Source organism: Pinus tabuliformis, chromosome Q, assembly GCF_031772625.1.
Source record: "Pinus tabuliformis cultivar Carrire ecotype Pingquan chromosome Q, CPIR1, whole genome shotgun sequence".
Lineage (NCBI taxonomy): Eukaryota > Viridiplantae > Streptophyta > Pinopsida > Pinales > Pinaceae > Pinus > Pinus tabuliformis.
Genome location: NC_142296.1, coordinates 426,821,452 through 427,109,809, shown reverse-complemented (window position 1 = coordinate 427,109,809; position 288,358 = coordinate 426,821,452). Strand labels below are relative to the sequence as shown.

At 36.6% G+C, this 288,358-nt stretch overlaps 2 protein-coding genes across 4 annotated transcripts; one reads left to right on the top strand and one right to left on the bottom strand.

Annotated features, from left to right (window-relative positions):
• Positions 1-157,627: 157,627 nt before the first annotated feature.
• LOC149220038 (uncharacterized) lies at positions 157,628-281,147 on the bottom strand. 3 transcript variants are annotated; one of them, XM_089382716.1, is made up of 4 exons: positions 281,077-281,147; positions 264,250-264,402; positions 263,616-263,687; positions 157,628-157,999 (listed from the first exon to the last, which is right to left on the bottom strand). In XM_089382716.1, the coding sequence occupies exons 1-3, from the start codon at positions 281,107-281,109 to the stop codon at positions 263,643-263,645; spliced, it is 231 nt and encodes a 76-aa protein (XP_089238842.1). In that variant the 5' UTR covers positions 281,110-281,147; the 3' UTR covers positions 157,628-157,999; positions 263,616-263,642. The 3 variants fall into 3 exon arrangements, with proteins under 3 accessions (XP_089238842.1, XP_089238843.1, XP_089238841.1); XM_089382717.1 differs by lacking the exon at positions 157,628-157,999 and adding an exon at positions 209,302-209,400; XM_089382715.1 differs by lacking the exons at positions 157,628-157,999; positions 263,616-263,687 and having other exon boundaries at positions 264,022-264,402.
• On the top strand, positions 211,236-212,228 carry LOC149220039 (uncharacterized). Its single transcript, XM_089386983.1, has one exon. It carries the CDS (start codon positions 211,236-211,238, stop codon positions 212,226-212,228), a length of 993 nt encoding a protein of 330 aa, XP_089243109.1.
• Positions 281,148-288,358: the final 7,211 nt, after the last annotated feature.

Genomic DNA, 288,358 nt, shown 5'->3' with positions numbered 1-288,358 from the left:
GTAAGCACACTTGATATTTAGAATACATGGTGAAAAATTCATGTGCTACTTTTCTTCATTGAACTCGTGTGCATACGCGACTTGGATTAACAGAACCCACTTATAGTTCTTGAACTTCCAACTTTATCATTCTTTGGACTGAATCTTCTGAACTGTCATACATTCTGTCACATCTGTAAACACAACTGCCATGCATTCTGTCACATCTGTAAACATATCCTATTTGTACCTTTAACAAGTAGATCAAGAGACAACTTATCAAGTAGGATTCCATTTCATCAAACAGGTTGTTATGAAGTTCAACTCATCAGGTAGGTTTCCATCAAGGACAACACCTAATTCATAATGCCGACAATTTTCTTCTGATTATAATCTGTAAACCTTTGACCCATCATTATGGTATTCTGTTCCATCATTATATCACCTCTAAACTGACTTGTGGATTCATTTAGTTACCATATACTTGTTCTGTTACAAGTGAGTTTCCATCAAGGACAACACATGCATCATAATGCCAACAACATTTCGTGGAGAGAAAATATTCTTATTGCTCAATTAAGAACTAACTCACATAAACTTCGGTGTGAAAGGAGATGGTGGAAAAGACCTAAAGAAGCTTGGGAAGAACATGTGTGTACCTTTTGCATTTATGGGGGCAATGGAATAAGAAAAACATTTCATTTTGGAATGTGATGCTTTTAGACACATCATGGACAATTATGGAAATATGTTAGCATCGGTTCCTTTAGTGGGTGGCGGGGGGGGGGGGGGGGGGGGGGTGGTTAGAAGGATGGGCCAACTTATCATCAATTTAAATAAGAAAATGATTGAATTGCAAAAGTTGAAAAGCAGGGAGGTTGGTGGTCCTATAGGCTATTTTTAGTCTCGTGGATGTTAAAATATCATTCATTCATTCATTGCATAAAACATTCACTGCATGAACATCTGCAATTTTTATAAATTTATGGTTCTCCCAATTTGTGTGAGTGGAGCATGGGTGGAAGGATCCGCGCAAGATAATGATGTGCATAATATATTCATCTAATGGTGGATTCCATCCAAGCCCTTCACGTGAACAAATAATAAAGTATACAAGATTAAGGACTTACAAGAGGAAGTGAGGAATCGAACAATGGTTATGAACTAGATGTATTGATTAATGGATATAAACATATATGGGTGAGTTGGGTACCGATCATATATGAGGTATTAGAACATGGAATTGTGTTCAAATAGTGAAGAGATAATTTTAATCAAATTCATTTATGCTCTATAAAAGGCAAAAACACATTATAAGGGTGAAATGACAAGTTTTTACATGGCATCATACCACATAGGTTTCATTTTGTATCACATGTTTTTTAAGCTTCAAAGCACCCTAGGAAGCTACGTTTGATTTGATACATGTGTATTGCTAGAGCTTGTCAAAATATTTGTGCAAGTACACAAATATTTATATTTATATGTTAGCTCTAAAGCAACCCGAGGGGTTAGCTCAAGCGATTATTTCCAATGTTGTTGGGCATTTGGTTAAATTTTTGCTAACATGTGCTCAATTCAAATTGCCTAGGATGATGCTCACTAGTGTACATCGACGAATTTACTAGGGATGACATCCATGAATGTGGGGAAACACCCCTTGATTTTTATTGGAAAAAAATAGCTTTGCTACATGAAAGGATCTATTATGAAGAAAGTTAGTGATTTTCTATTGAATTGGTCAAAGTAATGAAGTTGATAGATGATTGGTATGTACAAGAGTAAGCTTACTACATTAATATTTAGGGAGTATTAATAGCTCCTCTTTCATTACCAAAATGCATGCATGTCGGATTATTGACTTGGGAGATAACTTTAAAAATAACCATGCATGGGGTGACTAGGCGTCTTAAAAAGAGTGAGAAGGAGATTTGGCCTAAATTCCATCTCACAATAAAATAATATTAGATTGTTGATGTATCTCATGGTGACAAACTTGCTTGGGATCATATTGCTTTTTATTGAAGCCAATCAAAGTACCTAAACCCCTTCATGTGGTCCAAAATTTCTTTGTATCTCAAGGTTTGGTTTGGAGATTTTGAACAACACTTGTTGATCAATGTTTTTTTTTCATAATATTTTCTTAACCCCTCATACTAAGAGTAAACACCCTTCCTTTCCAAAAACTTAATGTTTTTGTTTTTTGTTTGTTTTTTTTTTTCATGTGGGTTGTGAGTTCCCTTTTCACCCATTTGTTCCTTGCATGCCTCATAACCCAAAATATTCAAATGCTTTGTCAATTTTCCTCCATGCAGGTTATTCTTTTCATTAAGATCACCCCACATCTTGCATCCCACATTTCTCATTTTGCATTCTACAACACTCAAAATGCACCTATATATCATGCGAGTGTGGGAAACTTTTCTTGTTCACTTCCCAACATTTCCTCAACTCACATAACTTCCCCCATGTCGCTTAAAGGGACCCACAATGCTTCATAGTTAATTTCAATTCACCACCTCTTTCACATGCGAGGGTGTGGGACCTACTTTATACTATGCCATGTCTTGCATCTCACATCTTGCATTCCACAATTGTTTAAACTCTTAATGCTTCTTCTAATACACATTAAATTACCACAACCAACACATACTTTGTACGATCTATGTTTATTCCTATATTGAATAAGGGATATTTTTCATTGAGATTTGGTTATCCTTTTAAATTAAAGCAATAGTTGTTATTTATGAACCACTTTTTATGACACTTATAGACACAACAAAGATTAATGATACACTTAGTACCAACATGTCCTTGATTAAGTGAAGTTTAGTTTTTTTACCAATTGATTATTGTTAATAACTATCAAAGAAGAGATGGTGAGAAAAACGAGAAAATCCTTTTGTGGAGATGTTGTAAACATATGTAGATGATAGGACAATGACTTCCAATGGTTTATTCTTTACAAGTGGTAGTTTGAGCTCAATTTAGAGGAGAAGAATATAAATAAAGCTTGAACTTCAAGTATTTTACACACTAGTTCCATGCCAAAAAATTTCAACCTTTTAGAATTGGTTTCCTGGTGTGTTAGCAAGTTTCAAACTATAAATAAATAGAGACATAGGGAAAGGTTTAGAATCAAAGACATATACAACTCAAAGAAGGTGGAAAACTTCTAATCCTCTCACTCCTAGTTTACTCAAGACGATTCTTCAGCTTCCAGAAGCCAATAGAGTCTGTAAGATTGTAGATGTGGAAGCCTTTCTTAATATTCACAATAAAAGAAATAGCCTTCTCAATTGTTTTTTGAAGAAGCCAACCAAAGAATTGGTTACTACTAGTAAGAATGATGTATGTATGTTAAACAACCTATATTGAGAATTTGCTCGGCTATTCGCAAGAATTCTTGGCCAAGAGTATTCTGACCTTGCTCCTAGATATTTTCTATATGTACTACATTATTTTGTTCATGAGGGGACCATACTTGATTGGGTTCATACAATTTCAATTGAAATCTCATATCAACTTAGGAATTTCAATCAGGGAAAGAAGTTCTTCATGACTTCAGGCCTAGTTTTTACTATTTGTTTACTATGATGTTCTCAAATACCCACCCAAGTCATGGCATTCCAACTTTGACATCCATCTAGTACAATTCTGGTATCCATCATTATGGAAGAACAAAAACCAGTTTTATTTTATCAAGTTTGGAACATTTTCCTTGTAGAATGCAAAGAAATATTGGTTGGTTCTTTAGATACTAGGTGTTCCTCTAAAATCCTAACCTTTCCAGAAGGAAATAGAGTTTTTCATATTAAAGAAGATTGCTCATTCATTCGATTGTTTTGGTTTGAAGGGAAGTCCTTTGTGCTTTCAATTTGTGTATGTGATAAGGTTTTTTAGCTGAAATCTACCTATAATACATACATTGGCCTCATTTATTTAATGAAAAAAGGAAGTAATAGTTCATACTACTCCCTATCAAATTTTGCCACTTGAGCATCAAAAGTACTACTCATCTTCATGAATATGTTACTTATTTGGATATATTTAAATTAAAGGAATTAGAATAAATTGAGGGTTTTTAACCCAAGGCAATTTTCTTAGTTCATCTACTTCTGTTAAATATAGTGTACTTTTTCAAACAAAACTTCTAGAAGGTGGAGGTGACAACCAAGTTTACCTGATATTCCTAGGGAAATTCATGAAGATGTCAGTGCCTTACAAAATTTGAAGAAACAATACAAACAACATGGGAATTTTGTTACAAGCAGCTAGTTCAACTCCACCATAATTTTAGAGAACTAACTTGAACATCACATGGTAGAAGTCAATTTGGAAAGAAGGAACCTAGGGAAAATGTTGGTGGTAGTGCTAGAGAGGTTGATGATGGCAATCACCCTAAAACATTATTTGGAAAAGACATGCAACTACAGTAATTTGAAAAAGGAAGAGAAACATTACCAAAGGAAATACTAAAGATTCATCGTACTTCTATTGGATATGGTACAATTTTTTGGACAAAGCATGTAGAAGGTGGAGGTGATAATAAGGTTTACTTGACACTCCTCGAACAATAGTGTCTTGCATAATTTGAATAAACAACATGGGAATTATATTACAAGTATTAGTTTGACTCCACAATAGTCTCAGAGAAGTAGTTCTACATCACATGGCATAACTCAAATTGGAAATAAGGAACCAAGGAGAAATGTTGATGGTAATGCTGGAGAGGGGAGTGGTGGTAATCACCCTAAACATAAATTGGAAAAGACTTCACGCCACTAAAATAAATTCAAAATGGAAGAGAAACATTACTAAAGGAAACATTGAAGATTCATCAAAAGAAATCGATGTTCAAATAATGAAAATTAATGATCTTGATGAAATTGTTGAAATATCAGACTAGGCTAAAAAACAATTGCTTGAAATCCAATATATTGTAAAGGAGTTGGCTCAAGAAGACCACGCTGATTTTGAGGAGGAATCAATAAAATTGCATCATAAAATGTATGACAAAATATAAGAAAATACAAATTGAAAAAGTGAATTTGAGAAATAAACAAGTTATTGACAAAACAAATTCAGAAATTGATATTAAAGGAATTAGACCCTCGAAGTTATTTTGGATTTCATTAAGCAACTGGAGATGCATTTTCCTATTCAATTTTTGAACAAGAAATGAAAACATAATGCTAAAAAAGAAAATAAGGTAGTGAGAAATGGCTTTATTATTGAAGTGATCGTCCGTTGAACCATTATATGCTTCTAAGCCAAGTAGATCTTTGAAGACATACTAGTATATCGTACTCTATTTTCCTTGAGCTAATATACATACAAATATTTATGCTTTATGTATTTTTTAATTCTAACGATTTTGTGTGTCGAGTCAAATTAGTGCTATATCGTTATGGGTTCTATGTGAACAAAAGAGCTGAACAAATCAGAGGCATCCCAAGGTTAGTCATCAATTACAAGCCCCTAAATTCAATCTTAGCTGATGACACCTATCCAATACCACACAAAGGAGATTTAATCAGAAGGATAACAGGAGCTAAGATCTTCTCAAAGTTCGACCTGAAAGCAGGATTTTGGCAAGTAGCCATTGCTGAAAAAGATAAATTCAAAACTGCCTTCAGTATACCAGTAGGACATTATGAATGGAATGTCATGCCTTTTGGACTCAAGAACGCACCATCAAAATTTCAAAAGGTAATGGACAGTATTTTCAAGCCATACTTTGACTGGCTGATTGTATATATTGATGATGTATTAATATTTTCCAAGAATATTCAGGAACATTTTAAACATGTAAATATATTTAAGAATTTAGTTAAGCACAATGGCTTGGTGCTTCGCAAGAAGAAGATAGAGGTCTTTTAGACCACCATCGAATTTTTGGGTCATACCATTTGCAATGGGCAGATATCTCTGTAGAAACATGCTTTAGAGTTTGCAGGCAAGTTTCCAGATGTCATAACAGATAATAACCAACTGCAAAGGTTCTTAGGCAGCCTCAACTATGTCAACAATTTTTACCAGGACTGTGCCAGTGACAGAAGGATACTGAACAAGAGGCTAAAGAAGAATCCTCCAAAATGGACAAAAATCCATACAAGAGCAGTCCAGAACATCAAAGTAAAGGTAAAATCCTTGCCTATCTTGTATGTTGCTGATGATCTTGCTTACAAAATTGTTGAATCAGATGCAAGTAATATTGGATGGGGTGGAGTCTTGAAGCAAAAAGTTGGAAAAGATGAACAAGTTGTTCAGTTTGCCTCTGGAGTATGGAACCCAGCCGAATTAAATTACTCCACAATAGAGAAAGAGGTCAAGGCAGCATGGAACTGCATCAGTAAGTTTGAAGTTTATCTTATTAATAAACCTTTTTTATTAAGGACTGATGCATCTGCTTTGCAGAAGGTGTTAACAAAAGACATCAAGAAGGCTGGAGAAGCCAAGTTTGCTAGATGGCAAGCTTTATTTGCAAACTTTGATTTTCAGGTAGAGCATATCAAAGGTAAAGACAATAATCTCCCTGAATTTTTAAGCAGAGAATACATTGAACCAAGAGATCATGTCATGATGATCGTCACCGAATGGGACTAGAACCAGAAACAAGAAGTCTTAAGGACTATCCTAGACGACCAAGACTGGGAGACCTATAAGAAAAACTAGAGATCCACTTGGCAGCTGAGAAACACAAAAGTCCTGGACGCCAACTTGCAGCCTCACACTGACATTCAACACTTTGTCCTAGAAAGAAAAGTGTACCCTAAAGGAGGCAAGTGGATTCATGATATGATATATGACAAAGCAAGGAGAGATGCTGACATTGCACAACGTGCTTTGGAGAAAAATTTTCATGACATTGCCACTATTTGGTACCATGGTGGAGCCAGCACAGGAATATATGAAAGGTATGTCTACATCTACAGGACAAGAGACCTCTGGAATGAGCCAGGACATGTCAGGACCCAACCTGCAGCTAGGTGGCCGAGAAATGATCCCAAGATCATTTTTCCAGATACAGTGTACAACTTTGCAGACTACAAACAGCTCTGGTGGGACTTCCTCAATGTTGACGATAAGGTAGGAACCCACTACACTAAATTAAAATTCAGTACCATTGGTCACTATCAGGGATATCAGCAATGTAAATGGTTCAGAGATTGGTGGACTGATTATGGAGTGAGCAGAACCGCAATGGACCCAGTATGGCATGAAAGATATTGTAAAACCCATTGTAATATATGTAATCATCAAAATACAGAGTGTATGCATCCTGCTTACAATACTGTCAAAGAAATGACAGAAAGAGAATGGACGACCTACAGGTCATCTCCCTATAATAAATCCCTAGAAGAATATATGAGAGAACATATGGAGTGGCTTGTATTAACTAAATTCCAATACCAGATTGTACTAGGGAAACCAATTATTGTCCGCAGGATTTACACAAAAGCCTGGGATGAAATGTTGTATAAAAGAGGTAGATTCCCTTATTTAACAGTATTTTGACGGTTCTCATGGGCTTTCCGATAAAAGTATCCATATTGTAAACACAAGTACCAGTCACAAGGTCTTAATTGTGACCAGATTTCTCATGGGTTTTGCTGTACTAAAAGCCTCCACTATGTAAATAGTTCATGCACTATTTTCCCGTGGGCTTTTATGAAAAGCATCCACTTTATCTTTTCGGGTCTATCTTTTCTCGTGGGCTTTGATAAAAGTATCCACTGTGTTCTGTCAAACCCACTTTTCGTAAGATTTACTTTTTGGATGAGAATCTACTATCAGATTTGCTTTGGCATTACCCGAAAGCAATCATTCCATCCATCTTATTGGAATCCTTGTGCGGACGTTGCCCTAGCACTATCCGAAAAGTTATGATTCCGTCCACCTTTCACGGATGGCCTACAGTAATGTTTGTCCCCCCACTCTTCCTATAAAATGAGGGTAAGGCTCATTGTTGAGGCATTCGCATTTTGAGTCAGTTAGAGTCTTTGTGTGTTTTGAGTCGAGTGCCTCTCCTGCTCTGCATCTGTGGACATTCTGTATGATCTGCTTGCAACACGAGAAGAACTCAAGTCCTTAGGTGATTTGGGAGCCTGCGCATCAGTGTGCTTGGCACTAGTGAGAACCTAAAGTGGCCGAATCATTTAGAAAGTCGTTCAGTCTGTAAATGAGTTGTGTCATATTCTAAGGCAGAGCCTATCTATCGCCAGGTAGCCTTCGGTAATGCTTGCTCCTTGAGAACAACATAAAGTCTGATAAATGCGAAGATAGTCTATCTCTGTAAAGAATCTCTTTGTAATCAGTTTATCCATTCTGAAATAAAATGAGTACACCATTTTACATCTGAATACCTTGTTTGCGCTTTAACATTGTCTGTTGCGGTAGTAGTTGTCTCTGTGCTTTCATCTGAAGTTCGCAGGAAGTTCGCCAAAGGAACGAAGGGATGCCAAGGTCATTGATAGGCGAGGAAGCCGTTGTTGAGGCTGTAAGAGCGTGAAAGTTCTGAGTAGGTTCACCACTGGTTCACAAGGAGTTGGCTATCAGATCCGCACGAAGAGACGCAGCAAGTAGCAAGCTCGTGACAGGAGCCCCTTCTCAAAATTGGTATCAGAGCCAGTAACGTCTGGTTCTTGAGGTTGGTATTCAAATCTTAATACTCATAAAGAATGGAATCTTTCAGAAAGTCTGTTTCTTTCCGAGAGCTTGAAGAAAGAGATTCAAAGGCTGAAGAAAACCCTTTACGGGAAATGTTTTCTACTAGTTCCAGTAGAGTTTTAAATTCTACTGAGTTAGCATATGAAGAATCCCAGCCTTCGGCCCGATGGGAACTACCCTCGATAGCTCCCTCAGAAGTATATAGTGATATTTCAGCTTTTCATCTAATAGCTGCTACTAGAATAAGCATTAAGGAGTCTGTAAGCCAGATCCAGGAGAATTCGGATAATATACAGACCATATCTCTGTTGAAACCTAAAGAATTACAGGCAGAGGCAAAGAAACTAAAGACAAACTATTTGCACTTAGGATGCATTCGAGTAGGGATCAATGCCTTAACCCATAAAGGCCTAAATACTTTTGTGCTTGCTACTGTCAGGGATATCACGCACAATAAGTATACATATTCCCTAATAGGCGAGATTGTTGTTCCTCTTTTTGATGGCCCAGTCTATTTCGACTATTACCCAAATTTCTCTGTTTATACTTTTGACGAAACCATAGATTAGATACTGCAACTCCAGATCCAAACAACTGGTTTCGATATGAAGAAAAAGAGAAATAATATTGCCATCCAGACCAAAGGCTGTTTCCGTCACACCAATACCCTTTGGCCAGCCATCCGCCATACACCCAGCAGAGACTCAAAGTCAAGCATAGTTGTCCTCACAGATGCCAAAAACCAGAAGATTGAGCATCAGACCATCCGTTGGGAAGACTTGACATTTCCAGAACACTGGGTTGTAAATAATCCTAAGCCTCTCATTCCGAAAAATATTACCTCCACTGATATCACAGAAAACCTATCTTCTGCAGTTATTTCTTTTCCCAGAAGATCTACCATTGACCGGAGACGTATAGAGTTGGCCTGTAAACAGTCCAAGTATTACAGAGATCCTTCCACTGTAGATACTGCTTGTTCTACTTCATCTTCTTGTAGACATAATTCTTTGTATGAATTAGCCCAGCTTGTAAATTATTGTTCTTTAGAGGTCAAATGTCCAGATTGTCAAGAACATGTAAATCTGCTCACTCTAGTCGAGTCTGAAATCCATAACAATCATAATCCCAGGACTGGTATTGCTCCTCCTTCCACATCTGTAAATTCATGCCCAAATCCCAAGTGCTCAGATATACCTTTCCCACATGAGCAAGATCCAGATCATGTACTCATGATGCATGAAATTGTAACATTAGAAGGAGAAGACCCAAGGTTGACTGAGATGATATGTCAAATGAGACCAGCCAAGCCCAGATATGGTTTGGGATATCTTGAGCAGGCCAATGGCCTGATACCAGAGTGCAGATTTCGCCCTGTTCCTTCTGACTGCAAAAAGCCTGCAGTAATGGAAATGCATAAATTTTTCTCTCTTATGGATGGATGCTTGAAATCTGAGATTAGTGCCCAATGGATGAAAGCTATGTTAAATTGGGATCTATACACTAATCCTCAGGCTGATGAATTTGATCAAAATTACACTCCTGTAGAGAAGAAACAATTTGCTGAAGATTGGAAACACTATATGGAGATGAATAACACTTGGATATCTTTCTATTCATGGAAAGATAATATTGCTCCATTGAATGTCTTTACTGGTTCTACTAGTGCTTCAGCAAGCAAACATGCCTGGACTGCATTAGATGGATCCAAGGTTGAAACTCCTACAACCTTTCCTCCTTACAAAGGAATTGTTATAGGGGAAAATCAAAATGCAGCCAAAGCCATCCCACTGGTGCAGAAAGATGACAATGCTTTAGGCATTGATGGCCGCATACAGAAAGCCAGTGAACAAATAAATTGGACAAATACTGCAGTAAAAGGCTTAGAAATGAATGTTGCAAAATCAATAGAAGTCAAGGAACAAATTGATACTGTCCAAGTGTCAATTAATGATGTAAATAGATGTTTGAACAATGTACAGTTTGAATCTAGTATGATTCGTTCTTATGCTAGAGATTCTTTGAATAAAATAGAAGGAGTCGAAGAAAAGTTAGTTGATCATTTGGATACAACTAAACAGCTTATAACTGGTTTAACAGACAAAGTTGAAAAGTTGAATCTGTCTAAAACTGAGAAACCAGTTCCAAATTCCTTTCTTGTAAAAAGAAGCATAAGAATTCAGGATCCTGTGAAATCTGTAGATAAGTTTCCTGCTTTATTTCCTAAAGAGGTAGCCATGTCATCTTCAGATACTGAGGCTACAAATAAAATCACAATAGCATCCTTATTCAAGGATGAGGAACTAGAAAAAGGGAAAGAACAGGATACACAAATCTTTCCTATATATGAACCACTTCAACATAGGTTCACCAGATATCCAACACCTGACATAGAAGGAAAAGGAAAACTTCCTGAAGCACACACATTCTTTGCAGATTCCCACAAAGAGTGGAATATAGATAACATGAGTGTTGGCAAAATACGCCAAATGATTGACATGATGTATATAGAATATAAACTCATGTGTCTCAGGGGAAAATCTGAAATAGATGCTTGTAGGACCATTATTCAGTGTTTTATAGGGACACTCCTCAGGTGGTGGGAGACAGAGTCATCTCCAAAGCTCATAGAAACAATGGAAGCATAAGTTCTTAAAGATGAGAAAGGAGATGTAATACATAATTCTGATGGCTCAGTTATCACCAACATGATAGGGGCATTAAGATCAATGATTCTGGAACATTGGTGTGGAAGTGAAACAAAAATTGCTGATAAAAATGAAGTTATTTTGATGAATTTAAAATGCCATAAAATGTCTCAATATGATGACTTCCATAGGGATTGGATGCAGAGGATATATAAAGTAAAAGACTCAAAGAACCTGTTATGGAAACAGGTATATCTTGCAGCTCTGCCATCTAAATTTGTTGATTATATAAGAATGCAAGAAGTCTTTCAATTACCTTTTGAGTCATATACATGGGGAGAGATTTATGCTCTCATTACAAAGACACTGGTCAGTCTTTGTACTAGCTCAAAGGTAAATAAGTCTCTGGAAAAACTTTCCAGATTGCCTGACAGAAAATCCATATGCAGCAAGTATGGATTAACATTGGATGATCCTTTGGTAAAACGAAGGAAGGCTAAGAAAAGAGCCAAAAGAGAGTTTAAAGAAACTTTCTATAAAAACCGAAGAAATTATCCAAAAACCAAAAGAAGATATTCAAAGCCGAGGCAAAGTCAAGCCTCCAGACCAAAAAGAGGGTATTATAAATACGTTCCCAGAACACATTATTATAATCCCTCAGATATTCACCTGCACACCAGTAAGCAGGAAAAATGGAACAAAATTACTTGTTGGCTATGTGGGAAAACTAGACACACTTCCTCCCGATGTCCAGAGGGTGAAGAGTCAAAGCTAAACAAGGGAAAGAAATCCCAAATCTTTGCCCAAATAAACAAACAAGTAAAACAGGAAGGAAGAAGACCAATCGTGTGCATGAAATGTGGTTCTCATGCTCACAGCACAGAACGTTGCCCGAATGTCACAATCAGAGATATAGCTCAGCAACATCAAATAGAAGAATCTTCTTATGATTCTTTCAGTTCTTCATCTGCAGAAGAACTCCATGCTTATATGGAAAAATATTTAGACTCTGGTTCTTTAGATTGTTTATGTTCTGACTCTGAAGAATGTGCTTGTCAAATTCAATATAATTCTGATTCTGAATATTTCAGTGAATCCAGTTATGAAGAAGGGGAAAAGCCTAAGCCCCAAAAAGAAAAAGTCCTTATGGCCGCAACAGAAGAAGAAGAGTTGAAGATCCTGTCCCAGATCCGTGCCATGGAGGATGGAGAGATGAAAAACCGCCTGACTGAAGCTTTTATGGATCAGCTCAAAGCAAAAGCTTCAAATAATTCAGGTAAGAAATCTTTATTTGTTGATGCTTCTTTTGAACGTAACACAAAATCATTTCAAAGGCATCAACAAAAACCTGATAGAGTAAGATCACTTACTCTAGGAGAAGTCAGTCGAGAAATTCATAATCTCAAGATAGAAATTTCTGCAATAAAAACTCAAATTCCAGAAATGAAAAAAGAAAAACATGTTGCAAAAGAAGAAGATGATGATCAACCATGGAACACTGCATTATATGGTAGTAACCAAGAAGTCCAAATTGCTGAGGGTATAAAAGATCCAAATTTTGGATTCAGAGATATGAGACTATTAACTATCTCATACCAACAACACCATGTTCTGATAAATATCTGCATAAAAGGGCAAATGTTTGAAATGATTGCTCTCATTGACTTAGGAGCAGATATTAACATTCTAAATATGAAAAATATTCCAGCAAAATATTGGGTGAATGCAGAAAGAGAAGTGGTAGGTTTGGGTAATAAAAAACTCAAATATGAAGTACCCAAAGCATCTGTTTGTTTTGATAGCCACTGTATTTATTTGAAATTTGCAGTAGCTGACATTCCAATAGACTGCATACTTGGTAATGTCTTTCTTGCAGCAGTAGAACCTCATGGGTCTCTCAGACTCAAAGGAGGCAAAGCTGGATATTTTATTTCTGTCCCCACTTCCAAAGGGACAAGAAAGAAAATTGAACTTCCATATATCTCCAATCCCAAAATTTCTACAATGGCACACACTGTGCAAGATCTGGATAGAGCCGAAGCCAGACTAACGGATCTGAACGAGGAGGGATCATTTCTAATTTCATTTTGCTTTAGTTCTTTATTTATGCTCTAACTACTATTTTATAATTCTAGTTCGTTGTTTATTCAATTCATTATTTACACTTTTATTTTATGCATATTTATATAGTGTTGACTTTGTTATGGTTTCATGCTTTTAATAGAGTTAAAAGAAATCTAACATTTGATTTATTATTTAAGGGATCACTTCATTGTTATTATAGGGATTATCATTTATAATGAAAGGTTATAAAGTGTAATGGGGTGTTAAAATAAGTAAGTTATAGATCTGATTTGTTCTTATAGAATTTATTTAGTTAATTTTAATGGTTGTCATTTATTAGTTAGTATTTATATTTAATTAAATATTATATATATATATATATATATATATATATATATATATATATATATATATATATATATATATATATATATATATATATATATAATTAAAAATAATTTATAAAGTTATGAGTTTATATTAATAATTAAATGAAGGGAATTTAAGAATAATTAAATTATTTGATATTTTTGTGTTGTTTCTAGGGACGTGTTAAAAGGAGTTAGTTGAATTAGATAAATGTTAAACATACATAGATGCATTTAGAACAATAATGTATACTAAATCATGGTAATTAGAATGCTTAATAGACAAAGGGATTCCATAGGTAGATTTGTTAGGGCCAAAATTGTTGCAACCACTTGAACACCCGTCACTCCAACTAGCTCTACTCATGGTGCAGTAAGAGCCACACCATCTGCAGGTAGAGTTGCCAAAGGAGGATGTCCAAGTCAAACTGTGTAAGACAAAGGGAAAGCTAAAAAAGAAAGAGCATAAAGCATAGATACCTCAAGTCCACAATAAACAATCATATTTTACTCTCATCAAACTGGAGAATAATTAAGTAATGAAGAGCTAAATATACCATTCGTTTATAATCCTATATTTGTTTCATTGCAGAGTCTATACAAAGTAATATGTTTGATCACGAAGAGCAAGAGAGAATCGAAGGAAAGAGGGGAGGACGAACATTAGTCACAGAAAATGTTGAAGAATAGTATGGCTTTTCTATTCAGGATCCAACAACAAATGTTAAGATGAAAAACATTTCACCATTAATGTGATCCAATTTTCTTGGTATGAGAATAAACGATCCTGAAACATTTCTTTTTAAATTTGAAGTATTATGCCATAGTTACGATTACTCTCTTGATGCCCAAAAACTTAACTTGTTTCCAACTACTCTTAAGAATGGAGCTTTGCGATGGTTTATGGGATTATGAACAAATAATATTAGAATGTGGGATCAAATGCATAAAATATTTCTTTGAAAATATAAAGAATGCTATGTAAATTGAGATTTGCGGGAAGTAGTATTTAAAATGTCACAAAGAGAGGATAAGACCCTTAAATATTATTTAAAAAATTCAATATAATATTAAGACGACTAAACAACAAAAAAGGAATTTTGGACACTCTTAATTTTTTTTTTGTTCGAGGAATCATAAATAAACAGATAGATGTAGTTAAGCGAGATGTCTCTAACCTAACTTATCCAAAAATATGTGAATTATGTAAATACTTTTTTAAAGGAAAGGTGAAGTATGGTAAGGGACCTAGATACAATATCTATAGAGTTAGTAGATTTGTATCTAGTGGGGTGAGTAGTGCTAAATTTTGTAATTTGTTGGAAAAATTCAAGATAAATATTCTTGGTGATCTTAGTGAATAACTAGATACCTTAAAAAATTCTACAAAAACAAAAATAAGAGAATGCAGCTTTGTCAAAATTTTGTCCAAAATGTAGAAGAAAACATCCTTTACATGGATGTCATTACAACAATATTGAAATTTGTGCTATCTATGCAGAAAACCTTACAACAACAAATTTCCCATCACGACTAACACAAAGCAATTTTTGGAGACAATGAAGCTAGAAAAAAACTCGGTTATATAGCACCAAGAAGACCTTGGCAACTATGATCAACATGCATTACTCAAGACCCCACACTATTTTATCCTTATCAACAATATCCACAACACAATTGGAATACTTGATGCAAAAGCATCATAATTTTTTTTATTCCATGTAATCTCTAGAAGTCCAAGTTAATTTGAGTGAATGGTGAGGTGTTTTTTTTGTTTTAATAAATGGCTTATTAGCCATATGTAGATTCCAATCATCCAGAGATTGAGAGCTAACTTGATAGCCATATCCAATTTTTATGGATCTAAGCAAAAATTTGTTGTAATCTAATTGTGGCCACATTAATATAATAAAGGGGTTGCGTGCGAGAGCAACAAAAAGGGTGGAGCGTTTCTTTCTTTTCTTGGCCTCTACGGTTTTGGTTTTCCTCATTTACTATTAATTGATGCAGGAATATGTATATGAGCATTGTTATATTTTTCCCTATCTTTGAGGTTTTTGTGCAGGGGTCGAAATCATTAGCCATGATGGAAAGAGTAGAGCGAGAGTTATTTTTCTTAGTTTTCTATTTCTTTTATAATTCGTTCTCGACAAATCCTCTGTTAAGTTTTGTGCATACATTCTATAATTGCAGGGTCGAGATCGTTAGACAAGCGCGAACTATAAAAAACTGGCATAGAATCTATTTCTTTTAATGTTTGGTAAATGGAACTATAGAGCAATGGGAGAACAGAGGAGCGATATCCTTGTTGTTCTTTCAATCCTGAAAACATTATTTGAAAGAGTTATCAACTGACAAACCATCCGCAAGATAATTCCAAAGGATTAAGTCAAATGGGGTTGGGATTGTGGATCATAAACTGACAGAGCGCAAGGAGATACAATCGGGGCTCTTAAAATTTAAGTTTTAATTAAATTTGGAGATTTTGATCAAATATTGGCTACGATGATTCTAACCCATAATTTGGGGTTTGGACTGAATGATATTTCTCCAGTCATATGTATAATTTAAAACAAGTTCTAGTGCAATGGTTTTATTCATGGGAAAAGTCCTTTGAATTTGCATCAAGTGGTATCAGAGCATGACAAGCATTTAGAAAAGCAAAATTTAAGCAATGGTAAGTTTCCCTGTATTTGATCGTTTTATTTAAGAGGACATTTAGAATTAGAAGAGGTAGGGGTTAAAGAAGATGTCTACCAATCACAGATGTAGAGTTGAGAGAAGAGGTGAGAACTCTTCGGTGAAGGAAGGTTGGAAGCCGTGGAGGCTACAAAGCATCATGATCATACAAGTGATACAAGTGATGAAGAAATTCCATAGGAGGAAGAGGAGACAATTGTAGAATCCCCAGAGGTCATATTTCTAAAGTCAGTTTTAGGTGAAGGTTTCGAGTCAAAGGCAAAAGTACCTACATATAGTGGAAGTTTGGATTCAGAAGAATTGGTGGACTGGATAAATGCCATGAACATGCAGAGACATTAAAAGACAAAAAAGTTAGGTTTTATGTCACAAATTTGAGAGGACATGTGGCTTTATGGTGGGGCAAAGTGCAAGAAGAAAGGACCTTGAAGAAGAAAGCCAATACCGAGGGCTGGAGAAAGATGACCACTAAATTAAAAGGTAAATTCCTTCCTAAAGATTATAATTTCATTTTGTTTAGAAAGATGCATAATCTTAAGCAAAAGACGATGATTGTTAGGGAGTATACGAAGGAATTTTATAAAGTGAACATCAGATCAGGACAAATAGAAGACACACCTGAGAGAGTTACCAGGTATATCAATGAGTTGAGGTTTGACATTCAAGATGAATTAAGTCTAATGTACTTGAGATATGTTGAGGAAGCATATCGGGTTTCATTAAAAGATAAAGAGAAGTTGACGAGGAAGCAGAGTTAGAGGACGAGAACAAGAAGTGTTGGAACAAAAGAGAAGCAACAAAAGGGAAAAGCTAGCATTTCAAACCAACAACCACAAATAGAGATGAATAGTGATGCTAGAGGGAGAAGGACTTCTTCAAGAGGCAGAGGACGCGTTAGAGATCAGGTGAGATGCTTCACTTGTGGACAAATGGGGAATTATTCATATGAATGTCCAGAGAAAATTAGAAAACAAAAACGGGTGCAATTACAACAAACCGAACCAAAACTAACCTCCAAAAGTAGTGGATGAATGTGTTAACTCACTAGAAGAAGGACAAGCTTTATTGTTGAAGCAAGTGCTAGATGCAGATGAACTAATGCAGAGGAGAAGCTTATTCAAGACAACCTGAAAGGAAAAAGGTAAATGTTGCAAATTAATTATTGATAATGGAAGTATTGACAATTTAGTTTCTATAGAAATGGTGGAGAAATTGTAGTTGGACAAAATGCCACATTCTGCACCATACAAAATTTCATGGTTTCATAAAGGGCAACAAATGTTGGTGAACGAGCAATGCGAAGTAGAGTTCCAGATTGAAAAATTTAAAGAGCAAGTTCTCTGTGATATTGTGCAGATGGATACTTGCCATGTATTGCTTGGAAGACCCTGACAATATGACAAAAGGGTGAGTTATGATGGTAGGATGAACACCTACAAATTTGAAAAAAATAGACAGAAGCATGTGTTATTGCCAATAAAAACCGAAGGGACCAAAGAGATAGCAGATCCAAGCATACTATTAATGAGTGGGAAACAATTAGTTAACAATAATGAAAAAATTAGGAAGTAGGCAATTAGTTAAGGTAAATATTGCAACAAAATATTTGAAGGTGACAAATCTTCCTTCAACAAAGCATAATTTATTTAATTTTGAAGATGAAATGTTTCATTAATAGGTGCAAATAGAAAACACAAAACCAACAATGCTTTCAACAACAAAAATTATCATGGCAGAGGAGATTTGAATTATTGAACAACAATCTTTAATTTTGAAGAACAGTGGCCATGGAAAGTTTGGAAATGGTGCCGCAAATGGTAAAGTAGCAGGGTACCATGAGCAGGAAGCCAACACAAAACAACAAAGTAAACATGTATGGTTTCAATTGATCCTTTCAATTCTGTGGGTTTTAATTGCTTGGATAGTGAAAGTAAGGATCCACCTAGTCAAGGAGAAACAATTTCAGGAAGATCATTTACCATGCCAAATACAAAGGTGGAAAATTCAATTGTAGCTAATGAACCTACGCTAGAATAAATGGATGAGAGGATTTTTCAAATGGGGGAACTACACAAAGAAGAAACCTTGGGTATCTATTGCATTGTTACAAAAAAGAATTGGAAGGGGACCTCATGGATAGGAGTCCATGAAAAATTTGACATTCGGGTGCTGATGTAGGAGCATCATAATTTTTTTATTCAATGTAATCTCTAGAAGTCCAAGTTAGTTTGACTAAATTGTGAGGTGTTTTTTATTTTATTTTAATAAATTTATTATTAGCCAAATGTAGCTTCCAATCATCCAGAGATTGAGAGCTAACGGTTAGTTAGGATTTTCTTTCTATTTTTGATACCTAGACCCTATTTTTATGGATCTAAGCAAAAAATTGTTGTAATTGAATTGTGGCCACATTAATATAATAAAGGGGTTGCCCACGAGAGAAACAACGAGGGTGGAGTGTTGATTTCTTTTCTTTGCCTTTGCAATTTTAGTTTTCCTCAGTTATTATTAATTGATGTAGGAATTTGTATACAAGCATTGTTATATTTTTCCTTGTCTTTGAGGTTTTTGTACAGGGGTCAAAATAATTATCTAAAAGTGGGACTAGCAAGAGAAAAGCGAGAGTTTTCTTTCTTAGTTTTCTATTCTTTCTACAATTCTCTCTCAGACAGTATTCTATTAATTTTTGTGCATATATTCTATAATTGCAGGGTCTAGATCATTAGCTAGGCACAAACTATCAAAAGCTAGCGTAGAATCTATTTCTTTTGATGTTTGGTAAATGGAACTACAAAGCAGTGAGAGCGCAAAGGAGCGGTATCCTTATTTTTCTTTCAAGCCCGACAACATTATTTGACGGAGTTATCAACTGATAGGACATCCCCAGGATAATTCCGAAGAATTAATTCAAATGGGGTTGAGATCGTGGATCATCAACTAATAGAGTGTAGGGAGATACAACTAGGATTCTTAAAAATTAAGTTTTAATTAAATTTGGAGATTTTGATAAAATCTTGGCTACGATGATTATAAACTACAATTTGGGGTTTGGATAGTGAGATATTGGTCCAGTAATATGTAGAATTTAAAACATGTTCTAGTGCGGTGGTTTTAATCATGGTAAAATTCCATTGACTTTGCATCAATACTCCTATGCCTTGGCAAACATGCCCCCAAAAAAACCCAAAAACTATCTTGTCAAGATGGATGGAGATGGTTTGTTTATGGAATATGCCAAATTACCCACAATATCCACAACTATTTCCATAGTATCCTCCATAAATCCAACAACCTCCACAACCCTAAGTTCCTCAATAAAAAATAATGCAATTACCCTCAAACCAACCTCCTTAATGACCAACTCAATTACATGCATATCCCATTCCATGCCTTAACAATAAAGTAGCTCAACCTACTTAAAATGTTGAGTTACATTTTTTTCTAGCTTATATGATTAATTCTCTTGATTTATATGATATTCACCTTATATAAGGGATTCAAGTACTTCATAAAGATCTCTTTTTATTATTGGAGAACAAATTAAGGAGGAAACTCCTAACCAATCAAACAATAATACAATAATAGTAATAAAATATTTTTCTCCTCCAATAGATCAACCATCAACATCTCAAATCCTCCCTAATCTAGAAAGGTTGAATTTAAATAAGAAAGTAACACGACCTCAATATGATCTATTAGATGAATTAAATAATGTATGTATTAGAATTCCTTTACTACAAACAAATAAAGATATTCCAATTTATGCAAAAATAGGGGGAATTGTGTTTAAAAAAATCAAGAAGGAAGGAAAATGATCCATATATAGTACAAGTCATTGGAAATTTGGCAGAATCAATGATGGGAAAAATTATATTGAGAAATATATTGATCCTGGTAGTTCCATTGTTAAAATTCACATCAATAACATTGCAATTCCAAATAATCTAATAGATTTAGGAGCAACAATTAATGTTATGACAAAAGACACAATGAATGGTCTGTAATTAAGTAATCTTCATTACACACCTAATTTTTATAATTAGAATATAGATCTACAATAAAACCATAAGGAGTGTTATAATACATTATGGTTTTTTAAGATTCTTTTGGAATATCTCATAGCTTTTATGCTTTTGACACCCAAAAATAATTTGGAGGACACCTACTCTTAGGTAGACCATTGTTAGTTAAAGTTAATGCATTCACTAGTTGTAGATATGGAGATATGACAATATCAAATGGAAATTCAGTTAATAAATTCACTTTATATCCACCTGCAAAATCAATAATTGAATTCAAAAATTCGTAATGGATTGAAGATATGTATAGTAATGAATATATATATATATATATATATATATATATATATATATATATATATATATATATATATATATATATATATATATATATATATATATATATATATATATATATATATATAGATTAAACATAACAGAAAATATTTGTATTAATAAGAAAATATCTATTTGGAGGCACAACCCTATAATAAAATTTACAGGAAAGAATGTTTTTTGCTTTGTAAGCTACATGAAGAGACTAGATATTCAACCATCCATGTCCAAAAATTTCGAGTTACTATCCATAGAAAACTAAAAAAATTTGAAGTGTAATGCCTCCAAAAAACACCTAGGAGCTCAATACACTTAAACAATTACGCTAATTACTAGAAGAAGGGCCAATGTCTATGTCTTGTTCAAATTATTCAAAAGGAACTACATTTAAATTAGGAACACACCCCACAGTTGGAGAAGAGGAATGTGCTAGAGAGGAGCCACCCTATTTGAAATGACGAGAAGAAAGTTGGAGATCTCACATATAGTGAGGACATTATTTGGCTATGCTGGAATTGAAGGTGCAAAAGTTCTTGTTGCAGATGATGGCAAATGATTCCTCCCATTTTTCTTTTGCCATATTGATGAACATCAAACAAAGTTATACCAACAATTGCACTATAATCCACCACACTACCACCTGAGATCATAATTTCTCTCATGATACCACAACTAGGACTACCCCACAAAGGCAGCTTGAAAAGGCCCTTACTACATCTCCAAGACTAGTCAGGGTGGGGGTGAATTTAGAAATTAGAAGGAAAATTAGTCCCCAATTCTAGGATAGTAAATGGTAAGCAAACCCAATCCACACTTTAAGCACCAATTCTGCTAGAAGCCTCCCTTTGTTCTTAGCCTTTCTCGAATTTCTATATGAAGTCCTCACTAGAGTGAAACTGGCAGAAAATATTCTCAAGTACCAGCATCAAGGAGGGAAAATTTCCAAAATCTTATAGCACATTGAACATAATAGAAAAGTGATAACTTTGAAAAGTCAAGGCCGATGGGGGTTCCCCGAAGACACCCAAAAGGGAAACCCATCAACCTCCACCTTCACTCCAAACTCCCATGGTGCACATAATTCTCAAGAAAGAATGAGGTATACTTCCCCAAAAAACTCAACTTCCATGGTAAACCCTCGGATTTCTGGTAGAGATACACTAAAAAATGTACTAATTTCCATTTTAAAATCTAAATTAAACTAGAGCCAGAGCTACTAGAACCTAAATGAGACACTAAACACATAACTTATACCTTGAATTAGAGAGGTGCGTACAATTTGACTAGATAAATCCCACACAAAGTTCTATACCTAGGAAATGCCTTGGATTTCAGAGCAATGGCCCCCCTGCTATGAGACATTATTAAGGATTGACATTTCTTGTAAATTTTCCATTAAGGAGCTCATCGGCTACATAACCAATTCTTTCCAAAGGATGGTGGTGGGCTACAAATCCACATCCTACCATTGGACACCATCTCCCTTGAACCCGCTATGAATTCCACATTAACCTTCCCACACAAAGAAATGAACATACCACCTTGCATACACTTCTATGCCCTTTGCTCACTATAGCTTGGATGTGGATGAAGAGAAACCTCTCAACCTCCACCTTCACTCCAAACTCCCACAGGGCACACAATGCTCTGGAAGGAACAAGATATAATTCCCAAAAAAGCCAAAATTTTATAGTAAACCCCTAACTTTATCATAGAGCCACAAAACAAAAAATGCATCAATTCCCAATTTAAGATATAACCACAATTGCTAGGACCTACAAGAGAAATTAAAAACATAATTCATACCTAGTATTGGAAAATTTATTACAAATTGACTATATATATCCCACATAGAGCTTTGTAGCCATGAAATTCCCCGAATTTAAGAGCATTACCCCCCATACTACGCAACACGATTATGTATTGACGCTTCCTACAAATTTCCCATTAAGGGGCTTATATAATGTAGATCCAATTCACGCCAAAGGAAGTTGGTGAGTTGTAGCTCCACACCCACACAAAGAAATGAACATACCACCTTGCATACACTTCTATGCCCTTTGCTCACTATAGCTTGGATGTGGATGAAGAGAAACCTCTCAACCTCCACCTTCACTCCAAACTCCCATAGGGCACACAATGCTCTGGAAGGAACAAGATATAATTCCCAAAAAAGCCAAAATTTTATAGTAAACCCCTAACTTTATCATAGAGCCACAAAACAAAAAATGCATCAATTCCCAATTTAAGATATAACCACAATTGCTAGGACCTACAAGAGAAATTAAAAACATAATTCATACCTAGTATTGGAAAATTTATTACAAATTGACTATATATATCCCACATAGAGCTTTGTAGCCATGAAATTCCCCGAATTTAAGAGCATTACCCCCCATACTACGCAACACGATTATGTATTGACGCTTCCTACAAATTTCCCATTAAGGGGCTTATATAATGTAGATCCAATTCACGCCAAAGGAAGTTGGTGAGTTGTAGCTCCACATCTTACCATTGGAACACCATCTCTCTTGAACTCACCATGAATGTCTCATTAACCTTCCCATGGAGAGAAATGAACCATACCACCTTGCAGACACTTCTATGCTTTATGATCATTACAATTTGGACATTCGTGAAGAACACGTGGAGAAGGGGTGGGCTTTTGTATCCTCGCCCATGCTTGACAATCAAAATTGGCCTTTTCTAGTCGATCGATGAGTGCTCATTTGGAGGACAATGATCGCTATACCGCCCCCAACTCAAAATCTTCATACACCATTGCATTTTCTTGGGATAGTGAAAAATAATATTTGATCATTAACTAGTAAATATCTTGATCCTCCTGATTGTTGGATGAATTTGTTTGCAATTGTGCTTGCTTGGTTTTGTTGATCTTTACAACATGAAAACATTGAAATTCAATGAAATGGTAAAAAAACTTCTTATTCTTCCAAGGATTGCTTTGAGAAGGGGGTCCTTGAGCTGAGATTTGTTTATGAAGGTGGCTGATTATAAGTTTAAAGTCCTTGATGATTAAGATATTGCCTATGTTGTTGGCTTGGGCCTATAAGAGACCTTGAAATAATCCATAGGCTTCTGCTTGGCTGTTAGAGGCCATGCCCAAACTCTATGTGAAACTTATTTAGATTTTTCCTTTAGGGATTAAGATAACCACCACCCCCCCAATAATAAAACATATTTTAATAATAGACCAAGCTATGTGTTTCAAGGAAGATGTTGAAGAAAATAAAATTACTAATTTCATTAACAATTATAATTTTTTCTCAATATCTTAGGAGACAATTTTTTTTATGCTCATATTTTGGACAATAATGTTTAAGAAATTTGTACTATAACTATTCTATCATCAATATTTGACTTGATGTATTCCATTAATTCAATATAAAAATCTTATAGCTCTCCTGTAGAGACTAAGAAAGGAAAAAATTTAAATATAAAATCTAAGCTTGATTAATATAAAAATTCACAACTAATTCAAAAACTACAAGAACATTCTAGTGCATTTGCATGGGAGTATATTGATATGCGAGGAATTAATCCTAATACTTGTATGCATCATATCTATATTCATGAAAGTTCTAAGCCAGTCACCCAACCCCAAAGATGTACAAATCTTGTCTTAAAGATTTTTTTAAAGGAAGAATTACATAAATTATTAAAAGTGAATTTCATATACCCTAATTTTAATAGTCTATGGTTATCACCATTAATAATTGTTCCTAAAAGAATGGCAAATTAAGTTTTTGCATAGATTATAGAGAATTGAATAAAGCTAGTTTAAAAGACCATTTTCCTCTTCTATTCATAGATTAAGTTTTAGATACTTTAGTAGGGAAAATATTTTCCTTTTCTTGATGGTTTTAGTGGTTAAAATCAAATCCATATCGCACTAAAATATCAAGATATAACAAAATTTACATGCCCATTGGGAACCTATGCTTACAAAGTATTATGCTTCGGGTAATGCAACGCTCTTGCTACTTTTCAATGAGTCATCTTAGGTATTTTATCTGACTTGATTCATGATTATGTGGAAGTTTATATGGAAGATTTTATGGTTTATGGTAATATTTTTGAGGAAGAATTAGCAAATATTGAAAAGGTTCTTATTAGATGCCAAGAAACTAACATTTTGTTAAGTCATGAAAAATGTCACATGTTACTGACTCAAGGAATTGTCTTGGGTCATTGTATTTCATGTGCAGGAATCAAGGTTGATTTGGCAAAGGCAAAGGTTATTTCCAAACTTCAAGTACCAAACACTCAAAAGGATGTAAGAAGTTTCTTAGGTCATGCAGGTTATTATAAGCGATTTGTAGAAAATTTCACAAAAATAACCTCACCTTCGTTTAAATTGCTTGTTAAAGATGTTGAGTTTTTTGGAATATTCATTGCCAAATTTCTTTTGATACATTAAACAAGTTTTTTATGAAGCACATGTTTTTAGAGGACCAAATTGATCTCTTCCTTTTCATATATCCATCTATTCTTCAAATATAACGTTAGGAGTAGTTTTAGAACATAAAGAAAATCCAATTTCATATGCCATTTATTTTGTAAGTAAGAACTTAACACATGTTGAATTGAATTACACTATAACAGAACAATAATTTCTTGTTGTAGAACACGCTATAAGTAAATTTAGGCACCACATTACCGATTAGGAGATATTGATTCATATTCACCATTCTGCCATTCGACATTTAATGAACAAAGAAATTACCATTGGTGGGATAAACAGGTGGCTTCTTTTACTACAAGGATTCAATATCACCATCTTAAATAGGCCCGGAAAGGAAAATATAGTTGCACTTTTTTTCTAGAGTCCACAATGAAAGGTAAAATAGTTCCTATAGATGATAAGTTCTCGATGAACATTTATTTGCAATTTCTATTAGATCTCCTTGGTTTGCAAATATTGATAACTATTTGGCTACAAGAAAATTACTCGAACATATTCCATTTATAAAAAAGCATAAGATCATCAGGACACATGCCACATTTTTTGGAATTGGAGGAGACATCTTTTGTATAGGATCTAATTTTATTATTTGAGGATGTATGCAATAAGATTAAGTGTATGAAATATTCAAAACATGTCATGATAAACCTTGCAGACAACACTTTATATCTAAAAGAACAACCTCTAAAGTCTTAGACTTGGGGTATTATTGGCCTTCTCTCTTTTAGGATGCCAAGAAATATATATAAGTTGTAACAATTGTTAGTGCATGGGACGACCATACAAGTTCATGAAATTACTCTACCACCTTAGGTACTTATAGAGCCTTTTGAAAATTAGGTTGTAGAATTCGTAGGACCTATCACTCCAACTTCAAGAAGAGGTATATTTTGGTATGTACAAATTATGTTACAAAGTCGATAGAAGCTAAACCTATTCTTGGAGCTACCAAACAATTAGTTGTTGAATTTTTCTTTGAAGAAATATTTGGTAGTTTTGGTGTACCTAGGGAAAATATAACAAATCAAGGTGTTCAATTTACACTAAAGCTCATTCAGACTATTAGGCTGTAATACTAGATCATAAAAAAATTCCCCATATCATCCACAATCCAATACGAAAGTGGAGTCAACCAACAAAGTTATAGAAGCAATCCTTACTAAAATAGTTCAACATCATCATAAATATTGGGTATATTGGCTTCCAGAAGCATTGTGGGCATATGACATCACCTAACAAAATACAACTGGATTTTCATCATGAATTGGTATATGGTAAGAATTTTTTTCTTCAAATTGAGTTCCAAATAAAACTTACAAAACAACATCAAAATGAGACTTAAGTATTTTAGAAACACAACAACAAAGAATAACACAACTCAATGAGTTAGATGAGATGAAACATACTACACTTACTCCATAACAATGAATGAAATGAAATGACATGACAATTTTCATAAGAAAAAGGAAAACAATTTTCATAAGAAAAAGAAATTTCAAGCAATTGACTGGGCTCTTCTCTTGAGTTCCAAATTGAAAGGTTTCAAAGGATAGTTCACTATATATTGGTTAGGATCTTATGAAATTGTATAAGTTTTTGATAATGGATCAATGAAGATTAAAACTATTGATGAAGGTGGAGGCACTTTTCCGGTAAGTGGTCATAGGTTAAGGCCATATTAGAAGCCTTTAACCAGAGAAGAATTTGTTAACAATGTGCTACAAAAAAATTAATTAGAGATTTTAAGTAAGCAAAATTTTTCATGCTACTTTTATCTTAAATTGATTTCGAATTTGTTAACAGTGTGCTACAAAAAAATTAATTAGAGATTTTAAGTAAGAAAATTTATTCATGCTACTTTTATCTCAAATTGATTTCTTTTCTAATCTAAAATAAAAAATAAATAAAAAGTTCCATTGTGAAAACCAATTTTTTGGCACACTTGAATATGAACTTTGCTTGAAAACTAGATTTCTAGCTAGCAAAGTTCCAAAGAGCTACATAACTTTTCCATTTTTGAAGATTGATCAATATTTTATTTACAATAGTTTAAATATTTGTAATAAATATTGCAGAGGTCAACGCAACTAAATTAGCTTCGTATTCTATAACATATCAGTATTTAGAAGCAATTTCAATTTACCAATTTCAAATCGCAGAGCATTTGGTATTATTATGAAGACTTCCATATTTACATTGTTCATATCAACACAATTTTTGCACCTATGATAATTTTTTATAGAAACGTTTTTTTTTTTTCAAAAATTTCCTGCATCCTGTCATGAATTTTTTCATTAATAAAAGCAAGCTTCAAGTTATGTCATCATTAACAATAGAATATTTTACCAAGGACAACATCAACATCAACGACATAATATTTTTTCAAGTCAACATCAATAGCAAATTTTCTCTAAGGATCTAGCATCTTAAAAGTCCATAAAGAACTCAAGGTAGAATCAAGAATTTGAAGGTATATTTTAATAAAATTGCTATTTTAAAAGTTTGAATTCTGTATAAAAATTAACAAACCTAAAGAATTATTTGATAAATTATCTATTTGACCCTTCATATCATATCACTTCCACCATATTAGTCAATCTTTCAAATTTAACAACCCATGTTATCATTACTACATGATCTAACTACACATAATATGTGTTTATTGCATATCGTTGTAATGAATTTGATAACCAAAATCATTTCCAATCATGATATTGATTTATCATAGTGTTTAATGCTACCAAAGTGGAGAACCATTCTATTACGGAAGTCTGTAGACCTGTCATAACTTACAATGCTTTTAGTTCCTTCCATATTAAAAAACTCCATAACTCATTTCAATAAGCTCTAACAAAAGGGGAATTCATGAAAGCGAGCATCTCCTCTCACATTTTAGGTTGCATTGGGTTTGATAGTGACGTATGAACTAGATGGCTTTAAAGTTTTGAAGGCTTATAAAAAATGTGGGGAAGATTGGATGGTATCCTTACTATAGAAATTCATAGGTGGGAATGGCAAGGTTATGATGAATATTTTGAAACTTTAAATGGCATTAGGGCACAAGTTAATTATTTAAGGCTACAAGTATCAGAAAGCTCCATAACTTGAGCTACCATATTATCACCAATAAGTGAAAAGTGGTTCAAGAATAAAAATTTGAAGGAGGATAGTTGGAAATAACTATTAAATAATCTAGAGAGAGCAATAAACTTCGTGAAAGGGATTCCAAGGAAGTTTCTAAAGAAAAATGGCAAGATGTACTATTTATAATTAAAAAACATATAACTTGTGAGGGAGGTACGGTCTTGTCTTTTTCTACCATCTGAGATTACTCATGCATTTTCAAGTTGATAAGAAGATAATTTTTCCTTTTTATTTATTGATTAATCTAAAGAATGGTAAAAGGGGCTCAGATAAACCCTTAGAATTAGGAAAGAAGTTTGGATCATTTTGGTTAGTGAAGATTATACTTGAAGTTGAGTTGCAAAGGAAGAATGATACATGGGATGAGTTTTTAGTTAGGAACTAGTTCATAGAGGCCCTAGTTGAAATAGGGGGAATGAAATGAGAACCCTAGTTATGATAGAACCAAGGAAGAAAATGACCAGGGGTCGAAAGAGTAAAATTGAAACTGAACTTCAAAAGGCTTATTCAAAACCTACATAGTATAAAAGGGTTTCAAAAACTTGGAAATCACAGGGAACAAATGTCAATTCATAGAAAGAAGAAAGAAACAAGGGTTTTAAACCCTTGGTTATAAATAAAAAGGCAGTTAAGACAAGGAAGTGTGAAGACCCTTGAATGTAAGACCTCCTTTATAGAGAATATCCACAAAGAGTATGACATGAAGTAGAGGAAATTAGAAAACTGATAAATATGTCTTTGGAAATGAAGTGATATTGATGACTCACCATATGAGCTAAGTACAAAGGATAATGATATATTTATAAAAGGTTTAGTAAAGATGTTTAGAATGAAATCTACTTCAAAGACTTCATCAGGTTCTGATACACGTATGGTAGCATATATTGAGAAAAATAGAGGTACATAACATGTAGCTTTTATAGCTATGGACCATTAATATAATTTTATGGTTGAAGATACTATTGGAGATTTTACAGTTGAAGAAGCTATTAAGGAAGCAAATTCAAATGACTAAAACCAAGGTCTAGGAGCTTCAGCAGGTAGATAGGAACATCAAAAATGAAAAAGAAAAAGTGAAGACTATTGTTGAATAATTGCAAAAGGAAAAAGAACAATTGAAAGTGGAAAATAAATTACTAGCTAAACAAGTCATAAAGTGGTATAGAAGAGGCCAACAAACAAAGATGAGGAACAAGAGGATAAATATTAAGGTAAATATTTAAAAACAAAAGAAAATGGATATTTTATTAGATGTTTCACAACAAGTTTAAAGCTTCATGCAACACAAATTTGAAAATTTCTAGGAGGAGACAAAGTATTTTGGGGGTAGTATGAGAATTTTTGTTGCATGAGGACATGTGACACCTTTCATATGGGGGAGATGTTGGGCTCTCACTTTCAACACATGTATCACTCATTTTTTCACAATTTGTTCTTCTAAACTCAACCTAAAATGTTTAATACCCCATCTTCATTCCATTTTTACATAAATACCAACCATTTATAGGAGAAGATATCAAGGAAGAATTGGGAGGTAATTTGTTTGTTTTTATACATTGTTTATCTTTTAATAAGTGATTTTGATTATAAATAATTTTCAATTAAGTTGCTACAAGAATATTCAATTTTGTAGTGACTATATATTTTGTAGTTTAGATAGTGGTAGGTTCAATGTTTTCTATGGTTACAAGTATCCATAGGAAGAACCACAAGTTGGAAGAGATTGCAAATGATCTGGAGATGTATATGTGTTCAACAACTAGGTCATAGAAGCAAATGAACAAGTGGTAGAGATTGGTCAAAGTCCAAGTCAACGAGGATTTCATGACAACACATCATCGTATATTTGATCACATGAAACAAAGGATCACATGGAAGATCAATCCATGGATTTCATGGAACCAATTGTCAAGTTTGTAATAGAGGAAACGATTATCAGCAATCATATTTCTCTAACAATGCTCTATTATGAATATGCAAATTAATTTGTAATCCATAGGCTCAATGATATGATAAATCATTCTAAACAATGAAGGGATCTAGTTTTTATTACCCAAAAAATGTTTTGATACTCTATACTTTGTTTTCATGGAATTAATATAAATACGACAATTTACATTTTATGTATGCTTTAATTATGAGTATTTTGTGTATTGATTTAAGTTTGTACTGTAAAGCTTTTATAGATAAAATTGATCCTGGAGGGCCCATTATGTAAGGGTATTCATTACTAATTTCATTTTGCTTTAGTTCTTTATTTATGCTATAACTATTTCTTTTAAATTCTAGTTCATTGTATATTGGATTAATTATTTATATTAATGTCTTATGCATAATTATAGAGTGTTGATTTTGTTATGGTTATATGCTTTTAATAGAGCTACAAGAAAATTAATATATGATTTTTAATTTAAGAGATTACTTCACTGTTTTTTCCCAAGGAAAAATCGTAAATTTCATTATAAAAAGTATTGAAAATTACAAGTTGTAGATACTGCTAAAGGAGCATATGTCAAAACTGATGGCATTGCCACTCACTGTATAGAGTCTATGAAACGACTGTTACATGACTGTAACTGATAAGGTGATCCATAATATATATATATATATATATATATATATATACACACAATATCATAGTTCTATGAAACGACACAAAATAAAAAAATGATAAAATATGGAGTTCCATCTATGACCTGAGTAGAGTCGGGAAGTTGCTGCCCCCTGAGCATGATGATCTATGAAAGGCCTATGGAAATATTGATGGAAGTCATGTCCAATATGTTATTGTATCATCCAATAACCAATAGGTTATTGCGCTGCATCCTTGGAAAGACTATCGGAAATATGGTTTCTCTCCTTGTAGATATGGTGACAAGATATATATTCAAACTGATATTTTAGAGTAATAATTTCATCTAGCAAATTCCTGGGTGTGTGCACGTGACATTCAGATTAATGATTGAACCAATTAATGACAAGTTTAGAATCACCAAAGATCTGTAGTTCCTGACATCCTTTCTCAAGAGCAAAAATAAAGAGAAGTATGAGGCTATTAAGTTATGAAAAGTTATTAGTGCCTCTCCATAAACCCATATTCATCTTGAAGTAATAGCATCATTAATGAAACTACTGAAATATTTTCATGAGAGAGACATTATAGTAAATGTAGAGGCCAAGGTGGAATTTAGTTTTGTTTTGGTATGAAATTCATGTATGATATGCTATGTAATAGAGGAAACAATTATCAGAAATCATATTTCTCTAAGAATGCTCTTGTTGGGTGTGGAGCTTGATTATCTTCTTTATTAAGGGGTATCAATGCATTAGACCCCAGATCGTAACATGGTGATAACACTGCCCGTAATATTTGCGCTGCAAGGGGGGTCCAGGGGGGGAAACAATGCCCCAAAAGCTAAAAATAGATGTAAAATTGCCTTGTAAAATGTTGTAATTTCATAGTGAATTTGGGCTGTTCATTAGGCGGAAATTTGACGGTAGAAGTTATGTTTAATTTAAGTTTTTTTTCCCTAGAAGGTAACCCCTTGCTATGTATGAGGGAATTGTATTACGTCTATGTAGATATGTATTCTGAGTGAGAAAGAGAGAGGAGATTGAGTGAGAGAGAAGAGGGAATTAGAGCGGATCTGCTATGGGTTGTATCTCTTCAGTTTGCTGGATAATATAAAAGGAAGGACTGACTGTTTCCCATGGACGTAGCCCAAATTGGGTGAACCACGTATATCTGTGTCTCTCTTTTTGTATGTGTTTTCTATGTTTGTATTTTTGCAATACATTTTATGTCTTCCATTGCTCTGTAACATATAATTTTTCTAACAATTGGTATTAGAGCCGAAAGTATATTTGGCTGATAAACTCGCAGGAGAGAAGGCTTCTTGGTTCGAGTGGGAGCAATGGCGGATGATGGTAGGTTTAGGGTCAAAAAATTTAAAGGCCAAAACTACCAGCTATGGAAGATGCAGATGGAAGATTATCTGTATCAAAAAGATCTGTACCTACCATTGAGCGGAAAGACAAAGAAGCCGACAAGTATGACAAACACAGAATGGGATATTCTCGACAGAAAGGCACTTGGAACAATACGGCTGTGCCTAGTGGCGTCGGTAGCCTTTAATATTTCAAAGGAAATGACAATAGAGGGTTTAATGAAGGCATTGGCCAAAATATATGAAAAACCCTTGGCCTCAAATAAGGTATTTCTTATGAAGCATTTATTTAATATGAAGATGTTAGAAGGTGGATATGTTGTTGATCATTTAAATGAATTTAATACAGTTACCAGTCAGTTAAGTTCTGTAGGGGTAGCTTTTGATGATGAAGTTAGGGCTATGTTATTTCTGTGCTCATTTCCAGAAAGTTGGAATGGTTTAGTTATGGCCATTAGTAACTCTGTCTCTGGATCTAGTACTTTAAAGTTTGATGATGTTGTCGGTGCAATCCTTAGCGAGAAAATGCGATGGAAAAGCTCCGGTGAGACATCAGGTAATGCTTTGAGTACAAAGACTAGGGGAAGAAAAATGGAAAGAGGAAAGAGCCCAGGATATCACAGTAAGTCAAGGAAAGGCAGATCCAAGTCCAGATCGGGGATAGTATGCTAGAAATGTGGGAAGAAAGGACACCTGAAGAAAGACTGCAAGTCTCGAAAGGGAAAAGAAGGAGATGCGCAACAAGACAAAAATCATGAAAAGAATGTGACAAGTGATGTGTTGCAAGATGCTTTGATTCTTTCATTAGAAAATATTATTAATGCATGGGTGGTATATTCAGGGGCCTCATTCCATGCCACACCTGATAGGAAACATTTTCATGATTATGTTCAAGGAGATTTTGGACAGGTTCGATTGGGTGATGATAAATCCTGTAAAATCATTGGAATGGGTACAGTTTTCATAAAACAACAGAGTGGAAATCAATGACTATTGAAGAAGGTAAGGCATGTTCCAGATTTGAAGAAAAATATAATTTCAACAGGGAAGTTGGGAGGTGAAGGTTGTGTAACTACTTTTACAGATAAAACTTGGAAGGTCACTAAAGGAGCCCTGGTAATAGAAAAATGAGAAAAGGTTGGTACATTGTATTTATGCAATGGTATTTCTAATTATGTTAATTCTTTAACCTCTATGGGAGAAGATACGATATTGTGGCATCATAGGCTTGGGCACATGAGTGAGAATGTTAGGCCCCTATACTACTAGTGTAACCCCTTATTGTTATTAGTATAACCCACTTATTATATTGATGTACCCATGTAGTGCCCATATTGTTACTATTGTGCCCCATAGAAGCCCACTATTGTTATTATTATGCCCTTACATTATTATTGTTATGTCGGCTCTGATTATGTTATAACCCCTTAGACTCCTATATATAGAAAGGAGGTCTTTTCATTTGTATCATCCAAGAATTGTTCATTTATGTAATGTAAAGGAGGTTACCCCCTCGAAGAGGCTGAATTCTAAGGCGTTGATCTATCTTTTCTATCTTTTCTTGAGCTGGTTTCATAACATTTGGTATCAGAGCTTTGGATTCTAGGGTTTCGCTGCTCCAAACAAGTCATCGTGGAATTTTCGCTATAACTTTTTTTCTGTGACGTTTCAGAAGCCGCAAAAAAAACCCATTTGAGAAGAATTGACACTGAACCTTGGGTCCGAATTTTAGAGATTTTTACGCGACAATTTAGGAGATATGATCTGAGGAAGTTGGTCTTTTTGCAGACTCTTGAATTACACTCAAAACAGGTGACCTGGGGAAAATCGTCATAACTTTCTTTTTGAGCATCGGATTGAAATTTCGTAAGAAGTTACAGAAAGAGGACGGATTTTAGTTTCTGTTTATATAGTTTTTAGAGTCAAAGGTTGAAACAGTGACACGTGGCACTTCATACAAGTTCGCTCTACTGAACTAGTCTATAATCAGGTCACTGCGGGAGATTGTGCATAACTCTTTCTTGGAGAATCCAATTTGGATCAGACTTGTGGCATTGGAAAGAGGACACAGAGGGCTACTACAGGTCAAAATTTCAGAACTTAAAGATATGAAAGTACAGAGTTACAGTTGTTTCAACGTAGTGCTCCTAAAATCAAGAAAAAGCAAGATGAGGAAGTTTGATGGCAAGGATCCGGTAAATTGGATACTTCAGATGGAGCAATATTTTGATATACATGGTGTACAACTGTTACAAAAGATATGTATTGCATCTTCATATTTAGAACTAGATCAATTTTTATGGTACAAAGGGCTTGGTTCTCGTAAAAAACTTGTTACGTGGTCAATTTTCACGGAGGAAATGATAGCACATTATGAGGATACAAAGAGCAACACCTTCTTTAGAGCAACACCACAAAAATTGGAAAGAGTAAAAGGGCTTTGTGACATAATGGAAAGCAAAATTATGGAAACCAGGAAGCATACCCCTCACAACTATAAAGATGGAAGTGTTGTTTCTCCCAGCCTTCCACAACCTACAAGGGTTACACCACAACAATTGGAAGAAAAAAGAGAAAAAATGGCTTTGTTACAATTGTGATAGCAAATGCACTAAAGGTCATAGATGTGCTGAGAAGAAATTATTTTACATAGAATATGAAGAGGAGGAAGAAAAGGATCAAGAAACATCAAAAGAAGAGGATATACGTCAGGACACCACCCCAGAGAAAGAAGAAATGAATCAGACCATATCTTGTAAAGCATTGGCAAGAATTACCACTCCTCAAACTCTCAAGATAGAAGGACATATCAAGAAGAAAAAGGTGCAAGAAGTGAAAGATCACATCGAGAAAGAAGAAATGAATCCAACCATATCTTATAATTCAATGGATGAAATTACGACTCCTCAAACTATCAAGATAGAAGGACACATCAAGAAGAAAAATGTTCAAGAAGTGAAAGATCACATCGAGCATCAAGAAATGAATCCAACCATATCTTGTAAAGGACTGGAAGAAATTACCACTCCTCAAAAGATAGAAGGACATATCAAGAAGAAAAAGGTTCAAGCAGAGAAAGGTCATATCGAGCATCAACAACAAGTTCTCCAAATTTTAAAGGATAACGCCACTTCGGTGCAAAATCAAATGAAACAACAGGTAGATCAACATCGTAGTGAAAAATGTTTTGATGTAAGTGATTGGGTATTTTTACTGCTACATCTCAAGCAAGCTATTTATGAGAAGGAAATGCTGGCAATACTACATGCACTTAAAAAATGGCGACCTTACCGAATGGAAAGACGCTTCAAGGATGAGGATGTGGAAGCATTGTTTTGTGCTATTTATATTATCCAACCAAATTGGATAAACGAAGCAACGGATGAATGGAAGAAGAACGAAGAAGTATGGCCACTTATTCAAAAGTTGCAAAAGATCCCAATTCAAGCAATATTGCCAGAAATTGAAGAGGAAGGAAAAATCATATTGGAACCTGGAGCAGTCACAGAAACAAGAACCCGACAGCTACGAAATCGATCAATTTCTGAGTACCTCATCAAGTGGAAGAACTTACCCGCTGAATATTCCACATGGGAGGACAATAATTTTATATAGAAGCATCAAGAACTACTCAAGCGTTGAGGACAACGCTTTTTGAAGGAGAGGGGCATGTTAGGCCCCTATACTACTACTGTAACTCCTTATTGTTATTAGTATAACCCACTTATTATATTGATGTACCCATGTAGTGCCCATATTGTTACTATTGTGCCCCATAGAAGCCCACTATTGTTATTATTATGCCCTTACATTATTATTGTTATGTCGGCTCTGATTATGTTATAACCCCTTAGACTCCTATATATAGAAAGGAGGTCTTTTCATTTGTATCATCCAAGAATTGTTCATTTATGTAATGTAAAGGAGGTTGCCCCCTCGAAGAGGCTGAATTCTAAGGCGTTGATCTATCTTTTCTATCTTTTCTTGAGCTGGTTTCATAACAGAGAAGGGGATGCAGATTCTTCACTCAAGAAATTTGTTGGCAAGTTTGAAGCATGTTGATTTAAAATTATGTGAGAATTGTGTTTATGGAAAACATAAGAGAGTTAGATTCCTTAGAGTTGGGAAAGAAAAGAAGAGCGAAAAATTAGAGCTTGTGCATACAGATGTATGGGGACCTACTTAGGTATCATCTCTTGGTGGCTCTCGCTATTATGTTACTTTTATTGATGATGCAACCAGAAAAACCAGGATTTATTGTATTCGAAATAAATATGACGTATTTGATACCTTCAAGAAATGAAAAGCTTTGGTTGAAAATGAGACAGGAAAAAGGTTGAAGTGTCTCAAATCAGGCAATGGAGGTGAATATTGCAACAAAGAGTTTGATAGGTATTGTTCAGAGAATGGAATTCACAGAGAGAAGACATTTCCAAGAACACCACAAGAAAATGGTGTCTTAGAAAGGATGATCAGGATAATCATGGATAGTACAAGGTGCATGAGATTGCATGTAGGATTGCCTTTACAATTTTGGGCAGATGTTGTAGATACTACTATTTATCTAATAAACAGAGGGCCTTCAAGTTCCTTGGATGGTGGTATTCCAGAGGAGGCATGGACAGGTAAAAAGGTAAACTGCTCGTTTTTAAAGACTTTTGGTTGTGAAGCCTTTGTCCACATTAATAAAGAAAATAGAACAAAGCTTGAGGCAAAATCAAAGAAATGTACCTTTATTAGATATGGTGTTAATGATTTTGGTTATCGCTTTTATGATTATGAAAAACACAAAATCATTAGGAGCAGAGATATCATATTCATTGAAAAGGTTTTGTATAAGTATCAATTGTTGGAAAAGAAACAAGAAAAAGAAAACAGAGCATACAGAGTGCTTGGTGAGATCACAGAAAAAGTGAAGGTGTTTGAAAACCATAATGATCAACAACCAGAACAACAACAACAACAAGCACCTCAAACACTTGAAAGTGGTGTTAGAAGATATACCAGGATAAGTAGACCCCCTGAACGATACTCTCATTCATTATATTATGTATTGTTGACTGGTTCTGGTGAACTAGAATGTTATGAAGAAGCAGTGCAGGTAGAAACTAGGAAAAAGTGGGAGCAAGCCATAAAGGATGAGATGGACTCCTTAGAACATAACCAGACTTGGGACTCAGTCAGGTTGCCTGCAGATAAAACAACATTTCAGAATAAATGGGTTTACAGGATGAAGGAAGAAGATGGAGGAAGAAAAAGGTATAAAGATAGACTTATGGTGAAGGGGTTTGTACAAAAAAAGGGTATAAAATTTGATGAGATATTTTCTCCTGTTGTTAAAACGACTTCAATTAGAACTATTTTAAGTCTAGTAGCAGCTGAAGATTTGCATCTTGAGTAGCTAGATGTAAAGACAACCTCTCTCCATGGGGATTTGGAGGAAGAGATATATAACAACCACAAGGATATGAGGTAAAATGGAAGGATAAACTAGTGTGCAGGTTGAAGAAGAGCTTGTATGGCTTAAAACAGGCTCCAAGGAAGTGGTATCTAAAATTTGACAAGTTTATGTCTGAACAAGATTATAGTAGATGTCACTCTGATTATTGCGTTTATCTCAAAAGGAAAAATGATGGCAGCTATATTTCATCGTTATTGTATGTATATGACATGCTTGTTGCAGGTTCTAACATGTAGGAAATAAATGTGCTCAAAAGAAAATTGGCGAACTCATTTGCAATGAAGGATCTGGGTGTTGCAAAACAAATCCTTGGTACGAGAATAACTAGAGATAGGAAGAATTGAAAATTAACATTGTCTCAGAGTGAGTACATAGAAAAGGTGTTGAAAAGATTTAATATGAAAAATGCAAAACCAGTTAGTATACCTTTGGCTAACCATTTCAAACTAAGTAAGGAGGTGTGTCCCAAGACTCAGGAAGAAATGGCTTATATGTCTAAAATTCCGTATGCATCACAGTTGGAAGCTTAATGTATGCAATGGTATGCACAAGGCCTGATATTGCACATGCAATGGGAGTTGTAGGCAGGTAGATGAACAATCCAGGAAAAGAACATTGGATGGCAGTGAAGTGGATTCTCAGGTATTTGAGAGGTACCACAAATCAAGCATTATGCTTTGGTGGTTCAAACATTGCTCTATAGGGACATGTTGATGCAAATATGGCAGGTGATAGAGATAACAGGAGGAGAACAAAAGGGTATGTGTTTACTGTAGGTGGAACAACTGTTAGTTGGGTTTCAAAACTGCAAAGTGTTGATGCACTCTCAACAATGGAAGCAGAGTATGTTGCTGCTACAGAGGCTAGTAAAGAAATGATTTGGTTACAAACATTTCTAAATGAATTGGGTAAGAAGCAGGAGTTGGGCAGGTTATACAGTGACAGCCAGAGTGCCATACATCTTGCAAAGAACTATGCATTTCATTCCAGTACTAAACAGATACAACTCAATTACCATTTCATACGGTCAGTGTTGGAAGATGGACAGTTGAAGCTGGAAAAGATACACACTAGCCATAATCCTGCAGATATGTTAACAAAAGTTGTAACCAGGGAGAAACTGAAATTCTGCTCAGTTTCAATTGGTCTTTAAGTATGATGAAGAAGATGAGAAACAGGCAGGTCCAAAGTGGAGCCGTTGTCCAGCAAATGAAGCAGCGGTGGAGTTGCTATAATTAGTCTCCAAGTGGGAGGTTGTTGGGTGTGGAGCCTGATTATGTTCTTTATTCAGAGGTATCACTACATTGGACCCCAGTTTGTAATGTGGCGACAATGCCGCCCATAATATTTGCGCTACAAGGGGGGTTGGGGGGGGGACAAAGATCTTTAGGAGCATCCCCCTGGCGGGGGATTGGGGGCAGTGCCCCTGAAGCTAAAAATAGATGTAAAATTGCCTTATGAAATGTCGTAATTTCATAGTCAATCCGGGCCATTCATTAGGTGGAGATCTGATGGTAGAAGTTATGTTTAATTTAGGATTTTTTGCCCTAGAAGACAATCCCTTGGTATATATGAGGGAATTGTATTGCCTCTATGTAGATCTGTATTCTGAGTGAGAAAGAGAGAGGACATTGAGCGAGAGAGAAGAGGGAATTAAAGCGGATTTGCTGTAGGTTACATCTCTTTAGTTTGTTGGATATTATAAAAGGAAGGATTGGCTGTTTCCCGTGGACGTAGCCCAAATTGGGTGAACCACGTATATCTGTGTCTCTCTTGTTTTATGTGTTTTCTGTGTTTATATTTCTGCAATATATTTTATGTGTTCCATTGCTCTGTAATATATAGTTTTTCTAACAACTCTATTATGGAGATGCAAATTAATTTGCAATCCATAGGCTCAACGATATGATAAATCATTTTAAAATGCTATGTAAAGGAGAATTGCTAAACAATGAAGGGATCTAGTTTTTATTACCAAAAAATTGTTTTGATACTCTATACTTTGTTTTCATGGAGTTAATATAAACATGACAATTTACGTTTTATATATGCTTTAATTATGAGTATTTTGTGCATTGATTTAAGTTTGTACTGTAATGATTTTATAGATAAAATTGATCCTGGAGGGCCCATTATGTAAGGGTATTCATTACTAATTTCATTTTGTTTTAGTTCTTTATTTATGCTATAACTATATTTTTTTTTTTAAATTCTAGTTCATTGTATATTTGATTAATTATTTATAGTTATGTCTTATGCATAATTATAGAGTGTTGATTTTGTTATGGTTATATGCTTTTAATAGAGCTACAAGTAAGCAAATATCTGAATTTTAATTTAAGATATTACTTCACTTTTTTTTCCCAAGGAAAAATCGTAACTTTCATTATATAAAATATTGGAAATTACAAGTTGTAGATGTTGCTTAAGGAGCATATGTCAAAATTGGTGGCATTTCCACTCACTGTATAGAGTCTACAAAACGGCTATTACATGACTGTAACTGATAAGGTGATCCATAATATATATACAATATCATAGTTCTATGAAATGACACAAAATAACAAAATGACAAAATATGGAGTTCCATTTATGAACTGAGTAGAGTCGGGTAGTTGCTGTCCCCTGGGCATGATGATCTATGAAAGGTCTGTGGAAATACTGATAGACGTCATGTTCAATTTGTTCTTGTATCATCCAATAACCAATAGGTTACTGCGCTGCATCCTTGGAAAGACTATTGGAAATCTTGTTCCTCTCCCTGTAGATATGACGACAAGATGTATAGTCAAACTGAGATTTTAGAGTAATAATTTCATCCAGAAAATTCCTGAGTGTGTGCACGTGACATTTAGATTGATGATTTAACCAATTAATGACAAGTTTAGAATCACCAAAGATTTGTAGTTTCTAACATCCTTTCTCAAGGGAAAAAATAAAGAGAAGTCCGAGGCTATTAAGTTATGAAAAGTTATTAGTGCCTCTCCTTAAACCCATATTCATCTTGAAGTAATGGTATCATTAATGAAACAACTAAAATGTTTTCATGAGAGAGACATTGTAATAGAGTGTAGAGGCAAAGGTGGAATTTAGTTTTGTTTTGGTGCAAAATTCTTCAATGATATGCTATGTAATATTTCTTGTTGCAAACACTATGGTTTTCTCCTTTCTTACTTAGGATCTATGATTTTTGGTGTTTGCATAAGATGCACTTTCTAGTGCATAAGATTACTTAGAATATTTTCAGTGTGTATTTAAGATTCTCATAAAATATTTTGATATCTATTTCATATTTCTGATAATATTTCATTTGTATTTAATATTTATAGAATATTTTGTAGTCTTTGTTCAATAGTTATTTATTTTTTCCTGTGCAGGGTCCCCTTGGTAGGTGATGGATGCATTTTCCAATTGCAGCGCAAAGCTCATCTCTTATTTGAGTTTTTGTGTTTTTCTTTTGTTATTTTTGTTGTATTTTTTTGTTTCTATTGTTGTTTTATTTTGTTTTTTAAATTTAGTGGCTCCTATGTCTTTGTATTTTCGTTATCTATATATATCTATATCTATATATATATATATATATATATATATATATATATATATATATATATATATATATATATATATATATATATATATATATATATATTTTATTGCTGGTCATTTCTATTTCTATTGTTGTTTTGTTTATTTATTTTTTAATGTTGTGACTCTTATATCTTTGTATTTGTGAGCATGGCCATGCTAACTTATGGTTTGTTATTTTGTTTTTTTATATGTCTTTTGAGCTTATTTTCTTTTGTTTATATATTTTTATGGATTCAATGGGTGGGGAAATTAATAAAGACCTTAACAACCCATTGTGTGGGTTTAGCGCCGATAGAAAGTCTACAAAATTAGTGGACAAAGGCGAATTATGTCATTAAGTCATTTATGTTTGTTGAAATTTAGTTCAATACAGATCAAGAAAGGTCACGGAGCATTAATGAAACTATTGAATATATTTGTGATGTGAGACACCATAGAAAATGTATAATTGAATGCATATTATATTATTTGGGATTTATTTATATAATGAGTGTTATGAAAATGTAGGTAAAGGAAGGTGGAGGAGCATTGATAAAACTATAGAAATATTTTTGTGTGAGAGACTTGCAGATGTGTAGGAGTCCACAAGTGTAGTAGGCAAAGATGAATGAGATATGTATGGGGAAATTTACTTGTTTATTGGCAAAAGTGAAATAGGTATGTATTTATTTGCTTATTGGAAAAGGCGAAAGATGTATGTACAAGGGATATTCCTTGGTTGTTACTAAATTATATGGTTTTAATTCTCATTTTAATTCAATTTGTGAGGACCAGATTCATACTATTTACATTTTTTTTTAGTTAACAACAAATACAACTAGAAAAGAAACGCATGGAAATTTCAAATTTATTTAGCACACACATTCCTGACATTCATTTCAGGAAAACATATCATAACATTTACATACATTTAACTAAGATCAATAGTAATGAAATACATGTGTACCGTTCACTAGAAGGCGAGACTCCACTTGCTCTGCTGTTATTGGTATTCCCTTGTAGCCACCGCGAGTGAATGATGACGCACTTGATCCAAATGCAAAGACCCACCGGTTCACCTCCCAACCTACTCCTTGGGTACTCTTCTTCCCCACGGACCCCCGAGCTGCAATGGGGTTGTACAATGGAGGAAAGCACTAGCTGGTAGAGGAGAGCACACCTTGGCTCAAGAGTCCCCTCTCTAAAATCCTCTACCTCACCAAACTCACTATGGCTTCGTAATCACTGTTCTGACATCATCTCATCCATCCAACAATAGGGTTCCCAAAAAGTCCCCTCTCTCATGGCTTGCCCCATCTTTTATAGGAGTCCTCATAGGTGACACTTGTCATGTCATGCATAATTAATTATTTTCTTATAATTCAATAGCTTGATTATTCACCCACCCATGTGTCATTCTCACATCAAGGGTCTCCCAAAATTATTTACTTAAATTTTTATTTAAAACTAATATTTTCCTCACCTCAACAAGATTCCTATTTCTTCTCCTAGTTGTCTCTTTATTCCCCCCTTTTGTTCCTTAATTTGTGTTCATTACTTGAAGTCAATTAATGAGTCAAGATTTTATCCCCAATCTACTCTCTAAGTTAACTCAGGTTATCTCCTAGATGGATATTCTTATGTTGGTTGTTGACACATGGAGCTTCTCTACATTTCTTTAAATTTAATTTATTATTCTCATTTTAATTCACCTTCCTCTTTTCTTAATTAGGTTTAAATTAGTTTAGGATTAATATTTATCCTTACAATTATGTTTGTCTTTCCCCTTTTTCCTAATTAAACCACATAATCTTCCTAGTATTTTCCAAAATGGGAAGGGTAGAGTTTTTAAGGTACTCTATTTTAATTCTTCCTATGATCCTCCTTATTCCAAGTTTTATTTTTGATTTAATTACATTGGTTTCTAATCATCATTCACCCTTGATGTAAATTTACCTAGTTTTCATTCCTTGCTTATATTTATTTATTATTATTTATTTTTAATGATTCCAAGGATGCCAAGTTTGGTTGTGCCTTTCAAGAACTTCCCTAGAAGTTCCAAGGGTGCCACAACTAATAATTTATTTGTGATGCCAAGGGTGCCAGTTTGGTTGTGCCCTTCAAGAACTTCCCTAGAAGTTCCAAGGGTGCCACACCTAGTAGTTTATTTGTGATGCCAAGGGTGCCAAGTTGGTCGTGCCCTTCAAGAAATTCCCCTGAAGTTCCAAGGGTGCCACACCACTTGCCCTTCAAGCATCCAGTGACTACGAGGGGAAAGAATAGTGCAACGTCATAGATCACTATCATCTCCTATGTTGCCTGCTATAGTGAGACTAATGGTGTCGGGGATCAAGGAATCCGCCTTGATGCGCGCCCCCCGGTAAAGTCCTCATGAGCGACCCAACTTGGGACCTGCCCTCATGGCATCGTGATCTTCAAGGCGAAGGTGTTTCAGCCCTTCCAGCCCAAGTCATGGCGGGAGTGCTAGTGGGTGAGATCAGTGACTCTGTCCCACCCCTCCCATGTAGTTCCATCCACCTGTACAACCCCATCACCCATATGTGGGTCATTCGGTCAAGCAACTAATCTGTGTCTGCAACCATTAACATATCATCAGAATATAGTTAAACATATATGGCAGATTTCAAGATCGACTTAGACTTTAAAAGATAAAATAATATGAATTTTCATCAAACCAGGTGTCATCGACATGTCATATGCGAGTGCCTCTGATGGTTTCCTGCCATACTCAATAATCATCAGTAACAAGGTTTCTCAATGTTAGTCAATTATCATAATAGCCTCATTAACAATTCCTGGTCATTCACATCATTGTCCATTGTAAGTCTGAAAAGGAAGTAGGTAACATAGGGGACACATCCCTCATGGCTATCATCAATAATCATCAATGGAAACATACATATTCATTAAGCTAGCAACATCGTAACATCGTAGAAATATAACTATCCATCAAATTTATCCTCATTATGCTTTTAGTAGAGCGCATACATATTCTTTACGACCCTCATCATAAATTCAAATAGAGACCAACTTAACTATTTAATATTGCAATCATCAGAATAATGATAGATAAGCTACATAGCCATTCATGCTATCATAATATCAATGGAAAGCATTCATAAACATCACAACCATGAATATCTCAATCGCTAATAATAGTGTCATGGGTCCAGATCCTCAATATGAGGTCCTCGAAGAATAAAGTGTCTAGGATAATGTCGTATTAAGGTCAGGAAACTAGAGTGGGCACTACATACACCCCCTCTTAACAATGGACTTCGTCCTGAAGTCCTCGAAACATAAAGGAAAACGACGACACATATCCTAGGAATCCTTCCTGAAACTCTTGCTAACCTTCTGGTAATAGGTATCTCTGATTTTTAAATTAAGCACTTTTTTTTTTTTTTTTAAGGAATTAAAATCAATTAACAAAATCGTTTTCATCTTCTGGATTAAGTAATTTTCTCAACTAATTTATTTATTATTATTTTTATCATTTTTACCTAATTAGTTCTATTAGGCCCTCATGAAACATTGTCATAAAATTTAATGCTTCTCATTTTCATTCCTTTAACCTCTTGAATATTCAAGAGTGTCTTTCAATTATAGTTCCTTCGAACATGAGCATGAGATGTAATGCCCAACAATTGTCCTTGTTATGATCATCCTTCATACTATGTTCATAATGCAAGTCTCTTTTTTTTTTTTTTTTAATTTAACTTTAAGTAAAATGTCAATATGTGGATTTACTAGCACAAAAATACAAATAACAAAGCACCAATGAAGAGAATAACATGCCTTAGTTTTCACTAGATCACAACATATTAGACTGTCATATATCCAGGAAACATGATATCAAGGTCCACACAAACTAATTGCTTTGGATTTCCAAACTAACTGAATTATCATCGCATTACACCTCTTACTTACTATACAAGTCCATGCTGACACTGATCATTTCAAAAGAAGCACGTGTTACTCAAACATCTCAAGGAAAATAACTTAGAGCAATGTTTTTCAGACTATAAACGCTTAAGGCACATTGCTCTTGCCATTGGTAGCAATAACATATTCTTGATCAAAGAGACTGGTTGAGGATTTTGAAATTAATGAACCAAAATTCCCATTCCAGTTTCCAATTCATCATCTTAAAAGGAGATATCACTTACAAAAGCTTTGATATAAATTTTCATTCTGCAATACAAAATTTATTTCCTCAGGCACTCAAAAATAAGCAGAATGTTTGTATCATATTTTAATAACCACTCCCAATGACTACTTTGTTGTCTGAAATAATATGATTATTTTATTTTTCAACTGTCATCTAGCAACCCAAAAATTTGTACAAGGAACAAACCAAAAATAGATTGCTTCAGTTGATAACTCTAAAGCACTGGGGTAGAGAATTGAAGCAAGAAAAAATAGATTCAGACTGTAATAGTTAAAAGCATAGAAAGGATTTTTAACGATTAAGGGTGTTATTTAATACTAACATCGCTTTATTCCCTACTACTGACTGTTTGGTTCTCTGCTTGAAATCCGGAAGCAATCTTTGGACTTCTGATATAACTACTGGAAATCTGTTGTATTTATTAGGTTAGATGCTCTACCACTTGTCTTTCCACTATCAACTGTATCCATATATTTAGTTGCCTTCAAATCGGACCTAGATTTGCTTTATCATTCACTGCCATCTATAATCTAATTGCTTGAAGATATTGAATCTGTACACTTTTCTACCCTTAAATCTGGTTCTTCTTGCTTAAATCAATCAAGTGCTAGTGACTAGAGGAAATAATACTTGTTACCTGCCACCTCACATCCCAACATTCCTCAATTGTATAACTGATCCTTGAATCTTTGAATTGACCCTCTGAAAATGATCTTTTGCCATTATGACAGGTTTGATTTTAAATCTGCTACTGGTGCATAATGATGCTTTGTGTCCATACTTTCAACCAATATTTTTTTTAAAATTTTCACATTTGATTTGGCTTTGCCTCGAATCTTCCTTGTCTCTATCCTTAGGCTTCTTTACAAATTCAAAGAGCACCAAGTGCCAATATCATTTGAGAATTCTTTGGTGTCTGCAAGTCCTAATCTAATGAACTTGCAGGTTGCTCTGTTGAGTTATAAAAACACTGATCCAATATGATGATTAACTGTGGAAACCTACATGCAAAAATGGTTAGAGTTTGTAAAATCTAAGGAAGACAACAGTGCTAGTGTGGAGAGCTTTAAGATTATACCAGCTTGTGATAAGCTGTGAAAATGTACATGTATTCATTTCATATATATATATGTATATATATGAAATTTCCAACTGTCCAAAATTGTGTAACTGCAGATTTGATTTTCAGCTCGCATTGTCCTCTTAATTGGATAATTTCCAGTGCTTGTTGTTTATGTTGATTTGACATAACATGGTGCTGAAATTGTTGAGGAATTTAACATATATCTATAAGATTAAGACAAAACAGATTCTCTGCTGTAAATAAAGTGATCTCACATATGCTTGGAAAAGTGTGCCCTAAGCTTTGAAACTTGTTGGCATATGTTTGGTTATCTTTTCTCTTGGGCTTCCTAGTATGCTGGGTTGAAATGAAATAAAATTGTCTGTTGCATGCCACCGTAAATAAATATTTCAGATCTACTCTAAGGCTGAAGTTCATAGGGATTAGAGCAAGGAAACCTCTTGTGTGAGGTGAAATTTCTAAAATTGCAATAGAGGTCCCAACACAAATTTTAGGGTTATAAAATTAGTCTAGCTCCAAATGTGAAAAAAACAATTCTCTATTTGATTTCTGTATGCTCTATGAGACATCTTATTTGTTTCCGCAGATTAGAGAAGCTTATGTTTTTAGTTTGCTTATTAATTGTTCATGAAACAAATTCAGTTCATCAAACCAACCCTTTTTATTTATAAAAATTAGTAGAATTTCATTAATTGCCTAAGGCCACAGGCTTCTTGCTGTTTCAGGTCTGTATTTGTCACCCAAGTATGCCAAACTTGGTAGATAGCCCTAAAGTTCATTTTATGAAGTATCACATTCTTCTGAGCATAAGGTCCAACTATATACTCAGAAAACACAAACAACAGCATCAGAAGCTTTGCAAAGTTTCATTTCGCTGTCAGATAGAAATATAATTTTATGGACGAAGCATTGCAATAGCTAAAAATGCTCCATCTAAATGATGGCTTAAATGGATTGCTATATATTTACTTTCAGACTTAATGCATCTACTTCAAGTGAGTTCATTCTTTGAATTCATTGTTCACATTTTTATTGCCTAATAGTTCTCTGAGTTTATCTCTTTACCACTTTCAAGTGTAGCCTTTAAGGAAATGGGCTCTTTGTTTTTTTGAATGGTTGGAAAGGCCAGGAAGGATGGAAACATGGATATGGTAAAGCAGATAGAGTGTGCGCTAAAAGTGGCAATGGATGAAAAAGGAAAGACATTGCGCCCAGAAATACAACTTTTAAATCAGTTATTACGGAAAAACAAGGCATCAGAACGGTCAGCAACATTCACAGGCAATTTAGAATACGTGAGCAATGGCAGCTACTTCTTTGAATTGTTAAGAATGATGACCAAGGATGTAGAAATGCAGCTGGATAGTCCGCAAAAGTCAAAGCTTCTAAAGCGGCTTCAAATTATCAGGACTGAAGCAGATGAAATCTCAAGGACACTCCAAAAGACTGGATAGTGCAAATTAATGCTCGAATAGGTGGCTTAAAGATTTTTGTTTTCAAGCATGTAATCCTTCACTTCAGAAAAATAACATTATTAGCTAGTAGGAAGATGTTCAGAAATACATCAACGTGAAGAAAGCAGTTGGAAGCATCCATAATGTTATAGTCATCTCTGGGAAAATTGACTTGCTAGTCCATTTTTCAGAAATTTTTGGTTTATGCACTATTCTTAAATGTATTTACTATTTTGAAACGGAATGCAGAATGTTTTTGATGCCAAAAAAAACAATATATCCTTCCCACCTATAGACCTCTTAACTGGAGCTTCTTTGGTTTTAGACATTGAATTGATTTGACCATATTACTATTCTTCAATCAGAAAGACTCATCTGTATGTGCCATCGGATTTAATTTCTCCACACTTCAACTATTTCCTTGATTATCTTTGGGTTCTTCAAGAGTTTTGGATTCTCTGCAATCCAGTTAAGAATAATCTTAACTTTTTCATGGGTTTAAAAACTGAATAGATATAGGCAATTATATGCTTCAGTTCCAGGGTACTGCAAGAATCTTTTTCCAACAGTGGCAGTTTTACCAATAACTATACTTGTGCCATAATCAAGCAAAATTCCCTATGCAACATGAACAACTGGATGAATATCTATCATAAAGACCTTCCTTTTGCAATTATAACTGTCAGGACCAACATTTGTTGCTATTGACCTCATAATGCATGTACAACATATAACATATAAGAACAATTCATCAAAGTTCTTCAGGTTGCCTAAACAGAGTTTAATGATCTCAAAGGTATTGGAGCACTTGCCAAGCTATTTAGTAACAATAGAGATGCAGAAATCCTCTTTCAACGGTAGTGGTCATCACTCAGCCGTAGCTTTTCAAAAACGACTTGAGAAGTCAGCTTATTCCTGTTTCTGAAAAAAAAAACTCAATCTGAACTGCAAAACTGGATGCCAGGAGAAAACAATTCTTAAAACCTTATACCTTTATGTGTGTACCAACCCTTGATGCCGATAGTCTGCAAAAAAATCAGTCTCTCTGTCTTCTTCAGTTGCTAAAGCAACTACAGCTTTCTTCACTCCTTGAACCTTTTCCAAGGCAGATTCCACAGTGCAATGCATTATCAGGATAGTCTGGAAATGAACCAAAACATCTGGATTGGAACATACGTGGCACCCCTGTTCTTCGTTTTATGTTCTCATCCTTGGGAGCTGCTGATGCTACTGCATTTCTACTATTGCCAGATCCCATCCTCAAGTTTCCAAAAACACCAGAGAATAATAAATTAAGACGCCTCAATGCCTTGAATCTAGTAATCAAGCCTACTCAAATTTTGCATTGATCCTTTTATTCATGACAGTAAAATCAACACGTTGAATGCCATTCAAACCGCCTAGTAGTCTGTTCCTAGATTCTACGTTAGATGAAATGAAATTTTTGCAATAGCCCAAATGTGTAATCCAAATTCTGGTTAGCCCACTTGAATAACATGTGTATAGTGAAATTTCCACATTAGACTATATTGAAAGTCCTCCCTCGGCCCGAATGAATGACATAGATTTCAATGAAAATCTTGTACATATTGACAGAATGTCAGAACAAATTCAGACCCAGGTGCAATTTGAAGAAAAAAAAACAGGCAAATCTTTTGTAAGTTTGACTGGGATTTGCATCGAATTTTATCATATTCCAACAATCCAATCCAGAGATTAGGATGGTATGATGTTAAAGAGATGTGAAGATAATGCATCGAATTTTATAAATGGTTTGGGTGCAAGAGAGACACATGAGAGCAGAGATGCATCTGGGACAGGGCAGATGGGACAAGAGTACAGTAGATTGCGTAATGATGTAAGAGGATCTGTGAGTTCAGTATGATGTGGAAAGGACGAGGGACTGATAAGACATGCAAGGGCATCTGTGGGTCATAAAGAAAAATAGGCTGATTGATGAATGCCATGGCACATGGTGGGTGAAGTTGGGTTTTGAATACTTGGGAGTTGGCAAATCACATGCGGTTAGCAATTCTCCGGCCGCGCATGGTGGCTCATAAGGGAGAATGGGCTCAATAACTCCCCTTATGAACATGTCCGCCGATAGAATGACTGAAGGCAACCCCACTTGGTACAGTTGAAAATTGACAGTGGTATGGACCAAAATTCAAAACTGAGAATTCCGTTTAATTGACATGACATTTAGAGGATAGATTTCAAAATCCTCACTCGGCCATTCAAAGTAAGAGAAGTTTTCTGCAACAGCTGATAGTGTTACTTCTTAAAGAATTTTACAGTCTTCGCATTAATTCCAATCGCCACAAGAATACAGATAGTTACTTCAGTTATTTTACAAAGCAACACCCTGTACAGACATTCTTAGAAACGAAAAAAATGTACATGCATTCTTAAAAACGGTGATAAATAAGCACCCAGTAATAAAATTTCAACATTGGGATATCAATGTTTACATTTGAATCCAATGGTGAACATTCCAGCATTTTTTTGCATTACTGTTGAGTAGATAATGCTTGCCCTAAAAGATTAGGGTCAGCCCATGTGTCCCCGATTAGCAAATACTATTGACAACTGCTAGGTAGAGGCAGGCATGTCCCCTACACCATAAGCGGCCTTCACATTCACCGGCTAGGAGAATCGGGTAACCTTGGGCTCCTCGTGCTTGGCACTATCGTAATTTTCCTATTGGAGATTGATCACTAAAGAACTCTGCAATCTTTATGGCAGTGACTTCCTTGCTATCATTTTGCCAATCCCTTTCATTGTCTCCGGATTGGCACCCTGCATCCATGCCACCGGGAATTCCAGCTTTTCACAGGGATGGACAGTCGGAGCAACTTCCGCTGTTACTGCAACTCGACGCAGGTTCAAAATGATGTTTCTCAATTTTTCTCTTGCACTGAGTTGGGCTTTTTGCATTTTTCATTCTATCGTTGCGATTTATGACGCCATATGAATCTAAAAGATCATGTATGGCACCATTCTTGAAGCTTTCGTGATTGTATTTTACTTTTTTAGAACGTTTGTTGTTTTCAGCTGTAACCACGTTTGGAAGGAGGTCATGACTGTTTCCCTGGTCCATATATGCGAAACTTGCCATCAACCGTAAAACCTAACTGCAATGTCAAGAGCTAACTAGTATCCACAAAACCCTCGGCCCAACAACCCCTAAACTGGAAATTCCGAGCTGTCAGAAAATATGAACAGAAAAACCCAATGTCAATTCCCATGCCTCGTCAGTATGCATATTCCTGGAAACCCCAACCCATATCTAACTCAAAACATCAGGTCACTGAAAGGTGGTCATGCCCGTTACAATAGCCTCGATGAAACTTCCCATCGACAGGAAATCCCAGTCGCAACTTCACAGGCTTATCAACATGGCCGCCACCCAACCCTAAGCTCCGTTAAGAACATAACTGTCATAAAAACCTAAGATCAAAATCCCAAGCATTACAAGGACCTGACCGATTATGAGCCTCGACTTTGTTTACTGCCACCGCTGCCGAGATTTATTTGTCTAAAATCCCCCACCAGACGGAATTGCAAGGGATAAACGAAGGAGGAGGTCGGAGTTCGTCACATTAGTTAGAGATTATCATCATATTATTTAACAAAACTAGCCGTACATGCATGGGCCCATAGGCCTCAAGGGTTCAACATGGCTCTGATACCAAGTGTGAGGACTAGATTCAGACTATTTACATTATTTTTTTTTAGTTAACAGCAAATACAACTAGAAAAGAAACGCATGGAAATTTCAAATTTATTTAGCACACACATTCCTGACACTCATTTCAGGAAAACATATCATAACATTTACATACGTTTAACTAAGATCAATAGTAATGAAATACATGTGTACCGTTCACCAGAAGGCGAGACTCCACTTGCTCTGCTGTTACTGGTATTCCCTTGTAGCCACCGCGAGTGAATGATGACGCACTTGATCCGAATGCGAAGACCCACCGGTTCACCTCCCAGCCTACTCCTTGGGTACTCTTCTTCCCCGCGGACCCCCGAGCTGCAATGGGGTTGTACAATGGAGGAAAGCACTAGTTGGTAGAGGAGAGCACACCTTGGCTCAAGAGTCCCCTCTCTAAAATCCTCTACCTCACCAAACTCACTATAGCTTCGTAATCACTGTTCTGACATCATCTCATCCATCCAACAATAGGGTTCCCAAAAAGTCCCCTCTCTCATGGCTTGCCCCTTCTTTTATAGGAGTCCTCATAGGTGACACTTGTCATGTCATGCATAATTAATTATTTTTTTATAATTCAATAGCTTGATTATTCACCCACCCATGTGTCATTCTCACATCAAGGGTCTCCCAAAATTATTTACTTAAATTTTTATTTAAAACTAATATTTTCCTCACCTCAACAAGATTCCTATTTCTTCTCCTAGTTGTCTCTTTATTCCCCCCTTTTGTTCCTTAATTTGTGTTAATTACTTGAAGTCAATTAATGAGTCAAGATTTTATCCCCAATCTACTCTCGAAGTTAACTCGGGTTATCTCCTAGATGGATATTCTTATGTTGGTTGTTGACACATGGAGCTTCTCTACATTTCTTTAAATTTAATTTATTATTCTCATTTTAATTCACCTTCCTCTTTTATTAATTAGGTTTAAATTAGTTTAGGATTAATCTTTATCCTTACAATTATGTTTGTCTTTCCCCTTTTTCCTAATTAAACCACATAATCTTCCTAGTATTTTCCAAAATGGGAAGGGTAGAGTTTTTAAGGTACTCTATTTTAATTCTTCCTATGATCCTCCTTATTCCAAGTTTTATTTTTGATTTAATTACATTGGTTTCTAATCATCATTCACCCTTGATGTAAATTTACCTATTTTTCATTCCTTGCTTATATTTATTTATTATTATTTATTTTTAATGATTCCAAGGATGCCAAGTTTGGTTGTGCCCTTCAAGAACTTCCCTAGAAGTTCCAAGGGTGCCACACCTAATAATTTATTTGTGATGCCAAGGGTGCCAGTTTGGTTGTGCCCTTCAAGAACTTCCCTAGAAGTTCCAAGGGTGCCACACCTAGTAGTTTATTTGTGATGCCAAGGGTGCCAAGTTGGTCGTGCCCTTCAAGAAATTCCCCTGAAGTTCCAAGGGTGCCACACCACTTGCCCTTCAAGCATCCAGTGACTACGAGGGGAAAGTATAGTGCAACGTCATAGATCACTATCATCTCCTATGTTGCCTGCTATAGTGAGAATAATGGTGTCGGGGATCAAGGAATCCGCCTTGATGCGCGCCCCCCGGTAAAGTCCTCATGAGCGACCCAACTTGGGACCTGCCCTCATGGCATCGTGATCTTCAAGGCGAAGGTGTTTCAGCCCTTCCAGCCCAAGTCACGGCGGGAGTGCTAGTGGGTGAGATCAGGGACTCTGTCCCACCCCTCCCATGTAGTTTCATCCACCTGTACAACCCCATCACCCATATGTGGGTCATTCGGTCAAGCAACTAATCTGTGTCTGCAACCATTAACATATCATCAGAATATAGTTAAACATATATGGAAGATTTCAAGATCGACTTAGACTTTAAAAGATAAAATAATATGAATTTTCATCAAACCAGGTGTCATCGACATGTCATATGCGAGTGCCTCTGATGGTTTCCTGCCATACTCAATAATCATCAGTAACAAGGTTTCTCAATGTTAGTCAATTATCATAATAGCATCATTAACAATTCCTGGTCATTCACATCATTGTCCATTGTAAGTCTGAAAAGGAAGTAGGTAACATAGGGGACACATCCCTCATGGCTATCATCAATAATCATCAATGGAAACATACATATTCATTAAGCTATCAACATCGTAACATCGTAGAAATATAACTATCCATCAAATTTATCCTCATTATGCTTTTAGTAGAGCGCATACATATTCTTTACTACCCTCATCATAAATTCAAATAGAGACCAACTTAACTATTTAATATTGCAATCATCAGAATACTGATAGATAAGCTACATAGCCATTCATGCTATCATAATATCAATGGAAATCATTCATAAACATCACAACCATGAATATCTTAATCGCTAATAATAGTGTCATGGGTCCAGATCCTCAATCTGAGGTCCTCGAAGAATAAAGTGTCTAGGATAATGTCGTATTAAGGTCAGGAAACTAGAGTGGGCACTACACAATTCATTATTATATGATGTGCTTTTGTTGAAATTTAGATGTAATTCAGATCAAGAAAGGTGAAGGAGCATTGGTGCAATTACTAAATATATTTTTGTGATGTGAGACACCATAGCAAAGATATATTTGAATGCATTATATTATTTTGGATTTATTTATATAATGAATACTATGCAAATGTAGTTAAAGGAAGGTGGAAGATAATTGATGAAACTATATAAATATTTTTGGGTGAGAAAGTTAAAGATGTGTAGGAGAGTGTAGAGTCAAATGCAAGTTTAAGGATATCTTTTCATTTCAATACAATGGTTCTCCTTTCCCCTTTCTTGTTGAGGAATTATGATTTTTTGTGATTGCATAAGATGTATTTTTGCTTAATATTGCTTGGAAGACATTTTGTTTTCATTTATGATATTATCATAATATATTTAAGTATTTATTTTGATTTCTATTTAGTACATTGAGTGGGAAATTATGGTAGGTCCTATTAATCAATGGTGCCATACTTTAACACCTGAATCCATCCATTCTTTCCATCATTTCCTCAAGGATCTTTATCAATCCTTTGATAGGTATGATTACCGAGATGTGTATAAAAGAATCAATCAGTTAATAATGAAGTCTGATGAATCAATTGAGGATTTCTCTAGTCGATTCCTTCACCTTTGCTATGAATTTCCTGAAGAAGATGTGGATTGGGATTTCTTTAAACACAAATTTTAGCATTTGGTTCATGTTTCTTTGCATGGTGAACCTGAACCCCCTGATGTTTCTACTTCCCCATCTCTTGCAAATCATGAGACACCTCTAATTTCAGAGGAGGAATTTATCGCTCTTTTTGTTATTTGTCCTCCTCCTTTTCCAATTCTAATGAAGGCGTCTCCGTGTGATGATAATAAAGTTGGGAAATCTGCAAGTCAAATTCCTAATCCATGTTCTCATTTTTCTTCCGCTTGTCATGACTCAGATTCAATGGAGGAAATCCCAGAATGGCTCATGAAGCCGAAGATGAAGACTAACTCCTCCATTGCACAATATGATATTGTCGTTCAAAACTTAGTCTTGAATCTGATTCCGATTTCTGTCATCCCCTATCATCTACATGTTGTGACTCTTTGTACTGTGATCCACTTGATCAATATGCTCCATCAACTAGATGGTTCTATTTTGTTTTAATTGAGCTCTTTTGGTGCTTCTTATATCATGTGTGTTCATGTAAATTTATAGGGTAAAGGAAGGTAATTGGAATCTCCGGGCATAAGCAAAACTTTCCTCTAATTGAATAGCATTTCTAGATATGGATGAAACAAAATAAAATTTTCAAGCCCAATTAGAAACATACTAGTTTCATTTACAATTGGGAGGGGGACTAGGATTGTGCATTTTGTGCCATTGGAGGGTGTGGGTTTCTCACTTTTGTATTTCAATCTCAAAAATTTCATTAAAACATGACACGTTTGTTTCAGCTCCGTAACATCTGAAACTTTCTCCATGGTACTTAGATGGTTGCTTCATGTTACTTAGATCCTTCTCCAACTCCCAAATACACTTCTCTTCTTCAAACTTCACCTCTCAATCTTGGATAAGGAGCCAAAAACATCATGGACTCCCTCCATCACCCTATCTTAGAGGAATGCATGTTCGATGGGAACTTACCATAGTAAGGAAATAAAATGAGTAGAAGGTATGGCCTCTCTAGAATTTTGGGAAAGGGTGTGTCCAACCTTGGTATGTGCAAGGTTTAGAGACAAGCATGGACTTCAACCTCACTCCAACAACTCTCTTTAGACCTCATCCTACATACATATTTTTGTTATTCTTCAATCAAAATACATATTTTTGCTATTCTTCAATCAACTTCACTTGGGCCTTAATTCACACACAAAGGTCTTGTCTTGGGACAAGGCCTCATACCATATTATTCAATCAACTTAAATTTGGCCTTAGTCCACACATTAAGATTTCTTAAGACCAAGCCTCAAATAACCTCATAACATATACTAGATAAAACCAAGATAAGGTCTCTAACTAGTCAAAAAGGGGATGAAATCGAGTCTCAAAGAAACAAATGTATTAGAAGATCGAGTCCATTTATTTCTCTTCATTCTCAACACCTTATTTACTTGGAAGTTGTTATGGTTCTTCCATCTTGCCACTCCACACAATAATGGGACTTCTAGTAGCGAATTCTTGCTTCTTAGGGTGCAACAATTTTTTATCCTTCTCTTTTGGTTAAGATTAATCATTGTCAAGTGCATGTTTCTTCACCCCAATTGATCATCCTGGTTTGAGGTGGAAGTCCCAAACATATTGGTCATTGTGGTCCTCTTGGTTAAGGAAAACCTATGACAATACTGCTTGCACATGATCATTCCAATGTCCTTCTTAACTCCCTCTGTTCCTCAGAGAGGAACAATCAGAGATGTATCCTTTGACTAAATTAAAATTGCCTTGGTTAATGCAAATGTTGTTTTCATGTTTTCAGTTGCTGCTTTCACTTGCCTTCACTCTAATTAGTGTCGTTTTCATGTTATCTTTTATTTGGCATGTGTTACTTTCACGGTCATCCACATATCGCAAGAGTCGTTCGTAGTTTAGAAATTGTCATCTTTTCACATGTTAGCTATTGTACCATGTATGTATCCTTGTTCTAGTGGTTTTAAAGGGTTATCTTTGTGTGAATGAGTTGGTATAACCATGTAAACATCAATTGCACTCATTCCCAAAGTTTTAAGTACTGCTGCACAAGTTTCGTCATGGTCGTTGCAAAGTGTCTTTAGTGTCGCACTAATTGTAAAGTCTTCACAAAGTTGTTGCATTGAGGGAAATATGTTGTTAACATGTTCCAAATGATGTATGTTGTTGTGTCATCAAAGTGTTCAAGTGTGTGATCACAATCAAGTCATATCATTGTTCACAACAGTCTCTTCGGTCCCACATGTAGCAACCTAGCCTCATCCAACCCTCTTGAACTAAGCATTGTGTAGTCTCAGCCCTCAAGTAGTGACCTTCAATGCGCAGTCTCTGCCTCTCAAAATTACACATTCCATAACTTCAGTGCTCAAACCCCCATCTTGGCTCCGAGAATTATCCAATTCCTCCTCCCAGCTTGGCTGTAATTGCACTTTTCATAGTATCTAGCCTCAAGCTCATCCTTGAGCTCTTGAACTGCACAATGGCCCAACCTCCTCTACCTCCCAGAACTGCGCAGTTCTCCCAAGCAATGTAAAACCCCACAACTAAGCTCACTGAGTCCAGAAACTGTGAAGTCTTAGGGGTCAATCTCACCACTAACTCCCTAAGATGTGCAATTGTGAAATCACTTGGGTTCATCTTTCCTCTAGAATTACACAAGAGGCTAATCCAGTGCCCATCCCCTCAGTCTGTCACCTTGAGCTCCCAAAATACAAAGTTTTATTCCTTAGCCCAGCCTGAACTGCGCATTGCGTAGTCTCAAGGCTCAAGCTCACCCTTGATTACCTGAGTAGCACAATTTCTCACCCTGGTTCCGGCTCAGTTATTGGATCAATATGCACCATCTCAGATTAGGGGTTTGGAACATTGATTTTTCAATAAATAGGGTCTGAAGTGCTTCACCGCTTTGTACAACGATGGTGTTTCTACTATTGCTTACTTCATACGGGCGAACACATCCTTTTCCATTTTGACTCAACTGTAGATTATGTCCTTCTTGATCATCTTCTGTACATGATTGATGACCTGAGCATATTCAGAGATGGACTTTCTGAGGAAGTTCTTCCCCAAGAAAGACTTCATAGCTTTCTTGTTTACGGGGTGGGGAATTAGCATGATCGTCTAGACTCTGTCCGAATCTACCTTGATCCCACTTTTAGCAATAATGTGTCCAAGCATGTTACCCTAAGAGACTACAAAGATGCTCTTCTTGGGACTCAAGGATATCCTGTATTTTCGGCATCGCTCAAAATTTTTATTGAGATGGCGTAGGTGGTCTGACCACTATCTTGAGAACACTATTACATCATTGAGGTAGAACACTACGCTCTGTCCGATAAGCCCATGGAAGGCAATGTCCATTGCATGCTGAAATGTTGCAGCTGCATTAACTAGCTAAAATAACATTCTGCGAAATGCGAATGTACCCCACTTGGTACATAATGTAGTTTTGAGTCTGTCAGGCTCTGCTACCAGAACCTGGTTATAACCAAAAAAATCATAAAGAAAAGAAAACATCTCTGCTCCAGATACTGTCTGCAATATATGCTCCATGACCGACATTGGGTAGTTGTCCTTGTCTAAGGCATGATTGAGGTTACAAAAATCTACACACAGGCGGATCTCCCTGGACTTCTTCCTGATAGGGACTAAGTTGGACACCCATGTCGAATGTCACACTTTATAGATGATCTGAGCATCCATCAACTTGTTCAGTTCTTTTTGTATGAGGGGATCAAGTGTTGGATGAACTTTTCTCAATTTTTGTTGAAAAGGCTTGACCCCTTCTTTGATCGGTATTATGTGCTAGATTATTCACGTCATATGTATTAAGATCATTGTACGTCCACGCGAATACATCATGGTACTGCTTGAAAAGGCAGATAAAAGCTTGTCGTTCTTGCGGGGTACAACAAGTACCAAGATTCACATACTTCGGATCTTCTTCTGTTCCCAGATTGATTTGTTCATGCGACAATGTAGAGCTATGGGTCTTAGCATTCACAGGTCCCTGAAAATAGTTCTGCAAGTCATACAACTTCTCTAGTGATTCCACACCCTTAGGGATGAGGTTGTCTTTGCTTGTATTAGCTGCATCCTGCAGAGTCTTCTTGTGCTCATACTCGTACTCATCTATCCTTGCATCTTTGAAGATGTCAACGTTGGCCATGAAATGCAGTCTCTGTTGATCATCATAAAAAATGTGTAAGTTAGTGATTTTGTCTGGGATAGATGGTTTATACAAAATCTGAATAGAAAAATTGTCCCTTAACGGTAACATCCTAGTCATTGCGTTTTCCAAGGAATACACAATTGCATTACACATTCTTGGCACTGGAATAATATTGAAAGCTTAGAAATGAGAAATGAGTCTCCATACCTTTTGTTGCTAACTCTTAAGACAAGTTGAGACACAATGTATAGTGTTACATACCCGACTCAGAGTCACCTACCACTTTCAGAAAAACAACCTTGAGGTCAATGGCTTTCTGTAAGCCCAAGACGAGTGCTTCATACTCTGCGGTGTTGTTCGTGCACTCAAACTCCAAGCGACTAGAGAGCAGATGTTTCCTCTATAACGGGTCTATTAAAACACAACCAGCTCTAGAGCCCTCCTGCATTTTGGATCTATCAAAGTACATGGTCCACACATCATCTGTACAGGGACTGCTTACTACACTAGTACCACTGCTACTACTACCCACTGTACAAGTCTCATTTTCACCAATTGGGCATGGAAGGAGGCCCAACTGTGTGTCTAGTGGGATAGGGGATGGCTCTATAAGATAGCACCCCAACTGTGTCTCTAAAAAGAAATTGCCGAACATAAGTTCTGCGAAAGCCAATGACTCGTTTTCTCCATTCAATGGAGTCACGTTGTGCTTCATGTATCTTTCTAAAAACACTCAGATCTAGTTGTTCGTGCCCTTATACGAAAGCCATAATTGTGACCAGTCAGTGGCAAAGTATCCTTGCAGCTTGATTGGCCAATCTTTGCTGAGAAATACCCTGTACACTTTCGGGATGTCCACAATTACAATATTGATGCATTCATGAACTCGCTCATCAGATGTTAGATGGATGATCACATCCTCGAGTTCACCAATTTATCGCACACAAGTTCTGTCCAGTTGGATGATCTATGCACTTGTCTTACTCCATTGAGCATTGATCTTCTTGGCGATGGAGAGTGGCATGACATTGACCAATGCACCATAATCAACCAAGAAATTGTGAACATTGAAGTTAAAGATTTCAAATGATAACAAGAATGGTGGGCATAGTGATTTCGCCTCCTCCATGCGGAGCGCGTTAAGCACATATGCGAGAGCATTAGGAGACTTACTAGATCCCTTGTTTGAAGAGGTGGCTTGACTAGTAGAGGTTTCCCCAAGTGCTCGTAGAAGAATGTCCTGTTGACTCCTGATTTTTGTAAGTTCAAACAGAGAGATATTTGCAAGAGTCTTCTTCATGTATTCTACAATGTTATAGTCTATTGCGGGAAGACTCATCGAGGTGTCCGGGGGTGGAATTAATGGTTTCCAGTGGGATGGTTCTATCTTTGCTGCTTGCGGAAACACTTTTCGTTGAAGCTATCTTCTCAGACTTGCTCTGAGTGTTCTGTGTTGAGCTGACCAGAGGATCCACTTTCCTTAACATATCTTATATTATTTTCTTCTTCGGTATCTATATCATAGTGGTGCCCCCTTGACTTCTCAAGTTATATTGGTTATTTTTCTTCAGGGTTGGACCGTCACTTAGATGCTCCTTATCGGTGGTGGTATTCTGGGATTCGACAGCGTACTGATACATCTTTACTACATGCCCAGTGCTTGGAGCTTTATAAGGTGTAGCATCTTATGCTTCTTCATTGTCAGGCTTAGACTACTCATCAACCATGAGTGTGTTGGACAACTGTGTAGCTAGACTGTTCATTCCATGGTTCCATTCTGGGCACGTTCTTTCCGAATGGGGTTTGTGGTGAAACATGCAATATGAATCTGTAACTGTTTTTTCAAGGTTCAGAACCAGGTTGGAGCTCTGCGCAGATTTGGTCGGCTGGTTGCTCTTGGAAGCCACATCCTTCTTTTGCAGGTACCTAGGGGGCCTGCTACTCACGATAGTCTTGCTTCTCCTTTGTTTAAGTTTGGCCACTTCAATATTCAGGGACTTAACAAGACGAGTAAGGTTCTCTATATCACTTGCTTCCTTTTCCTTAGCCTTGCTTACAAAGGTCTGAGACCTCTTCCCCGTGTCATTGGAGTCATTAATGGGTTCATCGTTTGTCATGACTCCAATAGCGCACAAGTATTTCTACACGGAAATAACCTCTTCATAATTTTTTGTTAATGATGGTTTCAGAGCTCACTTGATGAACTATGCAATATTGATTGGCAAGGCAGAAGTGTAGTAGTCGACAGTGATGGAGTCGTGAGGTTTAGTGTCGTTGGAGAACTTGTTCAGAATACAGTTGAACCTCTGATTGAAATCTTTGACCTTTTCTTTATGCTCCATCTTGAGACTACCCAACTCCTTCAGTAACATGGCACGAGTCTTGTCTTCAACAAACTTCTCAAGAAAGATCCTTTTGAATACCCCGTAATTCTGGATGGAATTTGGAGGAAGGTTGTGGTAACATACAAATGCTCTGCCATCCAAGGTACATGGAAAAATTATACATGCAACGTCATTGTAACGTACCTCGAGTGTCTACAGATGTAGGTAGAAAGTGTCTAAGTGATATTCTGCCTTCACTATCTTGTTAGAACCATATTTCGTCAAGAGCTTCTCCGTGTGTCTTGGAATCTTGTGCAGGACACCTGGAAGTGCCAATGGGCCCTAAGTCATCCAATCCAAATTTTACTCTGCCATGTTATCCTCTTCGTTGTCCTCCTCTTGAGTCTTCTGAATCTATTGGTTCCTCCTCTTCTTCTCCTCCTCCTTCATTTCATTCCCCTCCACCTCCTCCGCTGGAACTTGAACCCGAGAGTAAGAGGTCATCTTCTACTTCCTTTCAAAAGTGCGGGGATTCCTCTTCTTTTTCCATGACTTCTACTAGCTCCTCAAGAGTGGCAAAGATCACTTCTTCAATAGGATGTAACTACTACTCATGTGGGGGTAGTCTTGTGCTTCTTTTTAGAGTATTGAAGAGTGTGTACTCTCGGAATCAGTCCAATAGCTTTTGCAAATTGACGGGTGATGGGATGGACAAACCAGATTTGATGGTATGGTATTTCACGTTTAGGTCTGGGAGGTGAGAAATTACCAACTTCAGAATTGTGAGTAGGGGAGAGGGAGTGAATGTTATTGCCTTGAACAGAAAATGAATGAGTGGGGTCGGTGGGAAAATCAACCATTACTAGCAGCCCTTCTTCTAGCACCATAAATGTTGAAGGTGATGGATTTGACAACATTCAAGGGATCTCCACGATATTAGGTCCCGATTAGAACTCACATTGTTTGGTGTAGGAGTCCCATCCGATATGATGGCTCGACTGCCATATACTTAGAGATTTACCTCGACTCTTGTTGTTCAGCACATGAGAGTGTTGCAATGGTACCTTCGAAAAGCAAGGTGAGTGTGTAACATAACTGTGTCTAGGTTCTCTTATTGCAAAAGGGGGAGGAAAAGTGAGCCTCTAAGTGAGAGGTAATACTACCACCCAAGAAGAGACACACGCGAACCAGGAACGTCTATCCAACATCCAGTGGAATAATCCATAGTGGATGCGGCAATCGTTAAAACCAAAGTAAAGGGGAAGATCCGTCCATCATCTAACGGAATAGTCCATGATGGATGTGACGATAATTATAAGCAATAAGTGAGGAAGGCATGTCTAGTATCATGCAGACTAGTCCACAAGGATTAGACATTAGTGATAACCAATACAACACATTCCAAACAAGGTAAGAACTAAAACAGCCGAAATAGTTCAACTATCTTAGTCCATGTGAAACAAATGTGAATTACAAATTATCAAAGAATAGTCTTACAAACATCCACAAGTCATGCATGGAAACGTGCTAGCCTGAATAGGATTTTGTATTAAGAAAAATTTCCAAGACACATTCACATCATACATCACGAACCCCAGTAGTGGGACATTGGAGCAACTCCTTGCTCCTTAAAGAACTTACTAAAACTCTCTATGTTTTGTAGGAGGAACTAAGGTGAAAAGTCCTTGCTCATACAATGAGGGGGTATATATAACCAAGGGTGATGCTTGACCCTTGTGACTCTTGGAATACTCTCATGATTGTTCAACTTCCTATGAATTTTCAACTGACATGACTCTTCATATTCATGTGTGTCCATTGGACTTCCACTCTTCATTACATTCGATTTACAACAGATATGGCCCATAATAGTGATGTGGCCTTTGACAACTCATGACATGAATTGACATGACACTGTTGACATGGACTAGCTCACTGAGGTGGCAATGTCAAGCCGCTATTGTTGAGTGGTAGATGTGTTCTTGGATGTGCTTTCTCTTATCCTCCGGATAGCTTGATGATGTGGGGTCTCCAATGATATTCGGTCTTGAGAGGTGGTTGGATGCATGTGTTTCATTCACTTGTTCTTGATAGGCCTCTTTGTCTGTCTAGTTGTATGTGAGTCTTCAAGCATGTTCGCTCCTTCTTCTCCTTCTTCATCATCTCGCCATGATCCAACAATGTACCTGTCCCTGATATTCACTCATGACGGGACGACATGAAATCCAAAATATCATAGTCTAAGTTGACGCATTGTTATCCATGGATTAGGCCTAATAAATGTGCATTGCGCAGTTCCAGGTGATAGGCTGGGAGGTTGGTCACTGAGACTGCACAGAGTGCAGCTCATGCTTGGCTAATGAACTCTGGAGCGCAATCATTACTACTGGGGAAAATTGTGCAGAGGCCACTGGGAGGTAGGACTGCATAGCTGAGACAGCCAGTGACTGATGCAGGATGGGACACTGGGAGGCATGTCAGCACAATTTTTAGAGGCAAGGTAGGATTGGGCAGTAAAGGGGCCTGGGAGGACAGGTCTACGCAGTTCTTGAGATCAGTGGGTCTCGACTAAGGGAGGACACTAAGGATACAATTTTACGTAGTTCTAGGATGCAAGGCAGGCCTGGTCTTCCATGCATTGCGGGGTTCTAATAGGTAGGGAGGAAGCTTTATGACTGATCTTTTGAAATGCGCATTTTAGTTCAGGCTTGAGGAAGCTACTGCAAAATTCTGGGGAGGAAGGTAATTTTCTCAACTCTGGAATTGCGTAATGCGACTGCCCCGGGGAACATTGACTTTGCAGTTCTAGGCAGCAGGGCTGCATCATTGAGTGTTGAGACTGCGCACTGCACAATTTATTCAAGGTGTGGTGAAAGAGAGTTTGCCCAATCGGGAGGATTTTTAGAAAAATGGCTAAGTATGGGAGGCAAGCAAACTTGTGAAGAACTTGAAATTGTGATCACACACTTAGCATACTTCGACGACATGACAACATAGACCACCAAAAAAACAAGACAAAACATTGCCCTCTATGAGATTGTTTAGAACAAAAAGCGACAAGTGTGACACTTGAGATAGGCCCTAGGATGAACGTGATGACACTTGTGCGACAATGCTTAAAACTTTGTGTATGAGTGCGACTGATGTTTATATAGCTAGGACAACTCGAACACAAAAAGACAAACCTTCAAACTCACTAGAAAAGAATCTTAAGCATGATAGAACATTCCAACCAGGGAAAATTTTAAGAACCACCCTAAATTTATATGTATAATAAATGGGCGAATCCCCATGATACATAGGAAAAATGGGAGGCAATTTTATCAATAATATAATATGTATATATAATTTTTTTGGTGAATCTCTCACCAGATTATATTATCTTGTAAAGTCATGGTGAATCTTTCATTGAATTATAAAATCTTATAAGATGTTGGCAAATCTTTCACTGAATAATAAAACATTGTGAAGTCTTGGCGAATGTTTTGTTAAAGTATGAAACCATAAATGATAATACGAAAACATATTCATTAAACTGTAATATACTAACATACATGTTTGGAAAAAACAAACATAATTTTCTCTTCCTACAAACAATGTTGCAAGTTTCAGTGGCAGTGTTTGTCAAGGTTCTTACTGTACACTCTTTCATATCCTTCTATTAGTTTTGATAATATTCCACAACAAAGTTCTTGTAGGTGTTGATCTTGACCTAATATTTTCTCTACCACTTTTGTCAAGCTATCAAATTTCTTTCTTATTCCATAGACTCCAACTGCGAGATAAAAAAAAAACACATCAAGTTTGTTTACCCAACATGTCAACAAGTAGCAAGCCCCAACTATATAATATAAGAAAGTAGTAGGCATCCTAAAGGCCTGAAGGGGATCTAATGGAAAGAAGTGACTGTTGTCAGAAGCCTTCCAATCAATATATAAATATATAAATGTAGATTTTTTATTATTTTAATTGGAAATCTTTAATTAAATAATAAAATTTAATTACGTCTCTCGCAATCGAAATTTCTTATTAGAATAATTCACTACCTTCATACATCTTGCATTTTTTAACAACCTTGTAACATGTGGATTAATTTCTTTTTTTGTGCACAATCTCCTCCTTTTAGGACAATATGGTGCAGTGGCCCAACCCGTACAAATCATTACGACAAACTAAGAATAACAAAGAAGATGAAAGGTTGTACAAACCAACATATTTTTCAAACAACTAATCCAACATCAGTACCTTAACTTTATCATATTGAGAACGTTCGAAAAATGGTGGGAAATCTGGGCAGAGACTATCTCTCTTCTGTGAGGGTGATGTGGAAAGAGTGATAAGATTTCAATGTTTTGAATTTTTTTTTTGTTAAATTAGAAAAACCAATAGTAATGGAGATATTGATATTTTTTACTAATTTTTGTGAAGTGACTAAATGTAGCTTTAACCATTCACCTTAAGATGTTTTTTACAATATAATTTCCCAAGTCCATTTAATATCTTCATTATCATAAAAACCAACCTATATCCATCTTAACTCCACATTTACCACTCTTGAGGGATGAAATCTATTGATCCCTCTTAGCACTTGGTAGACTCGGAATTAAAATGAATCTAAGCTGATAGAATTTCCCCTTTAGATATTCTATGCTCACATGAATACCATGGTATTACCATGGGTTATCATAAACTTGGAGCTTAAAAACTACTATTAGTAATTTATAAAAATTAATAATTAATTTTTATTTTATTTTATTTATTTTAACCAAGTTAAAATGTTTAAGTGACATTAAATTACAAGATCCATTTTTACTCTTGATCTACCAAACCCCGAGAGGGATCAAATATTTTTTCACTCTATGCTAGTTTGCATATCACAATATTTGATCCCTCTCGGGGCTTAGTAGATCCAAAGTAAAGATGGATCTATGCTGGTTTAATTCTCCCCTTTAAATAGGCTACATTCCATGTGAATACCATGGGTCAATACCATGTGCCATATTTATTTTTATTAATACTAATATCAGGGTTAATAATATTTTTTTGTATGGTATTAATAATAATTTGGTCCATGGTGTTTGGCCCAATAGGATTCACCTAAATATAATGCATTTTTTGAGTGTTCGTAAATATAAGGTGACTTATGGAGTAAATATAAAAAATGTTTTATTTATTTACCATACCTCTCATTTATTTATATTTTTATTAATTCACCATACCTCTTTTATAAATATGTTATTTGCCCCATAGGATTCACTTAAATAAAACCTCTTTTTTGAGCCTTCTTAAATAGAAAGAGGGTTATGGACTAAATATAAAAAGAGGTTTTTATTTATTTACCATATCTCTAGTTTATTTATATATATTTTTATTTACCATACCTTTGGAGTAAGTATAAAAAGAGGTTTTATTTATTTACCATACCTCCACTTTATTTATATTTTTATTTATTTACACCCTTGTCTGTCCTTAAATATAAGGTGATTTATGGAGTAAATATAAAAAATTGTTTTATTTATTTATCATACCTCTCGTTTATTTATATTTTATTAATTTACTATACCTCTTTTATAAATATGGTATTTGGCTCATAGGATTCACTTAAATAAAACCTCTTTTTTGAGCCTTCTTAAATAGAAAGAGGGTTATGGTCTAAATATAAAAAGAGGTTTTGTTTATTTACCATACCTCTAGTTTATTTATATTTTTATTTATTTACCATACCTTTGGGGTAAGTATAAAAAGAGGTTTTATTTATTTACCATACCTCCACTTTATTTATATTTTTATTTATTGGGACCAAATACAACTTCCCAAACTAGAAAATTGGTGATTGCAAACGAATTTAACATTGCAAAGAAGAAAATGGGGTGATTGTAATGGAATATAACCTCCCAAACTAGGCAAATTAGGTCAAATGAGTCTTTTCATAGTTTATCCACCCCTTTTTTGGGTAAAAAGATTTTTTTTGTGTTTTTGTTTTTAAATAAAAGTTGGGCTAAATATATGAAATGGGTATTTTTATAAAAATTTCGCCTCTCTAAAATGAAAATCCCCTTAAATTTAGCCCATGAGGCTTTGGATTGACGGTGAATGGGTGCACTTTTAAGGCACTCCTCGCAATAGGTCACTGGTTCAAATCCCATGTGGGTGCTTACCTACAAAAAAAAAACCCTTAAATTTCGCCCTTGGGATAAAATTCGCCCTTAAAATTTACCATGACCCCAACATGCAAAAATATGACAGTTGACCAAACAAACAAAAGGGGTAAAGACTCTAAGAGAGCTCAAGTGTTTGCAACCATAAAGGGAAAGACCAAGGAAGGCTCCGAAATTTGAGTGCAAGCCAAATTATGAATTTTCACCTTTGTTATGAATTTTCTAAAGAAAATGCAAATTGGGATTTCCTTAAACAAAAATTTCAGCGTTTGGTTCATGTCTCTCTGCATGGTGAACCTGAACCTCCTAATGTTTCTACTCCCCCAAGTCTTGCGAATCATGAGACCCTATAATTTGAGAGGAGGAATTTACAGATTTGTTTGTTATTTGTCCTCCTCATTTTCTAGTTCTGATGAAGGTGTCTCCATGCGGTGATAATAAAGTTGGGAAATCTGCAAGTCAAATTCCTAATCCATGTTCTATTTTTTCTTCCGCTTGTCATGACTCAAATTCAATGGAGGAAATACCATAATGGTTTATGAAACCCATGACGAAGACTAACTCCTCCATTCTGAAAGATGATATTACTAGTAAAAAATCTAGTCTTGAATCTGATTCAGATTTTTGTCATCCTCTATCATCTACATGTCGTGACTCTTTGTACTGTGATCTGCTTGATCAATCTGCTCCATCAACTAGTTTTTTGCACTCTACTAATTTTCAAGTTGTTGGTCCAAATTGCAGTCGAGCTCAAGATAGTCACATTACACAGGTAGGGGAGCAGGAAGGTGAAGCTTCTTTCAATCCTTCTTCTATTTTTAAAAATCCTCCGTGTGAAGATGGTGTTTCCTCATTCTTCGTTGATACCAAATCTATTAATCTCGATAGTGAATCTAACGAAATCAAGTTGTTTGGATCCATAGTCTTGGGCAACAATCATTCTGACGATGATGATTCTGTTAATGTATGCAATAATGAATGCCCAAGAGCACCAACTGATCTTTCGTTTTCTCATGAATATTTTAATTTAGATATGGAATCTGATTCGGTCAAAGACTAATTTCTTATCAAAACTTCCTCTTCAGTCCACTATCCCTTGTGCTCTACCATTTGTGATGCATCTACCCGCGATGAAGGTATTCCATGCTCTTCAAGTTCTTCATCTTATGAGTTAACATCTCAATTGACACAAGGTGGTGAGATTATCCATGATGAGAATGAAAACAATCAAATCATTGAGTATTCTTTCCATCCCTTGTCATCTATTATCTTGCACGAAAAAAACTCTTCGGATCATCTTGCTCATGAAATTTCTTCGATTCATACATCTTCAAATTTGCGATCAGAAGAATCTTTTAGTTTGAGTAATTTGATTGTCGAAATGTAAAATTTGATCAACTCAGTGATAAAGATGGTTTCCATCTAGTTAATAGTGATCTCATCGAAATCAATGAAAGCAATTATCCTCACACCAGGCATGATTTGGTTCAATCTTCAGAATGCAATTTTACAATCCTTGAAAGTTATGGGACTTTCTAGGGAGCCGAGGCACTTCAACTTCTATTGATGGTTATGTCAGGATCTCACACTCTAGCAAGACCCCCGAACTGAGTCAGGTATGGTTTTCTTCATAAAACTCTTCCTTCTGCATGGTTTCACTCGATGTAAATTCTTTCTTGAAACATATTTGGCATTGTGGATATGATATTTTTAACTTTCAAGATTCAAATTCTGATCAAATTCAAGTTTCTATTTCAAACGATTCATATTCATTCAAAACTCCAATATTGAACTCAGGTTTGGAATGTATATCTCTCATAGAATCATGGAACTACGAAGTTGATTATTCTAAAGATTATCTTTGGCCAAAGGAGTCATACCTGTCACATTCTTTTGAAAACAATCAACTCCTGATCCTTCTTGTGAATATTATGATGCTAATATTTTTCTTCATCGCACCTGAAATTCTCTTGAGCATCAATGAATGCATGGATTATTTGACGAATCAAATTCTTCTTCACTTCTTTTTCGATGATTGGTTTCATGTGTTTGATATACTAGCATTCCTTTTAACTCCTTTCGACGATTACAATGCTAGTGCAATATGTAACCAGTTACAAGAAAATGGTTTGTTACACTCATCACGTGAAGAAGATGATTCTATTATGTAAAGCATTTACGATAATGTTCAAATTGATTTATCTTTGGTAATTACAAACTAGGAATTTGAAGCTCTAATCAACCTATCTGATCGTGATTCTGTTTCTAATGACTATCATTCAATTTACTATTTTCCCATCAATGCATCCAATGATAGTGATTTTACATCCTATGATTTTTATGGTTTAACATCTCACTATCCAGGTATTTGTCAAGTAGTTGAGGCACTTTCACACTCACGGATGGTTATGTCAAGTCCTCATTGCCTTGAAAATTCTTCTAAATATGATCATATCTAATTTCCCTCACGAGATTCTCATCGTAATCTCATGCCTGTAATTGAAAATTCATCTTTTCAAATATTTTGGGGTTTTCAAAAGGATTGTCATGGATTGTACGATCCAATCACTGAATGGTTGGAACAATCTTACCTAGCAAGCTTTGTCGCACATAAGAAGTTTCGATCTTTCCTCACACTTGCTAAGGAGTTCGGTACAGATGGAGATGTATTCATAGGAAGCGTCCAAGGTTTGTTCAATGATGGTTCTCATCAAAAGCATAAGAAATTAAATTGGCTAGAAGTAGTGGCTATGGCCTATGTTTCTGCTCACAGACAAGACATTTAGATTTTTGTGCAAGCTATTCAAGTTATTATTTTTTCTGTTGCCCATAACTTTATACATGTTTTAATCGATCACATATTTGTCATTGTAGGTCAGGAGCAACTACGACGGATTCATTGGAAATTTCATTATACGTGACCCCGACCTTCTAGCTGTTAGGTTAGGAGTAGGATTAACCAATCCTAGTTTTTCCTCGCTTGCACTCATCTCATGCTTATTCTATTTAGTTTCTCTTGTCTTCTTACTTATGTCTTGCATTATGTTTTGGATAACCTCTCTTTCTTGTGCTTCAATTTTTCTTTCTTGTTGTATTGTGTCTTTTCTTTTTTTTTTCCATCAATAATACCTTGCATGGAGACGATTTGTTGGCCCAAAAGGGAATGTGGCAAAATAGAAAAGGACTGTGTAACACTACAACATTTGGCTAACTCTCTGTTATTCTTACTTGTCTTGGTTACATATTTTGGTTGATGATGTTCTAACAGAAAATATGATCCCTGCCTTAAGAAATCCTTGTGTCGAACCATGACCTCCATGTCTATTATGGAAACCTCATGCTCGCACCTAGGTTTTTATGTTTCCTTGTTTTCAAGCTGATCCAATTGAGTAGATAAGGACACGGGGAAAATCTAAACGAGCAAACCAATATCAGAAGTCATATATATGCTTCTCTGAAGGGACAACCTCTCTTGTTCTCAATAAGTCGGGATCTCTCTTCCTCCCATGAAATAAATAATTGTCGATGCACAATCCTATATATATAAATAAATAAATAAAGGTGAATGAAGAGAAAGGCTTCATGCACAAAGAGATGAAGCAAGCAACTTCACCAAGGTACTATCTAGGCTCACTGGAAGCGAAATAATGTTTGTTTTCCTGAAGTGACTCCGTTGGGCTACTGTCCAATCCTGATAGCAGCGAAGTAACACCAGAGATGAAAAAATTATACTAAGACAATCTAAAGCTTGCAAAATTCATTACCCTATCCCAATTCAAAAAATTATGCGATCATTGGTCTTGTGTTTATCCGAGTAAAGGAATGAAGGAGACTATGTTTATGCATGGGGTATGTGGGGAAGAGATGGTAATCTAAATGGTGAATCAATATTTCCTGAAGAACTAGACCCAACACGAAAGAATTGGCCAAGGCAGAGAAGCTGGAGTTCTACCAGTGTGTCACCAAGTGTTGTCGCTGCAACAAATACCCTCCAAAATTTTGTGTACACTCAAATTTTGGTGCCTATTGTGGATCTTGAGATCAGTTGTTCCATAGTAACTTCTTGGTCAGTTGATACTTTTGAGCTCCTTCTTGGATTGGAAGTGTCAAAGTCACTTGCTCACACATTCTTAGTCTATAACACGTGCATGAGTGCATTCTTTTACACAAGTTTGCACAAGCACAACACGTTCCATGAAGATTGTGCCTATGTGATGTTCAATCCATCTTGACAATCAATGCACACTGAAATCGACAGTTTCTCACATTCTAGATGCGTTCGTACTTTCATTTTGGTGAGTTTTTAAATTGTCACTTTCACTCACCTTTGTTTTCGCGAGTGTCATTTTCATGTTTTTGGCTGCCGCTCTCGCTTTCCTTCACTCTAATTAGTGTTGTTTTCATGTTATCTTTGCTTTGGCATGTGTTACTTTAATTGTCGTCCACATATCACAAGAGTTGTTCACACTTTAGCAATTGTCATCTCTTCACATGTTAGCTCTCGCACCATGTATGTATGCTTGTTTTGGTGGTTTCAAGGGGTTATCTTTGTGTGAATGATTTGGTATAACCATGTAAACATCAGTCACACTCATTCCCAAAGTTTTAAGTATTGTCACACAAGTGTCATCACAATCATTGCAAAGTGTACCTTTAGTATCACACTTGTTATAAAGTCATCGCAAAGTTTTTGCATTGAGGGAAATATGTTGTTAACGTGTTCTGGATGATCTATGTTGTTGTGTCGTCCAAGTGTTCAATCCCGCACACAACCAAATTTAAGAAAATCCTAGCAACCTAGCCTCATCCAGCCCTCCTAAACTGTGAATTGCATAGTCTTAGTTCTCAAGCAGTGACCTTGTCTCTTGGCACTGCGCAATGTGCAGTATTTGCCTCCCAGAACTGTGCATTTCATAACTTTAGTGCTCAAACCATCACCTTGGCTCCTAGAATTGCCCAATTCCTCCTCACAGCCTGGCCTTAACTGCGCATTGCACAATATCTGGCCTCAAGCTCATCCTTGAGCTCCTGAACTGCTCAAGGCCCAGCCTCCTCTGCCTCCCAGAACTGCACAGTTCTCCCAAGTAGTGAAAAACCCAACAACTAAGCTCACTGAGTTTAGAAACTGCGCAATTTGTCTCTCCAGTCCTACCTGAACTGCGCAGTCTTAGGTCTCAAGCTCACACTGACTCCCTCAGATGCGCAATTACGTAATCACTTGGGCTCATCTAACCTCTAGAATGACGCAATAGGATGATCCAGTGCCCATCCCCTCAGCCTGCCATCCTGAGCTCCCAAACTGCGGAGTTTTATTCCTTGACCCAACCTGAACTACGCATTGCACAGTCTCACGGCTCAATATCACCCCTGACTGTATGAGCTGCGCAATTGCGTAGTTACTAAGCCTCTTTCTCAACCTGTCATTTGGTTTCGGCTTAGTTAGTGGATCAATATGCACCATCTGAGATTAGGGGTTTATCGAACTGATATCGTCTTGACTGAATTGCAGAAATAGGTACCTTATCATGCCATGGAAAGATGATGAAGAAGGAGATGGAGAAGGAGGACATCCTAGAAGACACATATGGAGTTGAAGAGATAATATGATAATCAGGTGAGAAGCCGAAGGAACATCAGACTATAACAAAAGATGAAGATGAAGATCACATGGAAGAGTCCTCATGTTCAAGTCATAAGGAGGAGGAAGAATAAGAACATGTACCATCTTTTCAAGAAGACACAAAGAAAGAAGTAACAAGAAGGACAACTTGGAATTGTCACATCATCATGCAATCCATGCCATTAATGTCATGTCATGTCCTGTCACAAGTCATCATATGCCACATCATTATTATGGATTATGTAATTACCTATTCAAAATGTATTGTAAAGTGGAAGTCCAAAGGACACATTCAAAATATGAAGAGTCATGTAAAGTTGAAAAGTCATAAGAAATCAAACAACCATGAGGGTAGTCAAAGAGTCACAAGGAAGGTGAAGCATCACCTCTCGATTATATATACACCATCATTGCATGAGCAAATGACTTTTCACCTTGGATCCTCCCGCAAAGCATTAGAGAGACAAATTAGTTCTTTTGAGGAGCAAGGAGTGGATCCAACGCTCCACTATTAGAGCTAGTGATGTTCATTATATACATGTGTCTTGGAACTTTTACTTAATATAATAAGCCTTATGGGCCAACACGTTACTCATGCATGGATTATGGATATATGTAAGACTATTCTGTGAATGTTTGTAATTTGTGTTTGCTTGCATCTGTGCTAAAGTAGTCGAACTATTTCGGTTATTTTGGTATTTATCATATTGAGAATGTGTTTTAATTGCTATGATTGCTGTCACATCCTCGTAGACTATTCCATTGGATATTGGAAAAATCTTCCTTGTTACATTGGTTGCAATAACCGTCGCATCTCTGTGGACTATTCCACTTAATGTTGTACATATCCTTCTTGTGCACGTGTGTCTCTACTAGGGAGGAACTACTACCTCTCTCTTAGAGGCTCACTTCTCCTCCCCTCCATAATGAAAGAAATTTGACACACATATGATCGAACACTCACCAAGCACACCCCCTTACTTTTCGAAGGCGCATTCACACTCCTTTCTCTTACTGTCAGCCAGGGCCAAGGCATATCTTTAAGAATACATGGCAACCAGGATGATATTCTGAATGGGGATCCTACTCCAAATAGTGTGAGGTCTAATTGGGACTTCACATCGGGGAGACCCCTTGGATGACGAATTTCCAACACTGTCAACATGGCACTAGAAAAATCATAATCACAACAACTAGAATCAAGCAATGACTTTAAAACATATTTCATTTATCATAGTTACAATAAGATAATGCAAGTCATCCTTTTCATCTTTGACAATGACCCTTAGTTATTTAGGTTATTTACAAGGTATATAGCTTAAGAGTCTGCAACTTCAAGACAATACTTTTGTTGCTGAATGCATGTCTTACAGGTTGATGCAACTTAGAACTGTACAAAAAAATTCTATCCAAATGATCTAATTTAGGTATTCTGTGGTTTTACAAAACCCTAAGTTTACCATATTTCCACAAGACTAATGGCAACATTTTTCAAATCAACCTTCTTTTTAGAAAGAGTCTTGAACTTGACATTATTAGTAACACTATTTTTTATCCTGCCTGTAGATGGCTTCTTAAAAAAGATTCAACACAATCCTTGCAGACTTTCTAAACAAGCTTTAGATATCACTTTCCTGAATCCTGAGGTGATTGAGACATGTTTTAATCAAATTAGGGATACTGCTTCTTAATCCTGACCTCAAACTTTCCTGGAAGATACCTCAATAATACACCGAAATCTGACCTGAGGGAGTACAACAATTCAATCTTGTGTTCCATCTATCCTTAAATTTTCTTGACTTACGGTCTTGAAAGACCTAGATCCTTTAGATGTTAGAAAAGGCCTAAAGAGGGACAAGATTAGACGTCTTGAATAATGCTAGATTGGCCTTAAAACAAACCTTGAATGATCCCTAGATCAATCTCATAATTTTTCCTCTAATGCTTCCTTAGTAAACCCTCCATGAGTAGATAAAATAGTAAAGTCCAACACCTCTAATTACAGGAAAAATCTCAGAAGTAGTGTAAGTCCAAGCCTCAAAACATAGCCTTCAAGCTATCATAGATCCACTAAAAACTTGTCTTAATACAACTCAAATGAGACTTTGCAACTTACACAAGACTAACCTCAAGAGAGGTGCCAAATTTTCTTCAAGACATGCCCTAGAAGATGCCAAAGATACCTTAGAAATAATTCCACAGAAGTTTGAATTTAAGCTTCAGTATTTTCAAGATAATCCTCCTTAAGTGCCAAACAATTACATAGAACGACCTCTAAATTTCTCCACAGAATAATCAAATATGCTTCAGATTTTTCTTGGCATAGAGGGCTAAAAATATTAAATCATTCACTTCAAATCGACGTAGAAAAAACTCATGTACTAGGGCCAAAATCAGGCTACAAGTCATGCCACAAAGAATGCAAATAGAAGCTTAAAAATGTCTTTCAAAGGGGTTTGTACCTAAATTTTCCTCAGAGATAGCTCATAATAGGCCACAAAAGTAAGAATGGAGATAAAGTAAAAGTAATGCCCAGGAATGCTTGGCCTAATGTTTTGATTAGCATGACAATACAAGGTCTCAAAAAGTAACCCGAATTACTTAGAAAGATGAGTGAAGATGTGATCGATCTTCTTGAAATGAGAAGGGCTAATGCAAGCCCTAGGAGGATAACTAACTTGAAACTTTGTTGATTTCTCCAAGAATGCTCTTTCACCATTGCTCTGATACCATGTTGTTTTCTCATGATTTCCTTAACTGATAACTACTTCCAATGATTTTTTCTTTAGCTTAACTTGTGTCACATTCATCATTAAGAAAATATACAAGAAACCTTCAACAATAAAAGATGAACAACCATTTCTTAGAGAATTTTATCCAATTCAACAAGAGATACAATATGATTTCCCAGTCAAAAAACAAAGTTAAACTGACCAAAAGACAAACCCAAAAACCTAAGTCAAATTGAGATAAAATCATCCTCAAGGCAACTTCATATTTGGCCTCTTACTTTGCCTTAGATTTTTCCTTCTATCTTGCCTCAGATTCGTCTTTTTCATTCCTTAGATTGTGATTTGAATTATCCCTAAATGAAGAGGACAAATGCCATATATATATATATATATATATATGTATATATATATAGATATGATGAATGATACAAAAAGGCTACAATAAAATCAACATATATATCCAAGCAATACGTTTAGAACAACCTAACAACACAACTACTAAAATGAAATATGTTCTCTAACTAGACAACAAGGAGATAAAAGCAACAAATGTATAAGAAGATTGAATGCATTAATTTTACTTTATCTCCATTCTTACTTTTCATGATTATTCCATTCTGCCACCTATATATTAATGTGACTTCTATCCATGAATACCAACGAAGAGGGATAAAACTTGTTTTTGATCCTTCTTTTGTGGTTAAGTCCCCTAAGTTTCATATCACGATGGTGCATGTTTCTTCCCTTTGCTTGATTGTGTTGTTTTGAGGTAGAGTGACAACATTTACATTTATTTTTCCTCTTCCACCCTTGATAGTTGTTAACCCTAGCATTACCACTTTTAGATTCGGGAAATTACTTACATAATAATTAAGAATCAATTTTAGCAAACTTCTGAAAATATAATCTGTAAGATGATTCAAGTAGAATTCTTGGATTTTTAAATTATGTTATAATTTAGAAACATTCTTTATGTTTTGTTTTGAATGGACACTCTACCCATCGTTAGGGAATCCAATTGAGTATTTGGTCCCCTTCATAGTGAATTGGATCCCATGATGATGGGTAAACTTCCTTTAAAAAGCCAAAATATTTAATTGTAATTTAACAAAATATTAACCTCTACGTACTGAAAGATGTAAGTTGATGTTTTTTCTTAGGTTTTTTAAATGTGTTATAATTTAGAAACATTCCCAATGTCTAGAGTAGACACCCTGCCTATCATTAGGAAATCCAATTGAAGATTTGGTCCCCTTCAAATTTTCAAAGTTTCAATTGGATCCCCTATTGATGGGGAGAATGTCTCCTCATTCTTTGATGATGTGTGTACTATGATGAACTGTGAACCTCTACATATAGAAATATTTGGAGTTCATATAATAGATTTTGGTTTCTTTTGTAAAACAATTATCACTATATCTCTTCATCTCTCATATAAAACACATGATATGATGGCTATATTTACATTACGATTTCAAAAAGAACAAATACCCTTCCCTAGATCTAAGGGATATTTATTTGTCAAATTTGTCTTGGAGTAACACCTGCCCTCCTAAAAATCATGGCATTCCTACAGAGTATAACACAATAGGAATGGAGCCTAGTACTTTGTATCAACCTCATGAGTGAACTAATTCTTAATTGGCTTGTCTTTATGTCTTTATATTAAGAAATGAGTTCTCGCCATTGTAACTTGTTACTTATCTATCCTACATAAAAGAAATACATTTTCAAGAAATTTCTAGTATTGTTGTGGGAGTAGAAGTAAAACAATATAAATGAAGTTTACATTATCATATTTTAATTCACTATGGGGATAACCATCCTTCTAAATATGGTTTTATCAATTATATATCCACTAGAATGGATGTTATGTTGCACATTTGAAACTGTTGCAACTGTGTTAATTTAATCAATGGAATTTCCAGGTGTTGGTCAATGCTTGTTGTTTTACTTATTAAAAAACTAGCATGGTTAGTGTGATGTGCACTAGTAGGTGGATTAGTTGTTTGGCTTTGCTTCATATTAATACTTTGGGGTCTCAATTTTTCTCTATTTGATCATGAATAAGCATTATTTTGGTATTAACTTTGTCCATGTACTATTTCATCAACAATGTGCAACTTCATGTCAATCAAAGGTGCTAGACAATGAGGTTTTGGTTGTCTCCATTATTTTCTTGAGACTTGTACTCATGTTGGGATATATGCTGGCAAAGATCTATCACAATCCTCAAAACAAGATGCAGAGTTGCAAACCAATCTTAGCGACAAAAGATATCAGTTGTGGGCTTCTAAGGAAGTTTTTTAGATTGAAATTATTTATAGTTTAGAAGGTGATATATTAAGTATGTCACCAATTGGAGTTGGAGTTTGACAAGTAAAAATAATCCTTTGAGCAAGAGCCATCTATTGGTCCAATAGGTAATTATTTTCATTCTAATCAATGTTTTGCTTTTTTGTTTTTCCATTGATATATAATTGTTAGATCAAGGTTGTCTCTCGTTCAAGAATTCCACAAACTTCAGCTCAAAGCCCTCTTCAATGATTGTTGGATTCAAAAAGAAACTCCCAACTATCAACAAAGTAGGAACAACAAGACAAATTTACACTCGCTCTTACAACATGACAATTCCTTGGGGTTGAGTACACCTATTATCTCTGCAGTTGATTGTTTGATAATAGTGAAAATTCAAGGTCAGTGGATGGACATTACATTAGATATATCATATTAACGATCATTCCAACTTTATATCTCTATTTTCAGTGGTGCAATAAGTGCAAAATTATCAAATAGTTTTGTATTCATTACATTAGATATATCATATCAATGATCATTCTAACTTTAAAGTTATATTTTTAGTAGTGCAATAACGATGTTGCAATGGTTGCTTTCTTTTCCTAAGTTTATGTCTAAAATATAATGCCCTTTTGTTGCAGACAGTCGATCCTCTTGTTCACACAAATATTGTTGGGCATTAGATAATCCAGCACTCCCCGTGTGTTTCGTGACATGGACTAACCGCCTCTCGAGGATTTATTAACTCTGGCGATGCGTCCGTTTACTAACACCTGTGGGTTTTTGTGTAACGGAAATCGTGATCCCAACAAGTGGTGTAACCTAATGTTGACACCTAATCCTTGTCATTGGGTAAATATATGTAATTAAATAAATAAGAAATATGAACAGTCATTGGGAGATGAACTGAACAGTCTCTCCCTCATGTATATAATGAAGACCTACCTGATGGAATAAAACACACGAATCATTTTTGCCTTATGGAGTTACTGCCTGGCCTAACATGGTATCAGAGCCAGCTCCTTTTTTAGCTCCTATGTCCCTTGTAACTCCCTAGTCTGCTCTCCATATAGCTGCGCTGCTCCTCCATATAATTAGCTGCGCCCTCTGTCTGCCATATTCCATATATTCAGACCTGCCCCCTCCACAGTCGCTGCCAGGTCTAAACGCTGCATTACCTGCACTCTCTAGACTGTGCACATAACGTTTTCTGCCATAACGTGGGACGTCAACTGTCCGACTATTCTAGTGCTCAAAGGTTAATGAGTCCTAATCGATTTCTGTGAGTTTTCTTCATATTTTGTCTTCTCTGTGCCAGAGATATTTTTAGTCGTTTTCACCGGTGCTCAAACATTTGTGAGTCCTAATCGATCTGTGGGATTTTTAATGTGGATCATAAACATCTCTGTCTGACTATTCCAGTGCGGCCATTGATGGGATCCCTAGAATTATCTTTTGCACCCATGCCCATCTCTATCCCAAAATAAAATCCTTAGTCATTTTCAGCAGTGCTCAAAGGTTAATGAGTCAGGGACCTTTGAGTGTCTCTTAAAGACTTACGGATTTTTGACACCTGATCTGTGGAGGGAGACCCGGTTCTCAAAATCTCCTTTCCAGGAATACACTGATTTACTGGCTAAGCCTGCTAAGGCCCTCGTCCTTGAAGATGTTGAGAAGGAGGTTTTACTATAAATTCCTTGTATTTTGACGAGGTGAGACTTTGTTTTCAAGTAAGATGTGACATCTTAAATTGAGAGTGTCAACTTAGGCCGGTACAGAATTACAACACTCTTTATATATGTTTTTCTTCACTGTTGGTCTCCCAATTCTGAGAACTGGTGTCATGCGGGTGAACCCACGACCTATTACATACAAGCACTCTGACTTGCCAATACACTACATCGGCGAATCTTGGGACTGCACCTTTGACAGCGCAGTGTTTTACTGTTAGCACCGGGGTTCTGAGCTCCTGCATGGAGGCACCAGAGTTTTGTATGTGCGTTGCTATCCTAAGTGTGAAGTCTACTGAACGCTGCCTAAATATTCAATGCTGTCCTGGTGAAAGCTGCATATATATTGAACGCTGCCCCACTTTGTGTATGTACTGAAGTTCTTAGCATTATATTCAAGCTGGTCTCATTACAATATATTTACGCTGCCTGATTTGATACGCTGCTGGTATATACGCTGCCTGATTTTTTTGTGATACTCTGCTGGTATATAAGCTGCCTGATTTTGTGATACGCTGCTGGTATATACATCATTTTAATACATGCGTTGAACTGTATGCCGCTCCATGCATTGACTATTTTGGACGCTGGCTATATATATATATATATATATTAAAAAGTCTGTTGTATTTAAGCTGCATTACAGTGTTGGTGTATTACAATCTTGAACACTGCCCAGTCTGAGTTCTGTAGTGTTTTGGAGAGACGTGGCATGGAATTGGTAAAGAACGGCAAGGAGTCGCTGCAGTTCCTCTTCTAATTGCCGTGTTTTATTTTAATGGTTGGTGGGTAACTATGACTACAACAAGTATCTAGACCCTTTGAGCTGTAGTAAATAGACCGATGCTTTCCAACTGAATGATAGTGAAAGATATGTGGTGATGGCATTAGGGCTTATGTTGTTTGTTTTATGATGACATGCCATGGTATAATATGTGAAATATATATTGCATGATTGCAGTTGATTTCATTTTTTGGAAAGTCATAGAAAATTATTATTAGTTTTTTGCTACGAACATTGTAATTATTTTTGGGCTTAGTTCAAATTTTTATGATGGAGAAGTTTGTTGAGAAAGTGAAGGGTTTGGAAAAGAAGACAACTCTTCTTGCACACAGAGAGAATAATCTTGCTCAAAGAGGTGGAAGAGATTTTAGAGGCAGGGGAGGCAGAGACTCTCAAGGAGAAATGGCAGATTTGCACTGCATTCGCTGCAAAAGAAATGGATCACATGATGCCTCTACATGCAAGCTACCATGGGACAAAATTGAGCAGAAAAGAAACCAACAAAAAGGTAAAACTGATGATACAGACAAAGGTAAAGCACCTGAATCTGCTCACTATGTTGTGGCACAATGTAACATTGGAGTAAATGAAGATTTATTTAATGCTTCACTTGCTTCTTGGAAAAATGATTGGTTGCTTGATTCAGGAGCAACTTGCCACATGCCTCATAGAAAAGATTTTTTTTAAGATTTCACTGACAATGTTGATGGAGCAGTATACTTTGCAGACCAATAAAAAATCAAGCCATCAGGGCTTGGCACAATCAGGCTTAAACTGCATGGTCTTCCAGAATTTCTTCTGCATCATGTTCTATATCTCCCATAGCTGAAGAGAAAATTGCTGTCCTTGGTCCACATCCGCTAGCAAGGTCACTCCATTCATATGTTTGATGGCAAGCTTGAGGTAAGAAAAGCATCTGACCACTCACTTGTCATGAGGGGAATAGAAGAAGAAAGGCTTGTCAAGCTGCAAGGAACCTTTGCTCATGCACAACATTTCTCATACAATTCTTATCATGAAGAAGGTACACTTCCATCAAGTTTATTATGGCATGCTAGATTTGGACATTTTAACTATGACAGCCTCTGCTTGTTGAAGAAAAATGGTGTTTCTAGTTTGCCTACAATTCCTAGGAAACTTAAGCAATGTGATGCTTGCATTCTAGGAAAGCATAACAAATAGTCTTTTCATGATTCACATTCAAGAGCACATAGAAAACTTGAACTCATTCATTCAAATTTATGTGGTCCAATGCCTTTTCCTTCTGCAAATGGAAACAAATATATAATGACATTTATTGATGACTACAGTAGAATGTGTTGGGTTTATTTATTGAAGAAAAAATCTGATGCGTTTCAAACATTCAAGAATTTTCATAAATGGATTGAAAATGATGCACAATCTCATATTGGGTCTATTCGCACTGATAATGGAAAAGAATACACATCAAATGAATTTGAAAACTATCTTCGCCAACATGGGATCAAACATCAAACAACTGTGCCTTATAATCCCCAACAGAATGGTGTAGCTGAAAGAATGAATAGGACAATCTTAAATATGGTACGATCCATGCTCTTCTTCAAAAATGTAAAGATAATGTTTTGGGCTGATGTTATTCTATGTGCTGAATATATAAAGAATAGATGTCCATCTAATGCTATAAGAAACAAGACTCTATATGAAATGTGGTATGGACATGTTCCTTCGGTAAAGAATCTCAGGGTCTTTGGTTCCACTTGCTATGCCTTGATACCAAAGGTACATAGAAACAAACTTGGTGCTAGAAGTCGTAAGTGTATCTTTCTGGGATATTCAAACACCTCCAAAGCATACCGCCTCTATGATGAAGTAAATAAGAAGTTTGTTGTATCTAGAGATGTAATTTTTCTTGAATCATCCAAAATTGACAATGTTGTTGAGCGGAAACATGATCACTTGGATAGATTCGCAAAAGCAAAATCATTTCAAGAATTTGATAATTAGATTCCACATCTTGAAGGGGGGATTCCTATACTAGATCAACATGTGGAATCTTCTTCTGAAGAACACTCTCCCCCGCATGAAACTCCAACAATGGATGATGCTTTAAGTGATGTAATTGATAGAATTGGGAGACTCAATCTTGATTCAGTCCTAACTCAATCAACAGAGCATCGTGGACCATCTGAGAAAGGTCCCCCAAAGTGGCTGACAAAAACACTTGAAAATGTTCATCCTGATGAGGTTGGAAAGACAAGAACTAGAAATTAAAACCGGCAAAATGGAGGTGATGTAGATGACTCTAATTCACCTGTTGATATGGATGTTTCTTATGATTGTGAATTGAACTTGTCTACAGATTTTGAACCAACTTCCTTCAAATAAGCTGCTTCTCATGATGAATGGAAAGAAGAAATGCAAAAGGAGTATGATGCCCTCATAAAGAACGAAACTTGGAAGCTGGTTGATCCTCCATTAGGAACCAAACCAATTGGATGCAAGTGGGTCTACAAGAACAAGTATAAAGCTAATGGATCACTTGACAAGCACAAAGCTAGGCTTGTGGCAAAAGGTTTTGCACAGAAGGAAGGGGTCAATTATGAGGAGACTTTTGCCCCCACAACAAAATGGGCTACCATCCGGACACTCTTTGCATTAGCAGCTCAGAACGGTTGGAAAGTCCACCAAATGGATGTAAAAACTGCTTTCTTAAATGGATATCTAAAAGAGAATGTTTTTATGTCCCAGCCTGAAGGATTTGCTATGAAAGGACATGAACATAAAGTATGCAAACTGGTGAAGTCCTTGTATGGCCTCAAACAAGCACCATGAGCCTGGTATGAAAAATTCACTGAGCATCTTTTGAAACTCAATTTCAAACATTATGATCTTGATGATGCAACTTTATTTGTCAAGAAAGTTGGCAAAACAGTTGTATATCTTGTGGTATATGTAGATGATATTTTGATGACACGAAACAATGAAAGCTACATTGCATCCATAAAGAAGGAATTGGGGAAAAGTTTTGAAATGACTGATTTGGGCTATGTTCATTACTATCTTGGCATTGAAGTAACCCAACATCCAAAGTCCATATTTCTTTCTCAAAAGAAATATATTGGAGATTTGTTGAACAGGTTTGGCATGACAGAGTGCAATCCCCTTACTACTCCAATGGAACAAAACTTAAAGCTCACATCTATTGAAGGAAAAGAATTTGAGGATGCAACAAAGTATAGACAGCCTATAGGAAGTCTCAACTACCTAACTACTACCAGACCAGACATTTCGTTTGCTGTTGGAATCCTCTCCAGGTTTATTAAAAGCCTTGTGAGGGACATTGGTCTGCTGCAAAAAGATTTCTAAGGTACTTGAAGGGAACTGAAGACTTTGGAATCAAGTATACACAGGTGGACGACCTCAGCTTGATTGGATACTCTGATTCAGTCTTCGATGGAGACAAAGAAACCGGGGTATCTACTTCAGGATATGCTATGAGTCTTGGATCAGGAGCTGTCTCCTGGCGATCACGCAAACAATCAGTTCCAGAAGATTCCACAACAGAAGCAGAATACGTGGCAACAACTGAAGCAACAAAAGAAATTGTGTGGCTCAGGAAAATTCTTGAAGATTTGCAGGTAAAACAAGTACAATCAACTCCACTCATGATTAACAATACCTCTGCAATAAAGTTGGCCAAGAACCCAAAGTTACATGATCGAATGAAGCACATCAATACTAAATATCATCTGATTCGACATCATGTTGAGGCCAAAACAATCCATCTCCGTCATTATTCCACAAATGAGCAGATTGCAGACATCTTCACCAAAGCGCTTGGAAGAGAAAATCTTGAACGATTCAGAATGATGCTTCGACTCACTAACATCCCTTCAGATTAAGGGGGGGAATGTTGACACCTAATCCTTGTGATTGGGTAAATATATGTAAATAAATAAATAAGAAATATGAACAGTCATCGGGAGATGAACTGAACAGTCTCTCCCTCATGTATATAATGAAGACCTACCTGATGGAATAAAACACACGAATCATTTTTTCCTTATGGAGTTACTGCCTGGCTTGACAAATATTACAACTTCTCTAATTGAGTCTTCTTTATTGGAATCATGCCTCTTGTTCACACAAATATTACATCCGCAACCACAAATAAATGCACAATAACAAAATGAAATTCAAATTGATACTTAACTTCCCACTACATCAACCTATCTTCTATATTTTACATCTGCAGACACAAATAAATTTACAATAACAAAGTGAAATTCAAATTGATACTTACTTCCCATAGCATCAACCTGTCTTCTATATTCTCAACATAAATTACAATGATATAACTGATCATTAACTATGTAACTAGTGAAAATTGTGATTGAAGTGCAAATTAACAGTGTAATTATATTATTCTAATGAGAGATTGTACAATAACCTTTATCATATGTTTATAGTTCTATTTTTCATTTTCAGATTGTATAATAACCTTTCCCATATGTATATATTTGTCGTTGTTTGTTCAGGATGGGAAATTCATCCAACTCATGTCCGATTTCTTCAGAGGTTTTGTTGTCGCCTTCGTCAAAGGATGGGAAATTCATCCAACTCATGTCCGATTTCTTCAGAGGTTTTGTTGTCACCTTCGTCAAAGGATGGAAACTTACCCTAGTATGCTATGTTCAATTCCCCTTCTTGCATTGGCGGGCAATGTTATGGCTATGATAATATCAAAGATGTCAAGCTGAGGCTAGCAAGCATATGCAAACGCAGACAATGTTGTGGAGTAGAAAATTGGTTCATTTGGGACAGTAGGTATGTGATCAAGTTGGTTTGTTCAACTCAATTCAATATTTAATATTATATAATGTAAATGTTAATTTTAAGTAAATGAACATGTTACCTCATGCGCAATGTCTTGTGATAAGGGGTTTACATATTTATTCGCTAATGTAAAAACTATCATGAATGTTGAATGATTTTTATATATATTACATATCAAGTATGTTATAGTGTAGTTGCAACTAAATGAACATGTTATCTCATGCACAATGTAGTATGACGAGGGATTTACATAATTCACCACTGCTACAACTGTCATGAATGTTGAATGAAATTATTTTATATTACGTATAAGTATGTTATAGTGTATTGTTGTATACTATATTTGTTGTAAAATTCATTATTCCTTATTTAAGGAGTTAGTGAATAAAATATCTTCTATTTGTTAGTGAATAAAATATTTTCTACTTGTTAGTAACAAAGTGAGTTTACATGCTTTCTTCCTTAAAACATATGACAAGCATACCCCATTTATGGAAATATGGAAGACAATTTTAGAAAACAATATGCATGTAGTTATTAATTTAGTTGTTTACCTTATTTGTTGCATTTTAATAAACTTTTTTAATATATTATTGAAGTCTTTATTACTTTCAATAAAAAAAATTAAATCATAGAAATGTCTATTAATTTTAATAAAAAAGAAATTAAATTTATAGATTGAATGGAAGTCTCTATTAATTAACTAACTTATGGAATATGAAAAGGAAATATATGTGAACTTTCATTTACACAAGAAGAAATAACATTGATGCATTATATATTCACTCAACTATATTTATTACAAATACCAAGACCATAGTCAAAGTATGAACATCTCATTGTGTTACAAGATTTCTCCTTTTATTAAGTAAAAAAAGTTCAACTCTATTCATTGCAAAGATCAAGACCTTAGCCACAGTATGAAGAGATCTCATTGTGTTACAAAAATATCTCATTTTATCAAGTAATAATTTTTTTTACATATTAATGTTTTTTCGAAAGGGAGACATTCATTATGATTAGGCAATGAAAGTGAAAGTATAGCAATGTTGAGGGATATTACAAGTTGGGTTTTGATTTTAGTGATTAATAATAAGTAAATGATAAAATATATTTATTATTTTCTACATTTTTGCTCTTAAATATCACACTTCCACAAATTTTGTTCTTTAGATTGATAGAGAGTTTCATCTTTTGGATATCGATATCATAGATGTTAAAAAAGTTTAAATTGAGTATTTTTGCAATGTGATCTTGCAACTTTGCAATCTGATTTAACAATTTTCATTTTTTATATAAAAATGAGACTAATGTAAGTTATAACATTAAAAATTATATTCACTTGGTAAAAGTTCTAGATCAATTTGGGCAACAATTTATAAAGCTTGACATTCCATATAAACTAATTACCTCAACAAGCATAACTTTCTTAAGTTGCATTCACAAACCCCTAAGAATATATTCAATATTCAATGCTCCAAACTCTTCACTGTCTTAATTTATGTTGATTATATATATATATATATATATATATTCCATTCAAAACTCCATAAAAACTATTAAATTTATCCTTACACCAATTTATAAAAAGTTATTAGTTAAAATCCAAATCACTATAATCAAAGGATCTTAGCTCGACTGGTTTCATGAAAAAATATTTAGAGACACGTTGTAACTAGCTCATCTATGTCATTTATGAAACAGTTGTATCTGGTGTAATAATGGCAATTGATATGTCGAACTTATGAATTCTCTCGCAACTCTCATTCAAATTAAGAAAAAATGAATCCAAATTACTATAATAAAATAACATGGGTATAAAATTGAGATACTTAGAGATGAATTATCAAATGTTTGGCACTTTAATTTTAATTTATATCTTGCAAATTTAGAACACAATTTGTTAGATCTCTAGGCGTTGGTTACAAATCATTGATTGCCAACCAACTTTTCAATGATAAAAGAGGGGTTTTCAGAGAGGTTTTTTTCCATGTATCTTTATGCAAGGATGGAGACAATATCATAAGTTCAGACCCAATAGCAGATATAAGTGGTGCCATCTCCACCATAATGTGAGTGTTGTCTTTCTTGTGTTGAAACAAAATGATTAGAAAGAAATATGAAATTTTCAACTAGGACATTGTCATTGTTGATTAAAAAAAAATGACAATTAAAATAATTTTAGTTTCACTCAAATATGTAAAAACTACTATTTTAATTATTTTAAAGATATTTATGTTTATTGTAAAATTTGTTTTGTTTTTGTTTTTTTGTTTTTTTTATTATTAAAATAGCTTATTTATAATATTTCTATTTGTGTTTATATGCAAACTTGGAGTCTCTCTCAAAATAAATATACTACACACCATGTTTTTAGCATGTATGAAGATATTTTTATTTTTAATTGTGTTTATGGTTTTGTGTTCAAATCCAAAGGGGGTAGAGTATGTATACATCCATAAACTATGTCAAAACATTAGGAGAAGAGAAGTCCATTGTATCATAAATATATAGGTCACATAAATCAATTTGATGTCTATTTTTTCCTTGAAATTAGATAATTCTTAATATTTGTTTGTCTATTTTTTCCTTGAAATTAGATAATTATTAATATTTGTTATAAATATTATTTTTATTTATATTGACACTCACATACAATGATGTTAATATTGTTTATATCACATTTTTTGAGGTGAACACATATCTTTGTTATATATAACAATTAATTATATCACTAGTATTTGTCTCCTCAATTGCAAAGATACATAAATAACATTTATCACATAGATGCAAATTTGCCTCATAGGCACAAATATGGACTATTTTTAACCAATAAAAATAAATAAATATAGAAATTCATCTCTAATTAAATAAAAAAAATTCAAGAGGTCACGAGGTCATGTGAATCTAGCACTTGGAACTATGACGTAGGAAAATGTGACTTGTGCATTGTGACCAATGTAAAGATTTTCGAGGTCACAGTTCCCTAGGTCATAGTTAAAGCAATAACCTCAAGAACTGTGACCTGGGGAGTATGACCTATGGAATTGTGATTGAGGTCATGTGACTCTAGCATGTGGACTTGTGACATAGTGAACTATGACTTGGAGATTGTGACCATAATTCCTTAGGTCACAGTTCCATAATAGTGACCTACAAATTGTGACTAAGGTCAGATTTCACGAGGTCAAAGTTCTAGAGATCATCTAACTCTAACACTTGAAATTGTGACCGATGTAATGGTTCTTGAGATTATAGTTCTAGAGTTGTGACCTTAGGAGCTGTGACATAGGAACAATGACCTAGGAACTGTGACTGAGGTCAAAATGTGACTTGTGCATTGTGACCAATGTAAATATTTTCGAGGTCACAGTTCCCTAGGTCATAGTTCCAAACAATGACCTCAAGAACTGTGACCTGGGGACTATGACCTATGGAATTGTGATTGAGGTCATGTGACTCTAGCATGCGGACTTGTGACATAGTGAACTGTGACTTAGGAATTGTGACCATAATTCCTTAGGTCATAGTTCCATAACTGTGACCTAGAAATTGTGACTTCTAGAATTGTGACTAAGGTCACATTTCATAAGGTCACAGTTCCAGAGATCATCTAACTCTAGCACTTGAAACTGTGACCGATGTAACGGTTCTCGAGATTACAGTTCTAGAGCTGTGACATGGGCACTGTGACCTGGGAACTGTAACTAAGGTCACAATTCACTAATACCATAGTTCACGAGGTCACATGACTCTAGCACTTGGAACTTTGACCTAGGTAACTATGACCACAAAGATCATGTGACTCCAACACTTAGAACTATGACCTAGGGAACTATGACTTAGAAACTATGACCAATGTAACTAAGAAACTACAACCTCTGGAACTGTAGTATGGGAATTGTGACTTAGGGAACTATGATCACTAGAATCGTGACTTGGGAATTATGATTGATGTGATATTTCGCAAGGTCATAGTTCTAAAGATCAATTGCAAAACACCGAGGAACAATGACTTTTAACACTTGGAATTGTGACCTAAGGAACTGTGATTGATGTAATGGTTTCCAAGTTTACAATTCCAAAATTATGACCTCAAGAACTATGAACTTTGCAAATTTGACCTAAGGAATTGTGCCCAATGTAATAGTTTATGAGATCACAATTCACTAGGTCATAAATCCAAAGGTTAGTGCAAAATTTAATTGCATAACATTGAGGCCCTGACTCTAACACTTGGAACTGTGACATATTGAACTGTGGCCTATGAATTGTCACTGATGTACTAGTTTTCGAGATCGTAGTGCCATAACTGTGACCTAGGATATGTGATCGATGTGACATAAGGAAATTTGGAACTGTGACCTTGTAGATTGTGAGCTTAGGAAGTTATCAAGGCCAAGTTCAAAGTTCCAAAAGTTAATTGTAGAATACTGAGAACTAACTCTAACACTTGGAATTGTGACAGATTTCATAGTTCTAGAACTATGACCTTAAGAATTGTGACCTGGGAAATGTGACCGATGTGACCCAAGGAACTTTGACCTAACCCTAGAAACTCTAACCTTTGGAACTGTGACCTTGTGAATTGTGAACATAGAGTTTTGAAGGCTAAGGAAGTTATCTTGATTAGCCAATCATGTGTGAAGCACATCAACACTTAGTTGCACCATTAAGAACATTAAACCATGACAGGCAACATTTACACATGAAAAATTACAAATCTAATTTATCCTTCTCACCATGAAAAAATCAAATGCAAACACTGATATGCTATAAAATTAGACAATTGTCAGTTCAATGATCAATGAAGTTAAACATCATGTTAACGATTATTACAATTAGGCAATAGTGAACATTCAAACACTCAAAAATCTCATTTGACAGTGATCATATCATGCATTACAGGTCAACAAAAGATAGCCATTAGAATCAACTTAAACCATTAGTAAACCCAAAGCATGATAGTGATTTTTGAAGACACTTAGAGCATTTCAAGGATTTATTTAATGCATTAGAAAAAATAGAGTGATATTTGAGGTCCCTTATTTATGTCTTTAAATGTCAGATTTAGACATAATTCTAGATCCTTCAGCAATGTTACCATAACGTTATTCATACATGAGAAATCCTTAAACCAAAGAAAGATATATTAGTGCTAATAACAACAAAAATCAAGAAATTCGTAGATCTCTCTAGGAAGCTAATTAGCCAAGTTTGTGCCAGTTAGGTACCCAACAGGTTGTTTTCTTACCTAACTGGTACAAACCTATCCTCTAGTTTAGTTTCTCTACGGGTTCGTTATGCATGTCCAACTGGTTGGTTTGACCAATTACTAGTTCAGAGTGATCATCTTTTAAAACATTGGTCCGCAATAGGCACCTAAAAATGACAAAGGAAAATGTTTCCAGATCTGGTCTGTATACACACATTTTGAGAGTTGGATAATTTTCCAAACTTATAAAGGAGGGGCCTCAATCCTTAATTCATCAGTTTATTTATTCTTTCAAATCTGATGTTTGTCTCATACTTCATGTGCATATTGGATTCAGAGCAACAATCGTGGACAACAAAGTTATCACAGATTTAATTGGAGTTTCTCCCTAGTTCTAAGTCATTTTGAGAGTTGGATAATTTTCCAACCTTATAAAGGAGGGGCTTCAATCCTTAACTCATCAGTTGATTTATTCTTTCAAATCTAATGTTTGTCTCATACTTCATGTGCATAGTGGGTTCAGGGAAACAATCATGGACAACAAAGTTATCACAAATTTAATTGGAGTTGCTCCCTAGTTCTAAGTCAATTGAGACTCTTGATAATTATGTTTGTGGAAGTGATATGCAAAAATCAAATCATGGGGGCTCTCTAATCAATGTTTAGAGAGGCATTTCATGAGATTTAGCTTTGATAGTTTTTTATATGGAGGGATATCTTATTTCCCTAAAGATCACATCTATAATAGTCCTATTCAACAAAGACTTTATTTGGCATGCAACTCATGATATGATCTTCATATTTTTTCATGTTTTTAGTAGCTCACTTTCATCTCCAGCCATACAATGATGGAGCTTCCAACATATTTTCAAATGATATTTTTTGTCTATTTGTTTTTGTCCATAACGAAATACAAGGGATGATTTCATGCATTGCATGAGATATTTGCGTGGTGGCATTGACTCATTGAATACACAATATATTTTCTTCTTGTTTTATTGTAGCATGGGAAGTATAATATTGATCCACGAGCATTAGTTTTTATTTTATATGTTTTCTCAGGTATTTTGGCTTATGCCTTTCTGTAAAGCCATTTTTCGAAAATTTGGGGCTTGAACAAGAATATTCTAATTGTTCCAATGGGTTATGTGATGTGGAGCTTTGATTTATCCACCAATTGTCCACTTGTAGCATAGGAAGTATAAGCTTGATCCACGAGAATTATATGTTTTCTCAGGTATTTTGGCTTATGCCTTTCTGTAAAAACCATTTTTGGAAATTTTAGAGCTTCAACAAGAATATTTTAATTGTTCTAGTGGGTTATATCCCATATGGATCATGTTCTTACCCCTTAAAAATGCATATCTACCCCTGAGCAACTCTTCCCAGCATAACAGTGATCAAGATATCATTCTCAGCAATACCACGAGTTATTTATTGAAGTATAACAAGAAGTGAACAAGAAACAATGTGAAGAGCTTCTTGCACCAATACTTAACTCAGTTCTCTAATATTGATATCTCAATCATACTTACTTAACCTAGTAGTATAATATTGATAGGTCTAATAGACTTTCGCATGAGGATCGATTCCTTCAACACAATGTTTAGAGAGACGTACACCAAGGTCCCATATTTCCACCTATATTGAGCGTGATCCTTCATGATCCTTCAGAAGAAATGCTAGCTTTACTTAGATCATATGGGTGGTCCTAGCGTACGCCATAATCACACTGTGAAGGTCTAATTTAAAATCACTGGCAACTGAAGGCAATGTTTTGTCCGTGGAGAGAGAAAAAGTTGGAAATATGATGACTGTTATAAATAGTTATAGTTATTTGGGCATGCCATTTGAGTTGCAAACTCTATTAACTATTAAAATACATATCGATAAGAGAAATAGTTACTTAGGTAGAAATAGACACAAGGATAAGCCTTTTTTTGCTTGTCCCTCTGCCTGCAACAATGAAAGAGACAAAGGAGACTAATTACATGTCAATTTCTAATACATTTACTTTAGTGGACATCTCAACTTCTCTTTCTATTTCAATTCTATTCAAATTCTAATGTATTGATTTTAGTGTACATGTCAATTTCCAGGACATTGTCTCCACGTACATGTCAATTTATATTTATATTCTATTCAATGTCAATTTCTAATGAATTGACTTTAGTGGACATCCTAATTTCTCATTTTATTTTAGTTTTATTCAAATTCTAACAAATATATTTTAGTGTACATGTCAATTTCTAAGACATTGCCTCCATGTACATGTCAATTTATATCTATATTCTATTCAATGTCAATTTCAAATTTATTTTTTTATTTCTAACTCTATTTACACATTAAAAATTGAAATAGAGACATCTAGACATACTAATTATAAACTATATAGGTGATCATAATTTATTTAATTGATTGAGTTAATAAGTGGAAAAACTCTACAAGTCAACTTTGCAATTTTTTCAACAATTATGAGGTACGAGATCACCATAACGACCTAGTTTCATTGAACACTTTTGACATGTGTGCTCTTTGACTACATGTTAAATTTCTCTTCAACTAACTCATTTCAGTAAAAAAATCAACTTCAGTTTATCTTCAATGTCAACCTCAATTCTTATTCCAGTTTATTTCTATTTTGATTTTAACTTCAAATTCCACTTTCTATTTCATTTTCAATTTAATGTTGTACATATCAATTTATATTCAATGTCAATTTTAATTTTTAATTAAATGTCAACGTCTATTTCAATTTTAATTTGTATGGCTATGTCAATTTCTATTTTTATTTCAAGTCTTGGTGAACCAAATTATTTGTGATTATCAATTTCTATATGCCATGATTTTAGTGTTCATTTCAAATGCAACTTCACCTCAATATTTGTGGACTCTTTACATATTAGAAATTGATACAGAAACACCTCGCCTAATATTCTATTCAATATACATATACATAGATGTTTGTCACATCTGTAGGGATGAACCCTAATTTTATTATTATTATTATTATTTTTTTTTTAAATACTAAAAATACAACCATAAGAAAATAACATTGGGAACTCAAAAATTATTAAGCATTATATAAAAATTTCCTGAATTTCACTTCATTGAACATATCATCTAATTACATGTTATTAACTAAAACCATAATGAAATCATACAAAAGAATATTATAACAACATAGGTACCGTTCACCAGGAGACGAGATTCAAACTTGACTTGCCGTTGTTTTCCCTCCTTTGTTGTCGGTCACCTCCAAGTGTGAATGTCGATGTGCTTAATCCGAATGTAATGACCCACCGGTTGACCTCCCAGCCTACTCCTTGGGTACTCTCCTTCCCCGTGGACCCCCAAGCTGCAATGGGGTTGTACAATGGAGGAATGTATTAACTGGTAGAGGAGAGCACTCCTTGGCTCAAGAGTCCCCTCTCTAAAGTTCTCTTCCTCACCAAACTCACTATAGCTCGTAGTCACTACTCTGACATAGTCTCATCCATCCAACAATAGGGTAAAGAAAAGTCCCTTCTCCCATGGCCTACCCCTTATTTTATAAGAGTCCTCATAGGTGACACTTGGCATTTCATGCATAATTAATTATTTTTGATAATTCAATAGTTTGATTATTCACCCACACATCTGTCACTCTCTCATCAAGGGTCTCCAAAATTATTTACTTAAATTTTAATTTAAAACTAATATTTTTCCTCACCTCAACAAGATTCCTATTTCTTCTCCTAGTTGTCTCTTGACCCCCCTTTTCACTTCTTAATTTGTGTTCATTACTAAAGTCAATTGGTAAGTCAAGATTTGATCCCCTATCTACTCCCTAATTTAACTCAAGTTATCTTTTAGATGGATATTCTTATGTTGGTTGTTGCAACATGGAGGTTCTCTAAATTTCTCTAAGATTTAATTTATTAATCTTATTTTAATTCACCATCCTCTTATCTTAATTAGGTTTAACTATTTTAGGATTAATATTTATCCTTACATCTATCCCTCTTTCCCCATTTTACCTAATTAAACTACATTATCTACCTAATATTTTCCAGCAAGGGAAAAGTAGAGATTTTAAGGTAAAATATTTTATTTCTTCCTATGATTCTCTTAACCCAAGTTTTATTATTGATTTAATTACTCGGTTTCTAACATCATTTATCCTTGATGTGAATTTACCTGGTTTTCATATCTTGATTATATTTATTAATTTATTTATTTTTAATGATTCTAAGAGTGCTAAGTTTGGTCGTGCCCTTCAATAACTTCCCTTGAAGCTCCAAGGGTGTCACGCCTAAGAGTTTATATGTGATGCCGAGGGTGCCAAGTTGGTCGTGCCCTTCAAGAAATTCCCTTGAAGTTCCAATGGTTCCACGGCACTTGCCCTTAAAGAATTCAGTGGCTACGAGGGAAAAGTATAGGTGCAACGACAAAGACCACTATCATCTCTTATGTTGCCTACTATAGTGAGACTAATGGTGTCAGGGATCAAGGAATCCGCCTTGATGCACGCCCCCTGGTAAAATACTCATGAGAGAACCAACTTTGGGACTTGCCCTCATGATATTGTGATCTTCAAGGTGAAGGTGTTTCAACCTTTCCAGCCCAAGTCACGACGGGAGTGCTAGTGGGTGAGATCAGGGACACTGTCACACCCCTCCCATGCAGTTCCATCCAGTTGTACAACCCCATCACCCATATGTGAGTCATTTAGCCAAGCAACTAATATGTGCCTGCAACCACTAACTTATCATCAGAATATAGATAAACATATATAGTAGGTTTCAAAATTGACCTAGAATTTCAAAGATAAAATAAGATAAATTTTCATCAAACCAGGTGTCATCAATTTGTCATATGCGAGTGCCTCTGGTGGTTTCCTGCCATACTCAATAATCATCAGTAACAAGGTTTCTCAGTGTTAGTCATTGTCATAATATCATCATCACCATCACCTAGTCATTCACATCATTGTTTATTGTGAATCTGAACTAATGCAAGTAGGTAACATAGGGGACAAATCTATCATGGCTATCATCATCATAACATCAATGAAAACATACATATCCATCAAATCTATCAACATCGTGATATCAATAGAGAGCATACATATCCTTTACTGGTATCATCATCATAAATTCAATAGAGACCAAATATAACCATTTATGCCACAATCATCATAATATCAATAGAGAACATGCATAACCATTAATGCTACAATCATTATAATACCAATAGAGAACATACATAACCATTAATGTTGTCTTCATCATAATATCAATGGAGAACATACATAAACATCACAAATATCGCAACCACTAATAATAGATTCATGTGCCCGGATCCTCAACCTGAGGTCCTCAAAGAATAATGTTTGGGCCTTAGGGCTAAATAAATGTTAATTTCATATCACTGTCAGTGAACTAGAGCAGGGCACTACATACAACCCCTCTTAATACTAGACTTCGTCTTGAAGTCCTTGGAATAGGTAAGGAAAACGGTGACGCATCTCTTCAGCGTCCTCCCAAGTAGCTGAACTGGGACTATAATTGTCCCACTAGACCTTAACCTGGTCCACTAACCGTCGTCTAAGCTGCAAAGTTTGTTTGTCTAGTATGCAAACTGGTTCGGCCATCACTGTTCCCTCGTTCGAAACCTGCAAATGACCAAAGTTAATAACATGCGAAGGATTTGAAATATAATGACGCAAAACAGAAATGAGAAACACATCATGCATACGTGCTAAAGATGGACGTAAGGCAAGCCTATATGCCACCGACCCTTTTTTTCTAAGATTTCAAAAGGTCCCACAAACCGTGGAGACAATTTTTCTCCCTTTCCAAATCTTATAGAAATTTTTTTTTGGGGCCTTACTCTCAGGAACACCCTGTTTCCCACTTCTTAACTTCGGTCTACCCGATGAGCATCAACATAGCTCTTTTGTTGATCTTGTGCTTCTTTTAGCCTCTCCCTAATCATAGTCATTTGTTCTTCCATCTCTTGCACCACTTCTGGTCTTATTAATTCTTAGTCCTCTAGTCAGTGCCAACTGAGAGGTGCTCTGTAAGGTCTTCCATATAAGAACTCAAATGGTTCCATCTTGATGGAGCTCTGATAGCTATTATTGTAAGAAAATTCATGAGGGGTAAAAGCTCCTCCCATCTCTTTTGTTGGTCCATCACATACATCCGAAGCATGTCTTCGAGGATTTGATTAATCCTCTTTGTCTACCCATCTATCTCAGGGTGATAAGCAATGTTGAAGTTCAACTAGGTTCCCAAGGCTTCTTGGAAGCTAGCCCAAAACCTTCCTGTAAACAATGCTCCCCTATTAGATATGATCTTCCTAGGCACTCCATGCAATCTCATAATCTCATCAATAAAAACTATGGCTATTTCTGGTGCCTTATATGTAGTCTTAATTGGTATGAAATGGGCGCTCTTGGTTAACGTGTCCACACTAAAAATATGGAATCATGTCTTCTTGAGGTCATTGGTAGTCCCACAATGAAGTCCATTGATATAACTTCCCATTTAGATTTCAGTATCTCATGGGGTTGCAATAATCCTGTTGGATGTCTGTGTTCAACTTTTACTTGTTGACACTCTAAGCATCTTTTTATCGAGTTCACGATATCCTTCTTCATCCCTTTCCAAAAGAAGTTTGGTTTTAGGTCTGCACTCATCTTCTTAACACCAAGGTGTGCCATGTATACTGCACAATGTGCTTCATTCAAGATTAACTGGCGTCAAGATTTGATCCCCTATCTACTCCTTAATTTAACTCAATTGGTAAGTCAATATTTGATCCCCTATCTACTCCCTAATTTAACTCAAGTTATCTCTTAGATGGATATTCTTATGTTGATTGTTGCAACATGGAGGTTCTCTAAATTTCTCTAAGATTTAATTTATTAATCTTATTTTAATTCACCATCCTCTTATCTTAATTAGGTTTAACTATTTTAGGATTAATATTTATCCTTACATCTGTCCCTCTGTCCCCCTTTTACCTAATTAAACTACATTATCTACCTAATATTTTCCAGCAAGGGAAAAGTAGAGTTTTTAAGGTATAATATTTTATTTCTTCCTATGATTCTCTTAACCCAAGTTTTATTATTGATTTAATTACTCGGTTTCTAACATCATTTACCATTGATGTGAATTTACCTGGTTTTCATATCTTGATTATATTTATTAATTTATTTATTTTTAATGATTCTAAGAGTGCTAAGTTTGGTCGTGTCCTTCAAGAACTTCCCTTGAAGTTCCAAGGGTGTCACGCCTAAGAGTTTATATGTGATGCCGAGGGTGCCAAGTTGGTCGTGCCCTTCAAGAAATTCCCTTGAAGTTACAATGGTTCCACGACACTTGCCCTTAAAGAATTCAGTGGTTACGAGGGAAAAGTATAGGTGCAACGACAAAGACCACTATCATCTCTTATGTTGCCTACTATAGTGAGACTAATGGTGTTAGGGATCAAGGAGTCCGCCTTGATGCACGCCCCCTGGTAAAATACTCATGAGAGACCCAACTTTGGGACTTGCCCTCATGATATTGTGATCTTCAAGGTGAAGGTGTTTCAACCTTTCCAGCCCAAGTCACGACGGGAGTGCTAGTGGGTGAGATCAGGGACACTGTCACACCCCTCCCATGCAGTTCCATCCAGTTGTACAACCCCATCACCCATATGTGAGTCATTCAGCCAAGCAACTAATATGTGCCTGCAACCGCTAACTTATCATTAAAATATAGATAAACATATATAGTAGGTTTCAAAATTGACCTAGAATTTCAAAGATAAAATAAGATAAATTTTCATCAAACCAGGTGTCATCAACTTGTCATATGCGAGTGCCTCTGGTGGTTTCCTGCCATACTCAATAATCATCAGTAACAAGGTTTCTCAGTGTTAGTCATTGTGATAATATCATCATCACCATCACCTAGTCATTCACATCATTGTTTTTTGTGAATCTGAACTAATGCAAGTAGGTAACATAGGGGACAAATCTATCATGGCTATCATCATCATAACATCAATGAAAACATACATATCCATCAAATCTATCAACGTCATGATATCAATAGAGAGCATACATATCCTTTACTGGTATCATCATAATAAATTCAATAGAGATAAAATATAACCATTTATGCCACAATCATCATAATATCAATAGAGAACATGCATAACCATTAATGCTACAATCATCATAATACCAATAGAGAACATACATAACCATTAATGTTGTCTTCATCATAATATCAATGGAGAACATACATAAACATCACAAATATCGCAACCACTAATAATAGAGTCATGTGCCCGGATCCTCAACCTGAGGTCCTCAAAGAATAATGTTTGGGCCTTAGGGCTAAATAAATGTTAATGTCATATCACTGTCAGTGAACTAGAGCGGGGCACTACATACACCCCCTCTTAATACTAGACTTCGTCTTGAAGTCCTTGGAATAGGTAAGGAAAACGGTGACGCATCTCCTCAGCGTCCTCCCAAGTAGCTGAACTGGGACTATAATTGTCCCACTAGACCTTAACCTGGTCCACTAACCGTCGTCTAAGCTGCAAAGTTCGTTGGTCTAGTATGCAAACTGGTTCGGCCATCACTGTTCCCTCGTTCGAAACCTGCAAATGACCAAAGTTAATAACATGCGAAGGATCTGAAATATAATGACGCAAAACAGAAATGAGAAACACATCATGCATACGTGCTAAAGATGGACGTAAGGCAAGCCTATATGCCACCGACCCTTTTTTTCTAAGATTTCAAAAGGTCCCACAAACCGTGGAGACAATTTTTCTCCCTTTCCAAATCTTATAGAATTTTTTTTTTGGGGCCTTACTCTCAGGAACACCCTGTTTCCCACTTCTTAACTTCGGTCTACCCGATGAGCATCAACATAGCTCTTTTGTTGATCTTGTGCTTCTTTTAGCCTCTCCCTAATCATAGTCATTTGTTCTTCCATCTCTTGCACCACTTCTGGTCTTATTAATTCTTAGTCCTCTAGTCAGTGCCAATTGAGAGGTGCTCTGTAAGGTCTTCCATATAAGAACTCAAATGGTGCCATCTTGATGGAGCTCTGATAGCTATTATTGTAAGAAAATTCCACGAGGGGTAAAAGCTCCTCGCATCTCTTTTGTTGGTCCATCACATACATTCGAAGCATGTCTTCGAGGATTTGATTAATCCTCTTTGTCTACCCATCTATCTCAGGGTGATAAGCAATGTTGAAGTTCAACTAGGTTCCCAAGGCTTCTTGGAAGCTAGCCCAAAACCTTCCTGTAAACACTGCTCCCCTATTAGATATGATCTTCCTAGGCACTCCATGCAATCTCATAATCTCATCAATAAAAACTATGGCTATTTCTGGTGCCTTATATGTAGTCTTAATTGGTATGAAATGGGCGCTCTTGGTTAACGTGTCCACCACTAAAAATATGGAATCATGTCTTCTTGAGGTCATTGGTAGTCCCACAATGAAGTCCATTGATATAACTTCCCATTTAGATTTCAGTATCTCATGGGGTTGCAATAATCCTGTTGGATGTTCGTGTTCAACTTTTACTCGTTGACACTCTAAGCATCTTTTTACCGAGTTCACGATATCCTTCTTCATCCCTTTCCAAAAGAAGTTTGGTTTTAGGTCTGCACTCATCTTCTTAACACCAAGGTGTGCCATGTATACTGCACAATGTGCTTCATTCAAGATTAACTGGCGTATATATTCATTTGGTGGTACATATATCCTTCCCCGAAATCGTAGTAGCCCATCATTATCAAGGGAGTATTCTTCATATTTTGGGACCCTCATTTTATCCTCCCTCAAACTTTTGCTAACCTCCTAGTACCAGGTGTCTTTAAATTATAAATCAAGTAGTTTCTCCCTCAAATTTGTCTTTAAGGGAATCACTGAAAATATTCGAGGCCTCCTACTTAAAGCATCAGTCACCCTATTTACCGTTCCCTTTATGTAAGTGATATCAAAATCATATTCACTAATTAGCTCATACCATAATCTTTGTCTTTTATTTAAGTGGTCTTGAGTGAATATGTGTTGTAGCCCACAATGGTCAGTCCTAAGATCAAACTTCTTTCCTAGAAGGTAGTGTGTTAGGTCCCTATACTACTAGTGTAACCCCTTATTGTTATTTTTTTTTTTCTAGGTTAAGACTAAACTAAGTACCCACGGGGAATTGAACCAGTGACCTATCGCAAGGAGTGTCTTAACAGTGCACCCATTCACCGTCAATCCAAAACCCCGTGGGCAACCCCTTATTGTTATTAGTACAACCCCCTTATTATATTGTTGTGCCCATGTAGTCCCCATATTGTTAATATTGTGCCCCATAGAAGCCCGCTATTGTTATTATTGTGCCCTTACATTATTATTGTTATGTTGGCGCTGATTATATTATGACCCCTTAGAATCCTATATGTAGAAAGGAGGTCTTGTCATTTGTGTCATCCAAGAATTGTCCATTTGTGTAATGTAAAGGAGATTGCCCCCTCGAAGAGGCTGAATTCTAAGGCTTTTATCTATATTTTCTATCTTTTTGTGTGTTGGTTTCATAACATTTGGTATTAGAGCTTTGGATTCTAAGGTTCGCTGCTCCAAATAGTTCATTGGGGCATTTTTGCTATGAATATTTTTCTGTGACGTTTCAGAAGCTAAAAACAAAACCCATTTGAGAAGAAATCTAGCTGAACCTTAGGTTTGAATTTTAGATCTTGTATCGCTATATTTTAGGATATCTGATCTGAGGAAGTTAGAGTCTTTGCAACTATAGCGAGACAAGATCAACAATTATAGAAAATGTTGGCAATATGACATGAACTTAAGAAATGGTGACCTTACCCAATGGGAAGACACTTCAAGGTAAAATGGATCATGATAGTCTTAAATGATTTTTAGAACAAATATTATCTTTAGAAGAATAGAAAAAATGGGTCACAAATATGTTGGGTTATGACTTTGACATCATCTACAAAAAAGGGAAGCAAAATTTTGTTGCAAATGCACTCTCAAGAAATGATGAGGATGTGGAAGCATTGTTTTGTGCTATTTCTATTATCTAACCAGATTGGATAAATGAAGCAAGGGATGAATAGAAGAAGGACAAAGAAGTGTGGCCGCTCATCCAAAAGTTGCAGAACATCCCAATTCAAACAATATTGCCAAAACTTGAAGAGGAAGGAAAAATCATATTAGAACCTAGAGCAGTCACAAAAAAAAGAACTCGACAGCTACGAAATCGATCAATTTCAGAGTATCTCGTCAAGTGGAAGAACTTACGCACTGAAGATTCCACATGGGAGGACAAGAATTTATACAGAAGCATCAAGAACTACTCAAGCATTGAGGACAACACTTTTTGAAGGAGAGGGCCATGTTAGGTCCCTATACTACTAGTGTAACCCCTTATTGTTATTAGTACAACCCCCTTATTATATTTTTGTGCCCATGTAGTCCCCATATTGTTATTATTGTGCCCCATAAAAGCCCGCTATTGTTATTATTGTTCCCTTACATTATTATTGTTATGTCGGCTTTGATTATATTATGACCCCTTAGAATCTATGTATAGAAAGGAGGTCCTGTCATTTGTATCATCCAAGAATTGTTCATTTGTGTAATGTAAAGGAGGTTGCCCCCTTGAAGAAGCTTATTTCTAAGGCATTTATCTATCTTTCCTATCTTTTTGTGAGCTGGTTTCATAACATTTGGTATTAGAGCTTTGGATTTTAGGGTTTCGCTGCTCCAAACAGGTCATCGTGGAATTCTCGCTATAACTATTTTTTCGCGATGTTTCAGAAGCTAAAAACAAAACCCATTTGAGAGGAAATCTCTCTGAAGCTTGGGTCCAAATTTCAGATCTTGTCTTTCTATATTTTAGGATATATGATCTGAGGAAGTTAGAGTTTGTGCAAGCTCCAAAATTTCATCTAAAACAGGTCATCGTGGAATTTTCACTATAACGGTTTTGCTACAAAGTTTCAAAACCTAAGAAAATAACCCATTCAAGAAGAAATTAGTCTGAACCTCAGGTCTGAATTTCAGATCTTGTCTTGCTATAGTTTCGGATATATGATCTAAGGAATTTAGGGTCTCTGCAGGCTCATGAATTACATCCCAAATAGGTGACCTGGGGAAAATCGTCATAACGATCTCTCTGAGCATCAAATTGAAATTTTGTAAGAATTTATAGAATGAGGATGGACTGTAGTTTCTTGTGTATATTTTTCAGATCCAAAGATCAAAACAGTGACACATGGCACTTCATACAAGTGCGCTCTTATGAAATAGTATATAATCAGGTCATCTTGGGAGATTGTACATGACTCTTTCTTAGAGAATCCAATTTCAATCAAAATGGTGGCAATAGAAAGAGGACGCAGAGGGTTGCTGCAGGTCACAATTTCAGAAATGGAAGATCCTAAATTACAGAGTTACAGTCGTTTCAAGATCGAGATCCTAAAATCAAGAAAAGGCGATATGAGGAAGTTTGATGGCAAGGATTCGGTAAGTTGGATACTACAGATGGAGCAATATTTTGATCTACATGAGGTGAAACTGTTACAAAAGGTACGTATTGCATCTTCATAATTATAACCGGATCATTTTTTATGGTATAAAGGGCTTTGTTCTCGTAAACGACTTGTTATGTGGTCAATTTTCACGGAGGAAATGATAGCACATTATGAAGATACAAAGAGAAACACATTCTTTAACCAATTGATAAATCTCAAACAAAAGTGTTCAATGGCAGAGCACATTGAGGAATTTCAAAAATTGAATATAAGGGTAAAAGATATTCCAGAGAAGCAAATGATTGATGTCTTCATAGGTACTTTAAAGGATAACATTCAACATGAGGTTCATCTTTGGGAACCTGATTCATTGGAGAAGGCATTCAAGTGGGCAAGAAAAATTGAAAGCGAAATTATGGAAACAAGGAATCCCACCACTCACGACTATAATTATGGAAGTGTTTTTTCTCCTAGCCTTCCACAACCTACAAGGTTTACACCACAACAATTGGAAGAAAAAAGAGAAAAAGGGCTTTGTTACAATTGTGATAGCAAATGCACTAAAGGTCATAAGTGTGCTGAGAAGAAATTATTTTACATAGATTATGAAGAGGAGGAAGAAAATGATCAAGAAACATCAAAAGAAGAGGATATACACCAGGAACCAACCCCAAAGAAAGAATAAATGAAACTGACCATATCTTGTAAAGCATTGGCAAGAATTACCACTCCTCAAACTCTCAAGATAGAAGGACATATCAAGAAGAAAAAGGTTCAAGAAGTGAAATATCACATCGAGAAAGAAGAAATGAATCCAACCATATCTTGTAATGCATTGGCTAGAATTACCACTCAAACTATCAAGATGGAAGGACATATCAAGAAGAAAAATGTTCAAGAAGTGAAAGATCACATCGAGCATCAAGAAATGAATCTGACCATATTTTGTAAAGCATTAGAAGAAATTACCACTCCTCAAACTCTCAAGATCGAAGGACATACCAAGAAGAAAAAGGTTCAAGCAGTGAAAGATCACATCGAGCATCAACAACAAGTTCTCCAACTTTTAAAGGATAACACCACTTTGGTGCAGAGTCGAATGAAACAACATGTAGATCAACATCGTAGTGAAAAATGTTTTGATGTAGGTGATTGGGTATTTTTACGACTACATCTCAAGCAAGCTATTTATGAGAAGGAAATGTTGGCGATACTGCATGCACTTAAGAAATGGCGACCTTACCCAATGGGAAGACATTTCAAGGTAAAAATGGATCATGATAGTCTTAAATTCTTTATAGAACAAATAGTTTCTTTAGAAGAATAGAAAAAATGGGTCACAAATATGTTGGTTTATGACTTTGACATCATCTACAGAAAAGGGAAGCAAAATTTTGTTGTAGATGCACTCTCAAGTAAGGATGAGGATGTGGAAGCATTGTTTTGTGCTATTTCTATTATCCAACTAGATTGGATAAATGAAGAAAGGGATGAATGGAAGAAGGATGAAGAAGTGTGGCCACTCATTCAAAAGTTGCAGAACATTCCAATTCAAACAATATTGCCATAACTTAAAGAGGAAGGAAAAATCATATTAGAACCTAGAGCAGTCACAAAAACAAGAACCCAACAGTTACGAAATCGATCAATTTCAGAGTATCTCGTCAAGTGGAAGAACTTACGCACTAAAGATTCCACATGGGAGGACAAGAATTTATACATAAGCATCAAGAACTACTCAAGCGTTGAGGACAACACTTTTTGAAGGAGAGGGGCATGTTAGGTCCCTATACTACTAGTGTAACCCCTTATTGTTATTAGTACACACCCCTTATTATATTGTTGTGCCCATGTAGTCCCCATATTGTTATTATTGTGCCCCATAGAAACCCGCTATTGTTATTATTGTGCCCTTACATTACTATTGTTATGTCGGCTGTGATTATATTATGACCCCTTAGACTCCTATATATAGAAATGAGGTCTTGTCATTTGTATCATCCAAGAATTGTTCATTTGTGTAATGTAAAGGAGGTTGCCCCCTCGAAGAGGCTTATTTCTAAGGCTTTTATCTATCTTTTCTATCTTTTTGTGAGCTGGTTTCATAACATAGTGTCTCCAAATATTTAGTGCATAAACAATTGTTGCCATTTCTAGATCATGGGTTGCATAGTTTTCTTCGTGGGTTATAATTTTCCTTGATGCATAAGCTATTACTCTTCCTTCTTGCATCAACAAACAACCCAACCCTTCCTTGGAGGCATCAGTGCAAACCAAAAATTCTTGTTCCATATTCGACACCTTCAAAATTGGTGCTATCGTTAATAACACCTTTAACCTTTGGAATGCCTCTTCACATTTTTCAGTCCAAATGAATTTCTTGTTCTTTCTTTAGATATCGGTAATGGGGCTTGCTATCTTCAAAAACCCTTCGACAAATCTACGATAGTACCCTGCCATGCCCATGAAACTTCGTATTTCATGAATGTTGGTTGGTGTTGGCCATTCCATGATTGCCTCGATCTTTACCGGGTCTACTGCGATACCATCCCTAGAGATAATGTGCCCAAGATAATGAATCTTGGTTTGGTAAAAGGAACACTTTGAAAACTTCCTGTATAATTTATTTTCTCTAAGACATTATAGAACTATCCTCAAGTGTTCGTCATGCTCTTCTGGGGTCTTTGAGTAGATCAGAATGTCATCAATAAAGACTTGTACAAAATTGTCTACGTAATCTCGAAATATTCCATTCATCAAACTCATGAAAACATCCGGGGCATTTGTCAGTCCAAAGGGTAAAACTACAAATTCATAATGCCCAAATCTTGTCTTAAAGGCTATCTTCGGGATACCTTCTTCCATGATTCTCAACTGATGATATCCCGACCTTAGATCTATCTTTGAAAACACAGTTTCCCCCCTCATTTGATCAAACAAGACGTCTATCCTTTATAAAGGGTATTGGTTTTTTATCGTCACTTTGTTCAACTGGCAGTAGTCAATGCACAATCGCCTAGATCCATCCTTCTTCTTGACGAAAATCACAGGGGATCCCCATGGAGATATGTTAGGTCGTATGAACCCCAAGTCCAATAGTTCCTTCTACAATTCCTTTAGCTCTCAAGCCGGCATACGATAGGGTGCCTTTGCAATAGACTCAGTGCCTGGTTTAAGGTCGATGGTGAAATCAAATTCCCTTTTTGGGGGTAGCCCGGGTAGTTCTTCGGGAAATACATCCTTAAATTCAACAAGAAATGGATGTTTATCAAGGTTTTTAGAATCACCCTTATCGTTTAGAGCTACCACCGAGAACATTTGACATCCCTGTCACCTATATTTCAATAGTTGCATGGAGGAGATGAACCTCAGGGACACCCCTTGGTTATTTCCCCTTAATGATTTTCTTTGGCTGTCGTCATCGGTGAAATGTAGAATCTTGTCTTTGCAGTCTAGGAGTGCCTCATGTCGTTCCAACCAATCCATTCCTATAACTACATCATAGACTCCTAAAATTGTAGAGTACAAGGATACCTTGGTCTTACATACACCCAGGTCGACCTCACAATCCTTTACCATCTTTCCTACATTTCTTTTCATACCACATGCCGTTTCTACATGTCTAAATTCATATTGTGCAATTGCTTTATGTTTAATACTTGATAATGCATTTAGAGAAATAAAGTAATCAGTAGCTCCTAGATCTATTAAAATGACAAAACTCATACCATCAATATTACCTGAGGTTTCCAACACAGTGGATTGGTGTTTGACCTGGCAATTGTTCACCGCTGCATGGATGTGATGAGCCTTCCCCATATCCCCCACCGTAGTTGCTTTCTTAGTTGAGTTGGTATTACCTGTCTTTTGAGGGAAATCACTCTCGTAGTGAGGACCTCCCCAAGTCCAACACCCTCTTAGGAGCTTGGCTCCTACTACCAACTGAACTGGGAGTGCTAGTGGGTGAGAATAGGGACACAGTCCCACCCCTCCCATACAGTTCCATCCAATTGTACAACCCCATCAATCATATGTGAGTCATTCGTCTAGGCAACTAATCTGTGCCTGCAACTATTAACTTATCATAAGAATATAGATAAACATATATAGAAGGTTTCAATATTGACTTAGAATTTCAAAGATAAAATAATATAAATTTTCATCAAACCAGGTGTCGTCAACTTATCATATGCGAGTGCCTCTGGTGGTTTCCTGCCATACTCAATAATCATTGGTAACAAGGTTTCTCAGTGTTAGTCATTGTCATAATAGCATCATCACCATCACCTAGTCATTCGCATCATTGTTCATTGTGAATCAGAACTAATGCAAGTAGGTAACATAGGGGACACATCCATCATGGCTATCATCATCACAACATCAATGGAAACATACATATCCATCAAATCTATCAACATTATGATATCAATAGAGAGCATACATATCCTTTACTGGTATCATCATCATAAATTCAATAGAGACCAAATATAACCATTTATGCCACAATCATCATAATATCAGTGGAAAACATGCATAACCATTAATGCTACAATCATCATAATACCAATAGAGAACATACATAACCATTAATGCTATCTTCATCATAATATCAATGGAGAACATACATAAACATCACAAAAATCTCAACTACTAATAATAGAGTCATGTGCCCGGATCCTCAACCTGGGGTCCTCAAAGAATAATGTGTGGGCCTTAGGGCTAAATAAATAATAATTTTTGAGTTCCCAATGTTATTTTTCTTATGGTTGTATTTTAGTATTTAAAAAAAAAATAAAAAAATTTATAGGGTTGGTCCCTACAACATCAAGCTCAATTTCTATCTCTATTTCAATGTGAACTTCTATTTTCGTTTCAATTTCTAATATGTTGATGTTAATTTTAGATGCATTGGTTTTAATGTATATGTAAACTTTTAACACATTGATTTTAGTTTAAATCTCAGATCTATTTCAATTATATTCAATTTCTAATATGAACTTCTATTTCAATTTCAATGTCTAACATGTTGATTTCGATGTACATGTCAGTTTTAAATGCATTGTTTTTAATATACAATGTCAATTTCTAATACATTGACTTTAGTGGACATCTCAATTTCTCATTCTATTTCAGTTTTTTTCAAATTCAAACACATTGATTTTAGTGTATATATCAATTTATAGGACATTGCCTCCATGTACACGTCAATTTATATTTATATTCTATTCAATGTCAATTTTTATTTTTATTTCTTATTTTATTTCTATATCCATTTACACATTGGGAATTGAAATACATAGATCTAGACACACTGTTGGCTTAGGGGGTCTTGAATCAGTTTCAGAGTTAGTTGTGCCAACCAACAAATCCCTACACTTTTGGGCCTTTCGGGAACAACCCGCGTATCGCAAACTGTAGTCTCACCCAAAGCAGTATGGGGGGATGCAAGAACCAAGTTTCTGCATCTAGAGACGAGTGTGATGTCTTTTAGTGCCTCAGATTTGCCTTCGTGCAGATCAATAAGCCCGGTACTGCAACTCTATTCAAACAGTTTTCAGACCTTCGCGAAGGTCTACGATTGGCTTTTGCGGACCTTTATCAGTTGATTTATCCACTTACGCGCATTAGAGAACAATTCTAGATTAGGGCTCGCGTAGATAAGCTTGTGTTATTAATAAACATTAGATAATTCATCAGAGTCTTCACAAAAATACATAAACATGCTTGCGTACATTATCTAACAGTTATCCAATAGAATCACACACCATTGGATCAATATTTTGTAAACACATTATTCATCCTCAGCATGTATCGTAACACAATTAAATAGAAATAAACAGATATACACAGTATTTATTCGGCAATCTTCTTTATTGATCTTCATTTCAACTTTACAGACTCAAAACTACCTTGCGCACTCAGCTGTAGGGGTCCACGCACTTAGCTACAAACTCTATCTAGGTCTCTGCGCACTCAACTGTAGAGCCTTTCTCTCTTATCAGACCCACTTCTCTGCACTATCACTTTCTTCTTACTGACCCATTACATCCACATAGACATAGACATGCCTTAAACTCTCTAAGACACATATTTATAGCCTTTTACATACAATCCCATGGTCCCTCAAAACTGACTCAACTTTTACATAAACAAGGGGCTAAAACCCTTCTGACTCCTAGCCATCTACATGCTCCACATCCACAAATCACGGTGACTTTACATTACTTACAAAAAATACATCAAAACTTGGGTTATATTAACCCCAAAACTAACCCAGGGGACCCCATCCCAACAAGCCCCCAACACAAAGATCATAACTCTCCCTCGAGTCACTCTGCTAGTGCTGCGATCTTGCTGCGAAGATCCCCTGACTCCACTTAAACTACTGCAACCTCGGTAGCACTCTGCGTGGTTCACTACTTGACCTCTTCAACTAATTTTTCTATAACTAATCCTTTTGTGGCCAGCGTCATTATCTGTTGCATCTGCTGCAAGCCCTTTAGCTTATCTTGAATGGTTGTGATGATTTGATAAGCTTCTTCCAACCATGGTTGCATCCTGGCCTTTAGCAAGGCCTCCTTCTTTTGTGCTGCCTCTACCTGCGCTAGGCATTGCTTCCCCTCCTGTAATTTTGCAAGGCGCTGCGCTAGTGCAATGGAGCACGTCGTTGCCCTAACTTCGTCATATTGCTGTTGCAGCTCCCTGATCTCGGTATTCAGTGTCTGCAGGTTTGGATCCTCCTGTAGATTTGTTACCAACTCCATGGCCTGTTCGAATACTGCTGTGTAGTCTACAACTGTGGCATCCAAAGTGGCCAGTCCTTCCTTGATTGCGGCTCCGTGCTGCTCCTGGACCTCCGGCGAAGTCGTAGGCTACAAATTCAATTGCAGCTTGGTGATCTTCATGTTGAATTCAAATTGAACTTGGTTAACCTCAACTTTGGCTTCGAGCACACAAGCAACGAATTTTCTAATATTCGCTTCTGGTTGTGCATCCTCGGGAATATGAAGCTCAAGCACTACTCTGCATGCCTCCGCGACTGTTGACTCCAGTCGTGAACTGTGCACCTGGAGCATTTCCTTCTCCTACAAAACCTATGTCTTTTTAGTGAACAACTGCTGATTATTAACTTTGATTTTGCTGAAAACACTGAGATCTCGTTGTTCCTTGATGTGAAGCTCTTCCACGACTCCCTATAATAATGCATGCAATGACTCTAGTTGCATCACGACAAGGTTTAGGCCCGTATTTGGGACATTGTCAAGGAGGGCACATTGTTCCTCGATGTTAGTGTGGACTGAACATGCAGGAAAGGGGAAGACTTGCACATCCGGTGGCCACGAAATCATCTTTGTGCCTATACTTTGACCTCATGCTGAACTGCCTGTTGCACCGCTCACTTTCCCGACATATTCTTAGTTCTTGGTTGATTGGAGCTGCAACTATCAGAGATCCTTCTGAACTCCACCCAATGTTTACATGTACTATTATTCTAGCTGTTGTAGCACTTCTATTGCGGCCTCCCTGAATTTATCACTGATCTCATCCAGATCGCTTTTGGTGAGCACCATGGGATCAACCTGTGTTTTCTGAGCTTTCTGCTTCTTCTGTGACCCACCTTTTTTCCTCCATTCATGCCTTTTCAGAATGAAGGGGGTGCGCTGCCCTTCCTCGCCTCCATCGCCTTGTCCTGTTTCTGTTTCTGGCAAAGGTGACTTGTCACCTTTCTGGGTCTCACGCTGCTCCTGTTCTGCCTTCTCCTTGGCAGCGCGTTCCTTCTCAACCTGAGCCTTCTCTACAACATCCTTCTTTTTATGTGCAACCAAGTTCTATGCAACCTGCTTAGCTGCCTCCTTCCTTTTCTTCACTGCAGCACTCTCCGCACCCATGCTTGGCCCAACAGCTAGATTCAAAGGGCGCGCCACTCGGCTGGCCATCACTCTACTACCTCCTGCACATCGGTCTCTGTCACCAAATATGGAAAATCATGCCACTTCTGTGTTGGATCCTTCCGCGCCTGGATATACACCCTGTGAAAGTCAGCCTTGAAGGTTGTGTAGGCTGACAACTACGTGTACAAGGTTGGGGACAACCTTAGACGCCGGTTAATGGCCATGCGGAGGCTTGATTCCATCAGGACCCAAAAGATCTTTGTCTCTGTGATCCACGCGGGGTCCTGTGTAGCCCAAAAGGAGGCAAACTGCGCTGCCTCCGGTAATCCTTCTTCTAGCAAAGGAAACTAGTTATCCTTCGACAATTCCCATGTAACCAACACAATAGAGTAACCAGGCGTAATGAAATGGCTTGGTTTCATCCTAGGCCTCGTGGCAGTTTGCCAGAAACTCTTGATAGAGATACCTGGAACAGTTGAATTGCACGCCCTTCGTGCACTGTGCAACTAGGGATACTATGGGTGTCAAAACTTCATCCGTGCGACACTTCCTCATCACCTTTCCTGCCAATATCTGTGCGGCCAATTGAACTGCGGGGTCTGAGATAGATAAGATTGAGTACCTGTGTGACTTCTTTACAAGTTCATAATCCTTCTTCATTCACTCTGCAAGCTCTTTCTCCCCCGTCTTTTTGCCAAACTCCTTGGCCGGGTTTAGACCTTCATATGGTAGGTGCGTAATCCTATGAACGAGCATATCTGTGATGGGTATAAGCCCTCCTAGCTATAGGCACCCATCATGCACCAAAGTAAGCAGGTGGCAGATGCAAATTGTGTTAATAGGGGTGCGGTGGTAATGTGGCACCCATTCCTCCGTTTCTAGCGTTGTCATACCCGTTTCTTCATAGTAAACTCTCTTCATGTACTTGTCCGTCGCTAAGTGTGGGAACTTAGCGTGATCCACGAGGTCCTAATCCTCCATCTTCAATAGTGGGACTCGCACGAGCCGCAGACCTTCAAAAGGCACCTGCTCAAGTAGCAAGGGCATGGAGATGGTGAATTTCTCCAAGTCTGGGTCTTTAGTAATCTTTGCCTTTCCATTTCTCGGAGTGATATACCCAGGTAGCTTCGTGATAGGTTCTGTGCCCTCAACGTCAATATCCTCCATTCCCTGGCCTTCTTCCGCCTCCAAGTCTACAACCTTCTACTTATCCTTTGCTGGATACTTATCTTTCTTCTGAGATGGTGTCATTGTATGCTTCCTTAGGGAACCGCATATCTATACCAACTTTTTTTGCTTCTCCTTTGTTGTAGGTTGCTTTTATTTCGTCATGGATTGTTTTGGCCTTGGTGACCTCGACGCCATGGGAATTGCAGGCATAGCTTCAACACTAGACACTTCAGGTCCTCGGGCGTCAAATACGCCTACTTCCAAACTCAAGGCTTTGGCGGGGTTGGTGGCAGTCATCATTTCCATAAACAACTCACAGGCTTCCAGAGAAACGTTTGTGTGGGCGAAGAATTCCTCCCAAAACGCTCGGCTCATAAGTCACAGACAAAAAATTTCAGCAAAAACTTTAAGGGTGCAAAGTGTTCTCTGCTGGACCGACACACATAATTTATAGGGGTGTTTGAATTCAAATATGAATGTTCCCCCCAAATTTTGACAATTAATGTTGTTTTGGCAACAGATCTTCAAATATTTTGGCCTTAAATGCCGCCAGCCCGCTCCTCTTAACTGTCTTTTGGTTTTCAAATCTTAAACAATGACTCCATCAGTCACTTTTCTGCTGTGTTGTGCGGCACTTCCCTCCATAACGTAGCTTTGTGCGCACAACTTCATCAGTTGTATCTTCATCATTTTCTGCGTAGCCTACCTACTGCGTAGTCCTCCGACCTTGGTAGTGTAGTTTATAGTCCTATGCTCCCTTGGAACTGCGTGGAGAACTAAGACTGTCCTGCCACCATATAGTCATTGCGCAGGATCCCCTGTATACAGCTTCAATTGTCTCCCATTCACTCTGCTCGGAAAAGGTTCTCCATTTAGCTTCGCAAGCTGAACTGCACCTCCATTTGTAATTTCCTTTGATAACATATGGCCCTAGCCAATGCATTTGGAATTTTCCCGAAAACTTAGTGATGGTCTGCCTGTTCTTTGACACACATCGCATGCTTTATAATACGCTTTGGAATCCTTATGCAGCATTGGCCACAATAGACCTGTGCACAAAATCTTCTATGCAGCTGCATTTCCTGCATAATTTCCTCCTACAGCTCCTCCATGAGCTTCAACGAGAATTCTATTTCTCTCAAAATCTGGCACATATCTTCGCAATATATCATTTGCACCCATGTTATACAGATGTCCCGCAATCACTGAAAAGTCTGCCGCACGCACTACTAGCTCCTTCTTTTGTTGACTTTTATACCCTTGCAGTGCCATCCTTGTAGTAAAAAAGTGAATGATATATGCAAAATGGTTATCCGCTATGCGCATGGCGAAGAGCTGCGCATCCGACAACCCTTCCTCGAAATTATTAGGCTCCTCTCATGTTTCGATCCACGACAGATGGTTAGGCCTTGCATTTAACCTCCCTGGTTTCACAATTACTTCAAAGTCATACTCCTGTAATAGCATCAACCATCATCAGATCTCCGCCCCCAACACAGGCTTATTGACCAGGTATTTCAAGGTGGAATGATCTGTGTACATCTTGAAATTCCCTCCTAACCGATAGTGCCTAAATTTCTGCAATGCGTACACCATGGCCAATCCTTCGTGCTCAGTCATTGATTAATTATTCTCAGCCTTCAATAATTTCCTACTCGGAAAGGCTATAGGGTCGCCCATCTCTCCTTCACCAACTTGGGTTAACACTGCACCCAATGCAATACAAGAGGCATCCACATGTACATGAAATTCCTTCTTCCAATCAGGGGATACCAAGATCGGTGCAGTGACCATCTTTTCTTTTAAAACATCTAAGCTGCGCTGACATTATTCGTCCCAACAGAATGTTGTGTCCTCCTTCAATAGTTTCTCCATAGGCGCAGTAATCTAAGAATATGCTTTGATGAATTTCCTATAATATTCTGTATGTCCCAATGTTGCTCTCAGCTATTTTACATTCCTTGGGGCTTCCAGATTCACTATCACCATGATCTTTGTAGGATCCACCATCAGCCTTTGCTTTCACACCACGTGACCCAACAAAATCCCAAAGGGAACACATAATATTCATTTCTTCAAATTCAATGGGATCTGGTATTTGCGACACATATCCAACATCAGGCGCAGACTTGCTACATGGCACTTTACTAGCCCGAACACTGTCCAATCATCAACTATACTTCCAGGAAATTATGAATGAACTCATTGAATGATGTGATGACTACGCGAGAAAATATCGCAAGCGCATTCTTGAGTCTAAATGGCATTACAATGTATTGAAAGCATGCCCATTCCGTCACAAAGGTTGTTTTGCTTCTATCCTCAGGCACGATATTAATCTGATGATACCTCAAAAACCCATCAATGAACGAGTAGGCCTCTTGCGCTCCAACATTGCCTAATACTTCATCGGTAAATGACGTTGGGAAAGGATCGTGGACGCAGACATCATTAAGCTTCCTCAGATCTACCAAATCCTTATCTCGCCCTTCTGCTTCTTCTCCTGAACCACCATCAGGCTTACCCAATTAGATTCTTCAACGGTTCTATGATGTCTGCTTCTAGCATCTTATCCAACTATAAGCGTACCTTTTCCTTGTATTTAGGATTAAGGTGATACAACCTCTATTTAACAGGGTTCTCGTCTGGCTTCAGAGTGATTTTCATAACGCCCAAATCACCAACTATGCCCTTCAAATCTGAAACCTTGGTAGGAGAAAGATCCTGATATTCACAGAGTAACTCAACAACTTTATCTGCAATAGCATCATCTCAGTAATCTCCAATTTCTGCAAACTTCGGTTTTGCTTCAGTTCCAACGTTTACTTGCTTTGTTCTCAACAGTGTGGTGATGTCTGGGTTTTCTATTTGCAGGCCCTCGACTTCGCGATGCCCTTCCGCCTCGGGAATATTGATATTTCTTGGATTTTCATCCTCCTCCTTAGTGGTCACATTATAACATTCTTGTAGTTCCCACTCTAGTCTCCTGACCTTAATATGACATTATCTTAAACACTTTATTCTTTGAGGACCTCAGGTTGAGGATCCGGACACATGACACTATTATTAGCGATTGAGATAGTCATGGTTGTGATGTTTATGAATGCTTTCCATTGATATTATGATAGCATGAATGGTTATGTATCTTATCTATCAGTATTCTGATGATTGCAACATTAAATAGTTAAGTTGGTCTCTATTTGAATTTATGATGAGGGATGTGTCCCCTATGTTACCTACTTTCGTTAGTTCAGACTTACAATGGACAATGATGTGAATGACCAGGAATTGTTAATGATGCTATTATGATAATGACTAACATTGAGAAACCTTGTTACTGATGATTATTGAGTATGGCAGGAAACCATCAGAGGCACCTGCATATGACATGTCGATGACACCTGGTTTGATGAAAATTCATATTATTTTATCTTTTAAAGTCTAAGTCGATCTTGAAATCTGCCATATATGTTTAGCTATATTTTGATGATATGTTAATGGTTGTAGGCACAGATTAGTTGCTTGACCGAATGACCCACATATGGGTGATGGGGTTGTACAGGTGGATGGAACTACATGGGAGGGGTGGGACAGAGTCCCTGATCTCACCCACTAGCACTCCCGTCGTGACTTGGGCTGGAAGGGATGAAACACCTTCGCCTTGAAGATCACGATGCCATGAGGGCAGGTCCCAAAGTTGGGTCGCTCATGAGGACTTTACCGGGGGGCGCGCATCAAGGTGGATTCCTTGATCCTCGACACCATTAGTCTCACTATAGCAGGCAACATAGGAGATGATAGTAGCCTATGACGTTGCACTATACTTTCCCCTCGTAGTCACTGGATGCTTGAAGGGCAAGTGGTGTGGCACCCTTGGAACTTCAGGGGAATTTCTTGAAGGGCACGACCAGCTTGGCACCCTTGGCATCACAAATAAACTAGTAGGTGTGGCACCCTTGGAACTTCTAGGGAAGTTCTTGAAGGGCACAACCAAACTGGCACCCTTGGCATCACAAATAAACTAGTAGGTGTGGCACCCTTGGAACTTCTAGGGAAGTTCTTGAAGGGCACAACCAAACTGGCACCCTTGGCATCACAAATAAACTAGTAGGTGTGGCACCCTTGGAACTTCTAGGGAAGTTCTTGAAGGGCACAACCAAACTGGCACCCTTTGCATCACAAATAAACTATTAGGTGTGGCACCCTTGGAACTTCTAGGGAAGTTCTTGAAGGGCACAACCAAACTTGGCATCCTTGGAATCATTAAAAATAATTAATAATAAATAAGTATAAGCAAGGAACGAAAACTAGGTAAATTTACATCAAGGGTAAATGATGATTAGAAACCAATGTAATTAAATCAAAAATAAAACTTGGAATAAGGAGGATCATAGGAAGAATTAAAATAGAGTACCTTAAAAACTCTAACCTTCCCATGTTGAAAAATACTAGGAAGATTTTGTGGTTTAATTAGGAAAAAGGGGAAAGACAAACATAATGGTAAGGATAAAGATTAATCCTAAACTAAATTAAACCTAATTAATAAAAGAGGAAGGTGAATTAAAATGAGAATAATAAATTAAATTTAGAGAAGCTCCATGTGTCAACAACCAACATAAGAATATCAATTTAGGAGATAACCTGAGTTAAATTAGGGAGTAGATTGGGGATAAAATCTTGACTCATTAATTGACTTCAAGTAATGAACACAAATTAAGGAATAAAAGGGGGGGGAAATAAAGAGACAACTAGGAGAAGAAATAGGAATCTTGTTGAGGTGAGGAAAATATTAGTTTTCAATAAAAATTTAAGTAAATAATTTTGGGAGACCCTTGATGTGAGAATGACACATGGGTGGGTGAGTAATCAAGCTATTGAATTATAAAAAAATAATAATTAATTATGCATGACATGACAAGTGTCACCTTGAGGACTCCTATAAAATAAGGGGCAAGCCATGGGAGAAAGGACTTTTGGGAACCCTATTGTTGGATGGATGAGATGATGTCAGAGCAGTGATTACGAAGCTATAGTGAGTTTGGTGAGGTAGAGGATTTTAGAGAGGGGACTCTGGAGCCAAGGTGTGCTCTCCTCTACTAGCTAGTGCTTTCCTCCATTGTACAACCCCATTGTAGCTCGGGGGTCCGCGGGGAAGAAGAGTACCCAAGGAGTAGGCTGGGAGGTTAACCGATGGGTCTTCGCATTTGGATCAAGTGCGTCATCATTCACTCGAGGAGGTGACCAGCTACAAGGGAATACCAGCAACAGCAGAGCAAGTGGAGTCTCGCCTTCTGGTGAACGGTACATATGTATTTCATTACTATTGATCTTAGTTAAAAGTATGAAAACGTTATGATATGTTTCCTGAATGAGTGGCAGGAATGTGTGTGTTAAATGAATTTGAATTTCACTGCGTTTCTTTTCTGGTTGTATTTGCTGTAAAAAAAAAAAAAAAAAAAAAAAAAAATGTATACAGTCTGGATATGGTCCTCACACTTGGTATCAGAGCCATGTTGAACCCTTGAGGCCTATGGGCCCATGCATGTATGGCTAGTTTTGTTAAATAATATGATAAAAATCTCTAACTAATGTGATGAACTCCGACCTCCTCCTTCGTTTATCCCTTGTAATTTCATCTGGCGGGGGATTTTAAATAATCTCTGCTCACAAATTCGTCAATTTTAGCTGTTGCCATGTATCGCACGTGCTCTTCAAGAATTTATTTTGCAATCGATCGCATGTGCCTAGAGACGATTCTGGTTTCTTCGTCAATTGAGGCTAGCGAATCGTGGTTGAGGGATGCGATCGAAAACGACTTCATTGGCATTTGACGTGCATGCAGAGATTCCAAATTCTCCATAGCAATGGAACACCGTCGTCACCACCATTATCACGAGAACGAGGAAATTGTGTCTGGAAATGCGATGGAGCCCGCAACATCTAAGGTAGATCTAGATTTGAAAAACGAAAAGCTAGTTTCTCCTCGTTATTCGGCAATAGGAAGCAAATCATTTGGCTATCGAAACCCCGAGCAAGAAGAAAATTGGACCGCAGATTTGCATTCAACCGTCAAAGCTCTTTCAACCAAAACCCAAGCCAGCCTTCAATTTCTATCATCCCTAATGAAACCCTAAAACCTTCGCTATCCCGAAGCTTATCCAGCATATCTCGTGATCACTATCATAACCAACACCATCACCATCATAACCACCATCGATTTAGCAATTCTCAATTGTCGGACAAGACAACGCCTTTGTTAGAAGATGGACAGTTGGGGAAAGGTGTTCTGGTCAGTGCTGAGACTAGTGGTAAGAAGCCCAATTTTAACAGCTATGGCTCTTTCCGGCATTCGGACTCCTTGTTCGGACTTGTGTGGACGGCGATTCCGATCATCAGCTCTGGAAGCCGTCCGATGAGGAGACTTTTTACTTTAATTTATGCTTAACGTTGCTTATTCGACCTTGGAACTGCTTATTGGACTCTCCACCGGGCGTGTAGGTTTGGTATCAGGTGCATTTCATTTAACATTTGGTTGTGGTGTGCTATCCTTTTCCTTATTTGCAATGGCAGTTGATGAAGAAACATTTTAAAGACCCCAGGCCTCGGTGTTTAGACAGGCAAGGGTAGGTCTCACTTCGAAGTACTAATACGCTAAGTTATATCAGTTGGCGGTGAAGCTGAACCCGCTTTGTAGCTCAGCTCATCAAAGTCCCTGGCTGGCTGAAGTCGTAAAACCGGGGACATCTCAGGCGATTTGTTTGCGAGATCGGTAGTGGAAGAGATTCAAAGAATTTGCCTGGCAGGCGATGCACAACAATGGCGAATTTCCTCACTCAGTTTCAGAACATCAAGAGCACATCTGAGCGGCTCATCGTTGCCATTGAAGATGTAAACGATCTATGGCCTACAGTCAAAGATGGATTTGAGGCTCGTGTGCCCTTTCGGAAAGCTTGTCTTAACAACAAAGCCCATAATCCTGTTTATGTGGAGAAACTGCCAGTAGAATTCATATTAACAACAGATGCTCGTCTTCGCAACCGTTTTCCACAAGAACAGGCTGTGTTCTGGTTTCGGCATCTTTATGCAACTGTTGTTCTTGTTACTTGTGAGGATTTTGATGAGTACAAGACGATACTAAAGCCACGCTTAAAGCTGATAGTCCAAAATGATGATCGTGAGTGGTTTATTGTGTTTGTATCAAAAGCTTATGTGAACAATGATCAAGCAGGGAAATTGACAAGAAGGATATATAGTAAACTCGAAGTTGACTTTAGCTCCAAAAAGCGAGAGCGCTTTTATTTAAATTGATTCGTCCAGTAGAGATTGCTTCTCGGGGTTATGTGTTCATTATCTCATTCTCAAAGACATTGTCCCAGCATGAGCGCAACTTACCTTTCTGTTTGAGGGAAATATGGGCAATTACTGCTTGTTTATCTTTGATCAAGGCCACCATGGACCACTTCGACCCTCGGTGACATCTGATACAGAGAAGGAATTCTGTCATCTGCTGGGTGATCTGTATTCCCTTAGCCGAATTAAGTTGATGAGGCTGGCTGACTTGATAGGATATGGGGTGAAACTTTGAAAGAGATCCATGTAGTAGATATGAACTCTTCTTTATTTGATGCTTTTTGAGATTTTGTTCTGATTTTTATCATCTGATTTTATAGCAATTACTCCAGTGCTGACACACCAGTTTGTCCAAACCTGAAATATGTGCACAAAGGAGCAATAAATTGGTTGTAATCATTAGTATGCTATGCTCTAACGGGTCTGTTATGTTTCAATTCTTGATATGGTCTATGAAATGGATGCCTCGACTCCATAGGGGAAAGCTATATGGCCAACTTGCAAACCTCCCTATAGAGAGTCTTCTGCAAGGGTCAATGCCATGAGATCCTAGAGCACTACTATAGAACAGACCTAGACTTATAGAATACTTTACGTTATAGGGCATGCCTAATAAGGTAGCACCCAAATGAATGACACCCCATATTATAGCCATGAGCATGTGATGAGAAGTATTAGGAATTTTGAACCCGTTACAATCACTTAAGAGTTAGGACTCATAAAATATAGATAAATCAAAGGGCATAACTCTGTTGACTGCATTGAAATTTTCAGTTACTTGTGTGGCCTGTCTTGGCAATGAATACAATGTAGTTGGAACAGATATGAGTGTATTTGTAGCTCTACCAATTGTTCCACTTAGTAGGTGGTCATGTGACTAACATGGAGCCTGTTACCCACAGTTTTGTTAAGGTAACCATGTGGGTATCTGGGAGAGAATTTGAGACAACTTTGGAGACTTTGGGGGCCCTCGACTTTAGAAACAATGTCTGTTGAGACATATTGCTGTTACCAAGGATGCAGTAGACTACCGTAGGTCCAAAGTTAGCATTGTTGGTTGTGCTGTTTCCAGCGAGAAATCAGCACTGTGAGGGCCATATCATTATTATAGGAGACTCCTGTAGCATGCATCCAGAACAAAATCGATAGCCAACATAAGGAATCACAGTGGGAGGCTTACACAGAAGAGGGTGCATTCTTGAGGCATTATTCCAGGCATCATTTCAGCCCTGTTTCTAATAACGTATGGCAGCATCGAGTTGTTATTTGTCCCATTTGCGTTTGATTCATGGACTGTTCAATCCACCAATAATAAGATAAATTTTGAAATATTTCACTTTCTTTGAAAGAAAAATTGGAGCAGAACCCCGATGCGAGGACAGACTATATGGGAGGCAAGAATGTTCAGTTCAGAAGAATGGCAAGACTACTCTCAAATCTGACAATTCATAATCCATCTCAGGGCAGTTCACAGACTAGTTACCTGTTTACACAGGATTTCATTTCCTATAGTAATAACATTAATATAGCTGTTTTGTGGAAGGAAAGGGAAAGAATGAATGAACTTATGAAATTGTGCCCAGAATTGCAGGTGACTGTGCAGAATGCCCAGTGAACTAAATGAAAGGGATATAAAGCCTTATCTCACTCACACACACACATATATAAGCTGGTATGAATTCCTTTTGGCTCGCCGGCCCGTACTACAGTCTAGGGCCGACTTTTTGTGGTTAAAAATGGATATGGTTTTTGGTTGCCACAGCAAAGGAGCTCCAAAGAATTTCTGGTGGGGACTATGATGTTCACTACTATAACATTCACTCTCACTCACACACACTACCTGGAAAGAGATGGGGAATATTCAAGCAATTGATTTAGTTCAAAGAACATTAACCATTTACATGTAACGTGCCTCTTACAAAACTAGTAATTATTTATTGGCATGGCAGATCATTCAACATGGTAAAATAAATTATCTGATGAAAATTACAGCACTTAGTTTGGCAAAACAAGTCCTATTTTTGCAAGAGCAACACTTTTATCAGCCAGTCTTGGCTACAGATTGATTGGTTCTCACATCTACCACTAAATTTCACCCATGGAAATTTTCATCTACTGCTGCATTCTTTGTCTACTGAGACATTCAGTCTGACATGAATGCAACTCTACTAGCTTTCTTGTTAGCGACAGGCCCTCAAGTGACCAGTATACTTTATCTCAGCATTCATTATTTATTGTTGGGAAATTAGTTGTTCTTGATTCAAGGTATCATGTGATTTTATTTACTTCTGATTTGGCTCTTAGATGAATTCTTTACAAGAAACCTCGATCTCAAGTATTTTTGGTAGGAAATTGTATATTCAGTTATGACAGTACATGAGGGACAATGGAGTGACTATATACAGTGCATTACTTTTCAGAAGATATGCACGAGCAAATTATTTTCTGACTTCACATGGATGAGTTGAAAACATCCGCAGACAAACAAGATGCAGGTCATAAAATTTGATGTGGCTCGAGATTTCCCATCCGAAGTTGCCAACTTTGCATAGAGGACATTCATACTCTGATAGATCATTGTATATGCAGATGGTCTTCTTCTGAGATCTACAGTTGGAAGTATTTCCACAAAAAGAAAAGCACCTTCTGTTTCTCACTCGCTCTTTCCTACAAATTCTGGTTAATTATTAATTCTCAAATGTCCATATGTTATACACATTCTCTCTGCAGCCAAAGCTGTAAATTCCTACGGCTCCTCTTGGACTTTCTGGGTTCCAAATGTGGAATATATACACCATGAACAAAAGGAAATACTACAGATTTGGTTGTTCAAGGAATCTTCGTTTAACAATAGAAGCTCCTGATGACACAGCCCTGCATTTATGCCAGGTAAACTTACTGATCTGACTGAATTCTCTGACCACCCATTCTATCTGAAGTTCTGTTAAGTAGGTTACATTCCTAATATATTCAATTTCTGATTAGAAATATCTTATATATATTGGGTAACGAATGCAGCTTTATTCTAGTTGGCTCTCTTCTTCTGGCATGCTGTTTCAAAATTTAAACTTCTATTGAGATGCACATTGGTCTAGATATCTCTTTTATCTTTGAGGATTCAATTATGGATGAATTCTGATTTTTTTTAAAATGATTGGTGCAAGCCTTGTATTACATTTTTTTTTTGTTTCCATTTGCATAGTTCATTGTAGTTGATCATAAAGAATACATCTATGGTTGTAGTAGCAAGACTTGGCTCGGTGAATGACTTGGGGAAACTGGAGAGGAAAGTACAGCTTGGACTAGACAAAACCTCAAAAAAAAAAAAAAAAAAAAAAAAAAAAAAAAAAATCTTGCCCCAATTCAGATGACCCTTTTAAGTTTTTTTTTTTACTTGATAGTGGTGCTTATTGAGTTTTCGGCTCACGCTTGCTTAATTGGGCATTGAAAACTTGTGAGTACTTACTGTTGACTCCCTGTAGCCAAGTTTGACTTCCTTACTTAGAGTATTCTTCTTTATGCCCAATTCAATGCTCAATATATTATTGACTGCATGTTTAGATTCTTCCATTGCTAGGTCACGTGCCGCATCATCTCTAACTAGTTGAGACACTAACATCATTACTTGGATATTATCTATAAGTAAGTAATGTGGTGATGTTCCAAAGAGTTTCTTGGTTGGATGAACTCCTAGGAACTATTCATAGAGCACTACATCTTGACGCACAATCACTTGCTTTGTAATGTATCTAATTATATATTTATTTACAATTGCTAATAAGAATATTTTAAAATTTTAGCACTTTTGACATCAAAGTCCTTCATCTTTTACTAGCTTGTGAGCTTAAGTTCACCATTTGAATTTCTTATTCTTACTTGTCCACCTCTTTCGACATTTTCCGCCTATGGCCTAAATACAATGCTACAATTATCATTTTAGGGAATATACTGACAAGGGTCCAAAATGACACTTATTGAGATATTGGGGAAAAATATTGCAGAATTATCAGAAGGGATAACTTAGAATTTAAAACTTTTTGAAAAATATCAAGCGTATGGATAATTTATACGATCTTTTCTTCTATGACAATATTATTGCAACATCTATGACAGTGAACTCTACCATATGCAATGATGATCATACAAATCACTTTGTGTATTGTCCCCAATATTGTCACTTATAGGGTCTTGTAGACGTAGTTTGAAATGAACAACTAATTAGAGGCTACAGGAGTACTGTGTGTGAATGACTTCACTTGGTTGAATGCATCATATATTAATTTGTACCATGAGATGAATATTGATTGTGATTGTCCTGCTTCTTGTTTTGTTGTTTCTTAATACATAAATAATTATGGGTTGCAATGATCACTGATATAGTCCTTAGTTATAACGGAATTCGTGGTATAGATACCTCGGGAAAATTATAACCTGCCCACCAGAAGGTTGGCAAGAGTTTCAGGAAGGGTTCCTAAGATTATGTGTTGTCGTTTCTCCTTTACGTTCTAAGGACTTCGGGACGAAGTCCATTGTTAAGAGGGGGTGTATGTAGTGCCCACTCTAGTCTCCTGACCTTAATATGACATTATCTTAGACACTTTATTCTTTGAGGACCTCAGGTTGAGGATCCAGACACATGACACTATTATTAGCGATTGAGATAGTCATGGTTGTGATGTTTATGAATGCTTTCCATTGATATTATGATAGCATGAATGGTTATGTATCTTATCTATCAGTATTCTGATGATTGCAACATTAAATAGTTAAGTTGGTCTCTATTTGAATTTATGATGAGGGATGTGTCCCCTGTCTAACCTACTTTCGTTAGTTCAGACTTACAATGGACAATGATGTGAATGACCAAGAATTGTTAATGATGCTATTATGATGATGACTAACATTGAGAAACCTTGTTACTGATGATTATTGAGTATGGCAGGAAACCATCAGAGGCACCCGCATATGACATGTCGATGACACCTGGTTTGATGAAAATTCATATTATTTTATCTTTTAAAGTCTAAGTCGATCTTGAAATCTGCCATATATGTTTAACTATATTCTGATGATTTGTTAATGGTTGCAGGCACAGATTAGTTGCTTGACCGAATGACCCACATATGGGTGATGGGGTTGTATAGGTGGATGGAACTACATGGGAGGGGTGGGACAGAGTCCCTGATCTCACCCACTAGCACTCTCACCGTGACTTGGGCTGGAAGGGATGAAACACCTTCGCCTTGAAGATCACGATGCCATGAGGGTAGGTCCCAAAGTTGGGTCGCTCATGAGGACTTTACCAGGGGACGCGCATCAAGGCGGATTCCTTGATCCCAACACCATTAGTCTCACTATAGCAGGCAACATAGGAGATGATAGTAGCCTATGACTTTGCACTATACTTTCCCCTCGTAGTCACTGGATGCTTGAAGGGCAAGTGGTGTGGCACCCTTGGAACTTCAGGGGAATTTCTTGAAGGGCACGACCAGCTTGGCACCCTTGGCATCACAAATAAACTAGTAGGTGTGGCACCCTTGGAACTTCTAGGGAAGTTCTTGAAGGGCACAACCAAACTGGCACCCTTGGCATCACAAATAAACTAGTAGGTGTGGCACCCTTGGAACTTCTAGGGAAGTTCTTGAAGGGCACAACCAAACTGGAACCCTTGGCATCACAAATAAACTATTAGGTGTGGCACCCTTGGAACTTCTAGGGAAGTTCTTGAAGGGCACAACCAAACTTGGCATCCTTGGAATCATTAAAAATAAATAATAATAAATAAATATAAGCAAGGAACGAAAACTAGGTAAATTTACATCAAGGGTAAATGATGATTAGAAACCAATGTAATTAAATCAAAAATAAAACTTGGAATAAGGAGGATCATAGGAAGAATTAAAATAGAGTACCTTAAAAACTCTACCCTTCCCATGTTGGAAAATACTAGGAAGATTATGTGGTTTAATTAGGAAAAAGGGGAAAGACAAACATAATGGTAAGGATAAAGATTAATCCTAAACTAAATTAAACCTAATTAAGAAAAGAGGAAGGTGAATTAAAATGAGAATAATAAATTAAATTTAGAGAAATGTAGAGAAGCTCCATGTGTCAACAACCAACATAAGAATATCCATTTAGGAGATAACCTGAGTTAAATTAGGGAGTAGATTGGGGATCAAATCTTGACTCATTAATTGACTTCAAATAATGAACACAAATTAAGGAATAAAAGGGGGGGAAATAAAGAGACAACTAGGAGAAGAAATAGGAATCTTGTTGAGGTGAGGAAAATATTAGTTTTCAATACAAATTTAAGTAAATAATTCTGGGAGACCCTTGATGTGAGAATGACACATGGGTGGGTGAGTAATCAAGCTATTGAATTATAAAAATAATAATAATTAATTATGCATGACATGACAAGTGTCACCTTGAGGACTCCTATAAAAGAAGGGGCAAGCCATGGGAGAAAGGACTTTTGGGAACCCTATTGTTGGATGGATGAGATGATGTCAGAGCAGTGATTACGAAGCTATAGTGAGTTTGGTGAGGTAGAGGATTTTAGAGAGGGGACTCTGGAGCCAAGGTGTGCTCTCCTCTACCAGCTAGTGCTTTCCTCCATTGTACAACCCCATTGCAGCTCAAGGGTCCGCGGGGAAGAAGAGTACCCAAGGAGTAGGCTGGGAGGTTAACCGGTGGGTCTTCGCATTCGGATCAAGTGCGTCATCATTCACTCGCGGAGGTGACCAGCTACAAGGGAATACCAGCAACAGCAGAGCAAGTGGAGTCTCGCCTTTTAGTGAACGGTACATATGTATTTCATTACTATCGATCTTAGTTAAAAGTATGAAAACGTTATGATATGTTTCCTGAATGAGTGGCAGGAATGTGTGTGTTAAATGAATTTGAATTTCACTGCGTTTCTTTTCTAGTTGTATTTGCTGTAAAAAAAAAAAAATTAAAAAAAAAAAAAAAGGTATACAGTCTGGATATGGTCCTCTCAATTCTAGTGCATGGCGCAACTGGGTGCTCCAATCTGGATGGACCCAGTCCAGAGGTTCTTACAGCATTCTAAAGATAACTTCCTTAATCTCCTGTAGGGTTTCATCAATTCTCGCGAAGCTGTCTTCAGAATTGAAGGCTAATAAGAATCCTTCCCTCAAGATATCCCACTCCGCGGTGTCATGGCAGAGCTATATCTCCAAATACCAGTGCATGGGAATTGTATCCAAAATATGGCAAAATAAGTATACCCACTCTGATTGCGGCTCCGTTCCATAGGCTTTAGTCCATTTCGCTAGGTGATTGCGCGGATCATCCCTCTCACCATATTTCTCAGTCAATCTAGTGTTAGTTCGACCAAACCGCAACCTCATCATCCTTCTGTAATCCCGCCATCCATCAAAGCTATCCTTGTGCATACCCCACCATCGTGCAGGCGTAGCATGCAATGCCAAATATAACGCTTGGAAGTGGTGATGCTTGGGGATTTCATGCTCAAACACATCCAAAAACTTATCCACGTCAGTTAAACCATCATAATAGGGTAAGTTCCTTACCTCCGATGAAACACAACGCAACGATTTAGTCATCATGTTGCAACACAGTGTAGATACTTCATACAAACGATTCTGCTAGTGCTCCAACTCTTCATCTGAATTAGAGGTACAAGAACTCTCCCGATCCCATGCAATTCATCCATATGCCGTTGGATTGATCCAGTCCTGGTCTCGCACTGTTATTTTGTAGATCTAATCTAGCTCATCCTCACTTTCTTCATAATCGCGAACTAGTTTAGTGTAGCACGTCCTTTCTGTAGGGTCCAACAACACTACAACTCAAAGCAATTTCCCTTCAAATGACATCATCCTCTTCTTTAAATTGATGACCCCGTTCATGTTAATGGCCCAGTCAATTCCGAGGAGCGTAGGGTATGGATCACTGCCATCAATGATCTCTATCACTTCAAAGTTAGACATTGCGCTTGCACCTTCTATATCAAATATTACTCCATATATTCAGCCCATAGGAATGATCTTCTGCTGTTTTTCCATTCTGAGCTGGATCAGAGACCACTGCAGCGCAGGTCTCCCCATTCTTTCCCATGTTTGTTTTGGAAAAACGTTCGCATCGGAACCCATATGCAATATGACCTGGTCCATCTCATAATCTCCTATCTACGCGGTGAGCCTCATCTCGTGCCCCGTTCCAGCCTTATGTTTTCCAATTTTTCTAGCTACGTGGTGTCCATCAATGGCATTCTCTTTGCCAGTACATTTGTTTATTAATTCCTGCTGGCCTTTCCCAGCTCTATTGTCGCACAACAATTTCATGCAAGTGTCCAAGAACATGACAAGGACAGAGGGATCAACCTCTACATGCGCATAGGTGTCTTGCATCTTGTCCTGAATTCTTGAGGTGGATGCCCCAGCCAAGCTTTTCTTAGCCTCCATAAATGTTTCCTTCGCGCGCTCCAGATCAAACCCAACTTCCTTTTCTGGGGCCTTGGGAACCCATCCGTCCTCTTCAGGTTGTTTACCCTTATCAACACCGGTTGTTATTCCACTTCTTAGCACTATGTTCACGCTTTAATCTTCCTTGTGGGGCTCAACTATCATCATCTGTAAGTTCTGCGTAGGTTGTTGAGGTTGCGCCTTCTTCTCCTGCATCTTAGCTATCAACACCGGACATTCTTCTATAGTGTGGTCAAACTGGATGCAGTATTGACATGACGGGAGTGTCTGATTCTGAAACTCCCAGGCATAGTGCCCTGGTGTTCCATAGTTGTAATAGATAACCTATCCCTGACCTCTACCAGGCCCTCCTCCCCCTCGACCTTGTCATAGTCCCTGATAACCTCCGCGCGCTCCTCCAGCGCCGTGCTCTGGAGGCCTAGTTTCTTCTTGCATTCGATATGTAGGCATTCTTTCCATCATCAGCTCATAGCTGCGACAGTGGCATTCATTGCGGCCCACTGATTTACACAAGTTACAGAACAACTGCTGCGGTGTCTGGACGAACTTTTGAAGCAAATGGAAATTATCTGTTGCATGCTATCCAACAACTTGACAAATAGCGCACCATATCACAACCCCTACGCTTGGCCTTGTTGGAGCTTATGGCCTTAGGGGAATTGGTCCCCCTTCCGTAATATAATTCACAAATATGGGGTAGTGGTCTTTATCATGCGCCTGGCTCTTATACTTCAGACAATAGACTTTCGTGCGCACCTCTGGTTTAGTTTCCATGTCTTTCTTTAAGCTCTGCAATTCTAAGCAAAGGCTCTGCAACTGGGAGTGAATCTGTTGTACCCCCAAGGTCGCATCCTGAATAGGGGTTGCATGCAACCTCATTGTGATTTCAAAGGCTTCTGCCTGAGTCCTTATCTTTTGTTGTGACAGAGTAATCATCAGGTGGGGTAGAAGCAAAGCTATAAACCACTCGCGATGCTGACCATTTGTGAGTTGCATGTTAGCTTCTCAAATCACACATTTCAAACTTTGATCTAATTCCCAAGGCGTTTCATCAACCCTCATCATGATTTCCTTGAATCCAACTACTGACTGCGAGTCAGACTTAGGTTTACTAAACTCTTTGTTTAAAGCAACCTTAGTCTCTGCTAGCATTGCTAGAGGATTATCAAAACAATACTTAATATACCAAGTCAGCGCGCGATCCTTCAGAGTGGTAACTGTTGAGTCTTGAAAATGTCATTCATTTCCATTACACTTTTACTATTATGTCCACTATATCACCTCCATTTCACTACTATGTCACCACATTCATCCCAATTTCATTATCATTGGGCCACATTTATGTTTTTCCAATCTTTATTAATTCTAAGCCTTCTAAGTGAATTTGTGGTTAAAAATTAGAAAATAATGTGCATATGGTTATACCTAACAAATGGGTTGAGATTGTTGACATGTGTAGGATGAAAGGAGGCTTCTAGAAGACCCTTATGTGGCACTCTAAGGCCAAATTCGAATTTGAGTGGAAAGAATCATGGGATCATGAGGATATGTGTCACATCTCCTAATTGTATTGTAACCCTAAGAAGACATGTGTCTTATCAGTTCCTATTTTGATTAGGACTATAGAGGTAGAGGGAGAGATTCATGGACTCTCATTAATGAGATGGCTTCTCATCTTTTTTTATAAATAGGAGATCTCTCTCCTTCATTTGTTATCTTATTAGCTTGGCTTGGCTTTTAGTTCTTTAGCTTGGAGTTTGTAGTTCTTCTTTAGTGGCTTTTAAAAGCTTTGGAGAGCTTTGTTGTACTTTGTCATTTTGAAGAATTTGAATAAAGCTTTGATGTTCTCAACATGGAAGGAGATGTGAAATAGATGTCATGGAGCATATTAGAATGTAAGGTAGAGTAGATTTCATTTTGTAATTTTGCTTTGATTGCATTATGTTATTTGATTGCTTTCAAGTTTGATAAATTAGATTTTCCATTCATGCAATTTTATTTCATGTAAGTGTGTTCAACCGGTTGATTGTATATTATTTTTTCTTTGCATGTTTTTGCATCAAATAGTGACATGAGATTTACCTCTCTGCTGACTTTGTTTTTTTTTAGCTTTTCAATTTCAGTTATGCTTTGATTTCTTATTCATTTCCTTTGTTAGTTAGTTTAAATATCAGATTGTTCAAGTTGTTGATGATTACCTCCGAAAGCCATAGCGGGACTAATGGCGAGGGATCAGACTATGAATTGATGTGATTTGATTTTAAGTTTACTTTTCTGCAAGGTAGATATTAGATTACTCATGTCATTTTCAGTTACCTCCGAAAGCCAGAGCGAGTCAAATAGTGAGGGATTGAAGTATGAATGCGTAGTTTGATATTAGTTTATTTTTCTGCAAGTAAGTTATTGAATTGCTCATGTCATTTTCAGTTACCTCCGAAAGCCAGAGCGAGTCAAATGGTGAGGGATTGAAGTATGAATGCGTCGTTTGATATTAGTTTATTTTTATGCAAGTTAGTTATTGAATTGCTCATGTCATTTTCAGTTACCTCCTAAAGCCAGAGCGAGACAAATGGTGAGGGATTGGAGTATGAGTGTGTAGTTTAATAGTAGTTTCATTTTCTGCAAATTAGATATCAGATTGCTCAATTTGTTTATGATTACCTCCTAAAACCAGAGCGAGACAAATGGTGAGGGGTCAGAATATGAGTTGATGTAGTTTGATCTTAGCTTTGCTTTGCTAGCAACTTTTGGATTTCTTTGAGTTCAATTTCTTTTATATTTCCGTATTTAGACAAGCAGCAGAGACAGTGATTTCATGATCAATATTTCATCTTTTGCTTGGTTGAAGTAGCTCCATACTTACACTTTTGTTTAAGTATTAATTCCATCAATAACATCTTTTAAGATCTTTTGAAGTGCTAAGTTTTAGAAGTTACCATTAGGGACATAGACTTTGTCTTGAAATCTACATCCATAACTTGACCTTTAAAAGTATTCATAAGACTTTAGAATATGATTTCCATTTGCATTAGATAATTTAGGAGATCAACAAGAACAAAACCCCAAAACAAAATAAAATCTATAAAACAACGAAGTAAGAAAAAGGTTAACTAAGCACATATGGTGCACCACACTTCATCACTTTACGATACCCGGATTGATAATTTATGTAGAGCAATTTAAGACGTTAAATTGAATAGACATTTTTGACAAATTCCTCTTTTGAGAGTGGCTTATGATAAATCTTTAATCTGTGGCCATTCACAATAAAAGGAGTTTGAAATTCATCAATGGTCTTGATTCTTGCCGCTCCATTGCTAAAGACTTTGTCAATCTCATATGGCCCAAGCCAATGGGTCTGAAATTTACCTTTGAAGTCTTTAAACTTGGAATCAAACAGTAATGCCCAATCTCCCTCTTGAAACTTTTTCTCTTTGATGTATCTGTCATGCCACTTAGCTCTTTGATGTTGAACGAGATCAGTTCTTAGGATTGCTTCTTGTCTGATCTCATCCAGCTCATTCAACTGCTCCATTCTGTGCTTTTGGGCTTCTGATAGATCCATCCCCAATTGAACCGCCATCTTGAAAGTTTTGACTTGAAACTCAATGGGGAGCAGGAGTTCTTTCCCATAAACAAGTCCATAGGGAGAATGTCCTGCTGTATTCCTCCATGTAGTTCTGTAGGCCCATAAGGATTCAGGAAGCCTTTCTGCCCAATCTCTTCTGTGTAGATGAATAGTTTTGGTGATGATGCTTTCAATAACTTTGTTTGTAGACTCCACTTGGCCATTTGCTTGAGGATGGTAAGGAGTAGACTTTCTGTACTTGATTTTGTATTCTTCCATCAGCTTCTCCATCATGTTGGATGTAAATTGACTTCCTTGATCTGTCACAATTTCTCTTGGGACACCAAAACGAGTAAAAATATCTTCATAAAGAAAACTAACAACTGAATTTTCAGTAGCAGAAAGTAATGCTTTGGATTCTACCCATTTAGTGACATAATCAGTGCATACCAATATATACTTCTTTTGTTTAGATGGTGGATTAATGGGTCCAATGAAATCTAAAGCCCATTTTTCAAAGAGTTCGATTTTTACAACTCCATCTACTTCAAGGTATAGAGAAGATACACCTCCATCATCTCCAACCCACACTCCTAACCTTAGGATTCCTGGAATTCAAGGGGTGGCAGCTGAATTAGGAGACTCTCCCACACTATCCACTGAATCTGAGTTAGGAAAAGACCCTTTCTTTACTTCTACATGAAAACACATTGTAATCGAGGAAGTAGAATCACCTGAAGAAGAAGAGGGAGAAATTCCTCCTCGTCCGCCATTAGTGGAAGAACCAGAGGACTCTGAAATCTCTGAGGAAACTATCATGACAGAGGAAGTAGTAAATGGATTTGGAGGAGGTAGAGGTAGAGGTAGAGGATGAGGAAACAATGGAGGAGGTAGAGGTAACAATGAGGGAAATAAGGATGGAGATAACTCATTTGGATTTCCTATAGTTGATGAGGAATCTCGAACAACAATGAAAAACATCTCACAATGTGTCCTTCCAAGCTTTTATGGGTTGCGAAGTGAGGATCCTGAAACATTTCTATTTGAGTTTGAAGTCGTGTGCCGAACTTATGATTATATGGAAGACTCTCAAAAACTCAAATTGTTTCCTTCAACATTGAAGGGAGCTGCTCTAAAATGGTTCATGGGATTAGTCACTCAATCTATTAGGACTTGGAATGATATGAAACCAACATTTTTGGATAGATACCTGGACTATTGTATGCCCACCAATCATAAGGATGAAGTATTCAAAATGGTGCAAAAAGAAGATGAAAACTTGGATGATTTATTTGAAAGATTCCAATACAACCTGAAAAGAGCAAAAATGAATAACCTAGATGAGGAAACCTTGAAAGCCCTTCTATTAAAAGCCATTAGAGATGAATGGATAGATATTTTGAACATGATGGGAAAAGGAGATGTATCTCAACTTCCACTTCATGATATAATAGAGCTATGTGTCCATCTCTCAAGGGGAAAATCTAAAACTGGAAAAGGGCCTAGAGATCCTTCTCTCATTAGAGCAAACAAATCTGCAACTGGATCAGTAAGTAGGGCTGAGATTGGCAACATGCTTGATGAGTTCAAAACTGATATTTTAGGGAGCCTTAGTGAGCAACTAGACACCCTTAAAATACAAAACAAGCAGAAAGCAAAAGCTGAAGCTTTGGCCATCTTTTGTCCAAAATGTAGGAAGAAACATGCTCTAAGGGAATGCCCCTTGGATGCAAAAGTTGTAGAAACATGTATGATTTGTTTAGAAAGCCATGAGACCAAGGATTGTCCTTCAATTCCTGGGCTCAAAGCTGTCTTTCAAGAAGACCCAAATTCAATTGAGTCTCTCTGTTTTGTTTCAAGGAGACCTTGGCAGGGGCAACAAAATCAAGGGTTTAACAACCCCACGAACTTTCAACCCCCACCAAATTGGAATCCTTGGTAACAACCTTGGTCCCAACCTCAAAATCCATTTCAATCATGGGTACAAGGTATGCAAAATCCTTATGGGAGATTTGCTCAATTTTATCAATATCCTCCATCTTTTCAAAATCAACAAGCTCCACAACTGCCAATCAAAATCCACAACTTTCATTGCCATTTCCACAACAACAACAACCTTCTCAACAAAATCCAAATCCCCAACTCTTGATTCCATTCCAACAAAAGAAAAATCAATTACCTTCTCAGCCATTGCCAAATCCCAATAATAAAAACCCTCAAAATGCTTACATGGTAGAAGGACAACAATTTCCTACCTATATGATTGTTCCTCTCAATGATGTACAACTCAGATCTGGTAGAGTTTTAGAAAAGCCTTCTATAGATGCTCAAAAGCAAAGCATTTCTGAGGAAGATTCTTTTGAAGCCAATAAAGGTTCTAAAGCATCTCTTCAAAACCCAAGCACTCAAAAAGAAAAAGAAAAAGAGTCAACCCCCACAACTCCTATAGTTGAGCAACCTGCATCTTCATCCACACCTCCTTTTCCTGAAAGATTACAAATTGACAAAGGAGTGGAAAAACAAATCTCGTTGCCTGATTATGATTTTCTAGATGAATTAAAGAATGTCTGTATCAATATTCCCTTGCTACAAGCCATTAGAGAGATTCATATTCTAGCAAAAACAATAAAGGAGTTGAGTATCAAAAGACCAGGAAGGAAACCAAGAGATACAAGAAGAATCTACCTGGTAGGAAAAATTGCAGATATCATGATGGGAAAAATTACCATGCAGAAGTATGTAGATCCTGGTAGTCCAATTTTCAAAACACATATCAATGGGGTAGAAATTCCAAATACCTTGATTGACTTAGGGGCTACTATCAACATTATGAGTAGACAGACTATGGAACAACTAAAATTTCCTAATCTTCTTTTTACACCTACTCTACTGCAACTTGCAGATCGATCAATTATCAAGCCAAATGGTGTATTAGAAGACATTTCGGTATCCTTAGATTCTTGGGAATATCCAGTAGATTTCATGATTTTAACTCCCAAGAGTAATCTAGGGGGGCACCCACTCATCTTGGGAAGACCTTGGCTAGCCACAGCTGATGCTTTTATCAGTTGTAGATCTGGGGATATGTATATTTCTGATGCTAATTCGACCAAGAAATTCAATATGTATCCTCCAGTAAAAGCAATTACAGAAGTAGGGGATAATGAATAGGTCGATGATGAGGACACTATACAACCCGTCTTTACCATTTCTGAAATCAGTGAAGATAGTCAAATTCTGAACACATTAGAAAACTTTGAAACATCTTCAGAATATGACCACACACAATTTCAGTTAGATTCTGACATTGAGCATCTATCATCTAGACAAATGCCTCTTTACTCTATGGAAGAGTTTGGTAGTTCCATGATTGAGGTTTTTCCAGGTAAAACATTGAATATCAACAAAAACTTGGGAAAATCACAACAGGGAGAGTTAACCAAAATCTTGCAAAAAAATTCTACTACATTTGCATGGGAGTATACTGATATGAAAGGTATTGACCCTAAGACTTGCATTCATTACATATACATCGAGCAAAACAATAGACCAATCAGACAACCTCAGAGAAGGATGAATCCAAACCTTAGGGAGATAGTGAAAGAAGAGCTCCAAAAACTACTCAATGTAAACCTCATTTATCCAATTTCAGATAGCTGATGGGTTTCTCCTTTGGTTATAGTACCTAAAAATAATGGTAAACGGAGGGTATGCATTGATTATAGGGAATTGAATAAAGCAACTTTGAAGGATCACTTTCCTTTACCCTTTATCGATCAGGTATTAGATACTCTAGCAGACAAAAAGTACTTTTCATTTTTGGATGGTTTTAGTGGCTATAATCAAATTTAGGTAGCACCTGAAGATCAAGATAAGACCACATTTACCTGTCCATGCGGAACTTTTGCTTACTGAGTGCTTCCTTTTGGGTTATGTAATGCACCCGCAACATTTCAAAGGGCAGTGCTAGGAATTTTTTCTGATCTAATCCATGATTGTGTAGAGGTCTATATGGATGATTTTACAGTTTATGGTGATTCATTTGAAGAGGCATTAGAGAATTTGGAAAAAGCCCTTCTAAGATGTAAAGAAACAAACCTTTCATTGAGTCATGAAAAATGCTTTATGATGTTTACTGAAGGTATTGTTTTGGGACATCACATTTCAGGGGATGGGATTAAAGTTGACAGATCAAAAGTTGAAGTCATCTCCAAGTTGCCTATTCCAAATTGTCAGAAAGATGTTAGAAGTTTTCTGGGATTTACTGGGTACTATAGAAGATTTATAGAAAACTTCACCAAAATAGCATTTACACTCTTCAAATTGCTTACAAAAGACTGTGAATTCAAATGGGATCCTGATTGTCAATCAGCATTTGAAACTTTGAAAACAAGAATATTTGAAGCACCCATCTTGAGAGGGCCAAATTGGAAACTTCCTTTCCATATTTCTATAGATGCTTCACATACAGCTCTAGGAGCTGTGTTGGGTCAAAAGGATTTAGTTCCTTATGCCATTTACTATACCAGTAAAAATTTGACTCCCACTGAGTTAAACTATACTGTGACTAAAAAAGAGTTCTTAGCTGTTGTTCATGCAATCAATAAGTTTAGACATTATATAACAGGCTATGAAACTTTTGTCCATATTGATCATTCTGCGATTAGATATCTAATGAACAAACCTGTTACTAATGGCAGAGTTACAAGATGGCTCTTACTTTTACAGGAATTCAATATTACTGTATTGGATAGACCAAGGAAACAAAATACAGTAGCTGATTTCTTGTCTAGGATCCAAAATACTAAAGAAGATTCTCCTATAGAGGATAAGTTTTCCGATGAATATTTATTTGCAGTAACTACTAAAACTACTTGGTATGCAAATATTGCTAACTATTTGGTTACAGGGAAACTACCTCCACAACTATTTCCTAGTGAAAAAAGAAGAATTATTCAGGAGAGTTCAAAATATTTATGGATTTCTAACAAATTGTTTAAAACAGGGCCAGATTGTGTGATCAGAAGATGTGTTAGGGAAGATGAAATGTCTGACATCCTCAAGGCATGTCATGATGAACCATGCGGTGGACACTTTGCTGACAAAAGGACGGCCTATAAAATCCTTTCTTTAGGATATTATTGGCCTTCCCTCTTCAAAGATACAAAAGAATATGTCAAAAGGTGTGACAGCTGCCAAAGAGTAGGGAAACCAACTCTTTCAAATGAAATGCCATTACAATCACAGGTACTCATCGAACCCTTTGAAAAATGGGCTTTAGATTTCATTGGACCCATTAATTCACCATTTAAACAAAAGAAGTATATATTGGTATGCACTGATTATGTCACTAAATGGGTAGAAGCCAAAGCATTACTTTCTGCTACTGAAAATTCAGTTGTTAGTTTTCTTTATGAGGATATTTTTACTCGCTTTGGTGTCCCAAGAGAAATTGTGACAGATCAGGGAAGTCAATTTACATTCAACATGATGGAGAAGTTGATGGAAGAATACAAAATCAAGCACAGAAAGTCTACTCCTTACCATCCGCAAGCAAATGGCCAAGTGGAGTCTATAAACAAAGTTATTGAAAGCATCATCACCAAAACTGTTCATCTACACAGAAGAGATTGGGCAAAAAGGCTTCCTGAAGCCTTATGGGCCTACAGAACTACATGGAGGAATACAACAGGACATTCTCCCTATGAACTTGTTTATGGGAAAGAAGTCCTGCTCCCCATTGAGTTTCAAGTCAAAACTTTCAAGATGGCAGTTCAGTTGGGGATGGATCTATCAGAAGCCCAAAAGCACAGAATGGAGCAGTTGAATGAGCTGGATGAGATCAGATAAGAAGCAATCCTAAGAACTGATCTAGCCCAACATCAAAGAGATAAGTGGCATGATAGATACATCAAAGAGAAAAAGTTTCAAGAGGGAGATTGGGCATTACTATTTGATTCCAAGTTTGAAGACTTCAAAGGTAAATTTCAGACCCATTGGCTTGGGCCATATGAGATTGACAAAGTCTTTAGCAATGGAGCGTAAGAATCAAGACCATTGATGAATTTCAAACCCCTCTTATTGTGAATGGCCACAGATTAAAGATTTATCATAAGCCACTCTCAAAAGAGGAATTTGTCAAAATGTTTCAAGATAATTCTGCAATAAGGCTGGTGAAGAAGAATCCTTCTTCTCCACCAGCCTAGCTTTTATTCCTTTCTGTTAAAAAAAAAAAATTGTATAAGCATGAAAACCAATCACTGATTGGCAGTCTTATACAGAAAATGTAGAGTGAAAATAAAAAACACCTAACACTATATTTTCCAAAAAAAAAATTTCTCTTTCTTTCCCATTTTCACTTTACTTCATTTCCATCCCACTCCATTTCATTTTCATTTCACTCCACTCCATTTCATCTCACTCCATTTCATTCCATTTCATCAATAAAAGTCTCTTTCATGACCATTTCCATTCAGTTAGTTATTATCTAACTATCTTTATTCAACCAAGTGGTTGTTGTGTCAGTTTCCGTAGCCAGAAGCAGTTTCCGCAGCCACCACTTTGTTTTTCAAATTAACAGTCAAGATGATAGTTCAATAATCATGAAAATGCAAGTATGACTGAGCATATGTTATGAAGACATGGAGCATCTAAAGACATCAATAAGGAGTAGTTGATCAAGGGCTAATGGACAACAAATGGCAAAGATTCCAAGGTATGAGTAAAAATTTCTTTCAAATAGCAATCAAAGGCACAATTTTGCATAGTTATTAAACCTTAAAGCTCCACTATATGCAATGATTACCACGATAGCTCCATTACCATTCCACGATATTCCTCCATGAACCATGCATTTATTCCCTAAACGGTCTCATAATTAATTTTCAGGTTTAACTCGTAGTTGACGCACTTTCACACTCCACTTGTAATCATGAGATGTGACCCATTTAATTACGGCTCCTCTCCACCGCACTTTTCGAGCCATTTCATAAACGTGTACCATCTCCTACGCAGTCGTTCAGTTCAAAAATTCCGACTTCACTTCACTACCCTGCCATTTTGTTAAAGCCGCACCTCGTTCATATACGTCTCCACTCCATTTCGTGAACTCACCTCGACTGTTCATCCTTTGTTTTTGCTTATAGTTCTTGAACACTCCCGCTATCTGTTATCCATCTTCCATTTTCAGCCACTGTTTTCTTCTTCATAAACCCTGCAACCTAGCCATCTTACCTCTCCTAAAACCTCACACATAGTTGAATTTCAGTTGAATTTCAAACATAGGAAAGGATGGAACGGTTATTGAGGGCAGAACTGGAAGGGCCTAAGTTCTTAGAAGGATACCCTCAAGTAAAAGACTTGTTGAAGGCGGCAAAATGGCTACATTTCATTCAAAAATTTAAGGGCTACAATAAGGAGATAACAAAAGCTTTTGCAAGGTTTTTCAACGGCCAGGTGGTGGAAATCGGAGACCTTAAGTTCACGGTCAATGAAGCATTTATAGCAGCTGCTACAAACCTGCCCCAGGAAGGTGAACGTTGGTTTAAAAACAAAAGTTTGGACGAGCAAGCATGGAGAGTCATATTACGTAACCCAGGCATGGACGTTACTATATTCACAAAAGGAATTTCTGTTCATGCATTAAAAGAAGAATGGGCCAGCTTATTGTTAATCATTCAAAAGTTCATCACTTGTGAAGGCCGTTTTGGAGCAATGTACATGTATCATACTAGGTTATTGATGAACTTCTTAGAGAACCAAACCCTTAATTTTCCCTACTTCTTATTGCTGAGCTTGAAAAAGATGAGCACAACAGTCCAAAAGAACATAGAAGACATAAAACCTCATCTATATCATCATGGGCTTGTGAGGATTCTAATTGAAGAACAATTGAAGAAAAATAAAGATTCCTGGGAATTATTTTTAGTAAGAAACTACTTTCAAGAGCTATCTGAGGCACCTGAAAGCAGTACACCAAAAACACCAAGGAGGAGTAGGAGAAAAGAAAAAAGTGCAATAATCCAAGACTCTCTTATTAGCAAAACTAAAGAAGTTGGTCAAAAAGAGAAGGAGGAAAGAACTAAGGACAGAAAACAGAGGAAATTGAAAGGAAAAAGGAACATAGAAGATGTCTACCAATCACCAGAACCATCTGTAGAGGATGACTATCAAGGGTTGTCTGAGAGACTAGTGCATCTTCGAAAACAAGCTGCTACAGCCAAGAGGAAAGAAAAAGGAAAACAGAGCATGGAAGAAGAGAGTAGTAGCCCACAATATTTAAGAAGAAGCAGCGGGCTTAGAGGAAAGTGGAGGAAAACACAAGTAGAAGGACCCCACTTCATTGACTTGGGTGGGGAAACACCCGAGAAACCTCCAGCTGGCCGTAGCCCACCTCAATCTCGGCCAGAATTAGAAATCAGTCCTCCTCCTCAACAAGACTTTGAGGTCAGCCCAAGGAAAACACCCTAAATAGATCCAAATCAGCAATAGGTGTATGATTATCTTGAATCCTTAGAGAAGACAGCTACAGGCCCAAGCACGTCATCCACTCTGCTTCACATAGCACAAGAAGCACAAATCCAATCATTGAAACAAGAAGTGTTTGAATTGGAGGTTTTAAACAGGCACATTAAACAAGAAAATGAAGCATTAAAGGAGCAAAGAAAAGTGGACAAAATCATTCATGATAATACTCTGTTACATTTGGGACTGTAGCAGAAAAAGAACAAGAAATTAAAGAAAAAGTGCAGGAAGTTGAGTAGGGAATTAATCAATCTCAAATTCAGATGTTTGATAAGGAAGCCTTGGATGGTAGTAGCACCAAGAAAGAAGAGAAGAGGACTGGATGTACTAGCAGAGGCTTCAGAACACATGGACTAAAGGGGGATGACCAAAATTTTGGTTGCATGAGGACATGCAACACCTTCATAGTGGGGGTATGTTGAGTCCCAAACTTGCATTTTCCCTATACACCTTTTTAGCCTTTTTCCATTTACTTGGACCTCCTAAGCTGTCAAATCATTGCATATTATTTTAAAAAGAGCATATAAAATGATTTCTTAACTATGTCTTGTGATTGCTGTTTGACCTATACTTTTGCTCAGTTAGCTGCGGAATCTTGTCACTTTCCACAGCTAGCTCAACTTTCCGCAGCCTTTTTGTTGAAGTCTATGTTACAGGTGTCTACAGGAGAATCCGACCACATGGGCAAGTTGCAAATGATGTGGACATGAAACGCGTCCTTATGGTTCAGCCGAATCCCTCACAAAAGGCCGTGGTCAAAGACAGTCAAGCGGTGGTCAACCTAAGAGTTTTACGGTGGCAGAACTATGTTTCTCACCACGTGAAGACTTGCGTGGAAAATTCCTAAATCTCAGGAGGCGTGTTAACACCTGTGCACTACTCCATGAACCAAATCTAACAGCCACCCTCCTTGGATTTAATTGTCACGGCTACCATCATGCTAGATTTCTGGACGTGGTTATTCACGTGTCTGTTTATCAGCGCAGATTTTAGGAAAGTAGTTGTGTCATCCTCTGTTATAAATAAAGCGTTCTCATACGCATATTAGCTAGCTTTTTGAATGTAATATTGACTGTTTACGAACCCACTGTGCCGTGACTTGTTCCTTATGTTATGACTGCATTTTAATACATGAGAAGACACTGTTTTTAAGCTCAATTCGTGGTTGATTGCTGATTGGCCGAGGTTGTGCAAAGGGCCCCTGTACACACCAAGGTTTTGTAATTGCTGTATAGTTCCATGCTTTATTCCTTCACGTTCCTGATGCCATAATTGTTTGCTTGTATATATTACACTGTTTATGGTATTCATGTTGGTTGCTGTCCATAGTTTTTTATGCTTTCTAATGATTGTTAACTGATCAGTGTCTTTATTTCAGGTTCTAATAGGCAGCCCGGGCAATTGCACATCACTTTTTAATGACTAATGACATGGAGTTATCTTGTCCTTTTGCTGATTTATTTTCTTAGTTCTAATTCCAGCACTGTTTATTTCTTTCAGTTTTGTTTTGTTCATTTACTTTTCTGCAAGATAGATATTAGATTACTCATGTCATTTTTAGTTACCTCCTATAGCCAGAGCGAGTCAAATGGTGAGGGATTGAAGTATGAATGCGTAGTTTGATATTAGTTTATTTTTCTGCAAGTTAGTTATTGAATTGCTCATGTCATTTTTAGTTACCTCCTATAGCCAGAGCGAGTCAAATGGTGAGGGATTGAAGTATGAATGCATAGTTTGATCTTAGTTTCATTTTATGCAAATTAGATATCAGATTGCTCAATTTGTTTATGATTACCTCCTATAGCCAGAGCGAGTCGAATGGTGAGGGGTCAGAATATGAGTTGATGTAATATGATTTAGTTTACTTTGTTTGCAGTTTTGAATTTCTTTGAGTTCAGTTTCTTTTTATACAGCAGCAAGGATACTGGGTTTCATAGTCACTAGCTCACTGTTTGGTTTAATTAGAATATAGGTACATTTTTATTTTCTCTTAGGAATTGATTTCATCATTGCAAGTTTTAAAACCTTTTTGAAAACTTTGAAGTTTGGAAATCATTTTAAAGGTCACCATTGCCTTGAACACTTATATCCATACTTGACTTTTAAAATTGCCATCTCACATTAGGGAATCAACAAAAGATAAACCCAAAAACAAACCAAAAATAAAAAACGACAAAGAAATAAGAAATCGATTATCTTGCATATATAGTGCACCTCACTTCAGCAGTTTACGACTCCCGGATTGACAATTTATATAGCAATTTAGGACACACTAAATTGCCAAACATTTTGGCACCGTTGCCGGGGAAGTGAAACTAGGTAGCCAATTTCTTAAAAAAAAAAAGCAAGAAAATTTCAAGGAAGGTAAAAATTGAGAACTTCTCAAAGTATGCTCTCCTCTTGCACCTAGTGTGACCTGGAGGATCAGAAAAGAGAGTTATTGGTTCAATAATTTCTTGAGTATGCTCTCTTCTTGCACCTAGAGTGATCTGGAAGATCATAAAGAGAATTATTAGCCCGACTTGAAGAAAAATTAAAAAAATGACATGCATAGAGCAAGAGATTCTAGGGGAAGGTTTATAGCTAGGGCCAAGAGTTCGATTTTTACAACTCCATCTACTTCAAGGTATAGACAAGATACACCTCCATCATCTCCAACTCACACTCCTAGCCTTAGGATTCCTTGAATTCAAGGGTTAGCAGCTGAATTAGGAGACTCTCCCACACTATCCATTGAATTTGAGTTAGGAAAAGACCCTTTCTTTACTTCTACAGGAAAACACATTGTGATCGAGGAAGTAGAATCACCTGAAGAAGAAGAGGGGGAAATTCCTCCTCGTTCGCCATTAGTGGAAGAACCTGAGGACTTTGAAATATCTGAGGAAACTATCATGACAGAGGAAGTAGTAAACGGATTTGGAGGAGGTAGAGGTAACAACGGAGGAAATAGGGATGGATATAAATCATTTGGATTTTCTATTGTTGATGAGGAATCTCGAACAACAATGAAAAACATCTCACAATCTGTCCTCCCAAACTTTTATGGGTTGCGAACTGAGGATCCTGAAAAATTTCTATTTGAGTTTAAAGTCGTGTGCCAAACTTATGATTATATGGAAGAATCTCAAAAACTCAAATTGTTTCCTTCAACATTGAAGGGAGCTGCTCTAAAATGGTTCATGGGATTAGTCACTCAATCTATTAGGACTTGGAATGATATGAAACAAACATTTTTGGATAGATACCTGGACTATTGTATGCCCACCAATCATAAGGATGAGGTATTCAAAATGGTGCAAAAAGAAGATGAAAACTTGGAGGATTTACTTGAAAGATTCCAATACAACCTGAAAAGAGCAAAAATGAATAACCTAGATGAGGAAACCTTGAAAGCCCTTCTATTAAAAGCCATTAGAGATGAATGGATAGATATTTTGAACATGATAGAAAAAGGAGATATATCTCAACTTCCACTTCATGATATAACAGAGCTATGTGTCCATGTCTCAAGGGGAAAGTCTAAAACTGGAAAAGGGCCTAGAGATCCTTCTCTCATTAGAGCAAACAAATCTGCAACTGGATCAGTAAGTAGGGCTAAGATTGGCAACATGCTTGATGAGTTCAAAACTAATATTTTAGGGAGCCTTAGTGAGCAAATCAAAATCCACAACAACAACAAAATTCTCAACAAAATCCAAATCCCCAACTCTTGCTTCCATTCCAACAAAAGAAAAATCAACTACCTTCCCAGCGATTGCCAAATCCCAATAATAAAAACCTCAAAATGCTTACATGGTAGAAGGAAAACAATTTTCTACCTATATGATTGTTCCTCTTAATGATGTACAACTAAGATTTGGTAGAGTTTTAGAAAAGCCTTCTATAGATGCTCAAAAGCAAAGCATTTCTGAGGAAGATTCTCTTGAAGCCAATAAAGGTTTTGAAGCATATCTTCAAAACACAAGCACTCAAAAAGAAAAAGAAAAAGAGTCAACCCCCACAACTCCTATAGTTGAGCAACCTGCATCTTCATACACACCTCCTTTTCCTGAAATATTACAAATTGACAAAGGAGTGGAAAAACAAATCGTGTTGCCTGACTATGATTTTCTAGATGAATTAAACAATGTCTGTATCAAGATTCCCTTGATATAAGCCATTAGAGAGATTCCTATTCTAGCAAAAACAATAAAGGAGTTGAGTATCAAAAGACCAGGAAGGAAACCAAGAGATACAAGAAGAATCTACCTGGTAGGAAAAATTGCAGATATCATGATGGGAAAAATTACCATGCAGAAGTATGTAGATCCTGGTAGTCCAATTGTCAAACACATATCAATGGGGTAGAAATTTCAAATACCTTGATTGATTTAGAGGCTGCTATCAACATTATGAGTAGACAGACTATGGAACAGCTAAAAATTCCTAATCTTATTTTTACACCTACTCTACTGCAACTTGCAGATCGATCAATTATCAAGCCAGATGGTGTATTAGAAGACATTTCCGTCTCCTTATTCTTGGGAATATCCAATAGATTTCATGATTTTAACTCCCAAGAGTAATCTAGGAGGGCACCCACTCATCTTGGGAAGATCTTGGCTAGCCACAGCTGATGCTTTTATCAGTTGTAGATCTGGGGATATGTATATTTCCGATGGTAATTCGACAAAGAAATTCAATCTGTATCCTCCAGCAAAAGCAATTACAGAAGTAGGGGATAATGAATGGGTCGATGATGAGGACACTATACAACATGTCTTTACCATTTCTGAAATCAGTGAAGATAGTCAAATTATGAACACATTGGAAAACATTGAAACATCTTCAGAATATGACCCCACACAATTTCAGTTAGATTCTGACATTGAGTATCTATCATCTAGACAAATGTCTCTTTACTCTATGGAAGAGTTTGGTAGTTCCGCCATTGATATTTTTCTAGGTAAAACATTGAATATCAACAAAAACTTGGGAAAATCACAACAGGGAGAGCTAACCAAAATCTTGCAAAAACATTCTACTGCATTTGCATGGGAGTATACTGATATGAAAGGTATTGACCCTAAGACTTGCATTCATCACATCTACATCGAGGAAAATAGTAGACCAATCAGACAACTTCAGAGAAGGATGAATCCAAACCTTAAGAAGATAGTGAAAGAAGAGCTCCAAAAACTACTCAATGTAAACTTCATTTATCCAATTTCAGATAGCCGATGGGTTTCTTCTTTGGTTATAGTCCTAAAAAGAATGGTAAATGGAGGGTGTGCAATGATTACAGGGAATTGAATAAAGCAACTTTGAAGGATCACTTTCCTTTACCCTTTATCGATCAGGTATTAGATACTCTAGCAGGCAAAAAAGTACTTTTCATTTTTGGATGGTTTTAGTGGCTATAATCAAATTTAGGTAGCACCTGAAGATCAAGATAAGACCACATTTACCTGTCCATGGGAAACTTTTGCTTACCGAGTGCTTCCTTTTGGGTTATGTAATGCACCCGCAACATTTCAAAGGGCAGTACTATGAATTTTTTCTGATCTAGTCCATGGTTGTGTAGAGGTCTATATGGATGATTTTACAGTTTATGGTGATTCATTTGAAGAGGCATTAGAGAATTTGGAAAAAGTCCTTATAAGATGTAAAGAAACAAACCTTTCATTAAGTCATGAAAAATGCTTTAAGATGTTTACTGAAGGTATTGTTTTGGGACATCACATTTCAGGGGATGGGATTAAAGTTGACAGATCAAAAGTTGAAGTCATCTCAAAGTTGCCTATTCCAAATTGTCAAAAAGATGTTAGAAGTTTTCTGGGATTTACTGGGTACTATAGAAGATTTATAGAAAACTTCACCAAAATAGCATCTCCACTCTTTAAATTGCTTACAAAACACTGTGAATTCAAGTGGGATCCTGATTGTCAATCAGCATTTGAAACTTTGAAAACAAGAATATCTGAAGCACCCATCTTGAGAGGGCCAAATTGGAAAATTCCTTTCCATATTTCTACAGATGCTTCAGATACAGCTCTAGGAGCTGTGTTGGGTCAAAAGGATTTAGTTCCTTATGCCATTTACTATACCAGTAAAACTTTGACTCCCACTGAGTTGAACTATACTGTGACTGAAAAAGAGTTCTTAGCTGTTGTTCATGCAATTAATAAGTTTAGACTTTATATAATAGGCTATGAAACTTTTGTCCATACTCATCATTCTGCAATTAGATATCTAATGAACAAACCTATTACTGATGGCAGAGTTACAAGATGACTTTTACTTTTACAGGAATTCAATATTACTGTATTGGATAGACCAGGGAAACAAAATACAATAGCTGATTTCTTGTCTAGGATCCAAAATACTATAGAAGATTCTCCTGTAGAGGATAAGTTTCCAGATGAATATTTATTTGCAGTAACTACTAAGACTCTTTGGTATGCAGATATTGTTAACTATTTGGTTACAGGGAAACTACCTCCACATCTATTTCCTAGTGAAAAAGAAGAATTATTCAGGAGAGTTCAAAATATTCATGGATTTCTAACGAATTGTTTAAAACAGGGCCAGATTGTGTGATCAGAAGATGTGTTAGGGAAGATGAAATGTCTGACATCCTCAAGGCATGTTATGATGAACCATACAGTGGACACTTTGCTGAAAAAACAACGGCCTATAAAATCCTTTCTTTAGGATATTATTGGCCTTCCCTCTTCAAAGATACAAAAGAATATGTCAAAAGGTGTAAGAGCTGCCAAAGTGTAGGGAAACTGACTCTTTCAAATGAAATGCCATTACAACCACAGCTACTCATTGAACCCTTTGAAAAATGGGTTTTAGATTTCATTGAACCCATTAATTCACCATCTAAACAAAAGAAGTATATATTGGTATGCACTGATTATGTCACTAAATGGGTAGAAGCCAAAGCATTACTTTCTGTCACTGAAAATTCAGTTGTTAGTTTTCTTTATGAGGATATTTTTACTCGCTTTGGTGTCCCAAGAGAAATTGTGACAAATCAGGGAAGTCAATTTATATCCAACATGATGGAGAAGCTGATGGAAGAATACAAAATCAAGCACAGAAAGCCTGCTCCTTACCATCCACAAGAAAATGGCCAAGTAGAGTCTAAAAACAAATTTATTGAAAGCATCATCACCAAAACTATTCATCTACACAGAAGAGATTGGGCAGAAAGGCTTCCTGAAGCCTTATGGGCCTGCAGAACTACATGGAGGAATACAACAGGACATTCTCCCTATGAACTTGTTTATCGGAAAGAAGTCCTGCTCCCCATTGAGTTTCAAGTCAAAACTTTCAAGATGGAAGTTCAGTTGGGGATGGATCTATCAGAAGCCCAAAAGCACAGAATGGAGCAGTTGAATGAGCTGGATGAGATCAGACAAGAAGCAATCCTAAGAACTGATCTAGTCCAACATCAAAGAGCTAAGTGGCATGACATATGCATCAAAGAGAAAAAGTTTCAAGAGGAGGATTGGACATTACTATTTGATTCCAAGTTTAAAGACTTCAAAGGTAAATTTCAGACCCATTGGCTTGGGCCATATGAGATTGACAAAGTCTTTAGCTATGGAGCGGTAAGAATCAAAACCATTGATGAATTTCAAACCCCTCTTATTGTGAATGGCCACAGATTAAAGATTTATCATAAGCCATTCTCAAAAGAGGAATTTGTCAAAATGTTTCAAGGTAATTCTGCAATAAGGCTGGTGAAGAAGAATCCTTCTTTTCCACCAGCCTAGTCTTTGTTCTTTTCTTTTAAAAAAAAAAGAAAAAATTGTATAAGCATGAATACCAATCACTGATTGGCAGTCTTATACAGAAAATGTAGAGTGAAAATCAGGAACACCTGACACTATATTTTCCAAAAAGAAAACCTCTTTCTTTCCCATTTTCACTTCACTTCATTTCCATTCCACTCCATTTCATTTTCATTTCACTCCACTCCATTTCATCTCACTCCATTTCATTCCATTTCATCAATAAAAGTCTCTTTCATAATCATTTCCATTCAGCTAGTTATTATCTAACTATCTTTATTCAGCCAAGTGGTTGCTGTGTCAGTTTCCGCAGCTGGAATCAGTTTCCGCAGCCAGAAGCAGTTTCCGCAGCCACCACTCTGTTTTTCAAATTAACAGTCAAGATGTTAGTTCAATAATCATGAAAATGCAGGTATTACTGAGCATATGTTATGAAGACATTGAGCATCTAAAGACATCAATAAGGAGCAGTTGATCAAGGGCTAATGGACAACAAATGGAAAAGATTCCAAGGTATGAGTAAATTGTCAATCCGGGTATCGTAAACTGATGAAGTGTGGTGCACCATATGTGCTTAGTTAACCTTTTTCTTACTTCGTTGTTTTATAGATTTTATTTTGTTTTGGGGTTTTGTTTTTGTTGGTTTCCTAAAGTATCTAATGCAAATGGAAATCCTATTCTAAGGTCTTAAGAATACTTTTAAAGGTCAAGTATGGATGTAGATTTCAAGACAAGGTCTATGTCCCTAATGGTAACTTCCAAGACTTAGCACTTCAAAAGATCTTAAAACATGTTATTGATGGAATTAGTACTTAAACAAAAGTGTAAGTATGCAGCTACTTCAATCAAGCAAAAGATGAAATATTGATCATGAAATCACTATCCCTGCTGCTGTCTAAATACAAGAGAAATGAATTAAACTATTGCACTCAAAGAAATCCAAAAATTGCAAGTAAAGTAAAGCTAAAATCAAATTACATCAACTCATATTCTGACCCCTCACCATTTGTCTCGCTCTGGTTTTAGGAGGTAATCATAAACAAATTGAGCAATCTGATATCTAATTTGCAGAAAATGAAACTAATATCAAACTACGCATTCATACTTCAATCCCTCACCATTTGACTCGCTCTGGCTATAGGAGGTAACTGAAAATGACATGAGCAATTCAATAACTAACTTGCAGAAAAATAAACTAATATCAAACTACGCATTCATACTTCAATCCCTCACCATTTGACTTGCTCTGGATGTTGGAAATAATACTGAGAGGGGGGGTGAATCAGTATTATCTAGCAATTTACCAAATCTTCCTTATTTGATCTTTTGAATTATTCTTGCATATCAGTACCATAAAATAATGAGCATGAATAAAGAAAATAGACAGTCACACCAAAGAACACAAGATGTAAGGTGGAAACCCAATGCGGGAGAAAACCACCTGCTGCAATATGTCTCTATCTTCTTTCAAGAAATTCTTTTTACAATGATTTTGTACTGGTGCAGTCCTTTACCAGCACGCAGGCTGCAACCTGCAGAGAGCTACAACTCTCTCTCATTTTCCAGTCTCTCCTGGAAGGGAGCTACAACCCCCTACTTCTTTTCATGAAGAATCAAATGATCAACAAGTATACAACAGATACAGTCCACTACAGATATCAGATCAGTAATTACAGAAATAACCCAGAACACCTTATGAACAGAAATATACAGTCAACAGATCATCTTAAGACAGGGACGCATATTTTCTTTCTGTGACCTGCGACTGGACGCAGTCTACCTTCCACTGTTCTGCGTGCCGACGCACTGTTCCTCTATGCTTTGCTGCGACCGGCGCACTCAGAAACACTATCGCGCCGCGTCTTTTGCTTCAGAGACGCACCCAATAACACAGTCGCGCCGCGTCCTTTGCCTCAGAGACGCACCTGAGCCTTTACTGTACTGCGTCCCGGCGCACTTTCCCTTCACTGAACCTGCGTCCCTTCAGATATAAAAGATATGAGGACTTCAGAACCAACCCAAACACTCAGATCCACAGATCTGATCATGCGCCATAGAGATCACAGTCCATTAGAAGATTCGCCTTCATAGATCTGGACTAGATCTCACCAAAAGATGTTCAACCAAGATGATGCATAATCCAAATGAACTCCTTTGCTTTATATAGGCAAGCTTCTCCCCAAAACATGGAACAAAACCACGAGCCGACACCATAGAAACACAAAACCGTCGGCTAGATACCACACAAGAAACCCCCACGTGCTTTTCTCTGCCTTGAAATGTGTGCACTGGGCGGACGCACCTCCTGAACGGCTGGCCTGCGTCCCTAGACGCGGGTTCTGTATGGTATACCTGCGGGGACGCACTTTCTGAACATATTTCCTACGTCCTTCTTGATTTATCACCTGAATGGGTTTGCCATCAAGGACAACACCTGAATCATAATGCCAACAATCTCCCCCTTTGGACTTGATGGCAACCACATAATCTTCAGCTTCATTCTCCCCCTTTGACATCAAGGGCAAAGGGTATGCTCCCCCTATGCTCATGCATCTCCAGATCTGTAACCAGAAATCCATCATGAAGGAGATAGAGACATATTGCAGCTATTTCCAAGATCTCCTTCTCCATAATGCCAACAATGCATTATGTGCTCCCCCTGAGCCTATTCCACCAATAGGAAGATGATCAACAGTAAGATGATGCATCAACAACCCCCAGCTTTTGCCTGAGGTATTCAAAAGTGTCCCTGGGCAACGGTTTGGTGAAAATATCAGCAACTTGTTCCTTAGAAGGAACATACTCCAACTTGACCTTCTGTTCAAGTACTTGTTCCCGGAGAAAGTGGTACTTGATTGGTATGTGCTTGGTTTTTGAATGCATAACCGGATTCTTTGAGATGCTGATTGCACTTGTGTTGTCACATAAGATAGGGATTGGAGGAGTACAAGTGATTTGATAATCCTGCAAATTCTGCATCATCCAAAGGAGTTGGGTGCAACAAGATGCAGCAGCAACATATTCTGCTTCCGCTGTAGACAAGGCAATTGAACTCTGTTTCTTGCTGAACCAAGAGACCAGTCTGGGACCCATAAAGAACGCACCACCACTTGTGCTTTTCCTGTCATCCACGCTTCCGGCCCAATCTGCATCTGTATAGGCATGAAGAGTAAGATCTGTATCTCTAGGATACCATAAGCCATAATTTTGAGTCCCTTGAAGATATTTGAAAATTCTCTTCACTGCTTGAAGATGAGTCTCCTTCGGATTTGCCTGAAATCTTCCAACTATTCCAACTGCATGCATGATGTCTGGTCGGGTACCTGTCAAATATAGTAAACTTCCAATCATAGATCTGTAGGTTGGTTGATGTACTGCTGCAGATTCATCATTTGCACTGAGACTACATCCTGTGACCATGGGTGTACATACTGGTTTTGCATCTTCCATGCCATATTTCTTCAAAATCTGCTTGAGATACTTGGTTTGAGATAAAAAGATTCCTCCTTCCTTCTGTTGGATTTGCAAACCAAGGAAATATGTCAGTTCTCCTAGCAAGGACATTTCAAATTCTTTCTGCATGACTGAGGCAAAGCTTTGACTCATAGCTTCTTCATTGCTGCCAAAAATAATGTCATCTACATACACAACAAGTATTAGTAATTTGTCATTTTCAACTTTTATATACAGATTACTATCTGCTGAACCTTTTAAGAAACCTTGTTGATGAAGATATTTGTCCAACCGGTAGTACCAAGCCCTTGGAGCTTGTTTGAGACCATAGAGAGCCTTTTTCAATCGGCATACAAGATTTGGATCATTTCCAAGAATGAAACCATCTGGCTGTTCAATGTACACTTCTTCTTCCAAGTCTCCATTCAAAAAGGCTGATTTCACATCCATTTGAAATACTTTGAAGTTCTGAAAACTTGAGAGAGCAAGGAACATTCGGATGGCCTCAAGTCTTGCAACAGGAGCAAAAGTTTCTTCAAAGTCTATTCCTTCTTGCTGCGCATACCCTTTACAGACGAGTCTGGCTTTGTTTCTAATTACTTCTCCATTTTCATTCAATTTATTTTTGAAGACCCATTTTGTTCCAATAACATTCTTATCTTTTGGTCTAGGAACCAGCTCCCAAGTGTTGTTCTTTTCGATTTGCTCAAGTTCTTCATCCATTGCTTTCACCCAACATTCATCTTTGCATGCCTCTTTCACATTTTGTGGTTCGGTGGAGGAAAGTAATGCCAAATAGCTTGAAGCTTCTGCAACTGTTCTTCTAGTTTGTATACCTGCTTCTTTTTGTCCCATGATCTGAGATTCTGGATGGTTCTTCTGAACATATCTGGATGGAGTCTTTTCTTCTATTCTTGTCCGTTCTTCTGCTTCTTCGTGAGGTTCTTCTTGAGATTCTTCTTGAGGTTCTTCTTCTTCATCATTCTGTCTTTGAGGGTAGCTCTCATCTTCTTCGATGTCTTCACGATGTATTTGCCTAGGAATATATCCCTTTTCATCAACCACTACATCAATGCTGTCAACAATTCTGCCAAGTCTTTTATTGTAGCATTTGTATGCTTTGCTATGTGGAGAATAGCCAAGAAGAATGCCTTCATCTGCTCTAGGATCAAGTTTGCCAAGCTGCTCCTCAGTATTCTTGATATAGCATTTGCTCCCAAATATTTTGAAGTGCTTTACCGAAGGAGTTTTACCACTCCAGAGCTCATGAGGGGTTTGAGTGCTGTTCACCCGGACATTTGTCTTGTTGAGAATAATAACCGCAGTATGTGCAGCCTCACCCCAGAAGGTTGCGGGGGTTCCTGATTCATCAAGCATAGCACGAGCCATTTGTTGGATTGTTCTGTTCATTCTTTCAACAACTCCATTTTGCTGAGGCGTTCTAGCTGTAGAGAATTCTCTCCTTATCCCATGTTCATCACAGAAATCGAAAAATTCATTTGAAGTAAATTCCCCACCTCTGTCAGATCTGAGGCACTTAATTTTGTGACCTGATTCATTTTCAGCCAAGGCTTTGAAGGTTTTGAATTTTTCGAATGCTTCATCTTTGTGCTTCATAAGACCTAACCAAACAAACCTGGAGAAATCGTCAATAAATAATATCAAGTATTCCTCTCCTCTAGGTGTTCTTTTTCTGAATGGTCCACATACATCTGTATGTACTAGCTCAAGAGGCATGCTGGCTGATCCTTCTTTCTCTGGAAAGTTAGTTCTGGTCTGTTTTCCAAACTGACATGATCTGCATATGGTGTTGTCAGGAATTTTGATATCTGGAAGATCGCGAACTGCCTGATATTTGCAAGCTTTCCTTATTTGTGAGAAGCTTAGATGTCCCAACCTTCGATGCCATAACCAGTGCTCTTCATCCTTGCTTAGATAGCATTGTTGTTGTCCTTCATCAAATATGTATAGATTATTTGGAGTTCTTTTACCTTTGAGAACTGTTTTACCTGTATCAAGATCACGAACAAGACACCCATTTGATCTGAATATAACCTCGGTTCTTTGATCACACATCTGGCTTACACTTAGAAGATTATGCTTTAGTCCATCAACAAACAAAACATTTCCAGCCTTAACATCTTCTTTTAAAGGAGCAATACCTTTTCCTTTTATAGTTGCAGGAGTATCATTTCCAAAAGAGACTTTCTTTCCCTTTTCTAAATTAGAATAAGATTCAAGTTTTTCTTTATCACCTGTCATATGCTTTGAACATCCACTGTCAATGTACCATAGATTTTCTTGTCCTTCTGCATAGAATGCTATCCCACATCTTTCTGTTTGAGGTTCCTTTATTTTCCATGTTTTGGTGCCTGAGGTTTGTTCCCTTTTTTGTTCTTGTACCTTTCTTTCCGGAAACCTGCTTCTGCATTCAAAATCTTCATGTCCAAAATTATTGCAAATAGAGCATTCAACTTCATTTTCAAGAGCTGAAAAATTGTTATAGGTCCTTTTTGTAATCCCTGTCATACTTCTTTGCTTTTGAGCTTCCCTAGTCATGATTGTTTTATACGCAACACATTGAGCTGCTTTGTGACCAAAGTTATGGCAAGAAAAGCATTGTCCATTGAAGAAGTTTCTGCGATTATTGAATCTACCAGCCAACTGATTGTAATTTCTATTTTCATCTATTCTTGAACCAAATTGGGAAGATTTTACCTGTGGCTGGTTGTGGCTTTTGTTCACCCTTAAGCTGGATTGCCCCTGATAGTTTCTGTTTGACGTTTGTCCCTGCTTTACCTGATGATCTTCCTTGTGCTCTTGCTCATTTCTTCTTGCTGCATCAAGATAACTTTTTGAAGTGGATGCTTGAGAAGTTTCTCCATTATAGCCCAGACCTGTCTTATTTAGTGGAGACCGCTGCACACTGATAATCTCATTCAATGTTTCAGATCCTTTGACAAACTTGAGATTAATAGTTTTTGTTTTCTCAATTTCTTTTCTAAGACCAACAATTTCACCTTCTAATTTTTCAAGATGTTTTTCCTTTTCATCAATCTGAAATTGTAGAGTATCAATAATCATGTTCTTTTCTTCTATACATCTCTTGAGTCTAGTAATTTCATCATAAAGGTTATCCACATCTACAGCATCCTCATAATCATCATCTTCAAATGCCATTAACAATCTATATTTGTTACCTTGTTCATCTTCATCACTGTTTGATAAGCCATCACTATCTTCATGGGTGTAGTAGCTTTTCTTATTTGCACTTTGTTTCTTGTTCCATCTAACTGGTTCCTTTCCTTTATCCTTATAAGAGCATTTTGCAGCATAATGACCTACTCTTCCACAAGCAAAACATTTGAAAGGTAGCTTACCTCTGAACCTTCCAGAACCTCTTTGAAGATTTCTGACAAAATTTGATTCTTCTTCCTCTTCTTCTGGAACATGACTTGCTTCATAGTGATCTTCTTTGCCTGATGCTTTAAAGGCAGCTTCCCTTCTGTCTGATGGACCTCCCTTTCTCATTTCATAAGCAGTTAGAATTCCATGCAGCTGAGACATAGTGAGAACACGAAGATTTTCCTTTTCTTCTACTGCAGATACTTTAGATTCAAACTTGGGGGATAAAGATCTTAGAATCTTTTGAACTACTATAGTCTCTTTTATTTCTTCACCCAAATTTTTCATACAATTAACAATCTCATCTACCCGAAGAAAATAATTAGCCACACTTTCATCATTATACATCTTGAGAGTCTCATATTGAATCCTGAGAGTTTGAAGTTTAGCTTCTTTTACCTGTTCATCTCCTTCATAGCTAGTGATCATTTTGTCCCATATCTCTTTTGCTGATTTGAAGTGCATGACCTTCATGAACTCTGTTTGAGATATACTTCCTAATAGAGTACTGACTGCTTTTGCATTTGTTTCATACTGCTTTTTCTCAGCTGGATCTGTAGGAGTAGCTGAAGGAAAGGCATAGCCTGATTCTACAATGTTCCAAACTTCTGTACCAAGAGATTGAAGATATGCAGTAACTCTTACCTTCCAATAATTGAAGTTTGTCCCATCGAAGACGGGTGGCCTGATTGATGCTTCTCTCTCGTAGTTGCTCATGATGAACGATCTACCTTCAAGCGATCAAGCTTTTCTGAAGGACCTGCTCTGATACCAATTGTTGGAAATAATACTGAGAGGGGGGGTGAATCAGTATTATCTAGCAATTTACCAAATCTTCCTTATTTGATCTTTTGAATTATTCTTGCATATCAGTACCATAAAATAATGAGCATGAATAAAGAAAATAGACAGTCACACCAAATAACACAAGATGTAAGGTGGAAACCCAATGCGGGAGAAAACCACCTGCTGCAATATGTCTCTATCTTCTTTCAAGAAATTCTTTTTACAATGATTTTGTACTGGTGCAGTCCTTTACCAGCACGCAGGCTGCAACCTGCAGAGAGCTACAACTCTCTCTCATTTTCCAGTCTCTCCTGGAAGGGAGCTACAACCCCCTACTTCTTTTCATGAAGAATCAAATGATCAACAAGTATACAACAGATACAGTCCACTACAGATATCAGATCAGTAATTACAGAAATAACCCAGAACACCTTATGAACAGAAATATACAGTCAACAGATCATCTTAAGACAGGGACGCATATTTTCTTTCTGTGACCTGCGACTGGACGCAGTCTACCTTCCACTGTTCTGCGTGCCGACGCACTGTTCCTCTATGCTTTGCTGCGACCGGCGCACTCAGAAACACTATCGCGCCGCGTCTTTTGCTTCAGAGACGCACCCAATAACACAGTCGCGCCGCGTCCTTTGCCTCAGAGACGCACCTGAGCCTTTACTGTACTGCGTCCCGGCGCACTTTCCCTTCACTGAACCTGCGTCCCTTCAGATATAAAAGATATGAGGACTTCAGAACCAACCCAAACACTCAGATCCACAGATCTGATCATGCGCCATAGAGATCACAGTCCATTAGAAGATTCGCCTTCATAGATCTGGACTAGATCTCACCAAAAGATGTTCAACCAAGATGATGCATAATCCAAATGAACTCCTTTGCTTTATATAGGCAAGCTTCTCCCCAAAACATGGAACAAAACCACGAGCCGACACCATAGAAACACAAAACCGTCGGCTAGATACCACACAAGAAACCCCCACGTGCTTTTCTCTGCCTTGAAATGTGTGCACTGGGCGGACGCACCTCCTGAACGGCTGGCCTGCGTCCCTGGACGCGGGTTCTGTATGGTATACCTGCGGGGACGCACTTTCTGAACATATTTCCTGCGTCCTTCTTGATTTATCACCTGAATGGGTTTGCCATCAAGGACAACACCTGAATCATAATGCCAACACTGGCTATAGGAGGTAACTAAAAATGACATGAGCAATTCAATAACTAACTTGCAGAAAAATAAACTAATATCAAACTACACATTCATACTTCAATACCTCACCATTTGACTCACTCTGGCTATAGGAGGTAACTGAAAATGACATGAGTAATCTAATATCTACTTTGCAGAAAAGTAAACTTAAAATCAAATCACATCAATTCATAGTCTGATCCCTCGCCATTAGTCCCGCTATGGCTTTCGGAGGTAATCATCAACAACTTGAGCAATCTGATATTTAAACTAACAAAGTAAATGAATAAGATTGAAATCAAAACATAACTGAAATTGAAAATCTAAAAAAAAACAAAGTCAATAGAGAGGTAAATCTCATGTCACTATTTGATGCAAAAAAATGTAAAGAAAAAAACTAATCTACAATCAACCGGTTGAACACACTTAAATGAATTAAAATTGCATGAATGGAAAATCTAATCTATCAAACTTAAAAGCAATCAAATGACATAATGAAATCAAAGAAAAATTACAAAATGAAATCTACTCTACTTTACATTCTAATGTGCTCCATGACATCTACTTCACATTTCCTTCCATGTTGAGAACATCAATGCTTTATTCAAATTCTTCAAAATTACAAAGTACAACAAAGCTCTCCAAAGCTTTCAAGAGCCATCAAGGAAGAACTACAAACTCCAAGCTAAAGAACTCTAAACTGAGACTTAAGAACTAACAAATGAAGGAGAGAGATCTCCTATTTATACAGAAAGATGAGAAGCCATCTCATTAATGAGAGTCCATGAATCTCTCCCTCTACCTCTAGAGTCCTAATCAAATTAGGAACTGATAAGACACATATCTTCTTAGAATTGCAATACAATTAGGAGATGTGACACATATCCTCATGATCCCATGATTCTTTCCACTCAAATTCGAATTTGGCCTTAGAGTGCCACATAAGAGTCTTCTAGAAGCCTTATTTCAACCTACACATGTAAACAATCTCAATCCATTTGTTAAGTATAAGCATATGCACATTATTTTCTAATTTTTAACCACAAATTCACTTAAAAGGCTTAGAATTAATAAATATTGGAAAAACATAAATGTGGCCCAATGATAATGAAAGTGGGATGAAAGTGGTGACATAGTAGTGAAATGGAGGTGAGGTGATATAATGGACATAATAGTGAAAGTGTAATGGAAATGAATGACATTTTCAAGACTCAACATACCCCCTAACTGAAGCTATTGCATGTCCTCATGCAATATATATTACATTAACTCTTTTGATCCTTGAGCTTTGGATTAACTTTGCATGATATCATTTGATAACTTCATATTTTTGCAAAGTATTTTACTTGAATTGCAACATGGTTGGCTCTTGTGTTACAACCATTTTTTTTTTGGTTGCAGCATTCTATTTTGATCTTTGAACTTTGCATAATGATATTTTGATTATTGTTGCAAAGTATATCTTTATGATTATTGTTGCAACAACACCAAAATGTTTGGTCAATTTAGTGTGTCCTAAATTGCTATATAAATTGTCAATCCGGGAGTCGTAAATTGCTGAAGTGAGGTGCACTATATATGCAAGATAACCGATTTCTTACTTCTTTGTTGTTTTTTATTTTTGGTTTGTTTTTTTTTTTGTTTATCTTTTGTTGATTCCCTAATGTGAGATGGCAATTCTAAAAGTCAAGTATAGATATAAGTGTTCAAGGCAATGGTGACCTTTAAAATAATTTCCGAACTTCAAAGTTTTCAAAAAGGTTTTCAAACTTGCAATGATGAAATCAATTCCTAAGAGAAAATAAAAATGTACCTAAATTCTAATTAAACCAAACAGTGAGCTAGTGACTATGAAACCCAGTATCCTTGCTGATGTATAAAAAGAAATTGAACTCAAAGAAATTCAAAAATTGCAAGCAAAGTAAACTAAATCATATTACATCAACTCATATTCTGACCCCTCACCATTCGACTCACTCTGGCTATAGGAGGTAATCATAAACAAATTGAGTAATCTGATATCCAATTTGCATAAAATGAAACTAAGATCAAACTACCCTTTCATACTTCAATCCCTCACCATTTGACTCGCTCTGGCTATAGGAGGTAACTGAAAATGACATGAGTAATCTAATATCTATCTTGCAGAAAAGTAAATGAACAAACAAAATTGAAAGAAATAAACAGTGATGGAATTAGAACTAAGAAAATAAATCAGCAGAAGGACAAGATAATTCCATGTCATTAGTCATTAAAAAGCTATGTGAAAATGCCTGGGCTGTCTATTAGAACCTGAAATAAAGACACTGATCAGTTAACAGCATTAGAAAGCATAAAGAAAACTATAGACAACAATCAACATGAATACCATAAGCAGTGTAATATATACAAGCAAACAATTATGGCATTAGGAACGCAAAGGAATAAAGCATGAAACTATACAACAATTACAAAACCTTGGTGTGTATAGGGGCCATCTGCACAACCTCGGCCAATCAGCAATCAACCACGAATTGAGCTTAAAAATAGTGTCTTCTCATGTATTAAAATGCGGTCATAACATAAGGATTAAGTCACGGCACAGTGGGTTCGTAAACAGTCAAAAATTACATTAAAAAAGCTAGCTAATATGCGTATGAGAATGCTTTATTTATAACAGAAGATGACACAACTACTTTCCTAAAATCTGCGTTGATAAACAGACACGTGAATAACCACGTCTAGAAATCTAGCATGATGGTAGCCGTGACAATTAAATCCAAGGAGAGTGGCTGTTAGATTCGGTTCATGGAGTAGTCCACAGGTGTTAGCATGCCTCCTGAGATTTATAAATTTTCCACGCAAGTCTTCACGTGGTAAAAAACAGAGTTCTGCCACCGTAAAACTCTTAGGTTGACCACCGCTTGACTGTCTTTGACCACGGCCTTCTGTGAGGGATTCAGCTGAACCAAGAGGACACGTTCCATGTCCACATCATTTGCAACTTGCCCATGTGGCCAGATTCTCCTGTAGACACCTGTAACATAGACTTAAAAAAAAAGGTTGCGGAAAGTTGAGCTGGCTGCGGAAAGTGACAAGAGTCCGCAGTTGACTGAGCAAAAATCTAGATCAAACAACAGTCACAAGACATAGTTAGGAAACCATTTTATATGCTCTTTTTAAACTAATATGCAATGATTTGACAGCTTAGGAGGTCCAGGTAAATGGGAAAAAGGCTAAAAACGTGTATAGGGAAGATGCAAGTTTGGGACTCAACATACCCCAACTGTGAAGGTGTTGCATGTCCTCATGCAACCAAAATTTTGGTCATCCCCCTTTAGTCCATGTGTTCTGAAGCCTATGCTAGTACATCCAGTCCTCTTCTCTTATTTCTTGGTGCTACTACCATCCTGGGTTTCCTTATCAAACATCTGAATTTGAGATCGATTAATTCCCTGCTCAACTTCCTGCACTTTTTCTTTAATTTCTTGTTCTTTTTCTGCCACAGTCCCAAATGTAACATAGTATTATCATGAATGATTTTGTCCACTTTGCTTTGCTCCTTTAATGCTTCATTATCTTGTTTAATGTGTCTGTTTAAAACCTCCAATTCAAACACTTCTTGTTTCAATGATTGGATTTGTGCTTCTTGTGCTCTATGACGTAGAGTGGATGATGTGCTTGGGCCTACAACTGTCTACTCTAAGGATTCGAGATAATCATACACCTCTCGCTGATTTGGATCTATTTCGGGTGTTTTCCTTAGGCTGACCTCAAAGTCTTGTTGAGGAGAAGGATTGATTTCTAATTCTGGCCGAGAAGGACTTACATCAACATCTCGAGGACTGATTTCAATATTTGGCTGAGAATGAGGTGGGCTACGACCAACTGGAGGTTTCTCGGGTGTTTCCCCACCCAAGTCAATGAAGTGGGGTCCTTTTACTTGTGTACCCTCCACTTTCCTCTAAGCCTGCTTCTTCTTCTTAAATACTGTGGGCTAGTACTCTTTTCTTCCATGCTCTATTTTCCTTTTTCTTTCTTCTTGGTTGTAGCAGCTTGTTTTCGAAGATGCACTAGTCTCTCAGACAACACTTGATAGTCTTCCTCTACAGATGGTTCTGGTGATTGGTAGACATCTTCTATGTTCCTTTTTCCTTTCAATTTCCTCTTTTTTCTGTCCTTAGTTCTTTCCTCCTTCTCTTTTTGACCAACTTCTTTAGTTTTGCTAATAGGAGAGTCTTGGATTGTTGCACTTTTTTCTTTTCTCCTACTCCTTCTTGGTGTTTTTGGTGTACTGCTTTCAGGTGCCTCAGATGGCTCTTGAAAGTAGTTTCTTACTAAAAACCATTCCCAGGTATCTTTGTTTTTCTTCAATTGGTCTTCAATTAGAATCCTCACAAGCCCATGATGATATAGATGAGGTTCTATGTCTTCTATGTTCTTTTGGACTGTTGTGTTTATCTTTTCCAAGCTCAGCAATAAGAAATAGGGCAGATTACGGGTTTGGTTCTCTAAGAAGTTCATCAATAACCTAGTATGATACATGTACATTGCTCCAAAGCAGCCTTCACAAGTGATGAACTTTTGAATGATTAATAGTAAGCTGGCCCACTCTTCTTTTAATGCATAAACATGAATTCCTTTTGTGAATACAGTAACGTCCATACCTTGGTTACGTAATATGACTCTCCATGCTTGCTCGTCCAAAATTTTGTTTTTAAACCAACGTTCACCTTCCTGGGGCAGGTCTGTAGCAGTTGCTATAGATGCTTCAGTGACCGTGAACTTAAGGTCTCCAATTTCCATTACCTGACACTATATTTTCCAAAAAAAAAAATAAAAAAATCTCTATTTCATTTTCATTTCACTCCACTCCATTTAATCTCACTCCATTTCATCTATTTCATCAATAAAAGTCTTTTTCATGACCATTTCCAAACCTTAGGGAGATAGTAAAAGAAGAGCTCCAAAAACTACTCAATGTAAACTTCATTTATCCAATTTCAGATAGCCGATGGGTTTCTCCTTTGGTTATAATAACTAAAAAGAATGGTGAATGGAGGGTATGCATTGATTACAGGGAATTGAATAAAGCAACTTTGAAGGATCACTTTCCTTTACCCTTTATCGATCAGGTATTAGATACTCTAGCAGACAAAAAGTACTTTTCATTTTTGGATGGTTTTAGTGGCTATAATCAAATTCAGGTAGCACCTGAAGATCAAGATAAGACCATATTTACCTGTCCATGGGGAAATTTTTCTTACCTAGTGCTTCCTTTTGGATTATGTAATGCACCCGCAACATTTCAAAGGGCAGTACTAGGAATCTTTTATGATCTAATCCATGATTGTGTAGAGGTCTATATGTATGATCTTATAGTTTATGGTGATTCATTTGAAGAGGCATTAGAGAATTTGGAAAAAGTCCTTATAAGATGTAAAGAAACAAACCTTTCATTGAGTCATGAAAAATGCTTTATGATGTTTACTGAAGGTATTGTTTTGGGACATCATATTTCAGGGGATGGGATTAAAGTTGATAGATCAAAAGTTGAGGTCATCTCCAAGTTGCCTATTCCAAATTGTCAAAAAGAAGTTAGAAGTTTTCTGGGATTTACTGGGTACTATAGAAGATTTATAGAAAACTTCACCAAAATAGCATCTCCACTCTTCAAATTGCTTACAAAAGACTGTGAATTCAAATGGGATCCTGATTGTCAATCAACATTTGAAACTTTGAAAACAAGAATATCTGAAGCACCCATCTTGAGAGGGCCAAATTGGAAACTTCCTTTCCATATTTCTACAGATGCTTTAGATACAACTCTAGGAGCTGTGTTGGGTCAAAAGGATTTAGTTCCTTATGCCATTTACTATACCAGTAAAACTTTGACTCCCACTGAGTTGAACTATACTGTGACTGAAAAATAGTTCTTAGCTGTTGTTCATGCAATTAATAAGTTTAGACATTATATAACAAGCTATGAAACTTTTGTCCATATTGATCATTCTGCGATTAAATATCTAATGAACAAACCTGTTACTAATGGCAGAGTTACAAGATGGCTCTTACTTTTACAGGAATTCAATATTACTGTGTTGGATAGACCAGGGAAACAAAATACAGTAGCTGATTTCTTGTCTAGGATCCAAAATACTAAAGAAGATTCTCCTGTAGAGGATAATTTTCCAGATGAATATTTATTTGCAGTAATTACTAAGACTCATTGGTATGCAGATATTGCTAACTATTTGGTTACAAGGAAACTACCTCCACATCTATTTCCTAGTGAAAAAAGAAGAATTATTCAGGAGAGTTCAAAATATTCATGGATTTCTAATGAATTGTTTAAAACAGGGCCAGATTGTGTGATCAGAAGATGTGTTAGGAAAGATGAAATGCCTGACATCCTCAAGGCATGTCATGATGAACCATGCGGTGGACACTTTGCTGACAAAAGGACGGCCTATAAAATCCTTTCTTTAGGATATTATTGGCCTTCCCTCTTCAAAGATACAAAAGAATATGTCAAAAGGTGTGACAGCTGCCAAAGAGTAGGGAAACTGACTCTTTCAAATGAAATTCCATTGCAACCAAGGGTACTCATCGAACCCTTTGAAAAATGGGCTTTAGATTTCATTGGACCCATTAATCCACCATCTAAACAAAAGAAGTATATATTGGTATGCACTGATTATGTCACTAAATGGGTAGAAGCCAAAGTATTACTTTCTGCTACTGAAAATTCAATTGTTAGTTTTCTTTATGAGGATATTTTTACTCGCTTTGGTGTCCCAAGAGAAATTGTGACAGATCAGGGAAGTCAATTTACATCCAACATGATGGAGAAGCTGATGGAAGAATACAAAATCAAGCACAAAAAGTCTACTCCTTACCATTCGCAAGCAAATGGCCAAGTGGAGTCTACAAACAAAGTTATTGAAAGAATCATCACCAAAACTGTTCATCTACACAGAAGAGATTGGGCAAAAAGGCTTCCTGAAGCCTTATAGGCCTACAGAACCACATGGAGGAATACAACAGGACATTCTCCCTATGAACTTGTTTATGGGAAAGAAGTCCTGCTCCCCATTGAGTTTCAGGTCAAAACTTTCGAGATGGCAGTTCAATTGGGGATGGATCTATCAGAAGCCCAAAAGCACAGAATGGAGCAGTTGAATGAGCTGGATGAGTTCAGACAAGAAGCAATCCTAAGAACTGATCTCATTCAACATCCAAGAGTTAAGTGGCATGACAGATACATCAAAGAGAAAAAGTTTCAAGAGGGAGATTGAGCATTACTATTTGATTCCAAGTTTAAAGACTTCAAAGGTAAATTTCAGTTCCATTGGCTTGGGCCATATGAGATTGACAAAGTCTTTAGCAATGGAGCGGTAAGAATCAAGACCATTGATGAATTTCAAACTCCTCTTATTGTGAATGGCCACATATTAAAGATTTATCATAAGCCACTCTCAAAAAAGGAATTTGTCAAAATGTTTCAAGAGAATTCTTCAATAAGGTTGGTGAAGAAGAATCCTTCTTCTCCACCAGCCTAGCCTTTGTTCCTTTCTGTTTAAAAAAAAAAAATTGTATAAGCCTGAAAACCAATCACTAATTGGCAGTCTTATACAGAAAATGTAGAGTGAAAATCAGGAACACCTGACACTATATTTTCCAAAAAAAAAAAAAAAATATCTCTTTCTTTCCCATTTTCACTTCACTTCATTTCCATCCCACTCCATTTCATTTTCATTTCACTCCACTCCATTTCATTCCATTTCATCAATAAAAGTCTCTTTCATGACCATTTCCATTTAGTTAGTTATTATCTAACTATCTTTATTCAGCCAAGTGGTTGCTGTGTCAGTTTCCGCAGCTGGAATCAGTTTTCGCAGCCAGAAGCAGTTTCCGCAGCCACCACTCTGTTTTTCAAATTAACAGTCAAGATGTTAGTTCAATAATCATGAAAATGCAGGTATGACTGAGCATATGTTATGAAGACATGGAGCATCTAAAGACATCAATAAGGAGCAGTTGATTAAGGGCTAATGGACAACAAATGGCAAAGATTCCAAGGTATGAGTAAAAATTTCTTTCAAATAGCAATCAAAGGCACAATTTTGCATAGTTATTAAACCTTAAAGCTCCACTATATGCAATGATTACCACGATAGCTCCATTACCATTCCATGACATTCCTCCATGAACCATGCATTTATTCCCTAAACAGTCTCATGATTAATTTTCGGGTTTAACTCGTAGTTGACTGCACTTTCACACTCCACTTGTAATCATGAGATGTGACCCATTTAATTACGGCTCCTCTCCACCGCACTTTTCGCAGCCATTTCATAAACGTGTAACATCTCCTACGCAGCCGTTCAGTTCAAAAATTCCGACTTCACTTCACTACCCTGCCATTTTGTTAAAGCCACACCTCATTCACATACGTCTTCACTCCATTTTGTGAACTCACCTCGGCTGCCTATCCTCTGTTTCCATTTACAGTTCCTAAACACTCCCGCTACCTATTATCCACCTTCCATTTTCAGCCACTGTTTTTTCTCCATAAACCATGCAACCTAGCCGTCTTACCTATGCTAAACCCTCACACGCAGTTGAATTTCAGTTGAATTTCAAACAGTGGAAAGGATGAGACGGTTATTGAGGGTAGAACCGGAAGGGCCTAAGTTCTTAGAAGGATACCCTCAAGTAAAAGACTTGCTGAAGAAGGCAAAATGGCTACATTTCATTCAAAAATTTAAGGGCCACAATAAGGAGATAACAAAAGCTTTTGCAAGGTCTTTCAACGGCCAGGTGGTGGAAATTGGAGACTTAAGTTCACAGTCATTGAAGCATCCATAGCAGCTGCCACAGACCTGCCCCAGGAAGGTGAACGTTGGTTTAAAAACAAAAGTTTGGACGAGTAGGCATGGAGAGTTATATTACGTAACCCAGGTATGGATGTTATTGTATTCACAAAAGTAATTATTTTTCATGCATTAAAAGAAGAGTGGGCCAACTTACTGTTAATCATTCAAAAGTTCATTACTTGTGAAGGCCGTTTTGGAGCAATGTACATGTATCATACTAGGTTATTGATGAACTTCTTAGAGAACCAAACCCTTAATCTGTCCTATTTCTTATTGCTGAGCTTGAAAAAGATATGCACAACAGTCCAAAAGAACATAAAACACATAGAACCTCATTTATATCATCAAGGGCTTGTGAGGATTCTAATTGAAGACCAATTGAAGAAAAACATAGATACCTGGGAACGGTTTTTAGTAAGAAACTACTTTCAAGAGCTATCTGAGGCACCTGAAAGCAGTACACCAAAAACACCAAGAAGGAGTAGGAGAAAAGAAAAAAGTGCAATAATCCAAGACTCTCCTATTAGCAAAAGTAAAGAAGTTGGTCAAAAAGAGAAGGAGGAAAGAATTGAGGACAGAAAACAGAGGAAATTGAAAGGAAAAAGGAACATAGAAGATGTCTACCAATCACTAGAACCCTCTGTAGAGGAAGACTATCAAGTGTTGTCTGAGAGACTAGTGCATCTTCGAAAACAAGCTGCTACAGCCAAGAAGAAAGAAAAAGGAAAACAGAGCATGGAAGAAGAGAGTACTAGCCCACAGTATTTAAGAAGAAGCAGCAAGCTTAGAGGAAAGTGGAGGAAAACACAAGTAAAAGGACCCCACTTCATTGACTTGGGTGGGGAAAAAACCGAGGAACCTCCAGCTGGCCGTAGCCCATCTCATTCTCAACCAAATATTGAAATCAGTCTTGAAGATGTTGATGTAAGTCCTTCCCGGCCAGAATTAGAAATCAGTGCTCCTCCTCAACAAGACTTTGAGGTCAGCCCAAGGAAAACACCCGAAATAGATCCAAATCAGCAAGAGGTGTATGATTATCTCGAATCCTTAGAGAAGACAGCTGCAGGCCCGAGCACGTCATCCACTCTGCCTCACATAGCACAAGAAGCACAAATCCAATCATTGAAACAAGAAGTGTTTGAATTGGAGGTTTTAAATAGGCACATTAAACAAGAAAATGAAGCATTAAAGGAGCAAAGCAAAGTGGACAAAATCATTCATGATAATACTATGTTACATTTGGGACTGTGGCAGAAAAAGAACAAGAAATTAAAGAAAAAGTGCAAGAAGTTGAGTAGGGAATTAATCAATCTCAAATTCAGATGTTTGATAAGGAAGCCCAGGATGGTAGTAGCACTAAGAAAGAAGAGAAGAGGACTAGATGTACTAGCAAAGGCTTCAGAACAGATGGACTAAAGGAGGATGACCAAAATTTTGGTTGCATGAGGATATGCAACACCTTCACAATGGGGGTATGTTGAGCCCCAAACTTGCATCTTCCCTATACACCTTTTTAACCTTTTTCCCATTTACCTGGACCTCCTAAGCTGTCAAATCATTGCATATTAGTTTAAAAAGAGCATATAAAATGGTTTCGTAACTATGTCTTGTGACTGCTGTTTGATCTAGATTTTTGCTCAGTCAGCTGTGGAATCTTGTCACTTTCCGCAGCCAGCTCAACTTTCCACAACCTTTTTGTTGAAGTCTATGTTACAGGTGTCTACAAGAGAATCCGACCACATGGGCAAGTTGCAAATGATGTGGACATGGAACGTGTCCTCTTGGTTCAGCCGAATCCCTCACAGAAGGTCGTGGTCAAAGACAGTCAAGCAGTGGTTAACCTAAGAGTTTTACGGTGGCAGAACTCTGTTTTTGACCACGTGAAGACTTGCATGGAAAATTCCTAAATCTCAGGAGATGTGCTAACGCCTGTAGACTACTCCATGAACCGAAACTAATAGCCACCCTCATTGGATTTAATTTTCACGGCTACCATCATGCTAGATGTCTGGACGTGGTTATTCACGTGTCTGTTTATCAGCGCAGATTTTAGGAAAGTAGTTGTGTCATCCTCTGTTATAAATAAAGCATTCTCATACGCATATTCACTAGCTTTTTGAATGTAATATTGACTGTTTACGAACCCACTGTGCCATGACTTGTTCCTTATGTTATGACTGCATTTTAATACATGAGAAGACACTGTTTCTAAACTCAATTCGTGGTTGATTGTTGATTGGCCGAGGTTGTGCAGAGGGCCCCTGTACACACGAAGGTTTTGTAATTGCTGTATAGTTCCATGTTTTATTCCTTCACGTTCCTGATGCCATAATTGTTTACTTGTATATATTACACTCTTTATGGTATTCATGTTGGTTGCTGTCCATAGTTTTTTATGCTTTCTAATGACTGTTAACTGATCAGTGTCTTTATTTCAGGTTCTAATAGGCAGCCCGGGCAATTGCACATAGTTTTTTAATGACTAATGACATGGAATTATCTTGTCCTTCTGTTGATTTATTTTCTTAGTTCTAATTCCAGCATTGTTTATTTCTTTCAGTTTTGTTTTGTTCATTTACTTTTTTGCAAGATAGATATTAGATTATTCATGTCATTTTCAGTTACCTCCTATAGCCAGAGCGAGTCAAATGGTGAGGGATTGAAGTATGAATGCGTAGTTTGATCTTAGTTTCATTTTATGCAAATTAGATATCAGATTGCTCAATTTGTTTATGATTACCTCCTATAGCCAGAGCGAGTCGAATGGTGAAGGGTCAGAATATGAGTTGATGTAATATGATTTAGTTTACTTTGTTTGCAGTTTTGAATTTCTTTGAGTTCAGCTTCTTTTTATACAGCAGTGAGGACACTGGGTTTCATAGTCACTAGCTCCTGTTTAGTTTAATTAGAATATAGGTACATTTTTTTTTTCTCTTAGGAATTGATTTCATCATTGCAAGTTTGAAAACCTTTTTGAAAACTTTGAAGTTTGAACATCATTTTAAAGGTCACCATTGCCTTGAACACTTATATCCATACTTGACTTTTAGAATTTCCATCTCACATTAGGGAATCAACAAAAGATAAACCCAAAAACAAACAAAAAATAAAAAACGACAAAGAAATAAGAAATCGATTATCTTGCATATATAGTGCACCTCACTTCAGCAGTTTACGACTCCCGGATTGACAATTTATATAGCAATTTAGGACACACTAAATTGACCAAACATTTTGGCGCCGTTGCCGGGAGTCGTAAACTGCTGAAGTGAGGTGCACTATATATGCAAGATAAACGATTTCTTATTTCTTTGTCGTTTTTTATTTTTGGTTTGTTTTTGGGTTTATCTTTTTTTGATTCCCTAATGTGAGATGACAATTCTAAAAGTCAAGTATGGATATAAGTGTTCAAGGCAATGGTGACCTTTAAAATGATTTCCAAACTTCAAAGTTTTCAAAAAGGTTTTAAAACTTGCAATGATGAAATCAATTCCTAAGAGAAAATAAAAATGTACCTATATTCTAATTAAACCAAACAGTGAGCTAGTGACTATGAAACCCAGTATCCTTGCTGCTGTATAAAAAGAAACTGAACTCAAAGAAATTCAAAACTGCAAACAAAGTAAACTAAATCATATTACATCAACTCATATTCTGACCCCTCACCATTCGACTTGCTCTGGCTATAGGAGGTAATCATAAACAAATTGAGCAATCTGATATCTAATTTGCATAAAGTAAAACTAAGATCAGACTACGCATTCATACTTCAATCCCTCACCATTTGACTTGCTCTGGCTATAGGAGGTAACTGAAAATGACATGAGCAATACAATAACTGACTTGCAGAAAATTAAATTAATATCAAACTACGCATTCATACTTCAATCCCTCACCATTTGACTCGCTCTGGCTATAGGAGGTAACTGAAAATGACATGAGTAATCTAATATCTATCTTGCAGAAAAGTAAATGAAAAAAAAAAAAACTGAAAGAAATAAACAGTGCTGGAATTAGAACTAAGAAAATAAATCAGCAGAAGGACAAGATAATTCCATGTCATTAGTCATTAAAAAGCTATGTGCAATTGCCCGGGTTGCCTATTAGAACCTGAAATAAAGACACTGATAAGTTAACAGTCATTAGAAAGCATTAAAAACTATGGACAAAAACCAACATGAATACCATAAACAGTGTAATATATACAAGCAAACAATTATGGCATCAGGAACGTGAAGGAATAAAGCATGGAACTATACAGCAATTACAAAACCTTGGTGTGTACAGGCGCCCTCTGCACAACCTTGGCCAATCAGCAATCAACCACGAATTGAGCTTAAAAACAGTGTCTTCTCATGTATTAAAATGCAGTGATAACATAAGGAACAAGTCACGGAATAGTGGGTTCATAAACAATCAATATTACATTCAAAAAGCTAGCTAATATGCGCATGAGAATGCTTTATTTATAACAGAAGAAAACACAACTACTTTCCTAAAATCTGCGCTGATAAACAGACACGTGAATAACCACATCTAGAAATCTAGCATGATGGTAGTCGTGACAATTAAATCCAAGGAGGGTGGCTGTTAGATTCGGTTCATGGAGTAGTCCACAGGTGTTAGCACGCCTCCTGAGATTTAGAAATTTGCCACGCAAGTCTTCACGTGGTGAAAATCAGAGTTCTGCCACCGAAAAACTCTTAAGTTGACCACCGCTTAACTGTCTTTGACCACGGCCTTCTGTGAGGGATTCGGCTGAACCAAGAGGACACGTTCCATGTCCACATCATTTGCAACTTGCCCATGTGGCTAGATTCTCCTGTAGACACCTGTAACATAGACTTCAACAAAAAGGCTGCGGAAAGTTGAGCTGGCTGCGGAAAGTGACAAGATTCCGCAGCTGACTGAGCAAAAATCTAGATCAAACAGCAGTCACAAGACATAGTTAGAAAACCATTTTATATGCTCTTTTTAAATTAATATGCAATGATTTGACGGTTTAAGAGGTCCATGTATATGGGAAAAAGGCTAAAAAGGTGTATAGGGAAGATGTAAGTTTGGGACTCAACATACCCCCACTGTGAAGGTGTTGCATGTCCTCATGCAACCAAAATTTTGGTCATCCCCCTTTAGTCCATGTGTTCTGAAGCCTCTGCTAGTACATCCAGTCCTCTTCTCTTCTTTCTTGGTGCTACTACCATCTTGGGCTTCCTTATCAAACATCTGAATTTGAGATTGATTAATTCCCTGCTCAACTTCCTGCACTTTTTCTTTAATTTCTTGTTCTTTTTCTGCCACAGTCCCAAAGGTAACATAGTATTATCATGAATGATTTTGTCCACTTTGTTTTGCTCCTTTAATGCTTCATTTTCTTGTTTAATGTGCCTGTTTAAAACCTCCAATTCAAACACTTCTTGTTTCAATAATTAGATTTGTGCTTCTTGTGCTATGTGAGGCAGAGTGGATGACGTGCTCGGGCCTGCAACTGTGTTCTCTAAGGATTCAAGATAATCATACACCTCTTGCTGATTTGGATCTATTTCGGGTGTTTTCCTTGGGCTGACCTCAAAGTCTTATTGAAGAGGAGGACTGATTTCTAATTCTGGCCGAGAATGAGGTGGGCTACAACTAGCTGGAGGTTTCTCGGGTGTTTCCCCACCCAAGTCAATGAAGTGGGGTCCTTTTACTTGTGTTTTCCTCCACTTTCCTTTAAATCTATTGCTTCTTCTTAAATATTGTGGGCTAATACTCTCTTCTTCCATGCTCTGTTTTTCTTTTTCTTTCTTCTTGGCTGTAGCAACTTGTTTTCGAAGATGCACTAGTTTCTCAGACAACACTTGATAGTCTTCCTCTACAGATGGTTCTGGTGATTGGTAGACATCTTCTATGTTCCTTTTTCCTTTCAATTTCCTCTGTTTTCTGTCATTAGTTCTTCCTCCTCTTTTTGACCAACTTCTTTAGTTTTGCTAATAGGAGAGTCTTGGATTATTGCACTTTTTTCTTTTCTCCTACTCCTTGGTGTTTTTGGTGTACTACTTTCAGGTGCCTCAGATGGCTCTTGAAAGTAGTTTCTTACTAAAAACTGTTCCCAGGTATCTTTGTTTTTCTTCAATTGGTCTTCAATTAGAATCCTCACAAGCCCATGATGATATAAATGAGGTTCTATGTTCTTTTGGACTGTTGTGCACATCTTTTTCAAGCTCAGCGATAAGAAATAGGGCAGATTAAGGGTTTGGTTCTCTAAGAAGTTCATCAATAGCTTAGTATGATACATGTACATTGCTCCAAAACGACCTTCACAAGTAATGAACTTTTGAATGATTAACAATAAAATGTCCCACTCTTCTTTTAATGCATGAACAGGAATTCCTTTTGTGAATACAGTAACGTTCATACCTGGTTTACGTAATATAACTCTCCATGCCTGTCATCCAAACTTTTGTTTTTAAACCAACGTTCACCTTCCTGGGGCAGGTCTGTGGCAGCTGCTATGGATGCTTCAGTGACCGTGAACTTAAGGTCTCCAATTTCCACCACCTGGCCATTGAAAGACCTTGCAAAAGCTTTTGTTATCTCCTTATTGTGGCCCTTAAATTTTTTAATGAAACGTAGCCATTTTGCCTTCTTTAGCAAGTCTTTTACTTGAGGGTATCCTTCTAAGAACTTAGGCCCTTCCGGTTCTACCCTCAATAACCGTCCCATCCTTTCCTCTGTTTGAAATTCAACTGAAATTCAACTGCGTGTGAGGGTTTAGCAGAGGTAAGACGGCTAGGTTGCAGGGTTTATGGAGAAAAAAAACAGTGGCTGAAAATGGAAGGTGGATAACAGGTAGCGGGAGTGTTCAGGAACTGTAAGCGGAAACAAAGGATAGGCAGCCGAGGTGAGTTGACAAAATGGAGTGGAGACGTATGTGAATGAGGTGTGGCTTTAACAAAATGGCAAGGTAGTGAAGTGAAGGCAGAATTTTTGAACTGAACGACTGCGTAGAAGATGTTACACGTTTATGAAATGGCTGCGAAAAGTGCGGTGGAGAGAAGCCGTAATTAAATGGGTCACATCTCATGATTACAAGTGGAGTGTGAAAGTGCAGTCAACTACGAGTTAAACCCGAAAATTAATCATGAGACCATTTAGGGAATAAATGCATGGTTCATGGAGGAATGTCATGGAATGGTAATGGAGCTATCGTGGTAATCATTGCATATAGTGGAGCTTTAAGGTTTAATAACTATGCAAAATTGTGCCTTTGATTTCTATTTGAAAGAAATTTTTACTCATACCTTGGAATCTTTGCCATTTGTTGTCCATTATCCCTTGATCAACTGCTCCTTATTGATGTCTTTAGATGCTCTATGTCTTCATAACATATGCTCAGTCATACCTGCATTTTCATGATTATTGAACTAACATCTTGACTGTTAATTTGAAAAATAGAGTGGTGGCTGCGGAAACTGCTTCTGGCTGCGGAAACTGATTCCAGCTGCGGAAACTGACACATCAACTACTTGGCTGAATAAAGATAGTTAGATAATAACTAACTGAATGGAAATCGTCATGAAAGAGACTTTTATTGATGAAATGGAGTGGAGTGAAATGAAAATGAAATGGAGTGGGATGGAAATGAAGTGAAGTGAAAATGGGAAAGAAAGAGAGTTTTTTTTTTGGAAAATATAGTGTCCGGTGTTCCTGATTTTCACTCTACATTTTCTGTATAAGACTGCCAACCAGTGATTGGTTTTCAGGCTTATACAATTTTATTTTTATTTTTTATTTTTTATTTTTAACAGAAAGGAACAAAGGCTAGGCTGGTGGAGAAGAAGGATTCTTCTTCACCATCCTTATTGCAGAATTCTCTTGAAACATTTTGACAAATTCCTCTTTTGAGAGTGGCTTATGATAAATCTTTAATATGTGGCCATTCACAATAAGAGCAGTTTGAAATTCATCAATGGTCTTGATTCTTACTGCTCCATTGCTAAATACTTTGTCAATCTCATATGGCCCAAGCCAATGGGTCTGAAATTTACCTTTGAAGTCTTTAAACTTGGAATCAAATAGTAATGCCCAATCTCCCTCTTGAAACTTTTTCTCTTTGATGTATCTGTCATGCCACTTAGGTCTTTGATGTTGAACGAGATCAATTCTTAGGATTGCTTCTTGTCTGATCTCATCCAGCTCATTCAACTGCTCCATTCTGTGTTTTTGGGCTTCTGATAGATCCATCCCCAATTGAACTGCCATCTTGAAAGTTTTGACTTGAAACTCAATGGGGAGCAGGACTTCTTTCCCATAAACAAGTTCATAGGGAGAATGTCCTGTTGTATTCCTTCATGTAGTTCTGTAGGCCCATAAGGCTTTGGGAATCCTTTCTGCCCAATCTCTTCTGTGTAGATGAATAGTTTTGGTGATGATACTTTCAATAACTTTGTTTGTAGATTCCACTTGGCCATTTGCTTGCGGATGGTAAGGAGTAAACTTTATTTGCTTGCGGATGGTAAGGAGTAGACTTTCTGTGCTTGATTTTGTATTCTTCCATCAGCTTCTCCATCATGTTGGATGTAAATTGACTTCCCTAATCTGTCACAATTTCTCTTGGGACACCAAAGCGAGTAAAAATATCCTCATAAAGAAAACTAACAACTGAATTTTCAGTAGTAGAAAGTAATTCTTTGGCTTCTACCCATTTAGTGACATAATCAATGCATACCAATATATACTTCTTTTGTTTAGATGGTGTATTAATGGGTCCAATGAAATCTAAAGCTCATTTTTCAAAGAGTTCGATGAGTACCTGTGGTTGTAATGGCATTTCATTTGAAAGAGTCGGTTTCCCTACTCTTTGGCAGTTGTCACATCTTTTGACATATTCTTTTGTATCTTTGAAGAGGGAAGGCCAATAATATCCTAAAGAAAAGATTTTATAGGCCGTCCTTTTGTCAGCAAAGTGTCCACCGCATGGTTCATCATGACATGCCTTGAGGATGTCAGACATTTCATCTTCCCTAACACATCTTCTGATCACACAATCTGTCCCTGTTTTAAGCAATTCGTTAGAAATCCATGAATATTTTGAACTCTCTTGAATAATTCTTCTTTTTTCACTAGGAAATAAATGTGGAGGTAGTTTCCCTGTAACAAAATAGTTAGCAATATCTGCATTCCAAGGAGTCTTAGTAGTTACTGCAAATAAATATTCATCTGGAAACTTATCCTCTACAGGAGAATCTTCTTTGCTATTTTGGATCCTAGACAAGAAATCAGCTACTGTATTTTGTTTCCCTAGTTTATCCAACACAGTAATATTGAATTCTTGTAAAAGTAAGAGCCATCTTGTAACTCTGCCATTAGTAACAGGTTTTTTCATTAGATATCTAATTGCAGAATGATCAGTATGGAAAAAAGTTTCATAGCTTGTTATATAATGTCTAAACTTATTGATTGCATGAAGAACAACTAAGAACTCTTTCTCAGTCACAGTATAGTTCAACTCAGTGGGAGTCAAATTTTTACTGGTATAGTAAATGGGATAAGGAACTAAATCCTTTTGACCCAACACAACTCCTAGAGCTGTATCTGAAGCATCTATAGAAATATGGAAATAAAGTTTCCAATTTGGCCCTCTCAAGATGGGTGCTTCAGATATTCTTGTTTTCAAAATTTCAAACGCTGATTGACAATCAGGATCCCATTTGAATTCACAGTCTTTTGTAAGCAATTTGAAGAGTGAAGATGCTATTTTGGTGAAGGTTTCTATAAATCTTCTATAGCACCCAGTAAATCCCAGAAAACTTCTAACATCTTTTTGACAATTTGGAATAGGAAACTTGGAGATGAATTCAACTTTTGACCTGTCAAATTTAATCCCATCCCCTGAAATATGATGTCCCAAAACAATACCTTCAGTAAACATCATAAAGCATTTTTCATGACTCAATGAAAGGTTTGTTTCTTTACATCTTATAAGGACTTTTTCCAAATTCTCTAATGCCTCTTCAAATAAATCACCATAAACTGTAAAATCATCCATATAGACCTCTACACAATCATGGATTAGATAAGAAAAAATTCCTAGTACTGCCCTTTAAAATGTTGCGGGTGCATTACATAATCCAAAAGGAAGAACTTGGTAAGCAAAAGTTCCCCATGGACAGGTAAATGTGGTCTTATCTTGATCTTCAGGCGCTACCTAAATCTGATTATAGCCCCTAAAACCATCCAAAAATGAAAAGTACTTTTTGCCTGCTAGAGTATCTAATACCTGATCGATAAAGGGTGAAGGAAAGTGATCCTTCAAAGTTGCTTTATTCAATTCTCTCTAATCAATGCATACCCTCCATTTACCATTCTTTTTAGGTACTATAACCAAAGGAGAAACCCATCGGCTATCTGAAATTGGATAAATGAAGTTTACATTGAGTAGTTTTTGGAGCTCTTCTTTCACTATCTCCCTAAGGTTTGGATTCATCCTTCTCTGAGGTTGTCTGATTGGTCTACTATTTTCCTCGATGTAGATGTGATGAATGCAAGTCTTAGGGTCAATACCTTTCATATTAGTATACTCCCATGCAAATGCAGTAGAATGTTTTTGCAAGATTTTGGTTAGCTCTTGTTGTGATTTTTCCAAGTTTTTGTTGATATTCAGTGTTTTACCTGGAAAAGTCTCAATGGCGGAACTACTAAATTCTTCCATAGAGTAAAGAGACATTTGTTTAGATGATAGATACTCAATGTCGGAATCTAACTGAAATTGTGTGTGGTCATATTCTGAAGATGTTTCAAAGTTTTCTAATGTGTTCAGAATTTGACTATCTTCACTGATTTCAGAAATGGTAAAGACAGGTTGTATAGTGTCCTCATCATCGAACCATTCATTATCCCCTACTTCTGTAATTGCTTTTGCTGGAGGATACAGATTGAATTTCTTTGTCGAATTACCATCAGAAATATACATATCCCCAGGGATCTACAACTGATAAAAGCATCAGTTGTGCCTAGCCAAGGTCTTCCCAAGATGAGTGGGTGCCCTCCTAGATTACTCTTGGGAGTTAAAATCATGAAATATACTGGATATTCCCAAGAATCTAAGGAGAATGAAATGTATTCTAATACACCATCTGGCTTGATAATTGATCGATCTGCAAGTTGCAGTAGAGTAGGTGTAAAAAGAAGATTAGGAAGTTTACACAGACTATGGAACAGCTAAAACTTCCTAATCTTCTTTTTACACCTCTACTGCAACTTTCAGATCGATCAATTATCAAGCCAGATGGTGTATTAGAAGACATTTTGGTCTCCTTAGATTCTTGGGAATATCCAGTAGATTTCATGATTTTGACTCCCAAGAGTAATCTAGGAGGGCACCCACTCATCTTGGGAAGACCTTGGGTAGCCACAGCTGATGCTTTTTCAGTTGTAGATCTGAGGATATGTATATTTCTGATGGTAATTCGACAAAGAAATTCAATTTGTATCCTCCAGCAAAAGCAATTACAGAAGTAGGAGATAATGAATGGGTCGATGATGAGGACACTATACAACCTGTCTTTACTATTTCTGGAATCAGCGAAGGTAGTCAAATTCTGAATACATTAGAAAACTTTGAAACATCTTCAGAATATGACCACACACAATTTCAGTTAGATTCTGACATTGAGTACCTATCATCTAGACAAATGTCTCTTTACTCTATGGAAGAGTTTGGTAGTTCCGCCATTGAGATTTTTCTAGGTAAAACACTAAATATCAACAAAAACTTGGAAAAATCACAAGAAGAAGAGCTAACCAAAATCTTGCAAAAACATTCTACTGCATTTGCATGGGAGTATACTGATATGAAAGGTATTGACCCTAAGACTTGCATTCATCACATCTACATCGAGGAAAATAGTAGACCAATCAGACAACCTCAGAGAAGGATGAATCCAAACCTTAGGGAGATAGTGAAAGAAGAGCTCCAAAAACTACTCAATGTAAACTTCATTTATCCAATTTCAGATAGCCGATGGGTTTCTCCTTTGGTTATAGTACCTAAAAAGAATGGTAAATGGAGGGTATGCATTGATTATAGAGAATTGAATAAAGCAACTTTGAAGGATCACTTTCCTTCACCCTTTATCGATCAGGTATTAGATACTCTAGCAGGCAAAAAGTACTTTTCATTTTTGGATGGTTTTAGTGGCTATAATCAGATTCAGGTAGCACCTGAAGATCAAGATAAGACCACATTTACCTGTCCATGGGGAACTTTTGCTTATCGAGTGCTTCCTTTTGGATTATGTAATGCACCCGCAACATTTCAAAGGGCAGTACTAGGAATTTTTTCTGATCTAATCCATGATTGTGTAGAGGTCTATATAGATAATTTTACAGTTTATGGTGATTCATTTGAAGAGGCATTAGAGAATTTGGAAAAAGTCCTTATAAGATGTAAAGAAACAAACCTTTCATTGAGTCATGAAAAATGCTTTATGATGTTTACTGAACGTATTGTTTTGGGACATCACATTTCAGGGGATGGGATTAAAGTTGACAGATCAAAAGTTGAAGTCATCTCCAAGTTGCCTATTCCAAATTGTCAAAAAGATGTTAGAAGTTTTCTGGGATTTACTGGGTACTATAGAAGATTTATAGAAAACTTCACCAAAATAGCATCTCCACTCTTCAAATTGCTTACAAAACACTGTGAATTCAAGTGGGATCCTGATTGTCAATCAGCATTTGAAACTTTGAAAACAAGAATATCTGAAGCACCCATCTTGAGAGGGACAAATTGGAAAATTATTTTCCATATTTCTACAGATGCTTCAGATACAACTCTAGGAGCTGTGTTGGGTCAAAAGGATTTAGTTCCTTAGGCCATTTACTATACCAGTAAAAATTTAACTCCCACTGAGTTGAACTATACTGTGACTGAAAAAGAGTTCTTAGCTGTTGTTCATGCAATCAGTAAGTTTAGACATTATATAACAGGTTATGAAACTTTTGTCCATACTGATCATTCTGAGATTAGACATCTAATGAACAAACCTGTTACTAATGGCAGAGTTACAAGATGGCTCTTACTTTTACAGGAATTCAATATTACTGTGTTGGATAGACCACGGAAACAAAATACAGTAGCTGATTCCTTGTCTAGGATCCAAAATACTAAAGAAGATTTTCCTGTAGAGGATAAGTTTCCAGGTGAATATTTATTTGAAGTAACTACTAAGACTCCTTGGTATGCAGATATTGCTAACTATTTGGCTACAGGGAAACTACCTTCACATCTATTTGCTAGTGAAAGAAGAAGAATTATTCAGGAGAGTTCAAAATATTCATGGATTTCTAACGAATTGTTTAAAACAGGGCCAGATTGTGTGATCAGAAGATGTGTTAGGGAAGATGAAATGCCTGACATCCTCAAGGCATGTCATGATGAACCATGCGGTGGACACTTTGCTGACAAAAGGATGGCCTATAAAATCCTTTCTTTAGGATATTATTGGTCTTCCCTCTTCAAAGATACAAGAGAATATGTTAAAAGGTGTGACAACTGCCAAAGAGTAGGGAAACCGACTCTTTCAAATGAAATGCCATTACAACCACAGGTAATCATCGAACCCTTTGAAAAATGGGCTTATATTTCATTGGACCCATTAATACACCATCTAAAAAAACGAAATATGTATTGGTATGCACTGATTATGTCACTAAATGGGTAGAAGCCAAAGCATTACTTTCTGCTACTGAAAATTCAGTTATTAGTTTTCTTTATGAGGATATTTTTACTCGCTTTGGTGTCCCAAGAGAAATTGTGACAAATCAGGGAAGTCAATTTACATCCAACATGATGGAGAAGCTGATGGAAGAATACAAAATCAAGCACAGAAAGTCTACTCCTCACCATCCACAAGTAAATGGTCAAGTGGAGTCCACAAACAAAGTTATTGAAAGCATCATCACCAAAACTATTCATCTACACAGAAGAGATTGGGCAGAAAGGCTTCCTGAAGTCTTATGGGCCTACAAAACTACATGGAGGAATAAAACAGGACATTCTCCCTATGAACTTGTTTATGGGAAAGAAGTCTTACTCCCCATTGAGTTTCAAGTCAAAACTTTCAAGATGGCAGTTCCAATTTCCACCATCTTTCCTCCCAAACTTTTATGGGTTGCGAAGTGAGGATCCTGAAACATTTCTATTTGAGTTTGAAGTCGTGTGCCAAACTTATGATTATATGGAAGATTCTCAAAAACTCAAATTGTTTCCTTCAACATTGAAGGGAGCCGCTCTAAAATGGTTCATGGGATTAGTCACTCAATCTATTAGGACTTGGAATGATATGAAACAAACATTCTTGGATAGATACCTGGACTATTGTATGCCCACCAATCATAAGGATGAGGTATTCAAAATGATGCAAAAAGAAGATGAAAACTTGGAGGATTTACTTGAAAGATTCCAACATAACCTGAAAAGAGAAAAAATGAATAACCTAGATGAGGAAACCTTGAAATCCGTTCTATTAAAAGCCATTAGAGATGAATGGATAGATATTTTGAACATGATGGGAAAAGGAGATATATCTCAACTTCCACTTCATGATATAGCAGAGCTATGTGTCCATTTCTCAAGGGGAAAATCTAAAACTGGAAAAGGGCTTAGAGATCCTTCTCTCATTAGAGCAAACAAATCTGCAACTGGATCAGTAAGTAGGGCTGAGATTGGCAACATGCTTGATGAGTTCAAAATTGAAATTTTAGGGAGCCTTAGTGAGCAACTAGACACCTTTAAGATACAAAACAAGCAGAACGCAGAAGCTGAAGCTTTGGCCATCTTTTGTCCAAAATGTAGGAAGAAACATGCTCTAAGGGAATGCCCCTTGGATGCAAAAGTTATAGAAACATGTATGATTTGTTTAGAAAGCCATGACACCAAGGATTGTCCTTCAATTCCTGGGCTCAAAGTTGTCTTTCAAGAAGACCCAAATTCAATTGAGTCTCTCTGTTTTGTTTCAAGGAGACCTTGGTAGGGGCAACAAAATCAAGGGTTTAACAACCCCACGAACTTTCAACCCCCACAAAATTAGAATCCTTGGCAACATCCTTGGTCCCAACCTCAAAATCCATTTCAATCATGGGTACAAGGTATGCAAAATCCTTATGGGAGATTTGCTCAATTTTATCAATATCCTCCATCTTTTCAAAATCAACAAGCTCCACAACTTCCAAATCAAAATCCACAACTTTCATTACCATTTCCACAACAACAACCTTCTCAACAAAATCCAAATCCCCAACTTTTGCTTCCATTCCAACAAAAGACAAATCAACTACCTTCCCAGCCATTGCCAAATCCCAATAATAAAAACCCTCAAAATGCTTACATGGTAGAAGGACAACAATTTCCTACCTATATGATTGTTCCTCTCAATGATGTACAACTCAGATCTGGTAGAGTTTTAGAAAAGCCTTCTATAGATGCTCAAAAGCAAAGAACTTCAGAGGAAGATTCTCTTGAAGCCAATAAAGGTTCTGAAGCATCTCTTCAAAACCCAAGCACTTAAAAAGAAAAAGAAAGAGTCAATCCCCACAACTCCTATAGTTGAGCACCCTGCATCTACATCCACACCTCCTTGTCCTCAAAGATTACAAAAATACAAAGGAGTGGAAAATCAAATCTTGTTACCTGACTATGATTTTCTAGATGAATTAAAGAATGTATGTATCAAGATTCCCTTCCTACAAGCATTAGAGAGATTCCTATTCTAGCAAAAACAATAAAGGAGTTGAGTATCAAAAGACTAGGAAGGAAACCAAGAGATACAAGAAGAATCCACCTGGTAGGAAAAATTGCAGATATCATGATGGGAAAAATTACCATGCAGAAGTATGTAGATCCCGGTAGTCCAATTGTCAAAACACATATCAATGGGGTAGAAATTCCAAATACCTTGATTGATTTAGGGGTTGCTATCAACATTATGAGTAGACAGACTATGGAACTGCTAAAACTTCATAATCTTCTTTTTACATCTACTCTACTGCAACTTGCAGATCTATCAATTATCAAACTAGATGGTGTATTAGAAGACATTTCAGTCTCCTTAGATTCTTGGGAATATCCAGTAGATTTCATGATTTTAACTCCCAAGAGTAATCTAGGAGGACACCCACTCATCTTAGGAAGACCTTGGCTAGCCACAGCTGATGCTTTTATCAGTTGTAGATCTGAGGATATGTATATTTCTGATGGTAATTCGACAAAGAAATTCAATCTGTATCCTCCAGCGAAAGCAATTACAGAAGTAGGAGATAATGAATGGGTCGATGATGAGGACACTATACAACCTGTCTTTACCATTTCTGAAATCAGTGAAGATAGTCAAATTCTGAACACATTAGAAAACTTTGAAACATCTTCAGAATATGACCACACACAATTTCAATTAGATTCTGACATTGAGTATCTATCATCTAGACAAATGTCTCTTTACTCTATGGAAGAGTTTGGTAGTTCCGCCATTGAGATTTTTCCAGGTAAAACATTGAATATCAACAAAAACTTGGGAAAATCACAACAGGGAGAGCTAACCAAAATCTTGCAGAAACATTCTACTGCATTTGCATGGGAGTATACTGATATGAAAGGTATTGACCCTAAGACTTTCATTCATCACATCAACATCGAGGAAAACAGTAGACTAATCAGACAACCTCAGAGAAGGATGAATCCAAACCTTAGGGAGATAGTGAAAGAAGAGCTCTAAAAACTACTCAATGTAAACTTCATTTATCCAATTTCAGATAGCCGATGGGTTTCTCCTTTGGTTATAGTACCTAAAAAGAATGGTAAATGGAGGGTATGCATTGATTACAGGGAATTGAATAAAGCAACTTTGAAGGATCACTTTCCTTTACCCTTTATCGATCAAGCATTAGATACTCTAGCAGGCAAAAAGTAATTTTCATTTTTGGATGGTTTTAGTGGCTATAATCAAATTCAGGTAGCACATGAAGATCAAGATAAGACCGCATTTACCTCTCCATGGGGAACTTTTGCTTACCGAGTGCTTCCTTTTGGATTATGTAATGCACCCGTAACATTTCAAAGGGCAGTACTTGGAATCTTTTTTGATCTAATCCATGATTGTATAGAGGTCTATATGGATGATTTTACAGTTTATGGTGATTCATTTGAAAAGGCATTAGAGAATTTGGAAAAAGTCCTTATAAGATGTAAAGAAACAAACCTTTCATTGAGTCATGGAAAAACCTTTATGATGTTTATTGAAGATATTGTTTTGGGACATCATATTTCAGGGGATGGGATTAAAGTTGATAGATCGAAAGTTGAGGTCATTTCCAAATTGCCTATTCCAAATTGTCAAAAAGATGTTAGAAGTTTTCTGGGATTTACTGGGTACTATAGAATATTATAGAAAACTTCATCAAAATAGCATCTCCACTCTTCAAATTGCTTACAAAAGACTGTGAATTCAAATAGGATCCTGATTGTCAATCATCATTTGAAACTTTGAAAAAAAGAATATTTGAAGCAGCCATCTTGAGAGGGCCAAATTGGAAACTTCCTTTCCATATTTCTACAGATGCTTCAGATACAGCTTTAAGAGCTGTGTTGGGTCAAAAGGATTTAGTTCCTTATGCCATTTACTATACCAATAAAAATTTGACTCCCACTGAGTTGAACTATACTGTGACTGAAAAAGAGTTCTTAGTTGTTCATGAAATCAATAAGTTTAGACATTATATAATAGGCTATGAAATTTTCGTCCATACTGACCATTCTGCGATTAGATATCTAATGAACAAACCTGTTACTAATGGCAGAGTTACAAGATGGCTCTTAATTTTACAAGAATTCAATATTACTGTGTTGGATAGACCAGGAAAACAAAATACAGTAGCTGATTTCTTGTCTAGGATCCAAAATACTAAAGAAGATTCTCCTGTAGAGGATAAGTTTCTAGATGAATATTTATTTGCAGTAACTACTAAGACTCATTGGTATGCAGATATTTCTAACTATTTTGTTACAGGGAAACTACTTCCACATCTATTTCTTAGTGAAAAAAGAAGAATTATTCAGGAGATTTCAAAATATTCATGGATTTCTAACGAATTGTTTAAAACAGGGCCAGATTGTGTGATCAGAAGATGTGTTAGGGAAGATGAAATGCCTGACATCCTCAAGGCATGTCATGGTGAACCATGCAGTGGACACTTTGCCAACAAAAAGACGACCTATAAAATCCTTTCTTTAGGATATTATTGGCCTTCCCTCTTCAAAGATACAAAAGAATATGTCAAAAGGTGTGACAGCTGCCAAAGAGTAGGGAAACTGACTCTTTCAAATGAAATGCCATTACAACCACAGGTACTTATCGAACCCTTTGAAAAATGGGCTTTAGATTTCATTGGACCCATTAATCCACCATCTAAACAAAAAAAAAATATATTGGTATGCACTGATTATGTCACTAAATGGGTAGAAGCCAAAGCATTACTTTCTGCTACTGAAAATTCAGTTGTTAGTTTTCTTTATGAGGATATTTTTACTCGCTTTGGTGTCCCAAGAGAAATTGTGACAGATCAGGGAAGTCAATTTACATCCAACATGATGGAGAAGCTGATGGAAGAATACAAAATCAAGCACAGAAAATCTACTCCTTACCATCCGCAAGCAAATGGCCAAGTGGAGTCTACAAACAAAGTTATTGAAAGCATCATCACCAAAACTGTTCATCTACACAGAAGAGATTGGGCAGAAAGGCTTCTTGAAGCCTTATGGGCCTACAGAACTACATGGAGGAATACAACAGGAAATTCTCCCTATGAACTTGTTTATGGGAAAGAAGTCTTGCTCCCCATTGAGTTTCAAGTCAAAACTTTCAAGATGGCAGTTCAGTTGGGGATGGATCTATCAGAAGCCCAAAAGCACAAAATGGAGCAGTTGAATGAGCTGGATGAGATCAGACAAGAAGCAATCCTAAGAACTGATCTAGTCCAACATCAAAGAGCTAAGTGGCATGACAGATACATCAAAGATAAAAAGTTTCAAGAGGGAGATTGGGCATTACTATTTGATTCCAAGTTTAAAGACTTCAAAGGTAAATTTCAGATCCATTGGCTTGGGCCACATAAGATTGACAAATTCTTTAGCAATGGAGTGGTAAGAATCAAGACCATTGATGAATTTCAAACCCCTCTTATTGTGAATGGCCACAGATTAAAGATTTATCATAAGCCACTCTCAAAAGAGGAATCTGTCAAAATGTTTCAAGATAATTCTGCAATAAGGTTGGTGAAGAAGAATCCTTCTTCTCAACCAGCCTAGCCTTTGTTCCTTTCTGTTAAAAAAAAATTGTATAAGCCTGAAAACCAATCATTGATTGGCAGTCTTATACAGAAAATGTAGAGTGAAAATCAGGAACACCTGACACTCTATATTTCCCAAAAAAAAAACTCTCTTTCTTTCCCATTTTCGCTTCATTTCCATCCCACTCCATTTCATTTTCATTTCACTCCACTCCATTTCATCTCACTCCATTTCATCAATAAAAGTCTCTTTCATGACCATTTCCATTCAGTTAGTTATTATCTAACTATCTTTATTCAGCCAAGTGGTTGCTGTGTCAGTTTCCACAGCTGGAATCAGTGTCCGTAGCCAGAGGCAGTTTTCACAGCGACCACTCTGTTTTTAAAATTAACAGTCAAGATGTTAGTTCAATAATCATGAAAATGCAGGTATGACTGAGCATATGCTATGAAGACATGGAGTATCTATAGACATCAATAAGGAGCAGTTGATTAAGGGCTAATGGACAACAAATGACAAGGATTCCAAGGTATGAGTAAAAATTTCTTTCAAATAGCAATCAAAGGCACAATTTTGCATAGTTATTAAACCTTAAAGCTCCACTATATGCAATGATTACCACGATAGCTCCATTACCATTCCATGACATTCCTCCATGAACCATGCATTTATTCCCTAAACGGTCTCATGATTAATTTTCGGGTTTAACTCGTAGTTGACTGCACTTTCACACTCCACTTGTAATCATGAGATGTGACCCATTTAATTACGACTCCTCTCCACCACACTTTTTGCAGCCATTTCATAAACGTGTAACATATTCTACGCAGTCGTTCAGTTCAAAAATTCCGACTTCACTTCACTACCCTCCCATTTTGTTAAAGCCACACCTCGTTCACATACGTCTCCACTCCATTTTGTGAGCTCACCTCGGTTGCCTATCCTCTGTTTTCGCTTACAGTTCCTGAACACTCCTGCTACTTGTTATCCACCTTCCATTTTCAACCATTGTTTTTTTTTCTCCATAAACCCTGTAACCTAGCCATCTTACCTCTGCTAAACCCTCACACGCAATTGAATTTCAGTTGAATTTCAAACAGAGGAAAGGATGGGACAGTTATTGAGGGCAGAACCGGAAGGGCCTAAGTTCTTAGAAGGATACCCTCAAGTAAAAGACTTGTTGAAGAGGGCAAAATGGCTACGTTTCATTTAAAAATTTAAGGGCCACAATAAGGAGATAACAAAGGCTTTTGCAAGGTCTTTCAACAGCCAGGTGGTGGAAATTCGAGACCTTAAGTTCACAGTCACTGAAGCATCCATAGCAGCTGCCACAAACCTGCCCCAGCAAGGTGAACATTGGTTTAAAAACAAAAGTTTGGACGAGCAGGCATGGAGAGTTATATTACGTAACCCAGGTATGGACGTTACTGTATTCACAAAAGGAATTCATGTTCATGCATTAAAAGAAGAGTGGGCCAGCTTACTGTTAATGATTCAAAATTTCATTACTTGTGAAGGCCGTTTTGGAGCAATGTACATGTATTATACTAGGTTATTGATGAACTTCTTAGAGAACCAAACCCTTAATCTGCCCTATTTCTTATTGCTGAGCTTGAAAAAGATGTGCACAACAGTCCAAAAGAACATAGAACACATAGAACCTCATTTATATCATCATGGGCTTGTGAGAATTCTAATTGAAGACCAATTGAAGAAAAACAAAGATACCTGAGAACGATTTTTAGTAAGAAACTACTTTCAAGAGCCATCTGAGGCACCTGAAAGCAGTACACCAAAAACACCAAGAAGGAGTAGGAGAAAATAAAAAAGTGCAATAATCCAAGACTCTCCTATTAGCAAAACTAAAGAAGTTGGTCAAAAAGAGGAGGAGGAAAGAACTAAGGATAGAAAACAGAGGAAATTGAAAGGAAAAATGAACATAGAAGATGTCTACCAATCACCAGAACCATCTGTATAGGAAGACTATCAAGTGTTGTCTTAGAGAATAGTGCATCTTCAAAAACAAGCTGCTATAGCCAAGAAGAAAGAAAAAGGAAAACAGAGCATGGAAGAAGAGAGAACTAGCCCACAATATTTAAGAAGAAGCAGCAGGCTTAGAGGAAAGTGGAGGAAAACACAAGTAAAAGGACCCCACTTCATTGACTTGGTTTGGGAAACACCCGAAAAACCTCCAGCTGGCCGTAGCCCACCTCATCCTCAGCCAAGTATTGAAACCAATCCTCTAGATGTTGATGTAAGTCCTTCTCGGCCAGAACTAGAAATCAGTCCTCCTCCTCAATAAGACTTTGAGGTCAGCCCAAGGAAAACACCCGAAATAGATCCAAATCAGCAAGAGGTGTATGATTATCTCGAATCCTTAGAGGAGACAACTGCAGGCCCGAGCACGTCATCCACTCTGCCTCACATAGCACAAGAAGCACAAATCCAATCATTGAAACAAGAAGTGTTTGAATTGGAGGTTTTAAACAGGCACATTAAACAAGAAAATGAAGCATTAAAGGAGCAAAGCAAAGTGGACAAAATCATTCATGATAATACTATGTTACATTTGGGACTGTGGCAGAAAAAGAACAAGAAATTAAAGAAAAAGTGCAGGAAGTTGAGTAGGGAATTAATCAATCTCAAATTCAGATGTTTGATAAGGAAGCCCAGGATGGTAGTAGCACCAAGAAAGAAGAGAAGAGGACTGGATGTACTAGCAGAGGCTTCAGAACACATGGACTAAAGGGGGATGACCAAAATTTTGGTTGCATGAGGACATGCAACACCTTCACAGTGGGGGTATGTTGAGTCCCAAACTTGCATCTTCCCTATACACCTTTTTAGCCTTTTTCCATTTACCTGGACCTCCTAAGCTGTCAAATCATTGCATATTAGTTTAAAAAGAGCATATAAAATGGTTTCCTAACTATGTCTTGTGATTGTTGTTTGATCTAGATTTTTGCTCAGTCAGCTGCGGAATCTTGTCACTTTCCACAGCCAGCTCAACTTCCGCAGCCTTTTTGTTGAAGTCTATGTTACAGGGGTCTACAAGAGAATCCGGCCACATGGGCAAGTTGCAAATGATGTAGACATGGATCATGTTCTCTTGGTTCGCCGAATCCCTCACAGGAGGTCGTGGTCAAAGACAGTCAAGCGGTGGTCAACCTAAGAGTTTTACGGTGGCAGAACTCTGTTTTTCACCACGTGAAGACTTGCGTGGCAAATTCCTAAATCTCAAGATGCGTGCTAACACATGTGGACTGCTCCATGAACCGAATCTAATAGCCACCCTCCTTGGATTTAATTTTCACGGTTACCATCATGCTAGATTTCTGGACATGGTTATTCACGTGTCTGTTTGTCAGCGCAGAATTTAGGAAAGTAGTTGTGTCATCCTCTGTTATAAATAAAGCGTTCTCATACGCATATTAGTTAGCTTTTTGAATGTAATATTGACTGTTTACGAACCCACTGTGCCGTGACTTGTTCCTTATGTTATGATTGCATTTTAGTACATGAGAAGACACTATTTTTAAGCTCAATTCGTGGTTGATTGTTGATTGGCCGAGGTTGTGTAGAGGGCCCCTGTACACACCAAGGTTTTGTAATTGCTGTATAGTTCCATGCTTTATTCCTTCACGTTCCTGATGCCATAATTGTTTGCTTGTATATATTACACTGTTTATGGTATTCATGTTGGTTGCTGTCCATAGTTTTTTATGCTTTCTAATGACTGTTAACTGATCAGTGTCTTTATTTCAGGTTCTAATAGGCAGCCCGGGCAATTGCACATAGCTTTTTAATGACTAATGACATGGAATTATCTTGTCCTTCTGCTGATTTATTTTCTTAGTTCTAATTCCAGCACTGTTTATTTCTTTCAGTTTTGTTTTGTTCATTTACTTTTCTGTAAGATAGATATTAGATTACTCATGTCATTTTTAGTTGCCTCTTATCGCCAGAGCGAGTCAAATGGTGAGGGATTGAAGTATGAATGCGTAGTTTGATATTAGTTTATTTTTCTGCAAGTTAGTTATTGAATTGCTCATGTCATTTTCAGTTACCTCCTATAGCCAGAGCGAGTCAAATGGTGAGGGATTGAAGTATGAATACGTAGTTTGATCTTAGTTTCATTTTATGCAAATTAGATATCAGATTGCTCAATTTGTTTATGATTACCTCCTATAGCCAGAGCGAGTCGAATGGTGAGGGGTCAGAATATGAGTTGATGTAATATGATTTAGTTTACTTTGTTTGCAGTTTTGAATTTCTTTGAGTTCAATTTCTTTTTATACAGCAGCAAGGATACTGGGTTTCATAGTCACTAGCTCACTGTTTGGTTTAATTAGAATATAGGTACATTTTTATTTTCTCTTAGGAATTGATTTCATCATTGCAAGTTTTAAAACATTTTTAAAAACTTTGAAGTTTGGAAATCATTTTAAAGGACACCATTGCCTTGAACACTTATATCCATACTTGACTTTTAGAGTTGCCATCTCACATTAGGGAATCAACAAAAGATAAACCTAAAAACAAACAAAAAATAAAAAACGACAAAGAAATAAAAAATCGTTTATCTTGCATCTATAGTGCACCTCACTTCAGCAGTTTACAACTCTCGGATTGACAATTTATATAGCAATTTAGGACACACTAAATTGACCAAACATTTTGGCGCCATTGTCAGGGAAGTGGAATTAGGAAGCCAATTTCTTTAAAAAAAAATAAAATTCAAGGAAGGTAAAAATTGATAACTTCTCAAAGTATGCTCTCCTCTTGCACCTAGTGTGACCTGGAGGATCAGAAAAGAGGGTTATTAGTTCAATAAGTTCTTGAGTATCCTCTCTTCTTGCACCTAGAGTGATCTGGAAGATCAGAAAGTAAATTATTAGCCCGACTTGAAAAAAAATAAAAAAAAAATAACATGCATAGAGCAAGAGATTCTAGGGGAAGATTTATAGCTAGGGCCAAGAGTTCGATTTTTACAACTCCATCTACTTCAAGGTATAGACAAGATACACCTCCATCATCTCCAACTCACACTCCTAGCCTTAGGATTCCTGGAATTCAAGGGGTAGTAGCTGAATTAGGAGACTCTCCCACACTATCCACCGAATCTGAGATAGGAAGAGACCCTTTCTTTACTTCTACAGGAAAATACATTGTAATCGAGGAAGTAGAATCACCTGAAGAAGAAGAGGGAGAAATTCCTCTTCATTCGCCATTAGTAGAAGAACCAGAGGACTCTGAAAACTCTGAGGAAACTATCATGACAGAGGAAGTAGTAAACGGATTTGAAGGAGGTAGAGGTAGAGGTAGAGGAGGAGGAAACAATGGAGGAGGTAGAGGTAACAACAGGGGAAATAGGGATGGAGATAACTCATTTGGATTTCCTATAGTTGATGATGAATCTCGAACAACAATGAAAAACATCTCACTATGTATCCTTCCAAACTTTTATGGGTTGCGAAGTGAGGATCCTGAAACATTTCTATTTGAATTTGAAGTCGTGTGCCAAACTTATGATTATATGGAAGACTCTCAAAAACTCAAATTGTTTCCTTCAACATTGAAGGGAGCTACTCTAAAATGGTTCATGGGATTAGTCACTTAATCTATTAGGACTTGGAATGATATGAAACAAACATTTTTGGATAGATACCTGGACTATTGTATGCCCACCAATCATAAGGATGAGGTATTCAAAATGGTGCAAAAAGAAGATGAAAACTTGGAGGATTTATTTGAAAGATTCCAATACAACCTGAAAAGATAAAAAATGACTAACCTAGATGAGGAAACCTTGAAAGCCCTTCTATTAAAAGCCATTAGAGATGAATGGATAGATATTTTGAACATGATGGGAAAAGGAGATATATCTCAACTTCCACTTCATGATATAGCAAAGCTATGTGTCCATCTCTCAAGGGGAAAATCTAAAACTAGAAAAGGGCCTAGAGATCCTTCTCTCATTAGAGCAAACAAATCTGCAACTGGATCAGTAAGTAGGGCTGAGATTGGCAACATGCTTGATGAGTTCAAAACTGATATTTTAGGGAGCCTTAGTGAGCAACTAGACACCCTTAAAATACAAAACAAGTAGAAAGCAGAAGCTGAAGCTTTGGCCATCTTTTGTTCAAAATGTAGGAAGAAACATGCTCTAAGGGAATGCCCCTTGGATGCAAAAGTCGTAGAAACATGTATGATTTGTTTAGAAAGCCATGAGACCAAGGATTGTCCTTCAATTCCTGGGCTCAAAGCTGTCTTTTAATAAGACCCAAATTCAATTGAGTCTCTATTTTGTTTCAAGGAGACCTTGGCAGGGGTAACAAAATCAAGGGTTTAACAACCCCACGAAATTTCAACCCCCACCAAATTGGAATCTTTGGCAACAACCTTGGTCCCAACCTCAAAATCCATTTCAATCATGGGTACAAGGTATGCAAAATCCTTATGGGAGATTTGCTCAATTTTATCAATATCCTCCATCTTTTCAAAATCAACAAGCTCAACAACTTCCAAATCAAAATCCACAACTTTCATTGCCATTTCCACAACAACAACAACCTTCTCAACAAAATCCAAATCCCCAACTCTTGCTTCCATTCCAACAAAAGACAAATCAACTACCTTCCCAGCCTTTGCCAAATCCCAATAATAAAAACCCTCAAAATGCTTACATGGTAGAAGGACAACAATTTCCTACCTATATGATTGTTCCTCTCAATGATATACAACTCAGATCTGGTAGAGTTTTAGAAAAGCCTTCTATAGATGCTCAAAAGCAAAGCATTTCTGAGGAAGATTCTCTTAAAGCCAATAAAGGTTCTGAAGTATCTATTCAAAACCCAAGCACTCAAAAAGAAAAAGAAAAAGAGTCAACCCCCACAACTCCTATAGTTGAGAAACTTGCATATTCATCCACACCTCCTTTTCCTGAAAGATTACAAATTGACAAAGGAGTGGAAAAACAAATCTTGTTGCCTGACTATGATTTTCTAGATGAATTAAAGTATGTCTGTATCAAGATTCCCATGCTACAAGCTATTAGAGAGATTTCTATTCTAGCAAAAACAATAAAGGAGTTGAGTATCAAAAGACCAGGAAGGAAACCAAGAGATACAAGAAGAATCCACCTGGTAGGAAAAATTGCAGATATCATGATGGGAAAAATTACCATGCAGAAGTATGTAGATCCCGGTAGTCCAATTGTAAAAACACATATCAATGGGGTAGAAATTCCAAATACCTTGATTGATTTAGGGGCTGCTATCAACATTATGAGTAGACAGACTATGGAACAACTAAAACTTCCTAATCTTCTTTTTACACCTACTCTACTGCAACTTACAGATCCATCAATTATCAAACCAGATGGTGTATTAGAAGACATTTCGGTCTCCTTAGATTTTTGGGAATATCCAGTAGATTTCATGATTTTAACTCCCAAGAGTAATCTAGGAGGGCACCCATTCATCTTGGGAAGACCTTGGCTAGCCATAGCTGATGCTTTTATCAGTTGTAGATCTGGGGATATTTATATTTCTGATGGTAATTCGACAAAGAAATTCAATCTGTATCCTCCAGCAAAAGCAATTACAGAAGTAGGGGATAACGAATGGGTCGATGATGAAGACACTATACAACCTGTCTTTACCATTTCTGAAATCAGTGAAGATAGTCAAATTCTGAACACATTAGAAAACTTTGAAACATTTTCAGAATATGACCACACACAATTTCAGTTAGATTCTGACATTGAGTATCTATTATCTAGACAAATGTCTCTTTACTCTATGGAAGAGTTTGGTAGTTCCGCCATTGAAATTTTTCCAGGTAAAACATTGAATATCAACAAAAACTTGGGAAAATCACAACAGGGAGAGCTAACCAAAATCTTGCAGAAACATTCTACTGCTTTTGCATGGGAGTATACTAATATAAAAGGTATTGACCCTAAGACTTGTATTCATCACATCTACATCGAGGAAAACAGTAGACCAATCAGACAACCTCAGAGAAGGATGAATCCAAACCTTAGGGAGATAGTGAAAGAAGAGCTCCAAAAACTACTCAATGTAAACTTCATTTATCCAATTTCAGATAGCTGATGGGTTTCTCCTTTGGTTATAGTACCTAAAAAGAATGGTAAATGGAGGGTATGCATTGATTAAAGGGAATTGAATAAAGAAACTTTGAAGGATCACTTTCACCCTTTATCGATCAGGTATTAAATACTTTAGTAGGCAAAAAGTACTTTTCATTTTTGGATGGTTTTAGTAGCTATAATCAAATTCAGGTAGCACCTGAAGATCAAGATAAGGCCACATTTACCTGTCCATGGGGAACTTTTGCTTACCGAGTGCTTCCTTTTGGGTTATGTAATGCACCCGCAACATTTCAAAGGGCAGTACTAGGAATTTTTTCTGATCTAATCCATGATTGTGTAGAGGTCTATACAGATGATTTTACAGTTTATGGTGATTCATTTGAAGAGGCATGAGAGAATTTGGAAAAAGTCCTTATAAGATGTAAAGAAACAAACCTTTCGTTGAGTCATGAAAAATGCTTTATGATGTTTACTGAAGGTATTGTTTTGGGACATCACATTTCAGGGGATGGGATTAAAGTTGACAGATCAAAATTTGAAGTCATCTCCAAGTTTCCTATTCCAAATTGTCAAAAAGATGTTAGAAGTTTTCTGGGATTTACTGGGTACTATAGAAGATTTATAAAAAACTTCACCAAAATAGCATCTCCACTCTTCAAATTGCTTACAAAAGACTGTGAATTCAAATGGGATCCTGATTGTGAATCAGCATTTGAAACTTTGAAAACAAGAATATCTGAAGCACCCATCTTGAGAGGGCCAAATTGGAAACTTCCTTTCCATATTTCTACAGATGCTTCAGATACAGCTCTAGGAGCTGTGTTGGGTCAAAAGGATTTAGTTCCTTATGCCATTTACTATACCAGTAAAAATTTGACTCCCACTGAGTTGAACTATACTGTGACTAAAAAAGAGTTCTTAGCTGTTGTTCATGCAATCAATAAGTTTAGACATTATATAACAGGCTATGAAACTTTTGTCCATACTGATCATTCTGCGATTAGATATCTAATGAACAAACCTGTTACTAATGGCAGAGTTACAAGATGGCTCTTAATTTTACAGGAATTCAATATTACTGTGTTGGATAGACCAGGGAAACAAAATACAGTAGTTGATTTCTTGTCTAGGATCCAAAACACTAAAGAAGATTCTACTGTAGAGGATAAGTTTCTAGATGAATATTTATTTGCAGTAACTACTAAGACTCCTTGGTATGTAGATATTGCTAACTATTTGGTTACATGGAAACTACCTCCACATCTATTTCTTAGTGAAAAAAGAAGAATTATTCAGGAGAGTTCAAAATATTCATGGATTTCTAACGAATTGTTTAAAACAGGGCCAGATTGTGTGATCAGAAGATGTGTTAGGGAAGATGAAATGCCTGACATCCTCAAGGCATGTCATGATGAACCATGCGGTGGACACTTTGCTGACAAAAGGGCGGCCTATAAAATCCTTTCTTTAGGATATTATTGGCCTTCCCTCTTCAAAGATACAAAAGAATATGTCAAAAGGTATAACAGCTGCTAAAGAGTAGGGAAACCGACTCTTTCAAATGAAATGCCATTACAACCATAGGTGCTCATCGAACCCTTTGAAAAATAGGCTTTAGATTTCATTGGACCCATTAATCCACCATCTAAACAAAAGAAGTATATATCGGTATGCACTGATTATGTCACTAAATGGGTAGAAGCCAAAGTATTACTTTCTGCAACTGAAAATTCAGTTGTTAGTTTTCTTTATGAGGATATTTTTACTCGCTTTGGTGTCCCAAGAGAAATTGTGATAGATTAGGGAAGTCAATTTACATCCAACATGATGGAGAAGCTGATGGAAGAATACAAAATCAAGCACAAAAAGTCTACTCCTTACCATCCGCAAGCAAATGGCCAAGTGGAGTCTACAAACAAAGTTATTGAAAGCATCATCACCAAAACTATTCATCTACACAGAAGAGATTGGGCAGAAAGGCTTCCTGAAGCCTTATGGGCCTACAGAACTACATGAAGGAATACAACAGGACATTCTCCCTATGAACTTGTTTATGGGAAAGAAGTCCTGCTCCCCATTGAGTTTCAAGTCAAAACTTTCAAGATGACAGTTCAGTTGGGCATTGATCTATTAGAAGCCCAAAAGCACAAAATGGAGCAGTTGAATGAGCTGGATGAGATCAGACAAGAAGCAATCCTAAGAACTGATCTAGTCCAACATTAAAGAGCTAAGTGGCATGACAGGTACATCAAAGAGAAAAAGTTTCAAGAGGAAGATTGAGCATTACTATTTGATTCCAAATTTAAAGACTTCAAAGGTAAATTTTAGACCCATTGGCTTGGGCCATATGAGATTGACAAAGTCTTTAGCAATTGAGCGGTAAGAATCAAGACCATTGATGAATTTCAAACCCCTCTTATTGTGAATGGCCACAGATTAAAGATTTATCATAAGCCACTCTCAAAAGAGGAATTTGTCAAAATGTTTCAAGATAATTCTGCAATAAGGCTGGTGAAGGAGAATCCTTCTTCTCCACTAGCCTAGCCTTTGTTCCTTTCTGTTAAAAAAAAAAAAAAAAAAAAATAAATTGTATAAGCCTGAAAACCAATCACTGATTGGCAGTCTTATAGAGAAAATGTAGAGTGAAAATCAGGAACACCTGATACTCTATATTTTCCAAAAAAAAAATTCTTTGTTTCTTTCCCATTTTCACTTCACTTCATTTCCATCTCACTCCATTTCATTTTCATTTCACTCCACTCCATTTCATCTCACTCAATTTCATCCATTTCATTCCATTTCATTAATAAAAGTCTCTTTCATGACCATTTCCATTCAGCTAGTTATTATCTAACTATCTTTATTCAGCCAAGTGGTTGTTGTGTCTGTTTCCGCAGCTGGAATCAGTTTCCGCAGCGAGAAGCAGTTTCTGCAGCCACCACTCTGTTTTTCAAATTAACAGTCAAGATGTTAGTTAAATAATCATGAAAATGCAGGTATGACTGAGCATATGTTATGAAGACATAGAGCATCTAAAGACATCAATAAGGAGCAGTTGATCAAGAGCTAATGGACAACAAATGGCAAAGATTCCAAGGTATGAGTAAAAATTTCTTTCAAATAGCAATCAAAGGCACAATTTTGCATAGTTATTAAACCTTAAAGCTCCACTATATGCAATGATTACCACGATAGCTCCATTACTATTCCAAGACATTCCTCCATGAACCATGCATTTATTACCTAAACGGTCTCATAATTAATTTTCGGGTTTAACTCGTAGTTGACTGCACTTTCACACTCCACTTGTAATCATGAGATGTGACCCATTTAATTACGGCTCCTCTCCACCGCACTTTTCGCAGCTATTTCATAAACGTGTAACATCTTCTACGCAGCCATTCAGTGCAAAAATTCCGACTTCACTTCACTACCCTGCCATTTTGTTAAAGACACACCTCGTTCACATACGTCTCCACTCCATTTTGTGAACTCACCTTGGTTGCCTATCCTCTGTTTTCGCTTACAATTCCTGAACACTCCCGCTACCTGTTATCCACCTTCCATTTTCAACCACTAATTTTTTTGTCCATAAACCCTGCAACCTAGCCGTCTTACCTCTGCTAAACCCTCACACGCAGTTGAATTTCAGTTGAATTTCAAATAGAGGAAAGGATGGGACGGTTATTTACGGCAGAACCGGAAGGGCCTAAGTTCTTAGAAGGATACCCTCAAGTAAAAAACTTGCTGAAGAAGGCAAAATGGCTACGTTTCATTCAAAAATTTAAGGGCCACAATAAGGAGATAACAAAAGCTTTTGCAAGGTCTTTCAACGGCCAGGTGGTGGAAATTGGAGACCTTAAGTTCACGGTCACTGAAGCATCTATAGCAGCTGCTATAGACCTGCCCCAGGAAGGTGAACGTTGGTTTAAAAACAAAAGTTTGGACGAGCAAGCATAGAGAGTCATATTACGTAACCCAGGTATGGACGTTACTGTATTCACAAAAGGAATTCCTGTTCATGCATTAAAAGAAGAGTGGGCAAGCTTATTGTTAATCATTCAAAAGTTCATCAATTGTGAAGGCCGTTTTGGAGCAATGTACATGTATGATACTAGGTTATTGATGAACTTCTTAGAGAACCAAACCCTTAATCTGCCCTATTTCTTATTGCTGAGCTTGAAAAAGATGTGCACAACAGTCCAAAAGAACATAGAACACATCGAACCTCATTTATATCATCATCGACTTGTGAGGATTCTAATTGAAGACCAATTGAAGAAAAACAAAGATACCTGGGAACGGTTTTTAGTAAGAAAATACTTTCAAGAGCCATCTGAGGTACCTGAAAGCAGTACACCAAAAACACCAAGAAGGAGTAGGAGAAAAGAAAAAAGTGCAATAATCCAAGACTCTCTTATTAGCAAAACTAAAGAAGTTGGTCAAAAAGAGAAGGAGGAAAGGACTAAGGATAGAAAACAGAGGAAATTGAAAGGAAAAAGTAACATAGAAGATGTCTACCAATCACCAGAACCATCTGTAGAGGAAGACTATCAAGTGTTGTCTGAGAGAATAGTGCATCTTCAAAAACAAGCTGCTACAGCCAAGAAGAAAGAAAAAGGAAAACAGAGCATGGAAGAAGAGAGCACTAGCCCACAGTATTTAAGAAGAAGTAGCAGGCTTAAAGGAAAGTGGAGGAAAACACAAGTAAAAGGACCCCACTTCATTGACTTGGGTGGGGAAACACCCGAAAAACCTCCATCTGGTCGTAGCCCACCTCATCCTCAACCAAGTATTGAAACCAGTCCTCCAGATGTTGATGTAAGTCCTTCTCGGCCAGAATTAGAAATCAGTCCTCCTGCTCAACAAGAATTTGAGGTCAGCCCAAGGAAAACACCTGAAATAGATCCAAATCAGCAAGAGGTGTATGATTATCTCGAATCCTTAGAGGAGACAGCTGCAGGCTCGAGCACGTCATCCACTCTGCCTCACATAGCACAAGAAGCACAAATCCAATCATTGAAACAAGAAGTGTTTGAATTGGAGGTTTTAAACAGACACATTAAACAAGAAAATGAAGCATTAAAGGAGAAAAGCAAAGTGGACAAAATCATTCATGATAATACTATATTACATTTGGGACTGTGGCAGAAAAAGAACAAGAAATTAAAGAAAAAGTGCAGGAAGTTGAGTAGGGAATTAATCAATCTCAAATTCAGATGTTTGATAAGGAAGCCCAAGATGGTAGTAGCACCAAGAAAGAAGAGAAGAGGACTGGATGTACTAGCAGAGGGTTTAGAACAGATGGACTAAAGGAGGATGACCAAAATTTTGGTTGCATGAGGACATGCAACACCTTCACAGTGGGGGTATGTTGAGTCCCAAACTTGCATCTTCCCTATACACCTTTTTAGCCTTTTTCCATTTACCTGGACCTCCTAAGCTGTCAAATCATTACATATTAGTTTAAAAAGAGCATATAAAATGGTTTCCTAACTATGTCTTGTGACTACTGTTTGATCTAGATTTTTGCTCAGTCAGCTGCGAAATCTTGTCACTTTCCGCAGCCAGCCCAATGCAAATTATTGAGTCCATAGTCCTTTGAGTCTAAGTTCTTTGTAAAAACACCTTGAGGCTTGCATGCCTTAATGGCAAGTCCTCATGCTGACAAACAATGGGAATACATTAATGTCCTTTGTTCGTTAGATCTTCTAGGTGACTCGACATCGACAAATTCATTCGTACCTAGCATGATGTGTTTGGGCATCTTGACTCTCATTGTCATCAATGGTGAGAGTTCTTGTGTTGACTAGTGGCATCCATTAATGGCCACTAAGACAACAATTTCCTACTATGTTCGACATCAGAACATCTTTTTCACATAGTAGGAATTGTGCCAATGAGTTTTGAAGACATGAAGACTATTATTTTCAGCATTTTGGAGCCGATTCAACAAGTTTTAGTAGAAGCAATAAAAAGTCATCTTATCTCTCTATCCATGACTCCTCTTGTTCAACCACTTGAAGAAGAATATGATCAGAATTTTGCAACCACCACATATACAACTCATCCATTCCAAAGGGTAAGTGAAGGTACGTCATTTTCTAACTTTTGACCATAAAATTCCATAAAAAGCTAGAATGATAATTGTTGGAAAAACATTTCTCTTTCTCATTTCATAAAATTGTCAATACCATCAGTTGGGGAGGGAATACATTCATCTTCATATCTTGCCATGTCCATATCATACTCAGGAGCCCACATACTTCCAACATATATTAATTATTACAATGCTATTATGAGCATACAATGGCTTTTGAAAAAGTGCTTAAAGGATAAATTGGATACAAACAAAATCATGGTTGTCACACAAGAACCAACCATCATGCAATCCAATAAAAGATATACTTTGCAACAATAATCAAAATATCATTATGCAAAGTTCAAAGATCAAAATAGAAGGTAACAACAAAAAAATAATTGTAACACAAGAACCAACCATGTTGCAATTCAAGTAAAACACTTTGCAAAAATATGAAGTTATCAAATGATATCATGCAAAGTTAAGCCAAAGCTCAAGGATCAAAAGAATTAATGTAATATATATTGCATGAGGACATGCAATAACTTCAGTTGGGGGGTATGTTGAGTCTTGAAAATGTCATTCGTTTCCATTACACTTTCACTATTATGTCCACTATATCACCTCCATTTCACCTCCATTTTACTGCTATGTCACCACATTCATCCCACTTTTATTATCATTGGGCCACATTTATGTTTTTCCAATCTTTATTAATTCTAAGCCTTTTAAGTGAAGTTGTGGTTAAAAATTAGAAAATAATGTGCATATGCTTATACCTAACAAATGGGTCGAGATTGTTGACATGTGTAGGATGAAAGGAGGCTTCTAGAAGACCCTTATGTGGCACTCTAAGGAAAAATTCAAATTTGAGTGGAAAGAATCATGGGATCATGAGGATATGTGTCACATCTCCTAATTGTATTGTAACTATAAGAAGACGTGTTTTATCAGTTTCTATTTTGATTAGGACTCTAGAGGTAGAGGGAGAGATTCACGGACTCTCATTAATGAGATGGCTTCTCATCTTTTTGTATAAATAGGAGATCTCTCTCCTTCATTTGTTAGCTTATTAGCTTGGCTTGGCTTTTAGTTCTTTAGCTTAGAGTTTGTAGTTCTTCCTTGATGGCTTTTGAAAGCTTTGGAGAGCTTTGTTGTACTTTGTAATTTTGAAGAATTTGAATAAAGCTTTGATGCTCTCAACATGGAAGGAGATGTGAAATAAATGTCATGGAGCATATTAGAATGTAAGGTAGAGTAGATTTCATTTTGTAATTTTGCTTTGATTTCATTATGTCATTTGATTGCTTTCAAGTTTGATAGATTAGATTTTCCATTCATGCAATTTTAATTCATGTAAGTGTGTTCAACCGGTTGATTGTATATTAGTTTTTCTTTACATGTTTTTGCATCAAATAGTGACATGAGATTTACCTCTCTGCTGACTTTGTTTTTTTTAGCTTTTCAATTTCAGTTATGTTTTGATTTCAGTCTTATTCATTTGCTTTGTTAGTTAGTTTAAATATCAGATTGCTCAAGTTGTTGATGATTACCTCCGAAAGCCATAGCGAGACTAATGGCGAGGGATCAGACTATGAATTGATGTGATTTGATTTTAAGTTTACTTTTCTGCAAGGTAGATATTAGATTACTCATGTCATTTTCAGTTACCTCTGAAAGCCAGAGCGAGTCAAATGGTGAGGGATTGAAGTATGAATGTGTAGTTTGATATTAGTTTATTTTTCTGCAAGTTAGTTATTGAATTGCTCATGTCATTTTCAGTTACCTCCGAAAGCCAGAGCGAGTCAAATGGTGAGGGATTGAAGTATGAATGCGTAGTTTGATATTAGTTTATTTTTCTGCAAGTTAGTTATTGAATTGCTCATGTCATTTTCAGTTACCTCCTAAAGCCAGAGCGAGACAAATGGTGAGGGATTGGAGTATGAGTGTGTAGTTTAATATTAGTTTCATTTTCTGCAAATTAGATATCAGATTGCTCAATTTGTTTATGATTACCTCCTAAAACCAGAGCGAGACAAATGGTGAGGGGTCAGAATATGAGTTGATGTAGTTTGATCTTAGCTTTGCTTTTCTTGCAACTTTTGGATTTCTTTGAGTTTAGTTTCTTTTATATTTCCATATTTAGACAAGCAGCAGAGACAATGATTTCATGATCAGTATTTCATCTTTTGCTTGATTGAAGTGGCTGCATACTTATACTTTTGTTTAAGTACTAATTCCATCAATAACATGTTTTAAGATCTTTTGAAGTGGTAAGTTTTGGAAGTTAACATTAGGGACATATACTTTGTCTTGAAATCTACATCCATGACTTGACCTTTAAAAGTATTCATAAGACCTTAGAATAGGATTTCCATTTGCATTAGATACTTTAGGAGATCAACAAGAACAAAACCCCAAAACAAGATAAAATCTATAAAACAACGAAGTAAGAAAAAGGTTAACTAAGCACATATGGTGCACCACACTTCATCAGTTTACGATACCCGGATTGATAATTTATGTAGAGCAATTTAAGACGTTAAATTGACTAGACAATAACCAACTATGCCTTCTTTATATTGTTATTAGTAATCTGCTGTGTTGTCCACACAGCATTTGAAACAAACCAAAACTGATCTATATCTTTACTCCATGTGCCCTTGAAAATCGACAGCTTCATTGTGTTCAACATGTTGAATGATCGTGGTGGTGGTGGAGGTGTGGGCAAAGGTGTATGCGGTGGAGGTGGAGGTGGAGGTGGAGTGGATGGATGATGTGTCCGCGGAAAAACCTATGTTATCAACTGAAAAACATTTCGTGGCAGAGTCCTTTCCGCCCCTTCGTCGTCACTTACAGGAGGTCTAATCAAGGGACTATACTCCGGTCTTGATCCTTCTCGATTTCTAAAGAATTTTCCACTTCGCGTAGCTCCAAACATCAAGGCAATGGCATAACTCGTTTTTCACATAACAAAATTTTAATCCAGGTATTCAAAGATCTTAAATACTTACCTCACGGTCCCTTGAAAAATTGTCGCTCCGCTTCGTTGTAGCTGACTGAGGTATCAACTACGAATTCTGTAACAAATCCTCCTATAATTCGATCGAGCTAATGATCAACAACCCACACAATCTTGTCTTCAGGGGATTCTAATCGTCGTACCAGTTCTTGAGTCCACATTATTGGTCTGTCAAGCTTCCACCTTCTTTGACTGTCTGCAAAAGAAAATTTCATGTATCTCCGTATACAAATACCTATGAATGAGATGCTGAAGAAGTACATCGGAAAATTTGTGATAGTGTACTTGGACGACATACTAATTTTCAGCAGGACAAGGGAGGAGCACCTTCAACATATTTGGAAAGTGCTGGAAAAATTACAGTAGAATAAACTGCTAATAAATTTGAAGAAATGTACTTTTCTGCAGAAGGAATTGATTAATTTGGGCTTTGTAATAGCAGAAAACGAACTGAAGATGGATCCGGAGAAGGTTGCGGCGATAGTTAATTGGCCATCTCCAAAAAAATTATTTGAGGTACGTAGCTTTCATGGACTAGCGAGTTTTTACCAGAAATTCATAAGGAATTTTAGCGAAATTTGTGCACCTATGTTGGACACCATTAAAAAGGCCAGTCAGCCTTTTCGATGGATGGATGCAGCAGAGAGAAGTTTCCAGCTATTGAAGAGGAAGATCACAGAGAGGCTGATCCTAAGATTTCCAGACTTCAAGAAGCTTTTTCAGGTTCGTTGTGATGCTAGCGGTACGGCTATTGGAGTTGTACTCAGCCAGGAGGATAAGCCTGTGGCATTCTTCAGCGAGAAGCTAAATGAAAGCAGACAAAAATCTTCGTCTTATGACAAGGAGTTCTATGTCGTTATACATGCATTAAAACACTAGAGGCATTATCTGTTGAGAAATGAATTTGTGTTGTTTTCAGATAATTCTGCACTACAATATGTAATGCAATAGCACAAGCTGAACCACAAACATGCCAAATGGGTGGAGTATTTGCAGAGTTTCAACTTCGTGTTGAAACATATCAGCGGGCAGGCCAACAAGGTGGCAGATGCACTGAGTAGGAGAGCTTTACTTCTGCAGGAGAGTACTGTGCAAGTGCTGGATTTTGAGCACTTAAAAGATTTATACCAGACTAATACAGATTTTGAGGAGGCCTATGAGGCATGTCAGAATCCCTTGGTGAGAGATAACAGTCCACGATTGGACTACAACTTACAAGAGAAACTGTAGTTTAAGGGAGGACAACGATGCATACTTGACTACTCGATGAGAGAGAATATTATTCGGGAGAAGCATAGTGGAGGTCTGGCCAGACATTTCGGCATGGACAAGACACTCGAGTAGCTCAGTCATTTCTAATTTTGGCCAAAGATGTGGAGGGATGTACAACGATTTGTGACCAGATGTAAAGTGTGCCAGTTGGCGAAGGGTCACAGTCAGAACACGGGACTGTACACACCATTGCCTGTTCCAGGCAGACCGTGGGACTCAGTCAGCTTGGATTTTGTCTTGGGTCTACCTAAGACACAGTGAGGTTATGACTCGGTGATGGTAGTAGTGGACAGATTCTCGAAGATGGCGCATTTTATCCCTTGCAGAAAAACCAGTGATGCCACTCATGTGGCCCACTTGTTTTTCACAGAGATTGTCAGGTTACATGGGTTGCCTAAGTCTATCCTTTCAGACAGGGATGTGAAGTTTACAGGGCACTTTTGGCATACCCTGTGGAAGAAAATGGATACACAGTTGAGTTACAACTCTGCTTATCACCCGCAAACTGACGGACAAACAGAGGTGGTAAACAGGAGTTTGGGAAACCTGCTGCGAAGCTTGGTTGGAGAGAATTCGCGGATGTGGGATCGAGTTCTTGCACAGGCAGAGTTCGCTTATAACGACTTGCCTAATCGCAACATAGGCTACAATCCATTTCAAATTCTATACGGCATGCATCCTCGCAGAGTGCATGAGTTGCGGGATCTTGGACTGCAAGAAAGGCGAAGCGCAGATGGAGAAGATTTCGCTAACGCGATGAGGGATTTGCATGAGCAAGTAAAAATTAAATTGCAGGACAATGGCCAAAAGTATAAACAACAAGCAGATTTGAAGAGAAGGGAAGTACAGTTTAACGTAGGAGATGAAGTCCTCGCGCATTTGCGCAAGGAACACTTTCCCAGAGGTGCATATAATAAGTTAAAGTATAAGAAGATAGGACCCTACAAAATCCTCCGGAAATTTTCAGCGAATGCCTAAGAGTTACAGTTGCCACTAGGGATAGGCATTTCACCCATCTTCAATGTAGCAGACCTGTTCCCTTACACCGCTGACCCAGAAGAAGAAGACGAAGATAGAACTACACGACCCACACGGAATACCCAAGATGGAGGAGAAGCTTGGATGAGACAGATGCCTTACGTTCAGCCTCCCGAGATTGAGAGCATTCTAGACACTCAGGTGGCCAAACGAACTCGGCGGAAGGAGTATCTGCAATACCTGGTCAAGTGGAAGAACCGTCCTATTGAGGACAGTTCGTGGCTTGATGCCAGGCAGATTGAGCAGACAAGTTCTTCAATCGAGAAGCTCATGGACCAGAGCCATGATTTCTTTTTGCCCCGGGAGCCTGATGCAGGAGCATCCAGCTAAGGCACCATGACCGGGTGTTGGTCTCTGCCAGGTTGGAAAGTTGAGTTAGCATTTGGTTTGTCTTTCATGTTTAGTTTGTCAGAGTAGGAGGTAGGATTTCGTTTTTCTTAATTTCTGTATTAGTCAAAAGGTAGTTGGTCGGTTAGGGTTATTACATATCTGACTTTAATAAACAACAGATTAATAATTGTTCTGTCATCTTAAAAAGAAAAGACAAATATGTCTAAATGTAAATCTTGTCATGTAAACAGAACCGAGTATTTAGTAGTTATGTAACTATACTGCCTACAACCGAAAGTAACTACAGTTTCATTAACTGTAAACAAAAACGTATAAATGTAACAATGGAAAACATGTAAAAGGTTCAGCATTTCCAGATACGAGTAATAAAAGAGACAGAACGCAAATTTTTTCCTATCGTCCATCTGTATCATTGCCTACGTGCTGTGCCATTGTGTTTTATCCATTGACTAGTTGAATTCAGTGATAACAGACAGAGTACAGGCCTACTACTGTAGGTTGTGTTTCTTTTCCTCTCTTAACAGAAAGCAACACTGTAACACGCATGTAATTCCCACAACCAAAGCGAACGGGCAAGCGAATTAAATTCACAACCAGGAGAGAGACATACAATGAATCGATTGAAAGGAGAATACAGAATCAAGGCACCGGAGAAACGAACTACAACAGAGGTAATTCTGGACAAACCATCACACTTTTTTTTCTTAAACAAACAGAGACAGATAATATATATATATATATATATATATATATATATATATATATATATATATATATATATATATATATATATATATATATATATATATATATATATATATATATATATATATATATATACATTGCTGCTATTCAATGCAAATTAAGTATTACATTGTCCAAAGACAAATCGAGTATACAATGTCTGATAGAACAAACAAACCCTAGTCCAAGGTTTGATGTCAAGGAAACCCTCGAACCTCAACCAGACAGCCGAGAGAGTCATTGTGCCGTCACCTGTGCACATCGAAACCAGAACTTAAAATGACTTTAGTACCATAACAGTAGCAAGGAGTACTGTCAACAACAGGAAAGAACAATCGGTGGCCTGAGAGACCAGGCATCGAGTCCAAGCAACAACAGAATAAACAAATAATTCACTGTGTAAAAGAATTCGAGCGGACTAACCTCCAGAGCCGAGACAAATTCATGCAACAGGGAAAATTCGTTGCCAATAGCACAAGCAAGTTCGGAAGACCAACATTCATTCACAGCCACACCCAAAAACAGAGTTTGCCATAAGAGCCGGGACGAGACCAAACACTTTGACAGGAACCCTCGCAGAGTTTCCATAGCAGAGCAGAGCCCATACAATGACTGGGAAGCACTATAGTTTTGTGTAAAAGACCAAACGGGAGGACAAAGCCCCAGGCTGGGTACCGGTAGGTTAGCATTTACAAGCCCCCATTAATGACTTCCAACTCCAATAAAAATATCTGATACTCATATCTACAATCAACCGCCAAACCAACAAACCGAATCCACCAACATCATTAATCCTGGGCAGGTTGACAACCAAGGTTATGTTGGAGCGTGGGCTGGGTCCCATCAAGATGTTTCTATTTAAATTTCTAATATATAAGTGGATATAAAAATAAAATAAAAAATTGAAATAAAAATTGAAATTTGAATTTGAATTTGACATTGAATAGAATATAAATATAAATTGACAAGTACATGGAGGCAATGTCTTATAAATTGACATGTACACTAAAATCAATGTGTTACAATTTAAATATCACTGAAATAGAATGACAAAGTGAGATCTCCACTAAAGTCAATGTATTAAAAATTGACATTGTATGTTAAAATCGGCGCATCTAAAATTAACATATACATTGAAATCAACATGTTAGACATTGAAATAGAAATAAAAATTCACATTAGAAATTGAATAAAGTTGAAATGAAAACTAAAATCAATGTGTTAGAAATTTGCATGTACATTAAAACCAATGCATCTAAAATTGACATCAACATGTTAGAAATTGAAATGAAAGTAGAAGCTCACATTGAAATACAGATAGAAATTGAACTTGATGTGTACACTGAAACAAGCAATTATGTATATGTATAAGCAATTATGTATATGTATATTGAATAGAATATGAGATAATATATTTTTGTATTAATTTCTAATATGTAAAAGAGTCTAAAAATATTAACTTGAAGTTGCATTTGAAATAAATATTAAAATAATGTAATATAGAAATTTGTAGTCATAAATAATTCGATGCACGAGAGCATGAAATAAAAATAGAAATTGATATTGAAAAATCAATAGTCATATAAATTAAAATTGATATATACGTTGACATTAATTGAAAAAAAAAAAAAAAAATTGACATTGAATATAAATTGATATATAATTTGTATGTCTATCTCCATTTATGGCAATGACCATACAAATTTGTATGACAATGTCTTAAACATTGACATGTACACTAAAATCGATGATTTCAAGAGAAAAGAAATTGAATGAGATGTTGAGATGTTGACTAAAGTCAATGTATTAGAAATTAACATTGTACATTAAAATCAGTGCATCTAAAAATAACATGCATCAAAATCAACATGTTAGATATCGAAATAAAAATAGAAGTTCACATTAGAAATTGAAATATAATTGAGATGTATACTAAAATCAATATGTTAAAAATTTACATGGATATTAAAACCAATGCATTTAAAGTTGACATCAGCATGTTAGAAATTGAAATGAAAATAAAAGCTCACATTGAAATAGATATTGAAATTGAGCTTGATGTGTACATTGAAACAAGCAATTATATAAATGTATATTAGACGACATGTTTATGTATCAATTTCTAATATGTAAAAGAGTTCATAAATATTAAGGTGAAGTTGCATTTGAAATAAACAATAAAATTATTGCATATATAAATGGTTACTCAAGTGATTTGATGCACTAGGACTTGAAATAAAACTAGATTGAAAAATCATTAGTCATAAAAATTAAAATTGAAATAGACGTAGACGTAGACATTTAATTAAAAGAAAATTAAAATTGACATTGAATATAAATTGATATGTACAAAATTAAATTGAAGATGAAATAAAAAATGGAATTTGAATTAAAATCGAAATAGAAAGAAACTGGATTATAAATTGATATTGACATTGAAGAAAAATTGAAATTGACTTTTTTTTACTAAAATGAATTATGTGAAGAAAGAGTTAATAAGTAGTAAAAAAACACATCAAAAGTGTTCATTAAAAATAGGTTGATATGGTGATCTCATACCTCAAAACCGTTGAAAAAATCCCATAGTTGACATGTAAAAATTTTCCACTTATTAGCTCAATCAATTAAATAACTTATGATATCTATGTACTGAGTATTTTTTATGTCTAGATGTTTTTATTTCAATTTCTAACGTGTAAAAATAGATAGAAACAAAATAAAAAATAAATATAAAAATTGAATAGAATATAAATATAAATTTACATGTTCATGTAGGAAATGTCTTAGAAATGGACATGTACACTAAAATCAATGTGTGAGAATTTCAATAGAATAGAGATAAAATGAGAAATTTGGATATCGCCTAAAATCAATGCATCTAAAAAATGACGTGCATCGAAATCAACATGTTACATATCAAAATAGAAATAGAAATTAACATTAGAAATTGAAATAGAATTGAGATATACATTAAAATCAATATGTTAAAAATTTACATGGATATTAAAACCAATGCATCTAAAGTTGACATCAACATGTTAGAAATTGAAATGAAAATAGAATCTCACATTGAAATAGAGATAGAAATTGATCTTGATGTGTACATTGAATCAAACAATTATGTATATGTATATTGAATAGAATATCTTGCAACATGTTTTTGTATCAATTTCTAATATGTAAAAGAGTCCGAAAATGTTAAGATGAAGTTGCATTTGAAATAAACAATAAAATCATAGCATATAAAATTGCTAATAAAAAATAATTCGTTAAAAATTTACATGGATATTAAAACCAATGCATCTAAAGTTGACATCAATATGTTAGAAATTGAAATAAAAATAAAATCTCACATTGAAATAGAGATAGAAATTGATCTTGAATGTACATTGAATCAAACAATTATGTATATGTATATTGAATAGAATATAAACGACATGTTTTTGTATCAATTTCTAATATGTAAAAGAGTCCGGAAATATTAAGATGAAGTTGCATTTGAAATAAACGATAAAATCATGGCATATATAAATTGCTAGTCACAAATAATTCGATGCACGAGGACCTGAAATAAAAAGAGAAATTGACATTGAAATATCAATAGTAATAGAAATAAACGTTGACATTTAATTAAAAATTAAAATTAAAATTAAAATTGGCATTGAATATAAACTAATATGTACAAAATAAAAAATAAAAAATAAAAAATGAAATAGACAGTGGAATTTTAATTAAAATCGAAATAGAACGAAACTGAATACGAATTGAGGTTGACATTGCAAAGAAATTGAAATTGATTTTTTTTTACAGAAATGAGTTATGTGACGAGAGAGTTAACAAGTAATCAAACAACACACATGTCAAAAATGTTTATTGAAACTAGGTCATTATGGTGATCTCATACCTCAAAACTGTTTAACAATCCCACAGTTAACATGTAGAGTTTTTTCACTTATTAACTCAATCAATTCAAAAAACTTATTTGCATCTATGTAGTGAGCCATCTTTATGTCTAGATGTCTCTATTTAAATTTCTAATGTGTAAATGGAGATAGAAATAAAATAAAAAATAAAAATAAAAATTGAAATTGAAATTGAATAGAATATAAATATTAATTGACATGTACATGGAGGCAATGTCTTACAAATTCACATGTAAACTAAAATCAAAGCGTCAAAATTTGAATAGCACTAAATATAATGAGAAATTTGGATGTCCACTAAAGTCAGTGTATTAAAAATTAGCATTGTACATTAAAATCAACCCACCTAAAATTGACATGTACATCGAAATCAAATGGTAGACATTGAAATAGAAATAAAAGCTCACATTACAAAATTGAATAGAAATGAAATAAAATTGAGATGTACACTAAAATCAACGTGTTGAAAATATACATGTCTATTAAAACCAATGCATTTAAAATTGACATCAAAATGTTAGAAATTGAAATGAAAATTGAAGCTCACATTGAAATAGAAATAGAAATTTAGCTTGACATCTACGCTGAAACAAACAATTATGTGGATGTATATTGAATAGAATATTATGTGACATGTTTCTACATCAATTTCTAATATGTAAAAGAGTCCGGAAATATTAAGGTGAAGTTACATCTAAAATGAACATTAAAATCAAAGCATATAGAAATTGATAGTCACACACAATTTGATACACCAAAATTTGAAATAAAAACAGAAATTGACATTGAAAAATCAATAGTCGTAGAAATTAGAATGGAAATTAATGTTGACATTTAAACAAAAAATAAAATTGGAATTGAATATAAATTTATATGTGCAAAATTAAATTGAAAATGAAATAGAAAGTGGATTTTGAATTGAAATGGAAATAGAAAGGAAGAGGTTGACGGGAAATTGAAATTGAATTTTTAATTGAAACGAGTTTGTTAAGAGAGAGTTAACAAGTGCTCAATGAGTTTTCACTGAAGCTAGGTCGTTATGGTGATCTTGTACCTCGGAACCGTTGAACAAATTCCATCGTTACAAAAATTCACATATACACTAAAATTAATATGTTAAAAATTGAAGTAGAAATATAAATTGACATAAAATTTATTAAAAATTGGAACAAAATACTTAATTTCAAATAGAAATTGAAATTGACATTAAATACAAATATAAATTTACATTTACATTGAAATAAAAATTGGCATGTCCACAAAATGAATAAGTAAGAAATTGACATGTATGCTGAAATCAATGCACTGAAAATTGAATAGAATTTTAAAATAATTATAAATTTAGGTGTACACTAAAATCAATGCACTAGAAGCTTTGTTTGCTGGTCCCTTCTCGTTGAAGTTCACAACCTACATAGGAGCGATCCCGCGAGCCGCGCTGCAACCCTTCTGAGCGTCCCTGCAAGCGCCCTCCCTGATGGAGCTCGGAGGCGGCCCTGCAGCCCCTCCCCCCTTCCCTCCAGAGATCGAAGCCTTCAAGGCTCTGGTAAAAGCATCAGGAAAACGTCAGGCCTCAGGCCCGCAGCAGAAATTTGTCAAAAAACTGGACAGTATTCCCAAGGTGGCCCTTCCAGAGGCGGAAATCTGCAGATCTGCTCTGAATCTAGCAGAAAAAGGTCTGATCGGCCAGTTCACGGGTTTGTGGCCATCCCCTAGAGCTGTTGAAGAATGGGTCAAAAGGAACTGGCTACCTCTGGTAAATGAAGGAATCAAGATCTATTTTGTAGGCAAAGGATTCTTTGTTTTCCTGTTTGAAAGTTCAGAGGACAGAGGCCTGATTTTCAGAAATGGGCCATACTTCATGGGGCCCCAAGGACTATACCTGAACAAATGGTCTACAGATTTTGACCCAGCGCAAGATGTGCCCAAGGCGGTTCCTGTTTGGGTGCGCCTCCCGCATCTTCCCCTGCATTGCTGGAATCAAAGCTCACTCCAGTCCATCGGAAATGCTCTTGGAAAATACATTGACCAAGCCCCAAGCAAGGACCAGTATTCCTGTGCCCGGATCTGCGTGGAGGTCGATTTGGAAACAGGATTACCCGAAGCGATTCAGCTATCGGTGGCAAACTGGACACACATACAAGAGCTTGATTATGAACAGTTGCCCTTCAAGTGTCGTTTCTGTCACGAGTATGGGCATTTTGCTAGATACTGCAAAAAAAGAAGCGACGAGACAACAGAGAAGGAAAAAGAAGAACAATGGAAACAGGCAAAGAAGACAACATTCAACAGGCAGAGCAACAAAAACAAGGCTAAAGGGACAAAGAACACAGTAGAAAAGGGAAGCACAAGCAACCAAAACGCTGGAAGCAGTGAAGCAAAAGGCAAAGAGGGGGATAAAAACCCCTTTGAAATCCTCACGCCTCCTTCGGATCCTCCAGAAGCAGGGGAAGAAGAACCACCACAGTAGGAGAATATTGAAACTCTAGAACCAGGTAACACCCCAATCTCCTTCCCAAGCAACATTTCATCTCCATCATACGCAGATATAATAAAAAAAAAGAAGAAAACAATGGAGAATATGGGATCATCGGATGATGAAACACTAGAAAGATCAACAAAAAGGGCAGGACGAAGATCAAACAAGGAAACTAGAGAAGAGGAGTCAGAAAGACAAAAAACCCTCGGCAGTCAAGCTACCATCGAAATGACACTAGGGAGGAATATCAGGCCTAGGGCCTCCAAAGGAGGAGGGCCAACCCCTTCAAGTGGTAAATGATGCAGTTGATCTCTTGGAACTGTAGGGGTCTGGGTAATCCCAACAAGGCAGAGGCTATCAAAGACTTATTGAAGATGGAGACCGCGGACATCCTTATGCTCCAAGAGACCAAAGTAGAAGGGGAAACCCTTCTAAACACCAGTACTAAGAAATGGAAATTTGATTCAAGAAAGGCTGTTAGTGCAAGGGGCACAGCTGGAGGATTAGGCACTTTATGGACAAAAGACTTCTCACTAGAACGATTCCTAGAGACTCAACATTGGATTTTTACAGAGCTGCGTCACACCATAAGTAATCTTACCCTCGCTTTGTTTAACCTGTATGTTCCTGTGCATTATGAAGAAAAGAGAGAGTGCTGGAGGTCACTTATAGAATATATAGCGCAAATCAGTCCCACAAATTTAGTCATAGGTGGAGATCTGAATATAACTCTAGATCCCAAAGAAAAAAAAGGAGGGATACTGTCTAGAGATCCTTTCATCAATACAGTGGGCAATTTGATTCTGCAGTGGGATCTGGTAGACTTCAAACCAGTGAAAGGCAAATATACCTGGTCAAACAATCGAACCGGTGAAAATCATATCTCAGCCAGATTGGATAGGTTTCTTATAAGCAGCTCTTTAATGATGGACAACAGAATAGTTTTTACCAAGATTCTTCCAAAGCTAACATCGGATCATAAACCTATCCTCTTATGTCTAAAAGAGGAAGAGGATTTAGGCCCCCTTCCATTTCGTTTCAACCCTCTTTGGGCAGGCAAAGATGGGTTTTTAGAAACAGTTCAAGCAGCATGGAGGATAGAAGTTCTCGGTTCCCCTAGTTATGTGTGGGAGCAAAAAATGAAAAATACCAAAAAAGAACTTAAAGATTGGATAAAGAAATCCATGCAATCTCCCAATAGGCAGAGGAAGGAGGCAGTAATTCATTTGGAAGGAATACAACTGGAAATGGAGGAGAAAGAACCCTCTTCCACAGATTTAGCCAATGAAAAAACTGCTCAAAGGATGGTATACTGTTCTTTCAGAAATGAAGAGGAATATTGGCGTTTAAAATCTCGAAGTCTGTGGCTCAAATCCGGGGACAGAAATACCTCTTATTTTCATAGACAGTGCAGGGCCCGACTCTCACGCAATCACATAACAGAAATTACCAGCTCTAGTGGACAGATATATAAAGGTTTCACTCAAATCAAAGAAGCAGCTGTAAATCATTTCCAAAACCTTCTTAGAGCAGAAAGAAATGGGAATGAGGAGGATGAAGCAGAGTTCCTCACAACCATCCCAAATCTAGTCAGTGAGGAAGATAATGTCTCTCTGATGAGCCCAGTAAGGGAAGAAGAAATAACCAGTATTGTATGGTCCATGGAACCAGATAAAGCCCCAGGCCCCGACGGTTTCACAATACACTTTTACAGAATTTGTTGGGAGATTATCAAAATTGATCTCTTCAGAATGATAAGAGGAGTCATGAGGAAAGCAAAAATGGGAGGTGGAATAAAATCCACATTTCTAGCTTTAATCCCTAAGGAAACAAATCCAAAATCCTTCGACAGATACAGGCTGATTTCTCTGTGTAATTCATCATACAAGATCGTGGCCAAACTGCTGGCAAACAGAATCAAGCCACTTCTTCAAAAACTCATCTCTCCAGCTCAAGGAGGATTTGTTAAAGGCAGACAAATCTTAGATAATGTCATTCAAATCCAAGAGGCTCTTCATTCCAGCCACACACGGAAAGAACAAGGTATGATTATCAAACTAGATATGAGTAATGCTTTTGATCGTGTTAATCGTTCTTTCTTGCTCAGGGTTCTTGCAGCCTTTGGGTTCAGACAGGAATTCATAAACCTTATCAAAGCCTGCATCGAAAATATCTGGATCGCTCCAATGGTCAATGGGAGACCAACAGAGTTTTTTTCAGCCACCAGGGGACTGAGGCAAGGCTGCCCATTGTCTCCCTTCCTCTATATTTTGATGGCGGACTCACTAAGCAGAAAGTTGACACATGAGCAACAAAGGGGCACCATTCCTGGGATTAGAATCGTGCAAGGCGTCGCCCCAGTGAATCATGCGCTCTTTGCCGATGATTCACTCCTGCTCGGGGGCGCATCCATGAGAATCGCTAATTCCTTCAAGACAATCCTCCAAAAGTATTGTAGTGTTACGAGAGCTCTAATTAGTGAGCGGAAAAGCGCAGTTTACGGATGGAATACCGATCAACAAACAATTGAAAGGATAGCCAGTGGACTCGGGTTCAAAGGTTATGCAGAGTGGGATAAAATAAAGTATCTCGGTCTTCCGCTGACGATGGGGTCCAATCGTAATAATATGTGGGAGGAGGTGATCTCCAAGTTCAATAAGAAGATAGCAGCATGGGGCGGAGTCTGGCTAACCACAGGAGGCAAGCTCACTCTCATCCGCTCTGTACTTTCAGCTCTGCCTACTTTCCAAGCCTCCTTGCTGTTGGCTCCAAGGCAAATCGCAGATCAGATCTCCAGTTTAATGCGGAACTTTTTGTGGAATGGTGGAAAGGGGAACAGTAGCCGTTTCCATTTAGTTAATTGGGAAATGGTGAAGCGACCAATTGCTGAGGGAGGACTTCAAATTAGAGACCCCCAACAAGCAAATCTAGCCCTGGGTTGTAAACTTCTGTGGCAGCTAATAACTGAGCCCAGACACCCAATCAGCCAGCTCTTAAATCTCAAATATCTCAGAAATCGGTCGATTATCTCCTTCAATCCAGCGTCTTCTCCTAAAGGAACACAGGCTTGGAGGCTTTGTTGTAAAGGGATAGATTTTTTTAGAACACATTTGTACAAAATTCCAGGGAATGGCAAAAAAACATTGTTGTGGAGAGACCGAATCATGGGCCATCCACCACTCTCGGACATGAATGAAATCGCAGATATAAGAGTTTGGTTGGGATCAAAAGGAGTCAGGAAAATTGAGGACATTGCAGAGTGGGATAATGAAGGCAATTGGCAGTGCTGGACTTTGCCCAACACACCAGCGCACTTAAAAAATCAGTTAAATTATTTCATAGAAGAAATCACAGACTTTACTCCAGTGCATAAGGACGAGGAAGACTCATGGGGTTGGGGACCAACAGGGGTATACACAGCCAAACAAGGGTACATACAGATGCAAAGCAAAAAGGACTCTTCGCATCCGGAAGCAGTGTGGAAGCAGATCTGGGAAAGCTTCAGCATTCCGAAGATCAATTTCTTCTTCTGGACTTTGTTTCATGACAAAATCCTAACTGGAGACAATCTATGTAGAAGGAATATAGCTGGTCCACATCGCTGCGTGTTTTGTAAAAAAGCCTTGGAGACCTCAGCGCATATTTTTATTGAATGTGAGTACGCACAGAAGGCCTGGACTAGCTTCTTGGCTGGACTGAATGTAAGACCCCCAGAGCAATGTTCGATATCAGACATGTTTTTATCTTGGAAAGATAGGTATCCCTACAGCATCGCAGCCAAATCCCTTTGGTACAAGGTGTGGATAGCAGCTCCAAAATATGTGTGCTGGAAGTTGTGGCTCTCCCGGAACGAAACTGTTTTTAATCAAAAAGAAACGCCAGCTGGAAATGTCGCAGAAAAGGCCAAGAAACTTCTTATAGAAACTCTAAGACAATCCAATGTCAGAGAAAATTCCCTAAGAGATGAAGAGAGAGCATGGTTGGGTGACTTCACTTCTACAGCGAGTCTTTCATCAATCATTCGACCAAAGCATAAGGAAAACTGGCAGATTCGAGACAATTTGGAAAGCTTTCAGAAGTGGTGGAAATCTCAAGGAAAATGCACAATCTTTTTTGACGGAGCCTCGAAAGGTAATCCAGGCAGGTCAGGAGCAGGGGGGGTCATTTATCTCCCGAATGGAAGAAAAGAGGAATTCAGCTGGGGACTCGGAATCAAAACCAACAACCAGGCTGAAGCTCTTAGTCTTCTAAAAGCTGGCCAGCTGGCCAGAAAAGAAAACCCAAGGGAAATCTTAGTGTTTGGAGACTCAGAATTGCTGATAAAAGCTCTTCTAAAAATGAAAGGGCTTAAGGATCCAGTTCTGAACAAACAGATTATAAGAGTGAACAGACTCTTGAAGGACTTCTCTTCAGTTCAAATTTTTCATATCCTCAGAGAATTAAACTCAGAAGCAGACAGTCTGGCAAATATTGGATGCAATCTAGAAAAGAACATGATAAGTATAAATGCAGGAGAACCGAGCATGGCAGCCATCCCTTAAAAGGGCAAGTCGATCTAGTAAAAGCAGAAATCATTCTGTTAGAAACAGAAAATGTAAAACTTGATATGGCTTAGGCCACTCTTAAATAAAATATCCGTTTCGGTTAAAAAAAAAAAAATCAATGCGCTAAAAATTTACATTTACACCAAATCAAGATTTTAGAAATTGAAATAAAAATAAAATCTCACATTGAAATAGAAATTGACATGTGCACTGAATTCAAAAATTGTGTAAATGTATATCGAATATATATGGAAATTGGCATATACACTGATATAGAAATGGAAATAGAAATTGAATAAAGAATTGTCATTGAAATGGAAATTGAAGTTGGCATTAAATAAAAATAGAATATATATATATATATATATATATATATATATATACAAAATCAATGTGTTGGAAATTTACATCTACACTAAAATCAATACGTTATAAATTGATATGTACATAAAATCAAAATGTTAATTGAAATTGAAACTCACATGTACATTGAAATCAATTAAAACAAGTTATGTTAAGAGAGAGTTAACAAGTGCTCAATGAGCACACATGTCAAAAGTTTTCATTGAAGCTAGGTCGTTATGGTGATCTCGTACCTTGGAACCATTGACATGCAGAAACAGAAATTCACATATACAATAAAATTAATATGTTAAAAATTGAAGTAGAAATATAAATTGACATAAAATTTATTAAAAATATAACAAAGTACTCAATTTAAAATAGAAATTGAAATTGACATGATAAATAGAAATAGAAATTTACTTTTACATTGAAATAAAAATTGGCATATCCACAAAATCAATAAGTAAGAAATTGACATGTATGTTGAAATCAATGCACTGAAAATTGAATAGAATTTTAAAAGAATTAGAAATTTAGGTGTCCACTAAAATCAATGGGCCAAAAATTTACATGTACACCGAAATCAAGATTTTAGAAATTGAAATAAAAATAAAATCTCACATTGAAATAGAAAATGACATGTGCACTAAATTCAACAATTGTGTATATGTATATCGAATATATATGGAAATTGGCATATACACTAATACTAAAGTAGATATAGAAATGGAAATAGAAATTGAATAAAGAATTGTGGTTGAAATGGAAATTGAAGTTGGCATTAAATAAAAATAGAATCTATATATATATATATATATATATATATATATAAGAAACAAAATTGGCATGTAGACAAAATAAGTTGGAAATTTACATCTACACTAAAATCAATGCGTTATAAATTGACATGTACATAAAATCAAAATGTTAATTGAAATTGAAACTCACATGTAAATTGAAATCAATTATATAAAGAGTGAGTTAACAAGTAGAGAAAAAGAACAAATGTGGCAAGTGTTCATTGAAAACTAAGAGGGTAAACTAATATATGACTCCTCTAACCATTGGACAATTCTCAACAAACATGTTTAGTTTTAATACTATTTAACTTCTTTTTGTAAATAGGATGACCATAAGGAGTATTTTGCACACTAAATTTCTAAACTGTAAAAGAAGATAGAAATATAATTGGAAGATTGAAATCAACGCATATAGAAGTCGATAGCTACATTTAGATCAATGCTTTAGGAATCAAAATGAAAGTATAGGAATCAAAATGAAAGTAGAAATTTACATTGAATAGAAAAGGTTAGCATTAAATAGAAATTGACATTCAAATATAAATAGAAATAGAAATAGAAATAGAAATAAAATTGGCATGTGCACAAAATCAATTTTTTTGACATGTACACTAAAATTAATACATTGGAAAATTGAATAGAATTAAAAATTTAGATGTGCACTAAAATCAATGCATTAAAAATTTTCATGTACAACAAAATCAAGGCGTTAGAAATTAAAATAACAATATAAGATCGCATTGACATAGAAATAAAAATTGAAATTGACATGTACATTGAATTCAAGAATTCTGTATATATGTAAGTTGAATAGAAATTGAGATATACACTAAAATTGATATGTTAGAAATTGAAATTAACATAAAAATGGAAATAGAAATAGAATGAAGAACTAAATTTCAAATTGACATTAAATAAAAGTAGAAAGACAAGTTTACATTTACACTGAAATAAAAATTGACCTCTACACAAAATGGAAATTGAATGGAGTATAAAACATTTAGAAATTTACATGTTGAAATACCCTGAAATCAAGATTTTAGAAATTGAAATAAAAATAAAACTCACATTGAAATAGAAATGCACATGTGCACTAAATTCAACAATTGTGTGTGTGTTGAATAGATATGAAAATTGGCAAATACATTAAAATTAATATGTTAAAAATTGAAGTAGAAATAGAAATTGACAAAAAAAACAAAAATAGAAATAGAATAAATAATTGAAAATCAAATGGGAATTGAAGTTGACATTAAACAAAAATAGAATATATATTTACATTTACACTTAAATAACAATAGACATGTATACAAAATGTGTGATAAATTGACATGTACAATGAAATCAATGCATTGGAAATTGAATAGAATTGTAATAAAATTACAAATTTGTAACTACACTTAAATCAACGCATTAAAATTGACATGTACACAAAATCAAAATGTTAGAAATTGGATTCGAAACTCACATGCACATCAAAATCAATTATATAAAGAGTGATTTAAAAGTAGAAAAAGATAACGAATGTAAGAAGTGTTCTAACCATTGGGCAATTCCTAGCCATCATGATAAGTTTTCATATTTTTTAACTCGTTTTATTAAATAAGTTATGGTCATCCCGCTTACATGTTTCTATATTGATTTCTAAAATGTAAAATAAGATATAAATATAAGTTGAATTTGAAATAGAAATAAAAATAGACTTGAAATCAACACATATAGAAATTGGCAGCTGCGCATAGATCAATGCGCTAGGAATCGAAATGAAATTAGAAACTTACGGTGAATAGAAAACGACGACATTAATTAGAAATTGACATTGAAATATAAATATAAATATAAATTAAAATGGATAGGTACACTAAATCAACAATGGTGTATAATGATTATTAAATAGAAATAGAAATTGACATGCACACTAGAATAAAAAGTTATGTATAATGCACATTAAATACAAATACAAATTGATATGTATATTAAAATTAATGTATTAAAAATTGAAATTAGAATTGGAATTTTAAATGAATTTAAATATAAAAGAGGAACTCAAATTGAAATTGAAATGACATTGAATAGAAATTGAAATTGACTTTGAAAAATATAAATATTGAAATTGACATTTACACTAAAATCAGTGATATAAGAAGTGACTTAACAAATCGACGAAGAGCACATATATCAATTGTGGTCCTTCAAACTAGATCGTTATGGATGTATGAAACATTTAAACCGTTGCACCATCAATTATAAAGAAAATGGAGAAATATAGAATGGAGACAAAGGAAAGAGATAAAATAAAATATAAAAAAGAACAAGTACGGACTCTTCCATACTAAGATATGTGTTGTTTTGCAACCTAATTTATTTTGAGACATGGTTGCAAGGATTATTACACTAAAATCAATTATATAATAAGTGACTTAACAAATCGACAAAGAGCACATATATCAATTATGCTCTTTCAATCTAGATCGTTATTAGTCCCTGCCCTCTAGACATGGACTATAGTAATCGAAAATGAGCACTTTAGCATTATTAGTGCTGCTTTTACTCCTCGCTTATCAACTATAAACCAAGTTTTGTAGACACATATTGATAAATCATGTTATTTGGCCTCTTCCTGAGGACCGAAGCTAATCCGAAGCTAAAGCATATGTTATAATTTTGTGTTTGCTTGATATTTTGAAACTGGTAAAAATACTACCTAATCTAATGTTGGCATTAGTCGACGACACTAAATGTTAGCTCCGCTATTTTGGATTTCCATGGACTGCATGGTATAATAGAGGAAGCATCAGCCCTGCTTGTACGCCAGGGTACGCCTGCCACCACTACTTATCACTGCTTGTACGCCTGCCACTCCTGCCTGCCACAACTTCCAGGTGCCATCTCTTATGTTTGCATGTAACCAGGTGTAATCTTATTCCAAATCTTATTGCAGGACTGGCAGCACTGGAAACTCGCCATACAGGGGAATGATTCATGAAGAAAGGAAAATGAATCGTGAAGAAAAAAATACAAAAGTAAAAATACAGAAGTTACCTCCTGCTTCTACCCATCGCCAACGCTCTGTGATTGACCATGCTCAACTGCTGAATGCAACCCTGCTCAACTGCTGAATGCTTTTACAGTATTGTTGTATTATCCAACCTGCAGCCTTGGAATATTCCAGGGTTCATCTAATTGTGTCATTGACTAGTACAGGGTTGGCTCTGAAGGAGAAGGAAGGTAGTACAGGGTTGGCTCTGAAGGAGAAGGAAGGAATAAGCCTTTACCCGGGAGCCTTTCACCTTCTGCCTTCAACTTGGAACCACTTCTACGGACAAGAACCCGCATCTGCTTCGCATTTGGCCAATCTGAAATTGGCGATCTTTGCTCGAAAATTCTTGTCCAGAAAAATATTGCGGCTATTAAGGTCCTTGTGAACGCAAGTGGGAGTTGATGCAAATACTCCAACCCCTCTGCGATGTCCAAAGCGATCTACAGCCTCTGGTTCCATGACAAGTTCGAACCCCCTGCATGTGACCATGCGCTATGGATATAGTCGCTAAGGGACCCATTTTCGGCGTACTCGAAGACAAGGTACAAGTCCTGGTCCGACGATTCTTCAACACAGATGTTGAGCAGAGTGACGAGACTCGTGTGGTGGAATCTGTGAAGGGCGTTGATATCCTTTGATACTTGCCCTCTCATTTGTTTGATCGCCACTCTGTTTCTGCAAAGAACTGCATGGAAGACGGAATTCTTGATTCTGTGTGCCCCGCTGAAATTGTCGGTGGCCTCCTAAAGTTCTTTGAAGGAAAAGCCTATCAATCTGTCCAATGCCAACAATTCCGACATGTTCGAAAGAAGGCTCGATTCGATCTCAAAACCCTCCGCATCGCCTGCGTCTGGCTTTATTGTCTCTGGTTTGCTTCGCCTTTTTCTTGAAAAGCAAATGGCTCCCAGAAGCCCTAGTCCAAGAAGTAGCGCTCCTCCTACAGATGCAATAATTGGTACATAAATATGGCTGCAGTTCTTGTGGGAGGAAGGTGCAGGGAAGGTGCGAGGTTATAAACGAAGGCAGGTGCCTTCGCTATAGCAGGAGGAGGGGGCGGAGAGAATGGGGTAGAAGGGGGAATCACAACGCTGTGGTCGAGGGGAATTAGCAGAGTTGTGTAGTAATGGCTGCGGGGGACATTGGGCTGATAGTTTATATTGTCAATGAAAAAGATGGAGGCAGTGGTGGTGGCACTGGCAATGGCAATGGTAACAACAATAGCAACAACAACAACAACCCATCTGGGCTCAGACACCGACGAAGTCTGTGCAGGAGAAGAAATTGGAAGTGAGGCATGCATTCGAGATAAGACAGGCAACACTTGATCTCCATACCTCCGACACCTGGGAAGCATGCTCTTGGCGTGGCAACGTCTCTTTTTAATTTAATTTAATTCACTTTATTATTTTTATTTTTTAACATTCTCATATCTAATGGCTTGGTTCAATCTTCATGGGGCTTGCTTATGGCTTCTTCTTCGGGCATGGCCTTGCTTCTGGTGGTCTTCATGCTCAGTGGGGTATGGACTTTGAACGGCCATGATTGAAAACTGGTGAGCTGTTGAATTCTGCTTTCTGTCACAAATGTAACAGCAACGGTATGGCTTAACTAGAGGGAATGAACCATTTCAGGTTTCACAATTTGTAGCATCTAATAATGCACAAATTCACATATTTGCACCGTCAAGGTCTGTGCAAACAAATGTTCCAATGCAGGTGGCATTGGAAACTTTGGAGGACATGTATTTGGCTTGCTGCAGGGGAGCAATTTCAGAGTGTCTCAGGCTGCAAGCTCACAAGATATCCAAGGCACCATAGATTTGATGCGCAGGTCCTCAGAAACACAAAACGATTCTCATGATCAACATGGTATGGTGCACCAGGGAAGTAGACAGTTTACTGACGCGTATTTGTTGAGGTCTTTTGAATCATCTATTTACGACACTCATCAACTGCTATAGCTCTGATCTGTTTGGTCATACGGCAATATTTTCTTTGCCATCGGACTTGAAGCTAATTGTTAAAACTTCATTATGACAATTATCTATATTCTCTAGTTGCAAACAATTACTTTCAAGTTGCAGTTACTCTTGCTTAATTTGCTTGTTACCATGTGTGGTCCTGGTTGTTGTCTTTATCTAGAGTACAATATCATATTCGAATGGGTTTTGCTAATTTAGGTCAATATGGGTAACATCATCTATGCACATGGCATCAATTTGATGATTACATTGATAGGCTGAACTCAGGGAATGGGTTTATAAGTTGTCCCTCTATTTCTGTTGAATTTTTGAGCACTATTTTGTTTATGGATTTGATTCGACCTCATCATTTCATGGAGAGACAATGATACCAGGTAATTGACAGTAATTTGGAGTTGTGTAGGATCTTTTCCATTTTGTACGCAATTTCCAACCCAGCAATCGCCAAATCTCCTATTATTACAATATTTGGGTGCCTATTGCAGTAGTTATTGGTTATCAGTTTGGAGATTTATCCCAGCAGGCCATGATCTCTCTTCTTGATGTATGTGATGGTTTAAAATTGAGGAATATGGACTTGTGTGTATGGCATCTCATTAAATGATCAATGGCTGATCTCCCTTTAATCTTTATGTACATTCAACAATATCATATTTTGACTTGTTATACGTATATTTCATATTATAACTTGTTAATTTTCTTCTTAATCTTTATGTATATTCAACAGTATCATATTTTGTTTTGACCTGTTATATGTATATTTCATATTATAACTTGTTAATTTTCTTCTTAGATGTCCACTATGGCAAACACTATCCACCATGCAGACTCACCTGCCCGGCATTCGCAGGGCAAGTTGAAATCATTCATGGTTCATGGTGGTTCCAACCTATTTGGTGATACTTTGAGTCAGTTCCGTCTAATTTTGTAGCAATCTTATCTTCCATTGTCGGAATCTGGTGATATAAGAAATCGAAGTTCCTATTGATCCAAAAATTGCATTCTTATTAAATTTGTGACTAGAAAAAGTTGGTATTGTCTATAATATTAACTTGTATTTGAACCTTAGTATAGCATTTAGTTAAATGATCAATTACTGATGTTTCTTAATTCATTAAGAAACCTAATTTCTTTCAATATATTTGATATATTTTAGCCTCTTGCAAATTTAGATACTAAGAGGATGAAGTATCTCATTACAGTCCATTACAACCAATTTCCTGGGAAGATGTTAAGTTTCTTTTATGGGGAAACCAGAGTTTAGAAGTCTAACTGTCATCTTCATATTCAGGGGCTCTACATGGTGAAGTAATCTTTATATTCAGGGGCTTACTTTGATGAACTATTTGCATGGTGATTCCCTGTTTGAATATTTCAATCAGATTCTTAATAAATACCTACTCCAAGATAGATTGTGTTGAACCATCTTCGAGAAGGTTTCAGCGATATCACTAGTCTATGCCATTCATGGTTTCAGCCCTGCTCAGTGATGATTCTGGCCCAGCAGCACATAGATGTTTAATAAATTTGGGATAAAACCAATGGTTATTTAGCACCTAATTACTGTATGTTGAGAGGGACCCACACTCTCAGCACATAGATGTTTAATCATCTCAGCCTCCTCAGGTGATAGATATGTCTGAGAGATTGAGTGCCACCACCGAGACATCCATGTTTTTGAATGGCTTAACTAGAGGGAATGAACCATTTCAGGTTTCACAATTTGTAGCATCTAATAATGCACAAATTCACATATCTGCACCGTCAAGGTCTGTGCAAACAAATGTTCCTGACCCTCTGTACCATGAGATGTTGAGGATACTGAAGGAACAAGAGCGAATTAGAAAGCCTCATGAAGAAGAGGTACTTCCAGAATATTTCCATATAACTTCTCTATTCTAAATTTGCTAAATTTGTTGTGCAAGATTTGGTAAGTTTGCTTTCTGCTATTGCTAGATTTGTTCAGCCAATATTTATTAGTTTACCTAGATCCTGATGTTAGCTTATTGGAAGCTACCTAAGTATGTATATGAACTTGGAGCATCATTTTAAGCTCACTACATACATTTCTTTCTATTTATGACAGAATACACGAATCAGAGTTCAGTTTGAGAAGGAATTGGAAGAGCTGAAGAGATTTTATCTTTTTTTGGTGACTTGTATTATCTGCATTCTCAGTTAGCATTTGATTTCAATTTTATGTTGATTGCAAATTTGCAAACCATGTCTCAAAACTTCATCTCACATCATTCACTCCCTGGGAGGAGAGCTTGGTGAAATCCTAATCATATATTTGCCATTCCAAGCATAGTTTTCAAAACTGGCCAGTCTGAACTGGAAACCAGTCAAATCGGCCAGTTCATTAGCCCTAGCCATCAAACCAGTTGGAAACCCGGTTTTCTGAGCGGCTAGTGGATGAAAAACATGTAGGTAGTAAAGAAGCCCTACCCCCGCATTGATTCCCAACCAGCTCCTTTTCTTATAAACATTTTCCTCCCATCCATGGACTATGAAATTGAAGTCCTTGTACTTCTCCAATGGGTGCTCAAATTCCATGTCTGTGATCACAGCATCTGAGTCCATCCACCATATCCACTCAGCTTCAGGGTGAGCCACCATGGCTGCCCTAATCAAAGGAATTTTGGCCCAGAAAGTGTACATTTTCTGATTAAGGAGGATTGTGTTGTAAAACATGTCCAAGCCATGGATCCTGCAGTAATCCTGCTTGTTTTTGAAGCACCTCAGAAGCAGATGATGATGGGCCTTCAACCATTTTTGTCTCTTGAGGTAAAGTCAGAATCAACATAGAAATTATCAGAACTTTTCTCCCACTCATCCATTGACCGATACAAGGATTCCTCTTCTTTGCCATTCATTTCATGTTCATTGCTCTGATTCTGTTGAACAACAGAACTCACATTTTGATTTTCTTGAGTACCAGCAGTCACATTGGTATCATCAAACCTCTGGATCCTGAAATTCCATTGTGCTGAAGATTGTTGTGCTTCAATTGTGACAGCTCTATAAGCAATTCCATAAGAGCAAATTCTCCATAAACTCCAATAGAGTACCAGAGCAACAATGACCAGTGCCCAAAACACGAAAAAATCACAAAGTTTCCTCTTCTGCACCATATTGGCAAACATAATTTCAAACTGTGAAGCTTTCACCATGAACCCTCTATCTCTGTAATAGGGTTTTGCTTCACATCTACCACAACTCATCCACTCATCTGTTCTACTCTGTAATATAAACAAATACAACCATGGGATGAATCGAAAGCCTCATTATTCTCTCCCTTGTGTAAGTTCTCATATCAATGCCAAAGTAATCATGATGGGGACTTGTGGCCAAATTATGCAAGAATTAAAATGACAGTTAAGAGAAGAATCTTTCACCGACTTGAAACTCAGCTCTCTATATGGTAGTCGATACCTTCTGCTGCTCACCTGTAACATCCATTCACTATGTGGCCAAACGCAGCCCATCTGTGAAAGTGATTGTGATTTTTTTGAGGTATGCTATTATATTTATTAAGGAATCATGACAAAACAAAAGTTCAGGTTGTGAAATCATTTTCACAGCAAGTTATGTAATGTTTCTGGCACTTTTTTTATTCATTTCATCTGTTCTACTCTGTAATATAAACAAATACAACCATGGGATGAATAGAAAGCCTCATTATTCTCTCCCTTGTGTGAGTTCCCATATCAATGCCAAAGTAATCATGATGGGGACTTGTGGCCAAATTATGCAAGAATTAAAATGACGGTTAAGAGAAGAATCTTTGACCGACTTGAAACTCAACTCTCTATATGGTGGTCGATACCTTCTGCTATTCACCTGTGACATCCATTCACTATGTGGCCAAACGTAGTCCATCTGTAAAAGTGGTTGTACTTTTTTTTGAGGTATGCTATTATATTTATTAAGGAATCATGACAAAAAAAAAGTTCAGGTTGTGAAATCATTTTCACAGTGAGTTATGTAATGTTTCTGGCACTTTTTTATTCATTTACAAAGCGCGCTATTCGAATTAGTGCATTATTTGATATAAAGTAGTTTTGTGTTTGAAATTCATTTTATTTTAATTAGCTTCATGAGAGATTTTTAGGCCACTGACACCTACTTCTTTGCAGGTCATGACAACATTTATGCCATCCCCACCTACAGAATAACATACCTTATTAGCTTCTTGTTAAAATATTATGCTTGTTCTTCTTAGTTTTAGCTTATTTCTATTTTAGTTATTGACTTCCTCTTTGAGTTTCCGGAGACTAATATTGGTAGACAAGTGAATGGACTGTGAAAACATTCTTGTGCTGACATTCAAAAGCTAGTAAAAGAGCTCATAAATTCAGTTCACTTTTGGTTCACGAAGGTTTTTGTTCGTTTTCTTGCATGACTTTGCAGAAGTGACAAATAGGAGCACCGATAATATTTCACTATATCTTAGTGGGTTTTGCAAATATTATTACATGGTCATTTGCTTTCATCATGAATGATCCAGGGTAGATACCTTGAGAGTTCATGATCTTCAGAATATCCAGTGTATATGGTCTCACCCCACTTTAGTACTAACAACACAGCCAGTTTGTTGTCATGCCTTGTGGGCTGCCTTTGGCTTGGGTTTATTTGCTTCATCTTACTTTGTTTAAACTATAATTTTATTGTGTATGATTTCACTGACACCTACTTCTTTGTAGGTCATGACAACATTTGTGCCATCCCCACCTGCAGAATAACAGAGTTTCCAGGAGACTGATATTGGTAGACAAGTGAATGGACTGCGAAAAAAGAGCTCATAAGGTCAGTTCACTTTTGGTTCACGAAGGTCTGCCATCCTAGGGGCCATGAGAAGAATGTTGCTTCCGAAATCTCGAGGTCTATGTGGGGAATGCCGCTTCAGCAGCCACTTCTCTTACTGGCTCAATCGGGCCAGTGCAGAAAAGCATTCTACCCCACTCAATGCAGGGACTTGCTACCTCGCAGCTTCCCTTGTTAATGTGTGAAACCTTTGAACCTTTGCACCATCAATTATAAAGCAATTGGAGAAATATAGAATGGAGACAAAGGAAAGAGGTAGAATAAAATATGAAAAGGAACAAGTATGGACTCTTCCATACTAAGGGATGTGTTGTTTTGCAACCTATATTTTGAGACATGGGTAACAAGGATGATTCCCATGTTACGAATGGGAAATATCAGGGCATGTGTTCTAGAGTAAATGGCGCTATTAGATTATTGATGCCTTAAAAGAAAGGAGATCCCTTATATAACCACCCATTATTAAAATAATGACAACCTTATTAAAATATCATAGTTATAAATCTATTAAATTTGGAATCACAACAAAACCACATATTAACTAAGATGTGCATGTTTTACTAATATATTAAAAATCCATCATTAATTTAATTTTAATGACTTCTTATAAATATCATGTGTCAATTTATAGCACATTGTGCTTGCAAATTGATTGCAAACGACCACTCAAGGAAATTTAGTCACCTTGTGACGACCACTCAAGGAAATTTGGTCACCTCGTGACATTTATTGAGATTGAGAGACCTTGAGAAAATCTATTGAAAATATAATTGTTATTTAAACAAAATATCTAAGTTAAAATGAGATTTTGTTAATTATTTTATCATTATTTTGTTGATTATTTTATTAGTATATTAAGTATTTTAATTAATTTAATTAGAAATGTCTAACTCATCTAAATTTTCATTTTGCCCCTAAAATATTTAATTAAGTTATAGATTTTCTATTTAAAATGTGTTTTTGAATAGATAAATAACATTTATATTATATAAATTACAAAACTCAAACTTATTATTATAAAAAAATACAACAATTCTTGCTACCCATTGAAGTAATAAAGTAGGACAAATATTTTTAAAAAGCCTAAAGGTTCAGCTAACATAGTTTTAGCAAACCAATACCTTTAGTTTTGGAGTACTGCCCATTGTTTTTACCGTCACTATCATAAATAGACACATGTTTTTGACTATTATCGACGAAGCTACAAATTGCCTCCCCATTTCATGTCAAGTGCAATCCACATGTTTTTTATACCATCGTCATTGCACGATGATCGAAGGGCGCACCTGGCGAATGTTGGTTAAATTTTAAAAAGATCGCCCCATGCTTTAAACCTAAGAGTGAAATTCGCAAAACGAGGGAAAGGGACCTAGGACTACAAAATATATGAAAGAGGCAACAAACATAATAATCTACAATAATTATAACTACTAGTTGGCCCTAAAGGTGCAAAGATACACCGAAAGTATGGAAGTTTTGGGAAGATTTGTCTTTCATCATTGTTTTTGAAGTAGAAAATTTGTATTATGGTTATGCATATAACATCTTGAATGAATTATCACCAAAAATGTGAATTTGTGTGCAGTTGCAGCGACTATCCCAAATTTAAGGATTGGGAGTGTGGTACCCCAAAAATATGTCAGTGCACATTTTAACCATGGCTATGTAGGCCCAACAGATTATTCTGCTAATGCAATATCAACACTAGAGCAGAAGTCTAAAAGCCATGCTAATCATGTTCGGCTAAAACAACCATGTGCTTGTGAGGACGTGAATAGGTCTATTTACCATGACTTGGCTCAATGTGGTGGTTCCCATCAAATAAAATGGTCCTCCAGAGAGTGTTGTTGCCTTGTCATCATTTGAGATAATTCGTAATTGTCTTTAGTTTTCCATGTATTTAGTAGTAGAAAATTTATCCGAGCTATGCCATGAATTCGACAATATTTAAGTTGATACTTAAATGAGAAAGGATATTTAATGGTTTCCCTTTATAAATGCTATCCACACTTCCTTGCCTTTATTCTATCTAAAATGAATTTTTGCCTTAGCATTAGTGAATCATTTATTTTTTCCATAAATAGCAACAAGAGTTAAACTCCAAAGAGCCCATTATTTCATTATGTTCATGGAAAGATGCATCTAGGATTATCCTGTTCTTACGGCAGATGTTAAATTTCCTATTTTGAAGGTTCAAATAATTTATTAATGCTATATTGTCATTGTAATGGGTTATCAAAATTATTTAGACATAAAACATAAAGCTTTGTATGGATGCTTAATGTGGAAAACAACTATTGGTAAAATTGTCAATGCTTTGTATGAATGCTTAGGGTGGAAAACAATTATTGGTAAAATTGTTAGTGATTTTTTTTCACAACATTTTGCCAAAAAAACTTTGTAGTCTCTCTTGGTATTGCAATGTCAATTTCTAAAGATATAGTGTTCCATATTATATTTCTCGAGTGCGATGACATGCATTGAATTTCCGCGCAATGGAATTACTTTGCATTGTGTTATTCAAATTTTTTCCCAAGAAATTAAATATTTAAAATATGGCAATCATTTCAAGATTAGAAAAAAATAATTGTGTTAAGGAACAATTTTAATGAAACTCCTTCATATAAATTTACTTGTTAAAATTATTTGGTTGGTTGGTAAAGCAAGGTTATTATTAGTTTTTTTCCAAGAGAAAGATAATCTTTATATAATATATATTTTATTTTAAATAATATAAAATATTTTCTCTGGTTTTCTATTATTTATCCATTTTGGTGTTCAGTCACAACTCACTTTTCATAATATTTCATTTTTTTCTCTCTATAAAGTATTAGTAAGCATTTGAAATATGAAATTTTAAATATTTATATTATTATAGGCACACCCATCATTCAAATCCAGAACATTCAAAATTAACTTTGAAACTCCTTTCTTGGAAAAATGCTCCTCCCATCTCGCGCAACCCACGCAATGAAAAGGAAATGCAACATGGTTAAGAAAAGACATAACATATAAGATTTAGTAATTTTTTAATCAAATGGTAAGACAGGGAAAACCAGAATAGGAATCACATTGGAGTAATGTAGACTCTGGGCATTGGCAATGGCTAAAAGACTCGAGGAGATCTATATTGATATAAACAAAAGTTACTGATCCATCGAGATCCATAACACAAATTATAATTATATTGTTATGGGCAGTTAGTTAATTCAAGATAATTAAAAAAAAAACACTTCCAATTCTTCTTTAAATACACATTTTCCCAGAAACAAACCACTCAAAGGAAAATACAAAATTAACCAAACGCAATGGTAACCAAATGGAAAATCAAAACAAAAATTTCATGAATAATGTATAAAGTTTGAGCAATGGCCATGGCTAAAGGAGTCCATGAGTTCTATTTAGATATAAAAAGAAATTACTCTGAGTGTGTTTAAAAACACTATTAACATTCTTGAAATACCAGGGTTATAAGTATTCTTACTTCAAAATGTAAATCTTGAAATACCAAGATTATAAGTATTCTTAATCACTTGAAAATGTAAAGTTGATATACCCATATATTTTTATAGTTCCAAAATTTCAAAATGTCAATTGTTTGGTGTGATGGAAATTGTTCAATTGGAATGGGCTCTTCGCACGTATTCTGAAGTCATTCAACTCTCGTAGCTTCCAGCTAAACGTATTGAGAAAGCAATAAACACGCAAATACAGGGGCAGGTGCCTGGTCGCTGGAGCTGGGGCCTGGAAGCTGGGACTTATGACTGGAGGCTGGAGCTCTAGCTAGAGATGTTATTAATGTTGAGCTAATATGAAAACAATCCTGCCCATGTTAGCTCCCAACGGCCACCAATAATTCATTTGCCGCCGATTTATTACGGGCAACAGTCTGCCACCGTTTCCTTAAATTATGGAAACCAACTGCAGTCCTCTAATGACAAATATTATCTTCCATGTACTACTATGTATTTATTTCTATTATAATTTATGTGGCAACAATTTCTTAATGAATAAACCTTATGTTTATTCTTGGTCCTACACAGATGAATTCTCTCAAATCAAATTAAGGTGCACATAAATATGAGAAAAACATCACAATAATTAAGAATTTCATTAAAATAACATTGTCCATACAATGAGAAACTACATAATGGAACAAGTCCCATATTCATTACATGATCTTTGAATTTAAACAGTGGCATGCCCTTAGTCAAAGGATCAGCGATCATCAACTCAGTGCTGACGTGCTCGATGACCACTTTCTTTTCTTTAACACATTCCCTTATAACTAAATACTTAATGTCGATGTGTTTATTTCGACTCCCACTTTTGTTGTTTTTAGCCATAAAAATAGCAGCTGAATTGTTGCAATACATTCTCAATGGCTTAGAGATAGAATCCATAATTCTAAGCCCAAAAATGAAATTCTTAAGCCATACACCATGTAAAGTAGCCTCAAAATAGGAGACAAACTCGGCTTCCATAGTGGAAGTGGAAATCAAGGTCTGCTTGGCACTCATCCATGATACAACTCCATCGGCCATCATAAAAATGTATCCTGATGTTGATTTGTGTGAATCAACACATCCAACAAAGTCAGAATTTGAGTAGCCAATTACTTCCAAATTGTCAGTCCGTCTATACATAAGCATGTAATTTTTGGTTCCTGGAAGGTACCTCATTACTTTCTTTGCAGCTCTCTAGTGGCCTAAACCTGGATCACTCTGATATCGTCCCAACATTCCCACAACAAATGCAATGTCAAGTCTTGTGCAGACCTGATCATACATTAGGCTTCCGACAACAGAAGCATATGTAATGTTCTTCATTTGTTCCCTTTCAAAGTCGTTCTTCGGGCATTGGTTCAAATTGAACCTATCACCCTTCACGATGGGAGCTGCACTTGGTGAACAATCCTTCATCCGATATCTCTCTAAAATTTTATTAATATAGGTTTCCTGAGACAGACCCAAGAAGCCTCGAAATCTGTCTCTATGGATCTTAAAGCCAATGACATAAGATGCCTCACCCATATCCTTCATATTGAAATTTTTAGAGAGGAATTGTTTCACCTCATGCAACAAACCCTTATCATTGGTTGCTAGCAAAATGTCATCCAAATATAAAACAAGAAAACAGATTTTACTCCCACTGACTTTCAGGTATATACATTGATCCATAATGTTTTCTACAAAACTGAATGGAGAAATTACATTATGGAATTTCAAATACCATTGGCGGGATGCTTGTTTTAAACTGTATAATGATTTCTTGAGCTTGCAAACCAATTGCTCACCATCACTAGAGGAGAATCCTTCAAGTTGTTTCATGTAAACCTCCTCCTTTAGATCTCCATTGAGAAAAGCAGTTTTCACATCCATTTGTTGCAACTCCAAGTCAAAATGGGCTACTAATGTCATAATAATGCGCAAATAATATTTATTGGATACAGGAGAGAAAGTATCTGTGTAGTCGATTCCTTCTTTCTGAGTGAATCCCTTAGCAACAAGTCTTGTCTTGTATCTCTCAATGTTGCCCAATGAGTCTTTCTTTGTCTTAAAGACTCATTTACATCCAATGGCTTTTGCACCATTAGGCAACTCAACAAGATCCAAGACTTCATTACTCTTTATAGAATTCATCTTGTCCTTCATGGCATCATACCATAATTCTAATTCTTTACAACTCATGGCTTGTGAAAAATACTCGGGATCATTTTCGGCTCCAATGTTGTAGTCAGATTCTTGCAGATACACAACATAATCATCAGGAATCGCTGATCTCTTTGGTCTAATAGATATTCTTAATGTTGTACCATCATCTTCCTGAGAAGTATGTGGTTCAACTCGTTGTTCAAAAGTTCTTGGTAGCTCTTGAACTACCTGATCTACTGGAATGTCGTCAGAAGCTTGTGGAACTTCAACAATTGGTTGTTCAACACCTGTTTGTACTTGAGGGGTGCTATGAACAATAACCAATTTGTCGCTTGAGATCGGAAGTTGAAATTATGAATGATCATTCTTAGAAACTATGTTCCTAGTTTGATCGCTCCCACTGATCAAGTCATTTTAAAGAAACTTTGCATTTCTTGATTCCACAATTCTAGTGCTGTGAGATGGACAATAAAATCTGTAACCTTTAGACATTTCAGCATATCCAATGAAATACCAACTAACGGTCCTTGGGTCCAGCTTCTTCTCTTGTGGATTATATATTCTTACTTCATATGGGCATCCCCAAACGCGCATATGTCGCAAACTCGGTTTCCAACCTTTCCATAATTCAAATGGCGTTTTAGGAACAACCTTGGTTAGAACTCGGTTTAATATATACACTGCCATTTTAAGTGCTTCAGTCCACAAGGATTTAGGAAGATTGGAGTTGCTAAGCATACTCCGCACCATGTCCAATAATGTTCAGTTTCTTCTTTCTGCTACACCATTCTGGTCGGGTGAACCCGACATGGTGTATTGGGCAACAATCCCATGCTCTTGAAGAAATTTTGCAAATGGCCCAGGTGCTTGTCCATCTTCTGTGTATCTACCATAATATTCTCCACCTCTATTTGATCTCACGATCTTAATTTTCTTGCTGCATTGTTTCTCTACTTCAGCCTTAAAGATCTTAAAGGCATCTAATGCTTCGTTCTCTTTATGAAGCATGTAGAGATACATATATCGTGAGTAATCATCTATAAAAGAGATGAAGTATCTCTGACCATGTGAGTCCATGTTTGGACTACATATATCAGTATGTATGATCTCTAATATGTCTGAACTCCTATTGGCACCTTCCTTTGACTTGTTAGTCTGCTTTCCCTTTATGCAGTCCACACAAGTCTCAAAATCAGTAAAATCCAGAGTATTAAGTACCCCTTCATTTACTAAATTTTTAATTCTTTCTATGGAGATATGACCTAATGTCCGGTGCCATAATTTAGAGGAATTTTCATTAATAACACATCTTTTAGTGCCAGTGTGAACATGCATTGAATCATAAGTGACATTGTTTTGTAAATTAATGTAGTAAAGACCATTAGACAAAATACCATTCCCAACACAATCAGATTTATAAAATAAACTGAAAGATATCTCTGAAAAGTTGAAGGAATATCCAAAATGTACAAGTCTTGAAACTAAAATCAAGTTTCTAGAAAAACTTGGAACATAAAAGGTCTTTCCTAATTCTAAAACAAAGCCACTACTTAAAGTTAAATAGCATGTTCCTATAGCTTCCACATGTGAACCCATCTTGTTTCTTGATAAGATGCTTTGCTCACATCCCACTAGCTTCCTTAGGTTTTGCAAACCCTGCAAGGAATTCGAAATGTGAATTGTTGATCCAGAATCAATCCACTAGGTGTTAATATTGACATTAATTGGCACATTCCTTCTTCATGTGTCCCTTCTTTTTATAGAAGAAACACTTGGAATCCTTCTTGATATCAGCTTGGGGAGATACTTTACCTTTCCCTTTCCATTTGGCTTGATATTTGCCCTTTCCTCGCATTGCCAGCGTTGCACTTTCTGCCAGTTCCATCACCAGTCTCTCTTCCTCTTGAACACACATGGTCATGAGTTCATTAATTGACAATTTATCCTTATGTGTGTTGTATGAGATTTTGAAGGGTACGTATTGGTGCGAAAGGGTGTTCAGGATGTAGTGCACCAGGAAGGACTTTGATATTTCAACCTCGAGTTTCTTCAATTGAGCCACAGTGTCCCTCATTTGCATGATGTGCTCACGTACACCTTTCACACTGGTGAGCCTTAGGGATGAGAACTTCATGATTAGGGTGCTTACTAGTGCCTTGTCTGAAGTGACGAATTGATCATCAATGGCTTTCAGCAAGTCTCAGACATTTTCATGCTGATTAACAGAACCACGAATACCAGCTGAAATTTTAGTCTTAATGAACATCATGCTTAGGCGATTAGATCGCTCCCATCATTCATAAAGCGTGATGTTTGTTGCAGCGCTGGTAGTAGTGAGTGTTTGTGGTTCATCTTTCCTAATAGCATAGTCTATGTCCATCCACCCCAAATGAAGGAGAATTATCTCCTTCCAGATCTTATAGTTATCTCCCTTAAGTTCAGGGATATCACGATGAATTTCAGAGAAATTTGCAGGTTGTACAACTGCATAAAATTAAAGACACATGCTTATGTTAAAAATTTGAGGCCTAAAAATAAAATTTCATGCTTTACCAATGTAAACCATGGTTAAAAATTGAATCTAATGACACAAAAATTGTCTGTGGATTAAATTTTCAGTTCAAGCAGATTCAATTATTATTTATGATAGAATTTATCAAATTATTCACTTAATTTATAATTCTAAAGGGTATATCATGATTATAATTTGATATAAATTCTATTTTAGATTTGAACTTTATGATAAAACTATTAATTCATAATTCCTGTGGGTAAGTTATGAATATTTTATCCTAATTAATTATATAAATATAATAAAAATTCGTGTGAGATAAAATTTATTATATTTAGTATAATTAATTACAATTAATGTCTAAATATTCTTTATGTGATCCTAATCAATCATAATAGATAATATTATTTAATTAGAAATGCTGTGGCTATTCTCTAATCAATTAAAAATTATATGGATCACTAAACAATATTTCTTTTATGCATAAAAATTAGCTTGATATGAGAATAACTATAAATTGCATAAATAAAACTATAATATTCATGCATAACATTCAACGATGGGTCAACGATGGATGAGTATACGAGACCCATCGTTGAATGGATATTATAGTTTTATTTATGCAATTTATAGTTATTCTCATATCAAACTAATTTTTATGCATAAAAGAAATAATGTCTAGTGATCCATATAATTTTTAATTGATTAGAGAATAGCCACAGCATCTCTAATTAAATAATATTATATATTATGATTGATTAGGATGACATAAAGAATATTTAGACATTAATTATAATTAATTATACTAAATATAATAAATTTTATCCCACGGGAATTTTTATTATATTTATATAATTAATTATGATAAAATATTCATAACTTACCTAAAAGAACTATGAATTAATAGTTTTATCATAAAGTTCAAATCGAAGATAGAATTTATATCAAATTATAATCATGATATACTCTCTAGAATTATGAATTAAGTGAATAATTTGATAAATTCTATCATAAAGAATAATTGAATTTGCTTGAACTGAAAAATTTAGTCCATAGACAATTTTTATGTCATTAGATTCAATTTTTAAGCATGGTTTACATTGGTAAAGCATGAAATTTTATTTTTAGGCCTCAATTTTTTAACATAAGCATGTATCTTTAATTTTATGCAGTTGTACAACCTGCAAATTTCTCTGAAATTCGTTGTGATATCCTTGAACTTAAGGGAGATAACTATAAAATCTAGAAGGAGAGGATTCTCCTTCATTTGGGGTGGGTGGACATAGACTATGCTATTAGGAAAGATGAACCACCGGCACTCACTAATACCAGCACTGCAGCAGACATTAGTCTTTGTGAATAATGGGAGCGATCTAATCGCCTAAGCATGATGTTCATTAAGACTAAAATTTCAGCTGGTATTCGTGGTTCCATTGATTAGCATGAAAAGGTCTGAGACTTGCTGAAATCCATTGATGATCAATTCGTCACTTCAGACAAGGCACTAGCAAGCACCCTAATCATGAAGTTCTCATCCCTAAGGCTCACCAGTGTGAAAGGTGTACGCGAGCACATCATGCAAATGAGAGACATTGTGGCTCAATTGAAGAAACTCGAGGTTGAAATATCGGAGTCCTTCCTGGTGCACTACATCCTGAACACCCTTCTGCACCAATAAGGACCCTTCAAAATCTCATACAACACACATAAGGATAAATGGTCAATTAATGAACTCATGACCATGTGTGTTCAAGAGGAAGAGAGACTAGTGATGGAACTGGGAGAAAGTGTAATGCTGGCAACACGAGGAAAGGGAAAATCTCAAGCCAATCGGAAAGGGAAAGGTAAAGTACCTCCCCAAGATGATATCAAGAAGGATTCCAAGTGTTTCTTCTGTAAAAAGAAGGGACACATGAAGAAGGAATGCGCCAAATTTCAGAAATGGCTTGCGGACAAAGGTAATCCAATCTCGTTTGTTTGTTATGAATCTAATATGGTTAATGTCAATATTAACACCTGGTGGATTGATTCTGGATCAACAATTCACATTTCGAATTCCTTGCAGGGTTTGAAAAACCTAAGGAAGCCAGTGGGAAGTGAGCAAAGCATCTTATCAGGAAACAAGATGGGCTCGCATGCGGAAGCTATAGAAACATGCTATTTAACTTTAAGTAGTGGCTTTGTTTTAGAATTAGAAAAGACCCTTTATGTTCCAAGTTTTTCTAGAAACTTGATTTCAATTTCAAGACTTGTACATTTTGAATATTCCTTCAACTTTTTAGAAATATCTTTCAGTTTATTTTATAAATTTTAATGTGTTGGGAATGGTATTTTGTCTAATGGTCTTTACTGCATTAATTTACAAAACAATGTCACTTATGATTCAATGCATGTTCACACTGGCACTAAAAGATGTGTTATTAATGAATATTCCTCTAAATTATGGCACCGAAGATTAGGTCATATCTCCATAGAAAGAATTAAAAGATTAGTAAATGAAGGGGTACTTAATACTCTGGATTTTACTGATTTTGAGACTTGTGTGGACTGCATAAAGGGAAAGCAGACCAACAAGTCAAAGAAAGGTGCCAATAGGAGTTCAGACATATTAGAGATCATACATACTGATATATGTAGTCCAGACATGGACTCACATGGTCAGAGATACTTCATCTCTTTTATAGATGATTACTCATGATATATGCATCTCTACGTGCTTCATAAAAAGAATGAAGCATTAGATGCCTTTAAGATCTTTAAGGCTGAAGTAGAGAAACAATGCGGCAAGCAAATTAAAATTGTTAGATCAAATAGAGGTGGAAAATATAATGGTAGATACACAAAAGATGGACAAGCACCTGGGCCATTTGCAAAATTTCTTCAAGAGCATGAGATTGTTGCCCAATACACCATGCCTGGTTCACCCGACCAGGATGGTGTAGTAGAAAGAAGAAACCGAACATTATTGGACATGGTGCAGAGTATGCTTAGCATCTCCAATCGTCCTAAATCCTTGTGGACTGAAGCACTTAAAACGACAATGTATATATTAAACCGAGTTCCAACCAAGGCTCTTCCTAAAACGCCATTTAAATTATGGGAAGGTTGGAAACCGAGTTTGCGACATATGCGCATTTGGGGATGCCCATCTGAAGTAAGAATATATAATCCACAAGAGAAGAAGCTGGACCCTAGGACCATTGGTGGGTATTTCATTGGATATGCTGAAAGGTCTAAAGGTTACAAATTTTATTGTCCATCTCACAGCACTAGGATCGTGGAATCAAGAAATGCAAAGTTTCTTGAAAATGACTTGATCAGTAGGAGTGATCAAACCAGGAACATAGTTTCTGAGAAGGATCATTCAGAATCTCAACCTTCCACCTCAAGTGATAGATTGGTTATTGTTCATAGCACCCCTCAAGTACAAACAGGTGTTGAACAACCAATTGTTGAAGTTCCACAAGCTACTGATGACATTCCAGTAGATCAGGTAGTTCAAGAGTTTCCAAGAACTTTTGAACAACGAGTTGAACCACATACTTCTCAGGAAGATGATGGTACAACATTAAGAAGATCTATTAGACCAAAGAGATCAGTGATTCTTGATGATTATGTTGTGTATCTGCAAGAATCTGACTACAACACTGGAGCCGAAAATGATCCCGAGTCTTTTTCACAAGCCATGAGCTACAAAGAATCAGAATTATGGTACGATGCCATGAAGGACGAGATGAATTCTATAAAGAGTAACGAAGTCTGGGATCTTGTTGAGTTGCCTAATGGTGCAAAAGCCATTGGATGTAAATGGGTCTTTAAGACAAAGAGAGACTCATTGGGCAACATTGAGAGATACAAGGCAAGACTTGTTGCTAAGGGATTCACTCAGAAAGAAGGAATCGACTACACGGAGACTTTCTCTCCTGTATCTAAGAAATATTCTTTGCGCATCATTATGGCATTAGTAGCCCATTTTGACTTGGAGTTGCAACAAATGGATGTGAAAACGACATTTTTCATGGAGATCTAGAGGAGGAGGTTTCCATGAAACAACCTGAAGGATTCCCCTCTAGTGATGGTGAGCAATTGGTTTGCAAGCTCAAGAAATCAATATACGGTTTAAAACAAGCATCTCGCCAATGGTATTTGAAATTCCATAATGTAACTTCTTCATTTGGTTTTGTAGAAAACATTATGGATCAATGTATATACCTGAAAGTCAGTGAGAGAGAAATCTGTTTTCTTGTTTTATATGTGGATGACATTTTGCTAGCAACCAATGATAAGGGTTTGCTGCATGAGGTGAAACAATTCCTCTCTAAAAATTTCAATATGAAGGATATGGGTGAGGCATCTTATGTCATTGGCATTAAGATCCATAGAGATAGATTTTGAGACTTCTTGGGTCTATCTCAGGAAACCTATATTAATAAAATTTTAGAGATATTAGATGAAGGATTGTTCACTAAGTGTAGCTCCCATTGTGAAGGGTGATAGGTTCAATTTGAACCAATGCCCGAAGAACGACTTTGAAAGGGAACAAATGAAGAACATTCCATATGCTTCCGTTGTCAGAAGCCTAATGTATGCTCAGGTCTGCACAAGACCTGACATTGCATTTGTTGTGGGAATGTTGGGACGATATCAGAGTGATCCAGGTTTAGACCACTGGAGAGCTGTAAAAAAAGTAATGAGGTACCTTCAAGGAACCAAAAACTACATGCTTATGTATAGATAGACGGACAATTTGGAAGTAATTGGCTACTCAGATTTTGACTTTGCTGGATGTGTTGATTCACGCAAATCAACATCAGGATACATTTTTATGATGGCCGGTGGAGTTGTATCATGGAGGAGTGCCAAGCAGACCTTGATTGCCACTTCCACTATGGAAGCCAAGTTCATCTCCTGTTTTGAGGCTACTTTACATGGTGTATGGCTTAAGAATTTCATTTTTGGGCTTAGAATTATGGATTCTATCTCTAAGCCATTGAGAATGTATTGCGACAATTCAGCTGCTGTTTTTATGGCTAAAAACAAAAAAAGTGGGAGTTGAAATAAACACATCGACATTAAGTATTTAGCTATAAGGGAACGTGTTAAAGAAAAGAAAGTGGTCATTGACCACGACAACACTGAGTTGATGATCACTGATCCTTTGACTAAGGGCTTGCCACCATTTAAATTCAAGGATCATGTAATGAATATGGGACTTGGTTCCGTTATGTAGTTTCTCATTGTATGGACAATGTTATTTTAATGAAATTCTTAATTATTGTGATGTTTTTCTCATATTTATGTGCACCTTAATTTGATTTGAGAGAATTTATCTGTGTAGGACCAAGAATAAACATAAGGTTTATTCATTAAGAAATTGTTGCCACATAAATTATAATAGAAATAAATACATAGTAATACATGGAAGATAATACTCGTCATTAGAGGACTTATCGCCATGATTCATGTATCTATTACTTAATACAGATTATCAATGGGTTTTAAGATGAGACATTAAGATTGGAAGTACAGACCAAGTGGGAGAATGTTAGCTTCCAACCAGGGAAAATTTGAAGAACCACCCTAAATTTATAAGTATAATAAATGGGCGAATCCCCATGATACATAGGAAAAATGGGAGGCGATTTTATCAATAATATAATATGTATATATAATTTTTTTGGCGAATCTCTCACCGGATTATATTATCTTGTAAAGTCATGGCGAATCTATCACTGAATTATAAAATCTTGTAAGATCTTGGCAAATCTTTCACTGAATAATAAAAAGTGAAGTCTTGGCGAATGTTTTGTTAAAGTATGAAACCATATATGATAATAGGAAAACATATTCATTAAATTCTAATATACTAACATACATGTTTGGAAAAAAGAAACATAATTTTTTCTTCCTATAAACAATTTTCCAAGTTTCAGTGGCCATGTTTGTCAAGGTTCTCACTGTACACTCTTTCACATCCTTCTATTAGTTTTGATAATATTCCACAACAAAGTTCTTGTAGGTGTTGATCTTGACCACCAGTGCTGTCAAGGTAAGAGATGTTAATCTTTTCTCTACCACTTTTGTCAAGCTATCAAATTTATTTCTTATTCCATAGAGTCCAACTATGAGATATTAAAAAAAAAAAAAAACATATTTGTACCACTTTTGTCAAGCTATCAAATTTATTTCTTATTCCATAGACTCCAACTGTGAAAAAAAAAAAAAAAACAAACATACATTTTGTTTACCCCAACATGCCAACAAGTAGCAAGCCCCAACTATATAATATAAGAAAGTAGTAGGTATCCCAAAGGCCTGAAGGGGATCTCATGGAAAGAAGTGACCGTTGTCAGAAGCCTTCCAATCAATATATTAATATATACATATGGATTTATTATTGTTTTATTTAATTGGAAATTTTCAATTAAATAATAAAATTTAATTACGTCTCTCCCAATCTAAATTGCTTATTAGCATAATTCACTACCTTCATACATCTTGCATTTTTTAACAACGTTGTAACATGTGGATTAATTTCCTTTTTGGTGCACAATCTCCACCTTTTAGGACAATATGGTGCACTAGCCCAACACCATATGGTGCATTGGCCCAACCCCTACAGATCATTACGACAAATTAAGAAAAACAGAGAATATGAAAGGTTGTACAAACCAACATATGTTTTCGAGCACTGGTCCAACCCCTACAAATCATTACGACAAATTAAGAATAACAAAGAAGATGAAAAGTTGTACAAACCAGCATATTTTTCAAGCACTGGCCCAACCCCTACAGATCATTACGACAAATTAAGAATAACATAGAAGATGAAAGGTTGTACAAACCAACATATTTTTCAAACAACTAATCCAACATTAGTACCTTAACTTTTTCATGAAGATATCATATTGAGAACGTTTGAAAAATGGTGGGAAATCTGGGCACTGACTATCTCTCTTCTGCGAGGGTGATGTGGAAAGAGTGATAAGATTTCACTGTTTTGATTTTTTTTTTGTTAAATCAGAAAAACAAATATTAATGGAGATATTGGTATTTTTTACTAAATTTTGTGAAGTGACTAAATGTAGCTTTAACCATTCACCTTAAAATGTTTTTAATAATATAATTTCCTAAGTCTATTTAATATCTTCATTATCATAAAAACCAACCTATATCCATCTTAACTCCACTTCTACCACTCTTGGAGGAATGAAATCTATTTATCCCTCTCAGCACTTGGTAGACCCAGAATTAAGATGGATCTAAGCTGATAAAATTTCCCCTTTAAATAGTCTATGCTCCCATGAATACCGTGATATTACCATGGGTCAATACTATGGGTTATCATAAACCTGGAGCTTAAAAACTACTATTAGTAACTTATAAATATTAATAAAATTAATAATTGATTTTTATTTTAACCAAATTAAAATGTTTAAGTGACATTAAATTATAAGATCCATTTTTACCCTTGATCTACCGAGCCTGAGGATCAAATATTTTTTTTACTACCAAGCCTGAGGATCAAATATTTTTTTCACTCTATGTTAGTTTGCATATCACGATATTTGATCCCTCCCAGGGCTTAGTAGATCCAGAGTAAATATGGATCTATGCTGGTTTAATTCCCCCCTTTAAATAGCCTACATTCCACGTGAATACCATGAGTCAATACCATGTGCCATCTTTTTTTTTATTAATACTAATATTAGGGTTAATAATGGGTTAATCATGGTATTAATAATAATTTGGCCCGTGGTATTTGGCCCATAGGCTTCACCAAATATAACACATTTTTTTAATGTTCTTAAATATAATGTGACTTCTGGAATAAATATAAAAAAAATGTTTTATTTATTTACCATACCTCTCGTTTATTTATATTTTTATTAATTTACCATACCTCTTTTATAAATATGGTATTTGGCCCATAGGATTCACTTAAATAAAATCTCTTTTTTGAGCCTTCTTAAATAGAAAGAGGGTTATGGACTAAATATAAAAAGAGGTTTTATTTATTTACCATACCCCTAGTTTATTTAATTTTATATTTATTTACCATACCTTTGGAGTAAGTATAAAAAGAGGTTTTATTTATTTACTATACTCCACTTTATTTATATTTTTATTTATTTACACGTAAATATAAAGTGACTTATGGAGAGTAAATATAAAAAAATGTTTTCCAATATTCTTTATATGATTATGACTAAACATATGCAAACTTGGAATATGGCAAGAACATTATTCAATCTTTAAATAAACATGAAAATAAGAGACTTGAATTTTTAAATAAAATGAATTATTCTTTTGTGACCATTTGTTCCAAAAAATAAGGTCATTTTCTCGAAATTAACCCCAATACCATGAAATACGGGAAAATGAAAGGGAAAAACCTTTTTTACACCGAATGTAAAGGGTGAAATAACTATCATAAATACCTATTCTTGAAAATTAGGTTGAATGGAAAGTTGTAACTCCTAATTTCAAGGGCTAAATTTACTTTTTTTACTCTCTCCCTTAAAATAAGGTGGGTTAATCTCCATACCTAATTTTTGTATAAAATAAATTTGAGGCGATTTGTAACAATGTATTGTGATACAAAATATTCGCCCAATAAAAATATAAAACCCCTTAATTTCGCCCAAGGGCGAAAATTCACCGCTAAAACTTTCCATGCTCCCAACGGTTGCCGATAATTCCTCTGCCGTCGATTTATTACAGGCAACAGTCTGCCACCATTTCCTTAAATTATGGAAACCAACTGCAGTTATTTCCTTAAATTACGGGAACCAACTGCAGTTAAATTAATTTCTTGTTGGGAGCTTCTGGAGTGGTCCATTACTACCTCTATAGTGCTCTACCATGTTCTGTGGAACACTTGACACCTAGCCAATAGAAGCTTGATGGAAGCTTGGCTATAAATACTTATGTTTGGTCCCCAAGCTCACTAACTCAATCCCCTTCAGTGTTACACCATCAAGTTAGAGTGAGCAAAGCTTGGAAGTGCCTCACGGATGAGAGATTTTGGGTGAAGTTTGTAAATCTAAGGGCAGCATTTGCAAAGTTGAGGGAGGGCGCAGTTTCATATGATTCACTGGTTTCATGCGTGCTTTTGACGTTCACCTGGGAGTTGCTCGGAGGTGATAAGATTTTGGACAAAGTATGAGTGTGTTAATTTCACGAAAGCAAAATAGAAGAATGCGTTGATACGAATTCTAATTCCGTCAGTAAACAGCCTTGATGCACCACAGACTTTCTCTCTTCAGTTTTTATATGCTCACTTGCCTTGCCTTGACACGGGTTTTCAATACAAATAGGTAAAGTTTTGATATTGAAAAGAAGAAGGCCAGCGGGCGAGTTTTGGAATCTCTTATTTCTTTCCTACATGCATCCATCCAAGAAGGTTTTTGAGACTACCGGTTTTGATCTAGCCAACAATGCATGAAAACACATCAGAAAACAAAAGAAGGGACTGCCTCAAGCGTAGCAGAAAGTTTGGTTTTGGAGTGTGAGCAACATCAACGGCCAGAGGTACGTTTTCTTGGGTGATAAAATTCTATTAAAGTTTTTCAATTCTTTTAAGTGTTTATTCCGCATTATAGAATCGTTATTATGCTATCAGCACAATAAAAAATTATGAGGATTCTCTCGTAAGCCTCTGATTGATGTGCAGATAAATGTGTTATGAGAAAGAATCGTATGCTATATAAATTTATTAACAACTCACGTCGTTTTCCACTTCCCGTAGTGAATGTCTCACGTTATGTTTCTTTTCTCGCCTTCATGCTGATATTTCCGGATGATTGACAAGGGGCAGTTAGATGGGTGAAAGCTGCATTTGCCTCTCCACCCTTCCAGAAGGTTGTGGAAGTGCAGGTTGTCTGTTGGTAATCTGAACAGGCTTCCACACAATTCTGCCTATGCTAGCTGAATCTATATGCTAGGTGAGGCCTAAAATTGGGCCTGCACTCGACCATTCATACATTTATTTCCTATTGAAGAAACTATGGCAATTTATTGGTGATCCGAGAAACTATGACCAGAGGGAGCATGGACAGCTCGGTAGCGTGGTTTGACAGATCTAATGATGGAAAACTTTGAAAGATCCAACTGTCGAAAATGAAAAGGTAGACGATGTTCAGTAGCTTAATTAACTACATTAAAAATATATAATTTTATAATATTTATATTTTAATTGATTCTCAAATCAATATTTTAATTAATTAATTTACATACACAATTTTATAATTTTTATATTTTAATTAATTTTAAAATATATATAATTTAAAGATGATTTAAGTTAATTTTAGTTGAGTTAATTAATATGAAATCTGGAAAAAAAATAAATAAATAAAAAATCATAGCTTTTATTTTCTTAATCATAAAAAAAAAACATGACTTAAGTAAATTTGTAATACAACTTTGATAAATCTGTAATAGTTATAATGAACATAATAATTATGTTTATTTTATAAATTATAAAATTTAATTATACTATCAATAATTATCAAATATTTTTATAAATATTATTGTTTTGAGGAATATCAAGCATTCTCTACAACTAATGTTTTATTGCCAATCTACACCTATTGTGCTTCCTAACCATGGCTCATTGTCTGAATCAATTAGGCATAACATTCAATTCAATGTTGGAGACTCAAGTGCCCAAATCGATATCATGCATGTGAACATCTTGTTCGCTACATGAAATGAGGTAGTCGCATTGGCTTGTTCATACTAACTACATTGTTCTTTAGATAAGATCCATGGTAGACCACGAGTACGCATTGTTTGGACATGAATTGCATGGTGCAACGGTTGTGTTCTATTTCGATTAAGACCCACATTGCAGGAACACAAGTATGTAGTGTAAGATCGATCATCATGTTGGAAGTAATGTTTCCATGTCATGTGTTGGTGTCATTGTGAGTTCCTAGGCATCAATCCAAAAGGTATTGACTTCTATGTAATGAGTTGTTAAGTGTGAAGCCAAATTCACGCAGATTCTAGATCCTTCTAGATTATATTTTTCTAGATCTCCAGGATTCTAGATCCTCCTACATATTGCCGTCTAAGTCTTTGAGTATGAATCCGTTGTGTGTTATGTAAGCTCTAATCTAACAACTGGTATCGGAGCTAGGTTCGAATATCCACTGTGCAAGCTGCTTAGCGCCATCGCCTTGCTCTGACAATGTTCGTTAAAACGTTGGTTGTTACCCCTGGAGCTATTGAAGGATCTGTCTAGGAAATAGCTGAGGAACGCTGGAACTAAAAGACAGTTGCTGCAAGAAAAGCAAGGTCGTGGATCTATGTTGAAACGCGTCGTTGGAGTTTGAAAAGTGGAGATTTGTGAAGTTTGGAGTTGAAACGTGGTGTTCGTAAGTTTTTTTTTACATCAAGCTTGCATGTATACGTCAAGTTTTTTCCTAAAACCAACATATGTATGTATGAAATGTGAAAAAGTTAAAACATTATATATGTTTTATATATTTATTATGAAACATATATAATTATATGTTGGAATTTTGAAAAGTATATTTTAAAAGGGAGCAGGAATTTTTGAAAAGGGTATTTTAAAAGGAGGAAGGTCATTATTTTTAAAGAGTAATAATTAAAGTTTTATTTTTAAGTGGAGTTTTGTGTTTTGGGGCGTGAATTTGATTGAAAATGGAGACAACAATTACAGATATGGAGAAGTTGAGCGGGCTAATTTTGCCCTATGGAAATCACAGATGGAGGATATACTGATTTTAAAGGATCAATATTTGTCGATTGAGGGCACAACAAAGAAACTCTCATCGATGACAAATGAAGAGTGGAATAAGCTAGATAGAAATTTGATTGCAACAATCCACCAATATATAGCAAAGAATGTTTATTTCAATGTGTTTGGAGAAAAGACGGCTGAAGGATTATGGAAGAAGCTCCATGATCTATATGAAAAGAACACAACATCAAACAAAGTGTTCTTGATGAAGAAGCTTTATAATCTCAAAATGAAGGAGGGTGCTTCAGTTTCTAACCACTTGAATGCATTTAATATTATTACTAATCAGCTTGCCTCTGTTAAAATCATTTTAGATGATGAAATTAGAGCTATTTTGCTAATGTGTTTTATGCCAGAAGGTTGGGAAAATTTAATTGTAGCTATGAGCACTTCAACAACTATAGGGACCCTGAAGTTTGATGATGTCAGTAGTAGTTTAATGAATGAGGAGCATGCAAGTCAATTGCGGAAAACCAGGGAGGAGAGGCTCTAGCTCTAGCTGATCGTGGTAGGAGAATGGATCGAGGCTGACAAGGGCGATCAAGATCGAGAGGTCGATCAAAATCAAGGAGAGGAAGGATCATCTGCTATCAGTGTGGGAAACCCGGGCACATGAAGAAAGAATGTCGATTCTGGAAGAAAGGACAAAAGGATCAGAGACCGTCCAGTACAAATCACAAGTCATCCAACACAAATGAAGGTGAGACTATTGTTGTAGCCACAGATGGTGATGTGTTGTTTACTGTGTCAGTAGAGGATGCATGTGTATATACATCTAGCAGTGGCTTTGATTGGATCCTTGACTCTGGGGCATCCCACCTTGTAACCCCATTCAAAGATAGTTTTGTTTCATATAATCCTGGTGATTATGGTAGAGTGCATTTGGGGAATAAACATTTTTGCAGTATTGTTGGAGTGGGAGATGTCCAGATCAAGATGAAAGATGGACAAGATATATTGTTGAAACAGGTCAGGCATGTACCAAAAATGCGCATGAGTTTAATCTCTATGGGACGACTGGATGATGAAGGCTATTCGACAAGCTTTGGAAAAGGAGGTTGGAAAATTAGCAAAGGTGCATTGGTCGTGGCCAAAGGACCCAAGACAGGAACATTATATACATTGAAGACACTAATAGGAAAATCAGATTTGGCTGTTGTCCCAAAAGAAGGAAATTCAGCAGATCTGTGGCATAAGCGATTGGGTCACATAAGCGAGAAGGTCTTAAAAATCCTTGTTGGTAAAAAATTATTACCAGGTTTGAAATCCTACAATCTTGATCTTTGTGAGCATTGTATATATGGTAGACAAAGAAGGATTTCATTATTTAGAGGTGGCCATGGAAAGAAAAATGTGTTAGAATTGGTACACTCAGATGTGTTTGGGTCTGTTAACATCAAATCATTAGGAGGAGAATCATATTTTGTAACATTTATAAATGATGCATCCAGGAAAGTTTGGGCATATCCTATGAAAAATAAAAGTGCGGTGTTTGGAATATTTCAAAAATTCCATGTTGTTGTTAAAAGAGAGACTAACAAATTGCTGAAGTGTTTAAGAACAGATAATGGTGGAGAATATTGCTCAAATGAATTTAAGGAATATTGTAACAGGTTTGGCATAAAGCATGAGAAGACTGTGCATGGTACTTCTCAACAAAATGGTGTCGCAGAAAGGATGAATTGCATCATTGTGGAAAAGGTGTGAAATATGTTGTCCAATTCTGGTTTGGAGAAGAATTTTTGGGCTGAAGCAGTCAGGACCGCTTGCTACCTCATAAATAGATCTCCAACTACAGCCTTGGATTGTGGTATCCCTGAAGAAGCTTGGACTCGTAAGAATTTGAATTATTCTCACTTGAAAATCTTTGGATGTGAAGCATTCGTACATATTCCCAAAGAAAATAGAACTAAGCTAGATGATAAATCTATGAAATGCATTTCTTTGGGATATGTGAATGAAGATCTCGGTTATCGTCTATGGGATCCAGTCAAACATAAAATTATTAGAAGCAGGGATGTTGTATTTAATGAGTCAGAAATGTTCAAGAGCACTATAGGTGAGTTGGAGGTCAAGAAGGTTATTGACAGGTTTGAAGAGCAGCAAAAAAACATACCACCAATACAAGAAAATGAACAACAAATTCAGGAACATGAAGAACAACAAGTGGAAAATAATGAACAAGAAGAAGAAAGAATCTTGCAGGAACCTTTATAGGAGATTCAACCTGATAATGCACCACCACAGTTGGTTCGCAGATCTTCTAGGCCTCATAAGCCTTCACAAAGGTATCCTCTTTCAAACTATATTTTGTTGACTGATGAAGGTGAACCTAATTGTTTTCAAGAAGTTTGTAAAGTCGAGCACAGTAAAGAATGGAAGAAAGCAATGGAAGAAGAAATGAACTCTTTGCAGGAAAATAAAACTTGGGAGTTGGTAAACCTCCCAAAAGGTAGAAAGGCTCTACAAAACAAATGGGTGTATAGGATTAAGTATGAAGGTGATGAAAAGAAGGAGAAGTATAAAGCAAGGCTGGTGGTGAAAGGTTTTGCCCAAAAAGAAGGTATTGACTTCACATAAATTTTCTCACCTGTTGTTAATATGTCATCCATTAGAGTCATTCTTGGTCTAGTTGTTGCTTTAGACCTAGAATGTGCATAGTTAGATATAAAAACTACTTTCCTTCATGGTGAATTGGAGGAAGAAATTTATATGGAGCAGCCAGAAGGCTTCATAGAAAAAGGCAAAGAAGGCCTTGTTTGTAGGTTGAAGAAGAGTCTCTATGGGTTGAAACAGGCACCTCGACAATGGTACAAGAAATTTGATTCATTCATGTTGGAACATGGTTTTCAGAGGTTGGAAGCTGACCATTGTGTCTATATCAAGAGGTATGATCAAGGAAAGTATATCATATTATTGTTATATGTGGATGACATGTTGATTGTTGGACATAATAAGAATAAGATCAATAGGTTGAAGAAAGATTTGGGTAGCAAATTTGCAATGAAGGATTTGGGACCAGCACAACAGATGTTGGGCATGCAGATTACGCGTGACAGAAAAAACAAAAGGTTGTGGCTGTCACAAGAAAAATATATCAAGAAGGTGCTTGACAGGTTTAATATGAAGGATGCCAAGCCAGTTGGTACACCCCTTGCAGCGCACTTCAAGCTGAGTACTGAATTATGTCCTAGTAATGACAAAGAGAAAGAAGAGATGAACAAAATTCCTTATGCTTCAGCAGTTGGCAGCTTAATGTATGCCATGGTATGCACATGACCAGACATTGCATATTCAGTGGGAGTAGTGAGCAGGTTCCTTACCAATCCAGGCAAACAACATTGGCAAGTAGTAAAATGGATTTTAAGGTATCTCAAGGGTACTAGTCATTATTGTTTATGTTTTGGTCATGATGAGACTGTGCTTGAAGGATTTACAGATGCAGATATGGCTGGAGATATGGATACCAGAAAGTCCACTACAGGTTATTTGTATACATTTGCAAGTGCAACAGTATCTTGGGTGTCAAGGCTACAAAGAATAGTAGCCCTCTCTACAACAGAAGCAGAGTACATAGTTGCAACAGAAGCTTGTAAAGAGATGTTGTGGATGCAGTGATTCCTAGGAGAGATAGGAATAAAGCAGGACAAGTATGTGTTATATTGTGATAGTCAGAGTGCCATTCACTTGGCAAAAAACCCAGCATTTCATTCAAAAACCAAGCACATTGACTTAAGGTACCATTGAATCCGGCATGTGTTGAAGGAAGAACAGTTATCCTTGGAAAAGATCCATACAGAGAGGAACCTTGCTGATATGCTCACTAAGATTCTACCACGAAATAAACATGAGTTATGTAGAGGCATGGTAGGACTCGGTGTGACTTGATGACTCTTATTTGGCTTCAAGTGGAAGAATGTTAAGTGTGAAGCCCAATTCACGAAGGATTCTAGATCAGATCTTTCTAAATCTCCAGGATTCTAGATCTTTCTACACCGCCATTAGTTTCTAGAATCACATGCGGGATTCTAGATCCTCCTACACCACCAGTGGTTTCTAGATCATTCTAGATCTCCATCTGAATCACATACATGATTCTAAACCCTTCTTCTACCTCTATAAATTTGTAATTTCTCTGGCCAAGGAAAGCAATCCAAGGCCCAAGCCTGTTATGTAATGCAAAGTGATTTCTGTTCTCCAGTGATTGTTTTATCTATTTCGCTATTTCTGACTGAGTAATCTTGTTGTTTCTCCATTTGTTTGTCTCTGTGAATTATTCTCTGCTATTGTCGTCCAAGTCTTTGAGTATGAATCCACTGTGCGTTATGTATACTCTGATCTAACATGAGTTAGAATCATGATCTATATGTGGTATCGAATTCAGTGTGTTAAGTGATATATATTGTAACTGTTGTAATCAATAATAAAACGGTGTGGTTGACATGTGTTGGTTGCAACCATTATCTCTCACTATTCTCTTCTAGTTTTCTATCATGGTGTCAGGAACATAACCACCGATCCCAGGTTTGAGGCTTCTTGTAGGTGTGAGAAGCTCTTGATTGTGTATCTGTGAGATATGACTAGTTGTATTCCTTTAGAAATTCAAATCAATTGTGGTCTTTAAGAAATAGCCACTCTGCCCATATTTCTTATGCTGACGCCCGTGTGTTTGATGGTGTATATGACAGTATTCAATCTTAATCTCGAAACTACTTTGTAACATAAAGATTCTTCGGTTATCGTCTGTGCAAGAAGGCTTCATCCTTTAACACAAAAAGAAGGTGTAGGGGCCATCTCCAGTCACTGCGATCCTCACAGTGGGTTGCAGAATCAATATATCATGTTTTCCAACAGATCGTACGTGAGGTGAAATCGATCTGCACAGGGTTCTTCGTGCAGGATCTGTGACTTTAGCGGCCAAAGGAAATAAAATGCAGCTTTCTTGACTTTTATTGTCTGCAGAATTTCGGCGTTCTTGACGGTGAATCTCATATTTATTGTAGCAGATTTGAGTGGAAATCTGCTACGGTTTCTTATGACTTGCCTCCGAAGGCGTCAGGCGACTCAGGGAACCACCGACACAGCATATCGTTGACCAATTGTGGTTTTGTTTGCCCACGTTTTCAATGAATCCTGCTCGCTCGCGGGTCGTTATGGCCGAGTCCGTTGTATGGGATCCGGCCGTTAAAAAAAAAAAAAAAAAAGGTCCCAGCGTCAAAAACAAGATTGGAATCCACACGGTATTTGAGATCTGAAGGTTCTACGACCAACAGAGTCGCAGATCGGTTTGACCTCCAGATATCTGGTCTGCAGTACATAAGAGTCGAGTTGTTGCATAAGACATTGAACATCCGTCGTTGTGGAAGGCCTGATTTGATCTCTCCATTGTGTTCTGTGTCCACGTAGAATGGCACCAAAATTTGCAGCATAAGAGTTTGGTGGCTAGTGGAAATTGCATAAGAGGCGTGGTAAACGAGTATGGCGCCGCTCATTTGGATCTGAGATCGGGTTGACCTGCATAGCCGAGCAGAAGTGTCGCTATCTGTGGAGACGTCAACAATAATGATTTCACCTGCAAATGATGTGAATGGGTCAACTACGTCGATCAACTGCTCCTAGATCCGTGTCTGACATCTGTTGAGAAATAACCTGTAATAAAATCCAAAGCAGTAATTGAAGGAGCTCCAATCCAAGGTAATATTTAAAAAAAATGAATCAGATTCTGTTGAAATATGAAATTTTTGCAATTGGAAAAATTTAATGGCCATAACTTCCATACGTGGAAGGTTAAAATTCAGTGACATCTGTTGAGAAATAACCTGGAATAAAATCCAAAGCAGTAACTGAAGGAGCTCCAATCCAAGGTAATATTTAAAAAAAATGAATCAGATTCTTTTGAAATATGAAATTTTTGCAATTGGAAAAATTTAATGGCCATAACTTCCATACGTGGAAGGTTAAAATTCAGTTGCAAATGATGAATAAAAATTTATGCGGGCTTGTTAATGGCACTGAAAAAACACTCATAGATTTGGCTCAATTATTTCTTTGGCAGAAAAGGGAGGAAAAAGCAAAATCTATTATTGGTCTTTTTCTTTCAGATTCTCAGCTTCAATTAATAGATTTAGAGAAATCTTCTGCAGAAATTTGGGAAGAATTAAGTCAAATATTTGGAGAGAAAGTTGTGAATGCAAAGTTCACTTTAAAATTACAACCATTCAAACTGCAAATGCATGATGACACAGCATTGGCTACTCATATAAATGAGCTAAAATCTCTCGTAAGGCAGTTGGCAGAAATGGGCTCTAAAATAGATGATGAAGATGCAAGGGTTATATTGTTGAATAACTTATCTTCAAATTATGAAAGTATTATTTTTACTTTAAGCCAATTATCTTTTAAATCTCTGGATGAGAAGATAGCAGCACTCCTAGCAGAATAAAAGAGAATGACAGCAGGAGATATTGAAGGCAATTTACAAACTGGAATTGCATTCTTTTCAAAAGGGAAGAAGAAAAATAAGAGCTTAGTTGAATGTTTCTACTATCAGAGACAAGGACATATAACGTTGAATTGCAAGATCCGTGCCAAAGATCTTCTGAAAGGAAAATTGAAAGAGTCAGCAAATTTGGCTAACACAGAGGACATATCAGATTCTATGTCTGAAAATTCTGCAGAACCTGAGAGTGAGGAAGAATACACTCCTAAGCCTCTCAAACTCTTCTAAGATTTATGCATCTATATGCAGTCTTATTGTGTGGTGTGTGTTGCAGTTTTATTATATTATAGTGTGTTATTGTCCAAGTGTAATGTGTGAAAAATCAAATGAAGAACCAATTATAGAACATATTAACATATTTTCAAATTGGTGGTTCTTGATGCATACGGTGACACAAGAACATATCACTAATTTGATTATGTATAATCTGTTATAAGTTGGTGGCGTCGTGTGGAGCTAGAAACATTAGCTTACAAGTTAATTTAATTATGTGTATAAGAGGTCACCTTGTATAATTGACTTCTGAATACATTCAATACTCAGACTGCCTCCATAGATAACTGTGGAATACAAGAGAAAACCATGTGTCCAACAAATGGAGATATGTCCATAGGGTGGTTCAGAGTCAACACTGACCTTTCATGCTCCGGGAGGTTGAGAAGCGTCAATTCTGCAAAGTAAGTCAAAGATGGTCTAAAGCAGTTATGTTTTAAATGGAGGTCAAGTAACAACTCGAAGATGTGTTGGTGAAAGAGCAATGTTTGTGAGATTCCAGAATGAATGTAAGTGTTGATGAAGACCAATCAGACATATATCATATTGTTGTTGTAATGTGTGCTTTTAATGTAAGCATTACGGGAGGGTGTTGGAAGTAATGCTTCCATGTCATGTGTAAGTGTCATTGTGAGTTCATAGGTGTCAATCTACAAGGTGTTGATTTCTATGTAATGAGTTGGAGTCATGATCTATATGTGTTGAAGTCAGTGTGTTAAGTGCTATATATTGTAACTGTTGTGATCAATAATAAAATGGTGTGTGTGGTTGATTTGTGTTGGTTGTAACCATTGTCTCTCTCACTGCACTCTTCTAGTTTTCTATCACATTGAACATTTATCATTGAGTCCGTGTGTGATATTTTTTTAGATAGTGATTTCATAATGCTTAGAAATCTGGAATTGTTGATATCAACACAATGGCCTTCATGCAACAACATCAACCTCATTCTATATAGTTTAAAATATAGATGTAGATGTAGTTTAATTTTAATTGTAATTAATTGACTTCAAATCAACTACATCTAAATATTTTTCTTTTTAACACAAACATGTGTATATAAAAATCAATCCTTCCCTTCATTTTTTGAGTTAATCTAAGATTCTTTGTTAATTTTAAGCAACAATGGTATGTTCTATGCTTTAGAGCAATTTTACTTCAATTTCTTTATTAGCCCAGTCTCAATATTCAGATTAGCAATCACATCAACATCATAGTAAAATGCAAATAGAACATAAACATAAATAGTAGAAGCCAAGCCAAGACAAGACGACACAAGATGTGGCACCAGCCAGGGACAAACGCCAATGTGGGAAACCTTTGATCAAATCTTCTTTTAGTCTTCAATAGTTTAGCAGAGAGACATAGTACAATCTACAAATCTGATAATTTATAACAGCAACAAAAGAGCCCTAACTAGAAAAGTCAACGTTGGTCAACAGGGCAGATTTGACCCTCGGAAAACTGGTCAACTTCAGTTAACTTCAACCTCCAAACAGCAAGATAAAACAACCCTCAAAACAGTCAAATTCAGCCCAATCAAAGTCTGGTCAAATAGCCCACCTGTGGTCAGCCTTAGCTGCAGTCAACGTTGGTCAACGGTCAACGTTTAGCCTTGATTTATGTGCCCAGAAATGTGGCCTGCCCAAATAGAGATAGCCCTCACAAAAACGTAGTTAAAGGAGGTCAAAGCATGCTGTTCAATGCTTTTTAAAAGTGTCTAGAAATTTCGCTCTCCTGAAATTTCAAACGTGTGGAGAGAGAGGCCCATAAATCCGTACCCAATCATAGAGGGGAGAGAGAGAGAAGTCTGTCCAACTGAGGCCAAGTCACCTTCTCTTTATATGCAACATTGAGGATGAATAGACGTGATTGTTGGGCTTTTGAACCTACATAAGTTTGTTGTCGACCTTGACAATTTGAACATAATCAAAATAAATTCATAACTTCATTTATACATGTCAGAATCGGATGATCTTTAGATCAATCCTATAGCTCTCGGAGAGAGGAATCCAAGAAAAATATCAATTGTCATAAATAAGATGACCCATGTGGAGTTTCACCCTATTTTCCAATTTTAACACTCCCTCTCAACTAGGGAGAACGTCATCTGCCAATCTATACTATCTTTGCCATCAATTCATTACTCTACTCTGTTGAACTATGAAGAAGAAGAAGTGATACTCGAAGTCAGTCCCAATCAAAGGAGAGTGTGTCATACCACTCTTATTGACTCGAAGTTAGTTCCAATCAAAAGAGAGTGTCTCATACTACTCTCATTGACTCGAAGTCAGTTCCAATTAATCCCAGATCAATATCGGTCATCTTAGCATAGGGAGTGCGGTAGTACACGACGCATCCATCAGTAGTACTTTGGTCCCTATCCTCATTTTCCTACTCATTGGCCATATGAGAGGTGCTTCCCATGAGTCTCAGACTGCATGGGTAGGATGTGTCAACAGGAGAAGGATGAACCACTCATCCTGCCTACATGTTGCCAAGAGGTATCGCAGGGGAAAGCTAAACCACTCACCTTATGGTTGCTCATCGCTCCAAGAAGTACCCCAAGCCCCTCGGAGCTCCCAGACTTCAATGTCCATCTCATACAAGACCCTCATAGGAGGGTCTCTCCACAACTCCAAGTCATTCTCAGAAGGCCAAGAACTTGACCTTCACCAAGGGCTTTGTTAGAATATCGAAGACCTGCTCATCAGTCCCAATGTGATGGATGGAGCCTTATTACTCCTCGTTGTACCATATCTTGGATAAAGTGTTACCTGATATCTATATGCTTGGAGCGATCGTGAAACACGAGATTCTATGATAATCAGATCCCACTCTAGTTGTTGCAGAGGATCATGGTAGTATCCAGCACATGTCTAAACAACTCACTAAAGAGCTTCCTCAACCAGACAACTTCACAGGAGGCCATACTAGTAGCTATGTATTTAGCCTTGGCGATGCTCAAGGAAACCGATTTTTTTTTCCTGCTCATCTAGGATACTGAAGCAAAACCCAAAGAAAAACATCATCCAGAAGTGCTCTTGCGATCCACCACACCGCCAGCCCAATCAGCATCAAAATAACCATGCAGCCTCACATCTCTAGTAGTGTATCTCAGTCCATGAGTGATTGTGCATCGAAGATATCTCAAAAGATTCTTGGCACCAATCTAATGTATATGATGAGGCTCAACCATATATTAGCTCAATGTGTTAAATGCAAAACATATGTTCGGACGAGAGTTCACGAAAAACATCAGTGCTCCTATGAGTTGATGATACTCAGAAGCATTTCCCAATTCAGGTCCATCAAGACTACCACACAACTTCTTAAAGTTAAGTTCCATCACAGTAGTCACAGGCTTGCAATCCACCATCCCAAATCTTTCCAATATATTCACAACATATTTTCCTTGAGAGGAAAATTTCACCTAGCTTATGTCAGACCTTTAACCCTGGGAAATAGTGCATCGGTACTAGGTCCTTCACCTCAAATTCAAAAGCCAACTCCCTCTTACATTTATGGATGAGAGGGTCTACACCGGTCAAAAATAGGTTGACCAAATAAAATACCAGAATGAGAGGGGTCTATCATTTTCAACCTTAAAGTAAAGGTTCAGATCAACTTCACTTCTAGTGAATCCTAACTTCATTAGATAGTTATCGATCCTCTCATACCAAGCCTGGGGTGCTTGCTTCAATCCATAGAGAGCTTTCTTCAACCTGCATACATGAGATTCTTGATTGTGGACCTCAAACCCCTCGAGTTGTTCCACATAGACTTCCTCTTTGATTGAACCACGCAAGAAAGTGGTCTTGACATCCATCTGATGTAGGTTCCATCCTTGCGAGGCTGCAAGAGCTATGATCAAGTGAATGGTGGCGTATTGGGAAACAGGTGCAAATATCTCATTGTAATCTAGATCTTCCTTTTGAGAGAATCCTCGAGCAACAAAGCGAGCTTTGAACTTTTTTGCACTTTCATTAGTTCCATGCTTGATTTTGTAGAGCCACTTAGAGGTGAAAACCGATTTGTCCTAGGGTCTAGGGACCACATTTCAGACATCATTCTTCATAATCAACTCATATTCTTCATTCATAGCATCCTTCCATACTTGATGCTTCACGACTTCTTTGAATGATGAAGGCTCATTTTGAAAGATAGTGCTCATGGCGGTCAAATATCCTTTATACATGTTCGACTTCTTGCTTTCACGAAAAGTCCCCCTTGGTGCAATGTGTCTCTCGGCATCTTCGAGAGTCTCCCTAAGCCATGAGGATCTCCTTTTGGAGGAGGTGGGCTCATGAGGAGGATTAATAGAATCCATAGGTTCATCAACATAAGGCATCATTTCGTCTTCTTTTGCACCCTGATTTCTGGTTTCAGCTTCTTTGTCCTTCCCTAGGAACTTCAAAAGGCCTTGATCACGAAGCATGGCACGAACTGCTTCTAGAATAAAGTGATTCTTCCTTTCAACCACACCATTCTGCTCATGAGCTTATGGCGTTGTAGTCTCCCTTTTAATGCTAGCTTCTATGCAATAATCTTGGAATTCATTGGATTTGTACTCGGTCTCATTATCAGTCCTCAATATCTTGATTTTCTTCTCAGATTGGTTTTCGATCAAGGCTTTGAAGTGTCAGAACCAGGTGAACACTTCATCCTTCTTCTTCAAGAAGTAGATCTAGGTCTTGCAAGAATAATCATTCGTAAAGGTGAAATAATATAAGTATCCTCCCAAAGAGTTTACAAGCATCATACCAGATATGTCAGAGTAGATCAATTGCAATATATCTGTAGTCTTGCTATTACTTGAAGGGAATGGTCCCCTTGTAAGTTTTCCTTCGGCACATCTCGGACATACACCTTCATGCTCTACTTTGAACTCAAGCATACCTGTCACCATCTATCTCACATCAGGTAGGGCCTTATAATGAAGATAGGCAAACCTCTGGTGCCATAGTTCAGATTGTAGAGATGTGTCGCAAGACATGGCTCCCAATGGACTTCCTCCAACTTGATACAGTGTCAACTCTGAACCCAAGAGTAAAAGCATCTTTAAAATTTGTTTTCCAAACACGCACCTTTCCATCAATGAATGCCAACTTGAATCCTTTGTCCTCCATGGTTGAAATGGACACTAGGTTCTTCTTGAGATCAAGTACATATAGTACTTCTTGTAAATGAATAGTGTTACCTTAATTCAATTGAAGGGTAACATTCCCTAATCCCTTCACGGGATAGGTGACATCGTCTCCAAGGATGATCTCCAAGTTTGTCTCCTTTTCTATCAGATTAGAGAGGGATTCCTTGTATCTGGTGAAGTGCCTTGAGGCACCAGTATCAATCAGCCAATTTCCCAAAGTGTTCGGAGGAGAGGCAATGGAGAGGGCCGAGATAAGATAATACTCTTTTTGCTTATTGTTAACAATATTTGATTCTTCATACCAGGAGTTCCTTGATTTCTTGGAGGGTTGACCATTTCCTTGCTGTCCTGCATTCCTTTTTCCTTTACCATTGGACCTGTCATTCCTTTGATCGTTGATGTTGAAGTTGCCCCTCGAATCATTGTGATCATCATCATGCGATGTGTTCCTTCTATTTGGATACTCCCTTGCATAGTGGCCAAACTTATTGCAAACAAAGCACTTTCCCTTCCTCCCTTAACTACAAGATTTCCATGGAAATGACCTTTATACCCTGCATTATTTCTCCTTTTGGCGTGAGCAAAGAATGCAGTGGGGTTGCTTCTATTAGAAGGCATTTCTTGCTCCACCATTCTTGTTTCTTCTTGAATGCATCTCGACATTAATTCTTCAAACCCTTGAATTCGATCATTGTTGAGGACAATGGTTCTAACTACACACCACTCAGGTGGGAGTCCTCTAAGGGTGGTGAGAGTAAGTTCCCTATCAGGAATGAATTCTCTAATTGAGAGTAGATCATTCTTGATCTCAATAATCCTCAAGAAATAGGATTGAATATCCTTGTCCTTGCCCTTCTTAATATCCTTCAACTTATTCTTGAGAAATCGAATTTGATTAGCATTACTAATCTTGAACATGTCGACCAACCTGTCGTAGATCTCCTTAGAGGTCTTCAATTAGGAGATGTCGACCACCAGATGCTTGCCAATTGAATCCCTGATAATCTGCTTTGCTTTGACTTCAGCCCAGGAAGTAGGATGAGTAACTCATTGAACCCTTTGTCCTTGTCCAATTGTCTTTGGTAATTTCTTTTTCCCTCTTTCTTGGGCTTTGTCTTCACCTCAGCTTTGATACCATGTTATTTTTAGGCAACAATAGTATGTTCTATGCTTTAGAGCAATTTACTTCAATTTCTTTACTAGCACAGTATTAATATTCAGATTAACAATCACATCCACATGATAATAAAATGTAGATAGAACATAAACATAAATAGTAGGAGACAAGCTAAGACAAGATGACACAAGATGTGGCACCAGCGAGGGACAAACCCCAATGTGGGGAAACCCTTGATCAAATCTTCTTTTAGTCTTCAATAGTTTAGCAGAGAGAGATAGTACAATTTACAACTCTGATAATTTATAACAACAATAAAAGAGCCCTAACTAGAAAAGTCAACGTTGGTCAACAGGGCATATTTGTCCCTCCGCAAATCGGTCAACTTCAGTCAACTTCGACCTCCAAACAGCGAGATAAAACAACCCTCAAAATAGTCAAATTCAACCTAGTCAAAGTCTGGTCAAACAGCCCACCTACGGTCAAACTTAGTTGCAGTCAACATTGGTCAATAGTCAACATTTAGCCTCGATTTTTGTGCCCAGAAATTCAGCCTTCCCAAACAAAGATAACCCTCACAAAAACGCAGTCAAAGGAGGTCAATGCATGATGGTCAACACTTCGTCTAACTGTCCAGAAATTTGGTCTCTTGAAATTTTGGCCTCTTAAAATTTCGCTCTCCTAAAGTTTCAAAAGTGTGGAGAGAGAGAGGCCCAGAAATCTGTACCCAATCAATGAGGAGAAAGAGAGAGAAGTGTGAAGATGAGTGTGTCCAAATGAGTCTAAGTCACCTTCTATTTATATGCAACATTGAGGATGAATAAACTTGACTGTTGGGCTTCTAAGCCTACATGAGTTTGCTAGTCGACCTTGAAAATTTGACCATAACCAAAATAAATTCATAACTTCATTTGTACATGCCATAATCAGAGGAACTTTAGATCAATCCTACACCTCTCAGATAGAGTAATCCAAGAAAAATATTCGCTGTCAATAAATAAGATGACCCATGTGGAGTTTGGCCCTAGTTGCCAATTTTAACAATTTTGAATTGATATGAGATTTGAAAAACGAATCTATGGGCAAAAAAATGATCTTTTATTTTCCTAATAATAAAATACACAACTTCCACTTGTTTTTTATATCATTGTGACTGCACATGGAAAGTAGCAACTAGTGAATGTCTGTTAAAAGTTAAAAATGATTGTCTCAAACTTTATGCCCTAGACTAAAATGGGCAAAGCCATGGAAAAGGTCCTAAGACGACAAAATATGTGAAGGGGGCAGTGGAGATAATAATCTACGACAAAATATGTGAAGGGGAAATGGACATAATAATCTACAATAATTATAATTAACTGCCTATATAATATATAATTTTTTAATATTTATATTTTAATTGACTCTCAAATCAATATATTAACTAAAAGACTCTCAAATCTACATTTACATTTTAAACGATATATAATTTTATAATATTTCTACTTTAATTATTTTAAATTATATATAATCTAAAGATTAATTAAGTTCATTTTAAGAAAGTTAATTGATATGAAATTTGAAAACGAATCTATGGGTGAAAAAAAGATCACAGCTTTTGTTTTCGTTTAATAAAAAAACACAATTTAGGTAAGTAATAATTATAATGGACATGATAATTATATTCATTTTATAAAATTATAAAATTCAATTATACCATCAATAGTTATAAAATATTTTTATAAATATTATTGTTTTGAGGAATATCAAGCATCCTCTACACCTAGTGTTTTAATGCTAACTCCACATCTACTCTGCTTCCCAACAATGGCTCATTGTTTGAATCACTTGGGCATAACATTCAATTCCAGGTTCGAGACTAAGTGCACAAAGTGCATGCCAACACCTTGTTAGCTACACAAAATCAACACTAGGGCCTCATATATAGTTTAAAATATAGATGTAGATGTAGTTTAATTTACATTTTAATTAATTGACTCTCAAATCAGCTACATCTACATCTTATTTCTAAGAGATAAACATGTGTATATAAAAATCAATCTTACCCTTCCTTCTCTGAGTTAATCTAAGAATTTTGAACAATTTTACCTTTTCCCAAAATAAACGTTATTAGTGTAAGTTACCAGCACTCTAATATCATTAAGTAGAAGCAAGCTTTTATGTACTACTCAAATAGAATCTTAATCCTAAGTATGTAATAGCCCCATGTCAAAATAACTAACAATTTAATCTAATTTGTCACATTACAAACAATCTATTCTAATTTCCTATTTCTTCTTTTGTTGCATTAAGTTATTACTAACTATGATAAGCAGGCTGTAGATTAATCTAATCTATTCAAATTTCATATTTCTTCATTTCTTGCATTAAGTTATTGTTACGTAAAAGATTATAGATCAACCTGCCTGCTTTTTATTATCTAAATAGTATTTGTATTTGAGAGTGTGCGTTATCCCGCCCATTTCATTTTCTTTATGAACTCCTTTCTAATTCTTTGGTATCTACAACAGCAAAAATTCAATTTAAATTTAAATAAACAAATTAATATGCTATTGAAGATGCATCAGAATATAATTAAATTTAATCAACAAGGGCATGGGAATTACCATTATTATAATGTATATTAAATCAGATCTGCCCAAAACATCAGAGTCTTTGCCTTTTTTTTTTCTTGTGAGAAAAAATCAAACAACAAAAATTCAAAAACTAAAAGTTTAACTTTAAATATACCAATAAACAACGATATAAAGATGTTTTGCAGGTGGATAATATTTTCTGTAAAATTAATCAAACATTCGACTATAGAGTCTATGCTGATGTGATATGATATTGAGATGAAAAATTAAATTGTAATTTCATGTACTTACAGGTAGAACTATTGTCGACTATCTCGGCTATATGTCCAATGGTAATGCATGGGCGCCAACATGTGAGACAACCTGCGACAGTCGTGACATTGCTATAATCAATTACTGATTGGAAGACCGTGGAAGGTAGTCAGGGAAAGGGGCATAAAGTAAAGTTATTTTGTTGTAAACTACTGATTTTTGTAATATGATTTTACTTTTTTAAATTAATGTCACAGTAATAACCATATTTTACTCCTAAACCTTTACAATGCCACACTTATACTTGTAAAAGGACATCTGTATGCAGTACGAACCAAAGCAATTTCACTAGTGACTTAACCTTTAAGAGTCAGGGTTTCTAACTAGTTTGATATATATGAGGGTTGCCCTTTTCATTTATTTATATCTTTGATGACGGTTCATTTATTTATATCTTTTATGACATTTGAGTTTTACTGATACGATATATTTTTCTATTTGTTTCAGTTACTCCTGTAGTTGCAGCGTTCAAGCCATTATGATCAGGGCAACAACAAAGACAATTCAGTAACAAAGGGAAATTGGAACTGCTAAATTTACACACGCACACTCCGGATAAAATTAATAATAGAAGTAAAGGATTCAAGAAAGACAGGTAATCTGCACTCGATACCTTAGGTGGGAGGATAACGTCAATGTCTGCATCGAACGCTGAAGAGAACCTTTCACAGACATTACGTCTCAGCTTCTTGCGATCGTCACTAGAGAGCCTTTTCAGAGCTCTAACTCGTTTAGACTTTTTGAACATTATTTCTGAAAAAATCACCTGAAATCCAACGAGCCTTATGTTAGAGCCACACCTCTTTACAAAATCAATTGAAACCCTCACATTTTTCCCTCACTCACCAGGCATAACACTCTACAAGATCATATATGGTACCGACCAAGTATTTAAAGCATACAGCGGATTAGCAAATATTACGCTCAAATTTACTCATACAGCCACAAACCAACAACCATAACGAAAACAGATAACAACTAAGCCTGTCAAAGGAACACAAATGGCAGTTTAACTTCAGCGGTGTAAGATTACATGTAATATACTGCGTCGAAAGTAGTAGCAAAATACTAGGAAAAATTATGCATGGCGTTAGAATACTATAAACCCCAACATGACAGCTGTCCTTAATACTAAGTAACACCACCTTATATTGACTGCTAACTAGTATGACACTGATTAAATATCGCTGGCTAGTCTTAATCGATCATGCTATCTATGTACTACAACCTTGTATCAAACACATATTAACTAACCATGTATAGTATTTAGACCAGTAAGCCTAATTATATAGAGCATGAACATCTAATATATGTAAGGCTAAGTAATAGTACAATTAACTCCATAAGGTGTAAAGCTAGAAGCATGTAACAGGTTGCTGGACAATGTAATGAACATAGTCTGTTGTTTCATAATATAATCAACGTGGCTTACTATCTATCCTTGGATCGAGCATGGACGTGCTATGTTCGAGCATGCAATGCGGAATTATTATGAAATGGTCCAGTTTTGAATTTAAATTATTTTTAGAAATGGTCCAGTTTTGAATTTGTTTTGATTTCTATGAATGAAAGGATTTTCATAAATAAAATCTTGAATTTGTATGGATTTCACATGATGGATAGTGGAATGGGCTAAATAAAATAAATCTCAATGTAAAGAATTCAATGGAACTGAAAATATGAACAATATTATATACCCCACAATATAACAATAAATATCCTATATAATAGGATATATGCTATTTAATTTACAAGTACTTTGAATTAAAGAAATATAATATAAATGGTTTTATTAAAAATCATCCGTATATGTTAGATCTATATTAAACTATTGAAAACAATTATTTTTGTAATGTAGATTAATTTAAGCTATATGTCCCTGAACATGAAAAGGAAACGTTACTACGAGGAATTTGATGTAGCAATCAACTGCATATTTGCATCTATCATTGAACAACCGGTCAATCAATTGTGACGTGGGAGTTTCAAAGATCTATGCGGATGAAAGCTCCGGTTTCTAAAAGTACATATTTTCTATATATTCGAGTATGCAACGCAGAACTATTATGCAGGTAGTAAAGGTGTATCAGGCTGATCATTTCACCTAGGAGCTCGTACAACACACACACAGGTGAGTGAGATCGTAAGCAGTTTATTGTGTTCACCAGGCTAAGTCTAGTACTACGTGGTATAGAGTTATTAGTCAATGATAAACAGCCTCAACGACTCAGTACTAGTTGTCCTTACATGAACTATGAAAATTCCCCATTCAAAAGGAACGTTAACATTTATGCTTTAAATTTTCGACAGCCATTACCTTCCGCATCAGTGAGACATGCCGCATATGACACAATAAGATGTTGTTGCCAGTGGCGATAGCCACTCTGAAAGCAACGCTCCAGCCCGAGGACCAGGAGGTACAAAATACTAACATAAATTTGAAAGTCGACTTATAATATTTACTGTAATAGATAATTCGACGTCCTCATAAAGTTTGAAAAATATAATCAAAATTCAAGGTCTTCACATTGTTTTCAAAATTAACGCTTAAACTCACTTTAGTTTTTGCATAACAAAATAATAGATACTCGGATATAAGTTAACAACACTTAACACTATGTGAAACAAAAATATATGAGCAAGCATTGATTTGAAACAACAATATATTGTTTATTAATATAATTATAAAGTACTAAATCAGAAACGAGCATACAGTCTCAATAAGAAAGTAAAATGACACGAAAAAGCGTACCATATAAACGATTAATATATCCTACAAATCTTGGACAAAACACTCAGCTGATTACATCGTTCACTGTCTCTAGTTATCCACCACCGAAAACCAATCTTAGAGTGTGAAGCCAAATTCATGCACTATTATAAATCCTTCTACACCGCCATTAGTTTCTAGATCTCCATGCAGGATTCTAAATCTTTCTTCAATGTCTATAAATTTGTAATTTCTATGGCCAAGGAATGCAAGCCAAGGTCCAAACCTGTTTTGTAATACTAAGTGATTTCTGTTCTACAGTGATTGTTTTAACTATTCCGTTGTTTCTAATTGAGTAATCTTGTTGTTTTTCCATTTGTCTGTCTTTAAAATTATTTTTTGCTATCGCCGTCTAAGTCTCTAAGTATAAATCTGTTGTGTGTGATATATGCTCTCTATCCACTCGTATCAAAGCTTGATTCGAATATCCACTGTGCAAGCCGCTTAGTGCCATCGCCTTACTCTAGCAGCATTTATTAAAACATTGGTTGTTACCTCTGGAGTTGTTGAAGGATCTCTCGAGGAAATTGGAAATCGCTGCAAAGAAGAGAGTCCAAGAAAAGGATCTGTTCAAGAAATAGCTGAGGAACGTTAAGACAGTTGTTGCAAGAAATAAAAAGGTTGTGGGCCTGTTGAAGAATCTGTCCAGGCCTATTGAAGGATCTGTCCAGGAAATCAGAAATCGCTGCAAAGAAGAGAGTCCAGGAAAAGGATCTGTTCAGGAAATCGCTGAGGAGCTAGCTGAGGAACGTCAAGAAAGTTGTTGCAAGAAAGAAAAAGGTCGTGGGCATATGGTGAAACGTGCCATAAAGCCTAAAACGTGGAGTGCGTAAGTGCTTTAAGTGGAGTTCCTAATTTTTTTTACATCAAGGGCATATGGTGAAACGTGCCATAAAGCCTAAAACGTGGAGTGCGTAAGTGCTTTACGTGGAGTTCCTAATTTTTTTTACATCAAGCTTACACGTATACCTCAAGTGTTTTTTTTCAATCCAACATATGTATGTGTGAAATGTGAAAAGGTTAAAACATTATATATGTTTTTTATATTTATATAATTATATGTTGGAATTTTGAAAAGTATATTTTAAAAAGGAGTAGGTATTTTGAAAAAGGTATTTTAAAAGGAGGAAGGTCATTATTACTAAATTTTAAAGAGTAATAAATAAAATTTTATTTTTAAGTGGAGTTTTTGTTTTTGGGAATCAACATATTGAAAATAGAGACAACAGTTATAGATATGAAGAAGTTGAGCGAAGCTAATTTTGCCATATGGAAATCACAAATGGAGGATATACTGATTTTGAAGGATCAGTATTTGCCAATTGAGGGCACAACAAAGAAACTCTCATTGATGACAAATGAAGAATGTAATAAGTTAGATAGAAAAGCAATTGTAACAATCCACCAATATCTAGCAAAGAATGTGTATTTCAATGTGTCCAGAGAAAAGACGGCTGAAAAATTATGGAAGAAGCTCCATGATCTATATGAAAAGAACATGGCATTAAACAAAGTGTTCTTGATGAAGAAGCTTTATAATCTCAAAATGAAGGAGGGTGCTTCAGTTGCTGAGCACTTGAATGCATTTAATTACTAATCAGCTTGCCTCTGTTAAAATCATTTTAGATGATGAAATTAGAGCTATTTTGCTAATGTGTTCTATGCCAGACAGTTGGGAAAATTTAATTGTAGCTATGAGTACTTCAACAACTGCAGGGACCCTGAAGTTTGATGATGTCAACAATAGTTTAATGAATGAGGAAATGCGACGCAAGTCAATTGCGGAAAACCAGGGAGGAGAAGCTCTAGCTCTAGCTAATCGTGGTAGGAGAATGGATCAAGGTCGGCAAGGGCGATCAAGATCGAGAGGCCGATCAAAATCAAGGAGAGGAAGGATCATCTGCTTTCATTGTGGCAAACCCGGTCACATGAAGAAAGAATGTCGATTCTGGAAGAAAGGACAAAAGGATCAGAGACCGTCCAGTACAAATCACAAGTCATCCAACACAAATGAAGGTGAGACTACTGCTGTAGCCACAGATGGTGATGTGTTGTTTAATGTTTCAGTAGAGGATGCATGTGTATATACATCTAGCAGTAGCTTTGATTGGATCCTTGACTCTGGGACATCTCACCATGTAACCCCATGCAAAGATAGTTTTGTTTCATATAATCCTGGTGATTATGGTAGAATGCATTTGGGGAATAATCATTTTTGCAGTAGTGTTGGAGTGGGAGATGTCCAAATCAAGATGAAAGATGGACAAGATATATTGTTGAAACAGGTCAGGCATGTACCAGAAATGCGAATGAGTTTAATCTCTATGGGACGATTGAATGATGAAGGCTATTCCACAAGCTTTGGAAAAGGATGCTGAAAAATTAGCAAAGGAGCATTGGTCGTGGCCAAAGGACCCAAGACAGGAACATTATACACATTGAAGACACTGATAGAAAAATCAGATTTGGCTGCTATCACAAAAGAAGGAAATTCAGCAGATCTATGGCATAAGCATTTGGGTCACATGAGCGAGAAGGGCTTAAAAATCCTTGTTGGTAAAAATTTATTGCCAGGATTGAAATCCTATAATCTTGATCTTTGTGAGCATTGTATATATGGTAGACAAAGAAGGGTTTCATTCCTTAGAGGTGGCCATGACAGAAAGAAAAATGTGTTAGAATTGGTACACTCAGATGTGCTTGGTCCTGTTAACATCAAATCATTAGGAGGAGCATCATATTTTGTAATATTTATAGATGATGCATCCAGGAAGGTTTGGGCATATCCTATGAAAAGTAAAAGTGAAGTGTTTGGAATATTTCAAAAATTTCATGTTGTTGTCGAAAGAGAGATTAACAAATTGCTCAAGTGTTTAAGAACAGATAATGGTGGAGAATATTGCTCAAATGAATTTAAGGAATTTATTGTAACAGGTTTGGCATAAAGCATGAGAAGACTGTGCCTGGTACCCCTCAACATAATGGTGTCATAGAAAGGATGAATTGCACCATTATGGAAAAGGTGTGAAGTATGTTGTCCAATTCCGATTTGGAGAAGAATTTTTGGGCTAAAGCAGTCAGGACCACTTGCTGCCTCATAAATAGATCTCCAACTACAACCTTGGATGGCGGTATCCCTGAAGAAGTTTGGACTGGTAAGAATTTGAATTATTCTCACTTGAAAATCTTTGGATATGAAGCATTTGTATATATTCCCAAAAAAATTAAACTAAGCTAAATGATAAATCTATGAAATGCATTTTTTTGGGATATGCAAATGAAGATTTTGGTTATCATCTATGGGATCCAGTTAAACATAAAATTATTAGAAGCAGAGATGTTATATTTAATGAGTCAGAAATGTTCAAGAGGACTGTAGGTGAGTTGGAGGTCAAGAAGGTTATTGACAAGTTTGAAGAGAAGCAGGAAAAAATACCACCAATACAAGAAAATGAATAGCAAATTCAGGGGCATGAAGAACATCAAGTGGAAAATGATGAACAAGAAGAAGAAGGAATCTTGCAGGAACCTTTACAGGAGATTCAACTTGATAATGCACCACCACAGTTGGTTTGCAGATCTTCTAGGCCTCATAAGCCTTCACAAAGGTATCCTCCTTCAAACTATATTTTGTTGACTGATGAAGGTGAGCCTAATTGTTTTCAAGAAGCTTGTAAAGTTGAGCACAGTGAAGAATGGAAGAAAGATCGGAAAAAGAAATGAACTCTTTGCTGGAAAATAAAACTTGGGAGTTGGTAAACCTCCCAAAAGGTAGAAAGGCTCTACAAAACAAATGGGTTTACAGGATTAAGCATGAAGGTGACGAAAAGAATGAGAGGTATAAAGCAAGGCTGGTGGTGAAAGGTTTTTCCCAAAAAGAAGATATTGACTTCACTAAAATTTTCTCACCTGTTGTTAAAATGTCATCCATTAGAGTTAGTTTTGGTCTAGTTTCTGCTTTAGACCTAGAATGTGAATAGTTAGATGTAAAAACTGCATTCCTTCATGGTGAATTGGAGGAAGAAATTTATATGGAGCAGCCAGAAGGCTTCATAGAAAAAGGAAAAGAAGACCTTGTTTGTAGGTTGAAGAAGAGTCTTTATGCGTTGAAACAAGCACCTCGACAATGGTACAAGAAATTTGATTCATTCATGTTGGAACATGGTTTTCAGAGGTTGGAAGTTGACCATTATGTCTATATCAAGAGGTATGAACAAGGAAAGTATATCATATTATTGTTATATGTGGATGACATGTTGATTGTTGGGCATGATAAGAATAAGATCAATAGGTTGAAGAAAGATTTGGGTATCAAATTTGTAATGAAGGACTTGGGACCAGCACAACAGATATTGGGCATGTGGATTATGCGTGACACAAAAAACAAAAGGTTGTGGCTATCACAAGAAAAATATATCAAGAAGGTGCTTGACATGTTTAATATGAAGGATGCCAAGCCAGTTGGTACACCCCTTGCAGCCCACTTCAAGCTGAGTACTGAATTATGCCCTAGTGATGATAAGGAGAAAGAAGAGATAAACAAGATTCCTTATGCTTCAGCAGTTGGTAGCTTGATGTATGCCATGGTATACACACGACCAAACATTGATATTCAGTGGGAGTGGTGAGTAGGTTCCTTGCCAATCCAGGCAAACAACATTAGCAAGCAATAAAATGGATTTTGAGGTATCTCAAGAGTACTAGTCATTATTGTTTGTGTTTTGGTCATGATGAGACTGTGCTTGAAGGATTTACAGATGTGGATATGGCTGGAGATATGGACACCAGAAAGTCCACTATAGGTTATTTGTATACATTTGCAGGTGCAACAGTATCTTGGGTGTCAAGGCTATAAAGAATACTAGCCCTCTCTACAATAGAAGCAGAGTACATAGCTGCAACAGAACCCTGTAAAGAGATGTTGTGGATGCAACAATTCCTAGGAGAGATAGGAATAAAGCAGGACAAGTATGTGTTATATTTTGATATTCAAAGTGCCATTCACTTGGTGAAAAACCCAACATTTCATTCAAAAACCAAGCACATTGACTTAAGTTACCATTGGATCCGGCATGTGTTGGAGGAAGAACAGTTATCCTTTGAAAAAATCCATACAGATAGGAACCTTGTTGATATGCTCACTAAGATTCTATCACGAAATAAACATAAGTTATGTAGAGTCATGGTAGGACTCGGTGTAACTTGATTTGGCTTCAAGTGGGAGAATGTTAAGTGTGAAGCCAAATTCATGCAGGATTCTAGAACCTTCTACACCACCATTAGTTTTTAGATCTCCATGCAGAATTCTAGATCCTTCTACGCTGCCATTAGCTTCTAGATCTCCATCTAAATCACATGTAGGATTCTAGATCCTTCTTCAGCTTCTATAAATTTGTAATTTCTCTGGCCAAGGAATGCAAGCCAAGGTCCAGGGCTGTTTCGTAATGCTAAGTGATTTCAATTCTCCAGCGATTGTTTTATCTATTCCGTTGTTTCTGATTGAGTAATCTTGTTGTTTTTCCATTTGTCTGTCTCTGAAATTATTCTTTGCTATTGTCGTCTAAGTCTTTGAGTATAAATCTGTTGTGTGTAATGTATGCTCTGAACTATCACAGATATGCAATAAAATGCTAAAGTGTTGGAGATATTAACCCCAATGCTAAAGAGTTGGAGATATTAATCCCAACCACCGCGTTAAACACCCTGACAATAGTCATACTTGTGAGAAGTATTTTTGCATTAAACAACTTGAAAACAGCCATACTTGTCAGAATTATTTTTGCAAGTTGCGTCTTTGTTTGAAGATGGAAGGACTAAAACCAGAACAAAAGTACCGCGTGAACCATTCCAAAAGAAACAAAGAATTTAAGACATTTAATGTATTTTGGTAAATAGATATGGGCAAGCATTCATTCCAAGATTATAACCCACACTCCACAAACACTTGCGTGATTCTGATCACACTCAACAACAACAACATAATAATTATTTTCTCTGTCATGCATTAATGTAAAAATTGTATGTTGAGATAAAGAAGCAGATAAAAGTCATTTTGCACGTAAGAAAGGAAGAGTGGAAGAGAGCGAGAGTTTCTGAGGAGAAAATGGTGGAGAAAATTTTGGTGGGCGCCTAAAAACAACAGTTACTCTGTTTAGTGTGTGTTACTTTAGTTTTTGCATAACAAAATACTAGACACTGGGATATAAGTTAATAACACTTAACACGGATGTGAAACAAAAATATATGAGTGAGCATTGATTTGAAACAACAATATATTGTTTATTAATATAATTATAAAGTACTAAATCAGAAACGAGCATATAGTCTAGATAAGAAAGTAAAATGACACAAAAAAGCGTACCATATAAACGATTAATATACCCCACAAATCTTGCACAAAGCACTCTGCTGATTACATTGTTCACTGTCTGTAGTTCTCCACCATGGAAAACCAGTCTTAGCTGTGTTGAAACCATAGATATGCAATAAAATGCTAAAGTGTTGGAGATATTAATCCCAACCACCGCGTTAAACACCCTGCAGTAGTCATACTTGTCAAAAGTATTTTTGCGTTAAACAACCTGACAACAGCCATACTTGTCAGAAGTATTTTTGTAGGTTGCGTCTTTGTTTGAAGATGGAAGGACTGAAGCCAGAACAGAAGTACCGCGTGAACCATTCCAAAAGAAACAAAGAATTTAAGGCATTTAATGTATTTTGGTAAATAGATATGGGCAAGCATTCATTCCACGACTATAGCCCACACTCCACAAACACCTACGTAATTCTGATCACACTCAACAACAACAACATATTAATTATTTGCTCTGTCATGCATTAATGTAAAAATTGTATGTTGAGATAAAGAAGCAGGTAAAAGTCATTTTGCAAGTAAGAGAGGAAGAGTGGAAGAGGGAAAGAGTTTCTAAGGAGAAAATGGTGGAGAAAATTTTGGTGGGCACCTAAAAACAACAATTACTCTGTTTTACTATGTGTTACTTTAGTTTTTGCATAACAAAATACTAGATATTCGGATATAAGTTAACAACACTTAACACTGATGTGAAACAAAAATATATGAGCAATCATTGATTTGAAACAATAATATATTGTCTATTAATGTAATTATAAAGTACTAAATCAAAAATGAGCATACAGTCTCAATAAGAAAGTAAAACGACACGAAAAAGCTTACCATATAAACAATTAATATACCGCACAAATCTTGCAGAAAGCACTCCGTTGATTACATCGTTCACTGTCTACAGTTCTCCATCATGGAAAACTAGTTTTAGTCGTGCTGAAACCATAGATATGCTATAAAATGCTAAAGTTTTGGAGATATTAATCCCATCCACCGCATTAAACACCCTGATAACAACCATACTTGTCAGAAATATTTTTACAGGTTGTGTTTCTGTTTGAAGATGGAAGAACTGAAGCCAGAACAAAAGTACCATGCAAACCATTCCGAAACGCAACAAAAAATTTAAGGCATTTAATATGTTTTGGTAAATATATATGGGCAAGCATTCATTTTGCGACTATAGCCCACACTCCACAAACACCTGCGTGATTCTCATCACATTCAACAACATCAACATATTAATTATTTGCTATGTCATGCATTAATGTAAAAATTGCATGTTGAGATAAAGAAGTGGGTAAAGATCATTTTGCAAGAAAGAGAGGAAGAGTGAAAGAGAGTGAGAGTCTCTAAGGAGAAAATGGTGGAGCAAATTTTGGTGGGATAGTGAAAACAAGTTGCACTGTGTGTTATTCCGCGTGAAGTGTAAAACCTTTGTTTTTACTTGGTGAATGAGCCGCAATTTCATATGAATGTATTTTTCATGAATTAGAAGTTAATCCTAAGTTTTATTATTGCTCCAAAACTTTGTTTTATTATGTCTTTTTGCCGTGAGTGAACACTATGTTTTTTTTTAAGTCTCTGTATAGCTTCGCACGCGAAATCAGCGTCGCGAAGAGTCATAGAGCTGCGCAAAAGTAGCTTCGCGCGTGAAATCAGCGTCGCGAAGAGTCATAGAGCTTCGCGAAGAGTCATAGAGATGCGCGAAAGTAGCTTCGCGAAAGTCACACCCCTCTGCCTCTCTACGTAAAAGAAAAATTAACATGGTATCGGAGCGGGTTAAACTTTGTTAGTGTAAAAACAAGTTTTTTTTACTAACAGTTAAAATTGTTTTGAGGACAAATTGTTTTTAGCATATTTACCGGCAGATAGGAAGTTTTTTTTCTTCACTCAGAAATGGCAACATCAAGCACACGCTTGAATAATCCTCAGATACCTTAATTTAATGGCAAAAATTATGATTATTGAGCTATTACAATGAAGGCACTGTTTTCTTCTCAAGACATTTGGGATTTGATGGAGAATGGTTTTCAAGAACCAGCAGATGCAACAACATACAATGCCTTATCTCAAAAAGAAAGAGATTTGTTAAGGGACAACAGGAAGAAAGATTCGAAAGCCCTGTTCTATATTTTCCAACCATTTCATGAAAGTATTTTCCCAAAGGTTGCAGCAGCAACGAAGTCCAAGCAAGCATGGGACACCCTCCAGATAGCCTACCAAAGCATGGCAAAAGTCAAAACAACAAAGCTGCAAATGTTGAGAAGAGACTTTGAAACACTTTGTATGAAAGAGTCTGAGAATGTAGACTCGTTTTTTACACATGTAAGTGGGCTGGTTACTCAAATCAGGTCTCATGGTGAGACACTTGAGGAAAGAAGAATAGTTGAGAAAATTTTGAGAAGTTTTCCAGCAAGGTTTGATGCCATGTTGTGGCCATAAAAGAGACAAAGGATCTCTCGCACTTCTCAATGGATGAGCTTAATGCATCATTGATTTCTCATGAACATAGATGGAATAGAGTAACAAGCTCCTCATTGGAGCATGCCTTCAAGACACAAGTATCATTTGGTCAAAATTGAGGCAGAGGAAGATCATATGCTAGAGGAAGAGGAAGAAGCCCACACAGAGGTGGAAGAAGCAGCCCTTCAAGCTCAAAAGGAAGACGCGGCAATTGAAATCCAAGTTAAGGCCTAGGCCAAAATCAAGCACAAGGTCAGAGATATGATAAATCTCAAGTTCAATGTCATTACTGTAAAAAGTATGGTCATTATGCAAATGAATGTAGAGAGAAGCAATATGAAATAAGTAACAAACCAAGTGTAAATTTCACAAAAGAAAATCAAAACCATGATAGCATGTTTTTAGCTTGTAATGTAGAACAAGAAAAACAAAGTGATATATGGTATCTAGATTCAGGGTGTAGCAACCACATGTCAAGAAACATAGAAATGTTTTCCAATCTAGATGAAAGTGTGAAATCTGAAGTGACATTAGGGACTGATAGCAAAGTCTCTGTCATGGGAAAATGAAGAGTTAATATCCTAACAAAGAAGGGGGAGAAGAAGTACATCTTAGATGTTTACTTTGTCCCCGGTCTGAAGCATAACCTCATAAGCATTGGACAGCTCATGCAAAAGGGCTACAATGTTTTTTTCAAGAATGATGTATGCACAATTTTGGATAGGCCTCCAAGAAGACAACTGATTGCAAAGGTTCATATGACAAACAATAGAATGTTTCCCCTAAAATTAAAATTAGATTTGAAGGAAGAAGGTGCACAAGAACAACTCTCAATGAACTCACAAGAGAATGGAAGAAAATAGGCAGTTGTCACACAAGTAAACTTTCAAACAGAGGTAAAAAATGAAAACTAGTAATGGCATTTGAGATTTGGTCATCTCAACTTTGGAGGTTTGAATTCGCTGCATAGGAAGACATGGTGAAGGGACTACCACTCATAGAAAAACCGGACAGCCTATGTGAAGGATGTATCTTGGGCAAGCAACATAGAGAGACATTTCCAACAGGAAAGTCAGTAAGGGAAAAGACACCTTTGGAGATTGTCCACTCAGATTTATGTGGACCAATGCAGACACCATCAATTTGTGGCAACCACTATGTATTGACCTTCATAGATGACTATGCAAGGAAGACATGGGTCTTTCTCCTAAAACAAAAAAGTGAAGTGTTTGAGCGCTTTCGCCAATACAAAGCTCTTGTTGAGAAGCAAAGTGGACACTACATCAAAGTCCTCAGGACTGACAAAGGTGGAGAATACATCTCAAATGATTTCCTTCATTTTTGTAGGGAACATGGAATTCACAAGCAATTTACAACAAGGTATACACCTCAGCAAAATGGTGTGGCAGAAAGGAAGAATAGGACCATTATGGAAATGGCAAGAAGTATGATGAAGGAAAAGCATTTTCCAAATGATTATTGGGCTAAAGCTGTCGCTTGTGTAGCATATATCTTGAATAGATGTCCAACCAAAAGCATCCAGAACATAGTTCCTGAAGAGGCATGGAGTGGAAGAAAACATAGTGTCACCCACATGAGAGTTTTTAGATGTGTGGAGTATGCACATGTCCCGGATGAGTTGAGGAAGAAGTTAGACAGCAAGGGGTAGAAATGTATATTTGTTGGATACAATGACGAATCCAAGGCATACAATCTCTACAATCCATTAACCAAGAATGTAATAATCAGCAGAGATGTGCAGTTTATAGAAGAAGAAGCATGGAATGGAAGTTTAGAAAAGACAGTCAATGTCAAAGCATGTATACCACATGAGGACAAAGAGGAATTAACAACAACAAGTAATTCCTCAATAGTGACTCCTTCTACTCCTATTCAAGTGCAACAAAGCAGGCAACAAGCAACACCATCAACAAATAATAGGACAGCTTCGCGCAGCCAAGCAAGTGTTTCTCCAAGCATACTGCAAAGCGCAACACCAAGTGACATGTCAAGCCCATCTTCAGCAAGCACAAGAAGACCAAAATTCATAAATTTAAATGAAATTTATGAGCAAGATGAAGTTGATAGTAGCGCTGGTCTGAATTCTTTATTTGCATTATTTTGTCATGTAGATGACCCAATCCATTTTGAAGATACAGTCAAAGAAGAAAAATGGGTTGCGGCAATGGAGGAAGAAATAGAAGCAATAGAAAGGAATGACACATGAGAGTTAGTGAACCTTCCGAAAGGAAAACATGTCATTGGAGTGAAGTGGGTCTATAAGACCAAAAGCAACATTGAGGGAAAGATTGAAAGGCACAAAGCAAGGCTAGTTGTCAAAGGATACAAGCAGCAACATGGAAGAGATTACGCAGAGACATTCGCGCTAGTCGTGAGGATGGAGATAGTGCGCGCAGTTGTGGCGATTGTCGTGCAGCATAAATGGAAAGTGTATCAAATGGACGTAAAATCAACGTTCTTAAATGGGGTGTTGAAAGAAGAAGTGTATGTTGTGCAACTGCCTAGGTAGAAGGCCAAGAAAACAAAGTGTACCAGTTGAGGAAAGCTATTTATGGGTTGAAGCAAGCACTGTGCGCATGGTACAACAGGATAGATGCCTACTTGTTGGACAATGGTTTCGACAAATGTGACGATGAACCCACTCTCTACATCAACGAGAGCGAAGGTAGGATTCTCATTGTCGTTTTATATGTAGATGATTTGATTTTTAAAGGCAGTGATGATTTCCTCATCACTGATTTCAAACAAGTCATGAAGAGTGAATTTGAAATGACTGACTTGGGATTGTTAAGATATTTTTTGGGCATAGAAGTGAAACAAACAGAAAATGGCATTTTTATCTCTCAAGCAAAGTATGTGGCAAACATTTTGGAGAGGTTTAAAATGCAGAACAACAAGTCCGCACTACTCCAACTATCATGGGGTTGAAGTTGAGCAAAGAAGATTGCAGTAGCAATGTCAATCCGACATTATTCAAAAGCATGATAAGTAGCTTGATGTATTTGACTGCCACTAGGCCGGATATAATTATACAATAAGTTTGGTGTCGAGGTTTATACAGACACCCAAGGAGACACATTGGCAAGCAGCGAAAAGGATTTTAAGGTATGTCAATGGGACAAAATAGTATGGTGTTTTGTACACAGCAACAAGTGATTTCAGGCTGGTTGGTTACACTGACAGTGATTGGGCTGGAAGTGTTAATGATAGAAAGAGCACGTCAGGATATGATTTTCATTTGGGTTCCGGAGCCATTTCATGGGCCTCCAAGAAGTAGCCAATAATGTCACTGTCAATAGCAAAAGCTGAATGTCGCAGCAATAGCAGCAGCGTGTCAGGCAGTTTGGATGAGAAGAATGTTGAGGGATCTTCGTCATGACCAAGAGGGAGCGACAACTATTTTCTGCGACAACACCTCAGCAATTGCATTGTCAAAGAATTCTATCTTTCACAAAAGGACCAAGCATATTGATGCTAAATATATTTTATTAAAGCGTTGATTAACAATGATGAAATTGTGTTGCAGCACTGCAGGTCACAGGATCAATTTGCTAATATCTTCACAAAGCCATTGGCACGTGAAAATTTTGTTTATCTCAAAAACTAATTGGGAATTATTAATGGCGGCAATTGTGATTAAGGGGGACTGTTGGAAATATTAATCCCAACCACCCTGTTAAACACCCTAACAGCAGCCACACTTCTCAGAAGTATTTTTGCAAGTTGCGTCTCTGTTTGAAGATGGAAAGACTGAAGCCAGAACAGAAATACCACGCGAACCATTATGAAACGCAACAAAGAATTTAAGGCATTTAAGGTATTTTGGTAAATAGATATGGGCAAGCATTCATTCCGCAACTATAGCCCACATTCAACAAACACCTACGTGATTCTAATTCTGATCACACTCAACAACAACAACATAGTAATTATTTGCTCTGTGATGCATTAATGTAAAAATTGTATGTTAAAATAAAGAAGCAGGTAAAAGTCATTTTGCAAGTAAGAGAGGAAGAGTGAAAAAGAGTCATTTTGCAAGTAAGCGAGGAAGAGTGAAAGAGAGCGAGAGTCTCTGAGGAGAAAATGGTGGGAGCAAATTTTGGTGGGTGCGTGAAAACAACAGTTACTATGTTTTACTATGTTATTCCGCATGAAGTGTAAAACCTTTGTTTTTACTTGGTCTCATATGAATGTATTTTCATGAATTAGAAGTTAATCCTAAGTTTTATTGTTGCTCCAAGCTTACTCTGTTTTACTGTGTCTTTTTGCCATGAGTGAATACTGTGTTTTTTTAAGTCTCTGTATAGCTGCACAAAATTAGCTTCGCGAAGAGTCATAGAGCTGCACGAAATCAGCTTCGCAAAGAGTCATAGAGCTGCGTGAAAGTCACACCCCTCTCCCTCTCCGCGTAATTTAGTCTACCGCCTAACAAGAGTTAGATGCAGCGGCGGACAAAGAAGCCAAAAGTGAGAGGAACATTCTAATAGAGGACTAGGAATCACCTAAATCGAAGCATATTCGAAGAAAACGATGTTGTAGGCAGACAAGCTGAGCAGCAACAAAAGCAGGGGGCAAGAGTAGGACCCTGTCCTGGAATCCTCTAGATAGAACTCAAATTCCTCTTTTGTGTAGGCAGAATTAAGTTCTGCCGCAACTGCTCTGGACCTTATCACCTATGACGTGTTGTGCCAAAGCAACACCTTATCACCTCAAAAATCAATATGACTATTGTGCCAAAGAAACACAACATATTCAGCGAAATGAAATTTGAAACTTAACCTATCATTTCATGAAATCAACTTGAAAATAAGAACACAACATATTCAGCGAAATGAAATTGGAAACTTAACCTATCATCTCATGAAATCAACTCGAAAATAATTATGACCGCACATTTTGCCGATAAACACACCAGAACACATCTGGATAGCACAAAAATTAGCACAATATACAGCTTTAAGAAATCTAACAGGATAAAGGGAAAGAAAAAGAAAATGAAAACAGAACACATCTGGATTGCACAAAAATTAGCACAATATACAGCTCTAAGAAATCTAACAGGATAAAGGGAAAGAAAAGAAATGAAACGGAAAATAAAATAAAAAGAAAACAGACACTTCAGGAAATGGGCGTGATTGAATATTGAGCAATTTTTTTTTATCAGAGTCGTCATTTTACCTGTTTCTTTTCACAATACGATGGAGTTCGCAACAGATTAGGGTCAATTTATAATAATTCCAAATTTAAAGTGATATTTATTGATTTAAACAGGTTATCCTCCCACGCTTCCATGGATCTACAGATTTAGATTAACATAGGTTCTAAACTTTGCAGGTAATTCCAAAGAATAATTAAACTTGACCATTGCAGTAAAGAATAAATAAACTTATCTCGCCAGGTAAACTTACTCGTTGATAGTGAATACAACTTATATAGGTCTAAAATTTGATGAAACTAGTTAAAGCTTAATTTTAACTACTGCTGCAAATATTGAACGAATTTTACCAAAGGCGTCAATTGACCCGTTTTTTTATCAATAGAAAGGGATTTGCACGTAATTGAGTTCTGTTAAAACTAATTCCAAATCGAAAGTCGATTTGAATCATTTACAACATTAGGGACTCTCCCAAGTTTCCATATATTTAAGACTTAGACTAATACAGGGTCTAACCTTTGAAGGAAAATCCAGAAGTATATTATATTTAATCAATGCTATAAAGACTGAAGAAATTTATCTCGCAGGGCTCAAATTGCGCGCTCTCTGTTACCGATATGAAGTAATTCACATCAAATGAAGCCAGACGCGAAGATGCACTTACAAACTTCAAGATCGCTGGTGGAAAATTCACCATTCCTGCCAAGGCAGGTGAAAAGGCTCGAATTCCACTGAGACCCCATGGCCGACCGGGAGGCCGTCCACGGTCCATCCCACGGCCTCCTCCCGACTGTTCTTTGATGACAAAAATAATTGCGTTTCTTTCTGTGGATTGTGCAGCTGGAGAGAGTTACTGGAAAATTGTGTGAGATCCACAAATCCTCCGCAACAGGACTTGCCTCTGCAGCCATGAAGGAGTTCATCAGAATGACTCGAATGGATCACACTCTCTGGGTCTCAAGTTCTCACGATGAATATTTTCGTCAATTCCCGAGAGTCCTTGGCCCAAAACCGGCGGGCTACAGAACCGAGGCAAACAGATATGCTGGCACCGTGCTGTAAGCCACCGCCATTGTTTGATTTGACTTGTAATTATGGTGCTGTACACACCGTTGAACTAACTGAAATTTTGTATACAACTCAGAAACTGTTGGGTATTTTTGATGGGAAAATACCAAAACCAAACAAATAAACACAACAGAGCCAATGCTCTGTTTCATTTCTTCCAGGACCTTTGCACAGCGAAGCTATTAAAAACAAATGTACTCATAACAGTCCATTACAACAGCATAAAACATTTTCTATTGCTTAAAAACAAAAACTGTTACAAACTCATCCTCTGCGCAGAGAGGGATTCACTGGAGAAACTCTGTCTCTCTCTCTCTCGCTTCTGGTCTTCCACTGCTGTGGGTATTACAAAAAAAACAGTTTCTTGCTGTTTCTTGGTTTTGCGCTGGGCAACCAATACAATACATCCCTGTTCTTTTCAACTTCTCGCACTGCAGTGCGTTCAAAACAAATCACACTAAAAACCTCTGTGCGCAGACTCATCTGCTGTGTTCTATTTCGCACTGTTGTGCGTTCTTTTCATTTCCACATAGAACCACCGCGCACAGGCTCTCCACCGCGCTGTTCTATTCCCTGTTCTTCATTCAACACAGCGCGCAGGCACACTTCTCTGTGTTCTTCATGCAACACCCGCGCAAACACAACACACAGTTGTTTTCCCTGTTCTCATACTACTCCCGCGCGCAGGCTCTTCCATGCTTTTTATTAAAAAAATATACAAATGCATATGGAACACCAAAACTTAAGTGCAGTATGGAAATTAATACATCTGCGTACTTCCTACGTACAGCCATTAAATTCAATTCGCGGCGGTCAACAGAGAAAACCAAACACGCCACGCAAACCATTGAATTTCAGCAGGCCGAATGCAACTTCGGAGATCGACGGCTGAGAGCGCGCGCCCAGATCGCTGAGCTGATCCGACGAGGTTCGCAAGCCATCCTCGGGCAAACGAAACGGACTTTAACATCCGGGGAGCAGGCGGTATTGCTGTTGTACAGGGGACGCGTGGCGCCTCCTGATTGTGTCGGGGCCCCTCCTGCTGGTACAACCATTTGCGAATGGCGGTGCGGGGAGACCGGGCGGTTTTCCAAAAACCGCTGAGCGGTTGAAATTAATATTTCAACACTCCCCTTTAATTTCAACTGCTGGGCATTAGGACATACCCAAACACTTCCTCTCGTAGAGGGATTCCTCAGTACTGCTGTTACAAAGATATCTTTCTCACATAGAGGGATTCACCAAAACAATGTGCTGAAGAGCACCTTCCTCTTGACAGAGGGATTCACCTGTGACTATGCTGAAAAGCATCATCCTCTTGATAGAGGGATTTACCATGTGTATGCTAAAAAGCATCTTCCTCTTGACAGAGGGATTTACCATGACACTGTGCTGAAAAGCACCTTCCTCTTTAACAGAGGGATTCACTAAGAACTTCACTTCCTCTCACGGAGGGATTACTGCCAAACACTGCTTTAGAAGCAGTTTCAAAACAAAACATTCATTGCACTGTTGTGCATACTCATTACATTGTTCTTTTATGCTGCTGCATATTCTCTGATGCACTGTTGTGCCATCTTCTTTGCTACGTCTACCCCACACTGCTGTGTCTACACTTGCTGTTGTGTCGCTGCACTTCACTTACATTTCTTTGCAAACTCTGTATTGTTGTGCATTCTTCAAAGACAGAATACTCTGTCTTTTCTGGAACAATTACTATGTCCCACCTTACAAATTTACATTGTTGTGTGTAAACATTTCTTACATTCACTGTTGTTGCATATGTTGCATTTCAATTCAATGAACAACACATTCACTATACTTACATTTACTGTTGTAAGGAAAAATTTCTTTTACATCTGCTGTTGTCCATTACCTTTCATTTCTTCAACAAAAACTTCATGCTGCTGCATTTTCTTATTTACATTGCTGTGTAAAAACACATTTCTTCATTCTCTCTTAGTTCTGGTTTCATTTTCTTCGCACTACTGTGCTTCTCCTTCTTGCCATCACGCTGCTGCCTTCTCTTATGCACTGTTGTCCATACCCATAACCATAGACTCTGTCATCCCTGGGTTTTTATTTGCTGCTGCGTTGCCTCTGCAATTTGCACTGTGGCTACCCCTGTTCCTTTTTACACCCTTGCTTCACACAGTCTTCGTCTTCATTTTTTTTATTTACACAATGCACTGCTGTGCAATTCCTTTCGTTTTTCTGCTGCCACACATTATCATTCACCCATGTGCATTAAAAATCTGTTGTCCCTGTTTTTCTTTATGCATTTCTTTGCATGCTGCATTGCATATGAAGAAAAACATTACATTTTTTTTTACTGTTGTGTATTGTACTCACTCTGCTGTGAGTATGTTCTCTCACATTACATAGAAGGAAACTACCTTCCATTGCTATGCATTTCAATGCATGTGCTCCATAACAAAAAATTCAAAACTGTTGTTTTATGTTCTATCTTCCCACTGCTGTGAGGGTCTCCATGCTTTGCATACTTTTCTTATTGCGCTGCTGCACTTCACATTTGAGGGCTGCCCCTTTTTCTTCTCTGCTTTTATGGCAGATTTAACTTCATATTTTTCCCTTATAAAAGGTCTTCATCAAAGAGTGACTGTTAATACAGTTCAGCAAGAAAAAATTACAAGCTCCCCTTTAATGTATGCTTTATCTTCTTTCAGCAAGGTTTTCTTAAAACAAACTTAGATCCACTGGGGAGTTCAAGGGGCTTTCAGGTTGTATTACCTTCTTTCTCCATACTTGTGTAACTTTCTTCTTTTGCATGGGTCTAGCTTGTGTAAGATCCCATGTTAAGTTACAATCTCGTGCCATATGCCCAATGTTATGACACTTGAAACATTCAACATTGTTCATGAATAACATTTCATGATTTCTTCTAAAATTGTTTCTTGGAGGTTGTCGAAGACCACAACATCTATCTTTATGAAATGCTCTACAGTCTTTTGCCATATGACCAAAGTTTGAGCAAGCATAACAATAACCATAAAATGAACTTTGGTACCTGGGAGATGGAGGTTTTCTTAATGCACTTCTGAACCCTTGCTGCCTTGAGATCCTTTGATGATAACCATTGCCTCTTGCCTCTTTGACATCAGCTACATTTCTTCTTGGAGTTGGTTTTCTACTTGGAGCAGGATTTCTTCTATTGCAGCCTTCATTTTTCTCCTTGCCTTTGCTGGAACTAGGAGCATCACCATCTCTTTCTGGCTTCTTCACATCTCCTTTGCTTAAAGCATCCTCATCCTTGTTTGAGGGTTCACCTACATACCCAAGTCCTGATTTATCACATGGAGATCTGTGATAGCTGAGCATGTCATCCAAAGCTTGAGAGCTCTTCATGATCTTGTTCATCCCTTCAACCTTCTTCCTGAGGAGGACAATCTCTTCTTCTAACTTTTCATATGAAGTCATATCCATGACAAATCAGCTGAATAGTGCAAAGAAGCAGGCAGATGTCTTGACAAGTCAACTTGAACAAAGACACAAGAGAGTGAGTAAGCTTGTGGAAGAGATTGGACAGTACAAGGTAGAGTTCTCCTCCCTTAAGTCTGAACTACAAGAAGCCAGGAAGCAGGCACAAGGCGCTGAACCGAGGCAAACAGATATGCTGGCACCGTGCTGTAAGCCACCGCCATTGTTTGATTTGACTTGTAATTATGGTGTTGTACACACCGTTGAACTAACTGAAATTTTGTATACAACTCAGAAACGTTATGCAGAAATGTTCCCATCGACTGTTTCTACAGCCACGACAATGGAAGTCTTACGCGATGGTGCAGAGGGTACCAGGAACGGCCAACCCCAATTGGTATGTTAATATTTTAGAGTACTGTTACACAGGGGAAGTGAAGTGCTCCAAAATATCTAATTATAAATATGTTATTTTAATTTGAATTAGAAATTTAAGTAATCTTACACATCCATTCCCCCTTTGTGAGGGATTCCGGACGATAAACATGGATGAAACAAGGGGAGGAAATCACCCAAAGCCTCCAATGCAGATCTCATATTTCATGTTCCTCTTGGAGTAATGTTATGTGACATTTTCCTTGCCCAACTTTCAATGATGATTATCTTAAAAAATAAACCTCAATAGTGTTTAACTATTTGTAATGAAATTAATAAAATAAAATATTTTTGTATTATGACAATGATAATGATGATCAGATGTTGATGACTTGGATGGTGATACCAAAGATAATGATTATGATTATGACAATGATAACATTTAAAAATTGGGAAGATTGGCCAAGGTCATTAACATCGTCATAATCACAATCATTGTCATCATCATCATCATTATCATTGTAACCACCATCATCTTTGTCATCATTGTCATTATCATCATAATCACAATTCATGTCATCATCATCATCTTCATTATCATCATCATCATAATTATTGACATTGTCATTAGTTGTTCATAATTGTCAATTTCATAAGAAATATCATCAATGCAGAAAATATGATGAGTGTTGGAAAAGGGATGCAAAAGTGAACAAAAAGAAAGGGAAAAATAGACATAAAATTGGATGAAAAGTGGACGCAACATAAGTAGATGCAAAACAAGATAGAAAAATTGATACAAAAGTGGATGCAAAAGTAGATGCAATAGTTAATGCAAACTTCGACACAAAATAGGATGAAAACGCGGATGCAAAAGTGGAAGCAAACATGGGTGCAATAGTAGGCATAAAATTTAGCATGAATTATGGTGAAACAAATGTGGATGCAACAACGAACACAAAAAAGGAAACAAACTTGAACCAAAAAAGGAGGCAAACTTGGATGCAAAAAGGGATGTAAACATGGACCAAACATGGGTGGAACAATGGACAAAAAAATTAGATGTAAAAAGTGGATGCATCAGAAGTGGATGTAAAAGTAGATGCAAAAAACATAAGCAATATTCAATGCCAACTTGGACACAAAACATGATGCAAATGTGGATTCAAATGTGGAATCAAACATGAGTTTCAATGGTAGGAACAAGGTATGGCACAAATTGTGGCACAACAAAAGTGAATGTCACAACAAACACAAAAAAAAGATGCAAACTTATCTGCAAGTCAAGATGCAATAAGGGATGTAAAAGTGGATGCAACCATAGGTGCAACAAGAGAAAAAAAATTGGATGCAGTGGAAGTAGATGCAAAAGAAGATACAAAATGAGATGCAAAATCCAATGCATGAACCCAACACAAAAGTGGATACAAAAAGAGATGCAATGTTTGATGCAAATGTTGGATGTAAAAGAGGATGCGAACATGGATGAAAAATTGGAAGCAAATGTGGGTACAATAATAAGTGAAAAACATGGTGCAAATTGTGGCACAACAAAAGTGGATGTAATGATAGATGCAAAAAATAAGCAAATGAAGCTACAAACGAAGATGAAAAAAGGGATGAAAAAGTGGACGTAAACATGGGTGCAACAATGGATGAAAAATAGGATGAAAAATTTTATGCAACAAAATTCGATGCAAAAGTAGACACAAAATGAGACACAAAACCCAATGCAAATCCTAACACAAAAGTGGATACGAAAAGGGATGCAAAAATAGATGTAAAATTCGATTAAAACCTAGATGCATATGAGGATTCAATTGTGGATGCAAAATTAGAAGTAAAAATGGGTGCAAAGGGAGGTGCCAAACTAGGTGCAATTATTGATGAGGCTCATCAATGGGTAAATTATATGGACCTTAATGCACCTCCAGCTTACTAAAATCAACTTTTCTCATCATTCTTTACATGTTTTAATTATGTTTTGCATAGTGATGAGAGTAAAGATGAGATGTCATGTCTAGTGGTCTAATGTGCATTGATTGCATGTTTTGGAGAAAATTTTGGCTAATTAAAGTGTAGGAAATCGAATGAATACAAGCAAGAGGGATTCTAGGAGATAGGATCTCCCTCCTTAACTCCTCACTCACTCGAAAATTCCTCAATCAAATCTCATCAGCTCGGAGTGCAAGAAGCCAAGTCATGAGGTTCATTGGCAACCAAGTCAATGACAGTTGAAGACCAGTTGATCTCGAGATTGGGAGCCAAGCCTCCCTAAATTTAAGGAAGTTGTTGGTAACCTCAGTTGTATAAATAAAGAGGCTTAGAGCTTCATTAAGATTCGTATTTTTTGTGCAAGATAGCTAAGCAGTTTTCGGGTTGAAGCATTGTAACCAAGCACTGTTGTGTATTTCTGATATTTTGATGAAAATGAGCAGCATTCCCTTGATCTAGCACTGAGTTGACTCAAAGGGCTGAAGCTTTTGGGTTAGGGTGCAACCCTAGCAGCAGAGGTTCCTCTTGCTATATATGTATTCTTAGGTTATACTCATAGTTAGTTTCTAAACTAATTTTGGTATTGTTCATTTGCAAGTATTGGTAGGTTTAATTATTTTTCTTCCATTTGTGGATAGTTCTAACAGTATTATTGCAGTGATAAGAAGATATTCCAAAAAGGTTGATAGCAAGTGGTTTTCACCTCATTTCTCCCTTTTAGGGATCATGGCTTGAGGAACACTTCCCATCCATCCCAAAAAGACAGAATTCTTGCTCTTTGCGTAATCTAGGGTTTTCCTGCTAATCAGGTTATTATCTTTTAGTTTCATCGGATAAGTTGCAATTGGTATTTATGATCTCGTAGGTTTTGCACTGATTTCATCTCACTTTCATATTGGTTTCAAGAATTTCCATGCATAAACTTAGCAAGTAAATGATGACAACTCTGTTTTCTTCTATTTGAATAAACCCTTCTTATTTCTAGATGAATTTATGTGTAAATTCCAACAGTGATGTGTGTTGTTCCAGGAATTTCTACATTGTAGAGAGACCTCATTTCATCAACCTCA

Excerpts from the sequence above, each read along its gene's own strand:
- LOC149220039 (XM_089386983.1), top strand. The coding sequence starts at position 211,236 with ATGGAGCTCGGAGGCGGCCCTGCAGCCCCTCCCCCCTTCCCTCCAGAG.
- LOC149220038 (XM_089382715.1), bottom strand. The coding sequence starts at position 281,109 with ATGGTGAATTTTCCACCAGCGATCTTGAAGTTT. Across the intron at positions 264,403-281,076 it reads CACCAGCGATCTTGAAGTTT|GTGATTTTTTCAGAAATAAT; the intron begins GTAAGTGCATCT and ends GTTGGATTTCAG.